Source organism: Diabrotica undecimpunctata, chromosome 3 (assembly GCF_040954645.1).
Source record: "Diabrotica undecimpunctata isolate CICGRU chromosome 3, icDiaUnde3, whole genome shotgun sequence".
Lineage (NCBI taxonomy): Eukaryota > Metazoa > Arthropoda > Insecta > Coleoptera > Chrysomelidae > Diabrotica > Diabrotica undecimpunctata.
This window is the reverse complement of record NC_092805.1, coordinates 173898390-174101448: the sequence shown is the minus strand read 5'-3', so window position 1 is coordinate 174101448 and position 203059 is coordinate 173898390. Positions and strand designations below refer to the sequence as shown.

Below are 203059 nucleotides of genomic sequence, written 5' to 3'. Positions count from 1 at the left end.
TGTTTCCTGGTTGTGCCTTCGCGTCTTGAAAGTTGTGTTGTAGATTACATAGTCATATAGATTACACACTATGACTCATAAAAGAAAAGCATTTACTTTAGAAGAAAAATTAACATCCTTAAAGATGTTGAGAACGGTAAGAAGAAAGCATAAGTTTGTTGTGAAAGAGGAATTTCAAGTTCCACGTCTTTTTCCGGTAAATCGAAAAAACTACGTGCCGCAACTAATAAAGAACTTGATACTGCAATGGTAAAAAGGTTTACCGTAAATAGGGCTGCGAAGTTTCATTAACAGGTTGACTGCCACAGCGGTCATTATGCCCGCTCATAGTACTAGTAACTCACGCCATGGCGGTCATATTGTCCGCCGTGCATTGTTTAACAAAAGTGTCTGTAAAGGGTATATGACCGCCGATTTCGTTAAAAATGCATAGGCAACATGACCGCCTGGCCTGTATGGATATGTGAGTAAATATATTTACTTACATATGCGCTATGTATTATATGTGTATACCACAAAAAAATTGTACATTATAAGTAAAAAATCAATGATTTTAGATAGAAATAAGTAAGTTTTTATTGAAATAATTGAAAAATAACATGGTTTTAAAAGTCATTACATTTTTAAATGTTTGAAATTAAAACAAGGCAGACAAAAATGAGGATACCCCTGGCAGTCTGTGCAATATGTAGTAACTTTTTTTACTTTGTTTTTAGATATTTCTCCTGTAGTTTTTTTCTTGTAGCAACCTCTGCAGTATTTCCTTACAGAAGTAGCAATTCCATCTTTTTTTATTTTTAGCAATGTATGATTTCGTAAAGTCTTTCTTGTAGTTGCTGGTGGCAGTGGTTCATCTTCAGCTTGTTCGACTTGATCATAAACGGGCCCACCTTTGACTAAGTCAGATACAATTTCTTCTCTGAATTTAGTAATCGTCATGTTTGAATTAGAAAGTGTCTTAAATACTATATAAGCGTTTACAATAGTTGTACCTAGCAGAAGTTCGATCGCGATTTTACGATACCATTTTAATGATCGACGCAAAGCGGAATTATAGCTGGACATCTGGTCTGACAAATCGATTGATGATTTCCCAGCGTTGTAATCAATTATAGCATCCGGTTTTCTTATGGGCCCTGAATGGCGTTCAATAAGTTGGCAACTATCAGTGTGCTTAGTAGACAAAATAAGAACATCGCGTTTATCATGCCACTTTATCACACATACACCTCTTGAATTTTCTTTGCAAAATGTTTCGCCCTTCTTCAATGTCTTATCCAAAACCTCCTTTGGGTTATCTCTACGATTTGATCTCAAAGTTCCAATCAAATGTGTACGGTTGTCTAGTAGACGATTAGCCAGTTCAAGGCTGGTGTAATAATTATCAGTAATGGCAGTTCGACTTCTTTGCCAGCATAAATTTGTAAATTCCAAGTATAGCCTTTACCACAGCATAACTTAAATACTTTAACACCATATTTATGAGTTTTTTGAGGAAATCTAATCTTCCTTGAAAGGGAACAATACTTTCATCGATACAAAATACTTCTCCTGGAGTATATGTGTCTTGATATTTTCTTAAGAGTAGGTCGACAAGTGGTTGAATTTTGTGCAGTCTATCTCCCTCTTCGCGTTCTTCATTATTTGAAAAGTGCCACATTCTGAGCAACAGCTCAAAGCGATTTCGACTCATAGCAGTTGAAGCAATATCATTACGAAATAAGGGTTTTCTGCTCCAGTAATGTGATAGTGAAGGCATTTGAACTAATCCCATGTAACCCAGAAGACCGATGAACTGATACATCTCCTTTTTATTCGTTGGTTGCCAGGCGTGTAACCTCGAATTCAGTGAAACATCATTTCCTAACACTTGCTGTGTTGCATATAAATTGGTTTGATTGACTATCATATCCACTATTTCAGTATCAAGAAATGCGTAAAAACAGGTTGACGGTGAAACTTGTTCTAAAGAAATAGCTGCTGCATAAATTATGTTGAGCCCCCATGTCTCAGTAAAATCGAATTGTTGGTGATTACTAACAGGATTTGTCCATTCTGTTGGAACTGGGCTACTAATTGGTTGATCAATCACAAAATCGCCTCTATCAACCATTGAATCATTTCCAATCTCATTATTTTCTGGTAGTAACTCATCGTCGGACATATTGGTGACATCTCTAAGAGGCTCGGTTGTCAGTGGATTGATATTTACCCCATTACCAATACCTGATGGACCTGCTTGAGCTTCACAAGTATCAGCGGTTTTGTTTATATCAAACCGCATTTTCTTTTTATTTGGACTAATATTTTCATCATCGTCTGAATTAGATGATATGTCCATTTCTTCCGAACTTGAGGGTACATATAAATCTGTAGAATTAAATGAACCAAAGTCGTCATCTGTTTCTGACTCTTCTGAAATAAAACAATCTAACGTATATTTAGAGAAAAACAATAAAATAATGCAGGTATTACCATCTGTTTGAGGCATTTCTCCAGCTAATTTCAATAGACGTAAAGTACGCCGATTTGTAAACATAATGTAGTTTTGCAATACAAGTACACACACAATAAAAAACAACGAGCCACACCCTTGCAATAATAGTCTACACTAACTAACTAGCTAAAACGCGCGAACTATTACCTTAGCATAAGGATAGAGGTGGCCGCTACAGCTGACCGCGCTGGCGTAGACAGGTTATTTTGTCCGCCTACGCCAGAGCGGTCATTTTAGCCGATTTTAAATTTTGGCCGTAATTTTTTTCTTTTAATTTATAACAAAATTTAGTTTGTGCCGAACTGTTTTTTAATACACCTTTCTAGTATAAATTACTTTGGCGCAACAGGAAAAATTAGAATTTTCAGCTTGGCAGTCAACCTGTTAAGTGGACCATCCAAGTGGCAAAATGAACAAAGGAAATATTTACAATCAGAAAAACACTCCATAGTTTGAGAAGAAAATAAGAAAAAAAGTTGGGAAAAGGTTTTAAAATGGAAAAATCAAAGATGAACAAAACACACTGACAAAATATTTGAAACAGAAATAGCACAATGAACAGAAAAAGTTTGAGAATCAAATGTATTAAAAAGAACACAAAGATTACTCATAAGAAGCTAAAAAAAAACATCGGCAGAAGATATAGAAGAAAACAATTGAAGACATTTGTGCAAAAAGGATCTGAATTGAATTGGGATTCGGGATTGAATTAACCTACATCAAATGTAGGTTAATTCAAAGGCGCTTTATCGATTGATGCAAAAACGTGGCAGCTCCGGAAACTCCTAAGGGAAATATAATGAATATTCAGATGTCTTTTATTGGATTCAGGCTTCATTTGAAATAAAAACAACATTTGATGCGAATTTCCTCGATCGATATTAAAATAAAAAATATTTTATTACACACAACAAATAAGAAATAACTTCGTATCACATTGGTTAGTCTAACAAAAGAATCTTACGGTAAACTTAAGTCTGTATTTTACATAATATTTCGGTATAAATTAAAGAGAATGTAATAAATAGTTGACAAAAAAAAATTCGTGACAATTTCATTTAAAACTAAAATGTGTCATTCACAATACTTAAATGTTTCTATCTGGATTATACTGGATTTATTGAGATCTATAGTTATTTTATATACATTTTGGCAACGCCGGAATTTCTTAATTGCTTTAAAATATGTCAAAGATGTTCTAATTGTATGTAGTTTTTCCTTGAATGATGACAGTTACTTGAGAAATGAAATACTGGTAGTTGGTGTGCTAAAATAAACAATTGCTCAAATCATTTTCATTGAGAAAATAAGATGTTTACTAACAACAGCACAAATGACTTTAATGAAACTTTGTAGATGGTAATTGGTTAGCCTGTTATAAGTTATTATAAAGATCTGCAAGACAGGGTCACCTAGTTCCGCTGATATAGCAAAATAGAATAAAAGTTTCAGATAATATAGTATATATGAGACTCACAGTAGTATTTCAAAAGAAAGACATTTGGGGACTCACATAGGAGCTCTATTTTCAGCAGAGATTGATGAAGAAAGTTTGTTGGTTACAGCATATCGAAGCTGTTTATTGTTTAACCGTTTTGATCGCATCTAATTAAAAACAACAAAAATTATGATAATTGCCAAATACGGGGCTACAGCGTTGCCAAGTTTTTCGCGAAATAGACGTCGATATTCCAGATAGAAATTTTTATGTACTGTACATTGTCTGAACATTGATGGAACACATTGCGCAATTACGAAAGACGAAGATTTAACACAATACATTAACCGTTTTATATTGTATGATAGCAAGATATTGGTAAAAATGACTGATATAAGGGTATATACGATAAGATAAAAAGATTTATATAAAGAAAATGAAAAACCTTGACAAGAAAATCAAGAGTAAATATTTAAAAAGCGAAAAAATGTCAACGATAAGCTAAAGAAGTAAAGAGAATGTACATAATCGAAAAGTGCGGCTATAATGACCTTAGAAGCAGTTCGTTGTTGAGTGTCGCGTATGTTTTTGCAGTAACAAGGACTTACATTTTTTTTATATGGTCTATTAATGCTATTTTGCGGAATCGTTCGCAACATAAGTGGTCCTTTAAGCCGGATATGAACCAGTGACCTCTGGATTATTTGTTGCGGAATAATTCAGCAAAATAATATTAATAGATTGCATAAAATCCGTTTTTTAACAAGTTTATCCTGTTTATCTGTACTTATCGGTTATGAGGTGGAGACATTATACAAATATAAAGGAGAACAATATAAAATTGAGAAGAAAATATAAAGAAATGTCGACAGAAAGATAAACAAAGAAAACCTCAACATGAAAATAGGTGTAAACCATAAAAAAACAAAGAAAATAAAAAGAAAATGTTGTAAATATAGAAAATATAAATAAAGTTACAAGAAAAGGGGAACGATCTCCAAAAAAAAAGAAAATTATAAACAAGTTCATAACTTTCGTAAAATTTCATAATTTTCATAAAAACAACACAAATCAAAGAAAAATCTGTCTTTGGTAATAGCTCATAGCGTCCATCAGTCTATACACTAGAATAAAAATAAATTTTTGCTTTTTTATATTTATTTATGCTACATAACTGTATTCCTCGCTCGATTGGGGCGTCCTTTCGATATATTGTTTGTCTATCAGCGATTCTATACATTTCTTTATTAACTGTACACTAGGGGCGAAGGATACTTTTGATTGAGCATAAACCTACAAAAGAATATGTTTTATTAGATATGTAGATATTTTACAATTCATTAAAATATTAATGAATGCTTTATACGTGCAGATATCCATACCCCACATATGCGCTCATAACGTTCGCCGCTAAGAGGAAAATCAAGGCGCATGACGAGAGTCAAAGAACATCATCTCATCAGCAGCCGTACGTAAGACGTGTTTGTTCCTCGTAACAAAAGCGAGAATAACCATAATTTGTAAGTGTTATCAATAAAGATTACTAATTCACTATAAAAGTATTATTACGACGAAGACGTGTAGATCTATAAGACGATATAAAAAGTAAGACCTACAGATATACCGTCAATATTATCTCAACGATAATATCAAAGAATATAGACGCATATAGAAGAATCTTTCACTGTCAAAGTTTAGCGTCGGCAAAGGTTATACACAAAATAATCAGAAGTTGATCATGATTTTAGTTCCTTATTTATACCATTAAGGAGCGGTCATGTTAGCGCTATTACTGATTCTAACATATGAAAGAGTGTGGCAACAAATGCAACTTTAGATATTTTTATATGTAGATGCCGCGTGGTCGTAGAATAGCATTAAATTTTTGCGTTTTATAAAATTGTTTGAAGAAAATAACTTTTAATAAATTAATCTTTTTAGAAAAAATATTATGATTTAAATTTAAATATCTACAAATAATATAATTAAAACTCTTTTCTTGTCTTATAAACTATAAATAAAATTAATTAAAAGATCAATTAATTAATTAATCAATCACCGAGAGAGAAAGCTCAAAAAATTGTAAGGTGTTTCGATCAAAAACAATTCCAGATCTTGTTAGTACGCTAGAATTGCTTTTTAGCACATACACCAAAGAATTATTTTTTACAATTTGAAAATTCGAAGTTGTGAAGTATAATTTCGGATTTTTAAGTTAAAATAATAAATAAGTAAGTCTCAAATAACGCTTTACTGAAGTTCAACAAAGGAAGATGAGAAAAAAAGGCAAAAATGGCTGCTGGGACATGGACCATAGCAAATCCCAAGAAAACCAAATCAGCAGCACCCGAGGATAAAAAGAGACTTCGGGAGAATACCATTACTTCACTCGTAATAGAGGTGCTAAGAAACCAACAGGCTCTAACGAGCATACTAGGTCATAAAGCACCGTGACAAAAGTATTCAGAATGGTGGTAGAACACAGACACCATCCTGATACTCAACTAGATCGGGCTCAAGCAAATTATTAACTATTATTATTATTACATATTAAGCATTAACAAACTGGAGCATAAAACATTGTTTAGCGAAGGGACCATGTGGGTGAACTGTGTTAACGAGTATACGAACGACTGAAGTGGTAAAGACTATTGAGGGCCTGTGGGAGGGAGCAAACTTAAATATAATTGATCCAAATAATATGCCCAAGCGCCCCATGGTCTCCACTCGCGTCCCCGAGAAAGATCTTGATGAAAAAACCATCGGGATCCATCTAAAGAGGCAAAATCAAGACCTTAACACAGAAGACTGGTTGTGATCTCTGTTCCACAGACTGAACGATAGGAAAGATAAAGGTCATAGAGGGAGGAGTTATGAAGGAGATAGTTCTCAGATCAGCATAACTCCCATATGATGATCCCGAACAACCATCAAGGGAGTTGGAACAGTTAGTGAGAGATTGCATGAAAAATAAATTGCAATTAATCATTGGCTATGATACGAATGCCTACCATCTGACTTGGGGCAGTACAAACACCAAACTGTTGGCAAAAATGGCATGCCAATTTATACAAAAAATTTATTTTAATTTTAATTATTGTCATCAGTTTATTTTCAATTAAGTAAAATGAAACGTTTGGGCGAAATGGAAAATTTCAAAATTTAGTAAAAAGTTTATTGAAAAGCCCTAAGAAAATAAAATTTTTGGTTGAATATATTTTGAAAATTTTTTAAACTGTTTTGTAAATTTTTGAACAGGAAAACAGTATAATAAAAAGTTACGTGACGGTTTTTCGTAGTGTTGGAACAAACCTATTTTTATTTCAAAGTTACATTTTATTTACACGTAATAAAAAAACATTTTATGTACATTTTATTTACATGTAATAAAAAAAATAAATACTTTTTTTATTGTAATTTTCATACCTTTTTAAGTTTTAAAATTAAAACTAACAATTTAATATATTAAAAATAAAGATTTTATTGTGTAAAAAACGAAAAAAAAAGACAGTTTGAAAATCAATGGCGTCGAAATTTTATTAAGCGTGGATGCATAAGTTAAATAAATAGCTCCGTTCGTACTCCTTTCCCACTTCCCCCTAACTATATCTTTCATGATGGTTTTAAGCCGACGGTCACGGTTTTAGTTTATGCAGTCGCCCTCTTAAGGATTGTTTTGAAGTATAATAACCATAACCAACTCGTCCATTTGGATTGTTCTTCTATATACAGTCCATCGAGCAAAAAGACAAAAGAGGGAATCTAATCGTTATGAAAATGCGACCAAAAAAGTGGCCTCTGATGGCGGACATATCCGGAAATGCGAATGCGCCAAATTTAAATTTTCCGACACTTATTAACAGTAGCTATAAAATAGTTTTCAGAATGTGTCTTAGACGAGAAAATTTTAATTAAATATTAACGATAACAGTCTAAAATGTGAAACAATTGTTAAAAAACTTCAATATAAATAAGATTTCATGTGACAGTTGGGACAAATAATAACATAACCCAACTAAATTTGATTTCTTAAACAAGGAAAGATTCTCTTTCCTTGTTTAATTTGGCCTCTCAAGATGGCACTTCCTGTCTAACAATATTTTTGCCCCCACTACCTTTACATTCCCTCTTTTGTCTTTTTGCTCGATGATACAGTCTGTCCCAACACCTTCTTTCAGTGCGTCACTAATTTTGACATAATATAGTATTTTAAGAATGTCGAGAATTATTGCATGTCATTTTAGTTAAATTTGACAGTTGCAGGATCGTAATCCCTCTTTTTCTAATTGAAAATAATTTAATAATTTTAATATTAGTCTTTGTTCTTTCTCGATATATCTCGGCATATTTAAAATATTTTTATGGCAATAAATACAAAATTAAATTTTCACTGTAAAATGTCTGATAATACTAACCTGGAATGACAATTATTTTATCAGTTGACGTTGTGAAAGTACTGTCAAGATCGAGACCTACTGCGTCAAATTATATTTATGCCCATCATCGATTGGATATCTATTTAGCGTATTCTAAACTCCAACCAATTATACACCCGTAAGTAGAATTAGCTTTAAGATAAATAATTTTCTAAGTTCTATGTATAATAATCACAGACTCACGTTTTTTTCTGTCACTTCTAGCTTAATGTGTTAGAGAGAATTCGATCAACTATGACGCACTGAAAGAAGGGTTTGGGACGAACTATACGTCTATATTCTTTGATATTTTGTAATTGACATACGAGAACGTCAATTGTCACTTGTCATGGGTGATGTCACTTTTTGAGGTTAGGTAATTAAAAAAAACAATTTTTTAGCTGCTTGTCTTAAATTTCACAATTACTGTCAATATACTTTTACCAATATCCTTATTACACCATATAACGTATAATGGCGCTAATTGTCACTTTTTATGGTTAGGTGATCTAATAACCAAATGAAACTAATTTGTTCACTATTATCTGTAAGATTTCAATTATCGCAATTATCAATCATGTAAACTGTAAAACTGAATTAGTAAAGTAATAAATAGTGACCACTTACCTCTTGAATGAGAAGATTGTGTTTAAGCACCTTCCGCGATTTCATTATTCTAACAATGGCAGCCTGCAGGTACATTTTTCTGTCTTCCTCTATAGAATTCATTGTCTGTTCTACTTCATGAGGCGTTTCCTTCTGTACGGCAGCTGTTATCCTAAATTTAGTTCTTTTATTCGAATAATCCATATTTAACGAAAGTGTCACTTCAGGCGTCAATTCCTACAAAATATCAATATATTGCAAGTGAGATACAGGTTAGGTGAGATACAGTTGTTTTTGTGGCATTGCATACAAATAATTTCGTTTTTGCGTCATAATTCACTAGAAATTTTGCATATTTGTGGCTAAAATGACAAAAAAACATACACAAATTGTTGTTTTGGTTTCTAATAAAGGAACTACACATTGTATAAGACAATTAGGTTATAATACTAACCTCTGAATCTGCTAACAGCAATTTTGAGTCTATGAGACTCACTACATGTCTATTGAACTGCTCGTTATTCAACTGAAGGGTCTCCCGAATATCCTTACACGTTAAAGCGTTAGTGTTTTCAAAGAGAAGCAGCATTGCCATCTGGAACGTCTGAACGGTGACCATGTATGATTTCTTCAGATGGTTCAATTTCAGTTCTGCTTGGCAAAGATGATGGAGCCAGGTCAGTTTTCTGCCGTTGAATTTGTTGTGATAGAAAGATTCGAACTACAAAAAAATTAAACCATAAGCAAGAAGATTGTTAAATTTATATATTATGTGAATTTTCTTTGGTTTCACTTACCTTTTGAACGCTTTTTTCTAGTTGTTGAGGTAAAGCGAAAGGAGTAACGATGGCTTGACCTAACGGCCAAGCTCCTGCTTGCAATACGTAGATACTAAAGTTGATACCTAAATCGATATTATCTTCCTTTAAAATCGAGTTGAATTTATTATTAAGATCAGAACTGACGGACATATCAGTGAACATTCGGTGGAGTTTGCTGGTAAATTCGTAGCCGCAAGCCTTAAAAGACAACAAAATCAATGAAAAACATTAATTTTTAATATCTTTAAAGTATACCTGTTTTAGCCTATTAATCATAGACTCTTCAGCGTCCATGCTTTGTGTTTGTTGGTGTATCAGTCTTTTAGCCAGCATTCGTGAATAGAATTTCTGAAAAACATCCTTATCGTCTATGTATTTAAATATTATAATGCTTTCTGCCAACTTTTCATCTACCTGAAATGTAAAATTATTCAAACACATATTTACCATGAAATTCTCCAAATAAATTCACATTTACCCTATACTGTTACTTTTCTTCATTTATCAAAAACTCCAAAATAGTACATTTAAATCATTTTTCAAAGCACAGGTCAAGAGACTACCCCATGTAGCCCTAAATGGGGCTACCAAAATATGAAATATGAGATATAGAAAATGAAGATGTAACTCACCTCAGCTTCCCCAATTCCTTTGCTTGATTTCTTCAACAAAGTATCACAATATTTAGCTAGAAGCTCAGGGCTTCTGCAAGGTGACCTTCCCTGATTAGGCCTGTGATTTATCACAGCATTGCAAGCTTTGTCTAAAGCACCCATGAAGTTCTGATCTGACTTAAACACATCCTGTATTAGCTCTTTGTACTTTTTATATACAGTCAGCAGGTTTTCAACAAAAGATATATGAATGTTATCTCCTTGGAGGTTGCCAACAGCCTAAAAAATATTAGGAATTGATTTTTTTGCATTTTGATTCCAGTTTTAATTGGTCTAAAATTAATACATGTTAAATTATTTTAAAAAAATCTTATTTTTCCTGAAATTACATAAAAATCAGTAAATTTTTGATAATTTTGTTCAATTTAAACTTTTATTTAAATTGAACATCAATAACATCACAACTAAAAAAATATCAACTATGAGATTAAAGTATACAAACTCTAATAAGTTGCTGAAAGCCTAAAAGAATATTTGGAATTGATTTTTTAGTTAGTTTTCACAATTCTGTTAAGTTACTAAGTGAGATTTCCTCAGTCTTTAGGTAATTTTAGGGCACTGATTATGCGATGCTTTAATTAGATAAAAATTGTCAAATTTCTTCTCAAAGATCTTGGTTTTTTCTTGAATTTCAATAAAAATCGGTAGGTTTTTGATGATTTTGCCCCAATTAACTAACAGTTTACAGACATCTATAGAAATTTTACTTTAAATCAAAAGTGATTAAGAAAATATTTAAGATTAAGACACATTTAATAAGATAACCAATCAGTATAAAAATAAAATATACCAACCGTTAATCCTTGAGTTTTTATGTGATCTAATACAGTTTCCACTAATACAACCATAGCATTCTGTACACTTTTCAATAAGTCATACATGTTTGACAAATCCTTCTTCCTTTCTTGTTGTACCATATTTAGACACTCGCTGTACAAAAATTGTAGATGTTCTGCCACCATATGAGTTTCACATCTATGTGATACCTAAAGAAAGACAATTTTATCATAAAATGCAAGTAAACAAAGAAATATCCTGCAATTTGATATCCTAGTTAAAATAAAACTGTTAATAAGTGTTTCTATAGACAAATCTGCATAATATTTGTTAAAAAAATAGTCTAAAAAGAATTCGTAGTTTAAAGGAAACCCAAAATAATAATGAAGATAGATCAGGATCAGGACAGATCGAAAAACAAACAAACATGACTTACTTTAGCAAAAGAACTGTAATGTAAAAATCTTCTGGCCCTGAACAACTCTTCTTCAATCTTATCCTTAACCTTTTCCATATATAAACTGACATCTTTTTCCTGTAAAAGCCTCGCAGCATCCCTTTTGAAGTGTTCTCCACTAGCATCAAGAAATTCTTCTTCAAATAATTCTTGATACAACTGTAGTGGAGCTTTTTTTCTATAGCCTTGAACCTACAAAAAAATAAGATGTCTTTTATAAAAGTATACACATCTTATTTGGTGAATATAAAAATTTGATGCCCACTGTAGCATTTTATTGATAGATATTATTGATAATACCTCAACAAAACTCAAAATTGTTCCTTTCACAGCTTCGATTGGTACTGTCAATGTCTGCTTTGCTCGATCTTGATCTATAGCCTCCAATAAAAGCTTCACCAACCTTAAGCCCAATGGAGCAATCATTCCACTTTGCCATATTTCCAATGCCAATTCACCAATTTCCATTTGCTCACCTAAAACATAAATTATTATATTGTTTATTAAATTTCTCTAGATATTATTTCACTTATGTATCAACTAAAATTAATAGTTTAAGTATTTTTCCAACTTACCTCCAGTAGAGTCTGGACTTCCATAAATGATTTCAGCATCTGATAGCTTCTGTGTTTTAATATGTTGTTGGTTTAGATATAGGTATAAACTGTGCAAATATTGGCTACCTACAGAGTACTGAGACCAATACAGGAAATAGTTTTTAATTAAGTTTTGTTCGCCTTCTTCTTGAACCTTGTTCAAAAGTTTTGCAACATGATCTATAAGGTATTGTTTAGTTTCTGCATACAGCCTATCAGCCATAGGCTCTGGATGTGCCACACATATTGAATAAACATCACTAAAATTAACAACACACCATAAAAATAAAAAAAAAATTGATAAATTTAAAATATTTGTTTATTTGTATATTCACTATTAATTTATTATTGTTTAATGATGCAGTAAAACGTAAACACTATCTGAAAACTACAATGTCATGGCACATGTACTTCTTTGTGAATTAAATCTAAACAAACCATAACTTACGAAAATCTATCATTCCAGACAGGTCTTGCTACATGATTTAGAGTAATCACACCATTGATGGTTTCTCTGATAGCGCCCCAAGTGGCGTTAAAATCTACTCTTCTTGGTTTTAGAGACATTTTACTACTTCTATTAACATTAACCAACCAATTTTGCTGATGTCACAGTTTGACAACAATCCAAAATCCAGACAAAAATAAAAATCTAAAAATAAAGAAATACGCACTTAGTTCAATTTAAGTTAAAAATTGATTCGATCTTCTCTGTGCATTATAATTACTAATGATCTTGACCGAAATATCTGTACCTATTCCAGTTATAACCTTCTTAATATCAAAATTGTTTTAAAGTTTCAACAAATTCAAGGTTATGTAATCGTCATATGATTTTAATAACAATTTACTCTAATTTTGATTCTTGAAAATGTGATAACACGCAATTTAAAAAGAATTTTCATAAAATTTAATAACTTACAATTCTTTCCACTTTTCTTTGACGTTTTAACAATGTTTTCCTTCTTCTGTCACTTTAATTTAGTTTAGTCGATAAAGCCGTGTCTACAATTAGGATTTCAACCATCGCTTTCAACCAAGTTACTAAATTGTTGATCCTTCCGTAAATGAAGAAGTAAATAATATATAAAAATTATTTAGTAATTACGAATAAAAAAAAATAAAAATAGAAAGGAGTAATAAAGGCATAAATTATTATTTTAAATAATTTCGGGAATGTATATTCAACCTATTAATATCGTTCCCTATACTACAGTTCTAAATTATTTTTAAATAAATTGGAAATATTTAGGACTGATTACATGATCGATTTTTCCATCGATCAGTATCAAATCTACCGTAGCTGTAGTAATACAAATAAACATTTTCATTTATACAACTTGCAGTTGGTCGTTCTTCTTTATCTTAACGATCTTAACTGTATAATATTCAACGCCCTATAACTATAACTTATGCATTTACCTAGTTCTTATATAAAATTTTAAAAACCGGAAAGAAATTTTAAATGATTAATTTACACATAAAAAAGTTATATAATTTAGTTATATATTTTAAGTTATATAATTAAGTCCCCAAGTTAAGTTATATTATTATTTTAAGTTATATATTTTAGTTCATTATAATAGTTCTGTATATATAGTTCATTTAATATTTTGATTGTTTAGAAATTCGGAGTATGGTAATATTATACACTCCCAAAATTTTCATATGCCAATGTCATCTGCCAATGTCAATAATTTGAGTTGATTTTCATTTCACTCGATCTTCCTTCTTGATATTTTAATTTTTTGTCGGCATACACGTTTCGTGTCTCAAGACTTAAAAGTAAGTAAAATATAGTTATTCCTTAAAATATTATTACATTTCTACCATTTAAAATTGTCTTTATCATATAAAATATAAATTCTTTCCCAGTTTTCGAGGATTGATGATATTTTAATAGATATTCTTTTTACTTTATCATATAACCTCAATTCGTTTGCAATATATTTTAAATATACACAATACATTTTTTTAATTATTTGTTTTAGATGCGTTACGTGGCTGCTTACTTATTGGCCGTTTTGGGCGGAAAAGCCTCTCCCAATGCTGCAGATCTTGAAAAAATATTAGGGTCTGTAGGTGTTGAAGCTGAAGGAGAAAAAGTAAAGAAAGTCATCAGCGAGCTCAGTGGCAAGTCAGTTGAAGAACTCATTGCACAAGGTAAGCTAATAATTTAGAACCTGAGAAATAAAATTCATTATATTACTGTAGAATATGTGCCAATCTAATGCGTATCTTTGTGGATTAGCATGTTTTTTTGTTATATATGTTCTTAAAAAATAGATAAGTCAATACAGACGTCCTATGATCTGTAAATCGAATAGAAAGTTTTCTTGATACCTAAAGTAACTATTTTAAGTCAATTTATCATGATGATTTAACAATCAACCATCTTTCGTATGAGAAGTTGTGATTTTTCACTTTTAACTGAAAAATATAACATAAAAGTAGTACAGATTCACTTGTTTTGTATGTTTTAAAATATCTTTCTTTGTTCTAGGCCGTGAGAAATTGAGCTCCATGCCAGTTGGTGGTGGTGCTGCACCTGCTGCCGGAGGTGCCCCTGCTGCTGCTCCAGCTGCTGAGGAAAAGAAAGGTTTGTGTGATATTAAGATTATGTATTATTAGATTTCTCTATTTTGTTCTTGCTTTTCATATTTGAGAAAATATTGATTGCAGTTTTGTTTTTAGCTGTAAATGTTTTGAAAACTTTATGGCTGCTTCTAAGTTTTTTATCTTATTTTTTTTTCAAACACTGTCCACATTTTATTCAATTCAGCTGTTTTTGAGATATTTGGATATCAGATACATATAATCATTCTTATTTTTTGCCTACATAAAATCAATCTAATGAATTTTTTTCTGAAGTAATGTTACAAATGAGATAAATTTCATTACAAACTGTGAATTTATGCATAATTGAGTGTTATTTGTAGCGATAGGGTTGAATAAATTTCAATCTGACAGTAAAATTGATTCTCTCTGATTTATGCAGAGCTCATAAAAATATGAAACATTGTATACATAAATGGATACTGCATTGGTTGTTTATCAACTTACAATGCATTTTCAGTTTATCTCAGTTAAAAAATGGAATATTTTCATACATTTCAAAATTTCTCGTCAATCAGCTTCATCAAGCCATATAGATTATTTTTTCTGTTTCTTTTTGTAACTTTCATTATAACATCATTAAATTTGGCCTATTTTGGCTATTCAGGTCAGGTCCAGAAAAATTCTGTGATTTTCAGCAAATTTGTTTTTAATGAAAATATTTACCCTTACCTTGTATGTTGTATATAACTATTGTTCTGTGTGGATGAAAAATTTCTTGTTAATATTGAAGTTTGTACAGGTAATTTTACATGTAATATGTGCAATTTGTGTGTTTTTCTTTATAGAGGGGGGGGGGTCTGGAATCTTCAAAAGACAACTTTACTTTATCTAAGAATTGGGGGTCAACTTCATTTGATAACAGTACTATTTGGCCATCAAGAAATTATTAATCTTTTATTATGATGATTACCACACAACACCATCTTTCGCCTGAAAGCATTGATGATACTTCCAAACTGATGCACCTGTATAAAATAAAATTTGTATGTAAGATAGAAATAGGTAGTAATTTGTTCTTTATTTAATTTTCAGAGGCCAAGAAGGAAGAAAAGAAGGTTGAATCCGAATCAGAAGACGACGACATGGGCTTTGCTCTATTCGACTAGACTCCTTAGTTGTAAGATCAACCTTGTTTTGTACCTAATATATATTTTTTAAGTTATGATTTGTTTTATTTATATTCAGTTTCCTTTCATATATAATTATAAAATTATTACTTTTTTGTCTTTAATTTCCTATAAAACAGACTGCCAGTAAAGTGAAAATACTATGAATATACATACTCTATCTATCGAGACTGTTGTTGACAGATGAAGATTTTTGTGTTGTTTGAAAATCTATATTATGTGTACTGATATTGACATTTATCATACTGTATTATGTATAAGACATTTGAAATGAAATCATTGCATATGAAACCTACCATAAAGAAGAAAATGAAAACTTATGACATTTTGAGCAGCACTATACAAGCAATGTCTAGAATTAGGCATATATCCAAGATCATCAAGATTTGTCAGTCAAAAATTTAGAGCAGTTCTACTATGTTGAAATGATACTAAGGAAATAAAAGTCCAGTCATCAAAGATTTGATCTCTAAAAATGAGACTGTGACTCCAAAAAAATTAACACTAACTAAACCTTGTGAAGTCATAAAAACTTAAAATTAGAAAGATTCAATATCTGGGTCATAATGAGGGGCGAGAAGTACATATTACTTAGATTAATTATGCAAGGGAAGAGAAACCCAGGATGACGCAAAATATCCTGGCTAAAAAATTTGAGAGAGTGGTTCGGTTGCAGCTCATTAGAATTATTCAGAAGCGCGGCCAATAAAATTAAAATAGCAATGATGATTTCCAACCTCCGATAGGAGAAGGAACCTTAATTAATCACTGGTCCCTTCAAGTTTTGTTTCTGACAGAACAGTTTATTACACAAGAAGTGTTAATACAATTTTTTGTTAAAAATTATCTGTGTTACATTTTTCATCAGTTTGTACAGATTCTTGGTAAATCTATTTTTTCCATTTATCTGTAGGGGATTAAGTGGAATGCCTGGGGGTAGGAGTGGTAAACTTTTTTTTGGACCTTATTTAGGATCCCTACATTGACATTCTCAGTAAAATTCAGCTAATTCGTATTATTTTTTCATGTTTAGTGGCATTTTCGTTTTTTGATACCTAGAGTAAAAAGCATTTCATATATATTTGAGGAGTATCCAGAAGATATAGAATTCATTGAAACCTGTGGCATAAAGTTACCAAGTGTTTAATAGAGCTATCTATAACTTGCCAAAATTTTAAGTCATCTGCCAACATTAGACATTTACTATTTAGGAAACAAAAAGTGATGTTGTTAACGAAGATATTAAAAAGAAGTGGAGAAGTGTGGCCCCTTTGAGGAACTCCATATGCTGAGATACTGTCAGCCAGATGACAACCTATCTTGACTCTTTGACTTCTGTCGGATGTGGAGTTTTTAATCCATTAAACAAACCTGACAAGAAAGCGTACATTAATTAATTCGCCCAAAAGTATTTGGTGATCTACATGATCAAATGCTTTGGAAAAATCTGTGTATATTGCATCTACCTGTTTATGGTCTTCCATATGAGATAATATATCAGATTGATAGCAAACCAAGTTTGTTGCAGTAGATTTTTTGCTATGAAAACCATGTGATTGAGATATTAAGCCTTTACTCTTGCTCTTGTTGCCGGTCCTAAGCCTGTATAAAGGAGGAAGGTTCTTGGGCGAGATTAGCACTTTAGCCAAGTTAAAAAAACCTTGTCTTTTTTAAAAAAATATATCAGGTCTTCGGTACATACGACTATTTAATACATTTTTAAAATTTGACACTGTCCGATCAACAATGCTGCTAAAGTATTTTATCGTGAAGCAGTTGCACGAACAGCTTGATGACTGTGATGAAGTTTCTAGTGGTTTTAAAACGATTAAGAACAATCTAATTGAGAATGGAGACTACTGCTACCCAAAGGCATTTAAATTCCAGTCAGCAGACTAGTACTTATGAAAATACTATATGTCCCATAAAATTGATGAAACTTCTAGTAAAACCGATGAGAAATTATAAATTTCTAGAAAGCGTAATTACGAATTAAAAAATGTTTACAGTAAAATCCATGAATCAACATTTGGATCCACAACAAAACAGTTACAGAGACTCTCAAAGTATCTATTTAAGCAGTTCCTATTCATACTTTGAATTCAATTAAGTTTTGATCAAATCCACAATTAATACCACGTTTTACTACACCGCCGACTGGTGATTTGAAACCGTCGTTTTTGATTATTGTATTCTGATTATGTGCAAAACGATTTAAGAGAGATTATAGTAAGGGGATGGAGAAGATAGACACTCGATACACCCTGTATTTAGGCACGGAGAAACCTTATAAAAGTATAGCTTATATTTTACGGACAATTCAAAAATGTCATCAAATATTATTATAAATGTTTGTTCAAACGTCTGTTGATATTTTGTTCCGTGCTGTCTCAGAATAGATTTAATATATGTTCCCCATTCGTCCTTTATTTTTTTTGTTATAAGTATCTTATCATCCCTGCTTGTTAGCATGCCACAGTCTTTTATTTCTATTTTCAGTTAATTCCTTTGTTTTCTTGTGAAGAAGTCTGTCATTGTGTTTTTTCTATAAGTCTTCTATCTCTTCACACGTTTCTAAGCCTCATAATTTCTAATATTTCATCATCCATCCATAGTTTTTTGCCCGTTGGTTTGTGTTTTTTAGATCGTCTTATTGTCAAATTATTGTTTTTAATTCAGACCACAACTTGTCAGAATCTTCTGTCCCTCCAATGTCCATATTTTTATTCTTATTTTTTAGTTTTTATTTTTATTAAATTATCAGTAAAATTATCAATATAATGTACATACTTATATAAAGGGTGTTTTTTTAGAGGAATAGAAATTTGAAATGGAATAAAACAAAGATGATTTTTATAAATTTTCATGAAATTTACTTTATTTGAAAGAGAATCTCTTGGCATTATAATTTAAATATCATCATCGAAGGAGATATTGAATAAATCACTATTTATTGAAGGTCACACTCTAAACAGGCTATATCCCGAGAACCCAGTACCTCCCCATAATTTAAATATGATTTCTGGCATATGACCGTCATGGCTGGCTCTGACCTAGTCTAATCTGGAGGTCCAATTTTCGATCACTTTTTTAAATATTTGTCGCAGTATATCGGTAATTACGCGGCGAATGTCGTCCTCCAAGTGGTCAATCGTTTCATGCTTATCGGCATAGACTAGCACCTTCACATATCCTCCATAAAATAGTCTAGCAGTGTTAAATCGTACGATCTTAGAGGCCAATTCACGGTCCGAAACGGGAAACTATGCGGCTACCAAACATTTCCTTCAATAAATCAATTGTGGCACGAGCTCTGTGACATGTTGCGCCGTTTTATTGAAACGACAGCTTTTGAACATCATGGTTGTTCAATTGGGGAATGAAAAAGGTAGTTATCATGGCTCTATAGCGATCAGCATTAACTGTAAAGTTCTAGCCGGCATAGTTTTTGAAGAAGTACGGTCCAATGATTTCACCAGACCATAAAGCACACCAAACAGTTCTTCTGGATGTAATGGTTCCGGAACATACATTTGAGGATTATCTTAATTCCAAATAGAGCAGTTTTTTTTTGTTCTCCCCGTGTGACGGCAAGCCACTCAAGTAGAATACCTTCACGGCTTCTACTTGTCGTAAAAGACGACTAAATGGAGCAGCTGTCCGCTGTCCACTACCCAAATTCCTAACCGGTCCCTGTGTGATAGTAAAAACTATCATACGACACCCACCCCTACCCATCATACACGTTCTGATACCCAAACCTATACCCGAGGAGAAAACCTCCACTAATACAAAAACCAGTGGAAACAACCACTGAGAACAAGTGGATATGCATAGGACAGGCGGCTATTCTTCTTAGAGTGTTGTCTCCATACGGAGGTTGGCAATCATAATGGCTATTTTTATTTTAAATCAATCGATCTGCATTGATACCAATCACGTAGATTCTTCAACCATGAGTTCTGCCTTATTCCAACAGATCTTCTTCCTTGAATGTTTCCCTGTATTATGAGTCTCAAAATTTCATATTTTGGTCCCCTTATCACGTGGCCTTCCAGTTTTCTGGTTTGTATAGTGGTGATTAGTTCTGTTTCTTTACCATGGCGGCTATGCATCATTCTAATATATCGCCACCCCAACCTCAAGGTGTAACACCATCGCGCCGAAGTGGAAAGTGGGTCTCAAGCGATGCCCTAAGGAGGGGGCGAACCGAAGGGGATTATAGCCTTGGCGGAATATGGGCGCACTGCACCGCTGGACCGAAAAATCGATCCAACTCGTGGGAAGAAAAATATTTAATAAAAAAGAAGGTAAGTATAGGGGTATGGAGGATATAAGCGAAGGGAGGCTGACGGAAATAGCGAAAGAGGAAGAAAGGGGGCAGTCGGGAGGAGAAAAATGACGAGCAAAAGAAGAGGAAAACGAGGACATAGGTGAAACAGTGGAGGAGAATGGCAGTGGAAAAGAAACGGGGGATAGTAATGACGAGAGTGAACGGACGACCAACATTAACAGAAAAAAGAAAAGGAAATCGCACGGAGAGAAAGACGTAGGAGCTGGTGGAAATCAGAATGAAAGTAAAATCAGTTTAAAAAGAAGTGAAACGGAGAAAGGAATGTCAAAAATGAAGGGATGCATCGACGAGTTAGTGAACCTAACAAATTGTAATACATTCTGCCTGCTCCTGTTGTTTATAAGTTAAGAACTCGTTACTGTAATTTTGGATGGATAAGAATTTTTGATAGGTATCAGTTAGTTCATTTACTATATATATCCTGTGGATCAGTTAGTAACGTCCCTTCTTTTTCTAGACTTACGATTTGTTGGTAACTATGCTGTCCTGTTATTTTTTAAACTTTTTTCCAAACCGATGATATATTTGTGTTGCTGTTAATGCTATATACATATGCCTTTCTGCCAGGATTCTTGTTTGATTTTTTTATGATTCTCGTCTATTTCTCTTCTATAAGGTTTATATCCTTGTTTCATTCATTTGATAATTTTATAAGCATCTCGAATTTTGTCTTCTCTAAAGTTTATTTCCATGTCCATTAATTGTTTATGCGTTTTCTTTCTCTAGTTTGTCTAGTCAAATATATTCTATGTGCTTCATTTCGTTGTTCAAATGCTGCCTTACACTCATCATCAAACCATTGGTCATCTTTTCTTTCTTTAGTTCCTAACATGATTTTGCTGTAGTTAATGTCATTCTTTTTATTAGAACCCTCTGGTCTTCTAGTGTTCTCTCTTCATTTCCTTAATATTCAGTCAGCTTCCCCTTTATTTCTTCTTCAAATTTCTTTTGAGTTTCTTGATTGATTCTACTTTGCTCCTCTGCTGATCCTATATATGAAGTGTACCTGAACTAGAAGGTGATTGCTGATTGCTTTTTTACCCAGAAGTGGTCTATTTGACGTAAACTATTGACCCTCTTGCTCCCTCTGACATTGTTGGCACACGAAAAAAGATGAATACTAATAAAATATGGAATTAGATGACACTGAGTAAAAAAACTAATGAACTTTTGATTTTTATTATTTTATTTTAGTTATCAAGTTAAAAAATGCAGAAACGATTTTATCACACTTCCTATTCAGAACTGTTCGTTATTAGATCTTCAAGTGCTTTCTCTCTTCTCTCGCAGTTACCATCATCTTGCGGGAAACTATCCTCTGTCACTTCCGCATCTGCACCATCAAGAAAATAAAAATCTTCGTGGTCATCTTCACAGTCGATCGCTAAGTTGTGAATCATGCACGCCGCTTCGATACTCTGCACCGCCATTCCTGTCACTCGGTTTTCCAAATTTTGCAGCCTCTGGAATCTTCCTTTGAGAAATCCTATGGACTCGGTAAACGTGTTCACAACTGTCTGGTGACACATGTTAAAGACTGTTTGTTCCATTGTGAGGCAACCGTTGTCTTTGTACGGTTTAACTAGCCATTTTCGGTTTGAATAGTCCTTGAAACCTGGAAGAAGTGAAATTATGAACTTATGAAATGATATATATGGTATATACAAACAACAAATTTAAAATATTTATTTTACTACATTAATGTCACGAATTACCGTCTTAAGTTGGCGCAGATCGGAGTTTCAGTAGGATTATACACTATATGTAGACACCTGATTTACAAAACATGTTTTAATTGATTAGGATCACTCTCAAAAAAAACTTTTAAGTAACATTTTAATGCAATGTTCTTGTAATCCTTTCATTTATTCCATGATTTTACAAAAGAATCATAAAAATGATAAAACGAAATAGAAAACAAACTGTACTTACTTAGAAGGTAGTAATCACCCAGTAAATTATTTTCAGCTTCAATAAACAATTGGGATTTTTGTAAAAGCTGTTCTGGTTTGTTAGAACCTTCTCCTATAAATATATCTAAGAATTTACCATTTACAGTTACTACACCTACAAAAAATCATTAATGTAATCAGGTTTTGAACAAACATTGTAAATTGAAGTGATTGCTGTAGGTTTTAGGCCAAAATTACCAAAAACAACAAGAAACTTTGTTAGTTTTGACATAAATCTTTTTCTTCTATTATCATACTACCATGTAAAAATGCTGTTTCTGTCTCTCCAAAAACTTCTGTTCTATGTAAACAAAATATCTTTTGATAATTCTTCGTCTTTCCCTGCATTAATTTTTTTTGAGTATTTTCTGCTTTGCAATCTATGTCAAACTAGATGTTCTTAGTGTATTACCTTCCTTATTTTTCATTTTACTACCTCTCTACTATTGTTTCTTCCATTTTTGTTGCCTACTTTGGGTATTTTTTTGTTTGGTTATTGCTACTGCAACAAAATCATCTGAACAATACAGTTTCCCTTCCTCTATTTCTTCTCTTTTGGAAAATACAGTCCTATTAGACAACTATTATAACATGGCTGAATATATGTTAGTCCTCAGATGCTTGACAGAGTGGATCTTGTGACAAACAGCAGTTGGAAGTGTGTTATCATTCATATTTTTTTTATGTTACAACCTCTGCCTTGGGTATTTTTTTGTTTGATTATTGCTACTGCAACAAAATGATCTGATATATTCAACTCTTCCCATATAGATCATTTTTAGGTACCTGTTATTTTTGGGTTAATTTTTATTGTGAAAGAAGTAGCCAACATGCCTCAACCCACTAAAGGTTTTGCTTTAATAAATCTTTATTGTATACTTATTTAAGTACCTCCTTATAAACATCTAAATTTTCATAATTGCTCTTAGTTTTTGAATATTTTAAAGTAAAACAAATCCAAAAACAAATTTCAACTTAAAATGTATCTTACCTTGTAATATTAAGCTTTGATAGTAGTGTTCATTCTCATAAATTTCATTATTTTTTTTAAATGATCTAATTCTGATGTATGAGATTCCCAATACTCCTAAGCAACCTTCCAAGCTGCCAACTTCTTGAAACAAATGTGAAATATTCGAGTATTCAGCATCAGATGGCCATATTATTTGTGCACTTAATTTTTGAGATAAGGCACCGATGGCTGCAATTAGAGACACCATATTAGCTATAGATACTGAGGCACAAATGAAATGTGGATGGCTAAGGATATAAATTGGCTATAGTACCTGTCTTAACGATTCCATGCAGAGTACTTGTATTATTCTTAAATCTGTCTGCCATTTGCTTAAATGTTTCTTTGTTGCCTAAATACCAGAGAAATATATAGGTTGCTTTTTCTGCACATATCCTCTCCCTTCCACCTTTGTGGTCAGTGTTAAAGCTGGGATAAAGCATTTCTGAAAAAGAATATATGATTTTTCAGTAATTAAGTAATTCAAAGACAGTATTTATTTTAGTATTCTTTGTTTAATAAACAGTTTTAATCTGGGATCTTGTTTGTATTTGAACTGTATTGTATGCTAAATGTGATAAATAAACTGACCTACAACCTTTGCATATGTTGTCTTGTTCACCCTGAAACTATTCTTAAAATCATACTCATTTAAAATGGGCACCTCTATTTCAACAAATCCATCCTGCTTCCTCTCAATTGGTATGTCCATTTCAACAAAGTCATATACCTTTGGTTTCTTCTCAGGTTCTGGTTCTGTTGGCTCATCAATTTCAGGTAATCCATACAGCATTTTCTTATTTTTAGACTTTAGCTCTATCGATGCTTCTATTTTCCCAGATCCACTCAATTTCTGCTTCTTACCAGGGGGTGGTTCGGTTTCTGCACCACATTCAACCTCATCATCTTCACTGTCACTACTGCTACTGCTACTGTTGTATAAATATCCATCTTCTCCACAATCTGAGGTATACAAAAAAGCTTCCTATAACATTGAAAACTGAATCAGATACACCACAAATATAAAAATTGAAAAACTTAACGCTTAGTGTTAAGCAAATATTGGTTCCAAACATTGGCATGACATGAAAAGCGAGCCAATTTAATTAAATAACAATTAATCTTATTTTAAACATACAAAACACAAAAGATGTAATATTTAACAGTTTATATGTCATAATTTAAACAAAAAACTTACCAGTACATATTGATCCATGTTAAAGAAAAACAGTTTTAGTATTTACTTATTTTATGGAATGGATTAATATTTGAAAATATAAACATTTTGTATAAACATTAAACATCATACATAACCTTATTCTTATTTTCAATTTCAAAAGTGACATTAATCATAATCATAATAAGAAATGTGAAGTATGAAGTTTCATGAACTACCAACATGGCTGGAAATATCATAGGCGGAGCTTTAGTTAATGCAAATGGGTTGACTATACTATTAGGTTTATTATTCTGTGCTATTAGACTTTAATGATAATTTGTTAACATCTGGAGACCTTTTTTTTTGGGTGAGGGTAAAAATCTTCTAAAGACCGTACCAGGTGAATCTGACCTGGCGTGAGTTGGATTCAAATTGCCGTTTTGGGGGTCTCGCCCTTCCTTGGATGCATCCGTGGTATAATGCCTACCAACACCAACTAAAACCACTCTCGGCTTACGCACGTGGCAAGTCTTTCCAGACCGTTCTCTCGCGTACGCAGCCACTCTTTTTCTTCTCTTTTCTTTTTCTCTGTGTTGCTTATGTTTCTTTTGATTAACGACTAAACTTTTCCTACTAAAATCTCTTTTATTTAACGATTTTTGTCACAGCCTCCAGTACTTCTTTAAACTCATTTTCCCCCTTTCTTACTACGGTCCTAAAATTGTGTGCTCCTAAGATACCAATCTTGCACACATCTCCGCTCTTTCGGCATTCGAACACATAGTGTTCTGCTGTGAGGCTTATTCTGCAGTATACACAGCTAGAATTTACTGTCGTGTCTATCCTCTCAAGGTATGCTCTAAATGACCGTGTCCCGTAAGGAATTGCGTGAAGAAGTAGTTCGTGCTTTTATGAGCAGCATTGACCGAGTTCGCTATAATCGTGTTTTCTAGGTGCAATACTAGAACGACCAGATCATCCGTGTAAGCTATAGCCTGCGTCCATTCTCCTAAATCTCCCTCTAATATATTATTTTAAAGGATGTTCCAGAGCAACGGTCCTAGGACCGAGCCCTGTAGCACTCCTGCCGATGCCTGCATAACATGTCCCTCGATATGTTAATCTGTCTGCTTAAGAAGTATTCCTTCACTACGTTTGGTATAATACCAATTTCTTCAGTATTTCATTTCGTTCTCTCCAATTCGCGCAGTTGAAGCCATTTTTTATGTCCAGAAAGAAGGCCACCAACCACTTGCTCCTACATATGGCAGTTAATTGCATAATGTGACTGACTGCGTCTATTGCAGATTTCCGTTTTCTAAACCCATACTGGCGTTCAGACAAGCCCTCTTTATCTATGACTTCTTTTTATAGTTTCGTCTTTAAAAATATTTCGAAGATCTTGCCTATTATGTTTAATAGGCAGATCTGCTTAGAAGCTCCGGTTTTCCCAAGGTCTTTCCCGGGCTTGGGTATAAGTAAGAAGTTTGTCGTTTTCCAAGCTTCTGGAAATATTTGCTTTCTTATGAGGTTATTCATGATTTCTTTCGCCCATGGTGCTTTTTCCTCTATAATTATCTTTACAATTTCTGGTAGAACTCTGTTGGGTTCAGGTGCTCTCCCGGCCTTTAGTGCTTTCCCTGCCTCCATCAGCTCCTCTGTAAAGAAGTCTGCAGCCGGTGTTTCTACATGCAAAGTTATGAATTTCTTCATCTCTCTCTATGGGATTAGCTCTTCTCTCAGCCATCGTCTTCGATTTTGAGGATATTACTTTCTGTAAAATTTTTGGTAACAATCTTGTACGCATTAGTCATTGTACGACTATATGTCATTCTCGCGATTATCGCACTTTTTTTTCCAGTAGCTTTTTTTCATTCTTTATTTCTTTTAAGTTTTCTTTCTTTAAAGTTTTTAACAGGTCTACCTCTTCCTACACTTCCTCCACCAGTTGGTTCTTTTTTTGTCTCTAGTGACTTTTCTTCTCAATTCAATGTATCCTCTTCTTATCGGGGTAAATATTTTCGAAGGAGTGGAATTATTTTACCGAGATATCGAAGAGGCACGGAGAATAACGAAAACAAAAGAAATTACGATAGTCCTAGGTGATCTTAATGCAAAGATTGGAAAGGAACAAAGCGTAAAGTGTATAGGAAGTATGGTCTGGGAAATCGAAACAAGAGAGGAGATCGTCTGTTACAATTCTGTCTTAAGCAGAACTTGATTATTACAAACACATTTTTCAAGTTACCAAACAGACCACTGTATACATGGCGATCGCCCGCAGATACATCGGATAATATACAGGGTGAGTCATGAGGAACTTTACATACTTCTACCATATGTAGAGTCCCTCAGGGAGCATATCATGTGGCCACTAAAAAATGTCAACTCCTCTTCTTTATTAATTAACAGGGTGATTTGTGTAATTGACCATTTATTTCATTTTACTGTAGTGTTTATACGGCTCATTTGATTTTTTTAAATTTTTGCATGATACAGTACACTACTATCAAGCATTCGACTGGTATTAGCTAAACTAAAAAATTCCAGGACTGGCTTTGGAAAAATTAATTTAGGGATTCGTATTAAATATTACACCCTGTATATATTTTTTTTAAAATGCAATAAGTGATTTTCAAACTACATAAATAGCCAATGAAAACGACATATGCGACAATGTTGTCGCACTTTTATTAAATTTTTAGTGAACGATCAAATCTTACCAAAAATAGAACAACCATAATGAAGTATCAAATAATAAGGTAATTAATTTAAACAAATGTTATAAATTCCAAACATTTTAATTGAAATGATAAACTGAGTCACTGCACAACAAAAAACAGTAACTACTAACAATAACGAAGGACAATTAAAAAAAAACTAAAAATATGTACATAGTTATGATAAACCCATAAATTAGAACTGGAAAAGATACAATAATGGTAACAAAATAAAAATAATTCAAAATAGATTTTCGAAATGGAGCCCTGCAGCCTGTACACATTTTTGTTGCCGAATTGTTTATTGACGTATTGAATTACGGATACTCTGGGGATCGTTTCTAATAGTATTACAACAATGTATAATTCTATCAATTAATTGTTGTCGGTTATTAATATTCACTGCGTAAACTAGTTGCTTCAATCGTAACCAAATATGGTAATCAACGGGATTGAAATCAGGGGATCTTGAAGGCCACGAAATAGGACCTGCACGTCCTATCCACCTGTTGCCATAAACATTATTGAGATGTTGTCTCACTGCCAGTAAAAAGTGTGGGGGTGCCCCATCATACTGAAAATACATCCCTCGGATAGCAACGTTCGCGTTGGCAAGCAAATTCGGCAAAATATTTTGTAGAAAGTTCAAATAGACCTGCCCTGTTAAAGGACCATCAAAAAAATGAGGACCTACTAATTGGTTATTTATGACACCAATCCACACGTTAACCGAAAACCTTAACTGAGAACGACGTTCTCGAATAGCATGGAGATTTTCTTCTGCCCACACATGTGAATTTCGTGAATTATTTATCCCGTCTCTGGTAAATGGGCTTCATCTGTAAATAGTGTCCTGTATAGCGTTGGTCGATTATTGTTAATCCATCTACAAAATTCCAACCTATCGATCTCATCTCCAGCATGTAGTCGCTGAACCATTTGAATGTGATATGGGTATAGATTATTTTTTTGTAAGACTCTACTTACTTTTGATTGAGTAACATTGAGTTCTCGACTTACTTGTCTAGTGCTTATTGTAGGGTTCATAGTAACGGCGTCCATAATGTCATCTTCCTGCGCTTCATCTACATGTCGCTTTGTTGTTCCACTAGGAAAAGTGCCATTTTCTCGCAAATAATTAAAAACTGACCCAAATGTTGGATGACTGGGAGTTGGACGATTAGGAAATCTCCTGCGATATTCTCTACTAGCAGCCCTACCATTCCCATTACAGAATCCATGAACAAATAATATGTCTGCATATTCTGTGGTCGAAAACTGATGTGGCATTTTGAACGAAAGTAACACAAGCTCTACCAAAACTAACACAATGTACTTAACGTAGATATGACAGAAAAAATATGTATTCTTGTACACATAAATATCAATTGATAATGACAATAATGACAATGGGTATAAAATATCAAGAAACGTCAAACGGTCAACGCCAACCTTCATTTTAAACTTTTTTAGATTTATTTTTATTTAGTACAGTTGATGCAATGTATTATTATTTGACATAAAATTTTAATCATTTACAATAAACAAAAACTAACACATACAAAAGGTTTGACTTTTTAATCAATTTAATTTATTATTTTTTATCGAAAATAATGCCCCAATACGGTCTATGAGTAAAAATTTAAAATTGAAAAACAATTGATTCTATCGTAGAGATAATACAAAGTGACAGTAAAGATGTTAATTTTCTACGTATTAGATTATGTTGTAGGAACTCATTTTAATTAAAATGTTTGAAATTTATAATATTTGTTTAAATTAATACCTTATAATTTGATACTTCATTATGGTTGTTCTATTTTTGGTAAGATTTGATCGTTCACTAAAAAATTAATAAAAGTGCGACAACATTGTCGCTAATGTCGTTTTCATTGGCTATTTATGTAGTTTGAAAATCACTTATTGCATTTTTAAAAAAAAATATACAGGGTGTAATATTTAATACGAATCCTTAAATTAATTTTTCCAAAGCCAGTCCTGGAATTTTTTAGTTTAGGTAATACTAGTCGAATGCTTGATAGTAGTGTACTGTATCATGCAAAAATTTAAAAAATCAAATAAGCCGTATAAACACTACGGTAAAATGAAATAAATGGTCAATTACACAAATCACCCTGTTAATTAATAAAGAAGAGGAGTTGACATTTTTTAGTGGCCACATAATATGCTCCCTGAGGGACTCTACATATGGTAGAAGTATGTAAAGTTCCTCATGACTCACCCTGTATAGACTATATTATGTTCAATGAAAGATACCGCAATACTGTTAAAGCCGTGAAAGCATATCCTGGATCAGACGTGGCTTCAGATCACAATCCACTTATCACCAAGATTACACTCACCCTTAAGAATATTAAAAGACATCAAAGAATCCCTACAATAGACACAAGAAAACTTAAGGAACCTAACGTAAAAGAATGCCTCCAACATGAACTGCATGTGAACTGCAGCAAATTGAACACAAACACCAATGATATTGACGAGTACTGGGATCGACTAAAATGTTGTCTACTGGAATCTTGTAAAGAAATACTAAAGACTTCCGCAAGGAGAAAAGAAGAATGGATGAATGACGAGATACTCAATATAATGGAACAACGGAGACAATTTAAAAACAAAGACAACAATAAATACAAAGAGATAAACCACGAGATTAGGAAGATGATAAAGCAAGCAAAAGAAAAATACTTTGAAGAGAAATGCAAGAAGATCGAAGACCTTCAAAATAAATATGATCTGTTTAACCTACACAAGAAAGTTAAAGAACTGGCAGGACTAAGAAAACAAAATCCCACTGGTGCACCTTTGGATAGACACGGGACTACTATAACACAGACGAACAAGAAAGTACAAAGATGGGCAGAATATATCGACGAACTGTTCGATGATGAAAGAGGAGATCTGGAGCACATAGAACTTACGTCAGAAGAAATAGGTCCATATATTGCAAAAGAAGAAATATTATCGCCAATCATTTTTAAGGCCTACTCAAAAGAGATCCTGAAAAAAGCTCTTGAGGGTGAAACAGTTGGAATAAAGGTAAATGGAGTTCCCATTAACAACATTAGATATGCGGACGACACTTTGCCGAAGATATTAATCTTCAGCTTCAGCCGAAGATCTTCAGAGACTGGTGACCAGAAAAGCGGAGTATGGAAAAGAGTACGGTCTAATAATGAATGTCAAAAAGACTAAATTTATGAGAATATCGAAAACTAAAAGAAATAACGAGAATCTTCTAATAAACGGAACCAACGTCGAACAAGTGGACAAATATGCAAATTTGGGAAAAATGATTAACTCCACAAATGATTACATTAGAGAGATCAAAAATGGAATAGAAAAGGCTTGAGAAATTTTCAACAAAATAAGAAGAGTGCTATCTAAGGGATTTAAAATTGGAACTAAGAGTTGGTTGGCGAGGTGCTATGTTTTTTCTTTGTTTTATGGAATGGAATCTTGGACCTTGAATGCAACATCAATGAAAAAACTGCAATTATTTGCGCTGTGGGTGTGTAGAAGAATTCTGAAAATATCGTGGACAGAACACGTCACAAACAAAGAGGTTCTGAGAAGGATGAATGAAGAAACAGAAATTTTAAATACAATTAAAACAAGAAAATTGGAATATCTCGGACATATTACACGTGGAGAGAAATACACCTTGCTCCAACTGAGCTTATGCAGGAAAAGATCAAAGGAAAGAGAAGCATCGGGAGGCGTAGAATGTCATGGCTGAGAGAGTGGTACAAATAAACATCAAATGAACTTTTCAGAGCAGCCGTCTCAAAAGTTCGAATAGCTATGATGATTGCCGTCCTCCGCCACGGAGATGGCACTTAAAGAAGAAGAAATTCTTTAATTTAAACTTACAGGTATGTATTGTATTGTATGACGAAGACCTCCTAGGGTTACGAGAACGGGGCGTGTTTTTGCTAAATCGAAGGAAGTTTTTGAAGATTTTCAGGCACTGCTTAAAAACGTTGCCTATGCATGCGTAAAATAATATAACAACACATTTTTACATATAATTAGACGACAAAATGGGGCCCCTGATATACTGGCCCCCCCACAAGCTTCATGCTGCGGGGGCCTGTGGTTATATCTGTCTACCCATCTTTTTGAGATAAGGATGTGGTCAATTTGATTGGCTTTGTTAGTTCCTGGTATATTCCACATTCCTTTATGGATATATTTTCTTTGCAAGTTAGTACTATCAACTACATAATTATTTGCTGCTGCTAATTGTGCAACTCTAAATCCATTTTGACTGGTTTCAGCATGCAAACTATTTTCCCAAATATATTTAGAAAAGTTTCTTCTTTCCAAGCATAGCATTAAAATCTCCTAATGTTATAACCCTGAGGATGCTGCGAATTCCATGAGTACAAAAAGTGGAAGATACAATAGATGGATCATGTATTGAGAGGTGAAAGATATGAATTACTCCAAATCATATTGGAAGGTAAAGTGCAGAGCAAAAGATCAGTTGGAAGACGCCAGAACTCGTGGCTGAAAGACCTGAGGAAATGGTTTGACCGCTTATCCACAGAAATATTTTGTGCAGCAGTTCTCAAAGCTACAATTGCCATTTGTATCGCCGACATTCGAAAGGAGACGGTGCAATATGAAGAAGAATGTTATAACAGCATCGTGTCTTTGGATTTTATCACATATTGCCTGTAATTCTCCTTAGAATTTTTCGACCTCTTCTTCATCAGCCTCAATTAATAATTGTTACGTTATATAGTTTACCTTTGAGTCTTATGGTGCAAATTTTGTGTGATACTGGTGTAACCGCGATAATGGATTTTCGCAGAATTGTTTCAATTGTAAGGGGATCAGTATTCACTTGATACCCAAGGGAAATTAACGAAAGTAGAAATCTAAAACATGTCTGGACGTGATAAAGGAGGCGAAGTTAAGGGAAAAGCAAAATCCCGATCAAATCGTGTTGGTTTACAGTTTCCGGTAGGTCGTATTCATCGTCTATTGAGGAAAGGAAATTATGCCGAAAGTGTTGGTGCTGGAGCTCCAGTATGGAGTGAGTATGTTTGGAATTGGCGGAAAACGCAGCAAGAAATAATAAGAAAACCCGTATAATTCCTAGACATTTACAGCTGGCTGTAAGAAATGACGAGAAATTAAACAAATTGCTTTCAAAAGTTACCATCGCCCAAGGTGGAGTATTGCCTAATATACAAGCAGTATTATCATAAAAAACTAAGCTTGACTTTATTTTGTGCCACATTTGTTACCGTTGTCCGAGTTCTGTTTATTTGTTGTTAGTTGTTTGGATCGGTATTAGTCGCTATTCAATCTTCCTGCATTTCCGCCAGTTTCTGCTATTTCTTGCTTCACGTCCATACTATTCCCATTTATTATTAATTTTTTGTACGCAATTTTTACTCGTGCGCCTTCGGATTTAAGATCTTTTGCTCTTTTAATTTTCATCTGGATATCTCTGTCGCCCTTATTTGGATATATCTAAGAAAAAATAAAGAAATAACACTCATAGACACCATGTCTTTATTTTCTAACATAAGGTAAAATACAATAATAGTAGGTATGCTCATATAATAACACATTTCAAATAAATTAGAAAAATAAGCCACAACATAATCTCACAGAAAAATATAAACTACGACCTACTCCACTAAATTAGCCAGTACAAGTATACACGTCTCATAGCCTTAAATATTTTATGTATATTTTCATACACTAATAGGTGTTTACAAAAAAATTTCCAAATTTATTTTTATCGTACAATAATCTGCTTCCAATGGTGGACATTGATTTCGTTAGGCGTTTCTGTCGTTTACAGATTTGTTGACAAGTCCAAATCTTATTGGTTGACAAGTATTTCAAGATATCTGTGCGAACACATTTAACAATTTATCATGTTTTTCTTACCTTCACCTGTTTTTTGATTTAATCGGACAAAAAAACATGAAAATTGGTTGCAGTAGTTTGCTAAGGGAACCTGGTATAACAAATCTACTATCAGAACTATTAGATTCATCTATCCATGCCGTTGCTATTAGTTTTTGACTGTTTCCAGAATGTATGCAAGCGGTTTAAAACAACTCATAAGAAAAATATGACCACATGCAGTCTATATAAGTATACATTTTTAATGTTTTCGTCCTTTTGTCATCTTCTTTGGTAAATATAAACGAAAAACTTAGATATTTTTGTAAACACCCGATATATAAAACATTCCTAACAGTGTGAGATTATATCGTTGAGTTGGCAATCGTATAACTTAACGTCTATCATTAATTACATTTTCACAGTTGAATTATATGAATTACCTAAAGATATTTTCAAAAATGTTCACTCATTTTTTACTTACAGTTAATTATAGCACTTGTCTGTTTTTTAAAAGATGTGTAGAACTTTTAACTAACAGATATTTATATTGTTGATAAAGTTCTTTGCAAATCTATAGGTACACAGTTCGTTTTCTTCTCTACTATATTACACAAAGTTTCTATAAAGCATTTTTACACATTTATTAATACAATTATTTGCCGTGTTTTAGACCAAATGAAATATATCAAACTCTCGAAATGTTAGAGATTTTCTAGCCAAATTTTTTAGTTATCGACATTACCTGCGTACTAAGGTAGCCACGATATGTTACATGAGTGTGTATAGTGGGTTGCCTGCGTTAATGATGTATAATATAATACGACAGTTAGTACGAGTATCAGATTAATATAGAAAAACATTAATAATAATAGTAGTGAGACAGTTCCACGTCTTATTTTGCGATTTTTGTGTGATTTAGGCTTTTGTGTAGTTTCCGTGTATTTTCAAAATGTGTTCTGACATTATCGTTAATTTAAGAAATGTATGATAAATTGGTTGCATAGGTTTCAGGACCTGAAAATTTATTCAGACGTTTTCGAATTACTTTACATAATTTCTACAATCTATTTCCATTAATAACAATGATTGAAATGCATTTTTGGCTCTTTAGTTATATTACTGAATTAGACCATTCTCGATATGATACTTATGTATATACTCACTTTTTATACATTTTAAGAGTGTCAATAAAATTTAGGTATTTTTTAAAATATATAATAAAGGAAATAGGTAATACCTAAGTATAAAAATGTCCAAAATACTGAACATTATTTCGAAAGAATTATCTAAATAGGATTTTGACTTCTAGCACTAGTACAACAATTATAATATGTTATATAGTACTTAAATTCGACTTGGCAGAGCCCTGTCTATATTCTTACACTTGTATACTTTATAGCCTAAATCCATTCAAAATTAATTTACAATTTTCAATTATTAACAAATTGAGTTTTTCTAGATTTTTTAGGACACACCATAGGTAGGTACATCTCATAAAAATAACTGTACCAGTACGCCCATTTCTCCAATATCGAATTTATTTTACGCATAACGAATAACAAAACCAAAAAATTTTGACTACACTACACAGAAAGGAATTTTCAGTGCTACAGCGTTGTCGCTTTTAACTGTATTCATTGTTTCTGACGAAGTAGACGTAAATACTCAAAATGAAAAGAATTTAAGTACTATTATAACACAAATGCAACAATTCTTGGTGTTATTTTACTTATTTTAGTTATTGTATTTAAATGAAGACATATTCATCACTCAAGCTTAAAATTATAATTTAAAATGTGATAAAACATTAAATAGTCGTTGAATCGAAGTTTTCCGTCAAATCGAGAAGAAAACGAACAAATTGAATCAGTAAACAGTAAAACCATATTTGAAATTCAACGGTCTTATGACTGACATAAGGTGAGATCCACAGGAGTTTTAGCCAGTCTTCTGGGCGGTACCTGCTGCTTCTTGTACTGCTCCCGATCCTCCAGAGGGTATTGGCTGATTGGCCGGGATGTATTGAATAGTTCCAGCATTGGCCGTAGCTGGTTTGTCAGGCATGAATTTCACTAAAATAGTAAATGATAAAGAAGAGTGTTCTATAAGCTTTTATACTTAGTGAACAGTTTGTATATGACTATGAGGTATAAATGATTTTATCAAGTAAATTAAACATAATTTATTAATGTATGACAGCATGATAATGGTACTAGAGATAACTAAAAAAGTTTTGTTTCAGGAAGCTCTGCTCTGCTAAATTCTTAATCTAGTTCTTCGTTATCTGAAGTAAGTTTGGTAACCTGTATAACTAAATTAATTTTTCGTTTTTCTCAATATATCAATTAAATTTTTGATTTAAAGTATTGATTTCTTTTTTCATTTCTATATTTTCGTTATACCTAATGGTACTGTTTTCAAGTTATAACTTCATTTTCCTGTTTAAATTCTTTTTATTCTAATTAAGTTCTTTTTGCCCAATTTTAAGTTTTTATTTTTTTATGTTAAGTTATTAGGAATCAATAAAAGATTTATACAAAAGAAGACTAGACCAAAAACTAGAAGAATTCAGATATGACACGTTAGATGAAATGCATGAACACATAAAAACCTGCCTGATTTCAGCGGCCTTAGAAGCTCTTGGAGAAGACGACCAAAGGAACACCCATCAGAATATCAAATTAAGGGAAGACACATTGAAATGCATAAAAGAAAAGAAAAAACTACACATAAAATACCTAAACACCAAAAAACAGGAAGACTTAGACCTATATAGAGCGAAAAACAGAGAGGTAAAGAAAAGAGTAACAAATGAAAAGAACGAAGGATAGGAACAAGCATTCACAGAGATAGAACGACATATCGGAGGAACGAGAAAGTCAGAATCATGGCGAATATTAAAAGCACTTCAACGAAATAAGACAGAGAAAACCCAGATCGGCAAAATTAGTGAAAACGAGTGGCAAGAATACTACGTAGAACTACTTACAGAAAACCGCCCCAATTTCAGGAAGGGAATATAGAACATGCAGGAAATGGGGCATACGACCAGATAGAAATAAACCTGGCAGAAGTTAAGAGAGTAATCAAGACATTGAAGAACAAAAAAGCCAAAGGACTCGGAGGAATACCAAACGAACTAATTAAAAACGGAACGGAAAAGTTATTCCGCATGCTACATAGAATGTTCGAAAGAGGACTAAATGGAGAAGAAATACCTGCGGAATGGACACAAGCATACATCACATCCATACATAAGAAAGGAAACAGGAAAAAATGTGAAAACTATAGAGGAATTAGTATAATATCGTCGGTACGTAGACTTTACGGGAAAATTATTAAAGAAAAACTAGAAACTGAAATAATAGGAAAAATTGGAGAAGGCCAAGCAGGGTTCACAGTAGGAAAATCATGCCTAGATCATACGTACACATTAGAACAACTGATAGAGAAGAAAATGGCAAAAGGTAGACCGGTCCATCTGGCCTTTGTTGATCTAAAGAAAGCATATGACTCAATACCTAGAGTCAAATTATGGGAAGCAATGAATGATCTCGGAATCCGACAAACACTAATAAAAGCAGTTAAAGCACTATACAAAGAAAACAAAGTAGCTATTAAATGTGGAAATAAAGCCTACAATCCATTTAAGACGACAAAAGGACTTCTACAAGGCTGTGCTACGTCCCCTACTCTGTTTAAAATATTCTTGGAAAAGACACTCAAACCATGGAGGAAAAAGTGCGAAGGAATGGGCATACCAGTAAGAGACGAATACCTATACACCTTAAGTTTTGCCGACGATCAAGTAGTCATCGCACAAGATGAAGAAGATCTCAGCTTTATGCTCAGAAAACTAGAAGAAGAGTATAAAAACAACGGAATGGAAATAAACTTAGAGAAAACCGAATACCTAACAACAGAAAACAAGGATATGAGAAACCTAGAGATAGACGAGGGAAGACAAATAAATGGAACAGATAAATTCAAGTATTTAGGAACCATAATATCGAACCAGGGAACAACAGAAGAAGATATAAACAACAGACTGAGACAAACAAGAAACTGTATAAGACAACTAAACTCAGTGTTGTGGGATAAGAACATTACGATAAAGACAAAAAAGAGAATATATAACACCCTGACAAGAAGTATCCTGACATATGGGTCCGAAAACTGGACAATAAACAAGAGAAATAGAGGTAGAATAAGAGCAGTAGAAATGGAGTTCCTGAGGAGAAGCTGTAGACTTACAAAAAGAGACAGAATTGAAAACGCAGAGATTAAGCGGAGAATGGGAGTGCAATCAGACATAATCGACTATATAGAGGAGAAGAGACTATCCTGGTACGGCCACGTCAGAAGAGCGGACAGAGGACGCTGGATAAACAAAATCACAGAATGGAGCCCGATTGGAAGAAGAAAGAGAGGAAGACCCCGAAGGTCATTCAGAGATGAAATCGACGAGGCTATGGAGAAAAGAACCCTGCTAGATGGAGACTGGAATGACAGGGAAAATTGGAGAAAACGGTTGAGTGAAGGAAGACAGTGAAAACTGTGGAAATCCTTAGTAGTAGTAGTATTAGGAAATACTGAAAGGGATTTAAAACAAACACTGGAAAGGTGAAGACAAACTCTAGGGGAAATATGTTTAAAACTTAGTAGGATAAAAACAGGGTAGGTATTTGGAATGTTCAGTTAATGACGGAGTTACTACAAATAAAATGATATCTTTGGATAGTAAATGGTAATGGGGCAATAGATGGAGATGTATACAATAAAATTAGGACGGGATGGATCAAGTGAAACGAAGCGAGTGATGTGTTGTGTGACAGAAAGATTTCAATAAAACTGGTACACTCCATACCAGGTACATCTTATAAAAATAACTATACTATACTTATTTCTCCGATAATGGACACTTTTTGCACAAAACCAACTAATTTTTCAAAACACACACGAATTTTGAGTGCTACAGCGTTGCCGCTTTTTACGATATTTATTGGTTCTGACGAAGTAGACGTAAACACGCAAAAAGAATTGAGTACCATATCACAAAAATGTAACAATTCTTGGTGTTACTTCACTTATTTTAGTTATTGTATTTAAATGAAGACATATTCATCACTCAAGCTTAAAATTATAATTTAAAATGTGATAAAACATTAAATAGTCGTTGAATCGAAGTTTTCCGTCAAATCGAGAAGAAAACGAACAAATTGAATCAGTAAACAGTAAAACCATATTTGAAATTCAACGGTCTTATGACTGAGATAAGGTGAGATCCACGGGAGTTTTAGCCAGTCTTCTGGGCGGTACCTGTTACTTCTTGTACTGCTCCCGATCCTCCAGAGGGCATTGGCTGATTGGCCGGGATGTATTGAATATTTCCAGCATTGGCCGTTGCTGGTTTGTCAGGCATGAATCTCACTGAAATAGTAAATGATAAAGAAGAGTGTTCTATAAGCTTTTATACTTAGTGAACATTTTGTATATGACTATGAGGTATAAATGATTTTATCAAGTAAATTAAACATAATTTATTAATGTATGACAGCATGATAACGGTATTGGAAATAACTAAAAAAGTTTCTAGTCTAGTTTTTCGTTATCCTTTCGTTTTCCTCAATACTATCTATTAATTTTTTGATTTATAGTATTGATTTCTTTTTTCATTTGGTATGAATGTTACCGTTTTCAGGTTATAACTTCATTTTCCAGTTTAAATTCTTTTTATTCTGATTAAATTCTCTGAGATGCATAAAATAAAATTAGGACGAGATAGATCATGTGGAACGAAGCGAGTGATGTGTTATGTGACAGATTCCATCAGACCATAAAGCACACCGAATAGTCAGTTTTAATCCAACAGAAGTTGGATTTTGTAAGCACGCAAAGTAAGATTTTTCCACAAAATCTTTCATAAAGTGGATGAATACATATCCAACTGCTGTGCACGATGGCAGATAGACTGATTCAAGCCTTCCTGCATACTGCGCTCTTTTTAGAGTGCGTCAAGGACTTCTACTTCTAAAACTACTTCTTTTAGTATCTGCCATAAGCGTTTCCATTTGACCCTGTCAAACGCTTTGCGATAATCTATAAAACAAATGTATATATATTTAGGGATTCTACAGTATTCACTGCCTTCCCTCGCTCAACCGTTTCCATCTCTCTCTGTTGTTCCATTCTCCATCGTTTAGGCCTCTCTTACTCATGGCGTCATCTACTTCGTTCCTCCAGGATTTTCGGGGTCGTCCTCTTTTCCTCCTTCCTATGGGGCTCTATTCGGTTATTCTCTTTATTCATCTGCTGTCGCTAGTTCTTCTTACATGTCCATACCACTTTAATCTTTTTTGTTCTATATATGTTAGTATGTCTGTTTCTATTGATGTTTTTTGCTTTATTTCGTCATTACTTCTCCTATCCATTCTTGTTACTCTGCAGCATCTTCGCAGGCATTCCATCTCTGTTGCTACTATCTTACTACTGTTTTTCTTGTTTATGATCCAATTTTCAGCCCCGTATGTCATAATACTTCGCACTAATGTTTTATAAATCTGCGTTTTTGTCTTCATATTTAGGTGTCTATCCCACCATACTGAGTTAAGTTGTCGGATTGCTGTTCTTGTTTGTCCTAATCTTTGTGTAATTTCTTCCTCTGTTGTTGCCTTTTTCGTGATTATAAACCCCAGGTATTTGAATTTATCCTTTCCTTTGATTGTTACGTTGTCATCAATCTGTAGATCTTCTATGTCTTCTTCACTTGTAGATAGGTACTCTGTTTTCGCGAGGTTAATATCTAGGCCAGCCTTGGTATATTCTTCTTGTAGTTTCTTCATCATGTAGCTGAGGTCGTCTTGGTCTTGTGCAATCACTACTTGATCGTCTGCAAAGCTTAACGTATATAGGTATTCGTTCCGTACCGGTACTCTCATGTCTTCGCATTTTCTTTTCCATGTAGTCAAGGCTTTTTCTAAGTATATTTTGAATAGGGTTAGAGATGTGGAACAAATGTATAGTTGGATATTGAATTGCTTAGATTTTTCTATTAGTTATTTGATGTTCTGAAAGTATTCTCGAATACCTCTATCTTTGGTAAATCTAGTTGATATGTGATATATGTGTCTTTGCTATATCTTCTCTGTTGGTTCTCAAGGTTCCTGTGTGGTATTTAACGGCCAAGTTCTGGCTTTAAAGTTTCTCAATTTCTTTACATATATTATCATAGTATTGTTGCTTATCAACCTTGCAGAGCTCAATCAGTACATGCGAATTCCAGCAATATTACAAAGACAAATTAGTCTTGGATTCTTCTGATCTTCAAGAGATAACTTTATGATATATTTTGTATAAATATTAAAATATCCCTGCATCAAAATAACGATGAACCACTTGAACCAAGCAACTTAGGAGTATAAAATACTGTTCAATTTATTAAATAAAACAGAATACTTTTTGAAAAAATATATCGAAGAAAATAGATTCTAGAAAAGAGGCATATCAAAAACAAATAAAAATGAAGAATATACTATTATAATCACAAAGAAACTAGTGCTAAACGACTGCACAACCATAAAATTCCCGTTCTATTAAAACAGTATTTTGTAGTACCTCATTTTGTATCATTCTAAAAACTATTTCCACTAAATTAGTATAAATCATATACCAAATTAGTAACCTCTAAATACTCATCCTTAACAGTACAATTTTAACATCGCCCCCTTTATTTAAACGTCACATTCGTATGACGTGTGCTGTCATTTTTTTGTGGTTAATCAGCCTTGCTTCTAACCATAGACATATAATAGAACTAGTCTGCTGAGTGCTACAATCACGACCTATTTATCCAGTCCGACACAAAAAAGTGACGCAAAGAAGTATCTATATCTCTTTCTAACGGGCCGGGTTTATCGACCACGTGAGCTAAATGACAAATGGGAAAGTCACGTCATCTAAGATCAAAATAGCCATGATGATTGCCAACCTCCGTCGCGGAGATGGCACGTAAAGAAGAAAGTCACGTGGTCGATAAAGTCCATCCATTAGAAAGATATGCCAGCTTTGCGTCAGTTTTCTTTCGTAATGAGGCAACGGATATCTATTGCAGCACTCACTCTATTTTTATTATATGTCTATAGTTCTAACCATGTTCTAAACATAGACGTATAATACCTAGATTGCGCGCTATAATTTCAAACCCTTTCCCCCAGTGCGACAGAGAAAAAAGATACGAGTAGTCCTTGTATCTCTTTCTAATAGCCGAGATTTACGGTTTACGTGACCTTCCCACTGGATATTAGAGAGTTTTTGTGCAAGCAAATACGTATACGTAACGTATCTTTTTGACATATAAGCATGCGCATTAATGGTTTAAATAACGTATCTAGATACGTATTACCTAACGTAACGGGCTGGTACGTTACGTTCATACACATCCCTATAGAGCCGAAGGTAACCAAATGCACACCTGAGTAGATAGGCTATGAGGCTTTGAGCACAACCCCTAAAATCGCAGCCCCTAAAATCCTGACAATTTATTAGTTAATCACTAATTCGATGAGGGCAACACCATCGTTATGTTGCGTGCAGAACTTTAACTCTCAATTTAACGTTCATCTTCTTAGATACGTTAGTTCTTTACGTATAGGGAGATACGTTAGGTTAGGTAGTTACAAAAACTCCCTATTGTTTAGTAAGGGTAACCAATTTGACTTTTAGATTAATGTGACGTTTTGCTGTAAATTTTTGTAGGTTAGAATGGTCTTGATTCTAAATAATCTGAATTTTCTATACTATTACCTCATAAGAACTTTTAAAGCCCCTAATAAATAATAAAGACTAGTTTATAGTTTAATTTAAATAAAAATAAGGTAAAATGAAAATTAGTACAATTTTTAAAATTATTTAAACTTTAGTAAGCCATTTTTAGTAAAAAATAAAAAAATGTTTTAAATAGATTTGATCAAAATATCTTTATTATAATAGTACAATCTATTGACAGTAAAATGTCACAATTAGAAAGTGTGCAGCCACCAGCAAGGAATTTTGGTGACATTACCACATATTTCTACTACTGAATAATTTCTATAATAAAGATCATGTGTATTTTAATACAATTTGATATATATTTTAACATTTGGTAGTTCAAATTTGTAATACCACTATTTAACCATAGAAACCCGGAGTTCTCGTAGGTGAATGCCCTGGGCATGTTTTCATTTTTCTTAATTCTTCCAATGTTACTTCTTCAAGGGTACGCCAAAAAAAAATCCAATTTTTGTTGTGTTATATCTGTCTGTCTTTCACTGTTAGAGAAAAATGTGATGAAAAATGACGTGATTGATGTTTTACAAGCAAAAAAAATGTCAATAAAGTTCTCGTGTAAATGTTAAAAGTAACTGCATGCAGAAAAGTTATTAGAAATAGATAACTAGTATACTTCCTCTTCTTCTTAAGATAAATAGCACTGTTGTTGGTCCTGAAACATATGTTTTCTTTAAAAGCAAAAATAATCGATTCACTTTTCCTGGAACTCTTTTGCAAGTCATCAAACTATATCACCATACAAATTTTCATACACCACACTTATATAAACCTTTACTTATGGTGTTTTACATGGTGGTTTACAAATACTTATATACTATATATTTATACTATTAAAAAAATTAGGCAACATTGGTTGTAACATCATAAAACTGAACTGACAAAAGAACTGATCGATGACGTGCAAAGAGATTTGTGGAAAATCTGCTATACCTACCTTTAAGCTTAAAATATAATATGGAATGAAAGATGTACACTTTATGGTGCATTTCGAGTTCATAAAAATTAAGGCTACTTAAAAAATGGTTTTTTAGTTGACGATTGTGTTTTATACTCTTTAAAATCTGTAGGAAGGGAATACGTGATTTAAAGTAACACAAAATAATAGGAAATAAATGTTTTCCCACTTTTTGGTGTGGTATTTGTGAACTATTTAATAGAGCCTTAATTTTTTATTATTCGTACAGTTATTTTCAAAATATACTCTGTATTTTCAAGTATTTGTACATTATTTTTGAAAAAAATATTTATCTTTTTATATAACAGACAATAGTGTAAAAGAAATTAAGACACGGGACAAAATTTAATTGAATATATTAGATGTCAAAGTCAAAGAGTTTTTCAAAGTATTGTCGTCTACTAAAGACGTAAATTAATGCCATAAAAATTTGTAATAAGCTTCTTCTCTGGTACATTTTCACTCATGGCTCAAGTTCTACTTTAGTTTTCTACTTGTGACATTACTATTTATTTTAATAATATCTTATCTGTTTTTTTTTCATGGGAAGTATAAGCTACCCTGAGCAACAGATATATTCAAGAGTGATTTTCTAACTTAGACCACTATCTTGTGGAAGCAAAACTACAAAAAAAAAACAGAAACGGTAAAAAAAATGTGGACTTATTAAACAAATCAACAAAGAAACAAGAATATCTGCACGCTCTACAAATACAATTCAACAAGAATACCAAAACCATTTCTGAAATTGCTCATAAAATTTTCATGAAGAAAAATCAAAAGGAAAAGCGTTTTTTGGTTTTCTAGTATCTGGAATGAGTTTCCAGTTTGAATCCGGGACCCCTCGCAACTAAAGCAATCATATTTTTAGATTATTAAATGGACATACTTTGATGAAAATCCATGAGCTAGAACTGGCTGCGGGTAAGACCGAGGCTATAATTCCCAAGGGATCAAGGAAAAGGGACGGGATAACATTCGAATGTGCAGGAAAGAGAGTGGATCCAAAGAAATGCTTGAGGTATTTAAGGGTTGACTCTGAGTCAAAACGCCGCATTGGGGAGGATCATGTCCAACATCGGAGGGCCCAAAACTGGGAGGAGGAGGGCCCTTCAGTCTGTTGTGCAATCGATCGTCCTCTACGCTGCGCCTGTCTGGAGAACTGCAGTTTTAACAAAGGCTTACAGAAAGCAGCTCACCCGAGCAGACAGGAAGAGTCTATTGAGGGTGGCGTGTGAATACAGAACATTCTCTGCCGGGGCGTTGGGAGTTATCACCGGGTGTATTCCGACGTACGTGCTAGTGAAAAAAAGAGGAAGAACATACGGGAGAAGAAATGAAGACATAGGAACAGACAGGTTTATATAAAGGTAAGTAGCAAGATAGATAAATAACCACCGAGAGTTGTGAGGACAAAAGAAGAAGAAGAAGCTACCTTGAGTGACTCCACTACTGTGATTGTAGTATTAGTATAAATTAATAGTAAATTTAGTAAACCGCAATTTTTTAGCTATATTCAGCAGCTTTAATGATCAAAGTCCATTTTATCTCTTTCCTTATTTCTTGTGAAGATGATAACTGTACTAATAAATCGTATAATGATGGTACCTTAAAGACGTTTTAATGTTAATAATAGAAATGAATAAATAGAGTAGTGCCACATGTTTTATTAATTGAAAATTGGAAATTTCACAATTTTATCAAATTAAAAAAATTTACAACGTAAAACTCATTTCTAAAATCGCCAATTGGTTTATTTTTTATGGGAATTTAATTATAAAGCAATGCGCAATTTTTATTCTATTTACACTTATAAACATTTTCTCCTACATACAAATAATTCGACTAATTTTATAGCTTAGAAAGTTTTTTGGTATCACCTAAATGTGTCGCCAACGATTTCCAGACAGTAAACAAAAAATCGACTACGGGAAAGCTTCTGATCGTGAAAACCATCAAACACTTGTAAGAGTGACAGATAATATATGTCGTGATGTAGCAAAAAACTTTATTAGGGATATATTTCAAGCATAGAGGTATCAAACAGGGATGCGTACCAACCCCTTTGTAGTTAAAATTGTATTCAACATACACACATTTAACTGAAACAGGCAGAGGTGTATCACTCAATAAAGAAATGATGACCAATATTAAGAATATAGGTAAAATGACGAAACGAAGCAATAAAAGACGATATGACAATATTATCCAGTCAGTTGTTTCTTACAGACCAGAAAAATGTTAGGAGTAACGTAAAATTTTGTTTAAATCATTTTAAACCCCCATTTTTGAGTGGATGATTTGTCATCTCTACTCCCCATTTCTTGTATTTATACGTTCTTTTGGAAAACACAACATGGCCAATGGGACCTCAGATATTTTCTTTGATAATTCGTGAAGATACTATGTATAAGCGTAAATAAATGACCATTTCAATACAATTTTGTGGAATGGAAAATTGTGGACGGCAAATTTAGAGACAGTAGATTTTTCTGAACGTAATTTATTACATAGTTATGTACATGTAGCGACTAAGCAGTACCATTTGATGTTAGTGAGTGGTACTGGTACGTCTTTCCACAAAATCAAAATATTTACACTAGCAATCCATCGTTTAAAAACTGAAACTTACTTTTTGGGTTTTTTCGTTAAAAGAAAATTGTTCTAACTTGCCAAGAAGCGATTGAGCTTCCAAATAGTAAAGCTTCTAAGTTTATCTATCAGTTGTCAGCTACACATCAAGATTTAAAGTTTTTCCATCGTCCTGGGGTTGCCGAAGAACATATTTAATATTGGTCATTCGAGCCATATTTTGTAAAGGTTACTGAAGAATCTTCTCATATTTACATGGTTATATACTATAGTATATTTATGTGTGCAGACAAATAAACCTGTTTTGAAGTTATACTTTCTTTGAGGTTTTCCAAGATTCTTTTCGTCGTACTTCAAGATCCTCTAGTTCCAAAAGTTATAACTCATAAAGTCTTATAAATTTTGGACTTTTTTTATCTAAATACTTAAATATTATTAATTCTTAACCATTTTTTCATGTTTAAAATCATATATTCCCTTTACTTATTATTTGTTTTCCAATTTTCTTTTATAGCATCATAAATAGAAGTAGGTATTGTAATGACGTTTCATAGGCGGACTAAAAGACTTATATACTTAAAAATAAAAAGTAAATTGCAGTTTTATCCATACAAATTTCTAGTATATACCTGCTAATATTAACTTAAGAATGAAGTGAAAAAACACATAAAATCTAATAGGGCATACTGCGGGTGTTCATTCAAAGGTTAAATATCTAATAAAATTAAGGTTTTTATTGAGTTAATCTATTAGAACCTGAAATTCAACAAATAACAATAATTTTCAATCTATACACTTTTTATACATGCCTTTGATAACAAGGACATATTCTATAAAATTTAGACATTAACTGATGACTAGAAAGATGGTAAAAGTAGAACAATTCTATTTTGAAAAGTACGATGTTTAAGTTGAGGAAAAATAAGGCAAAACAAACAAAGGAAGCTTAGATTTTTTTTAAAGGAAGTCAGTCCTATTCTGCGCTATTCTCGAGTGTTTTTGGTTAGATGTAAGAATTCATATTAAGGAAGATATGTATACCATGAACTTAATAATAAGCTTAATTTTTCAACTTTAATATGGATAATAATAGTGAAAAATGAAAAGATAGCGAGATACTTACCCAAACAAGGCACGATACATATATATAGAATCAAAGGAACCATACGTATTGAAAAAGGAATCAGGTAGAAAGGTAATTTGGGCTTGTTTGATGAGCGAAACAAGGAACAAAAGACAGATCGATGAGAAACACAGAAATGAACGGAAACTCAGCTAAATACCGTAAAAACATAATGAGGTTTTTGGATACCTCAAAAAATGCTTTAGCATTAAATCTTTAGCATATAAAAGAATTCTTAAGCGTGATAAAGGACGAATAATTATAAGGAAGAATAATAATAACAAACACAATTTTGCTCCAAAGAAAGAACAAGTAAGTAAAGAAGAGGTACAAATTGTTCAAAAAGACCTACAACTTGGAAGTTAGCGAGGAATAAGGAAAAAATATGCAGCAAATATGTCGAGTGGGTAGACCTGGTAAATCATGAAATAAAGAAAAGTATCTGACTTAGTAAGGATATGGCATATCATTAAGATATTTATGAGAATTTCTACGTTCTCATAAAAAACCATATTCTCATAATTATCGGTGTTGATTAAACATTTTTACGAACACCCAGTTGTGACATATAAACATCTACCTTTCAGTTACTAGGTGGTAGTCCTGTTCGTCAAATTACAGATAGGAATTTGCCGAAAATTAGAGAAAACCGACAGCAACGCGGCCCACACGGTTTAAGTAACACTGTTGTCAAACTTAACAATATTTATATATATTTCCCGAAAAGATTATCGAATCAACAATGCAGTGTTTTTCTAGAATGTACATAAACTATTTTAGTAAATAAGTAAAAAAATGACTAACAAGTAGACAACTAGTTTTTTCGTTAGAACCGAGTTGTATGCCGATTTTCTAAGCTTGAATTTCCAATTGAAGCCTAGTAGTACCTTATCGTTTATATTAAAAGAAAAGAATATACTTAGAAGGAAGATTTCTATTAGAACTAAATGATCGCTAAGCATCTACTATTTAGGTGTATTAGTTTCAGTCTTAAAATATTATTGGTAGTTGAAGGAAGTAGGTAACAGTTGTAAAGCTACATAAAATAGTTGTTCAGAGCTAAACTCTAACTAGGATCGGGACAAAAAAGTACTTGAGAGTTATAGTTAGAATTCGTTACTGCTTCAGTTGTCTACTTTTACTTGTCATAGTTTTTGCTGTCTTTCTGTGTTTCGAGATATCTATAGAGAATCTTTGGTAGATATTAAAACATCTTCTGTTAAATTTCAGATTTTTTTTAATGAAACAATATTTTCCTTTGATCTATTTTTCCAAATTCAATTTTTTTCTAGACTACCCAAACCATTTTAATAAATTATTTTTTTACATACTCTGAAAACTGAGCTAGTGAGAGATGTTAAAAATATATGGAATATATATTTCTAAATACTCTCGTCTTCTTATGGAGCCATCTACCGGCGGAGGTTAGCAATCATTACAGCTATAATCGAACCCGCTTTTTGGAATAGCTTTCGTGCGAAGCAAAAATATTCCTATAACCAGTAATAACCAATCATTGATAAAATATCTAGTAGAAATAAGTGTACTGAAGATATGTAATAATAGTAAATACTATGTAATATTGCTATGATCTGCTAATAGTACATACTCATTGGAACTAGCAATAAAGTTATAATTACAAATTGTTTTCTATAATTTCTCTTAAAAGCGGAAATAGCTCCTAGATTCATCGGTTGAATAGGTGAAGTTGTATTGGCGGGTAAGAAATGTATTGTTACATTATTCAGCCTCACGTCAGGTTTATGGACACAACAGTTGTCAACAAAGTAAAAGAACGTTTCTATTTTTTTTTCTGCAATTTTCTTTTCGAAGTCAATAACCTTGTCATGTCAATTCAATGTCACTTCCTTAAATAGGATTGTTATCCTCCAAGCTATTTTTATTGAAACTCTATTTTACGGGCAATGATTTTACGCATTTAAAACACCTTTAAAAGTGGCAATTTATGGCGTCCATCGGAACTAGCACAAACAGCTTTGTCCCTTGCGAAACAAAATGTGCCGTCTGGAGTAGCTCGCTAATAAAGCGCAGTTTCGTCACAATTGTACACATATTACTTATCCATGTATTTGCCGCAGATAAATCGGCATCTTTTGCTTCTTCAACAATTTCTTTGAAGAAAACTTGTGAACGATTTTTCCATCTACAGAACCATCCATTTGTCGCTTTGAAGTTAGCGTAATCCAAATTTTCCTCTATTCAGCTTTTTTTAAATCTGGACCGCTGGGAACATTTTGGGCCCTCTTCTGAGTAAACCACTCGGGCAATACCTGTGCGACGTCTGAAGCTTTCCCACTGCATTCTCGTTTTTGGGTTGATTTTAAATTAGCTCGCCAATCGTTGATGAAACTGACTTGGTTTTTTAAAAGTTTGCTCACCTGAACTTTTTAGCAGTTTTGATTTGACTGCACTTGGGTTGTTTCCATTACATTCATTTTTTTCTTTCGAAGTTTTTCCTTTCTCTTCGAATTTAACAACGCCATAATTCACTTGCAAGCACGTAGGAAGAGGCAACGAAATATGTGCTCAATATAAATATTTAGATAAATGAAGAAATACTTATTACTTCTGGATATTTCAGGTAAGGCTCGAATTAGTGCTTATAATAAATGAAAAAGTTTAAAAATATTTTAAACAAGCTTTTGATAGTGTGAAAAGAGACAAAATGCTGGAAGACCTCCGAAATCTAGGTATACCAAAAAAATATATCCACCTCATAAAAATGACGTTGCAGGGCTCAAAAGCCGCAGTTAGAGTAGATGGAGAACTGTTTCCCCTGTTTGACATGGGGGAGAGACAGGGGGACGCACTTTAAACCATGCTGTTGAACATAATCCTTGAAGCAGTCATCAGAAAAACCAATGTAACCGACCATATTAACACCAAAAAAGTACAAATTACTGCATATGCAGATGATGTCGCCATTATTAATAGAAGCAAGACACAACTAATGGAAACGTTCAAGGAAATTGATCCTGAAGCACAAAAAAGAGGGCTTAAAATAAACGAAACAATCACCAAGTACATGACCATCAAAAGAACACCTGCGATTGAAAATATTATAGTAATAGACAACTATACTATTGAACGTGTGGACGCCTTCACATATCTGGGCACAGAAATCAATCAGAAGAATTCCGAAAGAAGCGAAATTAATGCACGTATTTCCAGTGGAAATCATACATAATATGCTAATAATAGATTGATGACATCGAAATTATTAGACAAAAGAACCAAAATGACTATCTACAGAACTTTGATTAGACCCGTAGTAACCTTTGGTTGTGAAACCTGGGTAATGACGAAAAAAGAGGAAGCACAACTCAGTACATTCGAGAGAAAGATACTGAGAAAAGTATATGGCCCGGTCCAAGAGGAAGATGGCACATGGAGAATGAGGAGAAAGGAGGAGGTTAATGAACTGAATGAAGGGTATGACATTGTAAGATTTGTGAAAAGTCAAAGACTGTCATGGCTGCGACATGTTCAGCGACAAGTAGACATGAAAACGATAAAGAATATGTTACAGTGGAAGCCGGTAGGAAGGCGGAAAAAAGGAAGGCCCAAGACGAAATGGTTGGATGACGTGGAAGACGATCTGAAAACCATGAATATTAGACAATGGAGCAGAAGGGCCCAAGAGAGATCTGAATGGAAGGACATAGCCAGACAGGCAAAGACCCATCCAGGGTTATGATGCCAAAAGAAGAAGAAGAAAAATAAATGAAAAAGTATATATTACTTGACATACCATAATAAACCAGACGTCATTTTAATTTTTAGAAAATTGTACATAAAAAGTTATTCGTTTACCGAAAAGCGATATTATTTTATTAAGACGTACTCTTATATAAAGGGACTGGAAACGTTTCGGGACCTCAAATTTCTATTCTTTAAACCGGGATATTTCTATAACCGGTATTCTAATAAGGGAGTTCGACTGTATTCATTTGGCGCTGCTACAATAAACTACTTAATGGAGATGCAGCCAAATTATTCACTGATCTTTCTTAACTATTAGATTCTTGGTCTTTCTCTCGACCTCTTTTCGTCTCTTTTACCCTGCACGAACAGATGAGTATCATAGCATATATAATAGAGTTATTATAGAGCATTAATAAATTTTTTTAGGAAATTTTATCTTTCGTTTATTTCAGAGCTTTTTGGAAAGCCTTTCTCTTATTGGCGCAGTAGACTAATTAGCTGGTAAGTAAGCAGTTAAATCTTAAACATTTCAAATACTTTTTGTGTCCAGTGGATCTTATTATGTCTGCTTATAGAAGACATTTTGAAGTACGACTATTATTTTTCTATACAAATTCAATTTTTATTTTCGATGTTTTCTAATTAAATTATAAAAATCGTTATTACTAAACGGAAGATAGAATAGATACTCATACTATTGACTATAAAATTCTACGATTTTTTTTATAAACTGAATATTATCTTTGTATTTTCGATAAAATCAATTTCATTTAATTTGAGTTTCTTAAATGTTGATTATACTATATGTCAAAAGCAACATAGAGTAATTTCTCAACTAAACAATTGTATACATCACTTTTATATTTGTTATTTTTAGAATATTGGACGATGCTATAAGTAAGCAGATCATAGATGTACACCAAGGAATTACACTCTTTTGTTCTGGTTCATTTATTGTAATCAGAATAGTTTCTGATCTGTCCAGTCAATACAATTATTGTTCAGTTAATTGTAAACAAATAAAAAGATTTGACATTATTATAGGGTGACCTCTCGCGGAGGGTTTACTTTAGATTGAATCAAAGATTTTTTTTCGTCTTTTGTTTTGATGCGGATGATTAATGGATCGTCTTTACTTTTAGTTCAGTTATAGTCCTCGTCCGCTAATACAGTTCTGTATCATTAGTACGATTACCAGTTATTTAAAAATCGTAAATTCAGGTCAATTTTACATATATTGCTAATTTGATATTAGTAATAGACGAAATAAATAATAAAGGCGGTACTAATAGTATCATCCCACTTTTATAGGAGTACTGTACTATTATTTTAATTCGTTAGTGTAAACACGATGGAACTGGTTGGTTACTAATCGATTTTTAAGTACCTCCTTTTTACTTTTAGACTTGATTTGCCATACTTTGTAAAAAAGGTACAACCTTATGATTCATCATGAGTTTATTGGACGTGAGCATTTTTGAAGGTTTGGCTTTGTTTTTTGGTTTGTTGGTTTTTGTAGCAGTTGAATTTAAAAAGTAATAAATTCTTAGACAGAAGTAATGTATTTAATTTTTACTATCACTTGTCAATTTTAGTATTAATTTGTGAAGTATAAATACGAATAAGTGATAAAGATATATAGAAATACATGATTACATTAAGACACTCATCATCATTCTCTAACAAAAGACTTTTCTGCATGCCATTGCGATACATGTTACACCTCTTCGCAGAACAAGACTATAGCTATTGGTCGCCTATTGGTCAAATTATCTTCTGACAATTGACAACTCTATTTGAACAGAGGGAACAAATTTCAACATGTAGAAACTTGATCATATTATTAGTAGCAGGAGCATAGACCCTACAGTCAATTCTCTTGAAGCGCCGACAATTCATCAGAGACAGAATATGAGAAAGTATAACTATAAACTGTAGCTCAGAATTTTATAAAAATCCATTTCCAGAACAAGGAGTTTTTGTTCCATTCCCTTAGTGATTTGCCAGGTTTCGCAACCATAAAGTACTACGCTTTTAAAACCGTTGTTATATAGCTAGATCTTTTTCTATTTAGTGCGTTAGTAGTATTATTTTTTCCCCTTTATGACCCGTTCCTCGATTTTTTTCAGCTCCTCCTATGCACATGTATTTCGTTTTTGTTAAGTTAACATTTAGTCCCCAATGCTCGTATTCCTGTATTAATCGCTTTGTTACTAATTGCAGGTCTTCCTAAGCCTGTGCGATGAATACTTGATCATCCACGAAATGAAGCGTATATAGGGTTGATTCGTCGTTTAATGGTATAATCATTCCAGAACATGATCTTCTTCATTTCTTCAGTGCCTCACTCAGGTGTTTTTGAAGAGTGTTGGAGATAGACTGCACCATTGTCTTATTCCCTTATTTACCCTAAAATTCTCGAAAAACTGGTTGTTATTCTACATTTTTGATCGAAGATCGTTGTAATACCTTTTTATTGCTTTTAGTAGTTTAATATTAATAGATCACCTTCCCAGTACTTGCCATAGTCTGCATAGGGGTATTGTATCATAAGCTGTCGTCAAGTCCACAAATAATAGATGAGCTGCTCTATCCCTAGCCATTTTTGTTTATTTAATTATTCAATTTCTCTTATAAGTACCACGTTTGTCTTTGCTAGATCATCTGCATATGTGTGTTTGAGGCTGATTAGTGATAATGTTTTCATTCACGAAGTTTACCTTCCTTACTATTGCTTCGAAAATCAGGATGAATAGGATAGAGTTTTCTTTTTTCAGACCCTTGTTTACTTGAATCTCCTTAAAAGTTTTTTGTTTACTGTGATAGTTCTTTAGACTCACAATTAGTATATTTATTAATTTTTGTCCTACTGATTGTATCAAATGCAGTTTTAAAATCCAGGAATAATAATTGTATACGTAATTAATTGTTGATCTTCCTCGTCTAAACCCTTCTTCTTCTTCTACTTCCTTCTTGTATGCAGGCTTTAAAGCCTGTTTCTTCTTCAATATTAGCCTCCCAAATTGTTTAAGTTATCACACCATCTTTTTTTTGATCTACCAATACTTCTTCGTCCATTTGGTGACTTATCTCAAGCTATTCTTACTATCTTATTCTCTACCATTCTACTAATGTGTTCGTTCTGCTTCTGTTTCCGTTTTGTCACCCATCCATTTATGTTTTCTATATTGTATACTTTTCTTATGATTTCGCTTCTCTCCCTATTCAACAGACTTTTCCCTGATATTTGTCGAAGTATTTTCATCTTTGTTGTTTCTAGTAGTCGTCTAGTTTTAGATGTATCAGGTCGTGTCTCAGCCGTGTATGTTAATATAGGTATAATTTCTGCTTTAAAGAGTCTTGTCTTGTCACCCTGTCCGACTCTGCTCTGTACTGATATACACTGTGTTAGTTTTCCATTTATCTTTGCCTGCATTCTATTATGGAAGTAGATGTTTTCGATGGTTTGTATAATATTGATTGGTATGTTTCTTTTAGAGCGGCGCAAGATAGAAGGGGTTAGAAACATAAGGAAGAGGCCTATGTTCAGCAGTGGACTCTTGAGGCTGGATGATGATGATGATGTTTCTTTTATTAAGTATGTAGGCGTACTTGGTGCGACGTTGGTGCGTGTAGGTGTTAGACTTGGATTCGATTGAAAGCCTTGTCAGGTCTATAAAACATAGATATGCTGGTTTATTGTACTCGATGGCCTTTTCTGTGATTTATCTTAGTATAAATACGACGTCTACGCAGGATCTTCCGGATCTAAATCATTGCTGTTCATCTGATAACCCGTCTAAACCCATTCTGGTAAGTAGTATTTAGAGGGGTTATTGTTTTGTAATCCACACTATAATTGCTCTGTTTCATTCGAAAGCAAGCAAGCACCAGAAGTAAACCCAACTTGTAGAGACTGGTATACCCATATTGACGTTCGGGTCTACAATTCCTTTGCACAAGGATTGGTTCGAGTGAATCAGGAACTATCCCTCCGAATCCTAATGCTCCACAGATTATCCTCCACCTCCATAGCATGATAATGCGCTATTGACGCTACGTTACGTCAAAATGCTTACCATATGATCCTGGGTACTAGGATCTCCATATAAAACCTTCCGTCTATCTTATAGGTTGTACTTTGACGTAGCGTACTATGTTTTCTTGTTTATAGAGTGTCTGGAGTTTATGGTTATGTCTTTGACTCCACTCCTCAATTATCTCGTCTCTACAAGGCAGAAAGGTAGTATTTTCCCTTATAATACCAGCGTCCATATCTCGCTTCAATACATTATTTGTGGAGCGAATTATAGTCTTATACACTCTTATTTATGCTGCCCTTGAGTATTGCTTAAAACATTTAATAGTAGATAATGGAACAAACAGCGAGAATCTGTTTTAAGACCTTGAAGATAAGCATTTATGAGTACAATTAACATCAAAATCACAGGTAAGTTATTTCTCAAATGCACAAGCGATTCCTAGTGCATTCTGGTTAAATGCTTGTACCAAAATGACCGTTCAAAATTCGTTTTACAAATTTCAAACTCGCTTAGGACAGTGTCTTTATGTGACGTCTTTTATCGAAACTACAAGATTTTTCAGATTGTAAAAAAACTTTTTTAAAAAATTATTAGATAAATCTCTTAATTGTCTATAAATGTTGTAAAAATGTAAAAGTCTATTCTTTTCTTTTAATTAAACACAAAGAAAAATAACAAAGTGTTCGCTTACTATAGTAATATTAGAAAAAAAAAACAAAATATTTTTCGTACTGTTCACCTAAACTTATATTAATAATGTTTTCGTTAAATACACAATTTTAACATTTTTGACAGTTAGACACTCGTATTTTACCGTGATAATAAAATAATGGTGTTTCCAGAGCCTTATTATTATTGAATTACAATTACTTGGTGAAATACCAGTGTCCATTTATTGAACCTTTAACAACTGATTATATTTTTTTTCAACCAACTTGCCTAATCGTCTATTTCAATCCAACCTATAGATTAAATTACTTTAATATTGATTTTTTGTATTGGTGTGTTGTATTCAATAATTGTAGATTTTCTGTGTTTGCCAATTATTCGAACTGGAAAAGATTAAATTTTTTGTCAATTTGCGATTGTTATTTCAAGAGTACTTACACGGCTATAGGATAGTTCATCGAGTGAAACTCATCGACGAGCAGTTCACACGTCGCCAGTTCATCAACTATATAATTCACGGATGCGTTACGCCGAAAAAAATGTAACAGTTCACTGATAACTACTCTACAGCTTCACAATTGTCGCAGAAAGTTCACAGTCGAGACAATTATTGTTCGAGTAATAAGTTCACAGCTATGACGTTAATCGAAATAGCGATTTAAGCATTTAACATTGAATTATTTCGATAATCCCCAACGTGACGTCCAGGTTAAACCAGTGACGACTAAATTCAAATATATCTTCAACAAATTGAGTAGAGTTAAATTGCGTATTCGGTGAACTGTTCTCTATGAACTTACAGTCTGTGAATTGCATTCGCTGAACTTCCTAGGTAATCTAATCACAACACACATAGGAAAAACTACTTAACTAGTTAAGGAGAAACACCTTATTAGAATAAATCTTATGTATTGACAATCATTTTGTACAACAATAAGAAATCAATACGAGCCTAAATCTTATTAGTTCAGAATATGACGGTGAAAATACTTGACAACCTCTGATTTTTTTTATGTTAAGCAATTTGCATGAAATTTTGACAGTAGTTAAAAATGGATCAAAGATCAAAATCTACCCTATGGCAATATTGTAAGGGTGGTTACCAGCTCATCTCAGGGGTGGAAAAATTTATTAAAAAAGCCATGGTAGCCGCTATAATATTGAATTTTAAGAACTAAAAAAAAATACAGAAGATATTTTACTAAACATTTTGATTTTTTTTATTTCTATGGAATAAAACTTTAACGAGATATAATTGTTTAAAGGTTGCATTCTTATGCGTTGAGCCTTCAAGCTCTTTCAGCGCAACATTTTTTAAAAGGAAGGGTTTAAAAAATTTTGATGTATACTACTTTTAGCTTTTAAAATAAACTAAAAGTGTTATAAATCTTTTAATTTGAAATCTCTTTCGAATCTCTTTGTTTTATAAGCTTCATTTTCTATCCAAACAGTTTTCCCGATGAAATCTAAATTTTTGAAGTTATTCGCTAAAAAACGTTTAAAACATGCTTTTTTGACTGAATTTGTGAACTTTTAAATTCAATATTTTAGTAACTATCATAGTTTTTTTGTGATAAACTTTTTTCACCCTAGAGTTGAGGTGTTAACCACCCTCAGAGTAAAAGCAGATATTGTCATAGGGTAGATTTAGAGGGGGATAAAGGAGTAGAATGCGAAAACATGGAGTTGATTCCAGTTTACTCCAATTAGCCTCTTCTACTCAAATCCGACTCTCACCTTCACACTCGTATCCCGTGTAAACCGACCAACCCAACTGGAGATCCGGTATCCAACCTGGGTGGAAAGTTGGGTTAGGAACTGACGAGAGCGGGTGAAATGGCCCCCCGAAAAGGGGGTTTGGCGTTGGGTTAACTACCCAACTTTGTAAAAAACCTTTTGTTTTTTACGGACTGTCTAACCTACGACGAACTCGCAAACGAAATAAGGATAATGATTTAAAAATGTGCACGTGGAACGTAAGCTTTTATCACCCGGAGCCACGGCTCTGCTCATACAAGAAATGAATAAAGCCAAAGCAGATATCATTGCTTTACAGGAAATGAGGTGGACTAGCTCAGGCATCCTGGAAAAAAATAACTGCAATATTGCAGTTACAGTGGACATCCTATTCGACACAAATTTGGTACCGGATATCAAAAATAGTATAATCGATTTCAAAGCTATTGATTATAGGATATGTCGAATAAGACTTAAAGGGCAGTTAGCTAATATTGACATTATTAGCATCCATGCTCCAACGGAAGAAAAAAAGGATGATGAAAAAGACATGTTCTATGAGGCACTAGACCGAGAGTACGATGAGTGCCCAAAAAATGACATCAAAATAATAGCAGAAGACTTTAATGCCAAAGTCGTAAGAGAGAATATATTTTCGCCCACCATCGGAAAAGAGAGTCTACACGTAGACTCTAATGATAATGGTCTCAGAATCACAAACTTTGCGATGTCTAAAAACATGGTAATAGCTGGGACACGATTTCCCTTATAAAGATATACATAAGATAATTTGGAAATCTCCTGATAATAAAACGATAAACCAAACGGATCATATAATCATCGATGCAAGACACTGCTCTAACTTATTAGATGTAAGGTCTTTAAGAGGAGCAAACATAGATAGTGATCACTATTTAGTTAAAGCACGATTTAAAGAGAGAATATCCAATTTAAAAAAGGAGATCGGGAGAAGGAGAGAAAAAATCGACATTAATAAACTAAAAGATCCCGACATTGCAAATGTATACAGACAGCAAATAGAAGACAAATAAGGGCAAAAAAACTTAGAAGAAGAAGACATTAACCAACTATGGGCAAATATACAAGATATTTTGTTACAAAAATCGGTTGAAATATTGAGCAAAACCAAGTCAGAAAAAAGAAATCATTGCTTTGATATGAGTGCGAATGATGAAATCTGTTCATAGTACTTATATGGCAGAATTAATTGCTACCAGAACAGGGGCTAAAGGGAATAATATGTCCGTTGCATAAACAAGGTGATCATCTGGAATGTAAAAACTGTAGAAGCATTACTCTGTTAGCATCTGCGTATAAAATCTTCGGCAATATATTGTTTGAAAGACATAAACATCTCACAAAGGATATTGTTGGTCAATATCAATGCGGATTTACTGCTTGGAAGTCAACTACACATCAAATTCAAGCACCTAGGCAGATTCTAGAAAAGTTACTAGAATATACCATAGATACACACCATCTCTTTGTCGACTTCAAAGCAGCCTATGACAGTGTAAAAAGAACTGCATTATATAATGCAATGATAGACTTTGGGATCCCAACTAAGTTAGTTAAGTGGACCCAACTAACAATGCAAAGCGTAAGCTCATGCGTTAGGATTGAAGGAGAAAACTCTACGTTCTTTGACATTAATAATAATCTAAGATAGAAGAACGCGCTGGCGTGTCTCCTCTTTAATATTGCCTTGAAAAAGGCAATCAGATAATTAAATATTAGAATGAATGGAACTATTTTTAATAGATCAACGTTAAAGTGCGGAGACTTAGATGGGCTGGACACATTGCTGGGATGTCATATCATGAATACACGAAGAGATTAACATTTTCAAAACCAGAGGACACAAGAAGTAGATGATGACCACGAAGGAGATGGATTGATGTTGTGGAAGAAGACCTACAGATTTACGGATCAGGAGATGGAGGGAAGTTGCCAGTAATCGACAGGAGTGGTGACTTCTTTGTAAGCAAGGCAACATCCATAACGGATTGTCAAGCCACTTATGATGATTATGAGATTTTGAAAACTATTATATCCTAGACTATATGCATGTATTTTTTTAAATTTCAGTTTATTTATTGTCCGAATATTTTTTCGCCATATATTTTTCATCTTCACGTCTACTTTCTTTCTCCGATTGATGTAAACATTATTTTTCTTTTTAATCTTTCGGCTGAACTTTTCTTAATTTGCTCTTATATGCTTGGTTTTTTCTGCTGATTTAGGCACTACGCTCTTTATTTTTTCTAGTCTTTGCATGTAATGCAATGTTCTTCTCTCCTTGGGTTTTCATCGATCATAGCTGTAATATTGTAAATGTCACATAATTGTTATTTTTCTTTGAATAATTATTTTATTCCAATTTCTTTCGATTTTATTCACTTACTAACTTGTCTCTTTTATTTTACTATTTTTATTCTAAAAATAGTTGGCGCTCAACCCTTCGACCAACTTTCTGTTTACTAAATATTCTGTCATCTAAATTCCAATTTTTATTTTCACTAAATATTCTAATTCCTTTATTTAGACCTTATAATGTTCTTTGAGATAGAACGTATATAAATGCCTATGCCTTACTTCAGTCGACAAAGTATATCTGTCAGTTGGCTGCTTTTAATCGTCATGTCAGTTGTACTTCAAAATAGAAGGGGAAGTTACTTTTCATCTATGAAAAGACACCTCTAACAATTTCAGATTGATACGAGCAACTCAGTTTCTTAGAGTTTGGTATACAGGTTCTGAGTTCTGTTTTAACAAGATAGTGGTTGGAGTTTATATTAGCATCTCTACGTATTCTTAAATCTAGTACTCTTGAGACATGACAATACATACTACGTGTGATATAAGTACATGATTAATTTGTTTTTTTTTTACTATTTGGTGATTGACATGTAGCTTTGTGGATGTTTTTATGAAGAAATCACATCTTGCTATCAATCTTAACGATGCTGTTCATTGAAGTTCAAATTCATTAATTTTTTGTAACAGTTCTATTTTTGATGGATTCTGGTTAAATTTTTGATCTCCAGAATGCTTCGGGGCATAATTTTCTCGTATATTTATGATTTTCTAGTAAATGTCATTCTTAAGTTTTTACATCGCGTTATTGACACTTTTTGCAATAGGGTGCTAAACTTTGGTACTTGTAATATGTTATAAGTTTTTTCGTTTATAGATAAGGCACATTTATTCGTATGTTCAACTAGAATAGTTTTTAAAACTAAAACATACTTTACAGATTGCACGAATGCAAATATTTTATTGAATGGGCAAATGAGACTGCTTTAGAAAATGTTCTAGGAGATTAGGTAACTTTTATGTACTATGGCTTCCAAAAACTTGGTTATTTTTCTCCATTTTTTCCAGTCCCTAGCTCTTTCTCTCCAATCTCTCACGCCTAGTTTTGACAAGTCTGGCTTTACTGCTTTTAACCATTTTTTCTTTGGACGTCTTCTTCTTTTTTCTCCATTTCTCCCGCCTACAGTATTGTTTTAACATTTCGGTTCTCTGGCATTAGTATAATGTACTTTCTTCTCTTCCTGCTGATTCATAATACACATTTCGCTGGCAAATATCACCGTGTGTCTAATTACTGTCTCGGAGACTCGCAGTTTAGCTTTTCTTGACACATTTTTTGCTTTCAGTTTTGAATTTAGTGACCCTACCGTCCTGCTCTTTTCATTATTTCTTTTGATTTCGAAATTCACTCCTGCTGCTTTTTTGTTACCTAGGATTTCCTTGCTTTCAATATATCTCAAATGATCCCATTTATCACTTATATCTGATTTCTTAGACAATTAAGGCTTATTTAAATTGTATGTTCTGCTAAAATAAATGTCGGAAGAATTTTATAGCTAACACTAATACAAATGTTTCGTCGACGAGAAGATAATAGGACTCTTTTAGAAAATGGTCTAGTGTGTTGCTTCACATAGTGATAATTAGATAATTAACATTAATATTAAAAAACTATTCCTATAGAGAGTTAGCCACTCAAAAAAGTTCACCTTGATATTTGGCAATTTTCATTGGATTTTGTGGAAAATATCGATTTTTATTCCAAATAGGACATCTTTTCACGATATAGTTATCTGTCATTTGTCAACCCCCTCCCTTCCAGTACCATAGATCGTCAATTTTACATGGGGAATATACAATATGTCAATGTGTAAGAGTTTGTAGTACTGGAAGGGCAGGGGTTGACAAATGACGGATATCTATGTAGTTAAAATATGTTCTTTGGAATAAAAAGCGACCTGTTTCAGCATTTTCACAAAATCCAACGAGTATTGTCAAATATTAGGATGGAATCTTTTTTGTTTTATATTAAAGTGTTCGTTGCTTAGAAAGGTGATAATTAGATTAATAACGGAAAGGAATTTTTATGTCTATTCGTATAACACTTTTTAAAATGTCTTCTTTTAAAATGATAAATTCTGTAAACACTTGAAAAGCTGCAATATTTTACCTTTTTATCAGAAACTTCTGTAAATTTAAAACATAGTGTCTCTTCTTACCTGCATTTTCTTTAAGAACGCCTACCATGCCACATACGTGCACACATGCTATTCATTTCCTTTTAAAATATATAGAAAAAAATAAACCATATAATATAATATTAATATTAATTTTCTTTACACTAAAATACGTCTTTTATTGGGTGCGTTTTGATTTAAAGTATTCAACTAGGCCGACTGCAAATAAAAATTAAAAAACGTTGTTAAAAATGAGGTAGTTTTTAATAATAAAAAGTAAAAAAGAAATATAATATAAACAAAAGAATTTTTCAATTATTAAATAACCAAAAAAGGTAAAATAAATAAAATTTAGTTATATTTTGGTGAATGTTACAGGTTGTTAAAAAAGGTTGTCCAAAAACGTGTGAAATTTGCACGAAAAAAATCTATCCATCTATGTAGTGCTTTATTTTACATTCAAGTTATGCTAATCTATCTATTAAGGTATCTTACCTTATCGTTGTACTATAATGTACGAAGTACTTCGAATTTTATCAATGGTGTATAGGTACTAACTTCTGCTAGTAAATATAAGAATTTCCCCTCAGAGAGAAATTGCTTTCTAAGTTTCCCAGAAGAACTTTGTTAGGAATAAAAACTAAAAACTTCAAGCTTTTCAAGTAGTCGTTGTTTATAGTGTATTTTTATGTATGAGAGAGTAATAAAACAATAAATTATGTATGCAAATCCCTAAACTGTTGATACGGGTGACTCAATGAAAAACAGATATTTGTCAACAAGTTTACAGAAGTATATAGGAAAACAATTTTAAATTGAGTATGACCACCAGGTATAAAGGTTGGAGCAGAATAGAATACAATAGTTGAGAGGGTTACTAATCCCCAAATAAGGTTGCCAGTGTCGGAGTGATGGAGGTTAACAAGTACTAATGAATTTGCAAGAAATGTAAGATTAATATAAATGTAAGGTTATATATAACCAATAAAAGTTTAATAAGTACCTACCTATTTGCAAAATAAAGTTTAATTCTTTAAATAAAATAAAACGTTTTATTTGATCTATTTGCAAAATAAAGTTTAATTCTTTGCCTATTTGCAAAATAAAGTTTAATTCTTTAGATAAAATAAAACGTTTTATTTTATCTGAAATGAGTGCATTCCACGAAGTAAGGGTTTCAACAATCAAACATTTAATTCTTTAATTACAGGAATCTACGACAGTAATTGACTAGATAATTACCTTCTAAACTTATTCCACAGAAAATGTGATAGTGGGTTTTTCCATTTTGTATATAGGAAGGTCCAAGTGGCGTATTCAAAATTCTTAACAGTTCACTAAAAGTAGGTACTTCAGTTGCAAGGTGCAGTTTATTGTGTATACTAGTGTTATGGAAAATTTGGAAGTGCCGTGTAAACGCCGAAAAATTGGTCCTCTAACAGTTAATGAAAAAACATTAATATTTAATTGTTTTAAATCATTTACAGACAAACGTTTATGTGAAAGTGTTGATGAGACCGTTGAGTTAGTTAGCAGTACACTTGGTGTTGGGAAATCTACGATTTACAGAGTTATTAAAGAAGAGAAATGTGGTAGTTTTCAAATGCCACGTAATGCTCCAGGGAAACCAAAATTTCAAATAGAATATCATTTTAAAGAAAGACTTCGACGGAAAGTGCATGAATTCTTCTTTAGACAAGAATTTCCAACATTGGATAAAGTTCTTGTCTCAGTTCGAGATGATAAGGATTACCCAGAAATGAGTCGAAGTACGTTATGGAAACTTTTAAAAGAAATAGGCTTCCGCTGGAAAAAGAATCCCAGAAAGTCTATTTTATTAGAAAGAAGCGATATTGTCATATGGAGAAGACATTTTCTAAGAACCATAAAGGAAATGAGAAACCAAAAAAGAAAAATATTTTATCTTGATGAAACATGGATCAACGAGGGTCATACACCAAATAAATTTTGGCAGGATGAAACTGTTACAAGTCAAAGGCACGCTTTTGTAAATAACTTATCTACTGGTTTAAACCCACCATCAGGAAAGGGACGCAGGCTGATAATAGTACACATTGGCAGTTCAGACGGTTTTGTTGAAGGTGGTTTATTAACTTTTGAATCAACTCGTACCGGTGACTACCATGAAGACATGAATGCTGATGTCTTTCAAGAATGGTTCGAACAAATGATAGATCTTCTTCCTAAGAACTGAGTAATAGTAATGGATAATGCAAGTTATCACTCCAGACTTATAGAAGGACTGCCCACAACCAAGTGGTTAAAAAAAGACTTGCAGAATTGGCTGAGTTCAAAAAATATTACGTACCATCCCGGATCTATAAGAAAGGAACTTTATTCGTTGTGTGCCCTTCATAAAGAAAAATTTAAAAAATACGAAATTGATAAAATTGCCAAAAATCGTGGAATGACAGTACTTAGATCCCCACCATATCATTGTGAATTAAACCCGATTGAACTGGTATGGGCACAGATAAAGAGTGAAGTTTTAAGAAAAAATACCACTTTTAAAATTCATGATGTTAAACAGTTGTTTTTGGAGGCCGTAAATAATGTAAAACCTGAAAACTGGGAAAAGGCAGTAAATCACACTATTAAAGAAGAGGAAAAAATGTGGAAGCTGGACAATATTACTGATAAAATGATCGAGCCAGTTATTATAAATCTTGGTTCTGAAAGTTCATCTTCTGAATCTGATTTGGATTTGTAACAAGTAGCTGTAAGTTTTATATTAATATTTTTATTCATCTATTTAACATACCTTAGACGGTTTTAAAAACTCTTTTTCTCTTTTGTAATTTTTAAAAATTAAAAAAAATGTGAATTTTTTAAAACCCTTTTTAATGTAGGCCAGTCAGTTCTAATATAGTGTGTGATAAAAGAGGTCACTTTTGTTTACATACACATAACACTTTATAACACTGAAATAATTCATTTATTTTTTACAAATATTCAAAGTAATTTTTCAATTAATCTTGAGCACGCCCATGGAGTGGTCGGAGCTACCAGTTAAAATTATGCTAATTACTCTCTCGTTCATAAAAATAAACTATAGCTTCCTTAAAAGAAGCTTGCGCTCGCTTGTCATATAATTCTTTCATTTTTAATCCGCAGTTTGACTTCAACGCGATATCATCCTTACTTGTATTTGTTTTTTCTTAGTTATTAGATTTGTGTAATGACAAGGAGTAGCGAACGTATGCGTTTTTGGTATGTTATACCAGGTAATTTTTACGGATAAATTAAATAGTTTATTTTACATCTTACTTTATTATCCTGACAGTTTATGTCAGTGGTCCTTCGATTTTTCCATCTAGTTCATGAGCCGCTAAAAAAGTGTAGTAAATAGGTTATCATTTAAATTTTCCAGAGGCTAGTCCACTGCTCGCATCTTATTTATTCTTCTACCTACAGCTTTCATATAATTTGTAGATGATTCTTTGTAGCTCACGTTAATAAATACTTTATCTTTTTCTTCTTCTTCCTCTTAATAAGCAATTCTGCTTGTTCATTGGAGAATTAATACCTCTATGAAAGGTTGTCATTCCATCTTTTGCTCGGTCGTTCGATATTATTTCTGCTGATGTTAGTGCTCTTACATCGAAGATTAATAAATACACCAAACTAAAATTCCATACATGACAGCAGTAGAAAAAGTGTTTGAGTTTTAAAGGACGGTAATCTCAAACAACGTGGACTTCTCTCAGTCGTGAATATTCTCGTGTGATATTTTTGTATCTAGTTCTTTTTGTATTTAGTTTATGTAATTTTGTAAATATAGTCGATGAAAATGTTTCTTTTTAACCAGCTTTTTTTAAATTTAAGTACCAAATTATCTTGCTTGATGTCTAAATCGTAAGTACTTTGAAATATGAACTTTAATTAATATTTTCCAACGTTTTTGGACGGTCACAAATAGTTGCTTTAAGTAATTAATGCATTATATTACATTATTGACACTTTTATAAGAAATGCAACATCTGTGTTTGGAGAAAACGCAGTTTTTTTTTATTTTAAACGAATATAAATACACTAATTACTCTCAATTAAACAAAAACCAGTAATTAGGATGTTGTTACGTACAATATTGATTAATAACAAACATTTTGTACATTATTTTTTAAGTTAGATAGTAGCTATATGAAAAGTTAAAGATTACACAGATCTGCAACGAAAAAGCTGTCTTAAAGAGTTCAGTTTATTAGATTTGTATATTAATTGTGAAAAAGTCAACAAATTTGACATCCTCGTGTACACTTATACAAAAATTAATAAAAACATAATTTTTCAAAGTTGCTATTTCACACCGATTGCACCGATTCTTCGATGTTTTGAGTCGAATTTTCGTCCTTCTCATCAGAAAATTATTTCTTTACGATTATTAATGCATTAGCAGCAGAGTATCTTTTTGTATGCATAGAAGGGTGGATAGTTCAAAACTATTCTATCTTAGGTAAATTTTTCGCTGAATACGAATATGTCGGTCCCCCATCTCAAAAAGTGGTACCTACCAATTTTTAGAAACAATTTTTTTTGTAAATAAATTTTTAAATTGAAATATTTTAATTTACAATTAATCCCATCATAAAGTTCGGCTAAAAATACATTGAGCTATGTTATATATAAAAAGTTCATCTTTTAAAAGTTATTAAAACTTTTAAAGACGGAAAATCGAAGATTTAGTCAAAATTTTAGTCTTCAGAATTTTTTACATGGTGCATATTTTTTTAAAACCTGCACATAAATAAAAGTTTGAACCTATTTTGATAATTTACTATTGAAAAAAAATGAAGGATTTTAATAATTGCTCGGTGCCAGCATTATGTCGATAACACGTATTAGCCCGCTGTGTGCTTGTGATTCTGCAAAGGCGAAAAGCTATTTGTTTATTGCTTATTCTATGAAAAAGAAAGTTTCTTTAATTTTTTTAATAGTAAATTATGAAAATAGGTTCAAACTTTCTATGAAGTAACGAAAAAAGAAATAAGTAAAAAATCTAGTGGCTCCGATATGGAATTTTGATATTTCAACTGAAATAAAAATTATGCAGATTGTTTGAATTGAAACTTTGTATGCATAGCGCGATACATACGATGGAACGGGGTGCGATCGCGATGGACTAGGCAAGTATGCATCAATAGTGCACTCTAAACTGTTAATCGTAAAGACGTTTTTCATTATTCGCTACCAATTGTTCTTTTCTGTGGTATTTGAATTTTTTTCTGCGGTATTTGCACTCGTGTACACTCGTGTACACTAAGTCGCACTTTTTTTTCACGTACCAAATCAGACTTATTTGACGTTGGCAATAACCATGGCAAAGCCTTCCTGATCTTCTGCAATATGGAATCATTGTCCTGCACTTGATATCTGAGTCCATTCACGAATGTTTTTAACCAAGCAACCTGTTTTCTTCCTACACCTCTACGGCCTTTTATTGTGCTTTTAAGGATAAGTTGTAATATCCAGATCCATAGATCAATTTCCCCTCACTATATGTTCCAAATAAGACATTTTCTGGTATTTAACAGTATTTAGCAATTTTCTATCTTTGTTGACGCTCCTTAGTACTTCTTCATTAGTTTTCCTTACTGTCCAAGGTATCCTCAGCATTCGTCTATGAACCCACATTTCCGATGCTTTAATTCTGTTCATACTTGATACTTTTAATGCCCACTTTTCTGCTCCATATAAAAGTACAGATCAAATATAGCACTTGACCATTCTTTGTCCTAGTTCTAAACTAAGATGATTATTGCAAAGAATTGTCTTTATTTTCATAAACGTAGTTTTGGTAATTGCTATTCTTCGTTTTATTTCTATGTCTGGATCTAGTTGATCCATTATGGCAGCTATTTCCAAATTTGTAATTTTTATTTTTTTATTTAACTTTTTCAACTTGGACTACATTTAGGTTGTGGGTTACGACTAAAGACTGTAAATTTGGTTTGGTTGAGTTTATTTTAATGCCCATTTCCTCTTCTACTTCGTTAATACGATTAAACAGAATATCGAGACCTTCAATATTTTCTGACAGAATTTCTGTATCGTCTGCATATCTAATTACATTAAGTAGTTGCTTGTTGATTTTGATTCCATATGGCTGTCGCACAAGTGCCTTTTTAAATAGCTGGTCCGAGTAAACATTAAACAATGTTGGGGACAAAATGCAACCGTGTCTGACTCCTCGCTGTATGGAGATTTCGTCGGTGTAATTGTTTTCAATTTTTACGATAGTACAGATTTTTAATGACACAAATATTTTTGTCATATATTCCTATATTTTTTAGCATCTGCATTCATTTTACATGTTGTACTTTATCGAATGCCTTTTCGAAGTTAACAAAGCATGCAAATACATCTTTTTTTTAATTACGGCATTTTTGTAATTGGATATTGAGTGCAAAAAGTGCCTCCCTAGTTCCCATAACATTTCTAAAACCAGATTGGGTATCTTCGAGATCTTCTGCATATTTGAATCTAATTCTGTAGTAGACTATTCTTAGGAAAATCTGAAGATTGTGGCTCATTAGGCTAATTAATCGATATTCTGAGCATTTTTTAACATTGTGTTTTTTTGTATTGTAACAAAGATGGACTTAAGCCAGTCTGCGGGAATCACTTTGGTGTTATATATTGCATTAAAAAATTTTACTACTATTTTTATGTTATCTTCATCTATTAGCTCCAGCAAGTCAGTTGGTGTATCATCTGGACCTTTTCTTCTTCCATCTTCGTAATTTTAGCACTTTTTAAAGCACCTCTGATTACTTCTGGGATCTTCAAACAACTCTGATATATACAATTGCCATTCTCTTCTTATTTGTTCTTATTTAAAATAATTTTGTTATTATTTTCAACTAGTACAGAGGGAACTCGTTCTTTTTAAATATATTGCTTATTATTTTATTTTCAAAGCCGCACTATACTCTGCATTTGAACTATTCACTGACCTATGTCGAAGGACTTCACCCTTTTCAGTCATATTACTAATTCTGTGCTATCTAGTAGTTGAAAAGCCTCTATATTCACGTGTTAATGCAATATTTGCTCCTGATGGTTGGCACATTTACTTTTTATTGCTCCATTTTCAAGTTTCTGTGAATGCAATTGTTTTTAATGTCCAAGGCACAACGACGTTGCTGCTTAATATTTTATTCTGGAAGCGTTCTATCTTTAAAATATTTTCTTGCGGACACATTCCCAAAGCTGAACAGAATATGGCCATACCAGCCTGAGCATTTGTTTGTAGATGAAGAGTTTACTATCTATGGACAGCTTTGAGTTAATCTGGGTGTCATTTATTTTAATGGGCACTTATTGCTTTCTCTTATTAGTGAAATTCACATGCACTGATTTGGTCTTATTCAGTTTTATTCTCCATTTTTTCATCCAGTTATTGATTAAAGATTCTAGATTCCTTGCAGCTTCTTCCTAATTGTTTGCCACTGTCAAAATAGCTTTGTCGTTCGTAAAAAATACAATCGTTCCATTTTCGAGTCCAGAGATATCGCTGGTGTACAATAAATAGAGAACTGCGCCTTGCATATTACCCTGCCGTATTCCTGCTTTGATTTTTTCAACTCCGAGTAGGAATCCTTATATTTTATTTGGAAGTATCTTTCAGTTAGGTACAATTCTAATAATTGTAAATACTGCCTTGGTAGTGATTTATTCCATTTCGGGATTAGGTCTTCATGCCATACTTTATTGAAAGCTTGGCTCACATCCAAGTTAGTAATTTTATATACTGGTCTATCATTGAATGACTGTCTCTAAAGCCCAACTAATCTGTTGAAATTAATCTCTTTTCTTAGATGATGACCTTTAGTGGTATTTAAAGTGATTAAATCTTTTATTGTATTTACAGTTGCGCAATATTTTACCATTTCCACATTATTTTAATTTATGAATGAATTTTTTCATCCAAATAAAAATCAAGTCACTATTACTCCGTTGAAAACAAACACCGTTGAGACACTTCTTTTGCCACCTTTAGGTTTTATATGCAATATTGGATGGCCTAGTGCAGCTATGCCATAGTACTTTTCGAATTCTATCAATATTTACTGGTTATTCATAGCGTCGCTTTATCATTTAAGATTTATTAATTTCTGTTTGAACCTAAGAAATGGATCAGCTATATTAAATATTCATCAAGATCGTTTTTCTTGTATGATTTTCTTATCACATCAAGAATTTCTCATAAATGTAAAAAAAAGTTTATAATCCTTACGTTATAGCAACAAAATATATTATATTTTATAGTTAATAAATCAAAAAGAAGGTTGTAGATATTTAAATTTGGCAGGCCTGTGTAATTTATTAACCAGGAACATATATTATTTATTTCGAAAAATCAAAAATGTTATTTACAAATGTTAAGGTGTACAAAAAAACCCAATAGTTTAATACATTAAATGATAATTCGGTTAAAAAACAACTTAACCATGCTAAACATGCATCTAACATTTTTATACTACTCTGTCATATTCATAATATACAAACATTTAACACAGCTGTGATTGATTCATAGACTTAAACTTGATAAAGTTCAAAAATATTCGAAACATTCGAATTGATTCAGTCGCTGGATTTAAAAAATTATGTTAAAGGTAAGATGAACCGTTTCTTTTGATGATTCGATTCTGTACCCTTAATTTGCTTGTGATTTGAGTCAATTGCTTTTTCAATTTTATAATTTTAAATACAAAACAATATCGATTTTTTCTATAACAAATTTTAAAACATATTCCTTTAATTTACTGATCAATTCGTTAACGGAACTGTCAATTGGCGACAAATGTTTCTGCTGTTAAATGTTTGTACAGGAAAAATATTATACCAATGATTAGGAGATTAATCAAAACAAAATTATATGATAAAATATAACATGCAGATCTGAAAAGATAGGTTATTCGCATAATGTAAGTAGTAAATCATTTGATATTTAATTTAAAATCAATTATAGTATATATGTTCTAGTTTTATTCTATATAGAATTCAATTGGAATGCCTGCTTCAATACCTGCTTCAAAGAGAAGACAAAAATCAATTTTCACAGAAAAAAAAACTTAAATTATATATGTATATATATATATATATATATATATATATATATATATATATATATATATATATATATATATATATATATATATATTACTAAAATCTTCTTTAGAACAACATATTTTTAATATATATGTGGTAACCAAGTATAAGCAAATAACTGAGACATCACTAGAGTATAATAGACCAGCATTTCTATGTCTGATTGCCTTAAAGAAAACGTTTGACAGGGTAAGATTCAAAGATGTAATCCATCTTCTGTATAATAGAGAAGTTTCCCTAAATATTATAAAAACTATCGAAATCATCTACCAAAACAACAAAATGGAAGTCAAAATAGATGGACAACTTACAGAACCTATAGAAATAGGCAGCGGAATAAGAAAAGAGATTCATTGAGCCCCATGCTCTTCAATTTGATAATGGATGAAATCATTAAAAGCGTTAATATAGGAAGAGGATACAGAATGGGAAACAAAGAAATAAAAATACTTTGTTACGCAGACGACGCAATATTGACAGTCCAAGATGAAGATATTCTGCAAAGACTGGTCCACAGATTTAACATAAGAGCCAAAGAATTGAATATGACAATCTCATCTCAGAAAACTAAAACAATAGTAGTCCCAAAGAACCAACCAGATGTAAAATAGAAATTGATGGTGTCAGTAGTAAACAAGTAATTAAAATAAAATACCTGGGAATTAGACTGTCTAGCTATGGAGACCTGGACAAAGAAGTTAGAGATTAGACACATTGGAGAGTAAGAGAAACAGACACATTAACACTAAGTTGAAGTCAAGAATTTATAAAGCCAGTGTAAGACTAATAATGACATATGCCTTAAAAACAAGACCCGACACAGCCACAACTCAAAGGCTACTGGAAACGGCAGAGATGAGAGTACTGAGAAGAATTACAGGAAATACGCTGAGAGATTCAAAGAGAAGTGACGACATTAGAAGAAAATGTAACGTACCATGTATAAATCAATGGACACAAAATAGAAAAAAGAATGCAATAACCACATAAGCAGAATGGAGGAGACCCGTGTCGTCAAACTAGCAAGAGATAAGTCACCAATATGCAAAAGAAGTATAGGAAGACCACGCAAAAGATGGAGTGACCCTCCATACAGGTATTAATCCGCCAATTAACAAGCAGAATTGCTTATAAAGAGGTAGATGAAGAAGAAGAAGTGTTAACCAAGATGGTGCTAATCATAAGAAATCAACGACTGAAACCTCACTAAACGACCATAGATACCAGACTTGTCTGCAGAAGAGATTTGAGGGCATGGTTATTTCGTGATATAAAGATGATGTGTACTAGTCACCTAGATCGTGTGATTTGACTACGTCAGACTTTTTATGTGAGGATTTCTTAAGTTATATGGTATATGCAAATAAGCCACAAACCACAGCAGCCCCCAAAGCCAAAATAACCCATGCCATATATCAAATTCAGCCTGATTTATTTGCCAGAGTCCTTGAAAATAGGATATTTCGGTTGCGCGCCACCTAGCGAAGCTGCGGCAGATATATGAACGATGTTATATTTCGTAAAAAAAAATCAGAAAAGAAAGTAAACCTACACTCAAAACAAAACTAATAACAAATACAAACAAGTAACATAGACCAAAATTGATATTATGCAAAAACGAGACAGACAATCTGTTGGAGAGATGATTAGAAATGGTAAATAGGTAGAAGCGATATGGTAATGACTTTAAAATAATTGTCTAGTTTAAGAATCATTAAAGAAGATGAAAAAATCAAACATAGACGAAGTAAACGAGACAATAAAAACAACAACAAACAGAGGAAAAACAGGAATGAGAAGTTTAGAGGGATTAGGTCCTTAAGCCCAGGGTAAAAAAACTCATCATTATCATCCAGCCTTCATTTATCACGTCCACTGCTGGATATAGGTCTCCCTTAAACTCCTCCGTTCTTTGCGATTTTGTGCTCTTTGTTGCCGATTTTTAGTGATACGCATGATGTCGTCAGCCCAACGTGTAGGTTTCATTCTCTACTACGTTTGTCTGCTCTTGGCCTTCAATTTGTGATTTTACTTGTCCATCGTGAGTTATGCATTCTCGCTACATGCGATTTTACAACATCAGCAATACTCGTCCTTCTTCGCAGATCTTCGTTTCTTATTCGTTCCCGCAACGTCACTCCCAGCATAGACCGTTCCATTCGTTTCTGTGTCACTCTCAATTTCAAAGCCGTAGTCTTGGTAAGAGTCATAGTTTCTGCCCCAAAGATCATGGCCGGTAATACGCATTGGTTAAATACTGTTCTTTTGAGGCTAATTGGTATGTTGACTCTAAGTGTGTCTCGCAGTTTTCCAAAGGCTGTCCACGATAAAGTAATTCGTCTTTGGATTTCGCATGTTTGGTTATCTCTGCTGATTCTTATTTCATGAGCCAAAAACGTTTATTTCTTCACCAGTTCTACCACTTTGTCTTGAATAGTTAAATGGTTATTGAGAACCATATTTGTCATAAACTTAGTTTTGGTCAAGTTCATTCTGACGTCTACCTTCGAACATACAAAGTCCAATTCATGTAACATATCTGTGGCTTCTTTTAAATTATCTGTAATAAGTGACAATCTGCAAAACGGATATGGTTAAGCTTTTCGCCATCTATTGTTACTCCTCTGTGGTCCCAATTGACCATCTTAAAGGCATACTCTAATGCCGTTATCAAAAATTTCCTTGGGTTATCCACGAGACGTACTAGAAATCAGCAGATCAAATGAATAGTTGATGGTGACTACCTTAGTTGTAGCCAGACGCATTGATGGAAAAATATGAAGATCAAAACCAGGCATGTTATATAGGATTTTGGATTTTGGTGTAGCTCTAAAGAAGATTTCAAAAACATATGATACGCACCTACGAAAGGTGGGTGGGTTGAAAAATACAAGTGTCCTGGAAGAAAAACTGCAAAACAAAGAATTATAGTTTTATTCTGTGCAAATTTCGAAGGTTAAAAAAAGGAACCACTTATCATAGGAAAAAGCAAAGATCATCGATATTTTAAGGGGCCGGGACACACATCGATAAGTTGTCTCTTGGATGGGTCTCCAATAAAAAGACATGGATGACAGCAGACATTATAACGACATGGCTTCACAAAGAAGAATAGAAAAGTGGTATTGTTGCAGGATAATGCCTCCTAATGATAACTCCAAGATTGCACTGGATAATGTTAAACTTATTTTTCTTCCCCCCAATTCCTTCAATACTTTATTAAAAAGTTTTTAACTTGTATAGACCACCATAAAAGACACATTAGTGGATTTAGAACAATTTGCTTTGATTGGTAGTGATGTTCCAACAGCAAGTGAAGAATTAACCATCAACGACTGTATTGAAATACATGAAACTATCCCTAACTCTAAACATAAGGAAGAAAAACCTGAAGTTTTTCTGGAGTTGAAAATATCAAGCTTATCTGAAGCGTGTAAGTCTTAGAGATTTAGAAAACTTTTTTTAATGCGAACAATTTTGACATGTCCACAAATATTTCTAAGCTTCTAACAAAATATAAATCTGAATTTTAAGTAAATTTAAAGGTATGAAGCAATCATTAATTTTTGATAATTTTAAAAATACAAATTTTACTATACAGTGTGTCCAAAAAAAGTATGCAAACCATTCTTAAATTGATGTCAGTATATTCGTGTCACTTTGTAAATAAACAACTTAAAATGCAGATCAGTTGCTTTAATTTTCCTAAGCTAAGTTCTCTCTTAAACGACCACTCCTATTTAACGACCACGCTCAATTTTTTAATATTCCGAGCGTGGTCGTTTTTGGAAGGTTTAACTGTATATAGTTCAAATAAGTAACTGATGTTTTATTGAGACAATGACAGGTCAGAAATTCGCGCGCCAACAAAATATGAGCGAAAAACATAAACGTGGTGTTCAATCATAAAATAGCGTAGAATAGGAATAGAGTACTTAACTTCCGGATTTATTCATTATAATGATTTAAGCATGTTTGTTTTTAATATATTATACCTTAAATCAATGGTCACAAACTGTAATTTCGTAATGTAACTGTAATTTATAAACATTTATAATAATAATTATTGTCTTCCATTACTTACATTATGCGAAAAAGAAATAGTTATATTACAATTGAAGTTTGGTGATGAGGGAAGACAGTTATTGTTTCGAAGGTTTCTACGACAGAAAGACAGACAGAAAGCCTTTACACCAAAACACAAATTTCATTCAGAATTACCGAATTTTTGGCCCATGAGTTACATGAAGTTCACTAAGAAAAAATAAAACCATTTAATAAATTTCACGCAGTTTTCTAAATTCGTGTTTTTTGTTAGTCGGGTGGCATGTTGGGCTTTTGCTACTGCCAGCAGCAAAATGTTGTTAGTAGGTTTTATAATTAAAACAAAATCCACAAAAAAATGTCGGCGTGGTGGTAACGTAACCGATTTTTATAAATTATCATTTTTTAGACTTCATATAGTCTCTTAAACTATTCCTGTTACGTTTATATCTGAAATTATTCGAGAAATCATTACTTAAGAGGATCAGAAAATGCTTCATTAGATTTTAAAAAGATTCCTCCTAATTCGCTTCATCTCTGTGTTAGACCACTTCGTTGTCGACTCCAAATGTAGCAATATGATGTATGGTAACGCGGACCTGTATTTGTACACGTAAATAAAAGTTTAAAAAAATGGGGAATTTTAATTGGATCGGAAAATGAGTCATATACCAGCCCCTTCCAATATCAGTTGGCCCACCTATGAAATTTGCAGTTTAAGTCATTTACCATAACAAATTATACTCTGCAAGTTTGTATATTAATTAATATGGCATTTTTATTAATATTTATTAAAACATTCCCCTTATGGTTTTTTATTTATTTTCAACAATAAAAAAATTGCACCAAACCCTTGTTATGCATTCACTTATGTTAACATACGTTGATTTTTTCATAATTATATTAAATTCAGAGGTAGCTATGAAAAAATATGTACGAAAAGGTGAAATAACCGAAGCAGATCGAAGGGCATTAAGACGCATTATAGTGAAAAATCGACGTCAAGATGTGACAACATGTCACGATGTGTAAATTTTCGATTAAAAAAAGTAAAAAAACTACAAACTATAACAGTCGTGTCACTAAACTTTGGCATTTTCCTAGACAGGTAGAGTTTAAAACTTAATTAATCAGAAACCATCAGCTATAAACACTCACGATTTTAGAAAAAATGTTAAGCAAGTTACCATAGTCCGATTTCCAATCCGAAAATCGTTTGAATAAAATTTTGAAATAAAAATTATGAATGATGAATGCTCTGGGTTGGTACCCATGAGGCATAAATGTATTTCTCTAAAAATGCCGCGACCAAGGTAAAGATAGTTATGTGGCTTTCATCGATTACGAAAAGGCTTTCAATTGGGTACACAATGGAACAATTTTGAACATATTAAGAATCAAAAGCATTGATGGTAGAGACCATTAACCGACGAATGATACATTCAAAGACAGCTCAGACAGGTATGCGTTCTATCATCGCTATTATTTAATACCTACTCGGAGATAATTTCAAACAGGCTTTGCAAGATAAAGATTATGGAGTAAAAATCAATGGTGGATTTATAATCTAGATATCTGTTAGTCTAGGGTCCAGCTAAGGGCCTTTTCAATTCTGATGGGTCCACCCAATTTTTTTGTACATTTTTGGCTGCTGTTTACGAATTTTAGGGGGGAATTTCGATTAGAGTGGTCAAAAAATTGTTACAAACAATTTAGTTGTTGTAGTATAAGGATTTAGCTCGTAAACTAAAAGAGCGAATTTTTTTTAATCAAATTCGTTTTAACCTAATTTAATCAACGAACATAAAACATTTTTCATGTTCTGTTAGTTTACGAGCTAGAGCCTTTTAAACAAGTAAATGGTTTACATAACTTTAAAGATAATTTTAATTTTAAACAAAACATAATTTTAATTTGAGAATTTTAAATTTTTTTAACAAAGAAACAAATTTTATAAGAACTGTTTTGTACAGTTCTCAGTTCACCAAACTAAGATGAATATAATAATATGTTTTACAAAAAGCAATCCTAACTGAACCTTAAAGTTGCATCATCAAAGAGATCTTAATATTTTGATTCACTTTTATAATTCAGTCATATAAAATTACACTTTTATCTGTTACGATACCACCACACTGATCCTTAAGCCCACCAAATTAGATATTGCTCGATGTTATTTAGTATTAACTTTCCTTGAATTATTAATCTTATATTTTAGTAGGTATGATGAAGGTGAGTGTTAGAAGGACATGATGAGATTAACAATAGAGATAAATATTAAGTATACTCACTGACTATGATTATTAAGATTACAAGACCAATAACACCCATTATTATCATCATCTGAAACAAAGAAATAATATTTAAGCATGGAAATATAATTACTGTAATAATAAATATGCTGTTTGGTGACAAAATAGAGAAAACGACAATTTTTGCTCTCAAAGAAGTTTCGTCTTGCAACATATCTTTTTATATCAATACATTTTATCTAGAGTTGTTATAATCCAGCCATGTTCTCTCTGGAGTGGGAAGTGCTGCAAAGTGTTCATTAATAGTCGCAGTGATTTCTTGATTGGTCATTTAATTGGTGATTAAATTTTGAAAAAGATGGTAGTACCAGAGAGCAACACCTGGATAATAAGGTGGATATTTCATTACTTTCTTCTTCTTATTTTCATACGTCTTTATAGTCTCATTTGTAATTCCGAAGACAACCCCTCTTGCTATCTCTTGTCTGGTCTTTCTGGAAGCCCTCTTACTTTTGGTTTCCCAGATATTACAATGTTTGCAATTCTCCTTTTGATTCAAATATTTTAGTCGTTCTCTTCCTCATCTCACTACAAATTGGACATCATATTTTTGACTAATATTTTTGTTTCTCATTCGATCTCGTCTATTTTTTACTACTATGGAACTGTATGTCTTCATATAAGCTGTTCCTAGAGTGTGTCGTTTTCTTTGTATGAGCTTTGTATCAGCGTTGGTTTCTATTGTGTATAAAAGTATTTGTCGAACAAACTGTTGCTTTTCTTTTCAATCCGAGATGTTTGTTACTCCACACTATGTCTCTTAATGCTATTTCCTCTATGCTAATGCTATTATTACTTTCTTCTATAGGAGTAGACGTGGTTCACAAAATTTCATTTGTTCGCTTATAATTTTATCTTCTTCTAGCCCTTTTCAATTGTCGTATAACGATAAAGCGATATTTCTGCTCTCTTATTGCGTACCATTTGTGATGCTATTGAAAACCAATGGTAAACTGACTGGCTATTTAATGAGCTAGAGACTGAATTTTAATAAAATCAACGTTACTGCATGATTCTATTCCCATACCATGGCACTTTCTTTTCCAAGAATGTACTGATTTTGCTCTATACATATTAAATAGAGTTGGAGAAATGCAGCAACCTTGACGAAGCTCTTTTATCACAGCACGTCCAGGTGATATAGCATTGTCTCTTTTAATTCAAGAGTCCCTTTTTGTAGTGCCTTTCCGAGCGTGTGATTTAAATTGGTGTCTCGAAGTACTTCCCAAAGGTTTAATATTCGCACTGCATCGTAGTCCTTTTGTAAATCAATAGAAATTATCTGTACTTCTTGATTTTTGGCTGTTTTCTTTTCTACGATCGGCTTTTAGCAAAATACATTATCAGTACAACAACTTCTACCTTGAATTCACTTTGTTCTTCCTCCTGGGAATTGCAGTATGCTTCTTCTATCATCATCATCACCATCATCATCGTCAGCCGGTTTTAATTCTACTGCAGGACATAGGCCTTCCCTGTTTGTATCCAGAGTGCCAGAGTGTATTCAGAGTCTTTTGCAGTATGGATTAAATTTTTTGTCATCTTTCGCAGATCATCTTGCCATCGTATAGGTGGTCTTCCTCTGTTTCATTTATCTGTCTCGGTCTTCATTCGGTTAAGTTGCGTGTCTATCTTCCATCTTTTAACCTTTTCACGTAGCCAGCCCATCTACATTTCAATCTGCAAGCTCTCTCCACAACATCTGTAATTTTGGTTCTTTTTCGCAGGTCTTTGTGTGTGATCTTGTCTTTTATTGTCACTTCTATCATTGAACGTTCCATCCTTTGTTGTGCTACTCTTAGTTTTAAAGCATTATTTTTTGTTAGGGACAGTGTTTCTACACCGTAGGTTATTACTGGCAGAAAACATTGATCCAAGACTTTCCGCTTCAGATTAATCGGTATGTTGCCGTCTTATGCACCATATGTTGCCCATCGATTTGCTATTCTTCTTGATACATCACCTGTTTGGTTGTCCTTACCTAATCTAAATTCGAGTCCAAGGTATATGTATTTACAAACAAGTTCTACTTCGTCCTTCTGAATTTTTAAATTGTTACTGGGCACGATGTTTGCCATGTATTTTGTTTTTGTTTTTTTCTATAAGGTGCCTTAATACCTCTTCATATAAACGACTATCTTCCAGATAAAGTCTACTAATTACTGAAATGCCACGATAATTATTGTGGTCCTTCTTAGAAACTGTTTTGTGTATTAAGGAGGTGTATGCCACTTTCTGTTGGTTTGGAACGGGATATCCATTTATACACATATTAAAAATTTTTGCAATCAAATGATATAGTGTTTTAGTGCCACATTTGAAGAGTTCGATATCTATATTACTTCAGGATCACTTGCTCTGTTTTTTTATAATGACATTACGGATTTTCTAAGGATGTTTTCAGTTTAAGTAATTAATTATCTATCCTGTAAACTTACCTTTAAATTCTGTAACCAAAATTTTCTCTTTAGTTTTCCCGCTTGCTGTTCAAATTGTGAAGCACCTTGTTGTAGAGCATCTAAAACAAACATTCACTTAATTTATATGAATAAAAAATGAATAAATTACATAAGAATAGGTAAATATATATATTATTATAACGAAATTAGAAAAACGATGATTTTTTTGTTAAACCTGCGTTCATATAAAAATAGAAAGTCTAGAACTGTAACAATGATCATACAAGAGTATAATATATATCACTTCCCAGCGAACAACAAATAGACATAAACTAGAGAATCGAAAATATGACTCTTTACGTATTGGGTCAAATATTTTTCCATTGTAACATTTTTTAAATAGATTTCATACATTTCTTTGTTACAGTTTGATCGATTTATGACATGATGTATTGTCTTAGTAAGAACTGCCTCGTTCTTCTTCATGTATAGCCTCTTTTTTCGATTTTTTTTTTCTTCACAAGCACCAGTAATTCTTTTTTTTTTCTAAAATAGTCGATGAGCGAAATAACCGGTGTGTCTCAAAATAAGCAAGCCAATTTTCTACTCATGTTGGAGTATTTCTATTATTTAGCTGCCTTTAGATTTGACTTCGAAAAAAAGTGGTTGATTAGTACTTTATCCACCGTCAAATATGGATGCAAAACTCACATGGGCGCAACAGTTGTAAATAACCTTCTGCATCCTCGATGGGTTGTTATTTTACACCCACTTCGACCAATTTCGACACCAATTTTGAACACAGCTTCATGGTTGTATCTTTCTCGAACAATTCAATTAATATAGCTGTATTACTACTTCTTCTAATAAACAGTGTTAGATATTTGAACGAAATAATAAAGTCTGGCGTAAATTTTATTGTCTTGCAAATTATATTATCTTATTCTATTCCCATTAATTTAAGTATGGATAAAGTCATCAAAAGCATCAACACAGGAAGAAAATACAGAATGAGAAACCAAGAAGTCAAGATACTCTGTTACAAAGATTAAGATAGTCTTCAAAAATTTGTCCACAGATTCAACGCGGAAACAAAAGAAGTCAATATAAAGATCTCAACTTAGAGAATAAAAATATTAGAGTAGAGTAAAGTGAAGTAAATTTTTATTTGCATAATTTTTTAACATAATTGAGCAAATAACGTCACATTATTAATCACAGATTAAAAAAAATATATATTAACATCACAGATTAAAATATATTGACATAAATTAAATATGCTGATCAGGGGGAAGGATAGGCCAGGTACTCCGCTACAGTATAGAGCTCAATGTTAACTAGGTGTTGAAAAACCTTTCTTCTACTGTAAAATTTAATACAAGCATACAAAGGACTTCCAAAGGACTTCTCTCTGTTAGGCAGAATCTGAAAAGTGAGATCTTCAAATTAAGGCTTCTTGTATTATATTCATGATTGGGAAGCACGTGATAAAACAAAGAAAAATGTTTAAATAGGAACATAATACATTCAAATATATATATGGCTAAGAAAGTAAGTAGATTGAGTTACTGAGTAAGTTATTGAGATCATTCTCTCTCCTGTTGCCGACAAGAATGTAGCGTAGAACAATTTTTAAATAATTTTAAACTGTTTGTCCTTGTTTTAGTGTAGTGTTATGTACTTCTTCTTCTTCTTAAAGTGCCCTCTCCTCAATGGAGGTTGGCTACTACAATGTTAAACTCTTCTCTATCTTCAGCTGTTCTTATTAGCTGTTCAAAATTTAGCCCTGTCCATTGTCGGATGTTTCTGAGCCACGATAGTCTTTTCCTTCCTAGGCCTCTCTTTCCCTCGATTTTTCCTTTCACTATAAGTTGGGCATATTGGTACTTATTTTTTCTCAGTATGTGGCCTAGGTATGATGTTTTTTCTAACTTTTACTGTGTTAAAAAGTTCTCTTTCCTTGCCTATTCTATGCAGCACTTCTTCGTTTGAGGTATGCGATGTCCATGAAACTTTGAGTATTCTCCGGTAGATCCACATTTTAAAGGCCTCCAATTTATTTACGGTTGATGTTTTAAGGGTCCACGTTTCAATTGCATATAGAAGAGTCGGCCAGACGTAGCATTTTGATAAACGTAGTCGAATTTCGAGTTTTATTCGAGAATCACAAAGCAGTTTTTTTATTTTTTCGAAAGATTTTCTGGCCTGTTCTATTCTCGATCTTATTTTTAGATCAGGATTTAGGCTGATATCGATCCAACATCCCAGGTACTTAAATCTATTGACCTGTTCTAAAATGTGCCCATTTATTGTGCAAGGTTGAGGTACGTTTTGGTTTTTTCGGATTGACATCACTTTGGTTTTTTTAATGTTTATTTTCATACCAAATTGCTCACAGGTCGAGTTGGTCTTGTCGATGAGTCGTTGTAGACCTAAGTCGGAATCCGCAATTAACACTGTATCATCGGCGTAGCTGATACTGTTGATATTTACGCCATTCACATTGACTCCATCCTTGGAATCCTCCAATGCTTCTTTAAATAGAAACTCGGAGTAAAGATTAAACAGCAGAGGCGACAGAACACATTCCTGTCTAACTCCCCTCCTAATTTCTACTTCTGCGGATGTGGAACCTTCGATCCTAACTCTGGCGTTTTGGTTCCAGTACAAGTTTTTTAAGAATTTGATGTCTTTTCCATCTAAACCGACTTCTTGCAAACGTTCTAATAGTAGGTCGTGTCTTACTCTATCAAATGCTTTTTCGAAGTCTATAAATTTGTACAATTTTGTGCTTCTGTACAATTTATGTTTAATTTCATGTTTATTACATTCTGCGCTTGCTGGATAGCCCAAATTTGACGAAATGCCCCTGATGATGCTGTAGAAAGCGAAAGTACTTGGACAAGATTTGATTATTAAAATTGTGCTCGATATTTGCCTTTAATTTTTTCAAAGTTAATTTGTTTATAGTGAAATTGTTAATAGTGAGAACAAAAGAGTGCAGACATCAAAAGAAAGTAGGTACAAAGTAGACGAGTGGATCATTATCATCATCATCATTATTATCATCATTATCCAGCCTTCTACGTCCAAAGTTGAACATAGGCCTCCCCTAATTTTTTACGGTTCTTTTGGTCTTGAGTTTCCTGCAGCTAATTCTCAGCGATTATTTTGACGTCGTCTGTCGATCGTGTATGTGGTCTACCTCTGTTTCTTCTGTCAGCTCGTGATCTCCAAACTGTAATTTTTTGGGTACACCGCCCGTCATTCATTCTGACCACATGTCCCTGTAGTTCCACTTTAGGCATGCTATGCACTCTATGATATCTATGACGCCTGTCCTTCTTATTTCTTTATTTATAACCCTGTTTCTGAGAGTCAGTCCAAGTAGCGAGCGTTCCATTCGTCTTTGGACTAGTCTGCGTTTTGTCGCTGTAGCCTGGGTTAAGGAAAGTTTTTCGGCGTCGTAAGTCATACCTGGAAACATACATTTTCCGAACGTCTTCTTTTTCAAATAATTTGGCATATTGCTCTTGAAAATATCTGATAAAGCTCCATATGCGGCTCATGCTAAAATGATTATTCTTTGCAGTGCAGCAGTTTGGTTATCCCTAGTAATTTGTGATTTATGTGGGAGTAGAAATGTCAACTGTTACTTCGGCTGTAAGAAAGCATTTAAGTAGAGTAAAACACGAAAAACTAATATCTATTTTAAGGAGCGTTGGCATCGATAATGGTGATCTTAGGATCATCAGCAACCTCATTATGACCAAACAGCAAAAACAAGGACAGACAACCAACTGAGCAAAGACGTTGTGGTAAAGAGAGATGTCAGGCTGGGGTGCGTCTTATTTTTGTAATATCTACTCAGAAGAAATATGCGAGGGCGTACTGATAAATGGAATAATTTCAGATATGTAGACGACAAAATAGTATTAGCAGATAAAATACAAGGTCCACAGAAATGAGCCCTCAACGGCCTCAACTTTACCACTAAAAAACAAAGTTTATTATTATTAATAAAAAGTAAATTCCACTAAAACGTACCGTTTTAGAAATGGCTTTCACTTTACTATTTAAAGTAGCAGCAAATACACTGTAAACATGTCATGTAAATCTCCAAAATCAGTAGCGGCTAGACATCTTAAGAAAAAGATTGTTATGGAGAGTGACTCAGTGTATTTTATAGAATGCAGTAAAGCAATTATACGAGTAGTACATAAAAGTGTAAATAATGCAAACCCCGAGTGTAATTCCCTTTACAACACATATATATATATATATATATATATATATATATATATATATATATATATATATATATATATATATAAATGTTTAGACAGAGAGACCAGATCAAAAACAAAAATTCTTTTTTCTCTATTTTTCTTACCTGCTCTATCATCTAATTCTGATAGTTTCTGATCTCTTTCCAATACTTTTTCTACATTCGTTTTCATGATATCCACGACTTCATCGACTTGCGCCTGTGTTTGTTGAAGTCGTCGTTGGGCGGCGATTTGTTGTGGCGTTCGCGGACCGCCCACAATGCCATCGTCGCCGACGCTACCCGCCGCCCCCGCACCGGGGGCCAGTGTATCCCCTGCTGACCTGTAACAAGAAAAAAATATGTATATGTTGTTGGAATTTTATGCCCAAACTGGGCTACTTGTTAACTTTATTTTTACTTTAATTAGAACGAGCTACCGAAAAATAAAAGTATTTCGAGTAAGCTTTGGAATGGGCCTTCGTCCTTTTGGACGATTAGTCACCCACACAAGTAATTCATAATTCATAATAAATGTTATATTAATGAACGTAACAAGTATATTCCAAAGCATTATCTGATTTATTTAAAACATAATATTACAACACTTGTCATCTATTTACATCGTGTTAAAATCTTAAAGAAGAAGTCTAAACAGAATATTTTTAAGAATTAATTTGAATAAAAAGTTTACCCGAACAATGTTTAAGAAGCTTGGTAGTTTTATTAGAGAATTACGAATTTACCAACACTACCAAACACTAAAATGGACAAGAGATCTGTAAGCAAGCAATAGTTCCATACAGTGATTTAATCATAGCAGTGGTTTATGAATAACAACTATTCCTTTTAAATGATCGGAGATATTAATCGACAGACAAACCGTTTTCTCTTCTAGAAATTTACAACCAAGCATTAGACAAACTCTTTCACAATTTTGGTGTAACCACTTGGTGCTCAAGGTCAGGTTATGGATTATTGGGTAATTTATTCGTGCAGAGGATATATAACTTTAAATCGGATGCCAGAAATATCCAATTCAATACGAAAGGGTTTCAACAGGATTGTTAAATCACGAGAGCAAGCCGAGAACTTCTTTAAAATAATTTTAGACACATAATTTCTTGTAAAACAAAATTTCGAAACAAATGGATGGATATAGCATACAACATTTATAAATGATAAAATTGTTTTATCAAATGGATGTTCTGTTGGGTAGCGTTCCGCAAGTTTCGCCCATTTTATGGTGGCCATAATCGTCCTACCTTGCAGACTATTCAAAATGTGGTGAATAAATTTGAGTTCAATGGTTCAGTAAACAATTAACCAACACCCGTATGCCAACAAAACGCAAGACATACTAAAAACATCGCCGCTGTCTATGAAAGAGTGCAGAAGAATCCTAGACAGTCCATTTACGTCACTCACAATATCTTAATTTGTCCAATTTTGTTTCGGGACTTGAGTCTGCAGTCGTACAAAATTCAGCTGAACAAGAAGCTGAAGGTAAATGACAATTTCTGACTATACGAACTGATGTCTATTCACTTGTTGTAGTTGGAAACTGACCCTAACTTTTATTGAAAAATCATCTTCTGCAAAAAGACCGTTAATAGAAATAAGAACTGATACAACAAAACTCCATGGTTTTGTAAGGAAGTATAAGAAAAATCTTTAATAAATCAACGCAGATTATGGCTTACGCTGACGATCTGGATTTGATGGCACGTACTAAACGAGGACTTAAAGAGATGACTTCCACCTTCTTGACAGCCGCACAAAATATGGGCCTTAAAATAAACGAGGAAAAAACCAAAATGTTAGCATCTATTCCAAATAACAGAGATAGAGCTAGAAACGCCGAAGAAAACTTCAGTATAGATCAATATAATTTTGAGGTAGTAAATAAGTTTACATATTTGGGTTCTCTCATAACAAACGATAATGACACATCTGAAGAAGTAAAACGGAGGGTACTGCTAGCAAACAAATGTTATTTTGGACTAAGCAAGCAGCTAAAAAACAGAAATTTAAGCCAGAAAACCAAACTAATAATATATAGAACACTCATCCTACCAGTGCTGACATATGGGTCAGAAACATGGACCATCTCCAAAACAGACGCAAATCTTCTGCTCGTCTTCGAAAGGAAGATACTAAGAAGAATAATGGGCGCATTCTGTGAGAATGGTATTTGGAGAAGGCGATATAATTTCGAATTGTACGAGAAGTATAAAAAAATAGTAAATGGTAGAGATGTAATATCCTTCATAAAAATAGGTAGGCTTAGATGGGCTGGACATGTGTCAAGAGCAAATGAAAATTACCCACCCAGACGAACTCTATTATCGGTCCCAGTGGGAAATAGGAGTAGAGGCAGACCACGACTGAGATGGAGGGACGGTGTGGACGAGGACGCAAGGAAAATCGGCGCGGCAAATTGGCAACGGTTGGCGATGAACTGAAACGACTGGCGAAATAGACTGGGGAAGGTCAAGGCTCAACTAGAGCTGTAGCACCACTGATGATGATGATAAGAAAAATGCAAAGAAAAGAAAAAAAATCATATCTAGAATACATAAGTAACCAGACCATATTTCTATAAAAACTTTAAAATATTTCGCAACAGGACACAGAGCAAAGTTAAAATATTTCGCAAAGTTAGTTAGAATCACCAAAAACAACCACTGGGAACGCTTCACAAAAGATCTGGAACATGGTTTCTGTGAATTACAGAAGGAAATGTGAAGATTTATAACAGAATAGATACTAGACATGAGAGAAATAGGAGAAATTAAAGAAATCGAAACAAACGCGTGGATATATTACTTGAAAAGATTGTACTCAGAAGACCAATCAATATCAGCAGAACCAGAAACATCGGAAATTACCACTGTTCGTTAACGAACAAACCAGAATAAGAATATTCACCCACAGTGGTAGGGTGCCAAATTGTCCAAAGAATCGTCGAAAATAAACGTACTATGACGATGTTTAAAAAAATTGATAAAAAAAACTGAAAAACTATAAAAGAATCAAACTTCAATCTTATAATGGATGAAATAAAGAAAATCGTAAAGAGAACTAAAGGTTAAAAGCTGGAAAATAAAGAAATTACGATCTTCTGGTATGCAGACGACACCATACTAACAGCAAGACAGTCAAATAGAAAGACTTACGAATATTTAGACATCACATTATCTCCCAGTTATGGTGATGTAGAAGCAGATGTTAAAAAATGAACAAATACACACAGCCAATAGAGCAGTAGGATCTCTAAACAATATAATAAAGAGGAACAAATACATTAGGATGAAAACTAAGACAATAATGTACAAACTAAGACCAATAATGACATACACGGCAGAAATAAGATCTGAGACATCCAAAACGTAAAAGATGCTAGAGACAACCGAAATCCGAATACTAAAAAGAATCACGAAAAGCACACTGAGACATCGAAAATCTTACCTAAAAGACAGAAAAGACAGGTAGATACTGAATAGGAAGAGAGAATGGGACAATGATATAATAAGAATGGTAGACGATAGGCTAGTCAAGTAGAACTCGTGTAAAAGTGTGGGGTGACTACGGAAAACATGGAGACAATTTAACATGAAGATAAAGGCACATTTCAACAAAACAAAAACAGGCAGACTTGCCTAATAAAAAAATAAAAGAAGAAAGAAGAAGAAGATTTTGTTTTACTTGTATCCATTGGATAGAATTTTCTTATTGATTGAAACAGTGGCGCACCCAGAATTTGTCTTAGGGGGGGGTTTTGAAATTTTTTTATGCTACATCCATGTTGAGTCCCTACAATTTGGGTTTTAGTTTAATTTAAAGTACCTACTAAAGATAACAGTTCCAAAGATTCAGGTATCTATTATCCTACCTACCAACTAAAACCACCCTCTCTTACTTATGCGTAGTTGACTGTCGCACGTACCGTACTCCGAAAGTGGGATGGCCACTGTAAGGCTGACGACATTTTTGGAACACTCCCTTCTCTTATCTAGATCTTATCTATTGTTCTGAAGCTATTTTCTTGTGGCATTTTAAAGTAATTACTATTTTATTGGGAATAAGCCAAAATTGAAGGTTAAAATAATGTTATTGACGTTTGACATTAATCGAACTTGTAAATACAATCCACTTTGAAGACGGCTATCGCCGTATTCCCGTTCTCCTCCGGGAATCCTCCCGGTGCAAGGCATGCTCCTCCTCCAAACCTGTCGATTCCATCGCTCTTCTAATTCCTTCATTTCAAGAGCGTCGAGGTCTACCTCTTTTTTTTCATCCAGGGGGCTTCGATTTGTGAAGTTTTTGGGGCCAACATTTGTCAGACATTCTCAATTGATGTCCAAACCATTTTGAACCTCTTCTTTTTATTCTGTGAATGACCGTTTCTGTAGCATTCATGTTATTTCTTATAGATTCGTTAGTCTTCCTTTCCTGCCTTGATATTCTAGCACTTCTTCTCAAATAATCCATTTCAACTGTCAACAATCTTCTCTTCAGGTCTCCATTAATTGTCCATACTTCAGAGCCATAGAACAAAGAACTGATTCAACCATGGTTTGCCCTATTCTTTTTTTGTTCCTTTTGGAAATGTGGTGATCCCACCATAAGGAGTTCAGACATCCTACAATTTTACGTCCCTGATTACTTCGTGTTTAATTTCGGTTTCTCCCAAGCCGTTCTTAGCAATGAGTGGATCTAAATATTTAAATTTTTTCACTTGTTTGATTTCCACGTCCTCGTCTATCAACACTTCAAACCTTGCATCTGAACTGATAATTAAGTAAATATTCTGTTTCCTTCATGCTGACTTGTAACCCCCATTTTAATTATTCTCTCTATAGACACTTTATCATAAATTCTAGATCATAAGAATCTTGAGCTAGGATGACTTGGTCATCCGCAAAGTTTAGGGAGAACAGTACGTCATTTCCTATGGGGATTCCCATTCCCTGGCAGTGGTTTTTCCAATTTTGGAGGGCTGCCTCAATATATAAATTAAACAGTAAGGGTGACATACTGCATCCTTGTTTTAGCCCTTTAGTTTCTTTTATTGGCTCTGATAGTCTATATCCGATTTTTAGGTAAGTAGTGTTATCCCTGCATACTTCTGTGATTATTCCTAAAAGGTATGGACTAATGTCGAGTTGTTGTTAAGCTTGCCACAATTTAAGTCTTGGAACTGTATTATACGCCTTTTCTAGGTCGATGAAGGCTGGATGTACTTCTGTACCAACCTTTATTCTTTTTTATATTAATTGTTGGAGTATAAACAAGTTATCAGTGCAAGATCAAAGATCAAAAATTCAAACGTCAATAAACTTATTTTAACCTTTAATTGCGACTTATTTCCATTAAAATAGTAATTAGATCTTATCTCTGTCATTAGCCCGGTTGGTATTTCTCTTCTTCTTTTTTCTTTTTAATGACTGCTTGGATGTAATTGTGAACACTATTCCATCCCTCCGTATTTCCCGTCATCTTTACGATCATCTCTTACAGTCACAGGGTTCATACCTATTTCTTTATACATTCTGTTTCTCTCCACTGTACATCTATTACACTCCAGCATTGTGTAAGTAACAGTGTCGGAATATTCGCAGTATAGGCATTTATCTGCATCTGTCTTTCTGAACCTATGAAGATACGCCCTAAAACAGACAATCTACCCAGTCCCTTAGGCTTGGGATCAGCATCTTTGTCCACTGAGCAACATCTTCCTTGTTGTTCCACTCTTCTTGCCATTTTTCCATTGATCTTTCCCTTTCTTTTTTTTATAGCTGTTGTCAAATGCTTTCTTCTCCCATAGAGATGTCTCTTTTCTTTTCTACTGCTCTAACACATGCAGAGGAACACAACCCGTGATAGTTCACAAGGCCGCCGCAGATACAGTCCTGTAGGCGCATGCTACTCGCATCAGACTCGTTCTGTCTAATTTTTTATAAGCCTAATATTAGGTATCTATATCTAAATATAATGAAAAATATTATTAACTATTGCGTATTTATACAATAATTATTGTGTTCTACATATTTAAAGTGGTAATTTAATTATTCAATCAGCGTTTTGGATTTTTTGTATTGTGTGTGAAAGACAAGTTACATTTTTCTACTATTCTTTATATATTGTTTACTTTATATGCCCTGGGGGGGGTTTAACCCCCAAAACCCCCCCCTGGGTGCGCCACAGGATTGAAACCAATTGAATTTTCTTTTTAAAAATCACGCTAATTTTGACGAAATTGTGAATTTGAAATTATGAGTTAACTAAAAAATCCAATTTGTATACGATAAGATCTCTTTAAGTTAGCTCCATTAATTTTCTTGGTATTCTCATTTCTAGCATTGCTAGTTATAATCTACTTCTTTTTATCGAATCATATTATGCTTGCTGGAAATCTACGAAAATTTGGTGTACCTACATCTCGGTTAAATTCCCAGTTTTTTTATATTTGTCGGATCGTAAATATTGGATCTATTATTGACCTTCCATTACGAAAGATGTATTGGTAGTCGCCTACAATACCTTCCGAATACGGAGTGAGCCTCTTTAATAAGATAATTGATAGAACTTTATACGCTGTGTTAGCGATATGCCTTTACAGTTTCGAAATTGTTCTTTATCTCCCTTATTATGAATGGGTATTGAACAAATTTCTGTAAGAATTGGCCTTATTACCCATTCTACTTTCACTTAGAAGGGATACTTGGTTTTGTATAATTCTTAAAAGTATCTTAAGCATGTTGCTAATCAAACTGATTAGTCTAAAATCGCTACATTTGGTAACACTGCTTTTCTTTGGTAATGTTATAAATAGTGACTCCAACAAATTATCTGGTATTATTCCCTCGTTGTAAATTTTGTCAAAGAAAGTTGTTAAGAAGGTTATGTTTTCCTGGTCCAAAGTTTTAGTAGCTCAGCAGGTATTTGATTTAGTTGAGTTGCTTTGTTCTACTGACGAAATAGAACAATTAATATTTAAATGGGAATAAGTCACAATTAAAGGTTAAAATACATTTATTGACGTTTCAATTTCCACTTCGGAAATCGTTCTCAAAATACAAACATTAGTAAATTAAACAAATTTTGTTTTTGTTACTTAGTGAAAAATTCTTCTAATAATTTAATTTTATCTGACTCATCTATATTGACAATTCAGACATACATTATACATTTTAAAGTAGACGACTTTAAAATGATATTGCCAATATTGTTGAGTTGCGTTCCTGGGACGACTTTACTTATAAGATAGTTCATTCGATTACATGAAATCAACTTTAACGTGAGAATATCCGTCAGAAAAAATCATAACATGTAATTCGTCTTTAAAAAGGCAAATACATGCCATGATGACAGTAAAATTCTCCCGTTAGTGATTCCATAGTAAATTATGAGGGAAAAACCAGGAAAAAACCTCATAATACTATCCCGACATGGTAAGTATTTGATCTTGCATTTAGTTTACCTTCAACAAATACCAAATTCCGATTTTATATGTTTGTTATTTAAAAAATATAAATGATGTATTCTCTATATGTTACTGACTTACCAATACTGGTATTTTCCTTTTAATAACTTCCTCTTTCAATATGGGTAACCAGATCCTACTACATTCTGCCGAGGAATTCGCGACGCAATTGGTCTCATTTAGCATAATTAGAGCCGCTTCTTTGATTTTTCTCTTTTTACCATCAGTTTCTTTTAGGACTATATTTGAATCATTCCATTGAACCCTATGTTCATTATCCCATGCATGTTTACATATTTGAGATCTATCAAATTCTCTATTTTTAATATAGGATTGATGTTCACTTATTCTAACATTTAATGGCCTTGATGTTTCACCTAAATAAAACTGATCGCATTCACAAGGTATTTTATAAATGCAATTCTTTGTCCTTTCTTGTTCATTGTTAGGTTTGGTTTTGGACAAAATAGATCTCAACGTGTTTGTTGTTTTGAATGTTGTTGAAATGTTGAATTTATTTCCTATCCTTTTAAGCTTTTCCGATAATCCTTTTATGTATGGTATTGTTATTTTCCTCGTATTATTCTTTGTATATGCTGTAGGATCTCGTTCTAAGTTGTTTGTTCTATTCGATCGATTGTTGAAAATTCCTTATTTATAAACGATAAAGGATAATCATTTTTTAATAAAACAGTTGTTAACAAATGTTTCTCCTCCAAGAACGAATTTTCGTTAGAACAAGTAATTTTGGCTCTATCGTATAAGAATTTAATGATTCCCTTTTTAATATTAATATTGTGATTTGATTTGAAATTTAAATATCTGTTGGTGTGTGTTGGTTTTCTATACACCTGAGTTTCGTATCCAGTATCGTTCTTAGAGATTAAAACATCCAGAAAAGGTAATGTGTTATTATATTCCTTTTCCATGGTAAATGTTATTGTCTCTTCTTTATCGTTTATATCATTTAGGAATGTGTCCAACAACTCTGATCCATGAGGCCATATTGAGAATACATCATCTACATATCTCCACCATACTGAGGGTTTTAAATTTTGTTTAGAAATAATATTTGTTTCAAAATCTTCCATAAATATATCGGCTAATAATGGAGATAAACTAGAGAAATAGAACAAAATAGAGAATTACCAGACAAAGAGAAGAGAAGAAAAGAGGATACACAAAAAAAACCAAACCACCTAAATGAGGAACTTAAATATATAGAAAGCCTCAACAGAGAGAAAGAATTCAGACTATAAGAAAGTTAACATCAACAGAAAATAATTCAAGGCAACCACAAGACAATGCAGAGGTCAGAATGGCGACGTTTTAAAAACAAGGAAAGATAAATTGAATAGATGGGTGAAATACTTTAACCAGGCACTTACTATAGAGGAAGAAGAAGAAAACCTGGAAGATGAGTGAGATGAGGTAAGGAAAATAGACGAGGGGTAAGAAGAACCACCAACAGCAGCAGCATATTAGCATTACAGCAGCTTATAAAAGAAATATGGACATAAAAATCCCTCCCCAATGATTGGAATATTAGAATAATTTGCACCATACACAAAAAAGGAGATATATTTGAATGCTCTAACCACAGAGGAATTACGCTTCTGAATGGTGAAAGAGAATGGTGAAAAACTCGAATTGAATGAAAACGCAACAGTATATTTATTTTATTGTAGAATACGCTGAGTAGGACAATTTTTGTTAGTGTAGCATTCAAAAAATGAGCTATTATGCACCATTGGATATTATTGTTTACTAGATTAAAGTGTTTTAAGTCTACGAGATATGCGTATACACCTTTGTTGGAAAAGATACCGACATACTAAGAGCTAGAAGGACCCTAGTTGTTTAAACAAACGATATTATATATTATTATGTATTATATTTTTCTTAGGAGCTAATATATTAAGAAATAAGCATTTTTTTAAAAACCATTCTTATTTTTCACTATTATACAAAAAATTTTGTATCTTCTTCATTACGTTAATGAATATATAAACGTTGACTTCGTCTCTTTGTTTCTATTTCTGTACGTGTCACATAATATATTTAGGACTAGCCCTCGGCCCTCTGCATGACTCGATAATTTATTCCGAGAATCTGAAGGGTGTTCAGGTGTCGGTGACGTGGGGAACATCACGTACTGAATGTATGAATGTGGGTAATGGTTGATCGTTGAACCCATCGATCCGATTTGTCGGTTTTGTAGGTTTATATACGTGTCTGAAAACACTGAATATTATTTTTCTACAAGAATAGAAAAGTTGCTACATTCGATTTTCTGCTGGGCTTTGCATCGAATTGTTTGTTTTACATCATCTATTTGCTAGAGGTTATTTCTAATGTCGTTTACTGCGCTTTTGTAGTATTATGTATTATAGTAGTATTATGGCTAGAGTCGGACATTCTAACAATTGAATTCGAATTAGAAATCTGCTTTATTGTCACTGGAAATTGTACAAATATATGGACAAAGCAAAAATGAAGACTCAGAAAATAAACGGACCAAATTTGAGAAAACACTTTGCGGAAACCAATAATTGAGAGAAAAGGCTGAAGGTAAGAGGGATATGTGTAAGAAAATTATAAAGAATTGATATTTTTTTTTTGAAAATAATGAATTAACTAAATAAAGAAGATGTTATTTATGTTACCCCACATATATGTTACCCCACATGAACAAAAATGCATGAAATAGATAAATTAATTGAACCTTAAAGTCCAATGTTCTTTTTTCCCAATACTTTACTGACGATTTGTTTGATTCAATAGAAAATTTGACTAATTTATATGCAAAATCCAAATCAAATTTTTTTCTCTCGATTTCAGAGCTCACACCATGGGACACAAAACTTTTCTGTGTAACTATGTGGCAGAAGTGGTATTCATAATTTATCAAGGATCCTCAACAGAACTACCACAAGAACATTTATCGGGAGCATCGGTCGTAACAAAACTGGCCGAATGAATAAATATTATAAACTATCAATTATTCTATGATAATTATTTGTTGAACTATAATTTATTACAGTATCTGCAGCACAAATATATCTATACTGCCGGTACAGTTCAAATAATCGTTTTCAAAATCCACCTTTTTCAGCGATCGTGTGTAAAAAAAAGAATGCTCCTGGTAATTCTAAAGAATTGTTAAGCGGTGATGAAAAAGTCATAATGACCAAAAGGTATGATAATAAAGGTGTTGTGATGGCCTCAAATTGTGTAAGCATTGGAAGCATATGCAAAAGTTGGGACAGAATTAATAAAAAATATATACAGAATTTTCAAGACCTGATGTAATTCGACTTTACAACGCACACATGGCACGAGTCGATAAATTAGACTTTATGATAACCATATTTCCATATATATATATAGAACCATAATTCGCTCAAAGATGTTTACACAAGCTAAAAACAGTACCAAGAAAGAAATGTCATCCGTCCACCACACTGGATAAATCTCCAAACTCATCGCTTTCTTCAACACGACAAAATTTTTAATCAAGACCAATTACCGAACTCCGTTTGAATGGAATATGATAGAAAAGACTTGGCTTCTAAATGTAAATTTCCAGATTCTAAGGGATGGTCGCGAATAAAATGGGCTGAATGTAACCTACACATGTTTAAATAAAAACTGTTACAAATTGTTACAAACTGTATCCTCGTCAGTAGTTTTTTTGTAAATATTTTTAAATAAAAGAACTCATTGTGTGACATTTTCATTTTACCTTCGATTTATGACATACACAATTGTTTTATACTGTTGACTCACAATGTATATATATATATATATATATATATACAAGGTGGTCCAGAATTATGTACATTAATTTCTAGAGCTCATAGTACCTCCAAAAATAAGGGTACTTCGTTATGTACACTTTTTTTATAAAACTGAATAATAAGGGAGATACAACCCTTTAAAGGGGTGAATTGAAATTCTTATTTTTTTAAATATCTTCCAAACGGTTTTGAACACGGAGTTCATATTTTGGGAGTGATTATAAGACATTAGGATAATTAATTTCATGTCACCACCTATCACATCCTATATTAATACAGGGTAGTTTTGGAGGGTAAGTGGGGGTTATTGCGTCACATGTTTTTTAATTTTTACATATTTTAAAAAAATATTTAAAAAATTGTTTCCTTAGACTTTTCTACGCAAAAAAGGTACTCTTGTAATATTTCGATAGATATCACCGTTTTCGATTTATTTAAACTCGAAGGTATACATGTATTTTATTGTAATCGTTACATTTCTTAATATTCATCAAGTATGCTTTGGAATTGACACTTGTGTTAGCAACAACACTTTAATCTCAAGTAGTCTATGAATTGTCAGTGACGTTTAATAACAATTAAATTATTTTATCTACACTTTTATTGTACTCGACAGTGAAATTTGTTTCTTTTTGAAGAACGTCTCGTCTCTTTTGCTATATTTTTAAATTTGTTTGCCCGCAATATGGCACACTATTTAAATTCTGAGATGACATACATACTTTTAGTATTAGGGGAATGTTCGGGAAATGCTGCTGCCGCTGTAAGACGCTACAGAGAAAAGTATCCGAACAGAAATATTCCCAATTTCAGAACTTTTGTAAGTACTGAACGACGACTGAGAGAAACCGGTTGTCTTCAAAGAAGGAATACAGATGCTGGTCGTCGTAGAGAAGCAAGAATGTTCGCGTTGAACAGCAAATATTGGATGCTGTAATAAATGACCCCACAATAAGTACACGCAGGTTAGGATTAAGAACGAATATTTCCCATCAAAGTGTTTTAAGAGTTCTGCATGAAGAGCAATTACATCCTTACCACTATCGACAAGTGCAGGAATTGTTACCTGACGATATGCCACTTAGAGTTGATTTTTGTGACGTATTGCAAAATAAAGTTCAAACTGCACCAAATTTTTTAAGCAACATTTTGTTTACAGACGAGGCCACATTTACAAGACAAGGTATGTTCAATTCTAGAAATATGCACTTCTGGGCTGAAGAAAATCCAAGGGCTGCAATGGAAACTCACTTCCAACACACGTTCAAGATAAACGTTTGGGCAGATACTTTAGGAAATAGTTTCATAGGATACCACATCTTTCCCGGAAATTTAAATGGTAACATGTATTACAATTTTCTAGACAATATTTTACATGATATTTTGGAAGATATTCCATTACAAATACGAAGAAACATGTTTTTCATGCATGATGGTGCTACACCACATTACACAAGAATTTGTAGAAGGTGGTTACATGATCATTTCCCTGATAGGTGGATAGGCCGGGGTGCGGATGCACCGATTCATTGGCCTGCTCGTAGTTGTGATCTTAATCCAATGGACTTTACAGTATGGAGTTACTTGAAATCAAAAGTGTATAACACTCCAATTAATACAGTAAATGAGTTAAGAGACAAAATTGAACAAGTATTTACCGATTTACAAAACGATCCAATAACATTAAATGGATTAATGCGTTCGCTAAATAAAAGAATTAGATTATGTATTTAACAAAATGAAGGACATTTTGAACAGTTGTTGTGAAATATTATTTTCGCCATAAATGTTAAGTATTAATTAAGTTTTCCATTAATTTGTAATATTATTGCTAACATAAGTGTCAATTCCAAAGCATACTTAATGAATATTAAGAAATGTAACGATTACAATAAAATACATGTATACCTTCGAGTTTAAATAAATCGAAAACGGTGATATCTATCGAAATATTACAAGGGCACCTTTTTTGCGTAGAAAAGTCTAAGGAAACAATTTTTAAAATATTTTTTTAAAATATGTAAAAATTAAAAAACATGTGAAGCACAATAACCCCCACTTACCCTCCAAAACTACCCTGTATTAATATAGGATGTGGTAGGTGGTGACATGAAATTAATTATCCTAATGTCTTATAATCACTCCCAAAATATGAACTCCGTATTCAAAACCGTTTGGAAGATATTTGAAAAAATAAGAATTTTAATTCACCCCTTTAAAGGGTTGTATCTCCCTTATTATTCAGTTTTATAAAAAAGTGTACATAAAGAAGTACCCTTATTTTTGGACGTACTATGAGCTATAGAAATTAATGTACATAATTCTGGACCACCTTGTATATATATATATATATATATATATATATATATATATATATATATATATATATATATATATATATATGTCGACAAATATTCTAGTTCAAATATTTCGAAAAGGACACTTTGTACAAAATTCTAGTTGGGACCAAAATTTTATAAAAAAATGATGCTATATCCACACACATAAAATTGTAATCTAACATATTCATAATTTATGACTTAAAGGTTTAGACAACGAAAGCACACGTCTACTCTATTCTTGGAGACTAACATAAAAATTAAACGAAGCCCAAAAATCTACGACGGCTGAATATGAGAATATTAAAAGGCTATATAAGAGACACCAAAAGAAGCTTTAGGAAAACAAAATCCAAAAACAAACAAACCTTATTGGTCGCACCAGAAAATCGAAGAGAGAATCAAGAAAAAGACGAAACTGTATCAAAAAAGATACAGTTATGTATCGAATAAAAATAATACAATGTAAAAAGTTTAATAGAAAAGTAAAACAAGAATTAATCATAGAAAAATTTAGTGTGGGAAAAAAGTGCGATTACATAGATATCCTAGGAGGCACACAGTGTTCACAAGCGTGGAGAGCCATACAAACTGTTATAACAACTAATAAAAACAACGTTAGATTAGGTATAGTATCTGACGAAACATAGACAAAGCATTTCGAGGATTTACTGACTCCTTTTCCAACTAAAAGATTTATTTCAAAAAACGTTGACCGCGTTTTACAAATCAGCAAATCTAAAACCAACATTTATAAAATACTAGACACGTGGCGGAACTACTGTGAAGGTCTATACAAAGACGATAAGGTTCCATTTAAATAATATTAGCAACTAGCCAGTCCAAAGAACTAACAGTAGTGCTTTCGGAAATAAAAGATGCTATGAAGTAATTCAAGAAAAACAAATTTTCAGGAGTTAGACAGGTCACCATTACTATTGGATCACCCTTTTAGAATAGGTCGAATTCTTGCCAATTTCCACAGATCTGGATAAATTGATGTTTTTAAAATTAAATTATCGCCTCTACAAATGCTCTATGTTATGGAAGCTTTAATTGTGAATTCGTGATTCTATCAGGCTGCCATATATATAGAAGAAGCATAGGTTGATTTAAAATATCTGACAAAAGCCTTCAGTATATCTTGAGATTAGTCCAAAATAATATCTTCACCATCTTTTAATATGCCAGGTATTTTAGGCTTACGTTTTATGGTGTGAATAAAATGCCAAATTGAGGAGGATTAGTTAAAATTGAAGTTTCAACGTGCGCTCTAAATTGGTTATATTTTCTATCAAAAAAGTATATACAAAAATAAAAGTATCTCTTTGTCAACCATTTTCCATCCACTCCTGAATGTAGGTCTCTCCCAATTGCTTCCATCTTTCTCTATCTTGTGCGAATCTAATCCACTGTTTGCCTGCCACTGTTCTTATGTCATCTACCCATCTTTTTTGAGGTCTTCCCGTGCTTCTTGTTGTCGTCCTTGGTCTCCATTCTAGAATTCTCCGTGTCCACCTGTTGTCATTATATCGGGCTACGTGACCTGCCCAGCGCCATTTCATTTTTGCAATTTCTTCCACAATATCCCTAATCTTCGTTCTACGTCTTATCTCGATGTTTCTAATCTTGTCTCTTAGTGATATTCCAAGCATGATTCGTTCCATTGCTCTTTGCGTCGTTTCTAATTTTTTAGCAGATTTTTTGGTAAGGGCTACTGTCTCCAAGCCGTAAGTACAAACTGGTAGTATGCATGTGTTATACACCTTTTTCTTTAAGTTTACAGGAATGGAGGTGTTTTTCAAGATATATGCTAATTTGCCGAAAGCGCCCCATGCCAGTTGTGTTCTTCTTTTAATTTCAGCATCTTGATTTGGTTTTCCTAGTTTGATAACATGACCTAGATATACATAATGTTCAACATTTTCTATGGTATGATTTTGTATTGTTATATTTGTCTGGTCTCGGCTCAGTATTTTTGTTTTATTGTAGTTCATTTTTAAGCCTACCGCTCCTGAAACTGCATTTAATTGTTGTAACATATCATTTAGTTCTTGGATATTATCGGCTATTAAAACTATGTCATCTGCGAATCGCAAGTGGTTTAAGTATGATCCGTCGACGTTGATACCCTTATTGTTCCATTCTAGTTTCTTAAAAATGTCTTCTAGAGCAAGGGTAAATAGTTTGGGAGAGATGGTGTCTCCTTGTCTTACTCCCCGTTGTAGTCTTATGGGATTAGTATAAGTATAATTATTATTATAATTATATAGTATATTAGTATAATTATATATAAGTATATATTAATTAGTATAAATATAAAAGTATATAAAAAAGTATATATCTAAATTGGACAGTACCAATGACGTTTTCAAAAATCGGTCAAAACAGAACAAAACAAAACAGCTACAGGTCAAATTTTCCTTTTGAGAATGACCTTGGTAAAATGCTATGGATATTGTGTATCAACATAATATATCGTCATTGTAATTAACAATATTCGTAACTCCATTTGTTCAAATATAACTTTGTTTTACCAAATTATAGAAAAATTATTCTCCTTTAGTCTAAGAAACCCTCGTGTATCAGCAGATTATGTTAACTTTATAAAGAATATTATAGAAAACCTCTTATAACCAGTATCTATTAATTTAAATTGGAAACCCTGGTAACTCCATCAGTTTCCATTGTAATGCCAACACGTGGTTGTGCACTTTTACGAAGGTTGCCTTTTTAGTTTTGCTTAAAGCCATAAAGACAAAAAATATATAGACTTAAAGTACTCTATTGCTTTTTAAAGTATGTCCCACCAAGATCGATACATTTTCGCCTACGTTCAAAGCAATTGGTAAAACACTTATTCCAGTCTTTAGTTGAAACCTGCAGAATTTTTGTTTTAAAGGCATCGATAGCTTCTTCTAGCGACTGGAATCACTGCGCATGCATTGAATTTTTCATTTTTGGGAACGTGAAGAAGTCGTTGGGACTTAGGTCAGGGCTATACGGTGGATGGCTTAACAATTCGATGTTTTGAAGCTCCAAATCTTCTATTGTCTTTTGGGCAGTGTGAACACTTGCATTGTTCCGATGTAGGATGATTCTCCGTTGTGGGTCGGAGTTTTTGCGATAACTTCTAGTAAACAAATGGTTATATATCAATTAGAAGTAACAGTTCTTTGATCTTCTAAAGCAATGACCAGATTTTGACACAAAAGTTGCGACCATTTTCTTTGACACACTTCGAGAACGGATCACTTTTGTTGGTTTTTCCTTATCGTGAATTACCCACACAGCAGATTGGCGTTTATTTTCCAGTTCGTAGGAGTAAATCCAAGATTTATCGTCACTAACAATATTATGACCGTTTTTTGAGCTTCCTTTGTTGAACCGTTCCAATGTTTTTCGACAAAAATTGACACGAACCGATTTTTGCTCTTCTGCACGCAGTTTTTCCTATAGGGTCTTTTGCATCAAGGTCTTTGAAATGCCCAAAGATGCTCTCACGGTATAATACACGGCGGTCATCCTTAATTAGCTGACCAACCGCATTAATGTTTTGCTGTGTGACTGCTGTTTTGGGTGAACCTGACCTTGATTCATTGCTGAGACTGGAGCGACTATATTGAAATTCGCAATATTAGCGGGATATAATTAACTGATGCTATGCTTTATTCCCAAACATGGAAACCATTTCAGCGAGACATTGTTGTTGGGATAAACCTTTTCCGAAAATTGTAAAAAATTATTGCTCGAAAATGTTCTAGGCTAAGATCAATTTTTCGACCGACTTGCTAATTTCAAAAATTCACTGTATCTACATGACTTGAAAAAGGACTGTGAAGTGTCTCAAAGGAATTATGATTTGGGGCTGCATGTCAACAGCGGTAAGGAGACGTAATATCGCCAAAAGCTTTTCAACCTGACCCTAGAAGACGCCTTCAAAACTACAAATTGGTCAACCTATGGCATTAACATTAATGGCAACAAGTTAAACCACCTCAGATTCGCTGACGACATAGTGATTATAGCGAGCAAATTCGAGGAACTGCAAATTATGATGGGGGAACTAGCAGCCAGCTCCCAATACGTCGGCCTAAAAATGACACAGATGACTCCAGACGTATGACTATAAATGGTAGTGAGATAGAACAAATCCAGAAATATATCTACCTAGGCTAAATCCTGAAACTTGACAAAGAGAACCAAAGTGCCGAAATTACTAGAAGAGCAAGACTAGCATGCGCAGGATTTGGAAAACTTAGTTGGATACTTAAGAACCGCTAAGAAACCCCAATACTTGAGGAGCAAAGTGTTCAACCAATGCATCCTTCCTATCATGACATATGGATGTCAAACCTGGACCCTAACCAAGGCAAACATGAATCAACTACCCACAACAGAAAGAACAATGGAAAGAGCAATGTTAGGTATACGACTGTCGAATAAAAAGAGGAACGACTGGGAAAGATCCAAAACAAAAGTCGAGGACATAACAACAAAAATTGCTAAACTTAAATGGAGCTTCGCGGGCCACACTGTTAGACAAAAAGACCAACGTTGGAATACTACAATACAACATTGGAGACCTTACAAAAATAAACGAACAAGAGGAAGACCACAGATGAGATGGGTTGATGACATTAAAAGAATAGCCGGAACAAATTTAAAATATGTTGCTCAGGATAGAGACCGATGGAAGGAATTGGGAGAGGCCTATGTCCAAACATGGACGATAGAAGACTAAGAAGAAGAGAAGAAAAAGAAGTCAACAACGGTTCTAGGAAGATATGAGGTAGTGGAAGGCATAATTAACGTAGCAAAGTATCAAGATGTTTTGAAAAATAGTCTTGTACTAAGTGTTCAGGAGTTGAATTTTATATTCCAGCAGGACGGTGCTGCATGACAGCTGAAACAACTAAAAATGGTTTGGAGACAATAACATTAAAGTCCTCTCATGGCTTTTAAACAGTCCAGATCTTAATGTTATTGAGACATTGTGGCATAAGATGAAATAGAAATTGCGTAGTGATGCCCAGAGAACCGTCGCCGATTTGCACAGTAAATTAGGTGCATTATGGGATAGTTTCGACCCTGACTTATGTAAATCCTTAATAAGAACAATGCCAGATATGATTGCCGTGGTTGTGAAGGCGCGTGACCATGTAACCCCATATTAAAATAGTAATTTCTTGAATTGTCCCAACATTCAGTCACGATGTTATGCAACATTTTCGTTTATTTTGCTGCCAAGGTTGCAATTAAAAGTTTGTAGAGACAGATCCATTTCAATATTTTGTTATTAATGATAGAGTTTAATGTATTGTTAATCTTGTTTTTTGGTTTAATAAGAAATATCGTGAAGATGAACGTTTTCAATAAATTTTCGAATTTGTTGGCATTATTTCTCGTTTTGTGTTATCCCTACTTTCTTTGCCCGAGGTTAACGAAACAATTGTGCTCTACAGTGACGGTTGTGCCTATCAAAATATAAGTTGTAATGTTTCTAATGCCCTAGTAGGTACATATCTCTTCCATTAAAAATGTTTTAATTTACCAAAAATACATAGAGATTGAGTATACTCAAACGGAAGCTGACTGTATGCTATCCACTATCGAACGAAGGCTACAAAATATGTACCAGCACTATGTTTCCGTGTGCCTCGAAGCCAGAAAATCTCAACATAATAATGTTAAGAATCTCTACCATGATTTCTTCAACTGTTTTGATAACCACTTATTTTATAAATCGGTTCGACCCGGAAAGGGTGTTGGTTCGTCGTGTGTTGTAAGTGCATTTAGATATTTCTCAGAGAGAAAAGTCTAATGTAAACTTAAATTTTTGGATAACCAAATATTTACAATGAAAGACTGAAGATTAAGAAGAGGGAGTTTGATGACCTACAAGATTTGAAGTCAATTATAGACAGGGACTATCATGAATTTTACAATAATATTTTTCACGATGCACTGTAATTTTAATAATTGCAATAATAATAAGTTGTAATAATTTCTATAAAAAATTATTTACTTTATAAATAGTTTAATTTTTGAGTTCTAGTTTTATTTCATAAAGCGAAGGTAGAAAAACTTCAACAAAGTTATAGTACTTAAATACTCGTAACTCCAAATATTTATTTATTTGATCTTGAAAGACAATATTATATTTAAATAAATCAGGTATAAATTTGATAATAGGTTTTAAACAAGAATGTTTAAACTGGCGTCTGCAAAGTTGGTCCTTCCGGAGTTACGAAGAATGTTAATTACAATAACGATATGTAATGTATAACTCCGGGGATCAAACAACCAATACTGGAGCCTTAATAAAAATAATTGAACAATAATGGAAGTTATTTTTCTAAAAACTCTCCCAAACTAGCTCTTGCCTGTTCCTGTCCTCACGTTGATCAATATCCATTAAAAATTTAAAAAATATTCCAACAATAAAAACTGTCTAATAAAATGTTTCTGTGGACTGTAAGTTCGTATATAATTAAGGACATGTACTTGACATATCGATTATTCAGCCGTTCTTATTTATTAATCATTAATTCTGCGGAAGTTTTTATCAGTAACCTGCTGTTTTTCTACTCGACATTGTTAACAACTAGCCGATAACAATCAAAACTCAATAACGATTATATAATGAAATTAAACCAAATAGTTGTACAAAAATAGATCTTAGATAAGGGCGAAAGGGTTACACTTACATTATTATACTCTAGAAACTGACAGAACCACGTCGGACACCGCAATCAACAATTTCTATTAATACGCGATATATATAGGTCATTTAAGTCTCCCGTAATTTCTTCTAAACGTCAATTTTCTTAAGATTACAATTTTCCATTCTACGTACTTCATACATGCCGTTTCGCAATACGCATGCGCCGGGAAAATTTTCAGCAAAAATCAATTCCTAACACCTACCCAAATCAAACAAATTCCCTTGAAGGCTTTTAAAAACAAATATAAAAATTTACAGCGCCTCATATACTACTCTATTTGACAGGGAAAACTTTTATTACTACAGAAAAAATAAATTCTAAATAAGCTATGAACAAAATGCACATTTATCTATTATTTATAAACCATTAATTAAAAAAACTAGTTGATTATAGACAAATCTACGATAAGAAACTAATTGGGCTGAATAAAACCGTTGTTGCATATCGAAAATATAAGAAAAATGTGTTAATAGTTTAAAAACGGTAAAACTAATAATAAAAATGAACTTTTGTTAACAATACTTAAATGTTTAGCCACCAAAAAGTCCTTAAAATAAAATAATTATCCTCAAATCTAACATAGAATTGTACGAACATGATCAACCCTTTTCTACTACCCCGAAACACGAAAAAATCCTACTGGACATCTTACATAATTACTTATAGGCTACAGGATAATATTGTTGATACTTACATGATTGAAAAAAACTAAAACTTTTTATTAATATTGTTTAAGAACAAACACTAATAACACCGAAGGAATATGTGTGATTTTAAGCAGTCGCTTCTATTGATCGTGACGTCATACTGGCGCGGCTGACTTGCGCCTTTTAACGTCACACAGGACGACGCATTTGTAGATGTCAGTGTAGGTTTCCCACCTTTAAATTTGAAAGATTTTGGTATACGGTGGACGAACGATAGTTTTTGACATACAAGTTATGCAACTGGTGTATTTTTTATGAATTTATATGAGGGATATAGAAATAAAACCCGTTAAGTCGCATTTGCTGTTGTGCCTTTTAGTAAAAATAGTACTAGTACCTGTCCCATGAAGGGGTGAATAGGTGGAATTAAGCATTATTAAAAGGAATTCATAAAACTAAACTCGAGGGTAAGAAAATTGACCAAATTTTCAATAATACTTTTTGGCCACTATACAGAATATATTACAGAATTCTACAGGGTGATTAATAACTACATATTAAATCAAACCTTATACAATTTTTATATAGAACACCCTGTATAGTTTCTCATACTTATTAGATTACCGTCATAATCCATGTTCTTGTAATCTGTGATTTGACAATACTATACAAGGTATTCAACGAGTTATGATTATTTTTATTTTGAAATCATTATGGAATAAACACAGAAGGAATAAATAAAGTATTTATTTTACATAAAAAGGTAAGCAAATATTTGTATACAGGGTGAACTACAAAAGAAAAATACTATTTTCTAATATTTTTTAAATGTACGGCTACGGCCATTGAATAGTTTACACCCTTATATATCTATACTTCATTTCAGATGTCCGTGCAGTAAAGGAATGTACCTGCGGCTATATTCCATTAGCGTACTCTTTCAACATTCTTTAGGGTTTCAGCTAGGACTTGGTTTAATTGCATACATTCATGGACTGCATTTTAATAGATTATACTTAATGTGCATGAGCAATTATTTAATTACTTTCTGATGTAATTATTTAATTACTTTTAAAGTGGAAAATTTCCAAATGTGGTAAACACCGTACCTATATATATTTTGAATCTTTGGAAATCTCAAATACTCGTTGGTAGATTTTCGTAACGGCGTCATAGCGGATTTTTCTCCAGCAAAACTCCTAAAACTCACTGCGTTCTCGGCCAACGAAAAGATCATCATATTAAATGTTTTCAAAGCATTACAACATGATAATCCTACGTGCTCTGTAGACAGTGTTGTGGAAATGTGCGCAAAGTACACAGGATGCTTCAAGAGGCCAATTTATAATTTAAGAAAGGAGGAAAAGAAAAGGGTCTTCACGAATACTGTTGTAAAATCAGGGAGACAACCACTGGCAATTAATGAAAATGTTAAAAGTGTAATTTGAAGAAAGGTTCATTATTTTTATTTTGCCAAGGAAATTCCAACAATTTCAAAAATTCATGCCGTATTGCAAGATGACGATGTACTGGGCATCAGTAGAATTCGATTGTGGAAGATAGTTCACGAATTAAATTTTTCGTGGGAAACCATTAACAGAAAATCAATGTTAATGAAAAGTCCGGATATCGTTTCTAGGAGAAGGCAGTATCTTCGAAAAATCAAACACCACAGAGAAAAAACCGAAGAATATATTATTTAAATGAGACATGGATAAATGAAGGACATACGGTTTTCAAGGTATGTCTTTCATTTATCCATGTCCATATCCATATCACAGGTATTAAAGCACCGTCGGGAAAAGGGAGAAGGCTTATAATTACTCACATTGGGAGTTCTGAGGGTTTTCTTAAAGAAGGGTTGCTCCTATTTGTATCAAAAAAAAAACGGGTGACTGTCACGAGGACATGAACGCCAATGTGTTTGAAGAATATTTTGAACAAATGCCGAAATTTATACCGGAAACTTCGATTATCTTTATGGAAAATGCCAAATGCCGTTATGATATCATTCACAGCAAACCGTACAGTTTCCTATAACAGCGTGGAAGAAAGAGAATATATTATTAGACAGTGGTTAATTTTAAAAGCCTTTATTGAGGAAGGAGACAATTTTAAAAAGATTAGGAAGTGCATTCGTGGTGATGTAGATTCAGCTCAACTTGTGGCAGACATAGCTAAGTGGCTATGTTACTGACTTAACAAAATGGAGTGCCTGGGTTCGAATCCCGGCACTGACAAAATTTTCAATTTCTAATTTAACTAAGCTGCCATCGTGCTTCGGAGGGCACGTAATGCCGTCGGTCTCGGCTACGAAAATAGTCGTTAAGTCATGTTAGGGGCGCTTGCGAGATCGGAAAACCCTTACACTAGACCATAGCCAGAAGGTTACACGAACTTTACTTTTTTAGCTCTACTCAAATGGTTCAAGCGGTGTCGCAGTTCTGATATTCCTGTGTCCGGACACCTTTTAAAGGAGAAACTTACAGAGTTCGGAAAACTGTTTGGTGAAGATTTCACTTGGTCTGGTTAGATCGGTTGAAAGCCCGGCACTCAATTTCCTTCGCGAAAAATGTTGGAGAGGCAAAATGTGTGGACGAGAACGTGACAAATGATTGGTACAAAACACATGGCCATAACTAAGGCAACCATACAAGGATGAAGATATCTTCAATGGCAATGAAACTGGCGTGTTTTACAAATTAATGGCAATAAAACTGGCGTGTTTTACAAATTAACGCCAGACAAAACTTTAAATTTCCAAAATCAAAAATGTGTCAGTGGAAAGGTTTCAAAACAAAGAGTCAAGAGCTTTTGTTTGTGCAAACATGACAGGTACAGAGAAAAGAAAGCTTTTTGTTATTGGGTAAAGTTTACAACCTAGATGTTTCAAAAATATAAAAACACTGCCTGTAAACTACACAGTCAATAAAAAAGCGTTGATGACTTCTGCTATTTTTGAAGAAGAATTAAGAAAGTGGGACAAGGAACTCTTTTCAAAAAAAAAGAAAAATTGTTCTCATAGTTGGCAACGGTGCAGCCCATCCCAAGCTTAATTTGACCAATCTTACCAGCCAACTGCACGAGAGAAGTTTTAAGTGCTTCTTCTACGGCACTACAGCCCAAAATGAGCCTTGGCCTCCTTTATTTTTTGCCTCCACCCTTGTCTGTCTGTGGCTGCTCTTCTCCATACACGGACTCCTAAAAGTGCTTGTGCGTCGCTGCTTACTGTGTCTTCCCAGCGCTTTCTTGGCTTTCCAACTGGTCTCTTTCCCTGCATTCTGGCGTTCAGTGCTCGTTTTGGTAGCCTATCCTCTCCCATTCGTATCACATGTCCGGCCCATTGCAATCTTTGTATTCTAATGAAGTCTGACAGGGGTGTTTCCGTAGGGAAGTTTTAAGTGCCATTATCGGAAATAGTTTTTGAAAAGTATGATTTTTTGTGTGGACAATGGGGAACCCGTAAACATTTCCATCCTTGATGCAGTTCAGTTTTTAGACAATGCGTGGAGTGCGGTTACGTCAGTCAATTTGTAAGTGCTTTCGTCAAGCTAAATTGACTGTAGTTTCTTCTAATGTTCAGGATGTTGGCGAGAATGACGAAATGCCTTTGTCAGAGTGGATACAAAAATTTAATGTAAACCAGAAAGAGTTTGGAACTTATCTTGGCTCCTGCATTTCAGTAGACGATCAGGTAGAAACATTTCAAGTTTTAAGTGATAAAGAAATTGTGGAACACGTGCAAAATGTGGAAATGGATGTTGTTGAACATAATAAGGAAGAAGAAGAAGACATCATTGATTGTCCTACAATCCAAGAAGCAATGAGAGCTACTGAGACCATATCCAGGATTTACCAGTTCAGGGAGGCATCCACTTTTGATTGAATCAAAACTGTTATAAGTGAGGAAAAGCGACATGATGTAGTGTTAGCTACTACTGAGGATCGGCAAATTTTTACTATACAATAAGCAATCCCTACTTTATTAACAGCATAGTCCAACTAGGTGGTCTATAAATGTTTGGGGTGGTATTGTTGAGGACTATGTGATTCGTCCACATTTTTTTGACGATTGTGTGATAGGTACTATATATCTGGATTTTTTTAATAATAATATTTATCCTACGACAAATAATTGAAAAGCGTGTCGAAAGAAGTAGAGAGACCTATTTGGTATTTATAGACCTTGAGAAAGCATATGATAGTGTCCCGTTAAAGAAAATGTTTGAGGTCCTCAAAAGGTCCGGATTGGATTCGACGTATATCCGAGCGATATATAAATTGTACGAAAATGCAGTTAGTTGTGTAAAAATTGGAACCAGAACCTCAAATGAATTTAAAGTCACTAAAGGCCTAAAGCAAGGATGCTGTTTGTCACCGACACTCTTTAAAATATACGTCCAAGAAGCATTGAGGAATTGGAGAAATAAATGTAGATTTATGGGCATCGAAGTGGGACAAGAAACTCTGTATACATTGTTGTTTGCAGATGATCAGGTGGTGGTTGCAACCGATGAGGAAGATATAAATTATATGAATCGAAAATTATTTGAGGAATATGCCAAATGGGGGCTTACTGTAAACATAAGCAAAACAGAATATTTAAAAATTGGAGGAAATATCTGAGGCTTGAAAGCGCAGTCATAAAAGGCTGCAACCAGTATAAATATCTAGGAAGCATCATATCAGCAGAGGGCAGAGTTAAGATAGATGTACAAAACCGAATAACCCAAGGGAAAAAATGCATCCGAATACTGAATTCATTACTGTGGTCTAATAAAATAAAGATGCATACCAAACTTCGCGTATACAGAGCAATTATAGAACCAATTACCACATATGGTGCCGAATGTTGGACGATGACAAAGAATGAACGAGATAAAGTAGACGTTGTGGAAATGGATTATCTTAGAAGGTCATGTCGAGTATCCAGAATGGAAAGAATCAGGAATGAGGAAATACGAAACCGTACAGGAATTAGAGATACTCTTTCAGATAGAATACAAGGAAGGCAATTACAATAGTATGGTCACGTGATGAGAATGGAGGAGGAGCGGTGGCCAAAGAAAGCCTTAATGTATGTTCCGCCAGAAAGAAGGAAAAGGGGAAAACCACCAAATTCCTGGAGAAGAGAAATTTCAAAAACAATGCAATCTAGAGGCTTAGAAGAGGGAGATTGGAGAGATAGGAAAAGATGGAGGCTGAAATGCGGGAAGCGGCAATCACCGTAGGACCCCCGTTATATGGTGATGATGATGTTTTAATAATAATTTGCCATTCTTCTTCTTTTTCTTCTAATGCCGACTCCACTAATGAAGGTTTGCTATAACCATTGCAAATTCTTCTCTATCTTTTGCTTTTCTTAACGTCTGCTTGTTTAACCCAATCCAGTCGCCAATGTTTTGTAGCCAGGATATTTGTCGTCTACCAGGATCCCTTTTTACTTAAAAGTACGAAAAAGAACCCCTTTTTCGTTCAAAAAGTTTTTGTCCTAAATATCCAAATGTGTCCACTTTATTGGATAGTTTGTATCATAATTATCGACGAATGTCGCACCCCATATACATTCTTCTTTCAATCTCCTCTTCTACTGGAGATTGACGATGATCCTGGAGAATTCCTCGCGTCTTCCGCTATTCTTAATGAGGTAAAAGTGATTAATCCGATCCGCTGTTGGATGTTGTTGAGCCTAGTTACTTTTCTTCGTCCTATACCTCTTTTTCTTTGAATCTGTCCGATAATGATGCTGTGATATATGATATCTTTATATATTATTAATATTTTTTCTTTAGAAGAACTTTTCATATTTAAAAATAGTTTTGTTCTTATATTTATGGTCAACTTACCATATAGAAACGTCGAACTGACACTAAAATAATAAAACACCCCGTGTAATAAAATGATAAAAATTTAAATTTTATTGATGGCTTAGTATCGGGGCTAGGTATATCGCAGTGTTTTGTTGATGTGTTATACATGACCACGACATCAACATCATAAGTGACTCGACAATCCGTTGTGGATCTTGGCCTGCTCATAAAGAAGTGACCATCATAAAGTCCATCTCATTCGTGGTCGTCCTCTGCTTCTTGTGCCCTCTAGTTTTGAAAATGTTAATCTCTTCGAGTATTCGTTATCTGACATCCTGGGAATGTCCATCCCAGCCCATCTAAGTCTCTGATTACTTGATTATAATTTTTATTAAAGCTTTCAAATTAGGAAATCTTTAAATATTTTAAAAATGAATGGAGATAAGTATAGGAAACCCCAATATATATTGAAAGCTAAGTAAATTTTCCACACGACAGACTAATAAATACAGGGTGTTTCATTTAAAATAAATACGTTATTGCAGCTTGAATTTTTAAATAGAACAATTTAATATTTTTACCACTCTGTAGCAATTTTTGTTATAATAAACATCTGTTTAAATATGACAAATAGTGTATTAATAAAGCCAAAGAAAAAATTTGTGTCCGATTGTTAAATTCGTAGATATTTAATTTTGACGTGACAACGTCTTAAATTAGGTTGTGGCTCGGAGTCATTTAAGAAAAAGTGTAACGCCCGCTCACGTCTGTTACAGTGAGTCGCCGAACGAGAGAGAGGCCCGCCGGACCGGCGAATGCCTTGCGTCTCCCACTCAAACATGATCGGTCCGCTGCGCGCGGCACTAGAGAGTTAGGCGCGTTGAATCGCTAAAGTTGAAAATCGTTGAAAGTATCGTCAGCTGTGTCTGTAGTGAAAATGTGGAGTGCTTAGATTCGTCATTTACAACAACTACAACAATAAAGGTAAATAATTGTACACTAATATTTCATTATCGTAAACTATGATTGATTGATAAATTGTTAGATTGACACAAAAGTTGAGAAACTGAGTTTATAGGTTATGTCATACTATTGACAAATGTTGATAGTGTTAAGTAAATTATTAGTTTAAATCACTCTGCAATCAATCGTAATTCAGTCGATTGAGAAGAAACAGCGCGTATTTCTAGTCAAACATTTAAAATAACAAATTATAACCAATCACCACACGCGGAGTTAGAATTTAACTGTGTTTAGCAAGAATTTCAAATTCCAATTTTAGTAAATGTTTTAATTTTCAACTTTACCATTTACATTTACAAATTTTAATTAATTTCAAATTTAGCAAAAATTTGAACCTTCGATCTGAATAAGTGTTTTGATTTTCAAATTGATTCTTTAAAATTAAAAATATTAAAATATATATAATCAGAAGTGAACGTCACATAACATTATCTGTACTTATTATTATTTAATATGTAGGCAAATACATGTGACCATACTTAGTAGACACAATTGGAAATAGTAATTTTTTATAACTGAAAAAAATAAATATATAAAATACTGGTAGCAAACAATAACTTCAATGATCGATATCTCCGCAACTAATTGATATATGGAAAAAATTTTCAAATAAATTTTGTAGAAAATAATAAGATCAATAATATAATATAAAATAAATAATATATAAAATAATATATAAAAATATAAAATATAAATAATATATAAAATAATAATATAATAATATATAATATATAAAATAATATATAAAAAAGACGTTGTCACATAAAATCTTCGCCCGTAAAACCGACTTTACAGGCAACCAAATTTTTTTTTCTAAAACCTTACATTTTTAGAAAAAAACAAAAAAAAACAAAACACCCTGTATTTAGGTTAGGGAACTCTTTTAAAAGTAGAGCTTATTTTTTAAGAAAAATAAAAAATGTCATCCAATATAGGGTATTCCATAAGAAAAAATATAACTTTAATATAACATTTTTTTTGAACACCCTGTATAATTCACTTTATTTTAAATTCTAGTGTTAATGATCCTGTACATTTATAGGAAGAAAAAAACTTTGAATATGGAGTCATTTCCCGTACAGAGACCGAGGCGTATAGGATGGGCCACCCTGTATACAGTGTGGTCCTTAAGTAATTGTACAAAAAGAAACAGTAGATTCTACACTTTAAAATATTACGATTTAAGCTAAATTGCTTTAATAAAATGTTGATATTAAGAAAGATACAGGGTGCTAAAGTGCAAATTAAAAATTTTATTTTTGGCTATAACTTTCATGTTTGTAAACATTTATGCATAAAAATTTACAACTGGGTACTTTTAAATATGAGAAATTATAATTCGATGCACACTTTAATGTTTAGTGATAGAGGGCGCCACATATGCCACATATGTGGCATAAATTTGCACTTAACTTTTTTGCTCTTTGAGTGAACTGTATTTGTGATACAAAATATTAAAGATACATTATTTCAACAAAAAAAAAGGTATACCTGTGAATAACTTTTAAACTCAATAGTTTTCGAGATAATCGCATTTTACAAATCAGCTGCATATTTCTGAGTTAAGGCAATTACCCCAGGCAACTAAGGAAAAATAGACAAAAACATTAATAAATCTAAATTTTGGTATAAAATACCAATAACTAAAGTTAATAGTTAACGAAATATTAAATAAAATAAATATATCAGCAGGATAATTAATAATAGGATATGACAAAAAACAGAATAATAGGATTTTACATCAAACATTTTATATTTTATGTTAAATTAAAGTCGTAATCAAAACATTTTGTTTACAAACCAAATTAAGAAATAGTTAAACTAAATTACTAAACTTTTTGTTAAAGTAAGTGTTCGATTTGTCTACACCATTTTCATTAATTCATTTGTCAATATATTCCATAAAAATCATCTCATATTAAATAGCATCATTGGTTCTAAAGAAACTGTTGCAGTATTTATTTCTTCCCATATACACACGTTGTTTTAATACGCCCCATACACCAAAATCAAGCGGATTAAATTCTGGGCTACGTGGTGGCTATAATGTATAATGGACGAATCTATATCCAAATCTTATAGTATATTATGTCGCAAAGGTTAAATAATGTATTAAACTGTGATGTATCTCATTTATTGGTTACTTATATACACTCATATAAGCTTACGAGTAACTATAATTACATATCGAACAAATAGACTATTATGATAATGATGATAATATTATGAACTAACGAACTAATATTATGCTGAACTAAATTGCCTGTTTGTTTACTATATTTATAACAATATCGGTTATTAGGCCAACGATGATGTTTTTGTAAAAATGCTGAGTCTTTAAGGTAAGATTTGTAGCAAAAGTATTATGAAACAAGACAGGTGTGTTATTTCATACCTGTGCTTTAGTTTCCATTTGTCATAATAAAAATGGGTAAACAACAATTTACGTAATGAATAATAAGTATTATTTTGGGTTTTTTTTATAAATTAAATAATTATATCAATATCTCACCACATTGCCAAGGAATATGACTGCCACGTCCAATCCAACGTCCAGAAAAGGTATATTTAACTATGTTCTCAACGCCTTCTCTCTAGAATGTGGTGGTGTACCATCTTACATAAACCATATATTTTGGTTTTTCAGCATTTTACAATAGGGAAAAAGTAATACAACGCCAGTAGGTATAGAAATTTAAGAAGCGATAGAAAAGGGAAATTGTATACATGATGACGGCCAGCGTCTGAATACGGACACGGCACCTAAAGAAGAAGATGAAGAATATTTTCTCCAATAAGACATTTAGCAGCCATAACAAAAATTTTGTAATGTTACATTATCATCTTTGAGTTGTTTTAATAAGAATAAACTATGAATTATGCTTATCTACAGGTATTGAGTGCTTTACCGCACAAATATCACAACTAAGAATTATGAGGCAGCTGACTTATAAAATGCGATTATCTCGAAAACGGTTAAATTTTGAGGTTACTAACAAGTGTACCTTTTCTTTGTAAAAATAATGTATGTTTAATATTTTTTAACACAAATAGAGGTAACTTTAAGAGCAAAAAAGTTAAGCGCAAGTCTATGCCACACCTGTGGCATATGTGGCGCCATCTATCAGTAACATTAATTTATGTATAAAATTATAATTTATCCTACTTAAAAGCGTCTAATTATAAATTTTTGTCCAAAAATATTTACAAACGTAAAAGTTATAGCGAAAAATAGAATTTTAAATTTCCACTTTAACACCCTGTATCTTTCTTAATATCAACATTTTATTAAAGCAAGTTGGCTTAAATCGTAATATTTTAAAGTGCAGAATCTATGGTTTCTGTTTGTACAATTACTTTAGGACCACCCTGTATATACAAGGAAAAATTAATGGCAAAACTTGCAACGTAAAAACAAAAGAAAATAGATAAAGATTGAAGGCACGTATTTCTGATTATTTAATTGTCATCAGTACGGTGCAGCCAAGTTAGAAAAGGAGCAAAGTTAGAAAAGTTTTTGCATTCCAGCCTGGTGGCAATGCAACATAGCCACGGGGGAAGCTACAATAGTTTTGTAGCATTTTTCGATCTTAGATCGGAGTGACATTTAATAGCCAACACTATTCTTTTTTTCATTTTCATCATATTGGCAGTAATAACTTTGTTTACAGCATCGGCAGCTCGAACCAGATTAGCGGTTGTCTCTCTCGAATATTTCGGAGCCAGAATCTTCTTCTCCGGCCTAGGCATCTTCTTCAGGCGATCTTACTCTGTATTATGAGGTGTAGAATATTATATGTCTCTGGGTGTCTCATTAAATGGTCGAAATATTGTAACTTTCGAATTTTTGAAGCGAAGCTTAGTGTTATAATTTTTTATAATGGAAGGGACTGAAATCTCATTCTGGGTTCCGACTTTGCTGTCTATGCCTGCCAGTATTACTTCTGTTAGTTGAACAAGCTGAGGCGCTATTTGAAACTCCATCAGGACCTCAAGCAATTTGCTTCTATATACTAAGTCTTCTACTTTAGAGAAGAAATCTCTTTAAAAAATTTGCCTCACTGTAAGGATTTTAGCCAGGATGAAATATATGCAGGACACATAGCTAGAATGACGGATGGACGATGGCCAAAGAGATTGTTGGAATGGAGACCAAGAGAAGACAACGGAAGCTTCGGTCGATCACCTACACGATATGTTGACGATTTAAGAAGGCTAAATAAAAGTGGATGAGGCCTATATTTACCAGTGGACTTTTGAGGCTGGATAAAAGATTTGGTCGGTTGTTGATCTGTTAGGCCAAAAGCTGTACTGTTATCTCCCTACTATTTTTTTTGGCATAGGAGAGCATACAATAGAAAGTATTTTTTACGGCATATTGAGTAGGCTCATTAAATAGGCCTCTTTAATTCTGTCACATCATCATCTCTCCCTAGTTTTTAAATATCTCAGAAAATACATTATCAGAACCAGGGGCTTTGTTATTTTTAACATTAAAGTCGCTCGTCTAATTTGTTCTGTGGTGGGAACTAACTGAAATGAAAATAATGTACAGGAATGACAAAATAGAGCAAAAAACAAGCTATACAACGAAAAAATAATCTAAAGTAAAATGAGTAACAATACAGCTCTAAAAAAAGAATGATGAAAAACTAAAAAAAGAGAAGGCAACTAATATATTGAGCTACATATTTTCCAAGCAATCCAATTACTAATTATATCAGCCTAATTGAAAATCCCTTCTGACGTAGAAAATAATGTTTACTGAAAATGAATCGAAATCGATTCCAATGTGATATCCCCGCCGTCGGTGTCATCCGAACGACACCACATCGAGTGTAGTATTCGACGCCGACGCGTGACTCTGCGCTGCTTTGGTATAGGTCAAGTTTCATTAATAAATATTGTATGTGGGAAGGTAAGAATGTAAATAAGGGAAGTAGGCGGTTCATTATTAACAGAATTCATTTAAATAACTTATTTAACTGATCTATCTTGAGGTTTATCAGTGAGCTCGTTTTTAGACTTACCATATTTCAAGAATTAAGCGACTTACAGACGTTTTAATATTGTCATTTATAAAAATGAGTATAAAGCAGTCCATAGACGTTCAACATAATCTTGCAATATAATTGAACGTGTATAGACAACATTGAAAAGTTGGGCAATATGGACATTAAAACTGTTTTGAGACCAACAGTCCTCTAAGCAACCGAAAAATGGGTGCTAAAACAAATACAACAAGAAAGCTAAATATATTGGATAGGAAAATATTTAGAAGCATTTTTCGAGGTATTAAACAGAGGAGGTATATAGAAAAAGAACAAATGCCGAGATCATGAGTCTTTTTAAAGGGCCTGCGATATCAGAAGTTGTAAAAGCACCAACATTGAGATGGTTGGGACATTTAGAAAGACTAAAGGAATATCAAAAATGTTAATAAAGTCAGAGATGGGTCACAAAGGAAGACGAGCTCGACCAATATAGAGATGACTAGATAAAGCAGAAAAGGACCTTGAAGAGAAAAGTGTTAGAAATTGTAGAAAAAAAAACTAAGGACCGTAGAGAATGGAGAAAAATTGTCAAGGTATGGACCTGCGTTATATCTATTAAACCTAGAACTAAGTTTTCGACATCATCTCTGATGTCTTCTTCAGGGCTTCCGATTTCTCGATCGGCCGAGCCTCCAGACACTACTACACTGATCAATAATCACTTCACTACTGCGTACAGTATTGCGAACCTAGAAAATCTAGAACCTAGAATTGCGAACAGAAATGAAATGTTCATAACTCCTATTTTGGATTTTTCGATTTCTTATGATATGAAATTCCTTGTGCAGACTGCCCCCGATCCCATATAGGCCAAACAAATCGTAGAATTCAAAATAGGATTTATAAACATTCCATTTTTGTTAGCAGTTCCGATTCAATTTCAGCTCTAGGTCAACACCATCTTCATACAGGTCACAAAATTTATTTTGAAAACTCCAGAACCATAGACCCCATCCACTTCTATACACCAAGAATTATCTGAGAAGCCATAGAAATTGATATAAGGCCAAATTGTCTTAATAAAACAGATGATGGCATTACCTTCGATTTGGAGACCTCTCATAAATAAAATATCATCCGCTCCACCCGTCAACGAAAATCCTACTGTAAGAAATGTTGGAGCCAACCTCCCCGCCAATCCCCACGCTGGCGACCACGCCAACCTCCACCCAGAAGCCACGTTACCATCGACGGTATAAATGACCCGTTCTCTATTCCCAGCACCAGTAATGCTTTGATAAGTGATCAGTGTAATAGTGTCTGGGGACTCGGAAGACTGAGATCTCGGAAGCCATGAAGAAGACATCGAAGAGGATGTCGAAAGCTTAGCGCAATGATAATCAACGAGGTTCAACCAGGAAGAGGTTTAATACGTATATATATATATATATATATATATATATATATATATATATATATATATATATATATATATATATATATATATATATATATAAAATTTCATTAGTCATCCATGATTTCTTGTTTATTTTTGGTGGTTTTAGGAATTTCTCCTGGTCCATAACATCCGCTTGAATAAAGATATTGAAGTTATTCCGTATATACTATTTTGCACTCTGTTCTGTGTGTTGGTCTTTCATTAGCTTGATATCGTATTTTGTGTTAACACTACGTCGAATCCTTTTTAGCTTAAGCCTAATTTGCCAATCATTGGATTATGGTCTGACTTGATATCGGCTTTTGGGTATGTCATTTATTTATTAATCATAATGTAATCTATTTGATTTCTCACTATCGACCTTATATATCTTGAGGTGAGTTCCATGTGTAAAATCTTTTTATGGAAGCTTAAAATAAGTGTTGGTAATCACAAATTCTTCTACTGCTACAAATTCACCCTCCTTCCGGCTCGCAGAGAACAGAATACAGCCGGGGCAAGTATCCCTGCCTGTAGTAAGAGGCGACTAATGGGAAGAAATGAAGAGGTGGGGAGCCGTCGGGTTTGTAGAAACGCGCGCAGGGCGCTTCGGTATGACGGTCACCGGTCTACACTCCTAGTATCCGAGACGAGCATCTCGTGGGACCACTCTACTCTCATTCCACAGAACCAGGTGACGTTGAACGTGCTGCGTCCCTGATACACCCTTTCCCCATTAAGGGCGTGGGATTACGGCACGTACCCACCTTGGAAGACTTAAGAGTGGTAGAGTAGGAGGAGAGCTCCTCGGCGGCTACCTGTCAAACGTGCGAGGTCGAGCCTCGACCTGCATTCACCTTTCCGCCCCGGGGGAATAACGGACGGGTGTGCATACAGCAACGCAGGTACTACGGGGAGGGTGGAGTAACGCGATGCTTCGTGCACCCTCAAATGGTGTCAGACTCGTAGGGGTTAGTGACTAGCTAACAATTAACAGGGTCCTGCTAACAATTTTATTGTTGAGGGATACACGAATTTCATCAATGCTACAGATTCACCAAATCGGTCTCTCCGCTCATTTCTTTCTTCAAGCTCAAAATGTCTTATACATTTTCCCGATACCAATCTTGGCATTTAGATCACCCATAATCAATGTAAGGCTTTTTAGATAACTCATTATAGAATGGTTCACTTATGTTGTTTGGTTTGTCAGCTGTAGGGGCATATACCTGGATAATGTTGTAATTGAGTAGGTATCAAGTTTAAGGAGGAGCATTCTTTCCGATATGGGTGCAAAGTTATTAACATGTCTGTCAGTTTCTTGATTTAAGATTATATTTACTCCATTTTCGTGTCTTCCGTTGTGGTTACCTGGATATTGTATGTAATGATCACTAATTTCACATTGCCCAGAATTCATCCATCCCATTATGTATATTGATAGTCTATCCATCTATTTGATTGCATTATGGGTCTTAACTGCCTCGTTTCATGCGCAGATCGCAGTTTTTTTTACACTAAATTGGCAAGGATTTCGTTTGTTGGCGACCAAGAAGGCCTTGCCTCATTTTGCTTCGCCGGATCTTGATATCCGAATTCCATGATCAGTAATATATTTTCTATGATTTGTCGCAGTCATACTAATTGTACTAGGGGTACTCTGGGAATCTTTAATGCAGTGGTTTCCCGTTATTTCCGCATCTTTATGCCGTTGACCTTTCTCAGTAGGTTCCTCCGCCTTGGAGACCAATTTATCAATCTCAGGATAAAAAGCTGCCCTTCCCCTTATCAGCTCATCCGCCAGGAGCCGTTGGCTAGTGACATAGCTGACATATAATTGAGCACAATCTAGGTCTATAATACGTCTATCATTCCTGTATGCTCTATTGACAGAACCTAATTTGTTATCGAGCAAGATTTACCAAGTTCAGTCTTGTCTATCACTCGTGCAGATGATATCTTTGGTGTCATAATTCTAATTAAGATGCATTAAACGTCCGACAATTTGCCATCTTAAAAAAAAATAAAACAACATTAACATTAAAAAATGTATTTCTCCATTGTCACAAAATACAAATATATCTCGATAAAATGTATAAATAAACTTCATACTGAATAGGCAACTCTCAATAGTAATTTTTGGTTAAACTTCAACAGCTAGTGCAATTCCCATTCCTCCTCCAATACATAACGCAGCAATACCTTTCTTCAAGCCCAATCTGTGCAGATTGTGGATCAGAGTAACGAGTACTCTGGTTCCGGAACAACCTAACGGGTGACCCAAGGCGATAGCGCCACCTGTGATGTTTATTTTAGAGGCGTCTATGCCGAGATCTTTGTTCACAGCGATACTTTGAACAGCAAAGGCTTCGTTCAGTTCGTAAAGGTCAACTTCTTCTTTCGACCAACCAATTTTCTTCAACTACAAAAAAAAACAATATAGATAGGGTATAACAGTGTTACGTACATAATTATAACTCTTACATCAAATACTGTAATTCATATTTCTTTTTGACCTTAGATAAGGTAGTTATTATTGTGTAATTACAATTAATAAAATTATATTATAAGCAAACGAATGGGAAAGATACCTGACGGAACTGTATAAAGGAAAGAAAAATAATAATCAACACAGTAGTGTACCTGAATTAAGACACGAAATAGAAATCAGTTTTCAGGAAGTAGAGATAGCCATAAATTCACTCAAAAATAGATAGTCACCAGGACCAGACGGAATAACCAACGAGCTTCTAAAACACGGAGAAGAAAGTATAACCCTAGAGATGACAAAACTTATACAAAAACTAATATTGCACTGCAAGATACCAGACGCATGGAGAAACAGCATAATGATACCAATGTTCAAGAAAGGAGATAAAGAAGACCCCAACAATTATAGAGGTATAAATCTACTGAACACCGCACTTAAGCTTACCACAAAAGTCCTAACCAACAAAATCAATAAACTAACAACTGTATCAGATTAACAACAAGGATTCAGATCAGGAAGATCCTGCGTAGACGCCGTATTTGTACTAAGACAAATCACAGAAAAGGCCATCGAATACAATAAATCAGCATATCTATGTTTTATAGACCTGACAAAGACTTTCGATCGCATCCAAGTCGAAGATGTCTTACACCTACTGTATAAAAGAAACATACCAATCAATATTATACAAACCATCGAAAACATCTACTTCTATAATCGAATATAGGCAAAGATAAATGGAAAACTAACACAATCAGATCTATTCTGAAACTTTTAATCAGCCCTATTCTGTAACTACAAATCGAATAGAAATGAGTCAAATCGAATAGAGGTCAACAAGTCGGATCGGAATTGTAGGAATCGGTATTCTGTAACTCATCTCGACCTCTACTATCGGAATGTTGTGTAGAAATTGATTTCGAGTAGACAAGCTCTGTCGAGATCAAATTTCGACATCGAAATTGGTCTTGACATTTGTTTTGACATTTATTTGTTGACTTTTTTAGTCTGTGGTGTTATTTATTTAGATAAAGTTTACTAAATAGTTTAACTGCTCAGCAGATGTCTTTTTCTTTGGTATTCCGCTTGCCATTTTGTATTCTTGTAACGAACTTTTTAAACTTAACCAAAACAAATCAAAACTACTTGATGACAAGCTTGAAATATAATCTTCTTTTTTGATAAATTTTTCACGCGCACTAGCCTTTCCAGTAACATAACGTCACAAAACACATATTTCTCTTTTTAGTGCGGGGTTGCCACCAACTTCTGAGCGCGTCAAGTAGAAGTTGACGTTTTCGATTTACACCGATTACGATATCAGTTACAGAATGTCAATCCAAACGCAAAAACGACGCGATAATATCCAACATTCCGATTTCAGGTAATTACGATTCGACTTGGTCATTTCTATTCGATTTGTTAAAAGTTACAGAATAGATCTGATTAATAAATCGAATAGAAATGACCAAGTCGAATCGTAATTACCTGAAATCGGAATGTTGGATATATATCGCGTCGTTTTTGTGTTTGGATTGGAATTCTGTAACTCACGTCGTAATCGGTGTAAATCGAAAACGCCAACTTCTACTTGACGCGCTCAGAAGTTGGTGGCAACCCCGCACTAAAAAGAGAAATAAGTGTTCTGTGACGTTATGTTACTGGAAAGGCTAGTGCGCGCAAAAAATTATACAAAAAAGAAGATTATATTTCAAACTTGTCGTCAAGTAGTTTTGATTTGTTTTGGTTAAGTTTAAAAAGTTCGTTACAAGAATACAAAATGGCAAGCGAAACACCAAAGAAAAAGACATCTGCTGAGCAGTTAAATTATTTAGTAAACTTTATCTAAATAAATAACACCACAGACCACCACATCAGACCACCACGTCAGACTAAAAAAGTTAACAAATAAATGTCAAAACAAACGTCAAGACCAATTTCGATGTCGAAACTTGATCTCGACAGAGCTTGTCTAGTCGAAATCAATTTCTACACAACATTCGGATAGTAGAAGTCGACATGAGTTACAAAATTACCGATTCCTACAATTCCGGTCCGACTTGCTGACCTCTATTCGATTTGACTCATTTCTATTCGATTTGTAGTTACAGAATAGGGCTGATTGTATACCAGTGAAAAGCGTAGTCAGACAGGGTAACTCGTTAAGCCCAATTCTCTTTAATATAATAATGGACAAAATAATACAAGCAGTACGTAACGGTCATGGTTACAGAATGGGGAACAAAGCAATCCAAATATTATGTTATGCAGACGACGCCGCATTAATCGCCGAGACAGAAGACGAGCTAAAAAGATTAACATACATCTTCAATACAACAGCAAGAAATACAATATGATAATATCAGCAGAAAAAACCAAATGTATGACAACATCTAAATACCCACTACGATGTAAAATCGAAATTGATGGGAAAATAATAAAGCAGGAAGCAAGAAGAAGAAGTACGACAAAAAAGCTTAAAAGCAGGTAAAGCGGCGGGATCTCTTAATGACACAATCTGGAAGAACAAACACAAACACAAGACAAAAAAAAGAATCTATAAAGCAGCAATTAGACCTACATAACATACACGGCGGAGACAAGACCTGACACATCTGAAACGAGATGACTACTAAAAACACCAGAGATGAAAATACTTCGATAAATATCAGGGAAAAGTCTGTTGGATAGGGAGAGAAGCGAAAACATAAGAAGAGAATGCAATATAGACATAAATGGATGGGTGACAAAACGGAAACAGGAGTGAAACGAACACATTAGTAGAATGGCAGAGGATAGGATAGTACGAATAGCACGAGATAAGTCAGCAAATGGACGAATAAGTATTGGCAGACCAAGAAAAAAAAAGTGCGATAATTTAAACAATTTATAAGGCTAATATTGAAGAAGAAACAGGCTTTAAAGCCTACATACAAGAAGGAAGAAGAAGAACATATATGTTTTAAATTAAATTATACCAAACATATTGCAATACGCTGGAAAATGTATTTGTTTAATTATAATAAATTTCATACACGAAGCATCGTATTGCATAAAGAAAAAGACACACATATGTTGTTTTTATCTTTAAGAATAAATTATACATAGGATCGATTTGAGCGTAGTCTTTTAATATTCGAACCTTAGTTAACACGTTAGTCATCTGTGTGAATTTTCATTTAAGTGACGTAAAAAGAACATTATAAAAAATGTAGATAATAATTAACGAGGCGTGTTTTTTAAATACCCTCTTGAAATTCTTTCGCTGCAGCGCTTTTATCGGTGTCATACGCGATAGATCTCATTGCAGCAACAATTGATTGTTTGTGCAATTGATTTTGCTCATTTAAAATGCTTTCTGCATTCTATTCCTAGACATCTTCTCATAAAGTCCAATTCAACTGTTTTTATTTTATTTCCTATTGTTGTCATTGACCATACTTCCGTTCCATATACGGTAATATTCAGAATTCAGCTCTGAAAGATCCTTTTTTTTTGTTTTTTTTTGGTTATTGTGTTCCATATCACTCCTTAGAGTGCGTTCGTGGCTTGTTTTCTCAGTGCTATTTCTGTAAGTACCATCTCGGCTTACCATTGACCCTAAATACTTAAAAGTCTTACAAATCTTAACAGTCTCTTTTTCTAAACATAACTTCAAATTTGCAACCTCGGATCCAATACATGAGTATTCGGTCTTACACATATTTATCTTGAGTCTAAGGCTGAGAATAAAAAAAAAGACTTCAAGAAATAATTAAAATGAAATAAAATTTAAGATGAGAAGATTTAACCCGATCACAAAAGTGCGTATCATAAAATACTCAACCGTCTACAAAGGATCTCAGAATTCGTATTCCTTTTCTGTCGACAATTACTAACGATATTGGCGCTGGAATCGGTAAAAGCCACCCTCTCGATGTCACATCTCAATCGAATCAATTAAACTGGCGCAGTCATGAAATCATTTTTAAAGAAACTAATTAGGAAATGCATTTCTAACTGATCTAGTATGTATAAAAGATGTTCGTACCAAAACTCTAAGAGCTGTAATTCAAAAGTTCTCTTAACTCGAAAGCTACATTGAAATATTTATCTTGCAGTGTGGTTTCGTGTATTAAATATCTCTATCTTAAAATACTTACAAGCTTATTAACAGCTCCAACTGGACCCATACCCATGATCATAGGATCAACTCCATCCTCTGTAAATCCCACGATCCGCGCCAAAGGCGTTAATTGTCTTTGTTTTAACTGTTTTTCGCTAACTAGTAATACTGCTGCGGCACCATCATTGATCCCTTCAAAAATAATTGTTTAATAATTATTTGTACAAGATTTTTACGACAAAAAATATTTTATTAATAAAAGAGTGTGCATTAAAAGAACAAAGCTACCTATGCAATTCACAGAAAAAACTATACTATGAAATAATGAATGAAAAGAAAATTTACTATTTTAAAATAAAGAAATAAAGAAGCATTTCCTTTACCTGAAGCATTTCCAGCTGTAACAGTACCATTATTGGGAATAAAACAAGGCCTGAATTTCGATAGTTTTTCAACGGTCGTTCCAAATTTGGGAAATTCATCTTTTGCTATTAGGTTGCCAGTCTTTTTGTCGGGTACTCCAACAATTTCCTTCTCGAATAAACCGTCGGTTACGGCCTTCTCAGTTTTATTCTGCGATTTGCAGGCAAACTCGTCCTGAGCTTCTCGCGAAATACTGTAAATTTTGGCTAAATTTTCAGCTAAAATAAAAAAGAAAATATGTAATGGAAATAAATTTAATTTACATTTCTAAGAATTAAATGTTTGTGGTTATTATAGTTATTTAGCGACGATATTCTTCTTCTGACAAGGTTTTTATCTTCATTTTTCCTTGAATAATTAATTAATAAATATTATCATTTATTTATAGTACACATAATGAAGCCTGGTCCTACTCAAAATGCGACTCACATCAAAATTCTACATTTTTCTTAATACGCATACTTCCTCTCTCTAACACGCTACGCAAACACATAGTTTGCGTAGCGTGACAATATCCGACGCACGCTGGAAGTGGAACACCGGCCAAAAGTATACAATACCGTAAAGAACGACGAGAACTAAGTTCTATCTGGGATATTGCCATCTGGCAAGAACTTCTACCTCGATCGAATATTTATCGATCGTTTTCGTACCGCACCTCGCCTAGGCCGAGTATTGATCGGCCGCTCCCTGGTCTTTGGGTATTGACTAAAGATCTTCCTTCGTTCCACCCATCCAAACGCCGCAAACATTTACGCTCCGAGTTTGGTGTCTAATGAAACTACTGTCGCAAAACTTAAAAAGTCAGTTGTGGGAAATTTAAGCACCGGCGTCCCATACAGCCAGAAGTAAATGATGTTACTTAGGTCGTTTCAGGCTCTGAACCGCACACGAAATCAGAAAACGTACTAACTGAACGTGCTTATTATACCGTAACTATTTCTTCGTAGCTAAATCCGCAGAGAACTTGTTTGCGGAACACACCGTGCAAGCTGTGTTCTTCAGTACGACGAAAGTTCACACAATACTGGTATTTGGACTCATCAACATCAGTTCGAAGTAATTCAGAGTTTTGATATTACAGGGGTAGTATATAGATTAAGGAAGCTTATGTGGACGTACAGGTCGTACAGTGAAGAAATTACTCCTCGTTCCATGTAAGCCGTTTATCTCTGGTGATGTCCGTTTTACGGGACACGGGTTCCACAATAGAATTAGGGAGATTATCATTGTGTAGGAGATTCTATAAGAGCCTCCGTAACTGCCATCTCCGCGAAGAAAAGTTAAAGAAATAAGGATCTTAACTCAAGCAATAAAAAATAAATCGTTGAATACAAGAAATGCACATTTCGAGCTGTCTCTATTGTAGTCGTAGATTATGACAGTATCATCGGCATATTTAATATTATTTTTTCTCATTACTTTTATCCCTACCTTCGAAAGTGTGCTATTGATTTGTGAATAAAGATAAAAAGTTAACTATTGTTGTATGATATCGCTCGAGTTATGTAAATAATATTTGTATTGTAAATATAATACTTACCAGTGTGACCCATATGAGTATCTTTATTAACAGCATCGAGCAGTCCATCTTTTAGTAACGTATCGGACAAATTTAAATTTCCCATCTTGGCGTTTCGAAGATAAGCTGAGTGCTCAGCTCTGGTCATACTTTCTTGTCCTCCTGCTACAATTACTTCATAGTCTCCGTTTTTAATTCCTTGATATCCTAATGCAACGGTCCTAAAAAAATTTTGGTTGATTTTAAATCACTCAAAAGACCTAAATCTTTTGTTAAATCACTTAAAGGTTTAGGTGATTGAACAAAAGAACAATGCAGCGTTAAAACATTTCCATTGGCAACATATTTGTTTTACTTATTGTCTTAATAAAGTTTAGAAATTAGCAAGATGAAATAAAAAAAACATCAAAAAAGTTAAGTCTGCTTCTAAAGTCCTCTAATTTCTTGAGATCAATTCCAGACAAGCTGATTAGTACAGTAAATTTCAAATCAAGTTCAAATTCATAGAAAAGATATTATGTCAGTATGATCAGTGTGACTTTTCAAAAGAAACATATTTAGACATAAAAATTGTGGCTCAGATAAATCCTGCTCCGTTCGAGAGGAATCGCAGGTTCAGATATTTGGTTCACGGACTTACTCCCTACACAGGTTTTGGTATGAAAGCTAGCATAAAACACAAACAGATGCAGAAAATAGAACCCCAAAATAAAATAAACTAGGATGGAGCAGATGATGTCAGAAAACATCAGTAAACATATTAAAATGAAAACCCTTGATCACAAATGAAATAACAAACATAATAGAAGAGATACAAGAAAAAAAAAGATATAAACAAATAAACGGAGAGAAGAGAGTTGTTTAAAAGCTTGTAGGTTGTCAGCAATAATCGCAGTGTCATAGACAAGGGTCGATAATTTTTGAAACCAAAAAAAAAAAATTATAGTAGGATGAAACCTATTGGAAAAGGAAGAGAATATGCTAAAAATTGAAGAAAAAATAAATTCCACTCCATCCGAGGTCGGGAAGTGAGAGGGGGTGAGTTTTTAAGGGTAAAAATCGGTTTATCGCGATTTTCGGCGAAACAAGTGCTATGGAAAAAAGTTTAATAGCAAAGTTGTAGGTAACAAAAAGATCTACAACTTTTGTATTTACACTTTTTTCACATAACCTCAAAATTTTTGTAGAAAATTCAAAAAACAAAAAACCAAAAAAAAAGTTTTTGGTTTTTTGTTTTTATCTTTTACAAAAAAATTTTTTTTACGAAATTTGGTGAAAACTTGCCTTAGTAGGTATGAACATTGTAATTTTTTGGAATTGAAAATTTTTTTTACCTGATATTGATTTAATATGGGGGGATTAGGGTGCTTCGAAAAAGCACCCTAATTTTCAATCGAAAATTCACGCGTCAAAATATCAGCTTTTTTAAAAAAGTCGGTGAGCTTTTTGTTTGTTGAAATCTCTACTTTCCGACAGTGTAAAAAAATATATACATTACTATGGCAAATTTTTTCAGAAAACGCAAAAAACAAAAAAAACTCAAATCGAAAATTTTTTTTTTATCATTATGTACAATTTTGAGATATTTCTTTTAATTATTACTGTAATTAGTCATGTAGCTTAAGATTTCATGATACATTGATAAACAAAAAAATTATAAATGAACAAAAAATTAAGATTGCAAAAAGTCGTGTGAAAATAGCTGTTAAAAATATTCAAGATGGAATTTAAAGGAAATTTCATCAAAAAATGTGACTGCTATACGATTTTTTTTACAATTAAAAAGCTGGTTTATTAATGTTTAATTACATTTTTGTCATGGGCAATCTTACAATATATATTTATGATGTATATATTTATCATAATATTTTTTAGGGCATTAATTTTTGCCCCTGATGGCATTCCTTCGTCTCCTTATGATTCTAGAAGATCTTCGAAATTTTCAAGACCATCATCGTCTTCATCTCCAATATTGTTTCCAAAATTTCATCACTTGAATATAAATTCTATATATTATCTTGAACATAAATTTGTGCATTTCAAACCATGTTTTCCGGGATCAATTCCTTTTCTGTAAATTTGGGCATAATGCCTCGTTGATGTTGTTTCCAGCCCCAATCTGTTGCTGTCAGTTCATTGCCCAGCCATGTTTGAAGCTGATAATATACCCTATAAGAATGTTGTTCTGCTGCACCTTCTGTGGGTGGGAGATTTGCAAATACGAAAGATGATTTGATTTTTGCCAATTGATATTTTTGAAATCGTAATTGATTCAGCGTTAGCTTATCATTTTTGCACGTATAAATAGATTTGATTAATTGTAATCCATTTTGTGCGATATCTTGTTTATTAGCATCTTTTTCATAAAAAAAGTTTAGCAAACTTGACAAATTTTTAGCGTCTAATAATGAATTTACGATAGTTTTCTTTCCTTTCCCGGCAAATCCAGATGTTGTATCGTAACCTGAAAAACAATGCAGAAATGCAATGATATTTTTGCAAGATTCATATTTGAAACTATTCGACGTGAAAAATTGATCTTTTACAGTTCCAGAACCTGGTTTAAGAAAATAAATGTCATTATTATTTTCATTTAATTGAATCAAAAGGACCAAAAGATCAATATCTTGATATAATTTTTTTATTTGTCAATGTACCATGAAATCTTATGCAACATGAGTAATTACAGTGTTAATTTTAATAAATATCTCAAAATTGTACATAATGATGAAAAAAAAATTTTCGATTCGAGTTTTCTTGGTTTTTTGCGTTTTTTGAGAACATTTCCCATAGTAATGTATATTTTTTTACACTATCGGAAAGTGTATAGAGATTTCAACGAACAAAAAGCCCACCGCCTTTTTTAAAAAAGCTGATATTCTGACGCGTGAATTTTCGATTGAAAATTAGGGTGGTTTTTTGATATTAAATCAATATCAGGTAAAAAATAAATTTTTCAATTCCAAAAAATTACAGTGTGTTTGGTACATACTAAGGCAAGTTTTCACCAAATTTCGTAAAAAAATTTTTTTGTAAAAGATACAAAAAAAAATCAACTTGGTTTTTTGAATTTTCCACAAAAATTTTGAGGTTATGTGAAAAAAGTGAGTATAAAAGTTGTAGATCTATTACCTACAACTTTGCCATTTAACTTTTTTCCATAGCACTTGTACTTTCGCCGAAAATCGCGATAAACCGATTTTACCCTTAAAAACTCACCCCCTCCCACTTCCCGACCTCGGATGGAGTGGAATTTATTTTTTTCTTCCATTTTTAGCATATTTCCTTCCTTTTCCAATAGGTTTCATTCTACTATAATTTTTTTTGACTTTTTACCTTTTTTAAAGGCTTCGACACTGGTCTATCATCTGAACACCGTAGGTTTTTCTCCTCGTTGCTTTTTGTTTCCATTATGAGTCTTTTAAAAGTTGAATATCGTTATTAGCGAGGTCCTTTTCTAATAGAATTTTAAAACTGTGTATTTAACTCTATCGAAAACCTTCTCATAGCCGATTTAAGCTTCATATCTATACTATTTCCGTCTCTTTTGGCCCATTCTTTAATGTTTTTGAGCCACTATGTCTATGCCGCTTCTACATCTATATTCCCTTATATTATCAGATGAATATATTATGTGAATGGACTTATAATATGACGTACAGTTTGAGTTATCTGTTCTATTACAAACAAATGGAGAGCCACAAAAAGACGTTTATATATATATTTATTAACTTTTATTCAGGATTGAATGTAGTTATCGACCAATGTCTCATAAACACTCGCCCTGTAAGTATATACGTTTTTACAAATATGACGATTAAAGTGGATTTATAAATCTTAATTAACTATGACAATTCCATTATTTAAATTAACAATCTACACTTACTTAAGTCCTGATCCGCAAAGCAAATTCAACGTATACGCCGAGCTAGTTGGAGGAATTTTAGCGCCCAATGCAGCTTGTCTTGCGGGGTTTTGACCTTGACCGGCGGTTAAAACCTAACAATAGAGAGAATTTTTATGCAAAGCAGGCATATTCATATTGAAATTTAAATACATATACAAAAAAAGTGTAAAACGTCCTCGTTGAAACCAAGTGAACAATTAACGACTTTGTATATGAAAACAAAAACAATAAACAAGTTTTTACGACATAAAATTAAAAATAATCTTTAATCCAAGTTATAAAGTTGGTGCGATTTAGATTTTTAGATTTTAGACAAATTAATTGAAATATTAAATATACATTTTAAATAGTCCTCTCAATTAGAGGACTATTTTATCACTTATTGCCTCATTACTTAGCTCCACGTGTGTTTTATCTAATGGTTTAAAAATTATTTTTATATCACTTAATGTTGTTGTTAAAATCGACTAAATAGTTACGCATCCAACTATCTGTTAAATAATATAATAGTAAAAATAATTTCTTGTTGTTACTTATCGTCGTCATCGTTTAATCACTTCTGATTATGAGTATTTGCGTATTATCTTATTCTGAGATATGCACAACTGTAGTTTTCTTTCTTTATAGTAGCAAATAGTAGAAACCTACTGATCAATCAAACGGTTCAACTGGCCGCTTATGCCGATGATATTAATATTATGGGTGGAACATCAACAGAAGCACAGGAAACATATGCAGAGTTAAAAACGAGTAAACAAAAATGCTAGATCTGGAAATTAACACAGAAAAAAACAAAAATAATGATGCAGGCTAGAAGAAATATAGTCCCAGAAAACATTATACATGAAGATGACATTGAAACGGTGGGAAAGTTTACATACCTGGGAGTAGAAATATATGCCGACGGATCAGAAGACGCAGAAATACGGAAGAGACTAACGAAGGCAAACAGAGCTTATTTTGCCCTCTCCCATATCTTTCGGTCTAAAAATGTCCACCGAAAAACAAAAAGGAGAATCTATAAAACCTTAATTCGACCAATAGCATGCTATGGCAGTGAAGCATGGGTCTTGAAAGAAACTTCCAAAAGCAAACTCGACACATTCGAAATGAAAGTACTGAGGAGAATACTAGGACCTGTGAGGGAAAACAGAATCTTCAGAAGTCGATACAACAACGAGCTTTTACCAACTTTATAAGGAAGCACCACTGTCAAACTTCATTAGAATAAAAAGATTGCAATGGGCCGGACATGTGATAAGAATGAAAAAGAATAGGCTACCAAAAAAAAAATGAATATTATTGATTATGTTATAGTAAACAACGAAAGCTCGATAAAAATAAAAGACGTAAGAGTAAAGCGAGGCGCAGAATGCGGCACAGATCACAAACTAGTAATCGCTTGGATGGAATTCCCCTTCATATGGACCCAACAGAAACCGACCCAGAGAGAGTCTGACCAAGTTACGGCTCCGGCTACACCTGTCAATACGTGCTCAACACAAGAAAAGAAATTCAAAATCAATTTATTAGAAGAAGACTCAATAAAAAGACCTATATAAGCGAAGATTGGACCAAAAGCTAGAAGAGTTTCGGTATGAATCATTAGAACAAACATCCGAACACATAAAAACCTGCATGAAGACAGCAGCCCTAGAAGCTCTTGGAGAAGTGGACCAAAAATACACCCAACAAACTACGAAATTAACCGAAGACACACTAACATGCATAAAAGAGAAAAAAGAACTTCATATAAAATACCTGAACACAAAAAACTATGAGGACTTGGAACTATACAGAAAGAAAAATAAAGAAGTGAAAAGAAAAGTAGCAAATGAAAAAAATGAAAGATGGGAAAAAACATGCACAGAGATAGAACAGCACATAGGAGGAACGAGAAATTCAGAGTCATGGCGCATCTTAAAGTCGCTCCAAAGAAATAAGACAGAGAAAATCAAGATCGGTGAAATCAAAGAAAACGAATGGCAAGAATACTATAAAAAATTGCTAACCGAAGACCGCCCCGAATTCAAACAATCAGAAATAGACGGAATAGAAATCTACACACATGACGAAATCGAATTAAGCCTAGCTGAGGTAAAAAGAACGATCAAAACTTTAAAGAACAAAAAAGCAGAAGGTCCCGGCGGAATACCAAATGAATTGATAAAAAACGGATCGGAAAAGTTATTCCGTATGATACATAAAATGTTTGAGAGAGCGCTGAATGGAGAAGACTTACCGGCAGAATGGACCCAAGCATATATGACATCAATATACAAGAAAGGAAATAGAAAAAACTGCGAAAACTATCGGGGAATCAGCATTATATCGTCTATAGGCAGACTGTATGGAAAGACCATAAAGGAAAAATTAGAAATATATATACAAGATAAAATCGGAGAAGACCAGGCAGGTTTCACAGCGGGGAAAGCATGCTTAGATCACATTTACACGGTCGAACAACTAATAGAAAAAAGAATGGCCAAAAATAGATCCGTCCATCTGGCTTTTGTTGATCTTAAGAAGGCATATGACTCAATACCTAGAACCAAGCTATGGGAAGCAATGGAAGACATCGAAGTTCCACGAAGATTAATAAACGCGGTAAAAGCACTCTACAAGAATAACGAAGTAGCTATCAAAACGGGCAATAGAATATGCAGGCCATTTAAGACGACAAAGGGACTACTACAGGGTTGCTCCACATCCCCCACCCTGTTCAAAATATTCCTGGAAAAAACCCTGAAACCATGGAAAAGAAAGTGCGAAGGAATGGGTATACCAGTAAGGAACGAATATCTATATACGCTAAGTTTTGCCGACGACCAAATAGTGATCGCACAAGACGAGGATGACCTCAGTTTTATGATGAGAAAACTGGAGCAGGAATATACAAAGAATGGGATGGAAATAAACCTAAAGAAAACTGAATACCTAACAACGGAGAATACAGAAATAAAACAGCTGGAAATAGACGAAGGTAAACAAATCAAAGGAACAGACAAGTATAAGTATTTAGGTTTCATAATATCAAACAAAGGAACAACGGAGGAAGAGATAAAAAATAGACTAGGACAAACAAGAGACTACATACGAAAATTGAACCCGGTACTATGGGATAAGAACATCAGCATGAAAACAAAGAAAAAAATATATAATACCATGACAAGAAGTATCCTCACTTATGGGTGTGAAAATTGGACAATAAATAAGAAAACCAAAAACAAAATAAGAGCAACAGAGATGGAATTCCTAAGGAGAAGCTGCAGAGTAACAAGAAGAGACAGAATAAATAACATGGAGATTAAGAGGAGAATGGGAATGAACTCCGACATAATAGACTACATCGAACAGAAGAGATTAACATGGTACGAACATGTCAGAAGAGCAGACCAAAATCGGTGGATAAATAGAATAACAGAGTGGAGCCCGATAGGAAGAAGAAAGAGAGGCAGACCCCGAAGATCTTTCAGAGATGAGGGGGACGAAGCAATGAGTAGAAGAAACCTACAGGAAGGGGACTGGCTAAACGGGAAAAATTGGAGAAAACGGTTGAGTGAAGGAATACAGTGAAAACTGTGGAAATCCTTGTATATATATAAAAAAAATGAATGCTAGAATGCAGGGAAAGAGACCGGTTGGAAAGCCAAGACAGCGCTGGGAAGACTCCCCTTTTAGGAGTCCGTATATGGAGAAGATCAGCCACAGACAAGCAAAGGTGGAGGAAAAATTAAGAAGGCTCAATTTGTGCTATGGTGTCGTAGAAGAAGAAGTTTTCTTTCTTTAATCCTAGTCTATCTGTGAAAAATCATCGATTTCGTGTAAAAATCTTATACAGGCTTTTAAAGGTTCTAAAAGGTGTTATGAGGAAAAGCTGATGACAAATCTTTGAAAACTTACAGCTGAGATTGCTTGGTTTTTTAAAAAATCATAAAAGGTAAAAAAATCATTTTTTGCCTATAAAAACGTTTTTTTATACATTTTGGAGAAAATTATTTCAAATAAAAGTTGCAAATCTTAAAAAATTTCTGTAATTTGCGAGTTTCTAAATTAAAATATAAAAACAATTAACCGAGATAATTGCAAAAAACCTTTTTACGGTAATTTATAAATGTTTATGACTTTGTTTTTTTGCATAATGACAATTAATATAATTACTTGAAATTACGGCAATTAATGAGTTATGGAAGTGTGCTAAATATCAGCTAGATCAACCAAATAGTTTGTAAGTTATTCAATTTGTTTATGCCTGAGATCGGTTATTTAAACAACTGTACTTGCCCAAACAGTGACTCAAGAGTTTCAAAACAGTTTGAAACAGGACTGATTTTTAACTTATAAACATTTACAATAACTTTGATAAGTTTTATGTCACGAGATTTTATGATCTAATTTATAGATGGCATTAAAGAGATTAAAGATTAAGATTAGATTAAAAATGATAAAGGAGATATTAATACTGATATGAAGGAAAGATTGTACGCAACATATATGGAGGGACAAAGGAAAATGACGGCGTATGGAAAAGAAGAACAAACAAGGAAGTAATGGAGGTGTAGTAACCAAGCATAATACAAAATGTAAAAGCACGAAGAGTCCGTTGGAGTGGACATGTTTACAGGTAGCCCACAAGCGGGCATGCAAAAAAAGTATTAACAGGAGGAGCAAGTGAAAAGCGCAGACGACGAATACTAAAAAAGAGGTAGTGAGAAGAGGTTTTTTTTGGCATAGGCATTTGCCGTTCAGCCAGTCACAACTTTTTTAAGTTAACTGTTTGAACTTTAAGTTAAGAAAACGAAATAATTATCACAATGCATATTTGGTTATCAGTAGACTTCGGCAAATATGCATATTGCATATTTTGCCATATTTGTATAAAAGTTTGCATAAAGTGCATAAAAGTTCAGATTTTTATACTGTATTTGAAAATTTTTAAACATACCAATTTATTTCAATTCTTGTATAAAATTTTGTAGTCATTTTAATCAAGAAATGATCTAGGTACGTAATCTCTACAGGTACAAAACATTTACAATTTCAAAGAAGATCAATTTAAGTAGCCCTCAACATTCTTAGAAAGTCTCGGTCACTGAGGCATTCAGTTATTGGATAATCGCTAAGGGTTCGCTCATTTGCATTTTATGATCTAATCCCCAAATCTATCTACAATTTATTGTATCTTAACAGCAGGTAAACGGCTAATAGTTTTGTTCCTAATTTAGGGATTTTCCAAAATCTCCCACTTTATTGAATTAGGTACCTAAACATTTCTAATTTGATGCTCAGATTTGTAAATCATTTTTGTTTTGATATTCAAAGCGTAAACACTCGTTGTGCGTAACAAAAAGGAAGATTGTGATTTTATAATGCCTAAAACAACCAGTGCTTCAACTTGGATTAAACCTTATAAAGAGCTGTCTATGGATATGGGAAAAATCTACTGTTCAGTCTGTGGCAAAATTGTAAGTATCTAATATTTTCTATTAAATATCTAATATTTCATACATACAGGGTGTTTCCAAATGACACTTACAACGTTTGACTGTAGATACTTCTCGAAAAATTGAACAAAACGATATAGTTAATGAGGGGTCAAACTTATTTACTTTTCGAGATACAGGGTGTTAAAATTAAAAAAAAATTAAATTCTTTTAGTTAATAACAACAATAACTTTAAAACCAATAAACGTATTTACTTGAAATTTAGTACTCGTAGGTTGTTTTTAAATGAAAAATAGCTTCCTTTAGTGAGAAAAAATTGTCCATGGTACAATACAATGGTGTGTATTTAGAAAAATTTTTCACCTTTACTTTTTTTTATGAAGTCAGCTATTCTAAAACACAATTATTTTTATTGTAATTGAATTAACAAAAAAAAAAACTTTTGTTGAATTTTAAAATAAGTTATATGATGTACTAATGGTTAGTAACAAAAACTAATTTGTGGATTAATACTGCATTTAAAACACTTAGCGAGTGTTTTTTTTCCAAACCAGTTATTTGATTAACCAAAAACACCTTGTATATTTTTATATTTTAAAGGTTGGGTTAAAATAAAGGTTTTTATTTTTATTTATAGATAGCATGTGAGAAGAAATTTCAGATAGACCAACATGTGAGAACTGCTTCACACATTGCAAAAAAAGGAAAAATAGGAGGAAAACATCAAACTTCAATGGCTAAATGTTTCCAATCTACTTCAAAAAAATTAGATGAGCAAGAAACTTTTAATGAAGACTTGTGTCGCGCATTAGTGTCTGCAAACATACCGCTTTCAAAATTAGCAAATGTAAATTTTAGTTCGTTTCTAAAAAAATATTGCAAACTTAATGTTCCAAGTGATCGGTCTCTAAGAAGAAATAATGTGAACGGGCTATACTCGTCGTTGTTAATTAATATTAAGGAAGAAATTGCAGATAATTATTTTTACATATCTGTAGACGAAACCACTGATTCCTCAGGAAAGTATATTGCTCATTTATTGATTGGTGTTCTTAAAGAAGATACCTTACCAAAATCTCATCTTATTTCATGCCAGCATTTTGAGAAAACAAATGCTTTAACAATTTCGCGTTTTATACAAGAAACATTAGCAACTTTTTTTCTTCCGACAACTATTCCTTCTAATAAATTACTGCTTATTTTATCGGATGCTGCTCCTTATATGGTGAAAGCAGGACAAAATTTAAAAATATTTTTCCCAGATTTAATACATGTTACTTGTGTAGCGCATGGGTTAAACAGAGTTGCAGAGGAAATACGAAAAAAGTTTCCTCTTGTAAATACCATGATATCCAGTATCAAAAAAGTATTTCTTAAATCTCCTATAAGAATTCAACTTTATAAAGAAATGCTACCTAACATTCCTCTTCCACCACAACCTATTTTAACGCGATGGGGAACATGGTTAGAAGCAGCTAATTTTTATGCAGATCATTTTGTTAAAATAAAGAACATAATTGATACGTTAACAGATGAAAGTTCCCAATCTCTTTTGGATTCTAAACAAACTTTTCAGAGTAACTTGCTTCAACAAGAACTTTCATTTATAAAATCAAATTTTAGTTTTGTTCAAAAAACAATTACTTAGTTAGAATCACCAAAACTGTCATTGTTCGAAAGTACAGCATTAATAAAAGAATTTGCGTCATGTTGTCGGAACGTTAGAGGTAATATTGGAAAAGATATTTTAAAAAAATTTGAAGCTACTATGGAAAAAAATAAAGGTTACCATATTCTTTCTGAAGTAGTCAGTGTTCTAGCTGGAAATATTTCGGAAACAATTAATTTAGAACCAAATGTTTTGGTTAGTTTGAAAAATGCTCCCGTTACATCAGTTGATGTTGAACGAAGTTTTTCCATATATAAATATATGTACTCAGACAGAAGCCACAAGTTTTTGTTAGAAAATTTTGAACACCACTTGGTCATTTATTGTTACCATAATTCTAAATAAGTTTATTCATACTTAAAAATGATGTAGTTACTTAAAATAAATGTAAATCTTAATGAATAGTAGGAAATATTTAGTTATGTACACTTTTTTTTTTTTAAATAAAATTGTTACTATTTTACGATTTTTTTATTTATTTGTATGCATATTTTGTAAAATATTTGCATATTTTCGGGTAAACACGTGCATATTTATGCGCATATTTTCTACATTTTTATTTGCATATTTGCCGAAGTCTAGTTATCAGTAAAGGAACGAACATGATTACTCGCTTCTCGTCTAGGGACCCATGAAGACATTAAATTAAAAAAATAAACTGGACTGGGTGACGGATAGTAGGTTTAAAACAAATGGGATAAAACAAAGGTTACTTTTCGAAATAAATTCTGTTAAGTAGTTATATACAATTTTGTTATTTATTGACAAAAGGTAACAAATGTTATAGGGTGGAAAGATTTTATGTTTGATTAAATTTTTTATTAAGTCGTTAGATTGTTGTATATATTTTGTACAAAAAATGCGGTTTAAATCTGCATCCTTTTGACAAACTTCACATAAATTGGAATTTACAATTTTAAGTTTTGCCAGATGAGCCGGATAACATCCCGATTTCATTATGATAATAGATGTAATGTATCTACGTGGAACAGAGTAATTTTTAAACCAAAATTCACTCGGGATTGTGGGTTGTATGAGTGCATATTGTGAGTTAGAGTGTTGACTATATTCATGATATTCTTGTTTCCACTGATTGTTTACAATATTCTTGATCGTTACAAATACATTTGGTATGCAGAGCTTATAATCTGTTTTCGCACCAGAATCAATAGCTTTCTTAGCTAATATATCTACATACTCATTATGCTGAAGCCCTATTTGAGCTTTAATCCACAAAAATCTAACTGTTCTTTGTTCCTGATGTAATTAAAAAATAATTTTTTTGATTAGAAGGATGTAAATATTTGTGCTTTTGCTACGAAAAGATATAGTCTCAATAGCTACAAGAACCGACAAAGAATCAGACGCAATTATTGTGGAGTTGTCATTGGAATTCTTAAAATACTTTAATGCTTCATAAATTGCTATGACTTCAGCAGTAAAAATTGAAAAATTATGACCTAGAGTAAACATGTTTTCTATACTTTTTGAAGGAATATAAAAAGCGCATCCAGTGCCAAGAGAAGACTTTGATGCGTCTGTATAAATAACTGTTGATGCTGGCCAGTTTTCTAATAAATTCCTTAAAATATTGTAGCTGATTTCAGTATTTTCATGGTACCTTGGTTTTATTACCGTAATAGTTTGCAAAAAAACATAAAATTCTTCAAAGTTTGAATTGCCATATGTGTATGAGTTGGTGTAATCGCAATTTGAGAGATTTCTAAGAGCGTCACAAAGTGGAGGACAGTTTTTGTGGGTCCAATATTTATTTTTTAAATCTGCATTATTGTTTGCTAATACTGCAGTAAAGAGAAAGATTTCTATGCCGAATATTAATCAGAAATTTTTGACTAAGATATTCTCTTCTATATTTGTGTGGAAATTCCAGTGCTTCAACATATAACGAATTGGTTGGAGTTGTTTTCATAGTACCTAGGCAAATACATAATATTGTATTTTGAAACACGTCTATATTCCCCAGGATATACTTAGCTGCTGAACCATACAAAACACAGCCATAATCTATAATTGATCTTATGTATGATCGATAAAAAAGTAACGCAGTTTCTACATCGGCTCCCCACCAAATTTTAGAAATTGCTTTAAGTGGGAAGAGGTTAAAACTGAATTAAGAAAACTAAGAACATCGGAATGGGAGGAAAAGACGAAAAACAGAGATGAGTGAAAAAAATAGTGAAGAAAATAGAAGCCATGGGCCTCCAGGCCTGAAGAGATGAAATTCCTTTAGTTGGCTCTATATCATGAATCGCAAAAATTTTTATTTAAAAAAATCTTTTATAAAAGGTATATTATATATTCTAAAAATACCCTTTTAGGCTCACAGCATCACATTTTTCAGACTAGTAAATACATAAAAAAAATTTCAGGCTAAATCTTACAAATTAAGAAGACTATTGCTGATCTAAAGAATAAAATCAGGACTCGGTATACAGAAACACACTTTAAAAATAAACATCATGTAGCTAAAATATCTCAATGAGTAGTTTTGGTATGTCAAATTATTGCACCACTTTCTGTATCTTGCGTGTTTATCCTGAACTTTCAACAATTTTTTTAGGAGCTCTTAAATACATTCTATAAACTTCTTTATGCCCTAACACTAGCTTCTTTAGTATTACATATTTGTCTAATTCCTTAACAAAAAGAAAAAACAACGCTCACTAAAATATATATGTACATAATTATCAAATAGGATATTAATATTCAACACTAGCTTCAGCAAGGTTTCTGATGCTCTCTATGTCTTCCTTAAATCGACTGTTTCATCAAAAAAGAATGTTTCTTACTACTTTTTTTTTTTAATATTACATCAACAAAACTGCACAGTCATGCACAAGTACATCCGATGTCATTTTAAAACTGAATGCGTGGATCTCTTTTTATTCAATGTGAATTAAATGGATCATCTTGATCAACTTGTATTGATCATATAAAACCAGTTAACTAAACTTAATACGTGAGACCATTCACTGTCTTCCATTTTTTTTTATAGATCGCTAACCTCCAGAATTTCCGTAGTATATTATATTTTTTTAATCCATTTTTGTCACTCCACTCCATAATCAAACAATTTTCACGCGAGACGCGAGTGATGCCTATTAAAATCATTAAACAAAAAATCTTGTTTTTTATAATCTTTAAACCTAACACATCATTAATTTTAATAAATGCTACATTTAAACATGTTCTAATTAACATATAAATAACAAAACTAGTTCATTAGTAGCTCATTTAAACTAGTCTATAATTTAATACCTCACAAATCCTATAAAACATCGTTTACAAATAATAATTTGTAAACAATATGTTACAAATATTTAAAGGAAGATTTTACCTGCCCCATGATAACTTGGTCTACATCTTCTGGTTGAAGACTTGCTCGTTTAACAGCTTCTACGATCGCGACAGTTCCTAACTCAACAGCAGAATGTTTTTCAAACTGTCCTTGAAAGCTCCCTGAAAGGAAAACCTTTTTGAAACGATTTTTAAAATAACACGAAAAATAGCAAATAAGACGATGGTTTGACATTAAGCTTAATCCTTAGGAATAGTGTTACATTAAAATTAGTTTTGGCATATGTGATGGAATGCATGTTTTAACACTAGAAATTTCAGTTCCGTTAAGTCCACCAGAAATATGGGTTATTATGACCACTTTGGTGTTCACAACCTACTATCTTGCGAATTACTTAAAATTAACTCTTATAAAATTTATTAAATATTGTTTATTGGGCTACTAGTTTCGGAATCAATAATTTGCACTGCATTAAACACCACATGATCAGCAGTTAAAGTAATAGCGATGATAATTTGTGATGAAAAAGGTATTATTCACACTAATTACCTGTAAGAGAGTGCAGCAATAATGACTTGACCTATCTAGCTCTATTTAACTGATTTGAGAAAAAAATGTCCTGGTTGTCTAACAAAAAAAATATCTTCCATCAAGATAATGCACAAGGAGGCAGATACAAGGCAAAGATACACCAATTGGTATCTGAATTGGTCAACCACCTACCCTATTCACCAGATTTAGTCATGTACAAGATTATTTCCCCATGCTATATGATATATTATATGTTTCTAAAACTATTTTCATGTGGCATGTTTCACACTGAATACTTTTGAATATTGACAAACAAACTCAATGGACCTACTTCACATTATTTTGAAGTTGAAGTAGTAAGTTAAAACAAGTCTGTTGAAAAATAAGTAAAGAAATATAAAAAAAACATGAGGTTTTGTGTAGGCTAGATTATTGCAAAATTATCATTATATCTTAATAAAAATGTATGTGACACTATCGAATTTGTTGAAAATGTTTGATATTTAATTTTAAACACAAACTCTTCTGCAAATCCAACCGCAGTGTTCTGCTGAAAGGCTTGAATATTTTTTCTGTATATTTCATAGCAGCACAGAATTTGTCAAAACACTCTAAAAGCAATACTTAGTTATGAAACGCCGATTTAAATTGTTCTTCACATATAAAAATCAGTCTAAAATTGTGGAATTGATAGTAGGTACCACTCTTTAGTACTGTTAACTTAATTTAAAACTACAAATTGCACTTTTATTTTTATTATATTTTCAAACTTTCTTTTTGAATGCTGACACCAATTTCGCTCATAAAATCGTATTAAATTTTACATTGTCATTAATGGTATACACATTCCTTTTGTATATTTCTATTACTTATACTTTCAAAGTTAGTTAAAAGTGTAGTTAAACTGTTGGTACATACCTATAGCAGTCCTACAGGCCGCAACTATATACACCTCAGACATTTTGTTCAACTGTAATACTTTTAAAAATACTTCTTAAAACTATACGACCACTCCTTGCCAACTGTGAACATCGGCAAGTTTGTTTCTACGAATTGTTCTACTTTTATACCATATTTATTTAAATATGTAAATATAACCTAAAAATATATGTCAAAATTGTTGGCATGTTGCCATGCCATCATACCACAGAAAACGTATGTTAGCATCATAGAGAATATAAAATTCAATTTATATTCTCTGTGGTAGGAATCTAAAGAAAGGAGGTCATACATGTAGATATTTATTTAACTCATTGTGTTGCCAAATACTATTGAAACAATAATTGATTTATGTGTTGTGAGCAACTGCTATTAAAGGTTTTGTACCTTGAAAAAGGATTTTAAGAGTCTTATTAGAACGATCTTTCGTTTCTTATCAAAGTACTATTACTGATGCAAGAACTGGTAATCTTATATCGTTATTTAAATAATAAAATAAGAAACAATCCTTAAGAAATTTCTTAATTTGTGCTTGGATTCAAAATTTTGATGATCTATGAAAGATAAAGTTATTTGGAATTATATTATAACGTAAAGTTTGGTATTATAATGTGAGTGTAAATACAATGTAAGATTTTTATTAATAGATTGTCCAGCAGTTGTCTCCAATGTCTCCAAAGTCGCTTTACCTGATGCTATGCATGTAAAACCTTTGCCTGAATGTTAGGCAGCTATTATTACTTATCAGGTATTACACAGGCCAGGATGAAAAAACTTTTTTACTGAAAATATCTTATTTCTAGGTTCTTTAGGGCGCTGAATCCAAATCTTTATAGTTAAATATACTTATTCGAATTTTTCGTAAAGAACTTTAACTATCATATAATTAAAATAAAATTGAATAATCAGATAAATGGATGCAGGATGACATTGGTAGCACTGCTGAAACACTATTATTGTTGTGTTTACTGTATTCCTTAACAGCATTTTCACGTTTCTAAGTCGATGAAGGCTAGATGTACTTCGGTACTAACTGCTATGCTTTTTTCTATTAATTGTTGGAGTATAAAAAGCAAGTTATCAGTGCAAGATCTACCAGACGTAAATCCACTTTGGTCTTCGCTAATTAGATGTCCTACATCATCTTGTATTTTTCCATTTATTTTCTTTCCAAACCTTTCTTTTCGATTACCCTTTTAAAGATGGACACTTGGTGAGCGGTTTTTCATTCAGATGGTTCTTTAATTTGTTGGCAGCATTGATTCATTAGAAAAGTTATTCTAAAATTCTAAAAGTAAACCTCAGTAAATAATGACAATAAGGATATGTAAAACACTCGTAGTTTGAGGGTATTGTCAAGAGAATGTTGTTTTCTCTCTAAAAGTTATTCGTTCTATTAGGAGTGGACCTCTTGCTGTAAGTAACTCTACAACTATATTGCCAGGTCCTGGAGATGGCCCGTTTTTCATTTTAATTAACGCAGTACGGACCTCGTTGTTAGTAGTATTAATGTTACTATTTGTTTATCTCTCTATACTGTATTCATCTCCCATATATTCCAATCTGCACTCTTGGAATAAATTTTTCGATATAGAAAAGGCGTATGATATAGTTCCATGCCACTTAAATTATGGCAAGCTTTACAACTCGGCATTAGTTCATACCTTTTAGGAATAATCACAGAAGTATACAGGGATAACACTACTTTCCTAAAAATCGGAAATAGACTATCAGAGCCAATAAAAGTAACTAAAGGACTAAGACAAGGATGCAGTATGTCGCCCTTACTGTTTAATTTATATATTGAGGCAGCCCTCCAAAATTGGAAAAACCACTGCCAGGGAATGGAAATCTCCATAGGAAATGACGTATTGTTCTCCCTGAACTTTGCAGATGACCAAGTCGTCCTAGCTCAAGATTCTTTGGATCTAGAATTTATGATAAAGCGTCTATACAGAGAATAGGTAAAATGGGGGTTGAGTTTACCGAAAGTACAAGCTGATTATAGCCGCAAATGTTAAACATGGAACAAAAAATTTTGGTTTAGCAGTGTTGGCATGTTTTTATAATGTATATGGTGTATGCTTCAAATATAAAGTGATAAAGCTTTGGAAAAGTACATTTTGATTATATTATGTTTTGAATTCTGCAATTTTTGATTTATATAAATTAATAATGAGTAAATATTTATTTCTTTGGAGATTAATTGCAGTTAATTATTAGATTTTTTTTTGGCAATTGCATTCCACAACATGTGCAATTTTAGATTTACCATGTCTCTAATAACATCTTTATCAACGTCTGTTTTGCCTTGCAATTCTTAGAAGGCACAGATTAAAGCAGAAATCCGAATTTGGTTTCGAAAAATTAGTTTACGGATTTATTATCAGATGTCGTTATTTGCGTCCATGCTAGAGTTGCTTTTCAAGACAGGAAAGATTTATTTTCACGTTCAGAGCGTCTGTGAATAGCCGCCTCTGATGATCCCTTTTAGGGTGAAATACGTATAAGCGGATATACAGACGCACTATACATAAAACCAAATCTTAACTGTCTTTTTCCTTTTTATTTATTTTTTATAAAAAGGGACAAAAAACGAGAAAACCTTTCAAATTTGACGTAAATTTTGGACAAACGCTGAAGCCAACTGCCCCTAACAGTGACCTCCGCGAGAGTCAGTAAATTCTTTTAACTGTAACTATTAACTGCTACTATACACATTTCTATGACAAAGGACGAAAAACGAAGATATTACAAATTTGAAGAACAATTTTGAACAACACTGTAAGCTACTGCAACCGACAGCGACCTCAGCGAGAGTGTCGCAATTATCTTTCCGGCAAAACCTTCAGCGATCTAAGTGAGTATTTATTTGAAAAGCAATATCGAGCGGCTTAACGATCAAAGCATATGCGTCTGTAAAATATAAACAAACTCTAAAAATGTGTTTATATCAACTCGGCGACGCAAAAAGCAATTGAAAGAATTCGATTTTTTAACATATACGAGGGGATTTCAATATATAACAAGGAATTTACAAATGCTACAAGATGAACGTATCCCATATTGGTAATAATAGTACCAGGGATAAAACAAAGATATAACGGGGATGTCAAAAATGAAAACAGCAATCTTTTGATGGACATCAATTAAACACAATTTTTCAAAAAAAAAATTAAGATTTTTTAAATTTCAAAGAACTTAAATGTGCAGTGTTATTATAAAAAAGATTAACAATTTAGTAATAAGCAGAAATAAAATTTCATTAACCCACATGTACTTATACCGCGCTATAAGAAGTCGTCACTTCTGTCAGCACTCCCCGAGTGTCATTCGTCGTTTTTTTATCTAAATCATTACATTTTACTTCAAAGTTTTGGATGCAAATATTGTGGATGTCGGTTCCAAAGATATTGCTATCAGCGGCAACTGTTTGAATACTAATTTATTTAATTAAAGTACAACAAAAAATGAAATATAAGTACAGAGTTATAAAGTTGTAAAATCTTATCGATAGCGGTATAAACTAAGAACTTATCAAAATCCAATTATGCAATTATGTCAGCAGTTTTGGTATCAAATTCGTATTGATAAAAAAAAACAAAAAACTTTTCTGAACTTTCTGACCTTATAACGTCATTTGGAATTTCGCAACTGTCTTCTCTGTATCAAAAACTAAATGGCTTGCATAATTAAAAAGTAATTCTTAATACATTAAATGTATTTGTTTATAAAAAGATATTTTTGCGGAATCAACACAATATTTTACATGGTGCAAGAGGTTCGCAAGATTTATAATGTACTTCCACAGGCATTTAACCACATCCAAACACTTTTCAATCTAAGTCTGCACAACGAAATATCCCAAATAAATGAAAAAATTAGGTTACAATCCTTTCATAAAAAAGGAGATAATTAGATCTTGAACATAGTTCCATTAGGTTATGGCAATCAAATACTGGCAAACAGATTGGAAGTAAAACTCTAGTCGAAAAGTCTATCGATAATAATAGACCCCTGGTTCTTATTTTTGTTGACTTCCACAAAGCATTTGTCACAGTATAAAGCGCCAATATACGTTACAACAACTACAGCAAGTAACATAGTCGGTTTAAGGATAAACCATGGGAAAATACAAATGATGACAAATTTCGTCCCCAAATGAGGTAATATGTATGAAAGATATGTGAATTTGGGCCACGAAATAAGATTAACGCAAGACAACCAAACATGTAAGCAGCTCAGAAGAGTAAGTTGTGCTGCATTCGGAAAAATGAGAGATGTGTTTACAGCAAATATTCCAATCCATATAAAAGGAATGCTTTCAACCAGTGTGTTATACCAGTCTTTACATACGAAGCACAAAGCTTAACTCTCACAAAAACATGAACGAAAAAATTGAAAAGAACACAACGTAAAATGAAGACATCAGTGCTTGGAATAAGCTTAAGAAATAAACTAAGAAACGAGGAAGTTCTTAGAAGAATCGGCGTGGAAAACGTTATCGAAGTGATATAAGGTTGAATGCTCGAATAAATGAACTTTGATTAAATGAAAGGTTTATTAATTAATTCTTGCCCAAGTACTTTCGCTTTCTAGAACATCTTCAGGGTCATTTCGTCAATTTTGGTCTATCCAACAATCTTTGAGAATGTCATAGACATAAAATTGTACATTACACTACACTACACAAGGACAAACAGTTTAAAATTTTTTTTTAAAAGCGGCGAAGCTACATGTTGATTGCTATCGGGAGAGAGACGAGAGAAAACGTTATCGAGCGTATTACCAGGCAAAAATGGGAAAAAGAATTGCCACCAATTGTATAGCAGAGGCACAGAACAGAAATAGATAAACATATCTAGAGAAGGCTGATTGACGATGATGATTATGATCTCAACTGAGCCAAATATTTACACTGATATAGATAATATAAAACTGTTGCGAGCATAGTATAGATATGTACCAGGTCTACATAGGGAATACCTGTATAGAATACTGAATGTATAAGACTTTCAGTACACACAAGGACGACTGGTTAAAATGACTCTTGAATCAGAGGAGTAGAATTAAAATAGAAGGAGAACTCACAACATTTCACGAAATAACAAGCAGTTTAAGACAAGGATATATCCAATCTCTTGAGGGAATCATAAGGAGTGTTGTGAATTTATTAAAAGGTTCAATATTTATAACACTTACGGATTTAATTTATTTCTTTATTTATATTAACTTATCTTACAATAATTTATTATATCCGTACGTACAAATTCGCGAGCGCGGGTCTTGAGTATTAACTGGCCCTCCATATAAAAATGTTGTATTTATATACGAAATCCTGATATACTAGAACAGCATCGAAAGATCGAGAAGCTTGGCCGGCTCATTCACCATAATTTTGGTTCTAGACTTCCACCGAAATTTCTACAATAAAACAGAATAATTAGTCATAAAAGTTAGGCCAGTATATTTATCGTAACATTGCCCCCCTCTTAAAAGATTGTTCCTCCTGGAACCTTGTCGGGACTGGAACCGGAACTGTATGCTGGTATCGGCAACTGGACCCTCTTTTACAACTTCCAGTTGTATAAAAATGACAAGGGACGGTTTTCTCTCCGCACCAGTAACTATGCGGATTGCAACAGACTAACACCTGGACTTCGGTGTCTTTAAAGATCTCCTCCACCATATTTCGGATAACCCTCCAATCTAATTGGCGGCACTCCAACTTTGGCATGGCTAACTTTTGCACGTCGGACTCTAGTACGTGCCCTCTCAATTGAAGTAAGGCTTCCCATACATCTCGGTAGGTAGGTTGGTCACGGGCAGTGTCTTTTGTTACCAGGTAGAAAAGGTAACGTGATGCATCTTGGAGTTTCAAGGTTTTACCGGACGCTGGCACTTGGCATTGAAGTTCTGCAACTCGACCAAACTTCCTTCGAAAGACGGATGCCAACCCTGGTGCGTCTTTGATACTGGCCGGGATGGTAAGGGCCAGCGAGTAGTCATCGGGGAGCGCGAGTAGATCTTGCTTTTCTTCAGTGGTAACACCATGTCTCGCTTTACCGGTACCTCCATAGGCACCCATGAATTCCTCAAACGTGAGGTCAGACACATCTTGGACTTGGTTTACTTCCACTTCTTCATCTACGTCGTGGTCACCTTCGAAAGATGCCAACCGGTTATGGTGTACTATCATCGGCTTTCCCCTCGGAATCTTGCTTATTCGGTAGATGACATCGTTGATCTTCTCCATGATGAGGTATGGACCTTCCCAAAACTGCTGCAATTTGGGAGAACAACCTTTTCGCTTCTTGGGATTATACAGCCATACTTTGTCGTTCTTCTTAAAGCAACCCTTTTCGGCTTGTGTATCGTACCGTTTCTTCATTCGGTCGCTAGCGATCTGAAGGTGGGAACGGACCAACTCATGTACATCGTCCATTCTTCTTCGTAATTCGATCACATAATCTTCACCTGCTACATCTTCTCCAGGTCGACACCCAAACTCTAGATCACAAGGTAGTCGCATTTCGCGTCCGAATAGGACTTTCGCTGGTGTCTGGCCTGTTGATTCGTTAACAGCAGATCTGTAGGCCATTGTGAAGAACGGAAGGTATTGGTCCCAGTCTCGCTGATGATCGGACACCATCTTTGTCAAATATTTGCCAACTGTCCTATTCATCCGTTCTACCATACCATCAGATTGCGGATGATATGCTGTAGTTCTTGTTTTCTTCATGCCTAGTCTATCACATATTCCTTGGAATAGATCGCTTTCGAAGTTCCTGCCTTGGTCACTATGGATCTCCAAAGGCACTCCAAATCGGCTGATATATTCTTGGATCAACTTATCTGCAACGGTGGCGGCCTTCTGGTCTGGAAGTGCGTAAATCTCGACCCACTTACTGAAGTAATCCATTACTACCAGCATGTACTTGCCTCCATTTTCACTTTCTGGAAATGGCCCAGCGATGTCCAAAGCTATTCTTTCAAACGGGCTTCCAACATTATATTGTCTCATAGGAGCTCTCCTTTTTCGGTAAGGCCCGTTACTCGTGGCACAAGTAGTACATTTCTTACACCAGTCTTTTACATCGTCGGAACTGTTCATCCAATAAAACCGTTCCCGAATTCGCTGAAGGGTTTTCCTTACACCAAAATGCCCTCCCGATGGACTGTCGTGTAACTGACGAAGTACTTCGGCTATTCTGCTCTTTGGGATCACCAACTGTCTTCTCTTCTCTGAACCGTCATCATTTTCCAGGACTCGTTTAAGCAAGCCATCTTCGATGATAAATGAGTCCCACTGGGCCCAATACGTCTTAACTACTGAGCATAGGTTTGATATTTCCTGCCAAGGTGGTCGACGGTTTTCCTCTTTCCATTTTCGGATTTTCTGTATAACTGGATCTCTCTCTTGTTCTTCCCTTATCTTAGTAGGCGTCCAGTCGTCGTTGACAATCGTCGTTCTTAGCACTGCTGCTTCCTTGGATTCCGTTTTGTTGCAGTGGGAACACTCTGCGGGGCATGGCCTTCTGGAAAGAGAATCAGCATTTCTGTGGCTAACTCCGGCTCGGTGCTCAATCTTAAAATCGTATTCTTGGAGTCGTTCGATCCACCTGGCTATCTGACCCTCTGGATTCTTAAACTGCATCAACCACTTAAGGGCGGCATGGTCGGTTCGGATTAAAAACTTCCTTCCATAGAGGTATTGATAGAAGTGCTCTACTGATTTAACTACTGCTAGAAGTTCTCTTCTCGTGACGCAATAATTCCGCTCAGGTTTTGAAAGAACTTTACTAAAATATCCGAGGACTCGTTCCTGTCCTCCTTGAATCTGAGACAGCACTCCTCCAATTCCCACATTACTTGCATCCGTATCTAAGATGAACTCTCCTTCTGGCAGTGGATACCCCAAAATTGGTGCTGTTATTAAATGCTTTTTCAACGTTTCAAAGGCATTTTGGCAGTCTATATCCCAGCAATATTCTCTTGCTTCCTCTGTAAGTCGCGTTAATGGCTTAGCGATATCTGCAAACTTCTTAATAAACCTCCGGTAGTAAGTACATAGTCCAAGAAAACTTCTCACTTGATGTTTGTCAGTTGGTTTTGGCCATTCCTTAATGGAATCGATTTTTCCCTTATCCACGGCCACTCCTTCTTTACTGACTATATGACCCAGATAATTGACTTTACCTTGAAATAGCTGGCACTTCTTGGGGTTTAGCATCAATTGGGCAGCTTTAAGTCGATTAAAAACGTTTTCTAAATTCCTCAAATGATCTTCGAATGTCTCCCCCAAGACGATTATGTCATCTAAATAAACCAGGCATGTTTTCCAAGATAACCCTCTCAACACATTTTCCATAAGCCTCTCAAATGTCGCAGGAGCATTACAAAGTCCAAATGGCATAACGTTGAATTGCCACAATCCAGATCCTGTGGTGAAGGCTGTCTTTTCTTTATCGACTGGGTCCATTTCTACCTGCCAGTATCCAGACTTCAAATCTAAAGTAGAAAACAATTTACTTCCAGCCAATGTGTCCAATGTGTCATCGATCCGAGGCAGAGGATAACTATCTTTCTTGGTAACGTTGTTCAGCAAACGGTAATCCACACAGAACCTCGTCGTTCCGTCTTTCTTCTTAACCAGGACCACCGGAGAGACCCATGGACTCGTAGAAGGTTCTATCACCCCGTCTTTCTTCATTTCCTGAACAATCGTTTCAGCTTCCTCTCTCTTCGCCTGTGGTAATCGTCGAGCTGTTTGACGAATTGGCTTAGCATTACCAGTATCAATTTTATGCTTAACAACGGTAGTTCTTCCCGTCTTTCCTCCTTTCGGTACGAAAATATCACGATACTGCCGAAGAAATTCCCTTAATTTCCTTTTCTCCATCTGATTTAGAGACTGTCCTGCAACTGCAACCATTTGGTCGAATTTGTCGTTGGAATTATCAGATGTTGTCGCCTGACGAATTATGGATGTCACAGGTACACAAGTTCCTACTTTTGTCTCTTTCTTTATGGTCACTGGGTAGTCGTTGACATTGATAAGTCTCACAGGAATTTCTTTAGCCGAAGTCACCAATTCCTTTCCAATTATGATTCCACGGCCAACCTCATCGTCGTGGTTCCAAGGCTCCATCATAACAGGTCTCCCTTCGTCTACAATTCCCTGTAGTCGCGCTACTATGATCGTTTCGCTTCTCGCAGGCACGACTGTATCTTCTATAATGGCTGCTTGCACAGTGTTGTCATTATGTGGATGGAGAAATACCTCCTCGTTGCCAACTTTGATTACCTTATTCTTAAAATCCAATTGGAATCCATGCATATTCATTACGTCCATTCCTAATATAACATCCTCTTCGATGTCAGCAACTATAACAGTATGGACAAACTTTTCTGCTCCAATTCCCAATTGTACCTGGATTTCTCCATGAATGTTGGCATTTTCACCTGTAGCGGTCCGAAGTCGCAACCTCGTTGGTAACAGTTTCTTTCGGCTGTTTATAACTGTTGGACGTATAATGGTTCTGGTCGCTCCGGTATCCACCAACAACGTATGTCTTTTACCATTTATTTCTCCATCTACATATACACTATCTTCACGACATTTCAAAGAAGCTATTAGTATAAGAGGGTCTTTGGAAAAGTTCCGGGTCGAAGCTGCTCCCCTAAAGCCAACTCGTTCTGGTTTTCCTGATGGTGAGTTTCTTGATTTTATGGTCTTCGTTTTCTTGCATGTAATAATTTTCATCATATTAACGAGCTGGTCAAGTTTATCTTCATCTCCTTCCTCTTTTACAGTCCTAACTTTACTGTATCCTCCAGAGGCCTGCGTAGCTGACTCGTATTCGAGGGCGGCGGATAAGACATCGACCAGCGTCTTGTGACGAGCTAATCGTAGTGTTCTCTGCATTTCATGATCACGAAGACCATCAATAAACGTTTGAACGGCCAATTTTTCCATCATGTCTTCGGGAGCTGTTGGATAAGCATATCGTACTAATCTGGCAATATCTACCTCATATTCTTGAAGAGCCTCATCTTTCTTCTGTCTACGATTTTTAAGCTGTGACCGATATACATGCTCCAAATGTTCGTGGCCATATCGCATATTTAACCTCTTCTTCAGTTGTTCGAAATCATCGGTCTCCTCTACGGCTATGGTCTGAAGCACATCTAAGGCATCTCCTCGAAGGGCAATAGTCAGGTTTACAGCCTTTTCTTTTTCAGACCATCCATTTGCTCTTGCGGCTGATTCGAACTGTTTCATGTAGTTGTTCCATGATGATTTTCCGTCGAAAGTTGGGACTTTAACATGAATAGAACCTCCACTTCCTTCAAATTTCGGCCGTGTCTCCAACTTAAATTTCGTCTCGTCTTCTTTTATCTCCACTGTAATCGGATTGTTACCTCTCTCTGCTGTCCCTGTTTCCTCCATCTTCCTTTCCATCTCTTTCCATATCTTTTCTTCGAAGGCCAACATATCGGCAGCAACTTGGTTTTTTAACGAAGACACTCTATCGTCAAGAGCAGATATCTCTGAAGTGACTTTAGAGATGTTAGCAGAAACTTTGCTTTCCAGAGAAGAAATCTCGTTAGAAACTTTGCTTTCTAAAGAAGCGATGTCGCCGGATACTTTGTTCTCCAATGATGCGATGTCGCCGGAAACTTTGGCTACATCACCAGAAACTTTGGCTACATCACCAGAAACTTTGGCTACATCAGAAGAAACTTTCGAAATCGACGAGAGGACAGCATCATGCTTGTCTTCAAATATGTAAGTTTCTGGATCTAGTCCTTCTTCTAGCAAAGCGTTCTTTAGTCGTTGGACTAACTCAGCCTTTTTTCCGGTAGAAGCTAATTCTCTGTCTTCGAGATGTCTTCTTAAATTCGTCACTGTGAGCTCATAAATCGTAGCCATTTTCACAATTTATTTTACGTATTCACTTGTATTATTATTATAAGTCTAATTTATGTTCGATCTCACTCTGACACCATTTGTTGTGAATTTATTAAAAGGTTCAATATTTATAACACTTACGGATTTAATTTATTTCTTTATTTATATTAACTTATCTTACAATAATTTATTATATCCGTACGTACAAATTCGCGAGCGCGGGTCTTGAGTATTAACTGGCCCTCCATATAAAAATGTTGTATTTATATACGAAATCCTGATATACTAGAACAGCATCGAAAGATCGAGAAGCTTGGCCGGCTCATTCACCATAATTTTGGTTCTAGACTTCCACCGAAATTTCTACAATAAAACAGAATAATTAGTCATAAAAGTTAGGCCAGTATATTTATCGTAACAGGAGGTTACCACGGAACCCAGATGGAACTTTGTTTAACAGAACGATCTAAATACCTAACTTAGCTTGGAAGAGTTCTGTACAGCTCTGAAACGCCATGTCGGGCGGACAGGACTGAGAGTTTCCAGGGAAAAACGAAGTTCATGCTCATGTCGAGGAACCAACAGAAAGCACAAGATCAAATAGTCATCATAAACGAACGAAGATACGTAAGTAATAAGTTTTATATACCTGTGTGCAGTAGTGTCTGCAAACAATTGGACAACTGGACGTGGTCCGTCCAGTAGTGACAAGACATGTGTGGAAGAGAGACATGGACTATGAAGCAAGGATGAAAAAGCGCTCAGAAGGTAAGATAGAAAAATTCTCAAGAAATTTGTTAGGCTAAGGGGGTAGGATAATCTTTTGTTATTATTTAGTATAGACGTGTACTGTGATCTGTTGGATCGCAATAACCATTAGGTAACTTTAAAATTTTTGTTCTAAAAATTTCACAAACTAATATTTTCTTTTTGTTGCAGATAATCAACAATGTGGTTGAATTAGGGGGCGAAGGTAGGAGTGTGAATGTGGTGGAGATATATGAAATATGAATTTATAATACATTAGTCATAAAGTAGTATTTTTGTTCATGAAATACTTAATATACAACTAAAATATTTAAAGTAAACCCCACGTTGTAAGTGTAAAAACGCAATGCGTTTGATTGTAAATTAGGATCATTTGCAGGTTTTGGGTCAATACGTTGACTAAACCTTTGGTCTTTCGTGACTTAGGATTTAGTTGTGCAAGGCTGACCTGAGAACTTTCCGATGTCGAATATTAGGATTTTGTGGAATGGTAGAAAAAAGAAAATAACATCGACTAAAATGACAGTAATTACAACAATCTTTGTTTACTATAATTCTTAAATTATTTTCTTGTGGAATTCCTGTTATTAACTATATTTAATACGAATTAATTTTTATTAAAATTACGTTACGAAGTGAACATCGAAACTTCAAAATAGACGATCATTTATCAGACTATTATTCGTCCGTGGCCCTTAAGTAATCTAACTCATCATCAAAATTCCAGTTTTTGGACAGCTAAAGGGTTGGCTTATAGCAACTGTTTTCTGATGGTATGAATAAAAGTTAGAAGGAGTTGGTCTTAGCCGGGGTTAGAAGATATCCGGAGCGAAATAAGAAAAGGATATATAAGGATGTGTCCCTGGCAGCAGATTTTGAAGTCTCCTAGTCATGGAAGGCAGTACAAACAAAGATCTTAGTACTTTTATGAGGTAACCTATTATTAACTATTCTATATATTGTAGTTATTTATATGGGAGTACTTTCATTACGTTTATATTTCAGAAACTTTGTAAATAATACATCCAAGTCATTTTTAACTAGTCTTTGTTATCTATTTCTTCCAGAATTGGAATATCTATCCATGATGATGTGGTAAAATAAACTGAATAAGTGAAAGCCAATTTGACAGATATAGCTTCAACAATATGACCTCTACCAACTGTCTAAAGTTCGAAAGTCTCTATTGGAAGACTCATTACATTAGTCTTTAGCTAGTACATTAAGACATATCAAACATTGCTCGGTCGTCATAGTTTTTTTCGTAGTTTTCAAAAATGAAATAAAAACATTAACATTAAAAAAAATATATTTATCCATCTTAACAAAAAAACATTTTAATAAAATATACAAATACGCATCTCTGAATAATTCTTGTTCAGTTTAAAACTTCAACAGCTAAAGCAATACCCATTCCACCTCCAATGCACAACGAAGCGACACCTTTCTTCAAGTTCAATCTCTGCAAATTGTAGATGAGAGTGACGAGAACTCTGGTTCCGGAACAACCTAACGGATGGCCCAAGGAGAGAGAGCCACCGGCTACGTTGACTTTTGAGGGGTCTACGCCTAGTTCGTTGTTCACCGCGATACTCACTCCGGCATATGCTTCATTCAGTTCGTATAGGTCGACTTCGTCTTTGGACCAACCGATCTTCTTCAGCTGCAAATAAAACACAAATCATCAGGTATCATTGACTTTTATATCACTATTTTCTATTACTTGCATTTTTAATTTAGGATTTACTCAGGGCGAAAATGGACGAAATACTCAGATGCCGTTTATATGTAACTATTATTCAAATCATGAATGTGTTGCTTGTGTGAGTCCATTTCAAAAGGTGAAAGAAATAATAAGTTAGACTTACTCACAATCAATTTAATTTAACTAATCGGACGACCGGTTTCGCTTTCTACAATATGCAAAGCATCTTCAGGTCACGATACAAAGTTAGAACATTACTTTCATAAAACAAACAATACATTCCACTTATCTCTACTTCATTGGATAAAATCTGTCTCCTCAAGAACTTCCCAGTTTACTGTTAAACAATTACAATAGTTAACCTGAGTTCTCCAATCAACAATCCAAGATAGTTTGAACCATGTTCTTTCAACCATCAATTAATAGAGTACCGGCATGTAAGTAATGTTTATTTAGTTGTTCATTTATTTATTGATTCATTACAGTTTAATAGACGATGTTACCAATTTGTGGGTCTTACCTTGTCTGCTTAAACATTTTATTATTATTATTTTTATTCATTTATAAAACCACAGACATGTAATATTGGCATAATTACTGTAATTTATATAATTTGTATCACCTACCTATGTTTTTATCTTTATTAGACAACACCCTAATATGGGATTATTGTTTTCAGCATTTTAACTTTGTATCGTGACCTGAAGATGCTTTGCATATTGTAGAAAGCGAAACCGGTCGTCCGATTAGTTAAATTAAATTGATTGTGAGTAAGTCTAACTTATTATTTCTTTCACCTTTTGTAACTATTATTATTTTCAAATATAAAAATTTGAGCTCGCTTTGACTTAAACCAAATTGAACTCGTGCCGTCATCGAGTTAATTTTAAGTGAACACCGAAGTCAAGAGCTATTCGCATTTAATGAATCAATAAATCAATCAATCTGAACGTTAGTGCCTTGCTTAAGAGTACGCTTCTTCAAGGAGGGGCTGCTTTTTTTGCTGAAGTTTTTAAGGGAAGCGAGCAAGTTGAGTTGCGAGTGAGTAGTTTTTTGAAGTGGTATGCGGCTAAAGAGCGGAGGATTTGATAGTGATAGTGTAGAAAAGGAGCTCCATGAGGGAGAATATAACCTAGCCTACCAAGTCATGATCAGAAGGAACCTCCGGTGTTATCAGCCATACTAGGAACTACTCTGAATCAGTGTTTTGGCATGCAGTGATTTCATATACGATATTTAAGGGAGGTTGTTTCGAGGATGTCGTAATACTCAGCAGGAATTTTGTTACCAGCAAAGCGTAGAAGCTTGGCTGGAGGGATAGGAGTTTGTTTGGCTTTATTGTTAAAGGACGTATCTTTTACTGAGAGAGCGGACTCTATCATTTATTGATGGTAGATTCGCAATTTGGTGAATAAGTGCTGACGAATAATCTGCATGTTTTCTCATGCACTTTCTGAGGATTTTCCTTTCTGTTACCACAATGGAGTTGGTTTGGCGATTGTTTAGTGACGCGTAGACACACACCTTGTATTCGATAATAGGCGTGTATAATATTGGTGCTAGAATTTGAGTCTTGGAAGACTCCAGATTGTGGAGTGAATGTTGTTGATGGCGTGTTAGCGACTTTGGCACGGATTGTCCAATTGGAGAGATAGGAATATATTATTTTTACAAAGGGAGTCCAGCAAGGTAGAGCTTTTCGATCAGGCCTGTATGCCAAACCTGATCAAAGGTCAAAGATCAAAGATCAAACCTTCTGGATATCGAGGAAGATGCCTATGACGTACCTATTTGTTTCATTGAGGGATTTTGGTATGAACTATGATGCTTCAATCAATGCATTTTGTGAGGAGTGTTCAGATCTGAATCCAAATTGAACTTAATGAATCAAACTTCTTCTAATTTATCGAATACTCACCTTGGACAATGCACAATATGCCATACTAAATAAAAGAAGCTCTTGGTAAACTGTGAGAGCAAAAGTGTAAAGGACCAGTTCTTGAATTAAGTTAATTAAGAGTCGAACTCTTAACAGTTAAACTGCTTTTCTGACTGTTTACTGTTTTATACTAAGGCTTTAACTTAATATACTTACAAGATTGTTAACAGCTCCTACTGGACCCATACCCATAATCATAGGCTCACATCCTGCCTCTGCGTATCCCACAATTCTGGCTAAAGGTTTCAATTGTCTTTGTTTCAACTGTTTTTCGCTGACCAGTACTACTGCAGCGGCTCCGTCGTTGATTCCTACAAACATATACTCTATTCATTGAACTCATTGTCTTTTATAGATTCGTATTTACAAGTGTAAAGATTTTAAATAATATTAATGAATACACACTTCCATTGTTCGTGATTACTCTAATTTTTTTGTGTTTAGAAAAAAAAACAAAAAGAAGATAAAAATAATTGTTGTTCAAATACGTAAGTGTATGCATAAATAAGTTAAATAGGGGACATTTAAGCAAGAGGCACAAAATTGCATAACAAATTTGATAATCACACAAGAAAAATTATATTGCGTAATAAAAATCGGATAATGAAGAAAGAAAGAAGCAAAATGACTACTAGTATACAAATAGAAAAAAACTATTCTCTTACCTGACGCGTTTCCAGCTGTAACAGATCCATTAGGGACAAAACGAGCCTTATATTCCGCCAACTTTTCTACCGTCGTACCGAATTTGGGAAATTCATCTCTCGTTATCAGGTTACCAGTTTTTTTATCGGGCACTCCAACTATTTCCTTTTCAAATGCACCTTGGTTTACGGCTTTTTCGGTTCTATTCTGAGATTCGCATGCAAATGCGTCTTGTGCTTCCCGGGATATATTATATTTTTGGACTACGTTTTCAGCTATAAAAAAAAGAACATCAAATATACTATTATATGTAAGAATGTACCAATTTTGAGAGATATTGAAACTGTTCAATAATTTATATTGGTCAAACGAGCAAACTATTCCAAAAACGCTTAATGAAACATATTAAGTTACTTCAGAACGTAGGAATATTGCTGCTATTAATTAAATCATTCATTTTAAAGCTAATTTAGAAGTTTAACATACACACACGTTGTATGATACTCACCCGTGACACCCATATGAGCATCTTTAGTAAAAGCATCGTGTAGTCCATCCCTGAATAACGTATCTGCTAAATTGAAATTTCCTAACTTGGCATTTCGAAGATAAGCTGAGTGTTCAGCTCTGGTCATATTTTCTTGTCCTCCTGCTACAATTATTTCGTAGTCTCCATTTTTAATTCCTTGATATCCAATTGCGACGGTCCTAAAAGTTTTTAGTTTATATTAAAGAGTGAATTAACCAAAGAATCAACAAACAGTGTCTCCTACAAGCGGTTCTATTAGCTATACGAGGTCTGTTTCAAATGTATCGGATCTTTGCGCCAAAAATGCTACGATTGAAGAAGTTTCTCGTTTGACTCGATCTTGGTATTTAAAAAAAATTGTGTTTTGAGAAGTCTAATGTAGAATTTGTAAATGATTCGCGTGTGCCAAAAAAACACAAAATATTTGACGCTATGATGCAGGGAGAAGACAGGCCCTTTTTTCCGCTAATACATTCGTCGAACTTTGTGTAAAATTTTTGGCAAAATACAAGGTTACACAACTTTTTGTTCCGTACATTTACGACATGACGTCCTGCTGGTTTTTTTGGGTCGCCAAAACTAAATATGGCTGTTAAAGAACAACGTTTCGATTTAAGACAATGTGACGATAATACTAAACGCGATGACAAAAACTGAATTATTTTACAACTGCTTCAGTAACTTAATACTACTAACTGTAGTTCTTATTGTCAAACGCAAATAGCGTCGAAGAATGGCACTAGCTGGATGATGAAGAGTATACTATAGTGTGTCAATTTTAAAACTTACAATGGGCTATATCTCACGAACAACAGCTGATATCGAAAAATGCTTGATACCGTTTCTAGGACAGTAAGGGGGAACTAAAATTACATGAAAGAGGTCACAGAGCTCTACTATCCCAAATTATTGGTTCAACTGGACAAAAAAGTGCCTTCCCCCTTGACAACGCAGCGGCTTACACTTTCACTGTCGCCACTGCCAAATTCATCGAATTGGGCTACGAAATTCTGCCCTTTCTACCGTGCAACGTCTTGTGACAACGTCTTTGTGTTCCCAAACTTAAAAAAGTCATTGCTGCACAGAAATTTGAATCGAATGTGGAAGTCATCGCCGTCACGGAAGCCTACTCTGCAGACTTCAAAAATGTTAGTTAGTATATAATTGGACTTTATGAGAAGATGTCTTCAAATTACAAAAAGGAATAGAATAAGGAATGAGGAAAGTGAAACCGGATGAAATTAAAATGCTCAATAACAAAAAAATTGGAAAACAAAACAATAAAATGGTACAATTATGTTTAAAGAATGCCAGGCCATAGGTGGCCAAAAATAGTAAATGGTAACCTCCAGAAAGGAGAGGATGACCCTCATCAACCCCTAGACCCCAAACACCACAACAAAAAAAGTTTAAAATGCAAACCCCTACTTGTGATACACCATTGAAAAGACTATAAAAATGCTATCTAATGCTATAAACAATAATTATACAGAGTGAAACAACAATTGTGAGACTTTGCCTTAAATGGAAAATTTAATGAGGTATTTGTTGAACTACAAATTTGTTAAAAATGTCAATTAAGTAAATATTCAAAGTGGGTTCCGTTGTTTTGTAAACAATAATAGAGCCTATTTTCAAATTCTGTACAAACTTTGGCAAATCTTGTGCTAGTAATGGCTCGACATGCTTGCGTAATTTTTCGGTGATCTCGGTGGCCACTCAATAGGACCTCTGCTTTATATCCATTTGTTCGGATAATTAGTATCCAAGCAGTGCCTAACTAGAGCTGCATACTGAGGAGGTGCTCCATCTTGTTGGAATTGCAGTAAATCTTCGTCTAGAGCTAAGTTGCCTTGATCGTCCCTTTGGTTCTCTAATTCATGTACAATTAACGGTTCGATGGTGTTCCAGCATATCGAGATAAATGTCGCCACTTAAATTGCCTGGTATGAACAAGGGGCCAATTATAGCATTGCCTAATATTCCTGCCCAAAAATTCAGTTTTCAGGATATTGAGTGTGACTTTCTCTAAATCGGTGCGGGTTCGCATGACTCGAGTACCGACAGTTTTGTTTATTTACATTACTTATTTATTTTTTTATTTACACACACGTATATAGAAGGTTGGGAACTTTTGGAATAGACCTCGTATACGTATGTATTTAGTTAATTGTGTCACGTGCATTTAGCGAATTAGTAGATAAAATGATAATTTGCAAATCGATTTGTACTATTACGTTTAACCTAATTTAGGACTATAAATTGGTAAAAAAAATTTCTGGCTTCCTCTGTATTAAATGTCTGCAGTCATCACTTACTTAAGTCCTGATCCACAAAGCAAATTCAACGTATATGCGGAGCTGCAAATAGGAATTTTAGCGCCCAATGCAGCTTGTCTTGCGGGGTTCTGACCTTGACCGGCAGTTAAAACCTAACAATAGAAAAAAGAGAATTATGCAATCTTATCTATTATATTTTAATTTAAATGCATATTAAATAATAGCGATAACATCATCATTGCATATAAATGAACTACAAATATTTTGTCACACATAGAACGGACTTTAGTCTTTATTATATAATCTTAAAACAAACCAAAGAATTTATAGAATTATTAACCAGAAATAAGAAATTCTGGGACTAAATGTTATACAAAATTATAAAGTCAAACTATTGTATTATTTAAAATATTTTCTTCTCTGATTCAATACACCTATTACAACAAACCCACAACGACTCTAGACCCTTAAAAAAAGAGTTTTTTATCTTGCTGTGCAAACCAGGGCTCCATAGCTGCTATAATGTCTTTTTTAGAAAAAAATTAATAGAATTTTAGACTTTTTCTGCTTAAAGAAAGACATGATAGTTTGACGGAAAATGACTGAAAATGACACTACCGCAGAGATAAACCGCAGAATTTGCACGGCTAATAGATGCTATTTTGGGCTTAATCTCCTTTTTAAATCTACAGTTATATCAAGAAATACAAAAGTAAAACTCTACAAAACAATAATACGCCCAGTCCTAACATATGGTTCAGAAACCTGGACTTTAACAAAAAGTAATGAAAACATGTTAGGATGTTTCGAAAGAAAAATACTAAGGCGCATCTATGGAGCGGTAAATGAAAATGGTGTCTGGAGAAGACGATACAACTTCGAACTCTATAGGATATACCAGGAACCAGATATCGTAAAACACATAAAGATAGGACGTCTAAGGTGGGTAGGCCATGTTATGCGGATGGAGCAAACCGACCCAGCTAGAAAAACGCTCCTTGATAGACCTATTGGTCAAAGAAGAAGAGGAAGACCCAGAACAAGATTCCTAGATAACATCGATGAAGACATGAGAAATATGGAAATACGTGCTTGGCGGAGGAAGGCGATGGATAGGGACGACTGGAGAAAAATTCTTGGGGAGGCTAGGACCCACACAGGGTTGTAAAGCCAAAATGATGATGATGATAGTTTGACGGAGTCAGGTCTGGTGAATAAAAGTGGTATTCGAGTGATTCAAAGGCTAAATCACGAATTGTTTGAGATAAAGGATGGACTCTGACAAGGGGATGCCTCGTATCTAACATTGCCTTGAAAAAGACAGTCCGAGACAAACGAATTAAAGACGGTAGTACTATTTACAATAGTTCGATACAAATCTTAACATATGCTGGTGATATTGACATAATATGGCGTAGCAAGTGAATTGGAAACGGCGGCGAAACAGGCCGGTCTAGTCATCGACGAAGACAAAACCAAGTACATGTTGGTTACTAAGCATCCTATAGCAAATAAGGAACAGGAAACAGCCTTTGGAAGTCATATCTTTAAACGTGTTTACAGATTCACATACCTTGGCTCGCTAGTGTCTACTACCAATAAAACAAACGAAGAAATTAAAAGACAAATAAAACAAATAGGGCATACTATGGACTTCAAAAACAATTTTACTTAAGAAATACCCAAAGAAAAACTAAAATTATTATATCCGAAAGACTGCTGAGGCCGGTCCTCACATAAGGGGCTGAAACATGGACTCGCAGAAGGATGAAAGAATTCTGGGAATATTCGAACGTAAGATACTCCGCAAAATATTTGGGGCTATAGCTCAAGGACAGTGGCCCATTTCGAATTATACCAATTGTTTAATGAACCAGTTGTAACGTTCATTTAAACACATTGAATTACACATTATGGGCCGGCAACATAATACGAATGCCTGACAACATGATTGCTAAAAAGCTAACGACAGGAACACCTACAGGAAGAAGAAGCAGAGGCCGACTGCGAATTAGGTGTTTAGATGGAGTTGAGACCGACTTAGGGACATTAGAAATCAGAAAATGGCAACATCTTCTTCTTCTTCTTCATGTGCCTTGTCCGTTCCGAACGTTGGCAATCAACATGGCTATTCTGACTTTGTTTGCGGCAGATCTGAATAGTTCAGCAGATGACAATCCGAACCATTGCCGCAAGTTTTGGAGCCACGAGTGTCTTCTCCTCCGTGGACCCCTTCTGCTGTCTATTTTCCCTTGGACGATCAGTTATAGTACTCTATATTTATTGTGTCTCATAACGTGACCCAAGTATTCCAACTTTCTTTTCTTTAAACTTATTCCTACCTCTCTCTCTTTACCTATCCGGCGTAGTACCTCTTCGTTGGTCACGTGCTCAGTCCAGGATATACGTAATATACGTCGGTAAGCCCACATTTCGAAGGCCTCTACTTTTTTCATCAATGTTGCGGTCATTGTCCACGCCTCCATTCCATATAACAAAACCGGGAATACATAACATTTCAGAAGTCGAATTTTGAGAGGTAGGGTGAGGCTTTTAGAGGTAAAAATTTGCTTCATGCTAGTGAACGATGCTCTTGCCTTTTCTACCCTTATACGTATTTCCTTCGCTTGATCCCAATTTGAGTTAACTGTTGTTCCCAAGTAGATGTACGAATCCACGTGTTCAATTCTTTCATCGTCTAATATCAGTTGCTGTGGTGGTTGTTGGGTTTTGCTTACTAACATCCATTTGGTTTTTGTGATATTTAGTCTGAGTCCGTATTGTGCACTTGTTTTTTGTATCTTACTCATTAGGCAACTCAGTTCCTCCATGCTACTTGCTAGAATCACAGTGTCATCAGCATACCTTATGTTATTAATTATTTGTCCGTTTATCTTTATGCCTTCTGTGCTTTCCTCCAGCGCTGTCTTAAATACTTCTTCTGAGTATATATTAAAGAGAATAGGAGACAAGATACAGCCCTGTCGTACCCCTTTCTTGATCTCAATTTTATTGGTAAATGTAGATCCTACTTTCACTTTAGCTGTTTGGCCCCAATAGAGACTCGCTATTGTTCGAATGTCTCTGTAGTCGACTCCGATCTTATGGAGAATTTCAATTATCTTTTCGTGCTTTACGTTATCGAATGCTTTTGCGTAGTCTATAAAGCATATGTACACGTCTTTGTTCATATCTCTGCAGCGCTGGATAAGTACCTGTAGACTTAAAAGTGCTTCTCTTGTCCCAAGAGAATTCCGAAACCCAAACTGCGAATCTCCAATGTTATCCTCGCATTTTTTGCTTATTCTTTTGTAAATAACCTTGGTGTATGCCTTCGAAATGTGGTTACTTAGACTTATCATCCGATGTTGATCACAAGACTTTGCTTTTGGTTTTTTCGGTATGGCAACAAAAGTTGACTCTAGCCAGTCTTCAGGAAACTCCCCGCTGTTATAAATAGAAATCAGAAAATGGCAACATGGTGCCAGAAATAGAACAGAATGGCGACTAATCTTAGAGCAGGCCAGGATCCACAGATGATTGTCGAGCCAAAGATGATGATAAAACCATAACAATGTACAATACACTAAACAGGATAGAGATGGAGTAATTATGGAAAATAACAGGAAAAAGTAAACTAAAATTAAGGAAAATAACAAAGCACACGATGGAATTCAAACGATATGGTGAAAGAAGAAAAAAAAAAAAAAAAAAGAAACGGAAAGATTGACGAGGCACGAAAAGGAAAAGAAAAAAAAAGGACAGGATCTTAGATATAAAGAGAAAAACTTAAAACATAAAAGGATACAAGAATTGTAGACGGAAATAAAGAACTAGAGATGAATAGAAAAGATATAAAAATAGAAATCGTACCTTAATAGTATAAATATATTGTAAAACAAGAAAAAAAGCAGTAAATCAGAATTTTAAAAGATCAAAAGCACCATAGTGTATTTTCCTTAAAAAATAATATAAAAGTTCATTTAAACACATATTACAAGATGAAAGTGCGGTAATTTTAAGTAAATGCCACCAAAATATTTTTCTCCTTGTACTTGTCAAAATAAAAATTTGAAATTCTTCATGATTAGTGTATGATATTACGTTGGGGCTTGTCAGCTGTGTCATAAAAGCTGTATTATCACTAATTTCCAACTAGTCCATGTTGTGAGACCGCTCCCGTAGGAAAAATGTTTCTGATTCGGTTTCTTTGCGGATTCTTTTTTCAAAAAAGGCCCCTTTCCACAAATCTGAAGCGTGCCAGGCGAAATTTTTTTAAAATATTTTTTTAAACTAATTCCAAAAATCACTGTTTTTGCCCCGATACACATTTTTTAGGTTTCTTTGTAACAAAAAAGGTCTCCTGTCATTTTTCTCCAAAGCTGACAGTTTTACCCCCTACGCCAGAAAGCGCCCCGATATATGGTGCGTCTCTATCGCCCTTATATACGTACTTACGTGAAAAATGCCCAATAGATATTAACATTTATTAAAATTTTGTAACAATAGTATACAATGAATTTCAAAATCATCGATGTTAATAATAAATTACTAAATTTTAATAAATGTCAATATTTTTTGAAACTTTTTCGCATAATTTACAATTAAAAAACTACGGTCTAAATTTAAAAAACGGGTGTGGCAGTCCAGTGGGACTGCCGGTGGAAGTTACACTTCTATACACGCATTCGCCGTTACAAATTTATTTGGGAGTCAATCTGCACAATCATTACATATGTAATTCTATAGGTAAGACATAGCAGAAAGAGAAACAGAATTAATAACAACTTACTAACAATGAAGGATTGAATCAATATTTTGAAAATGTATATTTTTATTTTCATATATGTATGAAAGGAGTTGAATGCAAAAATTTTTTTACACATACTCTGCAGTAAAATTCATTGTTTATTTTGTTATTAATATAATATATTAATATAATAATACAATACAAATTAAACTGCAATATTCATAAGTATTTAAAAATGATAATAATATACATAAAAAAATACACTACAATACAGTGCAACATAATTCCATATAATAATACAATACAATTTAAAATTCAATATCCATAAGTATTTAAAAATGACAATAATGTAATAATATTAATAAAAAAGTCCTCCCCGACTGGGAATCGAACCCCGGTCTCCCGCGTGACAGGCGGGATACTGACTACTATACTACCGAGGACATGACACAAAGATATTTCAAAATTGACAGTTCTGGCTCATACAGTGAATTATTGAGATTATTATTTTAAAATACAAAAGACTAATATAATTATGAACATTTAATAAATAATACAAAACATATCACATAAATAATAATATTAATAAATATTTTATTATATGTATAATATTATAGGTATATATATCTTTATATAATATATATAATATTAAATTATATATACAAAAGGAACATTTTTATATTCGAGAGAGGAAGAGAGAGAAAATATATCTTCTGTCTCTCTCTTACTCATTATCTTACATATGTAATGGTTTCACAGATTCACTCCCATACAAATTTCCAACGTGGAGCGCGCGTATAGAAGTATAACTTCAAAAAGCTTCGATTGCTCTTCAGAATCTTGAAACTGAATGTTTAAATTTGAAATTAAGCACTTGGCAATCTCAAAAATAATAATTAACAAATGAATTTTCAAACCTCAAAAATGCGTATTTTTAATTATTTATCACTCGAAAACTGTCATTTTTAGAGAAAAATGACAGGAGACCTTTTTTGTTTATAATGACACAAAAAACGTAAAAAATAAGTATAAATATTTTTGGAATTTGTTAAAAAAAATGTTTCTATTCAAAACAATTTCTGCCCAAAAATTTTTCCCGGCACCCTTCAGTTTTGTTGAAAGGGGACATTTTTGAACAAGAATCCACAAAAAAACCCAATCAGAAACAGTTTTAATATAGAAGCGGTCTCACAACATGGACTAAACGGAGTATAGAAGATTCTGATTTCTTATTTATCATAAATAAATCGAAGAGCGCAACATATTAAGAGTAGTAATTTATTAAAAACAACTTTATTGCATTAACGATTACAAAGTAAAAACTAAATCAAGGTCGTTTGTAATTTTATCCACGTAATTTTTATACACTTTTTATCTCCGTATGTTTATAAATATAGACAGATTCAGATTTGTGTTACTATTCAGATTACAAAGTATATAAAATAAAATATATATGTACACTAAAATTAGGATCTTATCTAAACCATTATAAACCGGATTTTATCAGATTCCGGTTGCAATAGCCGTGTTAACATAACAAATTTATCTATAGAAATCATACGATTTTTATCAAATTCCGATAAAAGTATCAAATCAAATCAACCTGTATTAAATTGGGTACAGGTGTATCAATAGTATAATCTTTTGAAAGCGTTAATATTAAAGAAACAAATTTTTTTTCGGACGTTTCTTTACGCGATTCCGAACTTTCTTTCGAACTACGTTAATGAGTAAGTATGTACTTCGAAAAATTGCATAAACTTGTCATAGATTTAAAAAAATATAATTATCTAAACTTCATAAAAACTCTATAATGTACGCAAACATTAAAAAAATCATAATTGAAGATGAGTATAAACAATAAGAAGCAGAAGAATAAAGCAAATCCACTTTAAAATCAATAATTGAAAAGATAGCAATTAAATGAACAAAAAAAGTGGATTGATAAATATGCTGATGAGTATTTGTAAAAACTTACAAAACTTATATATACAAACATTGAAGCATTCACAGAAATGTCTTACCTGTCCCATAATAACTTGGTCTACATCTTGTGGCTGTAGATTTGCTCGTTTCACAGCTTCTGCAATCGCAACGGTTCCTAATTCAACGGCAGAATGCTTCTCAAACTGGCCATTGAAGCTTCCTAAAAACGAACAACTTTTTAAAACAATTATTAAAGGAAATTATAGATATTTTAAAAATACCCAACGATTTTTATTGTTTTTTGCCGAATACAAGATTAAAGTTAAATTTGTTAATAAATCACTAAGAAAAGTCCAAAAAGTATGCTGACCTGCGAAAATATCGAATTTAGAACTGTGGAGAAGAACAAAGGAACAAAAGATAAAAGTTACAATTTAAAGAAAAAAACATGGAAATGTATTGAGAATACACTAAGAGCAATCAAACTGATATAGAAAAAGAAGCTGAATAATGGTGAAGTACCACAACAAGAGAACATGAGATAATTGGAAGTAGTCAAGCGAAGAGTGGGAAATAGAGAGAAATACAGAGGACTTCCCGAAGAAATTTAAAGGAAATGATACAAAGGGGATGTGCTGATTTAGTTATCTCTCATTATTGGCGAAAAAAGCAAAAATTTGCTCAATATTCCTTGTAAGTGCATTAGACAATCAGAGACCGTGGGAGAGAAAGAGGCAGGAAAGAAATTTTTGATTGCAACTAATTGTAACACTTTTTATTTTTTTTACATTTTATTTTCTTCGCCAACATATGGCGCTACTGATTGTCCATATCGTTTTGAAATTTTTTTAACTGCTTTTGCAAGTTTTTGAAAGCGCAACAAGACCGCCCCAAATTGCATCCTGTTATTCTGTAAGCCATGGGAGGTAACTTATTTGAAATAATGAATTTCGATTGGCTAGAAAGTTTAACATATGTGTTTAAACAAATATTCTGAAGAGAAAAGCTTACCCACTTCTAGATGGGTTGAATGGGGAGCAAGACGTGTATACGTTGGTGATGGCGATTTGTAGTTTTGTTTTAAGTGCCGAAATCACACTAAAATAAGTATTTTTACTCAGAAATATATAGTAGTAATAACGACACTAACCCTAGATCTCTTACTGTGAAGTGAAAGCCATTGGTCTGCCGAGCCCACTTGGTTATCAGACAGACCGACCGACTTTTTAAAAATTCAGAAAAAACTGTTTTAGGTAAGCCATGATTTTTCTATCTTCAGTGCGGAGACTGCAGATGTTTATGGACCACTAAAATGTTAGGAATCTGAAGATGAATCTGCAAAAATTACTGTCGACACGCTTTCTGTTCTTTTTGCTACTCAAATGAATTTCCCTGAAACATATATAATATCCCCGTATCCCCAATAACAGTTCACATAATTATATCTTTCTAATTAAGAAAATTCTTTTTGAAACACATAAAAATAGTTTTTTAAAAAGTAGTACTTTTTATGAGTTAGATGTTCTTGAGATTGATGTCACAGCTTAAGCCAGGTTGGAAACGTAGAAAAATATAGAAATATCTCACAAAGCTTAATATCTTAGATCATTCACAGCAATTTAAGAAAGTAAAAAAAATTATTGCGCAAAAATTTTGATCGAGTGTCGAGAGAATATTATAAGAGAGAGTCAAGAGAATATTATAGTACATACCTATCGGAGTTCGGCAGGCTGCAACTATATACACATCAGCCATTTTGTTCAACCGTATTACTTATCAAAAACAATTCTTAATCTCTATGACTAGTTCTTGCAACCTTTGAACATTGGGAATGTCTGTTCACAAACCTTGCTTCGCGTTTTATAGTATATTCGATATTATCGCGCAGGACAATTTCATTGTGATAAGAATGATTTCAATATTTAGACAGCTGCATCATCGAAATGCTGGATCAATTACCGGAACTAAAAGTACACATAGAGACAGAAAAGGTCAACATTCACGAAGATAATGAGATTATTTTTTTTTTGTACCAAAAATACACACTTTATCACATAATCTTATCTTTCAAATTAAACTTAAGACAAACATCCGATAGTAAAAAAAGTAAAGCAGGTAATTAAGTAAGTAATTAAAAAGTAACATGTTTACATAAGTTTAAACACCTGTTATGAAATGATTCTTATCAAATGCGACTCGGAACTTTGAGTAATCTTTTATTATGTACATAATATACAAAGTACTTGTTAGCAGTAGCGCACCTAGAATTTGCCTCTGGGGGAGGAGGGGGTTTTGGTTGATCACCGAAATTTTTTTTATGATGCTACCTCCATTTTGAGTCCTTAAAATGTGTGAGTAACAGTGTCGGAATAGGGTCCTGGGGGGGGGGGGGTTTAACCCCCAAACCCCAACCACCCCCCTGGATGCGCCGCTGCTTGTTAGAAATAACTTGTTATGAATACTTAACGTACAAACATCACTGTACTAGCTAAAAGTACTTAATTAGTAGAGTTTTGAAATACATTTATAAATATATACGTTATCAATATTAACCCGAGACCTAAATATTTATTGCCAGAAATTTTTTGGAAAACGCAACTGGCCCAACACTTTTTACAATAGTCCTGTTTAAACAATTTTCAATAATTTTGTTTAAGTTTTGTTATACATAATACTTGGATCATGTGTTGAGAGGTGAAAGATATGAATTACTCCAAATCATATTGCAAAGTAAAGTGCAGGACAAAAGATCAGTTGGAAGATGCCAGAACACGGAGAAAATGATTTGCCCGCTCATCCACAGAAATCTTTCGTGAAGCAGTTTCCAAAGCTAAAATTGCCATTTGAATTGCCAACCTTATAATTTTAGGAAAACATTTACAGCTCAACTAATAGAAATGAGCAAGATATAATATTTTGTGATATGATGAGTGCATATGAAGTTAACAGACGAAAAAAATCCATGCCTTCAAAATCTCGTAAGTTAGGAGTAACACATTACTAAAAAAAAGGAATTCTAAATATCCATTAAGAGTTTATCAACAATTTTTTACCTTAGCTATAAGTCTATCAGCAAGGCGCGTAACCAGGGTTGCAAGTACCATTCCTGCAGGGGAAGTACCAAAAAACAAAAGAGGAGAAGATCAAAGTCCAAAAAACAATAGCTTATAAGAATTACATTAGAGAGTTTATCGGCAATTTGAGAAGACGAGAAAGCCATTACAATAGATTAAAGTCTCAAAAATTTTATTTAGACAGCGATTTAAGTATTGCAAAGTTTTATAAGCTATATAACACAAAATTAGAGACAAAACAAGTTTCACTGTCAATGTTTTTAAGAATCTTCAGAAAAGATTTTAATTTAGGCTTTTCTTCACCTGCTATAGATGTATGTGGCACATGCATAAGAATCACGAATCAAATTGAAATAGAAAAAAAATGCAAAAAAAGAGAAATGATTGTACAAAAGCGCATTCACAATAAAAGAGCTAAAACATTCTACGAGTTATGTAAGATCGCCAAGAATTTCCACTAAGCTTTTGTTTTGACTTGCAGCAGGTACAGCCATTGCCTAAGACACCCATATCTGACGCATCTTATGCACACTAAGTAAGTTTTTATGTTTTCTGCTGTGTTGATATAGGACCAAACGTCCCTATTTTTATACGTAGAGCAAGGATCAAGCTAGACGGGGTTCTCTGCAAGTAGGATCTGCTCTTCTGCATTGTTTCGACTCACTCAATTGAACGGATTCGGAGGACAAAGTAAAAACTCATATAATCCATGCATTATATTTTTGGCTTAAAGTCAAGGGACCTCCAGAATTAGAAGAAATTAGAATAACAGAATAACTTTTTCGGTACGTAACTCTCAGTTTTTTGTCAGCAGATAGGGTGTTTGGCAGGGTTGAGAAATGCCTAAGAAAACAATCTGTTGTAAAAACAAAAGAGGAATACATAAGCATTTATCAAGAGTTCGATTTAGTAAAGAACCTTGAAACAGACTGTTTCAAACAGACATTAAGTCTCTTCAAAACAACTTACAAAAAATTGGTTTAAAAAGAATTCATTTAAAAAATCTACAAGATAATACAATAAAAGTTTGGTGTTCGATATAAAAGTCTTCTAGAAAATGAAAAAACATTGATAAAGGCGCGAAAAACTGATCAGGGTATGAAACTGGACAGTATTCCGCTGAATAATGCCCTAATTGAAAAGAAGAAAAAATCTCCGAAATATCTCTTAGAACAGCACTTTGGCGATGACTGGATAAATAATGAGTTTTTAGATCGGTATAAGAAACTCTTAGCAACAGAAGGATGCAATAACGAAGAACAACATCAAAACCCATGTGACTGTCTGGAAGACGACCATGTGAAATTCACACATCTATTTATTTTATATCTACTTCTGTAACTTTTTTAAAATACCATTATATTGTCTCATATTGTTAATTTTATTATTATTTAATGCTCTCTGTTTAATACGCCTATTTACATATAATCATATACTACTCTTATTCTTTAAAATATCTGATTTAAATTTTTTCACTCAAGTAGTAAGAGGTAACATTTCTGCATTTAACTCCGAATCAGTTTTAGTGAATTTATTGCGTTTTTATTGATCGCTCCTCAAATAATAATGTGCACATGCACATTGTAAATAAAATATCGATTATCGAATAAAATTGCGTAATAGTTTTGGTATTTTTTATAATAATAGTGCAATCACTCTCTGTTGTAATTTTTTGTATCACGTAGAAATTCATTATGTTCTCTTACTTTTATGATTTAAATGGTAGGTACTACATACCTATGGGAGTTCTACAGGCTGAAACTATATACACTTCGGACATTTTGTTCGACTACGACACTTTACAACTATGTATTAAACTATACGACCACTGCTATATAGTCAGCTATAAACATCGGCAATGCCTATTCAGGGACACATTCTCCGTTTAAATATTATATTTTCAGTAGCGGCGAGCAAGACAAAAAATAACAGTGTGATAAGATATAAATAATTTGAAAGTTTTTAAATTATAATGTGTTATATTACTATTAAACGAAGAAATAGCCCAAGAAAATTTCGGCTCCAAACATGAAAAGGAAGAAATTTTTTTTAAAGAAATGAAACATAAACTGGAAGATCGTAGAGTATTGAAAAGTCAAGGGAAATGTTGACCCACAACAAATAAACACCATAAATAAAGAAAAATTAAGAAAATGGCAAAAAAGCGATGTTCCAACTTAAAGACAAAAATGGAAATATGGTCTAGGCATATACTGGAAATTTTTTTGAAATATTACCTATATCAAAGTCAAGTTATTCCAGAGCTCATCGAACATCCAATAGAAAGTGTACATAATGTAGGATCGGAAGAAATAAAAGATATAGTAACAATTTGACATGCTGTCAAAAGTGTGAGAAATAATATAGCTCCGGAGGAAGATGGTTTGGTCATTGAGACAAATAAACAAGAAAGTCCACTTTTGATGTCACGCAATCACTTTTTAATCTATGTCTTCTTCTTCTTCTTCCTCCTTGTATGTAGGCTTTAATGCCTGTTTTTTCTTCAATATTAGCCTCCTAAATTGTTTAAATTATCGCACCATCCTTTTCTTGGTCTGCCTATACTTCTTCGTCCATTTGATGACTTATCTCGTGCTTTTCGTACTATCCTATCCTCTGCCATTCTACTAATGTGTTCGTTCCGCTCCTGATTCCGTTTTGTCACCCATCCATTTATGTCTTCTATATTGCATACTCTTCTTACGTTTTCGCTTCTCTCCCTATCCAATAGACTTTTCCCTGATATTCTTCGAAGTATTTTCATCTCTGTTGTTTCTAGTAGTCGTCTCGTTTTAGATACATCAGGTCTTGTCTCCGCCGTGTATGTTAATATAGGTCTAATTGCTGCTTTATAGATTCTTGTTTTTGTGTCTTGTCTTGGATATGTGTTCTTCTAGATTGTGTCATTAAGAGATCCCGCCGCTTTACTTGCTTTTAAGCTTTGTTGTCTTACTTCTTCTTCAACATCTCCGTAACTAGTTATATCAATTCCCAAATATCTAAACCTTGCTTCCTGCTTTATTATTTTCCCATCAATTTCGATTTTACATCGTAGTGGGTATTTAGATGTTATCATACATTTGGTTTTTTCTGCTGATATAATCATATTTCTTGGCTGTTGTATTGAAGATGTGTATTAATCTTTGGCGCTCGTCTTTTGTCTCGGCGATTAATGCGGCGTCGTCTGCATAACATAATATTTGAATTTCTTTGTTCCCCATTCAGAAGCCATCACCTTTACGTACTGCTTGTACTATTTCGTCCATTATTATAATAAAGAGAAGTGAGCTTAACGAGTCACCCTATCTGACTTCGCTTTGTACTGGTATATACGTGTTAGTTTTCCATTTATCTTTGCCTGCATTCGATTATGGAAGTAGATGTTTTCGATGGTTTGCATAATATTGATCGCTATGTTTCTTTCACACAGTAGGTGTAGGACGTCTTCAACTTGAATGCGATCGAAAGCCTTTGTCAGGTCTATAAAACATAGATATGTTGTGTTATTGTACTCGATTGCCTTTTCTGTGATTTGTCTTAGTACAAGTACGGCGTCTACGCAGGTCGTAATTTATGTGTATAATTTTAATTTATAAAAAGGGGATCAATTAGATCTTGAAAACTATAGGCCCGTTAGATTACTAAACCATATATATACAAGTTCTTTGAACTCGATTTTTATCAATCAGAAGTAGGGTTTCGGTCAGGCCATGGAACGAATGACTATCTACAGTGCCTTAAAATTCTAGTCGAAAAGTGTATCGAACATAATAGACTCCTGATTCTTATTTTTGTTGACATCTACAAATCATTTGACACAGTAGAAACAGTCGCTATCTTAAAAGCACTATAAGAATGCAGAATAGACCACAGGTATGCCAATATTATTCAAAATATAGATGATAATGCAACAACAACTGTAAATGTTCATTGTATAAATGAGAATATAAAAATTTGAGAAAGAATGCAGCAGAGAAATACGTTGTCGCCAAAACTTTTCAAAGGATCTTAAAAGAACTCAAAAGTGTATTAACATCGATGGACATAAACTAAATCACCTCCGATATGCCGATGGTACTGTTCTCATTAAAGACAACTTAGAAGAAGCCAGAGTTATGCTGCAACAACTAGAGCAAGTAATACAGAGAGTTAGTGGGACTAAATTATGGGAAAACAAAAAAGATGATGAATATCGTCACCAATGAGCCAATTAATTGGGAAGTTTAGGTTAAGCTACATTCGGAAAAATAAGAGACGTGTTTAAAAAAATGTTCCAATCCATCTCGAAAGAAAAGCTTTCAACCAGTAGAACCAGATGCGTTCTACCAGTCCTCGCATAAGGAATAGAAACCTTAAGTCTCATAGAACACAATATAACCTGGAGATATGATTGTTTGGAATTGACATTCTTCTGACGTCTGGAAAAAATATATTTTAAAACATTGGTATCATATATTTAAATCAAGTTGAAATACATGGTAAATTCTGTATTAAGCAAATGATTTTTCTGGATCATACAAATCGTATTCTAAGTGCAAAGTCAGTATCAATAATTCTCGTGTTCCAACAAGTTATCTAAATTTTTTTAAAGATGGAGAGCACAAATCAACGACATTGTGAAGAAGATAGTTAAAAATGGATAGTGGATACCTATATATTAACAGAATGCTAGAATATATAATGAAGGATTCAAAAGGGAAGATGAAGATAGACGATATAAGAGCAGTGATGGACCAAGAAAAAATAAGATTGTCAGAGGACATAAAAAGATTGACATAATGGGATAATCTTATATTCAGGAGTGAATGGAAAAAGGTTAACAAAGAGAAATTTGAAATCTATGCTATTTTCGAAGAGTTTTGATAATATCTTACATAATATTTATTGTAGAGACACATTTACTTAGTTAATTAACAGTTGAAAAGTGTATTATTAGTTAAAATATTTGTACATACCTACGGCAGTCCTACAAGCCCCAACTATATATACATCAGACATTTTGTTTATACTTCCTACAACTATATGATCACAGCTTGCCACTCTTGAACATCTGAAATGTCTTTTCCCGTGACTTGGTCTACTTTTATACCATTCAGCATTACCATGTGCATATTTGTAGGTTTAGCTAAGAAATTAGTTGAAATGCGCTAAAATGTACAACCAATATACCAATTACACGTTCTAAATATAATCTAAATATTATAAGTTAATATTGAACATCTAATAGACTAACTAATACATTTCTATCTATCAATCACAAAATAAACACTTTAAGAGAAAATATTAAAAATAAATATTATAACATTGTTTAAAATCTAACATATCACTGTGAGGATTCCGTTCATAGCTACTTTGTCATCGCAACATTTGCTTGGTGAGTAATTTATTGTGGCACATGGTTCTGTACAACAACATCATGTTTTCTTTTGTAATGATTAAGTTTAATAAATAAATAAATACATCTTAATCTGTCTTTGATTTATTCTGACATCACTTTCTTCAGCCTTCTTGAAAACTACAATAATCTCAGTTTTGTCTAGGTTGATTTTCATTTTGTATTTATTAAAACATTCATTTTTAATTTACGTTATCGTTTTTGTAGGTATTTTTGGCTATTTGCTGCAATAATTAAATCATCAGCATAGTTTTATTCAGGTACGAATATTTGTCGTAATTTTTTCACTCCAACTCTAACGTGTTTGGCACTTCTTTGTGCTTCTTTGACTATTTTATCCATTAAGAAGAGAACACTTAGTACCTCTCCTTGTCTAACACCCATTTTCGAAATTCTACGATTTTCGGTTGTTTATTCTGATCATATTTCTTGTAGAGCTGTAAGACGAATTCCATAGAAAATATCCACTTTTTGAAGCCAAAAATATTACTTTAATTCCTAAAAGTTTATTAAATTTCCAGAAAAACTGCAGATCTGACAAAAATGTTAATATCACCATAACATCAACGGCATCACAAGACCCTTCCATACTTTAATCTCACGCTGTAGATTGAGAATGAAGAAAACAGCAAAAGCATTATTTTAAAAGTATAAAAAGATGTCTTTATTTTTGTTTCTTAAAAAGGTTTGTAAGTGCCTTTGAAAAGATTCGATACTGATTTTAAGTCGCGGCATTTTTACACTCCAAAATCACTATTATTTCGCTCATTCAATTTTCTCAATTTCGTAAAAAATGCACGATTACTCTCGTTCCGGGATGCGGGACTATCTTTTTCTTCAGTTTTGAGTAAGTACTAAAGAATAAAAAAAATGTTTTTGGCATAAAAAAGTGGATATTTTGAAGTAGCTTGTTATCAATCTCTCTCTATTAAATAGCTTTTCATATTTCCTTCCGTGATATTAAATCAAAGGCTTTTTCAAGCTATACAAAACTTGAGCATATTTTTTATCATTGTAGCTCTGCTAGCTGTCGTTCTGTGAATATTAAATGAGTTGTACCCCTGCCTGATCTGAAGCCGCATTGATTATCACCTAAAGTTTGTGCAACAACAATTCTTAATCTTTTTTCTAGAATTGTTGGACATGCCTCTGTAATTTGAACATTTCTTTTTATGTTCATTTTTGTATATTGGGAAGATTATCGCAAGTGTTCAGACTTTAGTAGTAAGGTTCTTTTTCCAGGCTAAATATATAATTTTATGCAGTAGTATTACTCCGGCTTCTGGCATGTATTTTATCATTTTAGGTTTAATATTATCTGAGCTTTCGACTTTTCCCTTTTTTAATCTGCTTATCGACTCTATGAATTTTTCTAATGGTATTTCCTCTCTTGAACGTTTTTTTAATACTTTGTATTAACTTAAGAATGGTTTGCTTTCGCTCGTCAAAACATTTGTCTACATTTAGCACTCCTTTGAAATATTCGTACCACCTTTCCATTATATGTTCTTCTGTGACTAGTAGCTTGCCTGTTTCATCTTCAGTAAATCTTGTAGCATTTTCTGTATCTTTTGTTTAATTTTTGAGTGTTCTATATAGTAGTTTACGATTTCTTCTGTATTGCTCTACATTTTATGTGCAAACTCTTCCCACTTTTGTGTCTTTTTTAGCTTTTTGAAGTTATACTTCTATACGCGCGCTCCACATTGGAAATTTGTATGGGAGTGAATCTGTGAAATCATTACATATGTAAGATAATGAGTAAGAGAGAGACAGAAGATATATTTTCTCTCTCTTCCTCTCTCGAATATAAAAAGTTTTGTCTTTATTAAATAATGATCAGAGCCGATTTTATATCCTGTCTTGACACGTATATCCTGTACCATCTTGATAGACCCTCTTTGTACCAGAAATAAATCGATTATAGATCTTTCCCCTCTGCTCTCCATGACCCTAAAATATTTTTATGTACATCTTTGTGTTTAAACAGTGTGTTACAGACTGTGATGTTGTTATTCAGGTGGAAATCTATGACTCATGACTACATATTTCCAACTGGATATTACTTATTCTTACCTTTCTCCTAAAAGCTCCGGCTACTATGACTTTGTAGTCCAGAATATTCATCTCATTCTGCAAACTGCCAATCTTTCTCTTCCTTGTCTTTGTTATCGGATGCTCCATACAATAATAGTTATCTTCTAACCATACTCCCTCGGGCATCTCGTCCTAGCACAACTTCGATAGGGCATTAGGAACCCAACACTACCTATGTGAGTCACAGGTGTCTGTATGCAGATTTTTCTTTTTCTCTTTAAAGATGTAAAAAAAGAAACAATGTCTTGAGAAATTTTTATTTTCTTGATCTGCTTCTAATGCTTTTAATTATACCGACATTGACAGCAGAGCACGTTTATAGTGTTTACAAAATGGTCTGGTTAATTTCTAAACAAGAAAGGTGATAAATGATAAATGGATTTATGTATTCCCTTTATCTTGACAAATATAAATCGGATATTATTTTGGTTGATAATTTATTGAAACAAGTAATTTTAACTATTATTTACGTATATCTTGTCTTCGATTAGGATTTTGCTTTATATCTTGTCTTCGATTTGGATTTTGCTTGGGTTTCATTCTTAGCATTAGATTTACTCTGGATAGTTCCGTAAGCGTTCTCTTAATGTACATCATCTGTTCTTCCACATTTTCTTTTGGTATTTTGACGGGATGCATTTTCGAATGTGCCATATGGGTGTAAAGGTTCCAAATTGATGATTTTACTTCGTCGATGTTGTGGAGCTGCTGTACCTGAAAATTTCATAAACATTTATTAGATTAATCATCCAACCAAACTTCTTATTAGAAAAATCTTTTCTATAATATCAAAACTAGATTCAATTAGTACTTAATTATATATCGATATTTTCAGTAAAATTTTTGATAATCTTACTCTAAACTCTCATATTGTAACCATCTATTTAAAAATAATCACATTTTTCGTTTACTGTGCCATATAAAAGAAATAGTTTATATTTTATGTAAAGGAAATTTAATGTGGATATATTATCTAGGAATTTTCATCAATTAAAAGGATTCTTTAAAAAACCTTTAAGTTGTTTTTAAATAAATTTACTAAAAAGTATAATGAAACTTTTGCCTGCACGTTATGCAGCTAACAATGCTAACCAAGTATTACTAAGATTTCTACATAGGACATGCTATTAAGAAACCTTGTCACTGACTGCCAGTATATAGATGCAAAATAAATCTACATTCAAAACCATGTTAGAATGCCGATTTAAATCAATTAATCATTGAATTTATTTACGAAGTTGAAAAATATTTATATTAATTTTTTATTCTTGTTTCGTTTCCAGTGATTTTATCTTGTAAAAGACTAAAGATATTCGTTTTCCCGTAGTTTAAGTTGTAATATAACATTCTTTGAAAATATTTCTACCTAATTGTCATAATCAGTGTCTAAAAAAATGTTCTTTGAATGTTGTAATAGTATATGAGTTTATTATTTTTTAGTGTGTTGACGGTATCCAGTATTACTGAATTTTTCAGTAATGACAACAAAACTACTATTAACTATTTAAACTACGAGAAAACGAATATTTTTAGTCTTTTATGGGATAAAATCACTAGCACTTAAAAAAGAATAAACATTGATTTAAATATTTTTTAACTTCGTTAATAAATTCAATGATTTATTGATTAAATTTGAAATAACCCCGATAAAAATAACAACAAAATACTTTGAAACACAAAATAATTAAAGTTTTAATCAAACAATAACATAACCTTAAAATATGAACATTCATAGTAAATATCTCAATACTTTACTTTGATACTCTTACCTCACAAATTCATAATACTAATTGCACTGAATGAATGTTCATAACCAGAAGTCCTTATTTATTCTTTAAACAATTAAAAAAACCAATATTTCCAACTTTTTATGGGACAAATATACACAAATTAGAAATGTTTGGAAAGGTTTTTAAAAACCCCGCCCATTGTGACATCAGAATTTAGGTAATTCATTCGGCCTGTTAAGGATGAGTGGCGGTGCCTGGTGAGTGGTGTACGAACTACATTAAAGCTAATAGTTGTCAAAATTTCCGACGTGCGTAAAATTCATTCATTTAGTATGCGATTAGTTGATTATTAAATAAAATATAATAAATATAAAAGTTGATTATAAAATTATAAAATGAAGGAAAACGGTGAAATATGATGTTTGGACATTTTACAGAATTTTAAATGTTGCGTTCTTTTAGCTTTATTTAGTTCATAGACAACTCACCACGCAGCGCAACTCATCTTTAACAGGCCGAACAGTAGCGCACCTAGAATTTGCCTCTGGGGGGGGGTTTTGGTTGGTCACCAAAATTTTTTTTATGGTGTTACCTCCATTTTGAGTCCTTAAAATGTGTAAGTAATAGTGTCGGAATAGGGTCCTGGGGGGTTTTAACCCCCAAAACCCCCCCCTCGGTGCGCCACTGAGGCCGAATATATATTATCGTCATCCTTGACGTTTGGTTTTTTTGTTACTAAACTGTAACTAAAAAAGCATATGAAATAATAACTTACTGCATTATTTTTGATTTGCAGTACTAATTGTTCACATTCAATGGACTTAATTTTCGCGTTTTCGAATCGCGTTTGAAGGTTTGCGATCTGATTGTTCAGACCCATTATTATAAAGTTCTTCTCTTCAATCAATTTCATCTAAAAATAAAAAAATTACTTAAAATAGAGTATCGTCACCCCTAAAAGAGCCTTGATACCTTTCGTCGTGGATTGTCTCTTCACGTTAGGTTGTATTCTTGTTGCACGAGAAATTAGATAACAGCCATTTATTTGTTATTTCAAAGAGTAAAAGAAACAGTTTAAGAATATTATTTGCGGAGGTGGAGAGCAAACTTTCAATATCAGTAGTTAAACTGAAAGTTAACTATGAACGAAATTACCTGAAGCCAAACCCAATAAATATACAGGGATGTACTTTCCATTTAAATAATAAAGAAGTTGTAAAGATGTGAAGATGCGAAGAACGGTTTCTTCGCAACCGAAGAGCAGCGCAAAATCTCCATTCTCAGATGTTATGTTTTTCCACCTTATTATAGACACTTAGTTGAGGTTTCAACGCTTTCTAGAGCTTCTTTAAAAAAGCTCGAGGCTTTCTAAATGTGATGTTATAAGGACACCTTAAGAATTTTATGGCTGAATTCAATACTAATGTTAATATTGTACGAAGAATGGGAAAGGAATACTAGAACATGCATACAATCAAATCAAAAGCGCGAATTAGAATATCTAGACCATATTTGGATAAATAAGCAGAAATATGGCTTGTTGCAACTCGTTCTTCAACATTCTGAATGGATAGGTACCGTAAGAAGAAGAGGATAACATATACCATGTGATTGCCATAAAGGATGTGTCTCATATGAATCTAATCAACTTGTCAGAAGTAATGCTATTCTAGAGTTTGAATAGGTTGAAAAACAGCTCCTACTGCATCTTTGGAAGTCCTGCTGAATCTACCACTACTTCATCTCTTTATACAGGGCGAAGCCAGATCAGTGATGCACAGATTATTCTATAGTCAGCGATATATAAACCAGATGCATGGTGCTGATAACATAAAGCTAATCGAGGAGCTAAAAGCCGATATAGTGATAGGGCAACCTATCGATGCAAGAGCTACGAGATATAGCTTTAACAATAAGTTCACAATTAAGATACCAGGTAGAGAATAATAGAATAAAGGTGTACCCATACAAGCTGCTGCTACTTGGTACACGGATAGCTCAAAAAGATCGGAGGGTGTGGGAGCCGGCATAGTAGGGACAAATCAAAGCATACATTTCCCGGTAAGTCTATCTAAGGATGTGACAGTCTTTCAGGCGGGAATAACGGCAATTCATCACTGCGTGGAAGAAATAGAAAGACAGGAAAGAACGTTGCGTTCAGTTGCCATCTTCACAGATAGTCAGGCACTCAATTCTGTAGAGGTCAATTCTAAGGTAGTATGTGATTGTGTGTGTGCCCTAAAGGAACTAGGAGACCGTAGCAAGGTAACGGTGGTCTGGGTACCGGGGCACGAGAGTCCTAAGGGCAATGAAAAAGCAGATGAAATAGCCAAACAAGGTTTATCAATGCTATTCATTAAACCGGAACCCTTCTGCGGCGTTGCAAAGTCAGTAACAAGAATGATTACAAGGATGTGGGTAAGTCACAAATCTCTGGAATAGTGGAGAAATTCACCAGGACAAAGACAGGCGAAACAGTTCATTACAGAATATTCGACAAAATTTACATAAGACATAATAAGCAAAGACAGGAAAACAGTCAAAGCCATAGTAGGTCTTCTAACAGGTTACTGTAAGCTGAATAGGTACTTGAAGCTGATGGGATTATCAGATAATGGCCTGTGCAGATTCTGTCACCTCGAAGAAGAAACAACAGAGCATACTTTAAGTGACAGTCTGGCAAATGTGCAGTTCTTTGCATTAGGAGAAGAAAATCCACCGGCAAATAGCTACATGGAAGGTACAGTCTCGAAGCCATTAGATTTTTTAAAAAGAGTCAAGCTGGAGAATATTATCTAGGACTGGAGGACCACAATAGACCTAAAAAGGTCGCAGTAAAATAGGCCAAAAGGCCACCTCTCTAAATCTATCTATCTATCTATAGGTTAAAACTATGGACAAAAACTCTTGCCTTATCTTCATTACAGAGAGACTAAGCAACCTTTAAAATGTTACTACAATCTGTGAATAAAATAGCTAATGTAAACGTTAATCTTACCATATCGCTTTTTGCTCTTTCTAAGGCTACCAAATTTTCCTCTTGTAACTTAGCTAAACTTTGCTTAGCACTCAAAAGAGTCATATACCGATTGATCATATCGTGAATAGCAATAAACTCTTGTGAAGTGTTTACTACTTTATCAAGAAAATTCTGCAAAAAAAAACAAACCTCTTTAGACATTATATCTCTACATTCTCTTTGTACATAGTGACAAAAAATATGTTTCACATTAATATCCGTGTACTTAATTCGACAAATTACGTTAAACTTAAGTGATACAGCAACAGTTGTGGGTGGAAGGCGGACAAAACAGGGTAACTGCCTAAAACGGGGTACCCCTTTTTCAACATCACTTGCTCCATCTATACGACGTTAATAAAATTATATTATAGACGTCTGTTTACGGCTTCTGCCATAAGCAGATATATTTAGTTGTTAGTCGATTGTTGTGAAGAGTACATGTGCGTTTTTAGTTAACCAAGTAATAATATCGGCCGAAAAATATTCCATCGTAAGTATTACTAAACGTAACCCCCCAACGTTGAGTTTCAAAAAAATGTTAGGTTTTGTTCCAGATGGTTTTTACCTACAAAAGGAAAACTGATCGTCAAAAGTGGTCAACTGAAATATGTAACAGGCTATACGAGCATCAATTGTATTTGCTGTTACTCTGAAAACTATGGAACGTCATGTTAAAAAACAACGAGATAATGCAAGTTATTCTGTTGTAAACGTTTTAGGAGTTGACAGGCCTTCACCCCCGAACAAGAAGTAGAACTTGTTACGTATCTTAGAGATATTTAAGCAAGATTGTTCGGCTTGACAATTAAAGACAAGAGTTGTCAATTAAAAGGTCCGAGGATACGTCAGGTGTCCGTGCGATGGGATTTAAGTGACTGTTCAACAATTCTTTAAACTGTTGGAAGAAACTGTCCAGAGGTATAAATTAATAGCAGAAAAAATTTTCAACGTAGACGAAACAGAAGTTACGGTCAATCCAAAGGGGCTTTCTAAAATCATGGCTTCAAAAGAAAAGCGGCAAGTTGGCGCGCTTGCATCCGCCGAGAGGGGTAAAACTATATGTATTTGCAAAAATTTGTTTCTCTGTCTTAGGAGCCTATGTGCCTCCCATGATAATATTTCCCGAAAGTAAATGCAACAGGGAATTTTGGATGGCTTCGTATCTGGTGGATGGGTTAAGCTTAATGAAAAAGAGTGGATTGATACGAGATTTTTTTTATTATTTTAAGAAGTTTGTCGAGTATTCTAGAACTTTAAAGAACTCACCGGTTCTGCTTCTGCTAGATGGTCATTCATTACATACGAAACATCTAGACGTGTTTAATACGCGAGGGAAAATGGGGTAGAAATTCTATGTTTTCCACCTAATTGCACATATCGTCTACAGGCCACTAAGTGCATATTATGACGACGAAGTAAAGAAATAGCTTCGAACACATCCTGGGAGGATAGTAACATTTCATCAAATTTCGTCGTTATTCAGTATCGTCCTTATTCATATTTAAGAGCAGCTATAATGGCTACTGCGATAAATGGTTTTGAAGCAACCGGCCTGTAGCCTGTGGATATGGCCGTTTTTTCTGAAACAAATTTTTTGCCATCAGCTACAACTAATATAGAAATTGACCCCAATAGACCTGAAAATTAAACAGATCCTATTGTACAATCAATTATAGGGAAAACTCCCGAGCAGTAACTTGAAAGTTGTTCGGTGGTACAAGCTTGTCAAATTTAAGGTGATACTTGACAAATTTGTCCACTTGCGTAGAAAATTAAGTGAGAACGCATTCGGAGGAAAAGAGATACATAATGCGCTCGGTCTCTTCGCCTCGTTGGTACACTCCATACTACAAGTTTACAGAAAGTGACCTTATTTATTAATGGAACTTCTATGATATGTCTATCTTGTATGTTATTTTGACGTTTCAATTTTTCCTTCGGAAATTTTTCTCAAAATACAAAATATTTTGTTTTTTTTACTTGGTAAAAAAATTATTCTAATAATAATATTTTATTTGACTCATTAATATTGACCATTCAGTCATGTTGAAGCGGCAGTTTTTTTGAACACTTCTATAAATGTCTCGTTCTGTAATTTTATAAGAGGAATATTGGCAGAGATGAAAGCTTTACATTTGCGGTTCAGAAAACTGTATAAGAATAAAAAAACAGTAGTTAATCTGATACCTGGAACATACTGACGAAACATTTATTACTTAATTTTTATACTAGAGTTGTCGTAATATTTTATATTATAGTCATATACTTTTATTCTTCGGATCTTCAGCATTTTATCATTTTAGTAAGTCATAAATATTTTAATCTGTTGTTTATTTCTTTACAATAGAATAATACCAGCCCCGTTAGGATGGCTGTCAACATCCGGTATTTAAGTACTAAACTGTATAACTTTCCGGAATATTTTAATTTTGTAAGGAGATTTTGTAGAAATATATCGTATAAAATATATCTCAAATAGTGACTGAGTTGTCAATATGAATAAGTCAGATAAAATAAAATTATGAGAAGAATTTTTTTACCAAGTAACAAAAACAAAATTTGTTTAATTTATTGGTATTTCGTATTTTGAGTTAACGATTTCCAAAGTGGAACTCGAATCTTCAAAATAAACTTATTTTAAACTAAAATTGTGGTCTATTCTCAATAAAAATAATAAATTACATTATTATGCCACAAGAAAATACAAAAAACAGAAAATACACGTTGCTTGTGCAAACCTTCAATGGTATTGTCTCCCCAGTATCTGTCATGGGTATGAGAAGAATGAATATAAGTTTCATCCATGTAAATTATGGACCGATTTTCTTCCCTGTATTGTTTAATATTTTTGAGAAACTTCCTCCGGAGCACTTGTATATCGGGTTTTTCCATTAGGATTTTCCTGTTATTCTTCGCTTTCTTCCATCGAAATTCCATATCTTTATCACTTTTCTCAAATTTTCATGCGACCCTATATAAATATTGTCTTCATTAATTTTTTTGTTATATGTCGCAATGTAGGAACTCGTTTTTCCGTGACATAATAATTTATTATTATACGCCGAAGTAAACCTTTGTCAAAATCGCCTCTGTCAAAAGTTGGATTTTGGGGCAGAACTCATTCTTTTGTTAGGAGTCGAAAATGATGTAGAAGCACCTTCTTCTATATTTTTCATTTCACGAGAGATCCGTTTTATAGTGGCTATACTTACTCCCGTTGCTAAGGAAGCACGCTCTTGAACTTTTTTAAAATGTTTAACATGCGGATTTTGCATCGCTTCTAATTTTGAATGAAAATCCATGTTTATAATTTAAAATACTTAACAATCATTATTTAAAAAGTCAAATCTATTGTAATACGATATTTCTTCAACACACAGTAACTTTAAACATAAGTAAAATAAAAAAAACTTTGTCGCAGACTATACAAGTATAATACCTTGCACTTGGAAGGGCCAAGAAATAATAAGCACGAATTGTGTTGTGGTCGAATGCGCATCGTGGGTGGAGCCTAATTTCAAATCGGCCAAGTATCACCTTTAAATTTAACAAGCAATATATATCCAGTCGCCGTGAAAGTGTTAATAACAGGACAAATTTCTCTACACTAGAGATAAAATATGTAAAATTGAACTCACTTACTTCGTATAAACGAAACTCTTTAATTTTTTTGTCCATTTCAAATTTGGCGTCCTTCAACGCCTCATAATCTCTATTACATTTTTCAATATCTTTGGACCTTTGCGCGCACAATTTGGTGTCGTCTTTGATTTTCTTTTCAGCTCGTTCGCGTTTGTCCATATTTTCTTTAATAAACTGAAAGGAAAGCAAACCATTGAATTTTATTGGAAATGTCGTATACAGAGTATTTATTAATAGGAGCAAATATTTTATCTAATTTTCAGGGGAGAGCCATACAGGTAAGGGGGTAAAATGATTTGTGAATTAAAAACTAATATTTGGTGCAATATACATGGAGTCGTTTACTCCTTCTTGAACATAAACGCCAATAATTATAATACGATTTCTACCCAATTTAGGTACATCTTGTTATAATCCGTTCCTTTATTTATGACTAGAAATATATACTAAAAGTAGGAATTATGAAAATAAGTACCAAAATTATTATTAAATTTAAAAGGAAGCTGTTTAATGCATTACGCACAATTTTATTCAATTACATATTTATCATTTTTCATCGCTTCATAATGCACTTTGGACAATGCAATTTTCATTTCCACATCATCATTGTCGTTCACAAATCTTCCTGACACTGCTACGCATCAAATGAAACAAGTTTCATGGAGATCCATCCAACTGTAAAAATTTTGTAGGCTTATGGCTTCGTTGCCTCGACTAAGTATATAATATGCATTTTCTTTATTTTTTGATTTGTGTATTTTTCTGAAAAACAAATAATTTACCTGATCAAATTTACGAAAATTTTCCCTTAATGCCTGTTCTTTATTATCAAGCTCTTGCCACTGCGTGTCCAATTCTTTTCTGACTTCTACCAAAGTTTTTCTTTTCTGGTCAAGCAGCGTCTCGGAATCTAGCAATTTTATTTGCAGTCTGGCTAATTCCGCTTTTGGATCTTCGGACTTGACGACATCAAATTGGGGATACACTCTATAAAGAATAAATTCACAAATTAAATGAAACACTAGCAGCAATACTAAATGGACATATCTAACAACGATTCCAAATACGCAGACTCCTTAAAGTAGAATAAATCAGTTGATATTGAAGCTATAAATACCAACATAACTAAAGCTAGGAAGAAGAAGCGGAAAAACAACATAACGAAAATCAACAGAAAATCACCTAAAATACAAAAAATATAATATCTCTACGAAGAGAAATGTTAAAACAGAACGACATAAACTTTAAAAACCCAAAACAATTGAACAAAGGAATATTTAAAGAAATCAGAAAAAACATAAGAAAATTGAATACAGAAAGTATGAGACAAACTATAGAAGAGTATAAAAATATGAAGGTGTTGAGGAGAATCTTGTCAAATGGGAAGAGAGGTATTTTTAAACCAAAATATGACCAAGTTTTCTCAAAAACAAATAAAGAAAAACTGCTGAAAATATGGGAAAGTTTCTAAGCTACACTCATTTTTGAGAAGCTATCGATGTATGGAGTCAATAATAACATGATCTATTATATTCACCGTGACTTCTCTCGCAGATCTCCATGTTCCCTTATAAAGGTTTTTTCGATTGAAGTATGTGCTGAAAATGACCAAGTTTAGAAAAGTTGCTGCGGTTATTAACCTAATGCCATTATCGTTGGATATTTCATGGAGATTGTGTTTGCCTATGGTTGGCAGAACTTATTGAACTTTTTCTAGTTTTGTGTTAAGATCACTTCAGATTATTTTGATAATTCTTTAGGCATGCGTTTCTAATTCATAGTAAAACTGTTTCTTGAGCTGATCGTACTTTACTTCAGTACAGACAGGCACATTTAAAAGGATATAATTAAAACATGTTCTTTTTTTAGTCTTAGGGTACACTTTCTGCGATTTATAAGATATTTGATTTTTTATTTATTATGAAGCCATTATTTAGGTTTTCTTCTTCTTTACGTTCTGCTTCTATCAAAGATTGGAAATCATTACGGCAATTATAATTTTGTTGGTTACGCGTCTGAAAAAAAAGTTTAATTGAACTATAGCCGTGAAGCATGTTCAATCATCCCACAAATTCTTCCAAATTTTTGCCCTTATAATATTCTTTTAGCTATGCCCAGGAGCTCAAACCTGGACATTCACAAAAAAGAACATGGACAAGATTCGAAAAACTCAGCGAGCCATGGAACGACAGATGCTTGGTAACTCACTAATAGATCGGCAAACGAACGAAGCAATCCGGAACAAAACAAAAATAAAGGACGCCGCGAAACAAGCAGCTAAATTAAAATGGAAATGGGCTGGACACAACGAACGTCTCGAAGATGGTAGATGGAACAAAGAAGTCAGAAACTGGCGACCGTACGATGCGAAGAGACCAAGAGGAAGACCTCAAATGCGCTGGAGCGACGATATCAAAAGAGTCGCAGGACCAATGTGGAAACGCCTAGCATACAACAGGGATGAATGGCGAGAAATGGGAGAGGCCTTTATTCGACAATTCGGATAAAAAAAGGGCTATAAAAAAAATGCCCAGGGCTAACAAACAGAGGGCAAGTCATGGTTCTCTTATGATCCTGTTCCTATTCAGAAACAAACTAATAGATTGTGCGTTTTGTCTCTCCACTAACTCTTCACTTTTAAGAACAAGTATAATTCTCTGGCTTTCTTAAAAACCTCCGAAAATAAATTTAGTCCCTTTCACCCGAGTCAATTCTAATGTATAATTAGGGCCAATCTCGCATGAGCCAAAAAAATCCCATCTTTAGAGAAAATTTAAGCTTGTATACGTATTTCGAAAACTATTACACTATTTGTCTACCAGCTTTCGAGTTAAGCAGATCAACTTGGCGGTAAGTCGTTTATTCAGATTATCTCTTGTAACCGTCCCGCTAATTTCGATTTTTTTGATTAATTATAGACTTGATGTCACTTCTGTTTGCCTTTATACATCCTAATTCGCATATCGTATAGTATCTTATATCCGAAATATTGTAAGTTGCATACTGCCTATAACATCTTACATCACACATCCTACTGCTGCATATGTCTGGCCGTTGAGTTCGCTAGATATCATCTGCCACTATACTACCTATGACACTGTGCGTGTTTCTGTTGACACAACCACCGAATGGTTTATTGGCGCCAGTCCACAACAACTACTGCATCCTTACCCGAGAACGTACCTCTCGGATACGTGCCAATATGAACCTATGAGCACATTCTCCTCATTACTATTTTGTTCCCATATAGTAACCATCTGTATCTTTCTCATATTGTTTTTGTCTTATTTTTTTCCGTTCTCGTCACTTCGTATTTTTCCCGTTATCGTTCTTATCTTATTTTCTGCTAATTATCTTATTTAATAGGTTTCTATATGCCTTTTAAAAATAGGGTTGTGCTCAACATTCTCTTCTCTTTCGTGTTTCTTTCTCCATCTCACTCGTTTATCTTCTGTAGTCTAGCCCTGTCGAACCACGACCAAGATACCTCTACCAGACTAAAGCCCGGACTTTAATATCATTCTTTGGGTAAGCCTCCCTTTTGTTTATAAAGAAGGTACAGCCGAACCATTCACAGATATTGCGTAGCCACGAAATTTAACGTTGCCTTTAGTGTTTAGACCACCATTTTCATATTTACAGTAAAACTGGAATATCATCTACGAGAAAAAGATACGGAGATGAGTTAAACAGAAGTATCGTAAGAGCCGTATATAGTATGATGCAGCTAGACCAGACATATTTGAGAAAAAACATTAATATTAGATTAACGCAAGAAAAAAGGCAATATTAAAACAAAAAATATTTACTTACTTTTCCATTCTAGTCATATTTTTCGACACCAAATAATCTTGTACTCGCTGAATATCATAAGGTGTTCTTTTTGGAATCGTTAGTTGCATCGACCCAGTTATTTTATATTTATTTTTGTTCTCCATTCTAATTTTTGTAAATATTATAAAGATACGAGCTGTAAAGTTAATAATATTAGGTATATAAAATATGTAGCTTGTCAAAACCGTATGTATTGTCAAAATTTCGTGTGAAGTTTTATTACGAATTGTTATAGTGATTAAAAGGAATAAACTGTAATTGTATTGTAAGAAGAATTATTGCATTATCTCTTTTTTTCGATATGCCAACTTTTTTTTATGTTTTGACTTAATCCTTAGTCACAGACAGTCACATATGATATGACTTCTTCTTCATCTCCTTCTTTTTTTAATGGAGCTACAACCCTTTGTGGTTCTTAGTCTGCTTAACAACATTCTTTTATTCTGCTCTATTCTATGGTTTTAGACCTTCCTCTACATCATATTTCCACCTTTTACGGGGCCTTCCTCTTGTCCTATTCCTTGGTGTTTCTATCTCTCGATTACTTTTACAGTTCGATCATCTGGCATTATTTTTAGGTGGCCAAGCCAGTTTAGTCTTTGTGACTTCACAAATCTAACGATATCTTCGATTTGTATTAATTCATCCAGCGTACAGTTCATGTTTATTCTCCACGAACCATTGCTACAATGGGTTGGTCGAAATATCTTTCACAATATTTTGCGCTTAAATATTATCAATTGATTTTCATCAGTGGTTGAAAGGATCCACGTTTCACATTCATATGTGATCACTGGTGTAATTACTGTTTTGTAGATTCTAAGCTTAAACTCACAATTTAATAATATTGTAATTAGTAATAAGTTTTCTCTAATTTATTTGAGCTTTTTCTGTCCTGTGAAGAGATCGAACGCAGAGAGCATTCAGTCAGCCGTAACCCATCTGTCACTCTTTCTTTCGCACGCAGTGTAGGCGACAGTGTATTTTCAAGGCAGCCCCACCTGGTACACGAGGAGAAGGTGCTATCACGACACAACAACAAGATGGCTTTTCGAGTTTGTGTTGCTTATGTATTTCGCGGTTAAATAGTTTTAGTTTAGCGCTATATTTTTGTGAAGTGTTTTAGTTAATAAAGTGATTCCTAATACCGAAAACCAGCTTTTAATTATGGCAAGAAGTGTGGTCAAAAATGTACAAAAGCCGAACACCAGCTACCTTTAAGCATCCTTCTTTTCCAAGTAACTTAATTTTCATTAAGTCTTTGTATGCATAAAAGCACTTATTACCGCTAAAAATCTGTGCTTGTATTTCTAGACTGACATTGTTGCTGTCATTTATTATTGAGCCTTTAGATAGAGAAAGTTAGAGGTTCGGTGCTCCTCATCATCATCATAAGTGGCTCGACAATCGGTTGTGTATCTTGGCCTGCTCACAAAGAAGTCGCCACTCCTGTCAATTCCTGGCAACTTCTCTCCATCTGCTGACCCTTAGAATCTGTAGGTATTCTTATACATCATCAATACATCTCCTTCGTGATCGTCCTCTGCTTCTTGTGCCCTTTGGTTTTGAAAATGTTAATCTCTTCGTGATTTCGCAATCTGACATCCTAGCAATGTGTCTAGCCCATCTAAGTCTCTGCATTTTAACGAATTTTACAATATCTGGATCGGTGTATAACTGATATCGTTCAAAGTTGTATCTCCGACGCCATAGCCCATTTTCATTTACGGCTCTAAAAATCTTTCTAAGAATTTTTCTCTCAAAAATTCCAAGAAGTCTTTCATTATTTTGAGATAAGGTCCACGTTTCAGCCCCATATATATCAAAACCGGTCTTATTAAAGTTTTGTATATATGTATTTAGCTTTACTGCACGTTTTATATTTTTATTTTTTAAATGTTTCTGGAGACCGTGAACAGTTCTGTTTGCTATTGCCTTACATCCTTTTATTTCGTCGCTTGTCGTGTTTGTTGCGGTTACTATCGATCCAAGATAATGTGAATTCTTTGACTTGCTCAAAGGTATAGTTGTTAATTTTAATTCTCTGTTGAATATTTCGGAGGTTTTTAGAAACCAACATATACCATTTACCACAAGTCCTGATTTACTTGCCGCGTCCGCAAGCCTTATAAAATACTGCACCATGAATGCGAGAATTTGCATCGATCTATTAAAAATAGTTCCATTCATTCTAATATTTAATTGTCTGATTGCCTTTTTAATTCTAACGCATGAGCTTACGTTTTGCATTGTTAGTTGGATCAATTTAACCAACTTAGGTGGGGTCCTAAAGTCTATCATTGCATTATATAATGCAGTTCTTTTACACTGTCATAGGCTGCTTTGAAGTCGACAAAGAGGTAGAGTGTATCTATTATATATTCTGGTGACTTTTCTAGAATCTGCCCGTGTGCTTGAATTTTATGTGTAGTTGACTTTCAAGCAGTAAATCTGCATTGATATTGATCGATAATATCCTTTGTAAAATGTTTAAGTCTTTCAAACAATACATTGTCGCGCAATAAGATTTTATAAGCAGATGCTAACAGAGTAATGCCTTTATAGTTCTTACACACCAGTTAATCACCCTTTTAATGCAACGGACATATTATTCCCTTTAGCCACTCTTCTGATACCAATTCATTCGGCTATATAAGTAGGCTTATTCTGCCTGTCAAGATTAAATATTATCGTTGCCATAGAAAGAAGAACAATTGGCACATGATATTAAATATCGTTTAATTTTTTTTCCAACTAATTTAATATATCTTTTTAGAATTTGCAAAAAACTCGCGCTCAAAAGTTCTTTTTTTTTTCATTCCAGAGATTAAACATTTATTGCCTATCCCAACACTAAAATTTTGTTCCGTCATCTTAAGTGAAGTCCTACATTTTTTACCTTTCGTTTTTTTATTTCGTATTTGGTTAATAATTCGATTTAATTCAGTTTGTTTGTATGTTCTCTCCACTTTGTTGTATTCTTTTATTTTCTCATTAATCGATCTATTGAGTTCTTGTATTTTTTTTATCTCTTAGTCTATCTTACTGTGTAATGCCTTTTATCTTTACTGAAAACCCCTTATTTCGCTGGTTTAGATTGTACAGTTGTATGTTTACGTCCTTATTTACGTCACTCTATCTTGTTCAACATACGTAGATATTTGGAAACAAAGAGTTTCTCATTAGTATTGAGCATTATACCTACGTACATTACTATCTATCACCGAATCGAAAAAAATCTAAGAAATTATTGTGCACTCTTATTTTCTGTTATGTTTTCACAAACTTCTAAGCATCGGTCAAAATCATTTTCAGATAAGTCTTGGTCACTTAGAATCTTGTAAGGATGAAAGTTATTTTGATGCAAAATGAATTGTATAGAAATTTCAGGATTCTCTTAAACGTTTAATAAGACATTTAAAGTTTTATCATCAGCATTTGCAGTTTTTGGTCCACTAGACCGTAAAAAGTCTTTTAAGCTATCAGTTTTTGCCAATTTTCTTTAATATTCTCGATAATGTTGATCTACTTATGGAGTTCATGTCATATTCCATAATTTCATTATTATAAGTTTATTCATTTTAAATATAGCACATTGTTGCCAGACTTTTTTGTAATTATTGGAAAAAAGGTAGGGTGGGATAAAGAAAGTGATAGGAAATTTAAAAACACTAAAAATATCAAAATGGAAGAGGAAAACTCTAGAATAAGGATCCAGTAGACGATGGATAAAGGAAAAAATGGCACAATTATTTATATAATATAATTATGTTAAAGACGTAATTGTTAACACTAATCGTAAAAAAAATCGAAATTATCATAAAACTTGGCCTACATGACATTCAGAGATTTATAAATTATAAAAGATAAGCAATAACGTAGGTAAAAAGACAAATTCTGACATGTCAATTATCTGTCCACAAATTACATTAAATTAATTCGGCATAATACAAACTACAACTAAGATGAATGACTAGTTCTTCGCTTAAAACCACTACTAGCAGACAAACGTATCAACGACGATGATCTGCTTTGATGTATCCCACTTTCTGCTCTCTTAATACAACTTTTAAATTTCATCGCAGCCAGTAACGTATGCGGAATCTGCAAAAAACTAACTTTCTTCTCTTCTTCCTTCGGAGTAAGTTTCACAACTTTCGCATTCTCTTCTAGCTTCTTGGTCACTTTCTGGACGACGTTAATAACGATACTATCACTCGAAGAAGCTTCTTCACTACGAGGTGATCCAGATCCATCCTGCATAGCTTTAGCCATCTTATTAACCAATCTAAACTTAAGTAGAGCTTTCTTTATTATCTCTAGTTGTTTAGCGTAGTTTCCTTTGAAGATCGGCTTCACGCCTTTTCTTCTACATATATCTTGGTAAACCTGCCAAATGGAGTCTTTGACCGATTGGATTTCCATGACTTTTTCCATGGCTTCAAGCACGACTTTGTGGTGGTATTGTTCCCAGTTGTCACACGTAAATTTGGCGGTTTCAAATCGCTTGTGAAGATCAGCTAGTGTGTTGCTTAATCCTGCTATTTTAACGCATTTCACCATCACCATTTTGTCCTAAAAGTATATAAAATTTTATTATTTATAAGTTAAGAAAAAATAGGGGGAAAATTTTATACGAATTCATCTTTTTTTGGTCGTGTTATGACTAGTGATGGGTATGTTAAAAACTAATTACATTAAATTTATATATACAGAGAGGAACAAAATTATGAAATAAATAAATTTTTTTAAAAATGGGCAACTTCAAGGCGATTCAAAGGCGTAGTTTTATCGAATGGCCCTCGCAATCACCTGACATGAATTCTTTAGACCATTTACCGTGGGATTACTTAAAAAACATCGTTTATAAAATAAAACCTGCCAATATTCAAAAATTAAAAGTTAGGATTACCATAAAGAAGAATTGACTTATATGAGTGACAATGAGTGAGGTTTTATTGATTTTTCTTTTTGTTTATGGTCATAGAGATATTAGACACAGTATAGGTATCAACTATTAGATTTTTAAACTGTTATAATGGAAAATAAATCTTTGATTGCATTGGCTTCCCGACTTTTAATAATAATATGCCGGCAACAACTGCGTACAGCAGTAAGAAAAAAAGGTCAGACACCTTTGGGCTCGCAGGTGGCTCTTACGAAGAAATGGTGGACAGGGTATATCAAATTTAGTGTTAATATACCAAATTAAAAATAATTAATAAAGAAACTAAACTAAAATTATGACTAAGAAGACTATAAAACACTAAACTAAGAATAAAATAAATACATAATAAAAGAAAAATACAACACAATAGCACACATTAGATAATAGGTTCAACATCAATGCAAAAAACAAAAAATAAATAAATAAATGATGTTGTCTCTTGGTACGGGAATGTCGCTGAATTGACATAAGAATAAGGAGCGATATTTAAATATGTTGGTGTTACCCGTATTATTACCGAAAATCATATGATTTTATCATACGGAATAGGCACCGTCCTATTCTCCTGTGACAAGCTATGACGAGCTGCATGACAGTGCTTATGACAAAATCATATGACACATCAATCAGTGTAAACATGTAAATTTCACTTTATGACCAAATCATATGACAAATCACATGATAAATTATGTAGTGTAAAGTGTGTATTAGCGATAGTTCTCATACTGTGGATAAATACTTTAGATGTTCCCAACTTACCACTGCATCCTTAGCTTCTTCTAGCTGCGATAGATGGCGCTCAAACAAACTAGACAAAATATGTCTCGCTTCTAAAAGCGCATCAAACCTTTTGAAAAGATTCTCAATAGTAGAAAACTTTTTATGGTTTTTGTCAACGACTGCCAATAGATATTTCTAAAACATTTTTAATTTCAAAATTAGTCTAATTTATAAATATCTTACAGCAGGATCATTAAAGGTATTAAAATTAAACAACTATTTAAGAACACTTTATTTAAATTTTTTTAAATTTTAAATTTTAATTTTATCTCCTCTTTTATTCAATATCTATGTAGATGAGATATTTTATATAGAGATTTAAAATTCTCGCAGATAAGTTAAAATATTTACAAAAACTTCTGAATAATGGAAGTATTTGGTCTAAGAATTGATATGATGTAGAAATAAAAATAAGAACAGCGATTTAAAAATCATTAATCTTTAAATAATCAAAGTGGTTATGCCGGAGGGAGATCCCCTATGGTTGAGTCTCCGCTTGGTAAAATGTTCAATAAGGGACATCATAATATATGGGTCCACAGATTTAACATAGAGCAAAAGAATTTAATATGACAATCTCATCTCAGAAAATTCTAAAACAATAGTAATCAGCATAGAACAAACCAGATGCAAAATTGATGGCATCAGTACTGAACAAGTAATGGAAATAAGATACCTTAGAATTACACTGTCCAGCTATGGGAATCTGGACAAGGAAGTGAGAAATCAAGTACAAAAGGCAAATAGACCATTACATGGTGAAACAGACACATTAACACTGAGATGAAGTCAAGAATTTATAAAGCCAGTGTAAGACCAATAATGACATATGTCTCAGAAACCATACCCGACACAGCCACAACACAAAGACTACTGTAAATGGCAGATATAAGAAGAATTACAGGAAATACTCTAAGAAATCGAAAGAGAAGTGAACATATTAGAAGAAAATGTAAGGTACATTGTATAAACGAATGGAGACTAAATAGAAAAAAATAATAAAATAACCACATGCAGAATGGGGAGACCCGTGGCGTCAAAATAGCAGGAGATAAGTCATAAAATCGGCAAAAGAAGTATCGGAAGACTGCGCAAAAGATGGTATAACAACCTTCCATAGAGGTATTAATCCGAACATGGAACATGGAACATCCGAAACATGGACGTTTCGTAAACTACTGCATATCAAATGGGTTCATATGGCAAACGAGGAATTGTTAGGAAGAGCTAAAAACGAATGTGAAATCATGAGTTAGGGCAGAAGAAAGAAAAAGCCCAGAAAAAAGCAACATTCATGGCTGCGAGATAGCCTCAATCTTGACTAAAGAAAACAACATCAGCGAAGGAAAAGTTTTTGACCGAAGAAAGCCGATGGGACAATGAGCCAGAGGAATATCGAAACATAGAAATCAAAAAAACTTAAAGGAAAATTATCTATTGGAATTAGAGCATGAAGAAGCCCAGTGCAGACAGTGGTGAATAGAGGATCGTTCTAAAGAAGGCTTTGGCTTATAGAGCTAGGATGCCGCTGATGATGATGATGGCCGAGAGATATAAGAATTTGGTGCAGAATTCGAAATTCAGGTGAAATTTTTGCACTTGTTGGAGAGGGACGATTAGTATTAAATGACAGATGAATGCTTACGTGCTGCAAGCGTATGATACTTGAAGAATAATCAACAAGTTGTTAATTGATGGTATATTTTCAGTTGTTCCCCTCCCGAGAGTTTTTATTAAGATTTTTGCCCTCTATGCGTTAAGACAGGTGCTGATAATATACAACCCTATCATACGATTGATTCTTCTTATTTTAATTTCCTCTGATGTATGTTCATTAAAGTTTTTTTTCATCATTTATATTATAGATTTGCTATATTTCGAAGGTTATTGTAGTCTATTACCTTTTTTCTTAAATATATTCATTATCAATTCATGGTGGATTTTATGGAAAGCCTTGTTATAACCTTGTAACGATGTGCTGAACGTCCTACAGCAACAGCGTTCAACAGTTCGAACCGTGGGAGTGTCGATAATTACGCATCCATTTCCAAGACAAGACGACGAGGTGGGGTCCGGAGCGGTTATTTAAAGCGAGCGGCTGGCGGAGTTAAAAGGAGTCTTGTGGCTAACGCTCTAGGCTCCCTGGCTCGCTAGTGCATTGAATCTGCGAGCCAACCCGGACAGAAAGACTTCCACATTGAGGAATATACTCTGTCCTTAATCAAGCAGAACTCGTGGGTATAGTGGATTGAACGTTACCGTCAACTCTGACTCAGAGTATAACGTGGATCTGCACAATCAAATATTTTGATTACGAGAGCGTTTGGTGCTTCCGCTGGGCTGAGGTGGAAGCGAGTATAAGTCTGCGTGCGATCGAATTCGAGTATTATTTTTTTTCTGTTAGTAATAATAATTTTTCTTTTACAGACGTCAGCCGGGGAATTCACTCTCGCGGGATCTAGGCGGGGATATAGAATATATTTTATTTTTATTTTTGTACCTACGTTAGAATTAATAGATTTATTTTTATTTTAACCTGTGTTTTACTGAGTCTGTCGCCTCGAAAGAGCTACCCGTCACAACCTATGACAGATATAATTGCTTCTAGAGATACTTTGTTAACGTCCAAGCCTTCCTTCGTTAATATATCGATTGTGAAGGTAGGTTTTTGCATATTTACGAAACAAAAATTGTATTCCTTTTATATCCATGTCATCATTGCGATATATAGGTTTACTAATTATCTTTCAGATCATTTTTAGTGTATAAAACACCAGACTAATGGTTCGGTAAACGGTGTATTTTCAATCGTTTATCTTTCTAGATACACAAACAAAAATCCGTTAATTATTCCTTAGATATATCACGCGATTGAAGGATAAAGAACATTTAACATTTTGTATATTTTGTTTTATACTTTTTGCACCTGCTTGTATATTTTTGAAGAATATCTGCTCTAGTTTTCATTGTTGCCAATCTTCCATCTTCATTGCAGTATTACTATTTTTGTCTTAAAGTGGCATAGTATAATTTTTTCGTTATATTGATCAACTCTAAATATACTTCTATATTCTGGCTGAACAGAAAGTAAGCATACTGTTCTTTTTTGATTGATAGATTTTGTTTTTTGAATTTTAATAGATGCATGTCTTGTTTTGGATAAGCCAGTAAGTTTCCATTTGATTACCAGTAAGTTTCCCTTTAATGTCTCTTTTTTAATATTATTTTGTTGGTCGTTGCTTTTGGTGTTTTCATTTTTTATCCTTTATTTTTCGCAGTTTTTAAGTCACTCTTAATAATACAGGAAATTTTATGGCGATAAGAATTGTAAGATATACAATTAGAGTAGAATAATATAATAGTAAAATACAGAGTGTTAGGTGGGGTATACAAAAACAATGATAGAAGGGACACTATCAAAAATAAAAATTAATAGTTAAATAGAAGAAAAATAAAACGTGAAGACTGTAATTGCCATTGAAGGTGACAACCATCATTTAAACATCACCAATTAAAAAAGAGAGCATCAAAGGATAAAAATGAACAACAAAGCCATTAGTTTAATAGAAACTTCAGTTGCATATGCGTATATCCAAGTTTATGAATAAATATTGATTACCTCAAAATGAGCATGATTTTTAATTCCATTATCAAGCAATTCCTTTAGCTCTTTGCATTGATCGTATTCTTTTCTTAGTTCCTCAACTTGCTGTGTCTTTTCTTGAGCTAGTGCTCCCATTGTTGTGATTTTTTCCGTTGATCTTTCTCTTTTTTCTTTGTTCTCGATCATAAACTGCAAAAACCAACGTAACACATTATTAAAATTAAATGAAATTCCAGGAAAATAGTTACTAACTAGCGGACCAACTCGACATCGAGTTTTTTAAATGAAATTTTTATTTTGCGAGAAAAATTAAGAGATCAATACAAACAATATAAGCAAGAATATACATAACATTCATCAATAATAATGCAAGTAAAAAAAAGTGATTATGGAAGTCGACCTCAAAACCGGAATGCAATTTTTAGTTCATCAAATGTCGATATGGACAGGGCCGCCGCTAAGGTATTGGCCGCCCGTGTGAAACTTAATATTTGCCGCCCCCCTTCCAACACTTTAGACATACATACTATTATTTAAAGAAATGTGAAGAAGATGCATAATATAACAATAATAATTTGTAAATAGATAATTATTTACTTGAACATTTAGACTAATCTCCATGATCCAACGTCCATATATTATCCTAATGTATATCCTAATATCCTAATATACCATCCTAATATCCTAATTTAAACGTCCATTATCCTAATTTAATAACCATGATCCAACGTCCAGAATATGTATATCCTAATATCCCAATTTAAACGTCCATTTAATTAAAATAAACCGTGAATAGAAACATAAACACATAAAAAAACTAAAAACGCATTTTCGGGCTTTCGTCTCGGAAAACTTTTTGACAATATCTTTAATGTCCAATGTCACACACACTTCATGTTCAATAGATAACATTGCAAAAAGCAGAAACACATCTTACTACAATTGTTATTTGTCCTACGTGCGCCCCAATGTTTTTTCTCCATTTCATATAATTTTTGATGAGCAGAGTCAACTGTTAATCCTTTTTTTAATGTTGTAGATAGTTCAAACAGTTTTTGAAAATATTTTATATGGGCTGCACCGGATTCATTTCTTTTTAAAATAACAGCTAAATGTTGCAAGTCACTTACCCCATTAATTCCACTAAGTAATTGTCGGATGCTTTCATCACAACAAAATAGTTTACAAGGTGCACAAAAAACACTATTTAGTGATAATGAGTAAAGTAACCACGGGCGATGAATTTGGTCTTGATTAGGTAATGTGCGATAATAATAAGTTTCTGAAAATTTTCTATTATTTGTATCTCTGGGGAAGTTAATTTTTGTAATTTGCTGAGGAAAATTTTCAACAACAAATTGAACTTCACTTGGATTCATATTTGCAGGTCATTTTCCAGGATCATCTGAAACCAAATATATGCTGGAACTTCCTACACTGCAATCCAGATTAACTGGAACATTAATTGTTCTGTCTTGGTTGGTGGTTTCAGGTTCAGGCGTTTCAACATCAGTACTCGCACTATCGCTATTATTGTCATCAAATCATCCGTCTCTATCCGCAGGAATATTCAATTTTTTGGTACTTTTTTATATGGTTTGGACTTTGCTTGAAGTTGAAGGTCCTAAATTTATATCCGAGTCTTCTATATTTTCATGAATGTTTTTCATCAAAAATGATTCCAGTATACCGCTAAGTTTTTTTTTCTCCTCAGTTTTTGCCTCTTTTATTTTTCTATATTAAAAACCTGAAAGTCATTTTCCTTTTCTTTCGGACATTTTGAAATTATCACTTAAGAACGAAGCCGGGCGGATTTAACAAAATAAATCCAAAAACACTGCAAATAAGTGGTCCAAATAATGTTTCTCCAAATAATATGTAGCCGTAATGCGTATACGAATAAAATTGCTCTGATCTCGACGTTACTTCGAAATACAGTACCTACTGTGCAAAAGAAACGGATACAGTACTAGGTTTTACAAACGAAATCGTCTATCAAAAGCGTGTCTAAATTCATCGAATTCTCAACTAAGACTGAACATAAGACATAATAACCCATCTATAAACATAACCATAGGAACAATATTATAACAGAAACTTTACAACCACTTGTATAAATTCTTGTAAAGTATCTACGTGTGAAATCTCAAATAACTGGAGTCCGAAAGCCGCCAGCCGCTTTGAATTAAAAAGTATTCCCGAAACTGCTTTATAACTGTACCTACAAAAGGGCGGCAGTTCATACAATAAATAATATTTTTTGACATTTTTTTAGATTAGGATGAAAAAAAGAAGTATACATGATAAATGAAACACATTTAAGTATTATCACGTACTGAATAATTATTATTGTTTGGAATATTAGAGTTCACAGAATTATCTAAATCATCATCATTATCATCATCAATGGCGCTACAACTCTTCGTGAGTCTTTGCCGCGTTTACTATTGCCTTCCATGTTTGTCGGTCCTGTGCCAGTAATTCCCATTTTCGCACTCCCATTTTTTTTAGATCTTCTTTGACTGCATCTTTCCACCTTTTTCCAGGCCGCCCTACAGACCTTCTTCCCTCTGGCCTTTCCTAGAACACATTGTTTATAAGGCGATTGTCGTTACTGCGTATCACATGTCCTGCCCATTATCTTTAATTAGTTTAATTATCTGAATCATTACTATTTAATTATTCGAATTTATTTTCGTTTTAAAAAAGTACTATCATCAGTGGACTACTTTTGGCCGCCCCTATTGTTGGCCGCCCGTGTGCGATGCACACTTGGCACACATGGTAGCGGCGGCACTGGACATGGATATCATTTAGCAGTTAGTTTTGCATGCTGATCACGAATCCGGTGTCAGATTTGCTCTATTCTTGACGTTTTATGCGCGTTTCGGGTCACTTCCGGTGTCGGATCGCAACCGGAAGTACATATTTAGATTCGTCTCGACGAGACCTTTCGATCCATATATACATTGTGGGATCTAAAACTTAAAGTAAATTTTAACTTCCGGTCATCTCAAAACCGGAAGTGAATTTTTGTACCAAAAGTATATCTTGACAATCTCATACGTAATACTAATAATATTCCGAAAAAATATTTTAATTATCTAATATGGTTTTTGAGTAAAGTGGTGGACAAGAAAAGGGCTTAGCGTTTTAGTATATAAGATTTTAAAACAATATTATTTACATTGAAAATAATGTTCAAAACTAAGTTAATTTAAATATAAAGTGTATAAGTATAAAAGAATAGTTGGGTTAAAAGAAAGTAAATATACATGTTTACCTTGTCAAATCCTATGAACGAGTCTCTTAAACTTTCTTCTTTGTTTTGTAACTCTTTCCACATATTATCCAAAACTTTTCGCCTCTCAATCTCTTCCTCTCTTAACTGCTTCAG

At 33.5% G+C, this 203059-nt stretch overlaps 7 protein-coding genes across 13 annotated transcripts; 1 reads left to right on the top strand and 6 right to left on the bottom strand.

Annotated features, from left to right (window-relative positions):
* Window positions 1-3376: 3376 nt before the first annotated feature.
* Window positions 3377-13354, bottom strand: Cul2 (cullin 2). Of its 2 annotated transcripts, none has more exons than XM_072527624.1 (12): window positions 13204-13354; window positions 12730-12933; window positions 12261-12541; window positions 11986-12161; window positions 11665-11877; window positions 11246-11437; window positions 10410-10670; window positions 10033-10191; window positions 9754-9975; window positions 9411-9677; window positions 8978-9193; window positions 3377-5228 (listed from the first exon to the last, which is right to left on the bottom strand). In XM_072527624.1, exons 2-12 carry the CDS (start codon window positions 12846-12848, stop codon window positions 5097-5099), a joined length of 2238 nt encoding a protein of 745 aa, XP_072383725.1. In that variant the 5' UTR covers window positions 12849-12933; window positions 13204-13354; the 3' UTR covers window positions 3377-5096. The 2 variants fall into 2 exon arrangements, with proteins under 2 accessions (XP_072383725.1, XP_072383726.1); XM_072527625.1 differs by lacking the exon at window positions 13204-13354 and adding an exon at window positions 13037-13181.
* Window positions 13355-13916: 562 nt separating this feature from the next.
* On the top strand, window positions 13917-16062 carry RpLP2 (ribosomal protein LP2). The gene is made up of 4 exons (XM_072527623.1): window positions 13917-14066; window positions 14273-14444; window positions 14785-14880; window positions 15933-16062. The coding sequence occupies exons 2-4, from the start codon at window positions 14273-14275 to the stop codon at window positions 16004-16006; spliced, it is 342 nt and encodes a 113-aa protein (XP_072383724.1). The 5' UTR covers window positions 13917-14066; the 3' UTR covers window positions 16007-16062.
* Window positions 16063-21544: 5482 nt separating this feature from the next.
* On the bottom strand, window positions 21545-24695 carry LOC140436308 (uncharacterized). The gene is made up of 6 exons (XM_072525016.1): window positions 24544-24695; window positions 23937-24330; window positions 23620-23790; window positions 23325-23534; window positions 22314-22448; window positions 21545-21996 (listed from the first exon to the last, which is right to left on the bottom strand). The coding sequence occupies exons 1-6, from the start codon at window positions 24559-24561 to the stop codon at window positions 21617-21619; spliced, it is 1308 nt and encodes a 435-aa protein (XP_072381117.1). The 5' UTR covers window positions 24562-24695; the 3' UTR covers window positions 21545-21616.
* Window positions 24696-32751: 8056 nt separating this feature from the next.
* On the bottom strand, window positions 32752-104658 carry nSyb (neuronal Synaptobrevin). Of its 4 annotated transcripts, none has more exons than XR_011950414.1 (6): window positions 104512-104658; window positions 83588-83805; window positions 79234-79313; window positions 76775-76826; window positions 61350-61526; window positions 44558-55439 (listed from the first exon to the last, which is right to left on the bottom strand). XR_011950414.1 is itself a non-coding variant. In XM_072527622.1 (6 exons), coding segments are annotated over exons 1-5 (366 nt in total). In that variant the 5' UTR covers window positions 104514-104658; the 3' UTR covers window positions 44558-55439; window positions 74661-74679. The 4 variants fall into 4 exon arrangements, 3 of the variants coding, with proteins under 3 accessions (XP_072383721.1, XP_072383722.1, XP_072383723.1); XM_072527622.1 differs by lacking the exon at window positions 61350-61526 and adding an exon at window positions 74661-74693; XM_072527620.1 differs by lacking the exons at window positions 44558-55439; window positions 61350-61526 and adding an exon at window positions 32752-35191.
* A 15105-nt stretch (window positions 104659-119763) lies between these two features.
* On the bottom strand, window positions 119764-142251 carry LOC140437846 (acetyl-CoA acetyltransferase, cytosolic-like). Its single transcript, XM_072527618.1, has 7 exons — window positions 142060-142251; window positions 140650-140771; window positions 130157-130269; window positions 126292-126491; window positions 124709-124966; window positions 124363-124517; window positions 119764-120151 (listed from the first exon to the last, which is right to left on the bottom strand). Exons 1-7 carry the CDS (start codon window positions 142100-142102, stop codon window positions 119873-119875), a joined length of 1170 nt encoding a protein of 389 aa, XP_072383719.1. The 5' UTR covers window positions 142103-142251; the 3' UTR covers window positions 119764-119872.
* Window positions 142252-155054: 12803 nt separating this feature from the next.
* On the bottom strand, window positions 155055-175614 carry LOC140437844 (acetyl-CoA acetyltransferase, cytosolic-like). 3 transcript variants are annotated; one of them, XM_072527617.1, is made up of 7 exons: window positions 175566-175614; window positions 167635-167756; window positions 160900-161012; window positions 158561-158760; window positions 158073-158327; window positions 157564-157718; window positions 155055-155426 (listed from the first exon to the last, which is right to left on the bottom strand). In XM_072527617.1, the coding sequence occupies exons 1-7, from the start codon at window positions 175606-175608 to the stop codon at window positions 155142-155144; spliced, it is 1173 nt and encodes a 390-aa protein (XP_072383718.1). In that variant the 5' UTR covers window positions 175609-175614; the 3' UTR covers window positions 155055-155141. The 3 variants fall into 3 exon arrangements, with proteins under 3 accessions (XP_072383718.1, XP_072383717.1, XP_072383716.1); XM_072527616.1 differs by lacking the exon at window positions 175566-175614 and adding an exon at window positions 172348-172503; XM_072527615.1 differs by lacking the exon at window positions 175566-175614 and adding an exon at window positions 169249-169489.
* Window positions 175615-178528: 2914 nt separating this feature from the next.
* On the bottom strand, window positions 178529-190484 carry LOC140436307 (coiled-coil domain-containing protein 42-like). The gene is made up of 6 exons (XM_072525015.1): window positions 190310-190484; window positions 187279-187483; window positions 186497-186670; window positions 182831-182983; window positions 180608-180745; window positions 178529-178816 (listed from the first exon to the last, which is right to left on the bottom strand). Exons 1-6 carry the CDS (start codon window positions 190432-190434, stop codon window positions 178565-178567), a joined length of 1047 nt encoding a protein of 348 aa, XP_072381116.1. The 5' UTR covers window positions 190435-190484; the 3' UTR covers window positions 178529-178564.
* Window positions 190485-203059: the final 12575 nt, after the last annotated feature.

Excerpts from the sequence above, each read along its gene's own strand:
- LOC140436308 (XM_072525016.1), bottom strand. Across the intron at positions 22,449-23,324 it reads TCAAAGCTTAATATTACAAG|GTGTAGTAACTGTAAATGGT; the intron begins GTAAGATACATT and ends GATTTTTTGTAG. Across the intron at positions 21,997-22,313 it reads GGGTGATTACTACCTTCTAA|GTTTCAAGGACTATTCAAAC; the intron begins GTAAGTACAGTT and ends CACTTCTTCCAG.
- LOC140437844 (XM_072527617.1), bottom strand. The coding sequence starts at position 175,608 with ATGTCTGATGTATATATAGTTGGGGCTTGTAGGACTGCCGTAG. Across the intron at positions 158,761-160,899 it reads CTTTGTGGATCAGGACTTAA|GACCGTCGCAATTGGATATC; the intron begins GTAAGTGATGAC and ends AAAAACTTTTAG. Across the intron at positions 158,328-158,560 it reads TGCTCATATGGGTGTCACGG|CTGAAAACGTAGTCCAAAAA; the intron begins GTGAGTATCATA and ends TTTTTTTTATAG.
- RpLP2 (XM_072527623.1), top strand. The coding sequence starts at position 14,273 with ATGCGTTACGTGGCTGCTTACTTATTGGCCGTTTTGGGCGGAAAAGCC. Across the intron at positions 14,445-14,784 it reads TGAAGAACTCATTGCACAAG|GCCGTGAGAAATTGAGCTCC; the intron begins GTAAGCTAATAA and ends TCTTTGTTCTAG. Across the intron at positions 14,881-15,932 it reads AGCTGCTGAGGAAAAGAAAG|AGGCCAAGAAGGAAGAAAAG; the intron begins GTTTGTGTGATA and ends TTTAATTTTCAG.
- LOC140436307 (XM_072525015.1), bottom strand. The coding sequence starts at position 190,434 with ATGGAGAACAAAAATAAATATAAAATAACTGGGTCGATGCAACTAACG. Across the intron at positions 182,984-186,496 it reads AAGAGTTTCGTTTATACGAA|AATTTTCTTGATAAAGTAGT; the intron begins GTAAGTGAGTTC and ends TTTTTTTTGCAG. Across the intron at positions 180,746-182,830 it reads AAAGAGCAAAAAGCGATATG|ATGAAATTGATTGAAGAGAA; the intron begins GTAAGATTAACG and ends TTTTATTTTTAG.
- nSyb (XM_072527620.1), bottom strand. Across the intron at positions 79,314-83,587 it reads AGAATTAGATGATAGAGCAG|ATGCTCTACAACAAGGTGCT; the intron begins GTAAGAAAAATA and ends TGTTTGTTTTAG. Across the intron at positions 76,827-79,233 it reads TTTGGTTACAGAATTTAAAG|ATGATGATAATAATGGGTGT; the intron begins GTAAGTTTACAG and ends TCTTTGTTTCAG.
- LOC140437846 (XM_072527618.1), bottom strand. The coding sequence starts at position 142,102 with ATGTCTGAGGTGTATATAGTTGCGGCCTGTAGGACTGCTATAG. Across the intron at positions 126,492-130,156 it reads CTTTGCGGATCAGGACTTAA|GACCGTTGCATTAGGATATC; the intron begins GTAAGTGTAGAT and ends AAATTTTTTTAG. Across the intron at positions 120,152-124,362 it reads TTGGAGCTGTTAATAAGCTT|TTGAAGAAAATTGGTTGGTC; the intron begins GTAAGTATTTTA and ends TTTTTTTTGTAG.
- Cul2 (XM_072527624.1), bottom strand. The coding sequence starts at position 12,848 with ATGTCTCTAAAACCAAGAAGAGTAGATTTTAACGCCACTTGGGGCGCT. Across the intron at positions 12,542-12,729 it reads GTCTGGAATGATAGATTTTC|TGATGTTTATTCAATATGTG; the intron begins GTAAGTTATGGT and ends TGTTAATTTTAG. Across the intron at positions 12,162-12,260 it reads AAGTCCAGACTCTACTGGAG|GTGAGCAAATGGAAATTGGT; the intron begins GTAAGTTGGAAA and ends TTTATGTTTTAG.